Source organism: Peromyscus leucopus, chromosome 20 (genome assembly GCF_004664715.2).
Source record: "Peromyscus leucopus breed LL Stock chromosome 20, UCI_PerLeu_2.1, whole genome shotgun sequence".
NCBI classification, from domain to species: domain Eukaryota; kingdom Metazoa; phylum Chordata; class Mammalia; order Rodentia; family Cricetidae; genus Peromyscus; species Peromyscus leucopus.
Window position 1 is genome coordinate 35034433 of NC_051080.1, and position 280281 is coordinate 35314713.

Genomic DNA, 280281 nt, shown 5'->3' on the forward strand with positions numbered 1-280281 from the left:
AAGCTACATCACAGTGGTGTTAGCCACAGCCAGCCTGCCGTGAGGGACGCCCCAGAGGAATTTCCTTTGTCACCTTGTGCCTAGTGACCACGCCCAGCCTGTTCGCCCACCCAACTCCCAGTAACCACTCTCCTTGCTCCTCCCCACAGGCTGCCCCCCACTGGGTGTCTGGACCACACGTGTCCTCATCCATCCACAGGCTCAGGTTGGTGCTGTATCCTGGCACTCATGGTTAGAGCAGCCATGGGTGTGAGGATGCAAATATCCCTTCAACACACTGATTACTTCCTTTGCTATGTGCTCACTAGTGGGTGGTCTCCTCATATGGCAGTTCCAGTTTTAAATTTTTGGGAGGCCTCGGTACTGTCTTCCATGATGGCCATAGTTCCCAACAGGGCTTAAGGGGTCCGCTTCTTCCCTTCATCTTTTTCTTTTTTTTCCTCCCTGGGTTTCTCTGGCTATCTGGTCAAAAAGCCTAGTTCAGCCTGCAGTGTGTGAGAGACTCAAAGTTCTCAGCTGGGAATTGGGGGAGGGGTTAGCTTTCAAAGGCCGAGAGGAAAGGGTGCAGCTGAACCCCGTGATGCTCACCTTCTCTCTTTGTTACCATCAAAGCCGCCGCCTGCCAAGGCGCTCCTCTCCTGTACCAGTTCTACCGTTTGCAAGAGTTACTCCCCAGCAGGATTTCGAGGGTGTGTGTGATCAGAGAGAATATCTTATGCCAGAGGACATCTGTGCGCTTAGCCTGATGTCTCTTCCCCAGCAGCCAGGCTCCTCTGCCCGGGGATGTTCCGTACCCCTCCCCTCGCCCCATCCATGCCATCCATGCTTCCTTCCCTCTTTGATGTGCTCAGAAGCCCCACAGCTCAGCTCCGCTTCTGTCTGCTGCCGGCTCTGCTCTCCTGTCCTCTCCTCCTAGGAATGCACACGATGAAGTTGCTGAGCAAGCAGCATGGGGATGCTCCGCTCTCTCTGGAAGTGTGTTTTCATTTGGAAGAAGATTTCTGCAGCTCTGTGAGCAGAAGCAGCAGCAGCCTTGACTTTTCTACTGGACCACGGATTTACTGGTACCTATCACCACCCCCACCCCCGAGCTTTAGCTATTTACATTTTCATCCTTTGTGATTCACATCCTTTATGCCTCTAATTTCTTGGACCAGAGGAGGAGGGGGTGTTTGGAAGTAGCCCCTATTTATTACTCTGCATGTACTGCCTAACTGGCCAGGCCAGGGCCTGGGCTATGCCTTTGGTTCAGTTCTGGGGGAGTGGGCAGTTCCACTCTGGAGCCTTGTGTGGAGGGCCAGATCTGGTATGTGGCATCTTCACGGGCTGGTCTTTAGAAGCCAGACCAGGTTACTGTGGCCTAGCACTGGGACACTGGGTCACAGGTGTGTGCTCAAAGAGCTGACTGAGACTGTGTGTCTAGATTCTAGAGGTGACAGAGGGGCTCCCTCCCTTCAGATGAAAGGGACAGATGTTGGAACTCGATGCAAGGTGACACTAGGCCCAGAGCAGGCAGGGCCCTGAGCATCCCTCTAAAGGGTGGCAGCAGTGGCAACATGAGACAATTGCCGGGCGCTGGGTCCAGAACCTGTGACAGCCTCATCCTCCCTCTCGTCCCTCAAGTCCATGGCTGACTTTTCTGTATCCAGTTGCTGCTGAGGTCAGTACACAGGGAAGTCGCTTACCATGGAAGTGAGATGGCTCATCTCTCCAATCTCAACCCTGTCTCTCATTTCCCACTGTTTGTGGAAGAGAATCCTAACTCCTCAGGGCACCAGCTTGCTCACTCCAGAGGGCAGCTGAGGGAGGTCCCACTAGCCTGGGACACACTGTGTGTGGTCATTCTGTGTTCCTCACTCAGATCCTACAACCCTACTACTTCCTGCATCTGGAACCTTCTTCCGGACACCCATGGCTCCTGCTGCACACAAGTCACTTCATCAGAGAGGCATCTCCAGCCACATCAATGGAACATGGCCCCCACCATCCCCTCCTTTCTCTTTCTCTGCTTAAGGCTCTCCTGCTATCGAGTATGGGGTTCCCACTCACTTGGGCATCACTGACACGAAATCACAGGTGTTCCTGCACCCCCAGGAAGCTGCCTGGAAAATAGGGACATCCATAAAGAGTTACTGGATGTGAGCTGCAAGATGGCTCAGCAGTTAAGAACACTTACTGCTCTTTCAGAAACAAAAGACCTGGGTTCAACTCCCAGTACCCATGTCAAGTGGCTCACAACCAACCCCAATTTGAGGGGATCCAACACCTTCTTCTGGCCTCCTTGGGCACCAGGCACACACCTGGTACACAGACACACATGCAAAAAAAATTTTTTAAATCTTTAAAAAAAATAAGTTAAAAAATGTTTTGGATAAATGGATAAGCCTTTGCGATAAAGGGAGTCTCTCAATAGAAACTGTGACCCTGCATGAAAGATGGTAAGGGCCAGAGGGCAGGGAGGGCCGGGCTGAAAGAGTGTCTTCTGGACATGACTGGACCACTGCACTCATGCGCTCACGGTAGCTGTGCTTGCCCACACAAGAGCAAGCCAGTCAGCACTCCAGCACAGAGGGGGTGAGAGATCTGAGTCCCCTCCTCTGGTTGAGTTAATGACAGCTTCTTGTGTGTGTGTGTGTGGGAAGGGGGGGGGGTCAGTTTTCTTTAAGAGTGTGACCTCTCAGGTTAGCCACACTCCAGTGGATGGCCACACCCCCATGAGTGTGTGGGCAGCACAAACACTGCTCAGTGGATCATTTCAAAAAGAGAGAGAAAACGTGAAGTTGGGGTGGGGGGAGTGGGAGGTGGAGGTGTGGATCTGGGAGCAGCGGTGAGCGCCATGGAGAACGCTGAGTGTCATCAAAATTCATTGTATGAAAGAATGAGTACAAATACTGTATTTCAAAAAGGAGAAATAGCCGTGCTCTGGTAGCTAGTGGGACACGGTACTTTGGAGGGAAGAGAGAGGCCCCCTTAGGCGCTTTGACCTCCAGGCCTCAGGACAGGCAGGGGGGGCGGGGTGGCTGCCCCCGCCACAGCTCACAGAGCCGCATCTGATACACCGTGTCCACCACCGTGGAGTTTAATTTAGCCAATGTCTTGGCTGCAAGAGACAGCTGGTAAATTTAGTCGGGGGATTAAGGAACGTATAAGATGCATAACTCCTTAAAAGGACCTCGGTGTCCAGGGAGGACCAAAGCCGGAGCTCCCCGGAGTTGGCCGTGAAAGAGGAGAGCCAGTATCCGGCTTGGTTGAGTCGGCAGGGCCAAGGAGCAGGTTTGCTGAGTCTTCCGAGGGGCAGCATGGGGGTGGCGCGGGGCTGCAGGGCACAGCCAGTGGCTGAGCGAGCACCCGCCTCTAACCCGCTGCTGACAAGGAGCCTCCTCAGCCACCAGGCTGCCTAGAAACAAGAGATAAATAGGTGGACCAGCTGCTGTGGGACAATGAGGAAGTTCTGCAGGGGGAGGGGGAGATAAGGATGACAATCACGAGCAGTCAAGAGACTGGGAATAAAAGGCCTTCACCACGGTGCCATGGAGAAGTAACCAGCACACAGCTTTACACTGAGCTCCTTCCTAGAGGTGGAGATGGGAGAGCCGTCGGGAAAGGGTCCCGGGCCCCAGACAGGAAGGTTGGGCAGGGGAGAGGAGCAGGCAGGGCATGCTTCAGACTCTGCTCAGCCTCACTTCTTTCCAAAGAAGCACAAAACGGAAGTCAGGACGTGAACCTATCGGATTTTTCAAAAATTATAAGTGATGACCAAAAGTGACAGCAAGGAGGGGCGGTCAAGAAAGTTCACTTCAGGAGCAAAATCTGGTCACTTGTATCTAATTAAAATGCACACACACCCTTTGACCTAACGATGACTCATCTGTGCTTACCCTAAGGATTTTCTTCCTTTCTTTTTCTTATTTTGGGATGGGATCTTACTATGTGGCTCATGCTGGCCTTGAACTCACCTTACAGCTGAGAACGACCTTGAACTCATCATCCTCCCAAGTGCCGGGATGGCAAATGCATGCCTCCACACCCAACCCTGAGAATACTGTGGTAATAGAACAAATGAGCCGAACACTTCCAGTTTCCACCAGTGAAAGACTAGATCACGCCAACAGTGTCCCTTGTCAGTAGGAAAAACCCAGACATGGTTCGACTGTCCTGAAATCCCTGCGCTCAGAAGGCCGAGGCCAGCCTGGGATACCTTGGGAGACACAGATTCATCACAGACGGACATGGTTTTTAGTTTTTTTTGTTTTATGTGGTTTTGTTTGTTTGCTTGTTTTTTCGAGATAGCACTTTGCCAAGACTGGCCGGCCAGTGAGGCCCCCAGGGGACCTACCTGTCTCTGCCCCCTGCCCAATACAGTCACACCTGGCTTTCACATGGATGCTGGGGTCCTGAATCCAGGTCCTTGGGGCTGGGCAGCAAGCATTTTTCCCGCTCAGCTGTCTCCCATCTCACACTGCCCTCTTCCAGTTTTCCAACATGGAAACAAGATCACAGGACCTTAGCACTTCACAAATGCTGCAAAGCCCTGCTTCTCTAGAGGCCAGACTCCCCAGTGCCGCTTCGAAGACCTTCCCGAACCTGCTCGAAGTGACTGGTACCCTCTCCTCTCCTGTTTTATTTTCAGGGCTGTACAACATCTCCTAGGCCCTGACCTGCTGCTTGTCTGACCCACCACCAACCCAGGTGTGAGATAGGTGTGCCTATCTCAGCGTGTGGCACACACACCAGGCTCTGTAGAGCCTGGTCAGGTGTGCATCAGCGAGGCCGTGTACAGAAGCGAATGCTCTGAGCCACACTGGAGTCCACGCCTGCTAATGTCCGGACTCTTTCCATGAGTCACATTCAAAATCCTTACGCACAACTCTGTGGTCAGCAGGCGGTGTCCAGAGGCCTGCTGACGGGCCAGACGTTAACCCTTGCAGAGCTGGAGAGGGCCCTTGGGGTCTGGGAGGGGCCTGTGTCAGTATGTCCCCCAGAAGTAAGAGTGTTTTTAACCCACCAGTACAGCTTTGCCTTCCTCCCCAGGAAGTCCCTTCTTATCCCAGGCCTCGGCCTCCTCCCTCTCCAAGTTCCTATGCCGCACCCTGCCTGTGCAGGTCATCCATCTCTAGCCTATTGCTTTTGGGAGGCTTTTATTTTGAAACTTTTGCAGGGTTCAGAAAATGTGTGACCCGTTTTTTGTTTTTGTTTTTTTTTTCCCCAGAGTTTGTCCCCAGGGCTTGGAAAGCTTCCCTCCCCACATGGCACTGTGAACACCCATCTGGCCCCACGCTTTTGCCTAAAGATCTTTTGCTCCCGTGACCCTAACCCTCAGAATGGGGACACTGAGCTTGGAACCTAAACAAAGGTCAAGGCAAGGACTGGGTGCGGGGTGGCGGGGGGTGGGGGGGTGTTCAGGTCCGGAATCATGGAGAGACTGAGGCAGGAGGATTGTAACCCAGGGCCTGCTTGCATTAAAAAGACAGAGACCTTATCTTAAAAAAATCAAAAATCAAAAGGAACGCCCTGGCTGTAATTCTGTGGCAGAAAGCTCGTCCCACATGCGAAGGGTCCCGGTTGAATCTCTAGTATGGTAATCAATACACAAACAGGCAAAACCCCCAAGCCCCCAAACAACAGCAAGAAAGGGCAGAAGAAGGGCTTATTTATATACAGTGACTCCACCAGACACCTCCAAATCAGCTTGCAAAGTGGGCCTGCCTTCAAGACAGCAGTCTAGAGACCTTGAAAATACTTCAGTGTGCACCCGTGGTCACAGGCGCTCGGGGCGCAGAGGCAGGAGGATTGTTTGAACCCAGCAGCTCAAGGCTAGCTTGAGCCACATAGAAGACTCTTCCATGAAGACACCGACTCCAAGGCTGTTGACCCAGACGCCCCGGGCCATGTGGGACTTTGAACAGCGAACATTGTCTCTCTGGGATTGAGCCTCGTCTGCCTCGTCTGCCAGTCTTCAAGGGAAAAGGCTCTGTGTGTCAGTTTCTCCATATTTCTCCGGGGTGTCCATCTCTGAAAGTGTGGTACAGTCTGAAATGTGACGGGGGGTGGGTAAGCGGGTCTTCCACAGAGGCGCGGCTAGGGGAGGGTAGTATTGCATCACTCTGGCAGTCCTGGCAGGTCTCCATCTACTTGTGAACAGTCCACTCCATCTATTCTGCCCGCAGTAGTACTGAGTGAGTGAAGTCGAAGCCCCACCCCCACCCCCCCACCCCCCACCCCCGTGACCTGTTGCTTGCACCCAGCTCCTCCCCCAGATGAGACTCTAGGGACCAGGCCAGGAGTCCCCAGGAAGCAGAGGGCGCTCAGAAATGAGAAGAAAGGAACCCGAGTCCCTGAATGGTCCTTGTCACCTCTATGACTGTCCTAGTTACAGTTCTATTGCTATGAGGGGACACCACGACCGAGGAAACTTATAAGAAAGCGTTGAATTGGGGGTTCACGGTTCCAGGGGGTAGTAGACTCCACAATCACTGTGATGGATTGAATGAGAATGGCCCCCATTTGAATGCTTGCCCCCTCCCCGAGTTTGTGGAATTGTTTTGGGAAGGATTAGGGGGTGTGGCCTTGTTGGAGGGGGGGGTGTCACTGCAGGAGGTGGGGGAGGGGTTTGGACTCTAAAATTTCAAAATCCCACTCTGGACCCAGTCTTGGTCTCTGCTTCAAAATTAGGGATAAGATGTAGGCTTTCAGCTACTACCTCAGTGTCATGCCTGCCCGCCCGTCCACCTGACCGCCCACCCACCCACCCACCCGCCTGCTGTTTCCCACCATGTTGGTCACAGACACACCCTCTGAAACCATAGCGAGCCCCTCATTAAACGCTGTCTTTCGTAAGTTGCCTTGGTCATGGTGTCTCTTCACAGCTATAGAAACGTAACTAAGACGCCATCATGGCTGGGAGCATGCATGGCAGCAGGCAGGCTGGCCTGGTGCTGGAGCAACAGCCTAGAACACAGCCATTGAAACAACAGCCACGGGAGGCAGAGGAAGAGCCAGCTAACCCTCGGATGAAAAAGTCAAAGCAATGCTACATTCACGGAAAAACAAGTTTCTCAGAGGGGAAAACCACCTTAATACACACAGTGACACTTAAACCAATAATTTACGTGGTCATGCAAATGAACACCAGACCATTGTTACCGAAAGTCATGATGCTAAACGTCTTGGGAGGGGGGTGGAGAGGAAGGTGTTAGGTGTGGGAGAGCACTGGATTCTCACTTACAGAAAGAGGAGACTGACATACAATTTTTAAATAAACAAACAAATAAATAAATAGATAAATAATAGATGAAATGACAGTGTCAGCTTCTGTTCAGAAACAAACAATCACGCAGACAACCAAACAGTGAAACCCACTGAGGAGCGCAGGAAACACCTTCCCAGCAGGAGTTAGGGTCTCCCGACCTTGTTTCTTTCTTTCTTTTTTCTTTTTTTTTCTTTCTTGCTTAATTACCCTTCGTGCCCAGGAAGCCAGGAGCACATTGCATGCTCTCCCCCGCCCTCCCCCTCTGGCCCCCATGCTCCCTTCCCCCACCACACACACTAGTCCCCATGCTTCTCCCCACATACACGCACACTAGCCCCAGTGACACCAGAAAGCTCACACCTGGAGTGACGGCCAGAGAAATATGGAGTAAAAATTGGTCAAAACCAAAAGCAGACAGGAATCAAAGGCTAATTGTTATTGTCATCGATCATGTTATGATGTCTTGCTTATTCACAGGGTCAGGGTGCTTCTTGACCTTCACGAAAGCAAGATGAATAAACAGCTCTACCCTATGTGACCCTCACCTGTGGGAGTCCACCAGAAGGCTAGTGTCAGGTATAAAGATGGGGGCCTAGGGGTCCGGCCCACCACCTCCCACACTGCCCTGTTACTCACAGAGGGTTTCCTTCTTCCCATCACTAACTTGGAGTCATTTGCCCTGGGTGGCTGTAGCCAGGTTTTAGGATGGGAGGGGGCTGGGTTTCTTTGGGTGTGAGAAGGGAGGAGAGGGCTAATCAATATGCTTTTGGTTGTTGTAAATGGAACACCTGCATTTCTGCCGCAAATATTGATAAATCAATGGAAAGAAACCATAGGAGCAGCGGCAGAGCCGGTGGCCGGAGAGAACGCTGGGAGGGAGCAAACGGCCGGCTGGGACACCATGACAGTGATGATGGACAGAAGGGACCCATGAAGAGTCAGCAGAATCATCCTAGCCATTTGTCTTTTAAAGATAAATATTGCGTGTGTTTATTGACATACGTCTCTGTGTGTGCATGTACCACGGCATGCGGATGAAGGTCAGAGGACAAACTGAGGGAGTCAGTTCTCTCCTTCCTCCATGTGGGTCCTGCAAATCCAACTCAGGTCATCCAGCCTTGAAGCAAGTGTCTTTGCCCACTGAGGCATCTCACCAGCCCTTTCTGCAGCTACTTTCAGTAGTCATTGCCTATCTGCATCTGCATTATTATTATTATTATTATTATTATTATTATTATTATTATTATTATTATTGATACAGGGTCTCATATAGCCCTGCCTAACTTGGAACTCACTAGGTAGCTGAAGTGGACACCGAACTCCTGAATCCTCCTGCCTCCACTTCCCGAGTCCTGAGGTTACAGGCAAGCCCGGCAGAGTTTTTTGTACAACTCAGAAAGCAGATAAACGGGACATACCTCTAGCTTCTACCAACACTAAAGCTGAGGCTGTGGTCTGAACCCGGGAGACCCCCGCCCCGCCATGCTGCAGCTGCCTATATGATGCCCAGACCTCTGCGTTTTATAAACACATTGATTTATGACTTTCTTTCCTATGTCCATCAAAGCCCATGTGACCTTTTCCACTCAGAACATGTCATTCAGGGTAACTCGGATCTATGTTCCCTTGCCACAGCCGTTCATCTTTGACGGAGAATAAATTATTAGCTTATTTCCTTAGGGCAGAGTTGGTGTTTTTCCATGCACAGCAATGGAGACACTCCAGGGCTTGCTCTGGGAGGGGGAAGTGGTGGGGGGGTGCAGACTAGAACCTGGCTCGGTTAGAACAGGGTTGATTCTTCCTGCCCATGGAGAGGCTGGAGGGATGGGGGCATAAGGGGCGGTGGGATTTGGGGGCCATTGTGGATGGGAGGCCTGGGACAGGAAGACCCTGGGGGGCAGCCCTCCACATCACCCACAGATGGAGGAGGGCAGTGTGATCTGGGACAGGGCTGCAGGGCCCTAAAGGAGGCCAGGTGCACTCCTAACAGACTGTGTGGGAGGGGCAGGGAGAAGCCAAGGTGATGCCCGGTGCGCAGGGAATTCCCGCAGGGGAGAAGCTATTTAGAGATAGAATGCTGGACATCGGGGACAGGAGAGGGGCCAGGGAGGGTGACACATGGGTCTGGCTCAGGGAGAGACTGCCGACATGGGAGATGACACACACCCAGAGAGAGGAAGTGATAAGAAAGCAGTCAAGGAAGAAGGGTGGTAGAGCGCCCTGGGAAGGAGCCCGGGCCATGGGGCAGGGAGGCGGAAGGGGCTCAGGCAGGGTTAAGACCGTGACCCCAGCAGAGAGCTCAGCTGGAACGGGGGCCTTGGGGACACTGGTGAAAGTAGTTTACCCTTGGGCAAGGGACTGAGAGACCAGTAAAGAAAAGTCTGGCCCTCGTGATGGGAAGGTGAGCCGTAAGCTGGGGACACAGTTCCAGGAGGCTGGGGGAGTGGGCTGGGCAGGGAGAGGCATGGTGGCCCAGCAGTCACTGCCACAGCGTGGGCCTGACAAGGGACAGCTTTGCCCTGAAGACCCGGGATGGAACCCATCAAGAGGATAGACGTGGCCTCAGTCCCCGCAGGAGGCGCTCTTGGGGCTGGAAGCTCAGTGCCCAGTTGTCTGGCCATCTATATGCCTCCTCTCTATCTCCCTTCTCTTTGCTTTTCTTTCCCCCACACACATATGTGGACCCTGTTTGGACACTAAAGATTTAAAGATCAGTGTGACGCATGACTTGCCCCAAATGTGCTGTCCTGCATCTCAGTCCACGGGAGGGAAGAGCACCTCTGGACTGCAGTGTTAGGGGATGGAGCCATTGAAATGGCGGCAGGAAACAGCCTTGATCACATCCAGGCAAGAGGTGTCTCTGGGGCAGCACTCTGTCTCCTCCCTGCCGAGGACAAATCTTCTCAGTCCTCCCCAGAGCTCCTCCCCCAGAAGCCCTGGCTCGTCCCTCTTGACTCTGGGTTCCATAAATACAGAGCCAAGGCTGCACCCGGGCTGCTGGAGGGCTGTCAGAGATTCACTGTTTACAATTGTTTTCATGCTATGACAACAGAATCCAGCAATCGTGACAGAGCAGCACCCCGCAAAGTCTGGAGTGTTTACTGTCTGGCCTTTCCTGAAAATGGCTGCCAGCCCTCTGCTGTCACTGAACAGAGCGCTGTGACAATTCTCTCTTCCTCACTGACAATCTGAATGGAACGGGGTCATAAACTGGAGTTCGCTGTCACTCGGCCATTTTCCAATAGGTGGCCGGGGAGAAGGGAGATGGAAGAAGGTGTGCTGTGTTCCGTTAACAAACGTGAACCCCTGGCCTTCCTTTCCAGGGCACTGGCCAGCCTATGGTACCCTGTTCCCATGCAGCTTTGAGACAGGTTGGTGACATGCTTTAGATGTGGTTTGTCACCTAAGGATTTCTGTGTTGGAACACGAGAGGTGGTGGCGGAATTTTTTCAAGGTGACCCAGTACAGGGCCTCTGAAATGATTCACTCACAGCCTCTTCACATCTAATACGTTTATACGGGACCCCAGGTATATAGGTGCATAAACAGGTTCACAAAACAAATATATGCTGACAATAACATTTTATTTTCAAACAATTCCTTGGTCTACATAAAAGTTTACAATTTATTAAATATTAAAACAAATTAGCAGAAACTTTCTACTAGGGATTTTTTTTTTTTGCCTGTGTGATTTTCACATTTAGTCATATGACCCCCACGTGGGGAGCGGGTGAAATCGCGTGGGGTCACGACCCACAGTTTAAGAAGCTGGGCTCAAGCTCCTTACTTCTCTGAGGGCCACACCCTAGGAAGGGATTAAAGTGGTTCCCATGGGACCCACCCCAAGATGGCTTTCGGTTCTTCTTCCCGGATCCTGACTCCTGAGTCCAGCTCCAGCTTCCTGTCTCTCCAGGTGAGCACACCTCGTCACACACACCCTGTGGTGTCATCCACTGGGATGTGAGGCCACCATTCGGATTTCCAGCTCCCCAAACCATAAACTAAATCAGCTCCTTTTCTTCATCAGCTCTCCAGCCTCGGGTGTTCCATTACAGTAGGGGAACAGCAAACTAGCTCAGCCTGGAAATAGTACTTGTAGCTGGGTGGCCGGCCACGGGTCCACTTGCTGCTCCCAGCCTTTTTGAGCAAAGGAGATGGGAGAGAGCGGGTTGGAGGGGGCAGCATTCTCTGCCACATTGGAGAAGAGCTCAAGCGCAGTTTGGAACAAGTTCAGATTATGCTATCAGCGACGGATACGACATCCCTGCTCCCTCCACTTCCCTCCTCAAATATTTATGGAGCCCTCAGTTATTTGAGGGTCCAGCCAAGTGTCCTTTATAGACAAGGAAAGCAGAGAAGAGGAGGCAGGTTTAGAGCTGAGAGGAAACGGCTTTGCCACCAGCCTGGGACTCTGAGATGCTTGCTCTCCGCCTCTGCAGAGCAGGGACCCGATGACTGAGCCAGTGAGACCTCGTGTCTGGGAGTCATCTCCTGAGAAGACAACCTAGAGCCAGGTTCAAATTAGGGATCCGTGGGCTCTTGGGAGGTCAGTGCCAGACGGTGAGAGCATCCAGGGTCTGGCATTTTCAGCCCTTGTCTTTCCCAGACTCTTTCTCTCTGAAACGGCAAGGCTACCTGCCACTCCCCTGTGCAAGGGATTGCACTGGAAACAGGACCAGAGAAGCTAGATGCTAAGCCTGGGTTTCCTAGCTTCTCCCTCCTTGTGCACGTATGAAAGAATGCATGTGGCATGCATGTATATTTTTATAGCTCCATTGCATGGATGTAGATGCCTGTGTATGAATGCATGTGTGTATGCATGAGTAAGCACATGTGGATGTATGTATGTATTTGGCCCGGTGTGTTGTACACAGGGTGGATTTGTGTACCTCAACAGTGTTCTGAGATGCTTGGCGGCAATGTGCTGGATTTGTTTCTACCTACTGTAACCTGCTTTAGAATAAATGCCAAGTGAGCGAGTGAGTGAGTGAGCGAGCGGATGGATGGATGGATGGATGGATGGATGGGTAGGGGACATTATGGCACAGTAACAGCGTGAGTTTGGGAGTCGGCCACAGTGGAGCTCCACACATTACTCTGCCACTCACCAAGTCACTCTTGCCTCCTAATCTCAGAGCGGCTGAGTTTTCTCATTTCCAGAACAGGTGTGAGAACATTACCCACCCTATGCACACCAGAGTGAGGATGGAGTAAGAAAGCCATTCCACTCCAAGCTGGCCCACGGCTCTGTCCTAAGGGCTGCCGCACAGCTCCTCCCCTCCGTTCATGGACTGTGTGCCAACACAAACCCTTCTCAACACACCCTGGCTGCTTTCCTACTTATGGTGGGTGGAGAAGGACGGCAGTATCCTTGGTCCCGGAGCTCAGACTTAACTAATGAGTCTATCTGGACCCAATGGGCAGATGCTTATGTCCTCCTCTAGGTGGTGCTGCGGAGAGGAAGCCTGACGACTGAGCCATAGCGCCCCCTGGTGTTCACTCCCATCAAAATTTAATAAGCGGAGCGCTGTTCTCCCAGGCGAGAGTGGATGGTGGATATGGAGTGGGAAATTAAATCTCAATGTGATAAATTGGATCATAGAGAGAAGCGAGACAAATGGGAGAAAGACGTGCTGGGGAGAGAAAGGAAGGGTCATGTCACACTAAGGAAATTATCATGGGTGATGTTAACATCTGTAATTCCCTCACCACCTATTAGGCATTTGATGTTGGACTGAGCATTTATTCACGCGGGCAACACAAGCGTCACAAGGCGTGTTTAGAGCCATGCACACATGAGGTGCTCATTACTAGATGACTAGATGGCCGCTGTATTTCCTTTTAATTTTTTTATTGCATTTTTTTTATTGTGTGGGTGTGTATGTACCAACCACGTGCACGTGGAGGTCAGAGTGTCGACCACATTCAGGAGTCAGTTCTCTCCTTCCATCGTGTGGGTCCTGGGGATCAAAGTCTGGTGGGCAGGCTTGACAGCAAACGCCTTCACCCACCATCGGCCCAGATGGCTAACATACTTCTATGAGACAAATATGAGCTCAATTTAGAAAACTGGATCCACAAACGCGTGGCCAAGAAGGCGGCAGAGCTGGGGCCTGAGATGCTGGTGAGCTCACGCCGCCGGCTCTGCTTCCGGAGAGGGTGGGGCCCTACCTTCGGGGAGTTTGCCTTCTTGATGGCCTCCCCACAGCCTCTGGGTGCTCAGCTCGGCCTGGGATCTGCCAGGGATGGCTATTTATGGCTCAGGGAGGCGTCCAGTGAAGCTCCCCTCATAAATTATGAAGGGAGACACATGTGGGTCAGGATGGGGGGACTCAGTGCATGAGGGAAACCCAGGAATCTCACTCTCTCTAATCAGGGATTTTCCTTCTGTTCCCAAGAGAGCAGCTGATGTAGACAACAGAGCTGCCAGCCTCACAAGGGGTTCCCAGGTCCCCTCAGGTCCTGCCATTGGGGCTCCTAGCCCTGACTGCTGGCAGGTCCCTGCCTCATCCCCCTAAATGGGACTGACTGCTGTTTCTTGTTCCCTGGGATGGCACAAGCAGGCCTTGAATGGTGTTGGGCATTTTGTGACCTGCACATTCCCTCTCTATTCAGACTCTGGGGACCCCAGCTCTTTTCTGAGCAGAGCATGCTTGGTCTCCTTCTGGGGGGTATCAGAAAATTTGGGTCATGTGGAGATGTTCCTTTCTGAATGGGTCTTGGCAACTACTTTTGAGTTTGTGGTGTGTTTTTTAAGGCTTCGGTTTCTTGGTCATTGTTAGTCTTTCGTTTAATTCTGCACACCCCTGTCTTCCTCCGGCAGTTCATTCCGCCTCCTGACTTGCTCACCCCAAGTCTCTAATCTGGTCAATAAATTGTTAGTTTAGGGGATTCTGGAAGGCATCTGGCAGGAAGTAAAGGGTTGAGAACTTTCTTCCATGAATGAAGCACAAGAGTCTTCATGTGGCCTTTGAGCTCTGAATTAGATGGATTTTTTTGTTGTTGTTGTTGTTTGGGACAAGGGTTTGCTATGTAGCACAGGCTAGCCCCCACCCCAAGATTCCATGTCACTTTTGCTTGTTTATTTACCATTAGGCTGTTGGTGGGGGGCATCCGAAGTCAGGCTGGAGTCGGTTTGCACCAGGGGTTTCTTTGTACGTGTGCAGAGCAGGGGAGGCTTACTTAAGAGATGGATGAGGAGCCCGGAGGAGTCTCCTGTCCCTGGGACAGGTGGCAGCTTGAAACGAAGAGCAGGCCCCGGGAGGAGAGCAGGAAGTGTGGCAGCTCAGGACTGCAGCCCACTGCTGACAGGGTGTCTGGCTTCCAATTACACTGCCTCAGAGCTGCGCACAAAATTAGCAGCAACGTTCTCTGTAAAAGGAGCCAGAGAAATAGCTGCATTCAGCAGAACCCCAGGCAGGGGCAGAAGACAGAGGGAGAAACGGAGGGGCCGGCCCAGCAAGGGGTCCAAGCCCCTCCTAGGACACCCCTGGCCCCTGCTGCCCAGGTGGCTCCTAGGCTGAGTCAGGAACACAGGACGGTCCCTTGGGGACCAGAGGGGAAGGAGGGCTAAATGTGGAAAGGTGAGGACTTGGGGAACCCCGGGCAGGTGGCCTAGAGAGCTCCCCACATGTGTGTGCATGTGCATGCACACAGACACACAGACACAGACACAGATACAGACACACACACACAGAGACACAGACAGACAGACAGACAGACACACACACACACACACACACACACACACACACACACACGAATAAAAACTCCCTTGGCTGGTTGTGGTAGCATAAGACCATAAATCCTCCTGTGAGAGGCTGAGGCAGAAGAAAGTCAAATTTGAGGAGAGCTTGGACTACACAGTAAGACCTTGTCTCAAAACCAAATGACGACCAAAAAAGAAAACATCCTGTCTCATGTGGTGACTCACACCTGTAATCCTGATATTACCCCAGGCTGGGGTAGGAAGATTGCTTCAAATTAGAGGCCAGCCTGGGCTACATAATACATAATGAGCTCCAATTTCATCTGGCTTATAGAGTGAGACCCCAACACACACACACACACACACACACACACAGAGAGAGAGAGAGAGAGAGAGAGAGAGAGAGAGAGAGAGAGAGAGAGAGAGAGAATAAATAAGAAATGGTTTAGAGAGTGTGTGTTGGCTTATGGAAGGACACACTGCCATTGTGTGTGTGTGTCTGTCTGTCTGTCTGTTGACAAGACCCTATTAGAGAAGAGTATTATCTTCTATTTGTGATGTCACCACTCCCCGATTTAGAGGGTCTTTTAGGGACCGGAAGAAACTCTCATACGTGCCCCCACGCAGCTGCACACAGGGCTCCACACGAACTGGCCTTGGACTTGACATGTCACTAAGGAGGTCATGAACTTCTGACCCTCCTGCCTCCACCTCCGGAGTGCAGGGATTCCAGGCGTGCTCACACTCGTTTTACTGGGTGCTGGGGTTGAACCCAGGGCTTCACACAGGCTGGTCAAGGGCTCTACCTCCCAGCCCCCAACAGACTTTAAAGTCGGGCCACACATGCTGTGACGTGGTCATTCACTAGTGCTGTGACACTCTCTTGTGGAAAGCGATGTCGTCACTTCCTGTTTCCTGACCACCTGCTGGCCAACATTCTCCTCCCCCTGGGCCAAGCTTGTACCTCTGTGCTCACAGACACCCTCCTCTACCACGCCCCTCCCGGTTCCCCTGACTCTTTCCTCCTAAAGCCAGGATGCCTGAGCCCTGAGGCCTGAGCCAGAGCCTGGGCGGGCGGCGTCTGTCTAGCTCCTCAGGTGTGAATTCTTCTGAAGCCCAAGGCGCCTGGTTTGCAGTTTTGTGCTGTGCTGACTCCAAACTGCTTCCACAGCACAATTCGGGGCCAGCTTTTCTCTGGATTTCACACCGGTGGGGGCTTCATGCTGGAGGCTCCCTCCGACCCTGGCTGGAAGAGTTCCTCGGCTCCGGCTCCCACAGGCACCCAGGCCAACAGCTGAGAAACCCTTTTCAGGGTTTGCTGTGACATCCAGCTCCTCATGGGAGCTCAGGTCCGCTCCCTGGCAGCAGCCAGCGAGACCTGTGGCCTGCCCTGGTCTCCTCCACCCAGTCACTGGAGTCTCATCTGATAGCACACGTGTTCGCGGTTCCCAAGGCCCGGTGATCAAGTCTCAGTCATGGGTATAATTCTTCCACCATCCTAGAACCTGAAGATCACCTTTCCTTGTCTTGAACAGGGATCTTAGAAGTATGCGTTAAAGACCTAAACCCAGGAGCTGCGCGGCACTTTCACGTGCTTGGAGGAGGACTGGCCTTCCACCTGCCGCCCCGCTCTGTCTACGCAGCACAAATGCCTTGATGAACTACTGCTGGAATGTCCCTTTCTCTCCTGTCCCCTCCTGTGACTTTCTCCAGCCTTGTTCCTGTCTCCCCAGGAGCCCATGCCCCGCAGGGCCATGTGGAGGGTAGTTCTCAATGGGTAGGTTCTATCAGGATGCTGGATCAGTCAGGACCAGAAGAAGGTCCCTTGGGATGGCAGGATGGAGGGGGACATTTCAAAGGAAGGGTCTGGGCTGTCAGCCGTTCTGTATTCTAGGAACCAGATCCTGGGGAGTCTGAGTCTGGTTCCAACCCCGTCCTATTTAAGGTGAGAAATGTGGGTGGCTCCAGACTCCCCAGTGGGGGGCCTATCTCCACAGCCCCACCTCCAAGTTGGGGAGCTACCATACTGGTTCAGGCAGGAGGGGTACAGGATTCAGGCTCGCTTATTTAGTGATGGCCAGGGACACCATGGCAAGCTGCCATCTCAGCATCTCCCTCTGGTGTAAGGAGGGAACGGACGTCCTGTGGGCTGCTGGGTCCATCCTCATCAGAGGCTTCCTTCTGGAGAGCTCCCTGCAGATTCCAAGGTCCCTGTGCATTCGAAGGAGCTGACAAAGAGCTTCCTTTTTTTCTGCTCACATAGTCTGGGTGTCTGCAGGATGGTGCTGGCCTGGAAGAAGCAGCCGGACACACAAACACACAGGGATAGGGAACTCCTGCTGGGCGGGGCTTGCTGCAGGAAAAGCCCTGAGCGTGAAAGGGAGGCGTGGTCAGGACGCCTTTCCAGCCGAGGCCTACAGGGGGCAGAAGGGAGCATTGGAAATGGGGAGGCAGTCGACAGGGCCTTGGCGATTCTGAGGACAGCAGGGGAGGAGTTGGGAGGTGAAGGCAGTTTGTAAGGAGAGCTTCAGTGTGCTTGGCAGCTCTGGGAGAGCTCAAAGCCCAGAGCACCGGGATGAGGGCAAGATGGGCCATAAATCCACCTTCACACCCAAGTATAATAGAGGAAGGGGAACCGAGAGTTTCTGGGCAGAAGTAGTATCTCCGCCAGTCCTTAGGGATGGCCGACCTTGGAAGCTTGGGCGCGGGGGCTCAGGAAATGAGAATGAGCAGTGAGTTCCCAGGGCCGCAGGTCTCCCTAACGGACTAGACAGAGCTGAAAGTGCTTCTCCGGTGGGTGGGGCTCGGCAGCAGAAACAGACCCTGAGGAAATCCCCAAAGCCAGTGGCCTCACACAAGCCCAGGACCCAAGGGTAGCACTTCCTCAACTGCTGTGCAGCCAGGAAGTGCGTGAGAAGAAGTGTGGGCAGGCAGCTCAGAGTCCCAAGAAGGCACTTCAGGGAGCTGGGGAGGGAGGGACCTCCTCAAAGGCTGCTCCTGGAGACCTCCCAGAGACCGACAGGAGGAAGTGAGAGGTGAACTCAGCCTGGGCCTGGCTGGGTAAGGCCCTCCCTCACCCACCTGCTCTCCTGACTACCCACAACCATGGCCCTGGCCCAGCAACTGCGTTCAGAGAGGTGAGCGTGTGCCCAACATGCCCTCCCAGGCTCTCTCAGCTGATCCCAGCCGGCCTGGGTGGGGGTGGGAGGTGGTAAGAGGCTGTCCCTCCTGTCGCCTGGTATCAGGGCATCAACGGGAGATGCAGGTTCCTGCAACAGTTTCTGGGACCTTGACTTTGTAGGTCAGCAGGGAGAAGAATTCTGAGGCTGGGCGTGGGGAGTGGCTTGGATGTGGCCGGTGGCCACAGGATGAGTGGGCGTCAGAGGCTGAGCGCACAGGTGTCCTGGGTCCCGGGCTTGGGTTCCAGTTCCACATTGCCGTCAGAGGTGGCTTTCCATCTGCTGCTCAGACAGAGTCAGTCTGTGTGTTTCCTGTCTTTGTTCAGGGCTAGGTTCAGAGAGCCCTGGCTCTACTAACAGACGCCACTTCTTTTTCCTGAATGGCCCCTTGATGTCTAGCACAATGTTGGGGGAGTGGGGGGTCTCTACTATTTTTCCTCTGCTCTGCCTGCCCCAGGGTGGTGTTTGTTTGTTTGTTTGTTTGTTTGTTTGTTTTGGCCTTTTGGATCACAGCTGTGTCTCTGCAAGGCAGAACAGTGCTGGTACACACTAGATGCTCAATAAATCCGCTAGAGCTCAAGACAGACCTGGATCTATCTCAGACAAGGCTGGCATTGTACAGATAGGAACAACGGGCTTGGTGGCCCCAAGCCTGGCCACCTCCTTCAGTCAGTCCTTGCTCATGTGTCCTCTGGAGCCAGGTCTGTGGTGGCATCTGCATGTGAGGGACAGAGCTTGGGGTCTGTCCCCCGGATCACACAGAAAGCGACATTAGCGAGGAAAGCCTCCGTGTGAACCGCTTGAGAGCTACCCAGAGCCGGGTCTGGCTGATGAGGTCCAGGTGGGAGCAGAGGGCCCAGGAGATCTGGCAAAAAGTGATGGGGCTTCCGCAGGTCAAAGGTCAGAGGGGGGCTTGTCTGTGTGGCGACAGGAGTTGGTGCTGGGGCAGGGGTCAGAACGGCTCTCCATAGCTACAGAGGGGATCCTGGGGTTCTAGATAAGGTTGCAGGACATGATTCCAACCCCCTCTGACCTCCCCCCCCCCAATTCTCCTAGGAGACTGACAGACCTGCAAACTTGAATCTTCTAGAAGCTGCAGCTGTTTGAGGCTTGGGTCCCTTCCCGTTTCTTGGGGTGCAGGGTTCAGCTGACGTCCATGATGACCAGCAGGGCTGTGTGCTTCCTCCACCCACTCTGCTCTTTTCACAGCTGCCGTCCACCCTCAGAGGGGCCGCTCCCCTCCCCTGCTCCTCATGGGGTCAAGGGTCCAGGACCTGGGGCCATCAGATCCAGCATCTCTGGTGCCCTCCTTAGGGCTACCCCAGCCGAGATAAGGACAAGGAGACAGTACATACAACAGCCCTTCCTAGATACCTGTGGATACCTATGTCCTATACCTATACCTTAGGTATCTAGATACCTATGTCCGAAGCTATAACGGGCCCACTTCGAGGGCAGCTGGGGAGTTTAGGTAGCCACATGTCCAGCCTCTGCTGTGCTTGAGGCGCCATGAACCTGACACTTTCAGGACTCTTCCAGATCAGGTGCCCAAGCTGACCACCACTAGTACCTCCTGTGCGCACGGAGCCTGGTGTGAACCCGGCAGAACCTGAGTGGGGGTGGGCCTAAGGGGACAGCTGTCCTGGAGGTTTCGTGGTGTCCCAGGCCCCTGCCTTGTTCCCCCACCACAGCCCCCGTGACAACCCAGCAAGCCACCAGGCTGCTCTACCAGCGTGCTGGCTAGTCACAGGTAGAGGCAACTGCTGAGAACTTGCTGCTGTTCCGGGCACTTAGGGATGCACTGTGAGAGCATCCCTGTCCTTGTGGGATTGTAGGGATCCTGCTGGTCACAGAGGGGATCTCCTGATCACGTGGCATAAGTACTTGATTGTCCGCGTTGTCAGAGGGGTGGGAGGAGCCAGGGGATGGGGAGCAGTCCCCACAAGGTCTCTTCTGGAAGGGAGCTGAGTAGAATTCTGGTCCAGCTCACCGTGCGGGCCTCAGGCCCTATCTATGTCTTCTGACACCAGTGCTGCCTAGCACACTTCTGGCTTCTGCTACCCCGGAGAAAAGTTGAGTTCTTCCTCGAGAGGCATGAAGATCCCGTGTGTAGGACCTGCACGTGTCTGGCCTCCTCTGTCCTTCTTCTACCTCGTGTCCTGTGCCCTGGCCATGTGGGCCTCGCTGAGGTTCCTTGGATCTGTCCCTCTCACATGGCCCCCGGGGCCTTTGCACTCTCCACTGCCTGTCTGCCTGCCTGAGACGCCCTCCCGGCCGCCATTGCCAGCTCCTCCGTGCTGCCCCTGGCTCTAGAGAGCTTTTCTTCCCTCTGGCAGTCCTAACCTCTGTCCTCGGCCACACTGCTGAGTCCTTGAGGGATGTGGTAAGGGTCGCCTCTCCTGCGGAGAGGTCTTGGCAGTGATGGAGCAGGCGGATTACTTCTTGAGTATTGGGTTTCCCCACTCCTCGGGGATATGGGGTACAAGAGATGCTAAGTAGTACCTGTTCTATGGTCCAGGCAGCAGAATGTGGGAACAGGCCAAGTGCTGGGCTTCATCCAAGATCTCTCAGAGGCTTTGTATCAAATCCCAGCTTCCTCACCTGGGCAAGCTCCTTAAGCTCTCTGTGACTCAGTTTCCTGGTCCTGTGACTCAGGTACCTGGATCCCGGTGTGTGCTCAGCATCGGCAGCTATCAGTGTTACCCAACCTTCCAGAACGGCCGGTGGCCATTTCTCCCCTTCCAGTTCCTTCCTGCTTCACCCCAGGCTTGGTACCCAGGAAATTACGACTGAATGTAGTATTGCACTAAACCTCTGGGGGCAATCGATGAGGCCACTCTTCCCAAGGGCTCATGGGCCATGTTGAAAAGTCAGTGGGAAGGTCACCCGTGACCGCAGAGATGCCCTAGTCTGGGAGACATCCCCCGCTGGCCTGCTGACTCCCTGAGTCACTGACTGGTGACTCTTGTATCCTAATGCACCATCCTGGGACACACTAGGTCCCAGGGGACAAGGTGAACATGGACTGGGATGACAGTGTGCAGGCTCCTGGGCCCCCACCTGCTGTGAGACATTGCATGGGACACATTGTCCCTTTGTCTCTCAGGCACTGGCAGAAGAACCAACCTGGCTGCTTCTCCTACTCCCCATCCTCAGCCTCCCTCTTCCCCTGTCCGTTTTCCTCTTCCCTCCCCATCCCCTCCTCCTTCTCTTTCTCTTCCTCCTCCCCTCCTCATCGTCTCCTCTTCCTCATTCTCACCCTCCCCACCCTCTCTCTCCTCCACCTCATCCTCCTTGACATCCTATTACCCTCCTCCTGCATCTCTGCCTCCCCCTCTTCCTCGGGGGCCTCACTCTGCAGCCCAGGCTGATTCCCCCTTTCCTCTGCCTCTGGATTTCTGAGATCCCAGATTCGTGCCACCAGGGTCTGGCTACACCTGTTTCCTACTTCCTGGTCTGGGTCCAAGTGGCTAGACGGGTGACCTCGGCTGTGCTTGGTGGCCTGTTTTCTCTTTCTCTGATTGCCCTTCTCAGCCCTCTTCCATTCACAGGAAGCCCTTCCCTGAAGGCTCTTAAGTCTTAACCGCAGCGTTAGCCATAGGCAGGTGGCTCTTACCTTAGCCACGCCAGGTCAGCCCTGCCATGCCAGTCCCCATACCTACACACCAGCTTCCTGCCGGGTGTCTGCCCAGAGGCCTCTCATGCTAGCCCTGCTGAATGGAGTCCCCAGGCCCTGCCTTTCCCTGTGCAGGCTAGAAGCACGTCTTTCACTCCAGCTATACTGCCACACCTTGGTCACATGTCTATCCCTTGGGAAATGCATTAGGCTGCAGGGAAAAGAGGACTGGTCATGGCTTAAACAGTGACCAGTTTTTTGTGGGTTTTTTGCAGTATAAGTTCAGAGGGAGACCGCAACTGGTTCTGTAGCTCAGGGAGCCCCACACCAGCACCACAGTCTTGCATTCTGCATCAGGTTTTTCCCTCACGGGTGCACTGTGGTTGCTACAGATCCAGATGTCCCTCCACTCCGCCACCCCATCTCATTGACCAGAGCTCGTCACATGGTTGCTTTGGGCCTCAAGGGCCGGTGGGAACAAGAATAGGACAGCTGTTTAGTTCAGGCCGATCATGACATACTGCCTCTCCAAGCTAGGCATATTCAAAGCTGAGCATGGGACACACAAAATGTTAATAGCACTTTCTGGGGTCCTATCTATTGTGTGTCCTGTCCCATATGACCCCTCACTCTTAAGGCCTCCTATGGATCTGTCTCCTTCCGTCTCTGACCCTCCATTTCTATCCACATGGCTGGCTGCTTGTGGTGACCTCCTCAAACCAGGCTTTTCTGGCAAAAAGGTACCACCTAGGTACCACCGAGCTTCCTGCTCCCAAGACCCTCAGACTAACTTATCCACCTCAAGACCCATCAGGCTCTTCCTCAGGGCTCAGAACCTTAGCATAAGCTGTTCCTACTGCCTGGAAGAGCCTCTCTAGTTCCAGTGAATTCCAGTTGACCCACCTAGAGCTGGCTCAGATGCTGCTTTTCTGAGACTTCTTCCTGCTTGGGTATAGTCAGCTGTTCTCTTGACTGGGGGCTGGGCGGCGGGGAGGGGGGGGGCTCTCTATCAGTCAGCTTCATGTTACTGTAACAAAACACCAAAATCAATATATGGAGTAAAAAGGCTTATTTGGGTTCGTGGTTCTATAGATCCCAGTCAAAAGTGGGGCAGCCCTTTTGCCTTGGGTCTCTGGCGATGGCCGCAAGTGGAAGCAAGTGTCCAAGGCAGAGTGAGCCGCTTGCATTGGGAACCAGAGCCAAGCAGAGGGGCTGGAGATGAACATGGTCCCTCAAGTCCCTCGGTCCCCCCCTCAAGGCAAGCCCTGGGAACCCAAGGACCTTCCTAGAGGTCCACAGCACTTCCCAACGGTGATACCCTGGGGACTCAACCTTTAACTGTGGGGTACACTCATGCAAACCCTTGCAGGCTCCCCAGCACACTCGTCACCTGTGATGCAGAGCCTTGCACAGGGCTGCACAGAGGGGTGCAGGCTCCCGGTGGGCAGCGAGGCTGCCCATGGTTGGCTGGAGGAGGAGCCAGCTGGTGACACCCGACTCCAGCTTGTGCCCCTTATGCTCAGGGCTTGACCCGACGACATCTCTGGGTTCCCAGCATCAGTGAGGTGCCGGGCATGGACAGGGTGAAGAATGAGGGGTGCAGGGCTCCACCAGCTTTGCCCAGAACAGGCAAAGGTGGTAACTGGCCCCCTCTCTCCCCTCTGGCCTCCTCTAGCGACTTTGAGCAGCTTCCCGATGACGTGGCCATCTCAGCCAACATCGCTGACATCGAGGAGAAGAGGGGCTTCACCAGCCACTTTGTAAGTGTCAGCCACTCCTGCTCCTTGGCCCTCTCACCTCTGACCCCCCACCCTCCGTCTCCTGTCTCAGGAGGGCCGCTCTTCTCTTTGGAACACCTGGCCGCGCTCTGAGACACCTTGACTATGGTTTCTCTAGGCGGGCTGACGATGGCCAACATGTGCTGGATAGAACACAGGGGTGCTTCGGAACACACCCAAGCACGTGGACCACCCCATTGAAGGCTCACCCCCCCCCCCCCAGTACAGTGCAGGGCTTGAGAAAGCCTGCTCCCTCTCTGTGACCTCTGACCTCACCCTGCGCCTGCTAGCTTCTGCCCTGACCTCCTGGGTTCTAGGCCTGCCTCTTAGGTCCTCTCTGCTTCACTGCCCTGTGCCCACCTCTGGGCTCCCTTGTCCTCCCTTGTAGCCCACTCCCTCTACCTTCCGCCTCCCCCACCTCCCCAGCCCTTCCGCCTCCCCGTCCCTCTCCAGTCCCTCAGCCCTCTCTACTTCCCAGACACCTCCATCTCCCAACTCTTTCATCTCATAACCACCCCCCAGCCTCCCAGACGCCCCCACCTTGCCAACTTCCCAACCCTCTACAACATCCCAGCTGTCCCCTCCTCCACCTCTCTCCTCCTCCTCCTCCTCAGGTTTTTGTCATTGAGGTGAAGACGAAAGGAGGGTCCAAGTACCTCATCTACCGGCGCTATCGGCAGTTCCACGCCCTTCAGAGCAAGCTGGAGGAGCGGTTCGGGCCAGAGAGCAAGAGCAGCCCCTTCACCTGCAGCCTGCCCACGTTGCCAGGTAGCCTGCCCTCTGCCCTGATGCCCGGAGCTGGCCCTGGCCCTTGCCCCACCTTCCAGCTCTGCAGAATAGTGTTTCAACCCCTTTCCCAAACCCTTCGCTTGGCCACTGGCCCTCCTGGAGCCACAGGCTGGCAGGGTCCCCCAACAACTCCCAGCTGCCACCTCTGTGTGTGTGTTCCCCCGCACAGCCAGCCCTCTGTCTTCGGGTCTCTTCGCCACTACAGCTTCTGCCCCATACTCTTTGGCCTCTGGGGACCAGTACAGCCACCTTGCCATAGCCACCCACCCCCTGGGAGCCTGGGTTGGGAGCACCCAGCACCCGAGTTCTGGTCTTTCCTGTCTCCCTCAGCCACCTATGAGGACAGCTCTCTGGCTGTACGGCTTCAGCCTCAACAGATCCAATGGCTCCTCCTCGGTCCCTTGAGGAAGCAGGGTACCACATAGTTCTGAGTACAAATAGCCTCCAGCTCCACCTTCATCCTCCCAGGCCTCCTTCTCACATGGCCCACCCCGTTCCAAATCTCCAGTGCCACCCCCCTTCTGAGCTTGCCCAAGCAACTCCTTGGAGACACCACTGTCTCTACCATATCACATCTTCCCGAAACCCCAGAGGCCTGCCTCTCTTCCCTTCTTCCAACCCACCTCCCATGTGCGCACTGTCCCCTGCTCTGCAAAGAACCATATTCTCTCCGACAAGGACACCGGGCTGAGAGGCAAGCCCCCCCCCCATCCCTTTTCCCTCCTCCCCCACTTCTGAGCGATGAGGAGGGGGCTCTGCCGTTCCAAGCTAACCCCTCTCCTAAGATTTCATCCTCACTCTCCTACTCCCGACATACTTTCGGTGAGCTCTGCTCTGTTTCCTCGACACACTGCCCCTGCCTCTGCAGAGCATCTGCATAGGCTCCTCCCCCCGCCCCGCCCCCAGCTGATGAGCTATCACAAGCGTCCCTGTGGGGAGCCTCTCTCCTGAACCTCCTGTCCCCCAAAGGTCCTGCTTTCCTTCTGTGACTTGTAGGCTCAGGGGCTCACCTTTGCACCTCCCTCTGCTCTGGCTTTAGCTCCTCCCACCAACACTTACCTCAAGACAGAGTGCTGTGGTTCTGGTCTGAGGTCCTGAAGCTGAGGGTCCCCTTTGTGCTTCCTCTGCTCGGCCTCCCCTCCATCCAGCTCCCCTCCTGCCGTCCTGATTCCTGTTCACCCTTCCTGCTGCAGACCCTGCTCTCCAGACCACCCTAGGGACAGGGCCCTCTCCCCGCCATCCTTGTCCCGTCTTGTCTCCTCACACTGGACATCCACTCTGGCAAGTCGACTGGTGCCTGTGACTTTGTCACTTTTTTGTTCATGGCTCCTGTCTAGCCCCACCCTTTATATCCTGTCCTCCTGGCACCACAGACACCAGCCTGTGCATCCTGTGCCACAGGGGTTGGACAGGATTGCCTTCTGGTGCGGCCCTCTGGGTGGCAGCTCCCCCAAGTGCCTGCCTAAGGGTTCCTGGAGGACATTTGTCACTAGTTGGACATCACCTGCTCCCTCTTTCCCAGAACACTCCTCCTTGGGTTTAGGGCATGATTCATTCATCCTCTGAAGTGTCAGTGTGTGTGAATGGGGCTTGGGGTCCACGGTTTCCAACTACGGCAGCCTATGAAAAGGGACCCTAGGGACCCCCCACCTCCAAGATGCAGCATGGTTGTTCTGGGGAGCCCTACCTAGTGGGATTCTTGAAAGCTCATGTGGTGACCTGGTTGTTAACCAAGCCTGAGGATGGAAGACCACTGTGATCAGGGCAGGCAGAGATCCTGTGCTCAGAACTAAGGCTTGTGAGTGTGCGCACATGCATACCTGTGCCTCTGCTAAAGAATGTTTTATGTGTGTACATACATTTGTGTGCAAAAAGCATGTTGCATCTGTGTGCATATGTGTGTGTTCATGCGTATGAGTATGCACATAGACCTTATGTGTGTATTTGCATATGTGTATGTGTATACATGTACATGTGGGTATACTGTATATGTGTATGTGCATGCATGTATGTATGCACATGTTCCTGAATGCAGTATATCTGTGTATGTGTGTGTGTGTGCACACATGTGAGTGTGTATATAAGTTCATGTGGGTACATTTGAGTGCAAGTCTGCCCATGAATGTATATTGTGTGAGCATGTATGTGAGTGTGAATGCATGTGTCTGTGTGAGTGAGGGTATGTATGCATGGGTTTGTGTATGTTTGAGCTTTGCATGGGTGTATACAGTGTGTAGAGTATGCTGAGGTGTGTGTGTGTGTGTGTGTGTGTGTGCCAGCATAACTGTGAGAGGGTGTATGTATGTACACACCTTTGTGTGTAGGAGCAGGCACGACATAGCGAGCTCCCTCTATCTTCTAGTGATGGTGTGATTAGAAGATGCAGTTAGAAAGTGTCTTGGTGACACCCTGGTTTCATGACAGACACCAGGAAGAGCTTTGAGCTGGGGAGAGGGGTGCTGGGCAGTTATCTGCTGGTGGAGCAGTTGAAGGGCAGGCACCATGTGGTCCAGGCTCTGGACAGCTTTTCTCTCCTCAGCCAAAGTCTACATGGGTGTGAAACAGGAGATTGCCGAGACCCGGATCCCCGCCCTCAACGCCTACATGAAGGTACCTGCTGCCATGTCCCCTTGGTGTTGAGCGGGCAGGGAACCCTGGGGGCTAGGTAGTTCCTTGGGGTATGAATTTGAGAACTGGGCTTTCTTTGAGGCCCCCATGGCCCCATCTTCAATCCTGAGAAGCCTGGCTGGAAAGAGAAGCAGGATAAGTTCTCAGGGATCCAGGAGCTGGGTCACAAGGAGTCACGCTTGACAAATCCTTGAGTGTGCCAAGCTCTGGGACACAGTGCTTGCCCCTAACCCCACCTCCGCCGGGCACCTGCTGCCCAGTGGGAACAGTGGCAGGTAAACCACAACACCACACAGAGGTGTCTCATGCCAGCCCAATGGGAACATGACAGCAGATCACATCCCCTCCCACAGGCTGGAGAAGGGCCTCTTGGAGCTCATTTGTCTTTTCACCGGAGCACAGCTGGATTTGGGTTGCACTCACTGTCGTCCTCGGATGGGTGCTCTGTGTGTTCTCACTGGGCACACTGTCAGCTTTCTATGCCATGGGGACATGGAAGAAACGGTGTTAGAGGCAGAGGCCAGGGTGGCCAGGAAAGGAACCCTCCCATCATAACTATGTAGGGTAGGGCAACTGCTCCTTAAAGGTAGTGAGCACCCCGTCAGTAGAAGCATCCCAAACCACGGCTTGAAGGAAAGCCTTCCTTGGTGTCCAGAGGTGCCTTTCACAGCTGGAGAGCTCTCTATTTGGAGACTTTTGTTGGGATGGGTGCCTTCTTTTCTCAAGAAGCCTTGGCTTTCTCCTTTATGAATGGACACAAAGGAGACAAAAGAGCCCTCTGCTCTCATTGAGTGAAGCTGGGATCTGCTGAGAAAATGAGGGAAGGTGTTTTTAGAGCTGTGAACCTGCTTATAGATTGTGGTCCTGGGAGATTTTCCACAGGACTCTGGGTGCCTCTGGAAAGGTAACTACCCCAAGCTGGCCTCAGCTCTGCAGGGGACAAGGGCCCTGTGGGACTAGATAGGTAACCATGCCAGGCTTCCCTGATCCATGTCCTCATAGCTTAGTCACAGTGTGTACACAGGGTGGAGAGAGAAGTATACATGGGGTAGAGAATATCAACCTGTAAACTCCACTCACTGCCACCACCACCACCACCCCCCACCTCGTCCCTATCACTTTCAAACCTGAACCTCCCCTGGCCCCCAGACCAGGAACTGTCCTTCTTTACGACTCAGTAAGTAGAGAGCTTGCTTAGCATTCAAGAAGTCCTAGGTTTGATCCCTTGTACCAAATAAAGTAGGCACAGTGGCCCACATCTGTAATCCCAGCATTTAGGAGGGATGATCAGAAGTTCCACATCACTCTCCATTAGCAAGTTTAAGGCCAGCCTGGGCTAGCTCTGTTACTTACTAAGCTGTGTAGCTTTGGGCAGACCATTTCCCTCTCTGATCCTAGCTTTCAGGTTATTATAGGATAAGTTCCTGGCATAACCAAGTCCCCTTAACCGCCGTCTCTGTAGACCTTTAGATGATTCCAAAGGACCCATCAAGCCAGCACTGCTCCCCAGCTCATCCTGGGCCAGAAGCAAGCTCGGGAATTGTCTCCTTGGGCTCCTGAGGGCTAGTAACCCATTTTTGTTACCAGCGGAGAATGCTTTAGCAGAGATGAGGGGGCTGGCGTGGTGACCAGACGGTCTAGATCTTTCTGCTGACTGCCCACCCTGTCCTGCCCCTCTCCGCACAGAACCTTCTGAGCCTGCCGGTCTGTGTGCTGATGGACCCCGACCTCAGGATCTTCTTTTACCAGTCTGCCTATGATGCGGAGCAGGTGCCCCAGGCGCTCCGCAGGCTCCGACCGCGCACGCGCAAAATGTAGGTGGCTATCCCTGCGCCTGCTCTGAGCCAGCAAACTGAGTCCCACCTCTAGCCCCCAGGGGTCGCTGCTGCTCCTCGTTCGGAAGGGTCCAGGACTCCCTTCTCATCCTGTTGCTCACAGAAAAATTAACCAGGCCCCACAACAGTGGAAAGGCGCTGATTTCTAAGCGAGTCATTTCTTTAAGGAACTAAGGAAAACACAGGCAGGGCTCCTGAGCCCTGAACTCTCCCAAATTCCCTTTCTTCCCAGCCACCTCCCTGTGCACCTAGAAAGGCATGGTCTGAATTCCAGCCAAGCAGGCACCCCTCGCAGCCTTAGTTTCCTGGGCTGAAATGAAATAGTAACACAGTGAGAGAGTTTGGCTCCCAGAGCCACGCTTAGGACAGGTGGGGAGTTAAAGGCTCTGAGCCATGATCTCCTCTCCAGTCCTCCAAGCTCTGCCTCCGGGTCTTCTGTGGGAGAACAACCTCGCCTGGGGCAGTGGTGGGAATACGGGATGAGGGGCTGGCTGCTGGAGCAACTGTGGCTGGTGGTGACTGTGGCTGGTGGCGGTGCATGATCTTTCTTTCCCGGCCTCTCCAACCCCGGAGCTGGGCCCTGGGGGATCCACAAGGCTGACAACAGCCTCCTTTCTTTCCGTAGCAAGGGTGTGTCTCCACAAGGCGCCAGCGTGGACCGTATGGAAGCTCCAAGAGCAGAGGTATCCAGAGGCTAGACCTTACCCACGGCAGCTGTGGAGCCCACCTGCCGCACTGTGCATTTGCAGAGGGGCCACAGCCTCAGCTTTGGATGCTGAGCACCCCTGCCCAGCTGAGGGCAGGGAAGTGCCCAGCACACAGAAGCTGGGGAGTAGGTGGCCATTCATCAGCTCATCCAGAGAGCTTGCTGGGATTCTTGGGCCAGCCTTGCCTTGTGGACTGAAGCCTCGGACAAGGCCTTGTCCTCTAGACACACACAGCACCAGAAACACACACATGACATTTCAAAACCAGTGTGGATAGTGCCCTAGTAGAGAGCTGCTGGGTACAGGAGGGCTGTAGCCTACAGTGAGGCCAGGGAGGTGGGGGAGCAGGGCAAACCTGGCTCAGAGTTTGAATCCTCCCCTTGCATGTACACACTACCAACTCTGAAAGGACCACCTGTCCTGCAGTTGGGGAGACCAGGGCTCTAATCCGAGGTCCACCATGAACGGAGGGGCTATATCAGCACCCTGCCAACCCTCAGTCTTCATACCTGTATGAAGAGATGCCAAAGTAGTGTCAGCCTTCAAGGGCTCAACAAGTGCTTTCTCCCTCAGCACGGTGTCCTTCTCCTCAGGCCCTGTTCGACTTCACTGGGAACAGCAAACTGGAGCTAAGTTTCAAAGCTGGAGATGTGATCTTCCTTCTCAGTAGGATCAACAAAGACTGGCTGGAGGTGAGATGGGAGTGAGGTCAGAGTCTGTAAGACTAACTGAAGCTAGAGGTGAGACCAAGGAGATGCCAGAGAGTAAATAGTGAAGTGGGAGTGGAGACTAGATGGAGACGAGATTGGAGGAAGGGTGGAGGTCCCAGTGGAGGTGAAGTTGGAGAGAGGATGGATGTAAAGTTCAATATGAGGCTGGAGGTGAGGATGTGGGAGAGGATGGGGTGAGGATGGGGGTGAGGATGGGGTGAGGATGGAGGTGAGAATGAGGTGAGGATGGAGGTGAGGATGGAGGTGAGGATGGGATGAAGATGGAAGTGAGGGTGGAGGTGAGGATGGGGTGAGGATGGAGATGAGGATGGGGTGAGGATAGGGTGAGGATGAGGGTGAGGATGGGGTGAGGATGGAGGTGAGGATGGAGGTGAGAATGAGGTGAGGATGGAGGTGAGGATGGAGGTGAGGATGGGATGAAGATGGAAGTGAGGGTGGAGGTGAGGATGGGGTGAGGATGGAGATGAGGATGGGGTGAGGATAGGGTGAGGATGAGGGTGAGGATGGGGTGAGGATGGAGGTGAGGATGGAGGTGAGAATGAGGTGAGGATGGAGGTGAGGATGGAGGTGAGGATGGAGGTGAGGATGGGATGAAGATGGAAGTGAGGGTGGAGGTGAGGATGGGGTGAGGATGGAGATGAGGATGGGGTGAGGATAGGGTGAGGATGAGGGTGAGGATGGGGTGAGGATGGGGGTGAGGATGGAGGTGAGGATGGGGTGAGGATGGGATAAGGATGGGGTGAGGATGGGGTGAGGATGGTGGTGAGGATGGAGGTGAGGATGGAGGTGAGGATGGGGTGAGGATGGAGGTGAGGATGGGGTGAGGATGGGATGAGGATGGAGGTGAGGATGGGGTGAGGATGGGGGTAAGGATGGGGTGAGGATGGAGGTGAGGATGAGGATGAGGTGAGGGATGAGGCAAAGGTAGAGGTGAGGGTGGAGGAAGGTTGGAGTGAGGTGGTCTGGGTTTGTTGCATAGGCAGGCACCATGGAAAACATCCAGAGGGTAGAAGTCCTCTGTTGTCCTCCTTGAGGTCCCAGCAGGTTTGGGTGACCTGTGAGTCACAGGCATGGGAGAGCCAGGATGTCTAGGAACTGACACTCTTGGCTTTGGGCGACTGATGATTCCTGGGGCGGGGGGTGGGGGGGTGGGGGTGGGGGTGGTGATTCTGCACAGTGCAGGGTGCTCAGCAGCATCCTGTTCTCCACGCTAGGTGCTGGCTGGGTACCCGGTCACAACAATCACAGAGGTCTCTCCACGTTTGCTTTGGGGGTCAGACATCCCCCGCCTTGAGAGATGTGGGAGCTCGTATGTGATAATGTTACTTCCCTGGCCAGCAGCAAGAATGGCTGTAGCTAAGAGTGGGTGTCCACACCTGAGGCAGCTCAGTGTGCGAGGTCCTGGGTCCCACCCTCCTTACGGCAAAACAACAGTAGAACAGAGCACTTGACCAGCTCGTCTGGACTGTTCGCTGTTTTTAGCCGCCCTCTTGTACCTCAGGAGGTTGCTCAACCCCATGGTTTCCTTTCCTGTAAATGATGAAAGCAGTGTTTCTTCATCAGTTCCTGGCAGGGATAAGGGAGAGGCGGATGTCGGCCAGGCCTTGTCCCCAGAGAGTCTGTGTGCCTTGTTCCCGGTGCATGTGAGGGCACCGGGAAGATTTGAACGAGACCCTGCAGCTGGAACCCCTGGCTGTTACTTTGCTCACACTGGCAGGGAGTGGTGTGTGCCAAGTCCCTGACTTGGGCCTGGCCTTCTCTATCAGATAACATTGTCACTATTGGACACTCTCTGCTCCTCAGTGTCTGAAGGAAGCTCTGGGACAGGCTGAGGCAGGATCCCTGGTGTCCCGGGGCTGGAGAGAAGTGAGTGTAGCAGGTGTAGGGACTGGGCTGTTTGGTCTTCTGCCTCCTTGTGCACTGGGTCTCAGAAGCCAGGCAGCAGCCTTGTCTACCCGAGTATCTGCTGTGGTGATCCTGTCGTAAGAGGAACTGTAGATCCGGTCCCGTTTTCTAGAAAGTCTTACTGGCTGGGTTGCTATCATCATCATACCTCAGGCTTCGGGAATAGGAACCTCAGATTGTGGGATGGCACAGAGAGGAGCTGAGCTCGATCCCCAGGACCCACATTAAAAAGCCAGATACGGTGCTGTCCTCATCGTCCAGCTCTGGGGAGGCAGAGGCAGGTGGATCCCTGGAGCTTGCCGGCCAGTCAGACCAGCCATGAAACGGCCATGCTCTGGTTAGCTTTCTGCTGCTGTGGTAAACACCATGACCAACAGCAACTTGGGGAGGACATTCCAGGTCACACTCCACTCCTGAGGGAAGTCAGGACAGGAACCTGGAGGCAGGAGCGGATGCAGAGGCCATGAAGGGGCGACACTTACTGGCTTATTACCCATGGCTTGATCAGCTTGTTTTCTTACACAACACAGGACCGCCAGCCCAGGGGTGGCCCCACACATGTGGGCTGGACCCGCCCACATCAATCATTAATCAAGAAAACGCTCCACAGACTTTCCCACAGGCCAATCTGATGGAGGCATTTTCTCAGCTGAGGTTCCCTCTTCCCAGATGACCCTATCTGTGTAAAGTTGACAAAAAAAACTAACCAGGACAGATGAGTCCCAGGCCTGTGAGAGACGCTGTTTCTCTCTCTCTCTCTCTCTCTCTCTCTCTCTCTCTCTCTCTCTCTCTCTCTAATATATATATATATATATTACCTAATATATAATATATATATATATATTAGAGCCTGAGGGATGACATCTGAAGTTGTCCTCTGACCTATATATAATATGTACACATGTACATATGCACACACATGAATATGCACGTAATGCACATGCACATGTACACCATACATATGCACATACACACATGCACACACTCATATAAATATACATACACATGCATGCACACACATGAACACACTCACAGAAATCACATACACATTAACATGTGCACACACATGCATATGCATGTGCACACACACTCATATAAATACACACATGTACATATATACACATACATGCACACACCTACATGCACACAGAAAAGAATGCATCATCTGTCTCATGGTCACAAAGGTTAAGTGATCACATGGGCAATGCAGAGACAGGGAAGGGGTCCTGGTCCCATGCTTAGGGGAGAGAGCCAAGCTTCTGTGGACCCCAGGGGATGAGAAGGAGCAGGAAGCACTTTCAGGCTCTCTTGTATCCCCAACCCTCCCCCCTGCCCTGATTTCCTCCTTTACACGTATGTTCATCGGCCACAGTGTGTTCACATGTCCCCACCATTCTGTGCTGCCAGGAGTATTGCATGAAGGAACAGCGTTTTTATGTAACTCCAGAGTCCAGGGCTTGGGCACAATGGTGCTCAAAAACCTTTGCTGAAGGAAGGGATGAGGAAAGGAGGGACGGAGAAGAGGAAGATGGGAGGGAGGTGGGGGAGAAGAAAGAAGGAGAGGCATACAGCTTCCAGATAAATTCCAAGGTTTTCTAAAACTGAAGTGTTGGTCTTCTGGGTTGGGCAGCTTGGTGAGTCTCCTCACTTTTTCTTCTCTGTGTTAGTTGGCTTTAGTCACTATAATAAAACACCCAAGGCAGCTAGCTTATGAAGAGGAAAGGTTTGCTGTGGCTCACTATCCGAGGATCTCCAGTTCCTTAACAAGTGACTCTGTGCTGAGGCCTCTCATCATGACCAAAGCATGCAAGATCATAAAACTCTCACATTATGGTCAGGAAGAAAAATAAATAAATAAAAATTAAATAGAAAACAGAGAGCGGGAAGGACCAGGTCTCCAGTACCCCATTAAGGAACCCATCTCCCTAGTGACAGAAGGCACTTCCACTAGGACTTGTTTCTGCAAGTTCACACACACACCCCCTCAAGCAGATCCATCCTGGGGACCAAGTCTCTGACACGTGGACTTTGGGGAACAATCTAGGGGACCTTGTTATTATAGAGTGTGGGCCTCTGAGATGTGGCCCTGGGCCTCTCTTCCAGATGAGGCAGCTCCTTTTCCCTTACAGGGCACAGCCCAGGGAGCCACCGGCATCTTCCCAGGCTCCTTCGTGAAGATCCTCAAGGACTTCCCCGAGGAAGACGACACCACCAACTGGCTGCGCTGCTACTACTACGAGGACACAATCAAAACCATCAAGTGGGTGGCCTGCGGGGAGAACAGGGCAGCTCGCCTTCCTGGTCACCCCTATCACACCACTCTCTCCCAGCCAGCACTCTGGTCTCTACACGCCCCACCCACCCACCCACCCACGTGCCGTGCCTCCCATTGCCTTCCAGATACACCACAGTGCTTTAACAAGCTATAGCAAGAGTCTGTTCCTGGCCCCCAAACATGTCTCTCCCCCCGATGTTTCCTTTCTTCTACTGTCCCCCCACACCCTGATGTCTCCTCTCTTCTGCTGTCTCCCTTAGGGACATTGCAGTGGAGGAGGACCTCAACAGCACCCCCCTGTTCAAAGACCTGCTAGCGCTCATGAGGTGAGACGTTGGGTGGGAGAGAAGGAAGGGAACCTGGAGAGGAGAATGGGGTGGAGGGGGAGGCTACCACCTATGACAGCTCCAGCCCCTGCAGCTCCTGCAGCTCCTACAGCCTGCAGCCCCGGCAGCCCCGGCAGCCCCCGCAACCCCCGCAGCTCCCGCAGCCCCCACAGCCTGCAGCCCCCGCAGCCCCCGCAGCCCCCGCAGCCCCGGCAGCCCCCGCAGCCCCCGCAGTCCCCGGCAGCCCCCGCAGCCCCCACAGCCCCGCAGCCCCGGCAGCCCCCACAGTCCCTGCAGCCCCCACAGTCTGCAGCCCCCGCAGCCCCCGCAGCCCCCGCACCCCCTTTAAAGAAGAGCCCTGCAGGCTGCAGAGGGCCAAGGGCTCAGCTGAGGTCACGGTGTGTGACTGTGGATCTGCTGTTAGAAGACGTGTCTCCAGCTGAAAGCCTTGAAGCTGGGCACAGCCCCCAGCTGGGGAGATCACCACCACCCTGTGGTCCAGGCCATTGCTGAACTGCTATTTCACAGAACCATAAAGCGCTGTCCCATCTTGTCATGGGAATGCAGTGTGTGTGGCCTTATTTCATACCTCATGTTATCTGCTGTGTGCTCAGATCCCTTCAGTACATGCACACACATGTATAAACACACCACACACACACACACACACGCACACACACACACACACACACACACAAAATCACACGCACAAAAAGCCACACACAAGACAATATACACCCACAACATATAATAAACAAACGAGCTCAAATACAGTATGCACAGACACGCATAAACACACAAACACACAATATACACAGCACACAGCGCAAACACAGACACAAAACAGTCACACACAAATACACATAAATACCCGTAACACAAACATACACACATACAAACACCCAAAACAAGCAGACACAGACACACACACACACACACACACACACACACACACACACACACACACACACGCACGCACTCACGATGTCCCCCCGGCCACGCCCACTCCCTCTTTGCTGCTCCTGTCAATAATATTGTCCTTCGCTCACATACTGTCTCCTTATTTTCTGGGGATAATTTCCAGGAAGTGCAATCATGGGATAGAGGTTCTGCAAGACGATTAGACTAGGCCTGTTGGCCAAATGGTACATGGAAAGTCAGTCCAGACCTTGTTCCCACCAGCCATGTGGAAGCGTGGCCATCCTCCTGCATCTGTCAGCTGGTTCCCACAGGCCTCCCTGGGCTGCCCCACCTTCTTTTCTTAGGAAACTCAAGCCTCCCGCCCACTCATATGCAAGATGCTTCAGGCTGCACCTCTAACGGATTACAAAGCTGCCTCTGCCTTTGATGCCTCAGTTTCCCCATCTGAAGAATGGGAGTAGGGTTGCTTGGATGATGAGGGCCGGTACCACACTCTGTGGACCCGAGGCCCTGGGTTCTCCCTGGGAGCCTCAGACTAACCCTGGTGTGTTCCCTCAGGCGTGAGTTCCAGAGAGAGGACATTGCACTCAATTACCAGGATGCTGAGGGGGATCTGATCCGGCTGCTGTCGGATGAGGATGTGGGGCTCATGGTGAGGCAGGCCCAAGGCCTCCCCTCCCAGAAGCGCCTCTTCACCTGGAAGCTACATGTCACCCAGAAGGACAACTACAGTGTCTACAACACGGTGCCCTGAGTCATTGTGGTCCCTGTGGCAAGGAATGTGTGCTTAGCAAAAGGCCCACACCCTTTAAGGACATGAGGACCTTCAGGGAGGCTGGGATGAGATGCAAGCCTCCTGGGCAGAGGCTGGTGTGCCCACCCGACCAGGATTCTACTAAGTTTTGACACCTCTGAATTCAATAAACCATTTTGTCTCTAAGGACCAGACTTGGGAAGTAGAGTTTTATGGAGAGAGCCAGGGAGTAAAATGCTGTTGACTAGGGCCTGTTGCCCTTCCAGATGATGCTATGGGGAGCACAGTGAGTCCTCTGCCTGGTGGAACACACATTTAACAGGACATTAGAATCAGCCACTCAAAGTCTCTAAAGAGCACATGGCATGGAGAGATGAGTCCCTGCCTATCAACAGAGTGTGAGAACTATTGGGTCTGTGGTATTACAGCCATAGCTACTGGCCCTGGCCCCATCAGGTGCTGTGGGTGGGTGTGGCCAAGAAGATGGCGTTCCTTCTCCCTGTGGCTCCTGGTCCCACCCACAGGGAACCAACTGCCAGGCTCCCCTGCCCTTCCCAGCCCTGGGCTGGCCTGTGGAGATGCAATGGCAGGCAGTTGTGGTGAAGAGTCTGAGTCCCAGGGCTGCCTTGACGAAGTACCACAAAATGGGGACTGAGAAGACAGAAAGGACTGCCTTGTAGCTCTGGATGGCAGAAGTCCGAAATGAGGGCGCCTGTAGAATGCTCTTCCTATGAAACCCAGGGAAAACATTCCCTTCCCTCCCCACCACCTGCAGCAATCCTCAGCCTGTAGAAGCCCCAATCAGTGTTCACATGCGCTCCCTCTTGTGTGCCCTCTCTCTCTATGTGCACCCGTCCCTGTGTCCAGTTACCCCCTTTTTATTGGGATTCCTGTCAGACAGAATTAGGGCCCATTATCATGGCCCCATTTTAACTTGACCCCCTCTCTAAAGACCCCACTTACCAAAACTGTCATGTTCCACACTATAAGTGGGGACTTCAACCTGACATTTTCAACTTGAACAGATCAATTCAACCTGTAGCATTCATTTCATCCATGCTGTTCCCACTAAAAGGGCAGGGGGTTCTGCAGGCACAGAAGGCCAGGGATGTGGGAGACAGCTTCACTGATGAGCAGGGTTTCCATGACAACAGGGGAAACCTGAGAAGATGAAGAGACGGTATCCCCCGCTGGGTAGAAGAGACTCCAGGACAGGCAGACTGACTTCACCAACATCACACAACTCTGGTGCATAGGCTCTGACCGTGGAGAAAGACATGGTTTAAGGATGCTGTATCACATTGACTGACTTTTCTTGGAAAGTCAGCTGGAGAAGTCACCAATAATGAAGGACACTGGGATGGAGAGATAGACCAATGGGAAGAGCACTTGTCGCATGAGTGGTTTCAAATGTCCAGAATGCACATAAAGCTGGATGAGTTATGGCACTCTTCTGTAGCCTCAGCATGTCTAAGGCAAAATGTAGGTAGAGGCCAGAGCTACCCAGAAACTCATGGGCCAGCGGCCTGGCATGCACTGAGGTGACCATGGAAGAGCCTGTCTCAAACAATGTAGAAGGAGAGGATACCCAAGGTTGTCCTACGACCTCCATACATATACCCTGGCATGCACACCCACAAAGGATTTCCAAGTATAGACGTCATAGTGAGCATCAATGCAGGAGAGGTTGTCAGCTCAAAAAAAAAAAAAAAAAAAAAATGTAAGGCCAGAAGCATAGTGGCGAGCCCAGGGAGGTATAGCCAAGACCAGCTTCCTAGACTCGGGGCCATTTTTGACAGCGGAGGAAGGTTGCCTGTGCGAGCAACATCTACTTGGGAGAGGTTAGGGGAAAAAGTATTTCTGACTTGAAATAATTCTCTAAAGCACACATGGCTCCCTCAGCAGAACTCACTAGCCTGACTGACTAGTGGGGCTCCTGTGTCATGCTGTCTGACTGATGACTGAGCCACAAGCTATTCTGACTTGGAGGAGATGGGTAGGAAGGCAGGCTTACCAGTGAAATGGCACTGGTTTCCTGGGCTGCAAGCCTGCATGGTGCACACTGGAGGCTGTCTGCTCTCAGGGGAGGCTAAAGAAATGGACTCCTAACCAAACACAGACGGTTAGATCTTCACCCACATGCCTGGCCCACACCGAAGGGTGAAGATCTAACTGGACCAAGACTTAAACACAACTGCTCACCAAAAAGCAGTTCATGCAAAATAAATCCTAGGAAAGGGGCTAAAAAGGCCAAAGAGGAAAAAATCTTGGTGGGGACATTTACCTGCACATAGTAGGTAAAATGGACTTGAAAGAATGAGTTCATCCCAAACATTAAAAATGATCTCATGACCAAACAAACAATAACAACATGAAGCTTTAAGGGGAAAGAGGAAAATCAGTATATACAACTGCTATAATTTATTATTTTAAATGTTCAGCTCTTGGCAAAAATCATGAGAAATTTGAAGAAAAAAGCATAGTCCATTCCCAGAGGGATGAGAGGAGGCAAGTCACAAAACTGCCTTTGAGGGTGGGCCAGATGTTGAACTTAGCAAGCAAGGACCTCAAAGCAGATGGCGTAAGTAGGTTCAACCCATGCTCTACAAATTAAAATTGATGGTATAGAAACAATGAGGACTCTGAGAGAGACTTGCACTACTGAATGAGCCTGAGAACAAGAATTGTATTGTACTGCTAGAGCTAAAAAGTGAAATAGTTGAACTGAGAAATCCACCATCTTGGTGCTAGATTTGAATGGGCTAAGAAGCACACGAAGAGACAGACCCAAAGAGGCTGGGCTGTTGTGGTCACGCCTTCACAGCAGCTGTGGCTGCCTGCGCAAGATCAAGCCAGCCAAGATCCCAGCATAGATGAGGATGACTTGGAGGACCTACCCCTTACGGAGGAACTATTAGCAATGGATAGTTGCTGTGAGGGGAAAGTCATTCTCTTTTGAGGATGTGGCTACTGGTAGGTTTCCCTTGTTCTGGCGGAAGACCACCACGCCCATGCACACATGGGTAGTGCTAACTGAACTTAGTGGGTTACCAAACGTCTTTCTAAGAAGCAAATCTTACTTGGTGCAATCCTCAGCTCTAAACAGAACAATTGCATTTAGCGGCCACGGAGTCCTCTGCTATTGTCTCCTGTTTTGACGGTTCCTTTGGGACTTTACGTCTATCCAAAGTAAAATGCCCAAATTGGAGGTGAGAGAGTGTTGGCTGATGATGAAGATACGGATAAGAGAACCAACAGACTTACTGTCTGCTGTCAACTGTGTCCCACTCAATCATCAGTGGGAGAAAATTACTCTGCAGGATGAGCAGATGAGGACCCCCAACTAATCACACTTTGTTCTTGCTGACTACACCTGATATCCAAGTACTCCCGTTTACAATCATGAGACACTCAGAGGCAACTGAGAAAAGCTAATGTCTACCATCTTTGAAGAGAGTTCAAACAATTTATCATCTGTTATTCAACTGAAACTCTCTCTCTCTCTCTCTCTCTCTCTGTGTGTGTGTGTGTGTGTCTGTGTGTGTGTGTGCATGCGCACACATACGTGTGGAAGTTGGACAAACTTGAGTATCATTCTTCAGGCACCTTACCCTTTTGGTTTGAGGAAGGCTCTCTCATTGGCCTTGGACTTCATCAAGGCTGACTGCCAGCCAGCTTCCGGGGATCCATCTGTCTCCCACTGCCAACTCACCATAGAGACTGCAAGCATCGTCTGCCATGCTTGGCTTCTGTGAGAGTTTGGGGCATAACACTTGGGTGATTGTGCTGTATTGGTAAGTCTTTATCAACTGAGCCATCTCTCCAGATCCAGAGAAACGTGTTCTGACTCAGTAAGGGTCCCTTCAAGCCAGCAGTACAGACTCAGAGGTGGCATTGTGGACTGGGAAGAACAAAGGGTGTTACCATGCCCGGGAACTGCCTTACAGCCCCTTCTGGACTTCCCGTGAAAAGTATGGCTCTATTTTTACTTCTCCCTAGGGTATGTGTGCTGTGTGGCCTCTGTACAGGGAATTTTGGAAAAGGAGTGAACACTTTTTTTTTTACAAACTATAAACACGCTACAGTCACAAAGCTTAAAATTCCACAATTCCCTGAAGGTCATTCACACAATGGCAGGGTTTTCGGGAGGGGGTGGTGCTGACGGATCAGAATTGACTGCTTGACCCAGATTCTACGTGTAAAGATGTTTGTAGACAAATGTGCCCCCTGGGGTATGGAGAATGTCTTGTGACTAACGAGAAGATGACTTCAAATTTCATCCTTGCAGAAAACAGTGATTAGCCAAAGAGCGTGTGTGAGCGAGAGCGCAGCCGATGTGGAAAGCCAGGTGGATTGTGACTCATCTGTTGGTTGTTCTCTGCGTGATGGGGAAATGGCTGGTGGGGACAGATAAAAGTGGAGGGCGAGACGATAACAACACAGAGGTTATAATGCCGTGATATGTGTGTTTGTTAGTTACTGACCGTGAACCATTTGTAATGAGTGATAATAACCAGTGCATCATGGGAAATGCTTTCATTGAAAATGGGCCTCTAACAGTTGTGGTGGCACATGCTGGTAGGATTTGCTGAAGAAAGCAGAGGCAGGAGGATCATGAGTTTGAGGCCAGCCTTGGCTACAGAGCTAGTTCCAGGACAGCCACGGCTACACAAAGAAATTCTGTCTTGAAGTCACCCCCACACACACAAAAAAAAGAAGAAAAAAGAGAAAATGGACCTCTTTTAATTTGTTTTCCTGTGGTGTCTAGTAAGAGGCATTGTTATCCCATTATAAGGTAACACCACTTAAACTATATATGTATACATTTTAGGAAGGTTCTGTGTAGCAGGTTTCCATTTTTTCCAAGTATCTTTAGTATTAGTTATCTCTCTCCAGACTCCCTCCTCTGCTCTGCCCTCCCATCCGAATTAGCCCTCCCTGCACCACCATCCCCCTTTACCCTTTTGAACTACTTCATTTTATCTTCCTCTTAGAAGCCATCCCCAGTGATTTCCCTGACCTCCATGGGTATTCCAAATGGAGCACATACAGCTGAAGGCTCAAGGCTAATATCTTCAAATGAGAGCTGTTCTATGTCATTTATCTTGCTGGGTTACCTCACTCAGAATGATCATTTCCAATTTCATGTTTCTTAACATCTGGGTAATAGCCTATTGTGTCAATGTCCCACATTTTTATTACCTGTTCATCAGTTGACAGGCATAGCCAGGAACGGGTTAACTCCTTTGGAGTGGTCAGCTGAGGTCCCATAGACCACCCCCCAACGTTACAGACTATTGTCAGTGTTGTTAGTGCTCCAGAACTTGACAGCAAGACCCTGTTGCAGAAGACACCGCCTACTTGCGTCATAGAACATGGAGAAATCAGCTTTTGTCTGAAAGTTTCCACGTTATTGGCTATCGTGCGTAATGCTGGAGAGTGCTGTGTACACAATGATGGAGAAATCATCAGTCTTGCACACGTGTGAGCCCGGTGAGCTAAAACAATGTCTGGCCTGGGAAGACACACCCACTTTTGCAATAGTGGCATGAATGTTATGGGAATATGCAACCATTTTCTGATGGTCTTTCAGGCCACTCCAATGTTGAGACCCATATCTGGCACTATTACTGGGGCTCAGATCCTGTGACTAGGCAGGTCATAGGCCCCAGGGGAGAACCTACTACTATTACTCTTCTAAATAGACTCCTTATACCCATCCTTACACCCACAGATTAGTGCATGGGCCACCCTCACTAGAGAAGCGTCTTTTTGCAGTAGATAGCGATTAATATGGAGATCCACAATGAAAAAAAAAATGCAGACAATCAGAGGCAACTGAATACTCAGCTCTAATTTGAATCTATATACCCAAGGCTCAGGCATCGTTGCAGAAGAGGGGACAGTGGTGGAGGACTACACGAAAACCGTTTTCCAGGCACAGCAGGGAAATTGTATCCATGAATCCATAGCAGCTGAGACAGCATGCACAATGCCTCGCTGAGGTCAGGCCAGACAAAATCCCAGCGTGGAGAGTGGGGTGGGCATGAAATCTGGTCCCTAGCTAAGGAGCTGTTGGCAGTTGGTGGCTCCCAGGAGAAGGAGAATCAGTTTTCTTTATGGAGGTGGCCCCTGGTGGGTAGACTACCCTTCAGTGACAGCCGCACACCCGAGAGCATATTGGCAACAGAAATTCTACTTGATTTTTTAAAAAGAGGACACAGAGCTGGGTTGGTAGGAAAGGGCGGATAGATCCGGGAGCAGAGAAAAGAGGGTGATGTGACCAAATGCACTGTGAGATACCCTCAAAGAACTAATAAAAATGGAGAAAAACAAAAGAGAAAGAAACAGACCTCTTAGACAGGAACTTAATTGTTTCTTCTCCTTTTCCCCTCCTTTTGTGTGTGAGTGTGTGCATGTATGTGCCATATGTGCTCATGTATGTACAGGTGCATGTGCCTATATACATGTTTTTGGATGCCAAGCAGGACTTTGAGTGTCCTGCTTTACTACTTTTACTTAATTTCTTTTGAGACTATCTGTCTATCTGTCTGTCTGTCTATCTATCTATCTATCTCTATCTAAGCTGTGCTGGTGGTCAAGCATAGGAAGTCCTAAGCAATACTTCTATTTCCATCCTGCAAGGCTCTTCGGTTAGAGATGCCCTTTGAAGCTCAGATCATGAGTGAGTCCCAGATGTCAGGCAGTGAGATACAAGATTTGGAGCTATGCTGATGGATGGACTTTGGTTTTGCTTAAGTGTGATTGTTTTTGTGCCCTGATTATTCCCTTTTGGACTAACTAGGGTTTTTTATTTTTGTATTTTCCAAGAACCCACAGTTAAGAGACTTTGAATTTTTTAAAGAGACTAGAACTTTTGAAGTGTTTGATTTTTGTAAGATTGTGGGACCTTTAAGGTTATACTGTGTTTTATACTGTGATATTAGCTTGAGATCTTGGGTATAAATAATAAAAGGAAGGTTATGGTTTAATAGTGATGCATTAGTGGGTCAAGTTGACAAGTTGTCAACTGTGCTGGTTGTTTTTTGACAACTTGACAGAAACCAAGAAGAGGGCGCCTCAAAATGCCTCCATCAGATTGACCTGTGGGCAAGTGTTTGGGGGCATTGTCTTGATTAATAATTGATGCTGGAGGACTCAGTCTATTGTGGGTGGTACTATTCCTCGTCAGATGGTCCCGAGTTATATACAAAAGCAAGGTGAGCAAGCCAGTGATCAGTGCTCCTTTGTGATCTCTGCTTCAGTCCTCCCTTTAGGTTTCTGTTGTGAGCCCCTGCCCTGATTTTCCCAGGGACAGACTGTGACGTGGAAGTGGAGGCCAAATAAATCTTTCCTCCCCCAAGGTGATTTGGTCAATAGAAAGCAAATAAGGACAGGGCAATAGAAAGCGGACTAAGACACATTCCTATAGGGTGTGTGTGTGTGTGTGTGTGTGTGTGTGTTTATAATCTTATAGGTGTGTGCAAAAATGTACACAGAACACCAAAGAGCTCGAGATCTCAAGGTTCTAGTGAGGATGGTACCACTTAGAGAACACAACTTGACTCACAAATGAAGGGAAATGGAGACAGCGGTGCACAGAGGTTAAGTTACTAAGGGGCCAGAACTGAGTACAGAGACACCTTGACAAGGTGCACCCACAGTGTTTGCACATCAGTGTGGGAAGGAAAAGTGGAGCCCAGGAATGCTGTCTGAGAACTGCTGGGTTCCAAGGAGAACTAATCTAATGGTATTGGAGCCGCCACACCCTTTGAAAAGATGTGCAAAATACTATCGCCCTAATCTTGAGCTACGAAAAAGTTTGTGTACATAAAACAAAAACTATAAATAGAATCAACTCTGTTAAACTTAAGAATTCTATTCTTACAGTAATCATTAGTCTGTGTTTCAGTCAGCTTGCTAAAGGAAGGTTTTGGTTTTTGTATGTTTGTTTTTTTGAGGCAGAGTTTCTCTGTGTAGCCCTGGCTGTCCTGGAACTCACTCTGTAGACCAGGCTGGCCTCAAACTCACAGAGATCTGCCTTCCTCTGCCTCCCAAGTGCTGGGATTAAAAGTATATGCCACCACTGAGTCTAGGTGCAAGAGGAGGCCAGGAGAGGGTGCCAGATCCTCTGGAGATGAAATTACAAGCATTTGTGAGTTGTCCAAAGTGATTGCTAAGAGCCAGACTCTTCCTCCATAAGAACAGTACACACTCTCCAGCCCAAGTTGATGTTTCACCCACTTTTCACATAAAAGAGAGAGCAGGTGATATGTGCCCCTTGTTTGTAGTTTATTGCCCCTGGCATGATGCCCTCTGATTCCATCTATGGCACTTTGTGGTATGGGGCCTTGAGGAACACTTCTCAGCCCTCTGATGCGAAGGGATTTGGTGGGAGTAAGTGCCAGCATTTGCCCCTTTCCAACATTTGGATGATGCCGGTAATCCTGAGTGGGCGTGGCTTCTTGCTCTGTAGTGGCCAAGGCTGCAGCAGACAGTTTGTAAATATGACCTCTGCATGCTTTCTCTATTTGCTAGACATGAGGGGTTTTCCAGAAGGGCAGGATTGGGTGGCACTGTGCTGAGTGAGCCTTGCCTTGGAGTAGAATGGTCCATAAGTCCAAGCCTGGCACTGTTGGCATGAGGGACTTGAATCTCATTTCCCAGCCTGAAAACTTAGGGACTTTCCACTTACACAATTCAGGTTACTATCCCATTTCCCTGCAGACAAGAAACACCTCCCAGGGGCTAGGGTTTGGAGGGTTGCCTTAAAGCACAATTGGAATGAGACAAGAAGAGGAGCCGATTAGCTGGACATGGAGAGGACATTCAAAGAGTGCCATGAGAGAGGAAGGCAGAGAACCACCTACGCAGAGGTTGCTATGGAGAGAAGGGAAGCAAGGGAGGCCAAGAGGGGGAATCTAGGTCTACCTCCACTTCTGCCTCGCTGGATCACTTGCAGGGGAGACTCAGCTTCCTCATCTGTAAAATGGGCTAGAAGTCATAGCATTTTCCTTACTTTCCTGGGAACATTTCCCAGAACATGAAACCCACTCAGAAACACCCCCCCACCCCCATTTAATGACAGCACCTGAACTCTGACAAGAAATTTGAACAATTTGAGAAGACGACATGGCCCAGAGGGGACAAAGACATGATGGTCACTGCTACCACCCTTCTCCTGTCCTATGGGTCTCGTGACTATGTAGTCAAGCAGGAAAAGTGTCTCAGCCACATGAAGCCAACCAGGAGGGCCGTGATGTGTTTCTGGCTGCTGGGTGAACTTCGACAATCGGTTCACAAGAACCCCACCCTCAGGTGTCCTGCAGGGCAAGAATAGGGACTCCAGGGTCCTGTAACTACAGTGGGACATTTGATAGGTTTGTCTGGGTCAGCAAAGGCTCCTACAGTTTGCGTGCTGGGCTGGGAGAAAAGAGGTGGGGACTGTCACTGAGCCTCTGAGGTCAATACCAGTGTGACCGTGTGTGTACATGTGTGTGCACAAGCAAGTGTGTGCACAAGCAAGTATGTGCACATGTGTTGGGAGAGGGGGTTGGGGCCGAAAATGCAAACCCAGCAAGAACAATGGGGCAATGAGGGCACTGTCCCCCAAGCATGATTGGCACCTGGAAATCAGAACTGTGGTTACCAGAGGAAGGCCCTCCTGAGACTGGGACCACTTGTGAGATGGTACATCATGGGGATATAGACACTATTAACACCAAGTCACCCGTGTTCCTGTGAGTAACCCCAGGGAACTCTGTGGCTAGAAGGCTCCTATGGAATGGTTCTTTGGTCTGTTGTGGTGCCCTACCTGGGGTGACCAAACATTTGCTCACATCTTCTCAGGAAAGTCACACATCATATGGGTGGGGACAAAACTGTGCAGAAAGGATAATGTGTTTCTGAAGTCTGAATCGGAAAGAGACCCGGAGATGGCCCCGTGAGGACGCCACCCATCCTCTTGGTTACGTGCCTTCTCCACACTTGTCGGTTGCTTGCTTAGAATGCTCATATTGATTCATTCATTTTGAGGCAGGGTCCCATGTAGCCCAGGCTGGCCTTGTACTTACTGAGGATGACCTTGCACTCATGAGCCTCCTGCCTACATCTTCTGGTTGCCAAGACTACAGGCCTGCACAGCCATGCCTGGTTTTATGTGATGCTGAGAACCAAACTCAGGGCTCTGTGCATGCTGGGCAAGTGCTCTATCAACTGAGCTACATCTCCATCCCTGTAAAACGCACGCACGCACGCACGCACACACACACACACACACACACACACACATGCTCGCGCATGCATGCACGCACGCACGCACGCACGCACGCACGCACGCACATAGAGGCTGGAGAGACAGCTCAGCGATTAAGAGCACATACTTCTGGTGCAGATGACCTGAGTTGAGTTCCCAGCTCTGGATTGATCTGCAAATCTTTGCCCTCATGCGGCAGCTTCCCATGGTGGTGCAGCTATCTTGACACTTTCTGATTACAGGGTGTGGCTTTCATTATGTGACCCACGTGTGTGTGTGTGTGTGTGTGTGTGTGTGTGTGTGTGTGTGTGTGTGTGAAGTACTTGCAGCCTGTAAGCCCCCTGGGGCTTCTCTTGTGTGGCCACAGGAACCCGAGCCCTTCCCAAGCCGCCATCTGCTCATTTCCTCGTTTCCCTCCTGTGTCGCTTTGTCCCTGGCCTTGGGCTGCTCTCAAACTCCAGACCTCTGCTCCTGCCCCATGCTTTGTAGGTGTTGAACCCAGGATTCCCCCAGCCTCAGTGATGATGATCAGCTGCCTGCCTGCTACCTCTGCAAAGGGGAAGCGGGAAGGGACCCAGAGATAGGCCACCTCACCTCAGCCATGTGACACTTCCCTGTGGCAGCAGCTGAAAACATCTTAGAGCTTTTCAAACCCTGGCAGGATGCCAATCTGATGGCTCCACTGAGTGATGCTGTTTTCCCCAACCCAAGACCCCAGAAGCAGAAAGGCAGCTCTCAGAGCTGGGACTGAGTTTATGCAATTGCCTCTCTTTGCCTTTGCCTCGCTCTGCCTCCCCTCTGTGAAATCCTCCCCGTCATTCTCCGTCTCCTCCTCCCCTATCCCATATGTTTAGCTAACAGCTTTATAGTTAATTGATGATTTTTTAAGATTTTTTTTATTTTTCATTATGGGGAGGAGTATGTACACATGAATGCAATTGCCCACAGAGGCCAGAGAGGGTGTCAGACCCCCTGGAGTTGGAGTAACAGGCAACTGTGGGCCCCCTGACACGGTCATCTTGAAGAGCCATCTTTCTAGCCCCTTAATGGGCAATTCTTGTTCGTGTGTGTGTGTGTGTGTGTGTGTGTGTGTGTGTGTGTGTATGTGTGTGTGTGTAGGGGTGTTTGATGTGTGCACATATATGTATATATGTATGTATGAGAGTATGGTATGCCAGCACACCTTTAGTACCAGTACTCAGGAGACAGAGGCAGGCAGAGCTCTGTGAGTTCCTGGCCAGCCTGATCTCCATAGTGAGTTTCAGGACAGCCAGGGCTACATAGTGAGACCCTGTCTCCAAAAAGAGAGAGAGAGAGAGAGAGAGAGAGAGAGAGAGAGAGATGTGCATATGGGTTTGCCGTGTGTGTGTGTGTGTGTGTGTGTGTGTGTGTGTGTGTGTGTACCTATGAGTGAGCATGGGGAGGCCAGAGGAGGACACTGATGTTCAGATATTTCCCTCTCAACCTTAGTCTCTTGAGACAAGGTCTGTCAGTTGTTGCACAATATTTGTTTACACTGTGAAGATGAAGATGTGTCTTTGCCAAGGCACCTTTGATTAGTTTAATAAAAAGCTTAATGGCCTATAGCTAGGTAAAAGGTACAGGCGGGACTTCTAGGCAGAGAGAGAGACACAGAGAGAGACAGAGAGAGACAGAGACAGAGACAGAGACTGGGAGGAGGAATCTAGGTGTGGGGTTTCTCCAGCAGACTTGGAGCAAGTTGGATGTGCTGTACTAAGAAGCGGTAACAGAGCCACATGCCAGAACATAGCTTACAAAAATGGGCTAATTAAGTTATAAGAGCTAGTTTGGGAAAAGTCTAAGCTATGGCCAAGCTTTCATAATTAATATTAAGTCTCCGTGTCATTATTGGGGAGCTGGTGATCCAGAGAAAGTCCGATGAGAAAGCTTCTGAAGTCAATGAACCTGGAGGAGCTGGGCTGGGGTTATGGGGGTTCCTGCAGCCATGCCCAGCTTTTCCATGGGTGCTGAGTTCTAAACCCATGCTTGCATCATCTCTACAATCCACGTCTCATCTCTCTATAAGGATACTAGCTCTGTGGGCTGAGAGTCCAGTCAATGGCCTCACTTACCTCCATTCTCTTGTAAAGACCCAACTTCAAGGCAAGGCCACATCAGAGCACTGGGGACTTCAGGAATCTAAGCTATGACAGGGACAGAGTGGGCAGTCAGTGAGGGGACTGAGGGGGCTAGTGCTCAAGGATGAGGGCATTTCCGAAGCGGGTACAGGGACAGGTGGGAAGGGATTAGGGGTTGGATGTGTACGTAGACTCTTATGTGAAATCCAGGATCTGAGGCATGCTAAGGGTGGCCCTGAAGTCTCTTGGGGGGAAAGTGACCCATTCCAGCTGTACCAGGGTCACAAAGGCAGTTGATCTCTCTTGTGCTCTTGGTGGTTTGGTATCAGCTGAGGACTGAAGATATAAACAGTTACTTATTTCATTGCTCTGACCAAGTACACGACAAGAAGCCACTTGAGAGAGATGATGTATTTCGGTCCATAGCTTGAGAGTACAGTCCATCGATCGTGGTAGGAAGACATCATGGAGGGAATGTGAGGAATCTGGTCACATTGTCCCTAATCAGAAAGCAGACAGAGATAAATGTTTGTTCTCATTTTCCCCCTCTCATTCAGTCTAGGCCCCAAGCTTATAGGATGGTACTGCTCACATGTATGGTGGGTCTTCTTACCTCAGTTTACCTCTCTGAAAATACTCTCATAGACACACCTCATCAAGTTGATGATGGAGATCGAACATCACAGACAAGCTCTGAAGGGCCCATCTCTAGGGTGGCACTGGCAATAAAAGCAGATGGCCTTCTTTAAAGTTGGAGGAGCAGCTGGCATCACCAGCATGCCTGGCTTCTCTGGACAGGATCAGGGCAGGTCACACAGTCTACCCCAGAACCTTGGTGCCTGCCACAACCAGTCAGGTTTGTTATCCCCACCAGGCAGTCTGGCAAGCTCAGCAGGAAAAACAAAACCGATAATATAGAAGGTACTTGAGTTGTGCTACCTTATCTGAGGAGACATGAACCCTGAAGACCACGGCAGAGGGATCCCTTGAAAAGAGAGGGTGATCCAGAAGACCATGGCGCTTCCAGAGGACAGACTGCATTGAAGACTGCCCTTCCTTGGAGCTGGAACCAGGTCCCTGGGGAGCCCTAGATGGCAGCTACCTCAGTGAGCTTTGAACCCAAGGCTGTGACCCCACACAACCTGGATTCAGTCTGAGCTCTTCATTTTCTTCCTCCCAGATATTAACTATCCCTCCATCCATGCAGTGTGCATGGTCATGTGTCCACGGCTCTCCCACCCCCACACACTAATCATTCCAGGACTCATGCTCACCACTTCCTGTGTCGTGCTTGGGTGACAATCAATGTGAAGGAATCAAATTACGCAACAGAGAAAGCTAAGTAGAGCTCTGGCCAAAGTCACTTCTAGACCTGGGGGAAGCAGGTCTCTGTGGAGGAGAGGTGTATGAAACTAGGGACAGAGTTTGGGCACCGTTCATGTCCTGAACAGTCAGTCCCCTGCCAATGGTGGCTGACCTGGGGATTCCCAGGAGGGTACCAGGGCCCGAGAGCCTCCAGCTCTTTCCTCTGTTACATGCTCATCCTACTAGGGACCTGTCTCGGGCTGCTCATGCAGTGGAGACCCAGCCCAGCCTACCCTCTCTGGTCAGCTCAGCATGCCCACCTCTTCCGGCTTTCATTAGCACCTCCACCCTGTGTGCAGCTGTCCAAGGCACCTTCATGAATCTGTATGTCCGGGACGCTCCTCAGAATCCCTCCTAGAGCCCATGCATCCTTGTTTGGGAAACACCCTTCCATCCTACAGAACGGCATTCTCAGTGAGGATCTGCCAGCCTCCTGCCCCTGGGTCTGTCCCCACATCTCAGTTACCTGCCCCCACGGCCCTCAGCTGGCAACGCAGACCCAACCCTTAGCTTTGACTTAAGTCAGGAGGGTTCCCCATGGCCATGGTTGTTTTCAGGGTCTTCTCTCGGCCACTACTCACATGACTGAGACTAGCTTGGCTTCTTCCAGAGACAAGCCCACTTATTCTGACAGTTCAGTTCCTACAGCCTTTCCCACAGTGAGGTCCCTGACACAAAAACTCAAGGTGAGGAGACGTGCCCTGCTCTGATCTACCTCAGATCATTCCACGTTGTGCTGTTGGCTTCCAGAGGAAGCACCGGTCCTCAGAATGAGCCCGCTGTCCCTGTGGTCATAACCAGCCCGTGCTAGGGCACTTCATCTCCTGCCACAGTTGATTCCTGGGAGCCTCTCGGCTCCGATTCTCCTGCCTGAGGCCTGGCTAGGAAGAGAAAGAGTTCTCCTTGCTCCTAGACAGTGCAGGGATTTTCCCGCCAGAGAGCAGCTGTTGGGTCTGTTTCTGCTCAGACTGGATGCTGACAGCCTCCTGTCTTCTGAGCATCCTTGAAGAACATCGGGGACAGAAGCGCAGGCCTTCTCTGCAGTTTCCAACTCTGGCTCCAGATGTTTCAGCATCAGGAAGATGTGTGTTGGGCACTTGGTGGGCTGGGAAGAACTGTTAGCTCAGGCGGAGACCCATGAGGTAGGCTAGGGAAGAGGAGGGCAGCAAGGAGAGGTGCCGAAGGCCAGGAAGGTGGGGCAGCTGTTGTTGCTAGGGTAACCAGTTCTGACACAGACCCTAAAGAGAATATCTTCATCATGCAGAGGCCAGTCCTGGCTGAGGCAGGTGTGCTGGAAGCCTTTGTCCCATACAAGCCTCTCCAGATCTCCACCTTGAGGAAGGTAACTGCCACTCATCCGCCTGGCACTGCCCTTGCCAGATCGTCAATATGACCTGGATGGTGTGACCACCACATCCTATGATTCCGACACTTAAGTTTTTCCAGAATCTATTTGATTTTCCCCATTGTTGACACCAGAGTCCCAGCTGGTCAGCACCGTTTTCCAGCTGGTGACATGCCCTCCCTCCTCCCCTCTCTCTGTTCTCAGCAGCTGAAACCATCTTTTCAAAAGCTAATCAAATCCCAGGACCGCCTGTTCGAGACTCACCGGCCCTCAGTACCCATAGGACCAAGTCCCCGTTCCTGACTGCAGCCCCAAAGTCCCCTGGGTTGTGGACTTCCACCACATCCCCATCCCCTTGAAGTTCCTGTTCTTCTTCCCTCTGTCTCTGGCTCTGTTCTGGCTCCTCCTGATCCCTCAGGATGCGTTTAGCAAATTGCTATGTTTTTGTTTTTGTTTTTGACAGGGTCTCACTGTGTAGATCTGAATGGCTTGGAACTTACTATGTAGACCAGGCTGGCCTCAAACTCAGAGAAGCGTGAGGACCCAAGTTTGATCCCTGGAACCAACTAAGAAAAAAAAAGTAGTGTGTAGTGATGAATGCTTGTCAACCCAGGCCTGGAGAGCTAGAGATAGGCAGGTCCCTGAGGATCACTGGCCACCAGCCTAGCCTCATGGGTGAACCCTCTCAGTGATAGACCCTGCCTCACAAAACAAAGCAAATGGCTCCTGAGTAATAATAAAAGTTAGGTGGGTTCAGAACGTCTGGAGATCTAAGGCTCATGGAGGGGTCAGACCTGAGTTTCGGTGGCAGGCAAGGGGTGTTGATCAAAGAACCCATGATATGGAGGGGGGAGATGCAGCCAGGAGTTAAATAGAGGAATTTAGGTTAAGAAAGCCTAGCCCCCCAAATCCAGACTCTGGAGTGCTACAAAGTGTTACAAGTGTGTTACATGATGCTACAAGTGTGGAATTCCATGCCTTCCTTGGTGGGTCAGGCCGCAGGCCAAATGCAGAAAGAGCCTATTGCATGTAAGATTCACACAGTACATTAAGGAATTTCCTATATCGACTCTGGGCCTGCCCTCTAGATAGCTCATTGTATATACTTGAATATTTCTAACTCTTCTGGTCCCAGGTATTTCCAGCAGGAAACACTCTGCCTAGAGTAGTTAAGTAGCCCAGGTGTGACCACAGAGGGAAAAAGCCACATGGGAAAAAGCCAAATGAAGTCATACACCAAACACACTGGAAGCATGGCTTGTGTTCTCCCACGCTCAAGAGTGAGACCTGGGAAGCCCGGTGAGCAGCCTTGTGAGGAAGGGTTGCGAGGCTGAAGCGTGTAACAGGGAGCTCACGTGGACATCATGAAGGCCTGGGAGGGTGGCAGGAGGGACAGGTGGAGATGAGTGACGTCTTCAAAGGAGCTAAGGCAGAACACTTCCAGATCTGATCACAGAGGCCAAGGGCCTGCCTGCTGATTGCTTTGTGGGAGCATCATCTGCAGCCCGAGGCTGCCGGACTCAGGAGATAAAGAATTGAGGTTTAGTAGTTGCAGTTGCTCAAGAGAGAAAAGGGAAGTCTATTCAGATACCATCAAATTAAAGAAAAATGCAAAAGGGACGATTAATTCCCAGATAAGATCATCCCAGGGAGCCAAGGTTTGCCACAGAGGACTTTTGGAAGAGCCTGTGACTTCTGAGATCCATGGAGGGAGGCCACCCATGTCCAATTAGAATTGTGAGTGTGTGTGTGTGTGTGTGTGTGTGTGTGTGTGTGTCCCATTCCCACTCGATCTGTCCCACGCTGACCTCTCTGTACATCCTAGCACGTCAGGCAGGCATGTATCTGGTGTCTCCTGCTTCTTGACACTGGGAATCAGAAATAACAATACATCTCCCGCTCCTGGTGGGTTGTTAGGCTAACAAGGGGGACAGAGTGTGAGCATCTGCAGCCGAGGCCGTCAGATGGTTAAATAGGCTTTGTAGAGGAGGGAAGGGCAAGGATTCTATCTCGTGAACTTTTCCATGGACATGAGAGCAAGTTGGACTTCCCTCGGCATGGCCATGACGCTTCCTAGTTCCAGGAGCACAGCCCACAGGGGGAAAGGGACAGAATCCCGGGACCCCGTGTTTGCTGCTGGGACCCCTTTGGAAGGCCATGAAAGGAACATGGCCTCGACTCAGCCACTACCTGTGGGCTTGGGGTACCACCTGCTGAACGGGAGAGGGGAGCGGGGCTGGGTCAGTCCCCCTGGCAACTCACTAACCTCCTTAACTCTCCAGAAGAGTGAATGGACCCAGGAATGCTGAGTCCTCGGGGGGGACATTTCCACCCGACGGGATTGCCATCATCTCTGAGGCCCACCTAGCTCCGAGGACACTTACTCTGTGTCTTATGCTTGGATTTCCCAGGAATGCACTCCCTGGCTTCCACAGGCTCCTGCTGTGGGGTAAGGTCTTCCTGGTACGTAGAACAGACAGGTTTGTGTGCAGCCAGTTCTGAATTGTAAATTCCATACCATTTCCCTGTCCCATGACAGGCACACAGCAGGGGTTCGATACTTGCTAGGTAGATGATAAAACATGCACCTATCAGCATCTTAGGTCCCCCTTCACAACTCAGTGCCCAACCCTGCCTCTGGATGCCTCTTCCTGCTCTCCTCCACCCCCAGGTGGAAGTCTCTTTTTCTTATACGTCACAAGATGCAGTTCAAATGCCTACACTAACGCTGGGTTGGCCAACTTCTCCATGAAGGGCCAGTCTGTCGGCTGAGTGGAAATCTGCTGGGACAGGTATAGACCTGGGAGAGAAGGTAAAGTTAAGGAGTTTAGAGGAAAGTTTTATCTCAGTGTACACTTAAAACTTCCAGGCCTGTGGTCCTGGTGGTGGCTGCTGGGGTGGAAAGGAGTCCCAAGACCAGGGAAAGGAGAGAGCCTACCCTCAGGAGTGGGCGGTTGGCGGGAAAGCTTAGGCTATTAACTGACAGGAGCACTTATCAGTTGGACCTGGGGCGGGTGGATCCAAGTCGCAACTCCCTGAAGCACCCATGAATTTTTTAAAGTTAACAAAAAGCGATGAACGTTTTAGACAGATTAGCATTACCCCTGTTTGTAACCTGCACTGAAATCCCAGTTGTAGCCAACGCAGTTAACAATGTCTGCAAACAACTGGGGTAGACTCGCGCCTTTGAGCCGCAGCACCTGGGAACCCAGAAGGATGGTTCTGGTTAAAAGCGTGGACACTGTTTCCTCTGTCCAGAGGACTGGGTGTGTATAAATTGGACAGAGATGTTTTCAGCACAGTGAGAAGCATTTTAAGTCTGTATCTAGAAAATAACTAAATGAAATGTAAAAGGAAAATTAAAATTTTGAGCTGGTGCTTTCTCAAGGCTAGAATTTAATAGTAATAGTTAATCAGAACTCCACTGATTAATATGTTAAAACTCTGAACTTTTGAAGTCTTAACATCATGTATTATCTTTAAGTCCTATTCTTTGCATATCGTAAATGACTTCCTCAGGCCTTTAGAACTTGCATTTACATGCCTAATTACTTACTTAGACTCTTGCAACTTACATGAACTTTAAACCTCCCCCCTCCCCACCATTCAGTCATTTACCATGAGACCTAGGTGGCTGATCACTGAAAGCAATCATTGAAAAGCAAGTCAGTTTAAATAAAAAGTAAAATTACAGCTATTAATAGCAGCATGGTAGCTTGAGTTTGTTTTTTTTACTTTGAAAGCTGTTTTGTGCATTTATTATTTTTTTCAGTGTGAAGCCTGTTAGCAAGGTAAACCTGTCTGCCTTTCTCAGCCAGAGCTCTAGTAACTCCAGAAAAAGCAAGGCCTGATTTTACATATGAAATGGACTGACCAGCCAGCTGCTGTCTTTCTGAGGAAGGTCAGCTCACAGCTACTAAACTGATGACAGGCTTCAGCTGGCCATTAACACCATCAGGGACCTGAGATGATAGATTTGACTAGGAAGCAAATCCCAAGTGGCCTCTGTAGCAATTCAAGTGACAGAAATTTACCTGCTACCTGAACAGCCAGCCTGGGTCCTCCATGGTGGTCTAGATGGCTTACTTGGGGGCAGAGGTTGTCAATCTTTGGCTTTCACACAGGGCAGCATCAGCCTTAGGCTACCAGACTCAGAAGGCCTAAGAGATTTTTTCTGTGCAGGAAGAATTTGGAAAAACTGACATACCTTGTCCAGGTAGAGTAGATCAGTCCACCCAAGAGTGGGTACAGCTTGGGTGGGTCCCTGACTGCAGGTGAGGCATGGGCATTCTCTGCCCAGTGGTCTGTATTACTGCAATTGAAGTAAACTCCAGGTGTGGATCATTGCTGTCCATCTTCTTTGGAGACAGCCTCAGCTGCTGTTACCTAAAGCTGGTGTTTTTGTCGGCCGGGGGAAGTCTTTTTCATTAAACACTTGAAGTGCTATATTCAGCAAATCTCTCCGAGGGATTTGAGAGCCATTGTTTAATCTACTAAGTATTCCTGGGTTTAAACAAACTTTGCTTATTTTTAATTACTTGCTTCAGGCTTAACCTTGACAGCATATACAGAAGACTAAAACCTTTTCCTGTAAATGAATTATGTTTGCACTTAGCATAACTACAAGTATAGTTCTGAGCACATTAAGGAATTAGATCATTTATAAGTGAATGACCATTAACTTCATGTCTTAATTATCTTTAACAGTTTACAACCAGCTAGTAGCTTTTCTAAGATTAGGATTTTATTTTTATCTCTGTGGAGGAGCCTTAAAAATTTGAAGATAATTTATCATCAAAATAAAACTTTAAACCATAATTACAGTCTACAGAGAGACTAGGAACCTTACATTTCTGACCCTTTCCTAGTGTACCTTAACAGAATATGACAGTTTCTTGTATGACTCAGTTTATCCAAAGAGCTAAAGCTTAACAAAGTTAGCAAAGACAAAGAGGCTAGACCTACATCTTCAAGTCGGTTTCTGCTAGACTAACTAGACCTTAGGAATTTATCAACCTCATTTATCAAACATATCTTGTTCATCAAACATTTTGTTTCTTTTTTATATAATTTTTATTTTTATTTCATGTGCATTGGTGCTGTGCCTGCATGTATGTCTGTGTGAGTGTGTCAAACCCCCTGGAACTGGAGTTACAGACAGTTGTGAGCTGCCATGTGGGTGCTGGGAATTGAACCTGGGTCCTCTGGAAGAGCAGCCAGTGCTCTTAACCTCTGAGCCATCTCCCCAGTCCCCAAACGTTTTGTTTCTTATCTAAGATTTTCTAGAAGCCTGGCGTTGAACACAGTGAGTAAAGACGTAAGTGGCTAGACATGCATCTTTAAGTCTTTTGTTGTTGTTGTTGTTAGCCTGAATAGACCTTTCCAACTTCGAGAATGTATAAACCTGAAGTTTATAACAAAAATAACATTTATTGTTAGTAAGTTCTATTTTCCATAAACAAGAATTGAAACAAGTTACATATACAGTATGCTGTAACAGATATATTTTTTAAACAAGAGTTGAATCCAAGTTACATACAAGCATGTTGTAGCAAATTAAGATGACCTCCTGTATAGGTTTTTTTTTTTAACTATCAACCTATTGTTACAAGTTTCAAACTAGCTTTTTGTTACAGATTTTATGAAGTTCTTTATACCAATGAATTTACAAATTGGGAGAGAAAGAGGGTTTACAAAATAATCTTACAAATCTTGAGATTAAGTTTCTACTTTAGCAAAAGTGAGAGGGGAGTATTTAGAGAGTTAAATAAGACCAAGAAAAGGAGTGTGAGATGAGCAGCAGTAATCCCTGGTGGGAAGAGTTTGCTTTGTGGTTGTTTTAAAGTTCTTTGCATCTTTTCCTGGGAGGTTTTGTTTTGTTTTCCTTCTCCCTGTTATGAAATCAGGTGGCCCACCTGACCCAGGACAGAGATTTTATAAGAAACTTTTAAACAACCATGCTTGGGTCTGGAGAGGGAGGGCCATAACCCAACTCCAGAGACATCTTTTTTTTTATACAGTAGAACAGAATAAAACAATTTTTAAAATATTATCCATACCCAAAAGCCATTTGAGTTTCTGCGATTCTGAATCCAGATAGAAGGACTAGAGGAAACAGAGAGCTGGGAAGGCTCAGGGATGAGAGACTTCTGAGAGTGAAGCAGCGAAAGTTGAGATTTGGGATCGTTTGTTTGTGCAGTGGCAGAAGTGGTTACAACCTGGGAGAATTTGGAACTGGAGTGCTCCATGGTTGGCCATGGAGCTGTACTGAGGCCAAGCCGTTTGCAGTAAGACGGTGAGGCTTAATGGAACCTCTGAGTCTGAGGAGGAAAGGAGGTCGGAGGGGCAGGTGAGGAGAGCCTGAAGGGGAAGACGTTAGAGACAGAAGTGAGCGGAGAGACAGAGCAAGCAGCAAAGAGAAGCAGAACGAAGCGGATGTGGGAGAGGCTTAGGAAAAAGGGTCACAAAGAAACTCCACCAGAGAGAGGATTCCAATAGAGGGAGAGGAGGAAGTAAGTACCTTCGCAGAGAGATGTCCTGAATCACAGTGGAGAAGCATGCAGAGCGATTCCATGTGATGGGGGCCCAGGAGGGAAGAGCAGGTTTCGGGAGCCAGAGAGACTGAGAGGACACTTACCAAGTGGGTGAGGAGAGCCTGAATGGGAAGGGCCTGTGGTTAGAGACACAAGTGAGCTGAGAGAGAGAGAGAGCAAGCAGCAAAGAAGGAGAGGGGAGAGGTGATGTGAGAGGCTTGGGAAAAGGGCCTCAAACAGAAACTCCACCAGACGGAGGATTCCAATGTCTCAGACGCCCAGGAGGACACAGAGAAGCTGCCCGGGTACCTGCGGGACTTAAACAGCAGATTCCAGTGAGCCAAGGAGAGGTACAGAGACAGAGCAGGGGAGGTGAGGAGAGCCAAGTGGCTAGTGTTGGTTAGAGACAGAGTAAGCTCCAGGCGTGATCTGAGAACGTGTTGGGAGGGACAGCAAGGATGGGAGAGAGAAGAGCAAGTGTCCTGGTGACAAGAATTTCAATCCAGGATGTCCTCAAGCAGACTGAGAGACTTGTCAGAGAGAAACATCCCAAATCACAAAGGAGAGGCATTCCTTTCAATTGGTGGGTGCCCAGAATGGAGAGAGAAGCTTTCCGACACACCACCAGTGTGACTTCCGTAGCAGTAGTGAGCTCCAGGAGTTGACAGAGACAGAGCAAGTGACTTCCCGGTGACACTCACCTGAGGACAGAGCAGGTGGAAAAAAAGAAATGTCTGAAGAGACAGACTCTAAATTTTGAAGTCGAATATGGTGGGTGACAGGAGTCAGCAGAAACAAATGATCCATACCTTATGAGAGTCAAATCAGCAGCTTGGTTCACTTAGAAGTCCAGCACCTTGGAGAGGGGTCCATTTGTGCCCCTCTGGGTGTTGAGCACCAGATGTATGACGACATGACCACACCATGGTATGGTTACGGAGAAGGCTCTTATTGTAGATATGAAAGACAGAACAGCCAGAGGATCTGAAAGCGTCCTGAGCAGAGAGAGAAAGAACGAGATTGAACATGGCCAGCAGACTGGACATGGCCGGGGCTGTCTCTGGGGAGGGGAAGGGCAGAATAGCAGGGGGTAGAGGATAGGAAAGACATAATGAGAGAAGCAGGATGAGAGCATGGAGGGAGAGAAAGAGCAAGCGAGCGAGTGGGAGAGCGTGCTGAGGATAGCAGGGTTATGAGGAGAATGAGTAGCTGTAGGGAGAGGAGCCCATGAGCTGGAGGGAGTTCAGGGTAGGGAGGAGGTGAGCAGGGCTAAGATGCCAGCATGACTAGAAATGTATAACAGGTACCTGTGATACTGGAAGAGCCTGACACCACAGGTAGCCATGTGTCCCTTCTGCCAAGAGGTAGGGGGACTGACTCCTTTTGGTAGAGGGGAACCAGCTTCACAAGTTCCTGAGGAAGGCTGGCTTTTATGCAGCCACCAGGAATCCTCCTATAGTTCAGGTTGAGCTCATTTCTGGATATTTGGACTGCCTTGTGTAGTTTCAGAGTTTCCTTTGGACCTAACAACCACCATCATCTTCATCATCATCATCGCTACATGAAATCAGACTTACAGAGTGGGGTGGTTTGAAAGAAAATGGCCCCCGTAGGGAGTGGCACTGTTGGGAGGTGTGGCTTTGTTGGAGTGGGTACGGCCTTGTGGGAGGAAGTGTGTCACCGTGCAAGCGGGCTTTGAGGGTTCCTATGCTCAAGCCACGCCCAGTGATACAGTGCACTTCCTGTTGCCAGTGGATAAAGATATATAACTCTCAGTTCCTTCTCCAGCACCATGTCTGCCTGCATGCTGCCATGTCCCACCATGATGATAACGAACTAAACCTCTGAAACTGTAAGCCAGCCCCAATGAAATGTCTCCCTTTGTAAGAGTTGCAGCGGTCCTGGTATCTCTTCGTAGCAATAGAACCCCTCACTAAGATGTAAAGGAAGAGCATTATGATCTAGAATACAATTGGATGAATCGGGAAGAAATTATACTAAGTGAGATAAGCTAGGCACGAAAGGGGAGACACAGTGTGACGCCATTTAGATCAGGTCCCTAGTTAGTTAAGTTTACAGAGGCAGAAAGTAGAACGGTGGTTTCTGGGAACCAGGAGAGAAGGACTGGCATGCTGCTGTGGTGGTTCAGTTGGGAGAGATGGGAAAGTCTTGGAGGTGGGCAGTGGTGACTGCTGCTGGGTCACCTAAATGTGCATAAGGCACTGACTGTGTACGTGAAAGCCCATGAGCGTTAATTTTTGTGTATTTTATCTCCGTCCTTCCAAAAGCAGGCGCAGTGGGTGTACAGTGAGAGAAAGAGCAATGGCCACCATTAGAGACAGTGACTATACCAGGACCTACGAAGCCACCTCAGACTCAAATGTTCTGTTTTTTGACCTGATGGTGGATATCTGGGGGTGTAGATTAATAAATATTTGCTACACACTTGATATGAGTGGGTAAATTTATAAAGTTCTTAAATGTAAATACAGTAGAGAACTTTTTTAGTAATCTGGAGAAAAACTTACGTCCTGGGCATAGAGGAGCCAAGTTCAGTGACATTCAAAGCAAGGTCTCGGGAACAAGATGGATCTGTCTTTGCCCACCCTCTTGTCAGACCACTCTGTGAGTGACATCGGTCAGGGCCTTGATGTGGGACAGCACAACCATGTCTGAGGTAGATCAGAGACACTTGACCCTCTCAAAGGCACACGGTTGGGACTAAGCAATGTCAAGTCGTCTTAGGAACGCTAATTGACTGTGCCTTCCGTGTACACACACTTTTGTCAGGAGCGAGAGGGTGAGTGCTTAACTGAAAACTGACGTACACCTCTCCTTGTGGCTCTTAGGTCCAAAGCAGCAGCCCCCAAATGGCCTCGCTGGTGACATTGTCCTGAAGAGGAGGACTTTGGCCAGGTAATCAGAAGGAATGTTACTGGGTAAACAAGCCTAAAGGCAAGTTTCTGTTTACTGGAAAAGTAGATATCATAAGGCGATTTCTGTTTTCGAGAAACTTCCCTTACTTAGCCCCAAAGGTCAACAACCTTGGACAAAGACATCTAGCTCCCGGTCAATGCACTTAGCCCATCTCAGCTGACACATAACATCTGCTTGCTCCCCACACCATGGTGCGCCTCTATCTCTCTGCCTCCTGAGAGATAGATAGCCTTGGCAATTCAATCCCAGATAAACCCCTCTCTCCCCCCATGAAGCAGCCTAGTCCGGCGGTTCTCGCCCTCGCTTACAGAGCTCTGCCGCTTTGATCAGGTAAGTCAAGCAGCCCCTTCCTCAGCTGTCCCCTGCGGGCAGTCCTGCTGTGTGACGACGGCTCATCTTATTGTCACCTTGACTGGATTTAGAATCACCTTGGAAACACAACTTCCGGTATGTCCATGAAGGCGCTTCTAGATGCAGTTGGCTGAGGTGGGAAGACCCATGGGAAATGGGCATGGCGCTCTGCCGTGGGCTGGGGTCTCAGACTACATCCAAAGGAGAAAGCTAGCTGAGCCCCAGGGGTTGGGGCTCTCTGCTTCCTGACTACAGACGGCCTCACACTCCTGGTGCCAAGGCTACCCCTCTTGACGGAAGTCCAGGGAAACCTTTTCTCCCTTACGCTGCTTCTGTCAGGGATTTGAACACAACACAGAGGAGTAACTAATCCTAGCTAGTTTAAAGACTCCACGACCACTTGAAGGAAACGTTTTCATGACAACAGCAAGCCCGGCTGCTGTGGAAGCCATGACTGCTGCCTCCGGAGGCTTTGTGGCAGTCATCATCGCTCCAGGAAACTCACGTCAACTGTTGGAGACCGGTGGTGGGTGTTGGCTTCTGAGTTCAGGCCTTCTGGTTTTCAAATCTCAAAACAACCTGAAAAAAAACCCAAAGTCTCTGGTGTCAGGGAGGGATCCAGGCACAGAGCAATGGGCTAGGAACCCAAGAGTGTGGAAGAGCGTGACAGTCTAAGGCGCCCAGTCCTTGACTTCCGTGTCCCTCAGAAACCTCAGGGCATTGGCTGGGCCTCCATCTGGGGTGGGAGTCAGTCTCCCTGCATGAGGCCTACCAGGCACACTTTGGAAAGTGCTTAGGCCTGGAAACGGCACAGGTTTTAACACAAACCAGCTCCTCACCACAGTGAGTCTCCTGGTGGGCAGTGGGGTTAGGCTTTTCCTGGGGGCAGTAAATGAAGGTTTCAAGTTCCCTGGTGACAGAAATCCTTGCCAGACTGGAAAGCTCTGAGTCCTGCAGGCCTCTTCCAGCCCTAAATCCACAAAGGAGCCAAGCAGATGCTGAGCAAGCACTGGCTACCTCACTTGGACCTCCGTGCTGAGAACTCTCCTCCACCTGGGCACCTGGTAGCCAGAGCTGGATTGGAACCCCTTCCTGAATTCCCAGCCCCCGCCAAGCAGAAGAGGGGAGCTCATGGTGGGAGGCCCAGAGGGACATTCTTCAAGCCCATCCTCTCCAGCTCAAGTTATTGCCTCCTGACCGGACCACAACAAAAAGAGGCATCACACTGGGTAGAAGTACCCTAGACAACTCAGGGTCGGAGGCTTCTCTATGGTCACTCCAGCCTGGGATTTCCCTGCCAGGGTGGAGTACTGCAAGCTAAGCCTGGACAGCATGCCTTTCCTGGCATGGGAAAACACACACACACACACACACACACACACACACACACACACACACACACACACACACACAAAATAAAAAAAAAAAAAAAAGCTAGGTTTGACTTCCTGGCTGCCGTGGGTTTAATGTCCTCTCTCTGACATGCCCCCCTCGCTGTGATGTACTGAAAACTCAGAGCATCAGAAGAGAGCCTTTGGCCTTCCACTGGGGAGTTCTTTTCCCCGGGGTGTTCCTGACAGCAGATCCCCATCTCTCCCAGCAAACTGCTCAGCATACAGCGACAGAGACTCTGCTGTGGTAAGTAAAAAGTGCCCAACCTGGTGGCAAAGGCAGGGAGGTCTCACATACAGGGCCTCCCATGAGTGCCCCCTAGAGGAATTTAAGGTGAGCGAGTTTGGCAATAAGATGTTTCTAGAATGGAGAGCGGTGGCCCTCTGTCAACTCTACCCCCTGCGCTGGCAGGAAAGGTAACATAGAATGTCCCCAAAAGCAAGCTGCTGTTCATGGACAGAGAAGGATGTCGTCTCTATGGAGAAGGATGCTGTCTTACCTGTCTTTCCATGGTGTTCAGAGACACCTTCCACAGCATTTGGATGGAACCCTTAACTGTCAGCTGACAAGCTGGTACCATTTTTAAGGGGCTGCTCCACGTCTAACTTGACTTTTGAATGCTCATGGGCCAAGTCCACGGAGCCAGTCTGAGGGACAGCCCAGTCTGCCTCCAGCTACCACAAAACAGTTTGGGCACCATTATCCTCTGCCACCCGCCATACCCCCACACCCACCTGAAAGTGAGGGGCAGAGCAGGTTTGGAAATGCCCTGGGATGGAGACTTCCCGGATGCCTCTCTCCTAGAGGGCAAGCTGTGTGGGTTGTAGGTTTTGTTTTCACGGTGGCTGTTTGGGTGTTCTGTTTTGTTTCCATTTGCAATGGGCATACATGTGTTGACGTAACTGGCAGAGATGAAGACTTCATGGGCGATTTTACCAAGGTGGAGTACAGGGAATTCTGCAAAAGTCCCCAGAGGATGCCAGTGCCCAAGTCATGCCAAGGGACAGTGAAAGGGTAACGCTCCAAACTCAGAGCTCGCGTCTTAGGGGATTCAGACCTGCCACTCAACCGTGGACCGGACCACTGTCTAAGGGTCCTGCAGAGCGTGTGCTGGCCAGCCCGGGGAACCCGTTAGTGAGCCATTTCTGTCACAGACCTAGGACTGCCAGGAGCATCAAAGCCACTGGGAGCCTCGGTGGAGCCATGCATCTGCCCTTCCTGTGCGAGCATGGGCTGGGTATGGTACCTGTGGCCCCGTGTGTGTTTAGACCCGTGGCCACTGGATGAGCTTGGTCCCAGCAGCGAGCGCTGTGCTGCAGCAAACTTGCTTTTTCACAAGAGAGGGAGCATCAAGACATTCCTTTGTCCTCTGTGGCGAGCTTTGTTCCAGTCCTTAAGATCTGAAAAGCTGGTGTCCTTGATGTTGAGGTATGAAGCCGATGAACAGCTGCAAACGTTTGTCTGCCTGATTCTGCAAAAACATGAACAGTTGTATAGGTGTATATGTTAGCCCAATTTTATTCATGCTGTGACAAGTGCCATGACCAAAGTAACTTGGGGGAGGAAAGGGCTTACTTCAGGTCACAGTCGATCATGGGGTATGTCAGGGCAGGAACTCAAACAGAAGTGAGAAGCATGAACAATGGAAAACCGCTGCGTGCTGGCGGGCTGGATCCGAGGCTTGTGCTTATCCAACGTTCTTATACAGTTCAAGACCATCTGCCCAGGGCATGATGCCACCCACAGTGGGCGGGGCCCTGAGATATCAAAGAACAATCAAGACAGTTGTTGTGGATGCTCCCGCCTTTCAGAGGCAAAGGCAAAGAGATCTCTGTGAGTTGGAGGCCAGCCAGGCTGCACAGTGAGATCCTGTCGCTAGTACAGACGCAGTCAGGACAACTCCACCCTAGATACGCCCACAGGTGAATCTGAGCTGGACAGGTCCTCATTTGAGTGAGACCCCATTCTCAGGGGACACTAGACTGGTCAAGTTGCCAGTCAAAGCTGACTAGCACATGTGTGAAAGTATGGAAACATATTAAACACATTTCCCTTATATAAACTATGGTGGGTGATTTTATATATATATATATATATATATGTATATATATATATATATATATAAACTTTAAGTGAGGTACTGTTTCTAAGGCTCTGACCTGCAAACCATAGGATACACTTCATAAATATGCCAGTGACTTTCATTTAATAAGGTGACCTGCACGCATAGTGGAAGCTTCGTCACTGCAGACCTTTGTCATTTGTAGGGGAGACCTCTAAGAGGCCTCTTGGGGCCACTAGCCACCTGCATTCATTTGCACTTTGAGTCAAGATTTGAAATTCATTCCATGTGAAGCAAAGGAAGGGTATCTGAAAGAGGCGGCTGGAGATGGGTGGCACCCCCTGTGGTACACGCACAGCAAGGACTCTACAGGGACCTAGTCTGACACCGTTCCCCAAACGAGGAGGTTGCCAACAGAGACATGTTGTCACTGATGATGAGCAAAGAATCAAGGGATTTCCTGTCAACTTTACATGTCTGGAGTGTCCTGTGTGGGTGGGGACAGTGGACGTGACAATTTCACTTATGTATTGCACATGGAGTTATGGGATGTCTGGATGATGTGTTAATTTTCTCAAACATGAGGTATTTGGGGAAACAGTTATGCAATGTGTGAAGAGATACTCACTTCTTTGAATTTCAAGGCCATATCACATGGTGAATCCAGTGATCAGACAGAGGCCACCTGCCTTGTGTGGCTGTCCCATGTTTACAGTGAAAGCCTCTCATGGGTTGACACGAATCCTCCCCAGTGCCATTTGGCACCAGTTACTATGGCATAGCTATTTCATGGGTGAAAAGAATTACAAGCACTTAATTTAACACCACTGCAAACCAAGGGTGTTCCATCTACCTGCTGCCCACCCTGTGGACTGTGTCGGTCATTCCCAGGCAGACTGTGGTTTTTCTTGACTTTCATTTTCTGATGAATAAAAGAAAATACCAAGTAAAACAGAACTTGCTGTGTCTGAAAATAGGCATCTGCCCCCTCATAGACTAAAAGCATAAGATTTGAACACACTGATCTCCAAGAAAAGAACGATAAGGTCAGAGGTCGGCAGGTGGTTTTGAGCCTGCTCCTGACCCACTCTGCTCATCCTGAGCTGACGACTGTCCCCTGCCCAGGGGTCCCTCTCCTGGCTGTCCAGCCTCCTGCTTCTGTATTTCTGTGCTTCTGGACTGGGAAATGAGAAATGACCAGTGTGTCACCGATGGTGCCCTTCCCTAAAAACAAAGGCCGACACCTCATCCACTGTATTTTTCCACTCATTGCTTTGTGTTCTCACATACTGTTTCACAATGTCACTCACACACATTTTATCACTCACTTCTATGACTTCTCTTTTGGTGCCCTTTTAAATTTGCCCCAAATGAGCGGCTCGCTCACCTCATCGCAACCCCACCAGCCTCAGAGTTATTCATTCTTTTGTCCATTCATTTATTCACTTCACACCCAGTCAGGAGGTGCAAGCCATGGCTGGCCCTGGGGGAGGGGAATGGAGGTAGACCCTGACTTGCCCTAGGACCAAGTTGGGGGCAGGTCACAGTGGACTCTAAGGCAGGAACGAGAAAGGACAGCAGACCCCCAGGGATCCAGAATGCTTCTGTTGCTTACCAAGGCTTGTGAACTTAGGTTTTTCCCACGGAACCCTTCTGGTTTGTAGGTGCTTCTAGAAAAATACCACAAGGGGTCCCAAGGCTTGACAAGGCCACCTGTAGCTGATTTACATAAGGCCACATGCTGAGAAGTGGTGCCCTTGAGGTCCACCCTAGTTCTGCCTGACTCGGGGCTCACGCTCAGGGGGAGGGTGACTATTGCCCCCTGTTCCTCCAGAGGGGTCGGGGAAGGTGGCATGGAGGAGACCATTCCTGGACTGAGACGTGAAGTGTATGTGAGAGCTGACGAGGAGGCGGTCGGGTACAGTGTCCTTGGCAGAAATAAATGCCGTGCGTATTATCAGAGACGCATGTCCGCAATTCTGAGAAGCCGGCGAAGCTGCTTATGAAAGGGCATTGGTGCTTCCTCATTCTGCTCTCTGTTTCCTCCCGACGTGGCAAAAATAAATAGGAAGCGCCCAGGGCTCGCTGCTGCTTGGAGGCTCCCGAAGGAGGCTGCCTGAAGCCGATGCAGAGGTGAGGCTTCCTGCTGCAGAGCAGAGATGAGCTCAAAGGAGGGGTTGTGGGGTCTCCAGACAGAGAGGGACAGGAGGAGAAGGAGCTGGGGTGGTATCTTGCTCCGGGGACCTGAGGAGGTAAGACTTGGCCCCCCTGGGAAGACTAGGTCCCCAACCCTGAGGCAGTTTGTAGGGGAGGGGGCACCCAGGACTGTACCAGGCAGGGACACAGCCAGAGCTCTGGGAGGGTTAGGGCTGCTCTGGGGCTCTGTGAGGGTCAGTTTGGTCACTGGAGGTCTGGTGGCAGGGAGGACTCCCCTGAAAGCTCTACCTGGGGGTAAACACCCTGTCCCATCTTACTCTGCCACCCACAAGTTAGTTCTGTCCTTGTCCTGGGCTTTCAGCCACCCTTCTGTGGGATAGGGAGAGTGGGAGACATAACCCTCTGTTCTCAATTAGAAATGAAGGGAGGAGAAACAGAGAGAGAGAAAAAAACAGAGAGACAGACAGAGAGACAGAGAGAGGTGCTGGATAACCTGGTTATCTCTGGGCCCTTCCCAAGTGAGCTTGACAAGTTACATCCAGTCCCATGGGAGGTTCTATATCTCCTCCTCTATCTCCAACATTTCTTTATCCCAGGACCTATAGATAAGTTCTCTCTCTCTCTCTCTCTCTCTCTCTCTCTCTCTCTCTCTCTTTCTCATCACACTGTGCTCTGAACCACTATAGGTCATTTAGACTCAGGACCAGATGTGTGTGTTCTGTACCTAAGGTGCTGGCTGGGAGATGTCTCATCGCACTGCAGGGGACCTGTCCCTGCTGGGCGATTATACACTCAGCCCCTCTGCTGACTGGACTCAGAGCCAGCCTGACCACTGTCACATCTCACAGCTCACAAACTGGCTCATACGTCCCTTAGGCTGTGTCCCACAGGTCGTACATTAACCATTGTTTGAGAGAAATCTCATGACCTGTGAATCCAAGAATTTGCTTGAGGCTCAGGTCCCTGCTCTGCTGAAACCCAGCACACAGTGCCTTTGAGCCTAATTTGGCAATGAAAAGGGACCTTCACCTACTTCTCTGTGGTGCCGCGCCTCTCCTCTCCCTACCTCTTTTTAAAGGGCTTTCAAAGAAGACTCCTTCTCTGTCTGCATGGGCTGCAATGCCGTTTCAGACCCTACCATGTGGTCGGCTCTAACAAGTCTTCTGCTGGACCCTGACATCCGGTACTGGAACCCGAGGGGTGTCGGTGATGCTGCCCCGTGAGCGCCTCCATTGCTGCCGCTCTCTCCTCACCTGACCCCAGACCTCCGTCCTTCCCTGGTGAGTCCCTGGGGTCTCCTAGGACATTCTGTCTGTCTGTCTGTGCCAGGAATCTTAGTGCTAAGTCACGGGGCCCACGGGGCCTGGGTATGTTCCTTCACCCAGGCTTGCTGAGTATAGAGACACCTGTTCTCAGGCTCCATCTACTGCTGGTGGCCTGGCCACACTTAAGGAAAATGTCTCCCTTGTGGCCTTTCCTCTAAATCAGTGTTTCTCAACCTGTGGGTCGTGACCTCTTTGGGGGTCGTAAGGTACTTTCACAGGGGTTGCCTAAGATCGTTGGAAAACACAGATAATTATGTTATAATTCATAACAATAGCAAAATTACAATTATGAAGTAGCAATGGAAATAATTTTATGGTCGGGGTGACCACAGCATGAGAAACTGTATTAAAGGGTCGCAGCGTTAGGAAGGTTGAGAACCACTGCTCTAGACCCTCTTGACCAGATTTTGTGGTGGTATCACTCAGTCTCATCTGCCTAAGGACTCACCTCTCAGCTGCTTTCTGCAAAACTTCTACACACTTCAGCAGCCCTGGGAGAGATATTAAACCTGAAATCCTGATTTCTTTAGCAACACTGACCACAGCACAAGTAGCCTGAAAACAGCTTCTTTGATTTTCCTAGGTTCCTTCACACTGTAAAAAGTAAGTGGCCCGAGACCCTTGAGCATTCGTCCTCCTCCATAACTGACCCTCTGTCTCCCTAGGACCACATTCCAAATCATAAAAGGATCCCATCCGCTCTTAGGGACACAACTCTCTTTCTTTTTTCTGTAGGGCTTTGTCCACTGTGTCTCTGTTCACAGCAACTGCTGTTATTGAAACTCTCACAGCAAATATGACCTGGTGAATTGTTTCATTCCCAGGCCTGGAGATTTTCCACTATGGCAGAGGGTGAGTGCCGGGGTATAGGAAGGTGTGTGTGTGTGTGTGTGTGTGTGTGTGTGTGTGTGTGTGTGTGTTCACACAGGGGACTGACTTGTAGCTTCACCAGACAGGTTCCTGGGCCTGACTGTAGGGGTTTCCCTCCTTAGAGGCCCTGCCAGAACATTTTTGCATATTCAGATTCTAACTTTATTAATTCATATCTTGCTTCTTTGTAGTTTCATGGTGAGTAAACTTTGCACTCACCCCTGGCAACTCTCCCCCATCCATTCATCATTTTTAGTTTTATTGTGCCAAGTTGCTCATGTCCCAGCACTGTAGGAGAGGGCATGGTTCATCAGTGTTTAATGTCAAAGACACAGACACCTGATTGACTAAGGGTTAGGATAATCTAGAGTCATGGATGCTGCCGACATGTTACTGCACTTGTGTCTATAAAAGGATGTTCAGAAGTGGCTGCTTTTAAATTATCCAGTAACATCTGGATAAGGAAGCTCAAATCCTCTGCTGAATTTGAAAAGTTCTGGCTTCAGCACACTCCACCTAATCTGACTTTTTTTTTTTTTTTTTTTTTGAGGATCTCAGAAACATGGGCTTATTAACCATGGATTTGGGTTAGTGAATGGTTTAAACTAAACAAACACTGCTTACAGAAGTGCTGTGTGAACACACCGCAAACAAACAAACAAAGGAAAACCCCACAGTGGCCTTTGGCATGCCAGTTAAGTCATTTCTAAGGAATGCATAGTGGAAAATGTCTGCAGCATTTAGACACAGAAGCGATGTAAAGGACCAAACCCCATTCAGATGAAGAAACCAATTCCAAAAGGTGTTGGCATTTGTCCAAAGTCACCAGTACCATCCCATTGGTATAAACCAATACAAAATAATCAACAGGAAATACCAGTAGTTCTAATGTGACTTTCAACGTCAATGTACAAGTCTTGGCTCCCATTAGAATATAGATATTTTTTCCACACTAGTATTCCAAAAACCAAGTTTCCATATATAATATATTTATATTATGTAATTTGTATATATAAATTAAAATACAAGGAGGTGTTGAGCTGTTGCTCCCCGACGGGGTGCCAAGTTCACCTCTTTCCGTAAGGACTGATGGGATGCAGAGGACTCTTCCGGGTCGCCTCTTGGCCAGCTCCACACTGGCTTCCACAGTCTTTGGTTAGTGAGACCCGTCAGCTCTCACTGCTGTGCTGTGCCACTGTTCAGGAACCTCTGGCAGAGGCTCTGGGCTCTTCACCAGCATCTGGTCTCCTTTCATTCACTGTCCTCCACTGGAGTAAAGCTTCCCCCTCAGGGCCAGGTTTCCTTTCCTTTTGAGATGCAAGGGATGATTCGCCTCACTCCAGACAGGCCGCCTTTCTCAGGTTCCCCAGCATCAGTCAGTCTGTCCTACTCCAGAAACCCCTTTCCCACTTTGCTACACACACAAGGGACCTTTCCCACCACACTTTCTCAGGCTCTCTGCCCTGGCTTTGTCCTATTTTATTCCTTGTTTCCCCTGAAGACTGGAATAGTTCATGTCCTCTTGGTCGCTGGTCTTGCAGGTCTCTGACTTGAGTCATATCTCAGAGGTGTGTTTAAAATGTTAGCAGTGGAGTGGGGGGAAGAGGGAGAACAGGAGGATCTGTTGTTGGTATGTAAAATGAATAGAAAATTTCTTAATAATAAAAAGAAAACAAACAAACAAACAAATAAATAAATAAATAAATAAATAAATAAATAAATAAATAAATAAAGTATTACCAGGTATTGTCATCCCACTGAAAAAGCTTAGAAAGGCAATGCCCCCCTCCCCTCCGAGTCTCAGTGCACAGGATGGAGTTCCCCTTTGTCCTGACCTTCATGGTCTTTATCCACATGTTTGAGGGCCAACTCAGTCCATGTATCGTGTTTACTTACCTGTGATGAAAATACAGTTCCCTGGGTTACTGTTCTGTTTTTCCTTTGTCAGGGTTAGAATGTCTAGTGTCATATAAAATGTTTTCATCAACTGTCACTGTTTAGTTTGCTCTGTGTGTGTGATCATGGATGCACGGGTGCACATGTGCATTCATGTGGAGGCCAGACGACACCCTTGGGTGTCCGTCCTTAGGTACAGTCCACCTTCTTTTGCAGACAGAGTCTCTCGCTGACCTGGGACTCAAGTAGACTAGGCCGGCCGGTCAGCGAGTCCCTGGGATCTGCCTGTGTCTCTGTGCCTCCCCAGTGCTGGGACCAAAAGTGCCACCGCACTCCGTTTATCTTCATTGGCTTCTGGGCCTTGAACTCAGGTCCACATGCTTGCAAAGAAGACCCTTTACCCCCCAGCCTCCGCTCCTGCCTTGTCTTCTGGTTTGGGTTTTGTTTTGCTTTGTGGTTTCTGGTTTCAACGTTTTACTCAACCCCCAAGATTAAAGATGTGTTTTTAATGCTCTTCATGTTTTACTTTTGAGTTTCAGATCTTTAATCTTCTCTGGATTTGGAATGGAGGGTATGGTGTAAAGAAACAGTTTAACTTAAAAGCATGGTTCCCTCATTGACCACAAGTCACCAGTCACAAGTGTTCAGAACCTCTCCCTCTCGGTGGCTGGAGACAGAATTCCATTTCTGAGATCTGACACACTTGGTTATATTCCTTATCATTTTTATTTTTTGCCTTCCCTGCAGTTACTTCTTTTTCTTTGCAAATGCATCGTGCCTCTGCCTTCTGATTCAGAATCAGCTCATCCAGGGCATTAAAAATCCTTCTATATCCTTTATTTATGTTGCACTGAGCATCACAATTGTTCTCAGCATAACTGGTCACTGGAGACAGAGGTGGGACTTTCTCCCACGCCTGCCTTGGCCAGGAGGGGAGCCCTAAAAGTTCCCTTTGGCTCTGGCACTGTCCTGGGTTTCAGGCAGACACACTCAGGACATCAGAACAGTTTGCAAGTTAACCATTTCCGTTGTCCTGTCAAGTAAACTGGTGCTATTGTCTCTTGCTGGTGATACACTGAGTAGACTTCTCAGCGGCCCTCCTTCCCTGATCAAACGTTCCTTATGTGACCACCATGTACGCTCCTTCAACAAATCAGTATCCAAAAGACTTGTGGAATTGTTTTTGTCTGGGGTAAATTTCTGTCTGCTACCCACCCCCCAAATATTCTATTTCTTCATAAACTCAGGAATTAGGGTGAAGTAAGTTCTGTTTTCCCCCTTTTTCTCCTCAGCCTTCCTCTCTCTACGCTTACCCTTCATCCTCAGTGACTTTTAACCATTACTTGTTCTGTTTTGTTTAGGACAGATTCTCACAGTGTTGCCCAGGCTAGCCCCAACTCCTAGTCTTAAATAATCTCGCCTCAGCCTCCCTAGCAGCTGGGACTGAATGCACACCAAGGCCCTGACTCAATCCTTACATGTGAACAACCCCTCCTAATTATAAACATAATTCTACGCCAGCACTTGGGCTTAATTAACATATTGTGTCCTCCTAAAGGCAGTTTTCATTTCTCCTCCACCTCAGCCTCAAAGCTGCCCCCCCCTTAGTCATCTGCGCTTTGGCCCCGCCCTCCCCACAGCTGTGTGTTCTCACTGTTGTTCCACACACTGGCTTTTCTTCCCCGCTGAACTAGTGTCTCTCTTCCGATATGGCATGCTGGCTTGCTTGGAATCTGTCTTTCCTGAAGACAAACAGCTAAAATAACTTTTTCAGGAAATATCTGAAGATTCTTCCAGCCTCCGTGTAATCAAACACTTTGATTGATCCTGAACAGCAAGTAAAACTTGGTCTTTTTAACTTGTTTTTATTGTTGTTTATGTGGTACAGGGCACGCATGGACCTCAGCATGTGTGGAGGGCAGAGGATAATTTTCTGGGCTCAGTTCTCTCCACTATGGAACCTGGGACTTGAACTCACATTGTCGGGCTTTTGTAAATACTTTTACCTGCTACATCTCCCTGTCTCCTCAGTGTGTGGTTAGAAACCAGGGTCCCTTCTGAGAAACTGTGTGCCAATGTGATCTTTGTCCTGCTGGAAGCAGCCTGCTGTTTGTTCCTTCTGGAGGCTTCTCTAGGGTTGCCCTTCTATTCTTGAAAGACTGAATGGTCACATTAGTGCATAAGTGAATGTCATGTTACCATGGGGGACCTTGGAGGTTTGAACTTGGTCTCTGTCCCTTATCCAGCAGCCCCCTCTTTGAGTCAAGTTTCTCCCTCTTGTTTCTGGGTTAGCAGACAGACCTCTCCTTTAAATCCAGAGGGCATTTCCTGGTACATTTTGCTTGCATATAGAAACTCTCACAAATGGTGCATAACTCCACAGGTGTTTAATTTTCCCCTCACATAAAAAGACACCAGAAACAGATCTTGGGCTGTGGTAGTCACTCTAGAGTGACAAGAGGAAGCCTGATTCTCTTCCTATTGCACGTTCCTTGGGTGTGGCTTCCATCCTTACCTCATGATCCAAAACGGCTGCTGGAGTTCCAACCATCACTTCTGAGATATAGGTTAGAAAATGAAAGAAAAGAAGAAGGGAAAATAAATCAGACCTCTTCCCTTGCAAGTCCGTGTCTTTTAAGTGACCTTTGGGAAAGATACATCTAGGGCTCCACTCACATCTCCCTGGACAGCATTTAGTTTTGAGACCATGCCTAGTGTCGGGAGAGAGTGAGGACATTGTCTTTTATTCTGTGCAAACTGAGACAAGAAGGCAAGGCACAGCTGGGCAGCTGGCACATGGGCACATGTGTCCCTGATCCTCTGCCTCTGCTTGGTTTCTTTCTCAGAGCTTCCATGGTGCTGCAGACTGTGTCCCCTGCCTGTCCATATCCTCTCCTTCGCACATCCTTCCCAGTCAGGTGCTTGTCTGTGGGGTCCCTTCTGTGACTGACCCATCACTGCATGATTTTCCAAACTCCTGGGTCTCTGTCTTCAGACATCTTGTTTTGACAACAGCAGTCTGTTTAAATGGCTCTTGGCTCTACAGTAACCAAGGATGCAGGCTCAGAACTTCAACTTTTCCTGTCCTTGGGCTCTGTCTGGTAATAAAAGTATGTCAGAGCAGTCTGTGTTGGAGCAGACACAGGACACGTCCACCACCACTAATCAGGAAATACGACCTCCCAGGGAAGCACAGTTAGAGAAGGAGAGTCCTAAGCTACACCTTGGCTCAGTTCCAGCCTGTCTCTCACAGCTGTGACATCATGGGCCTGTCACTCAACATCCCTGTACTGTTTCCTGTCTGTAAGGACTGTAACAGTTGCCTCATCCCGATGTGTTAATTTTTGCAAAGCTCTCTGCCCACTCCCAGGCTGATGGTGGGCATTGAACCTTAGTTGGGTGCTAATGTAAATTCTCTGTACATATTTAAATACTATCATGAATTCTCTGTGCGTATTTAAATACTAATGTGAATTCTCAGTGCCTATTTAAATACTCTTCTCCTATTCATCGATGACACAGCTCTGTTGTCGTTGCAGTCGATGATGGAAACTTGTTCTCCTTGAGTACCCATGTCCCCTAAAGTCTTATGTTGAAACCACACCCCCAATGAGAGGGTGGAGATTGGGCCTTAGGGAGGGTGATGGGGTCTCAGGATCAGAGCCCTTTAAGGGGATCAGTGCCCTTATATTAGACATTCCAAGAAGCTCCCTAGATGCTTACACATGGTGGTAGCAGTGAGAAGCCCATGTGGAAGAGGCCTCATCAGGTCTCAAAGCTGCGTGTGCCTTGCCCTTGGCCTCGCCACTTTCCAGAACTTCAAGAAATAAATGTCTGTGGTTTTTATGAAATGTTCCATCAGTGGTGTTCTGTGACAGAAATCCTCCCAGATTAAGACTTTGGGGTATCTTTGGAGGGTTTTTTTCCCCATGTTGTCCTTTGCTCAGTGACTCTGCTGACTTTATAAGAGGCAGGGGGTTGGGCTTCAAAACACTTCCATCACTCTTTGTCTCAGAATCCTTTGATTCCTTTAAGCTTAGACAGCTCAAGGGTGCAGGCCTCAACAGTTTGATGTGACTGCATCCTTTGTCTGTAACTTCTTCATTAGCCTCACGTTTGGGGAGTGGTGTGGGATAGAGGTTTGGGATTTGTGTGTGTGCCGCTACTATGTATTAGTCATGTTATCATTTTCAAAGGGAATATTCCATCATTTTACATTGTTTACTGATTCTTCTTCCATTTATGTAGAGCCTTCTGGGGTAAAATAGCACTTTTTCCAGTCAAGGTGTGCACTGACTAGATAGGTAGATAATTGCTAGGTAAGAGATAGGTGAGATAGATAAGATAAGGCAAGATAATTGACAGACAGACAGATAGGTAGATCTATACATAGGTAGATAGATCTATAGATATGAAGATAGATCTATAGATATATTAATAGATAGATCTATAGGAGGATAGATAGATAGATAGATACATAGATACATAGATAGATAGATGATAAATGAATGTGTAGACAGACAGATACATGATACATACACATGGATTCAAAGAAAAATGGACAGGTGTGTACATACATAGATGGAAGGATGGGTAGATAGATGGGTAATTTATAGATGCAAAGGTAGACAGATGCATTGATAGACAGGTGATAGATGGACAGACAGGTGTGAGTGCTCTGTGTGCCTTGACTGAAGTTTCCAATGGCCTTGTAGGAGAAGGGGCCACACAGCAACTGCTCTGCTCCTCTGGTACTTCCCAGATGAACCAAAGAAAATGAGGAAATCCCCAGGCTTCAGAGAAAGGGGAACTGGGAAGGAGAGGGGCCTGAGGGAGGACAGATGGTAAACGGAGCAGAGGCGGGGGAGCACCAGGCTCTGCATGTGCTAGAGAAGGGGCAGGTGTGTGTGTGTGTGTGTGTGTGTGTGTGTGTGTGTGTGTGTGTGTCTGTGTGTGTGTCTGTGTGTGTCTGTGTCTGTGTGTGTCTGTGTGTCTGTGTGTGTCTGTGTGTGTGTGTCTGTGTGTGTGTGTCTGTGTGTGTGTCTGTGTGTGTCTGTGTGTGTGTGTCTGTGTATGTCTGTGTGTCTGTGTGTGTGTGTGTGTGTGTGTGTGTCTGTGTGTGTGTGTCTGTGTGTGTGTCTGTGTGTGTCTGTGTGTGTGTGTCTGTGTATGTCTGTGTGTCTGTGTGTGTGTCTGTGTGTGTGTGTCTGTGTGTGTGTGTCTGTGTGTGTCTGTGTGTGTGTGTCTGTGTATGTCTGTGTGTCTGTGTGTGTGTGTGTCTGTGTGTGTGTGTGTGTGTGTGTGTGTGTGTGTGTGTGTGTGTGTGCAGAGACAGAGACAAGGCAGCCATCAGACCTGGCTCCCTCAAAGGTGTGGGTCTCAGCTCCTCCGTGGGGCCTGGTTCAAGAGAAACAGCCTCATTTCCATCTCAGGGCGCTGCCCCATGATCTAAGGGGCATGCTGCCTCTGAAGCCAACAGCCCCACCTCTCCCATGGTCACGCTTTAGGCCAACGAGGCTTAAGGGAAGGGAACAGTCCCGGTCACCACACATCAGGACCTATTCTTTGGGTTCTGGCCATTGGCATCATCCCTGTCCTGGGCAGCTCTCAGCCTACACACCCTTCTGCAGTCTGTGAGTTAAGAATCATAAGACCTGTAACACGAGTGTGGTCCAACCCCCAGCCAGGCAGCGACACAGCACCCCAGAACAATGAGGACACCACCCTGCCCATAGCTACAGTCCACTGTGCAGCCACCTCAAGTCCCAGAATGGACCAGCAGATGGCACTGACCTGGGGGCTGCTCTACATGGCCCTGGGGGCTCTCTGCTGGGGACATGGTGTGACAGAGGCACAAGGTAAGTCTGGAGGCTCCTTCCCTTTCCACCCCGCTTCTTAGCAGAGTCTGGGAGGAGCCACGCCCACCATATCCCCTGAAGATCCCAGATCCCAGGAGCTCCAGCCACTGTACCCATCTGTCTTCCTTTGTCTCCTTTTCCTCCTTTTCCTCCCTCAGGACTCCCCTGGGTCCTTCTCTTCCCTGTTCTCCAGCTTCCTGCTCAACATTGCCTGGCCCTGGAGCATCCGGCCCAATGGTGTTCCTCTGTACACATAGGGCTCAGTCCAACCTCCAAAGTCCTGACCTCCAATGAGCCAGCCTCTTCTCTGCCCCTCCCCCAGACACTCTGCTCCTCTGAGGGTTCCGGGATCCCTTAACCCTTGTTTTTGGCAACTCTGACCTAAAACCCTCTCCCCACAATATCTATAGCCCTCTCCTCTCCTCAGAGGCCCTGTGGGATATTTAGAGGCTCCTGAGGCTGGAAGACTGTCCTCAGTGCCACTTAGAAGTCCTCCATGGCAGTGTGGGAGCCACATCCCCTTTCCCAAGCCCAGGTTCAGAGAACAAATCAGCAGATCCGGACCCTGGACAGGGAGAGGCTGCTACATCACAAGGTCGCTGTGTGTGTGTCCTTCCAAGTACACCTCAGAGAACAGGGCAGGCCAGAGCAATGCTCCAGTGTGGGCCTGTGCAGCCAGGCCGTGCAGTCACAGCTGAGAATCCACTGGACACTCACGTTCTCTGCAAAAGAGGAGAGTCCCCAACACAGCCCCACCAGGCTCAGGGCCCCCCATCTATCTGGTCACCAGGGTGGGCCTCAGCAGGAAGCTGGAGATGCTGGTGCTTAAAAGCGTTGTGGGAACCCAGGCTTCACAGTGCATGGCTTTAATTGCAGCGCTCAGGAGACACAGGCGGGGGATCTCTGTGAGTTCCAGGACAGCCTGGTCTACATGGCAAGTTTCAGTACAGCCAGGGAGACACAGTAAGACCCTGTCTCAAAAAAACAAAAACAAAAATGAACAAACAAAACCAGGGGGTAGGGGGCACCTGGCGGGAGGTGGTGACTGTCCTGCTTCTCTCCTCAGAGACCGTCCCTCTGCAGACACTGCAATGCTACAATGACTACACCACCCGCATCATCTGCAGCTGGGCCGACATGGAGGACGCCCAGGGCCTCATGAACGTGACCCTCTATCGCAAGCTAGAAAAGTGAGTACCACTGAGTCCATTGGGATTACAACACAAGGACCATGCTCCCCCAACCCCCTCCACCCCGGCATCACCAATGATGTGCAGCCTCCATCCCTGGTCACCTTGCCTCTGTGCTGCACTGCCCCCCAGCGCCTGCAGTGGCCGCAGCAGTTCTCCTGCCCTGAGCATCCTGTCCCTACTCCCCTGCTCCTTACACAGCCTCCTCTCAGGAGCCCACACTTCCTAACCTCTTCCCAGGATTTCATTCCTGGACGCACTCCCCCAGGATTTGGCTATCTCCAAGGAAACCAAACTGCACCTGTCACTCAGAAATACCCCAAGTCAAATGGCCCAGCCTGGGCCCTCATCTACCAACCCACCCAGGATGACCTCCTTGTAGTTCACCTTCATGTGACTCAAAGCCGCCACACTCACCAAGGTCCTTTGGTGTCTCTGACAACTCCTTCTGGTCTTTGCTTCCCTTTTCTCCTCTGTCCACTGCAGAGTGTGAGATCTGTAAATAAGGCCCTGGCTTCCTATCTATATGCAGTCTTTGGAGAGCCCACCATGGGCCATGAGCAGAGACGCTCAGATGAGGATATCCGTTTCTAGTCCAACACCATAAGCCAAATTCTGCCCTTGACTCCGACTCCATGCCTCACTTTGTTAACTGGGAAGAATGGTAGCTTGACTCATGACCGGGAGGGCTGGTTGAAAATGGCTTCTACCTCCTTTCCTGCCTCTCAGTGAACACTACTATGTTTGTCCCCCAGTGAGATGCAGTCTGAGCAATGCAGACACCATCACCATCCAAACTACTTACAGTCACAAGGATGGCACCATCTCCTCAATCCATCACCCCAAGTCTTTCCTCAGCCCCTTACTCAGTGAAATCCTTTGAATCCTGCTCCAAAACAAGTCCACCCTTTCCTTCACTTATGTCCTGACATGCTTGTTATTAACACACACACAATGAAAGCCTCGTTCCTTGTGACAGGACTCAGGACTGTTTTGCTTGTGGCAGGAAAGCCAACACTCAGGGACAAGTGGTTAGGGCCAGGGAAAAACTGATGGCCAAGTGTACAAACCGAACAAGATTCCAGGGACAGAGTTGGCAGAGACCACTGTGCGTTGGTGTCAAAGTGTAGGACTTCTGGAGGGACTTGGGGAGAGGGTCCCTTTGGTCTCAGGTGGGCTTTGAGGCAGTTACCAAGTGGTCATGAGTTTCAGTGTGATCGGGGTTTCAGACACACATGCTCCGATTACATGAAGGTCATTGGGTCATGGATGTCCTGGGCACTGCACATCTAAAGAGATATTATTAATCTGTCATGTTGTTTGGTTTTTTGTTGGTTTTGTTTTGATTTTGTAATTAGGCTCTGAGGCAGCAGGGAGGACCTTTCTCTGAAGGTCTGACCCCCTAACAGCAGTGCAGAAGCATGCTTATTGATTGTTACACAAACGTTGTTTATGGTTAAAACAAGCCCTCATACCAAAGCCCCAGTCTAATCTATGTTTCATGAAAGAAAACATCACTCCCCTGCAGTTTTAGTCCTAATGTGCACTTTTTGCAGTATTTAATAATGCAAGACATCCAGGTATGCCAGGACAGTCTTGTGACTGAAGTCACTCGAAGGCTGTAAAGCTCCTTCAGAAAAACAGCTATCTACACAACAGACAACCATCACTGATCTCTACTTCTTCAAGGTCTACAGACCTCTAGAAAACAAATCCTTCATTTGAATGTTTACACTAGATACAAAGACTGTGCTAGATTTCTTGCTACTAATCCACACATTTTCTCCTGAGATTTATGAGCTTGTCTCTTTATTTTCCCAGAGATTGTTAACCTTGCAGTTGAAGATACAGAAAGGGGAAGACAGCAGAACTTCAGCTAGAGAATGATCTTGACCTGTTTTTATGGCCTTAGTTGGAGGTCCTGTCTAGAGCTAAGCTCATGGTAGACCAAGGATAACAAACTGCTCTGCCCTGTGGCAGCCCAAAATAGCCATTTTCAAAGTCAACTAAAAGCCTTTGAAGCCAGGGGCTTTTCGGGCTCCCCCTGAGTTGCACTCAGGTTTCAGTGAGCATTGCCTGAGCCAGGTCATTAACCTAGACTGCACGCACACTCCTCTCTGTGAATTCTGGTTACAGGCCTGGTGGCAGCCCCAGGGACTCTGCACTTGGTGATGTCAGCCCGATGCAGAACCTGCCTGCTTTTCCCCAAGTCACTGGGGATTCTGTCCATATGACACATGCAGTGAGTTCATGTGTTGACAGCCAAATCTAGGCTCCTCACCCTGGCCTTTTTTTTTTTTAATCATATACAACATTTCTCATAAAACATATGTTACTTGGTGGTTAAATGTGTGCCTGTTCCCATCAGGGTGCTCACTGCATGGGCAGGTATGTGTGCATGTGTGTCTCTGTGTATGTCTGTGTGTGTGTATCTGTGTTGTGTATGTGTGTGTGTGTCTGTACAGCTGTGTGTATGTGTGTAATGTCTCTGTCTCTGTGCATGTATGTGCGTCTGTGCATGTGTATATGTCTGTGTGTATCTGTGTTGTGTATGTATGTCTCTCTGTGTATATGCTTGTATGTGTGTGTGTTGTTCACTGCCCGACATTGACCCTGGATAAAATCAGGCATGTAGTAGGAGCTAATGAATGTTCACTGACAGGAACTATCCAGTGTCCTGTGACCTCAGTGAAGACCTACTGTGGTCAGAGTGCCCGTCCCCCCACCGGTGTGTGCCCCGAAGATGTGTCCTCCCCTACACACAGTTCAGCATCACTGATGAAGACTACTACTCATTCCAGCCGAATCGGGACGTGGGCATCCAGCTCGTGCTTCCACTGGCCCAGCATGGTGAGGAGCGTGGGTCCTGCCTGGGCAGTGGGTACAGAGTGTGTAGCTACCAGAGGTGGGCGAGAGTGAGTGTCTCCGGGATTTAAGGGCCATGCCCTGGGGCTAGAACAGATGTGAGATGAGGGCTCTGCCTGAGGGTCCCCCTGTCCCACCTGCTTCTGCCAACTCCCAAGTCCCCAAGCTGTCCTCTAGGAGGAGCCCTGCCTGTGACTCTGTAGGACTCTGCAGGTCAGGGAATGCTGGTCTTACTTGTCCTGCCTCATGACTGTAACACCTCCCCTATGACTGACAAGACCCACAGAAATCCCAAAGGAGGACCGTGGATCAGGGATGGCCATGATAGGTCACGTTGACATGCCCTTCCACGCTTCTGACCCAGAGCCCGGTTCTCACACTCTCTGTCCCCAAGGGTGAGCAGAGGTCCCCAGCACCCATGGCTACAGCATGGTCTTAGGGGACCATGATCATCCAGGAGGTTTGTTTGGGGACAGCAGCAGACTGGTCCCCAGCATTTCAGACTAAAGGAGAAAGTGAGGTTTGCATTGAACTCCAAACATCTGTCAGGCTCTTAGCGGGTCCTGTTTGCCCTTCAACCCTGCTGGCTTGAGTGGTGTGGTCAAGTGAGTGGTGTCGGGTCTGAGAGAGCCCCTCCTCCTGGGGGATCAAGCTTCAGGCAAAGGGTTGGAGACATACAGGAGCCAGCGGCCACATGCAGGGCCTGCAAGGCAAAGGGCTCTGGCCATCAGGAAGGGCTTCCCAGGAGGAGCAGAGGAACTTTGCGGCTGAGTCCTTGGTGTGGGAGGAGCACAGAGTCCAAAGCAATTCTAGGCCTGGAAACCACATGCGCAAAGGCTGATTACCGGGGCGTGGCTGGAGAGAGTGTGACATGCTGGAAAACCCGGCCACATTCATTGTATCCAAGAAGCCTCAGGGTGAAAAGTCTGGACAATGGCAGGGAGAGCAAGAGATACAGGCGGCTGCATCTCAAGCCTTGATACAGGGAAGGGGGCAGGAATGAGGTAAACTTACCCTGGTGGGACAGGCAGGGAGAGGAGTTACAATGATCCGTGGTGAGACAAGAAGAGGGACAAGGGGTTCTGTCTGGGGCCAGGAGTCCAGATGTCACCAGGGGAGAGGACACACTGAGCAATGACAACAGTAGGCACCAAGGGCACTGGAGAGGGTGGGTGGCAGGAGAGGGAGCAGGGGAGGCCACAGCACCCTCTGCTGGCAGGAAGGCCCCAGTGCCCAGCCCAGCAGCAGGAGGCCCCATTTCCTTGAGATTCAGGCCCTGGAAGGCAGGATTGCTGTCAAGTCTGGTCTCCAGGTTCAGCTCCAGGCCTGAAGTCAGAGGAAGGGTCCTGAAGCTCTTTGTCCTGATCATCAGCTGGTGGGGGCAGCACTGAACCTGGGCCCAAGGGGCACCCAAATGCCAGGCTGTCCTCAGGTCTCCCAGCATGCAACTCTCACAGACCCTCTGCTTCCTCCCCTACAGTGCAGCCCCCGCCTCCCAAGGACCTCCACATCAGCCCCTCAGGGGACCACTTCCTGCTGAAGTGGAGTGTGACCCTTGGGGATGCCCAGGTCCCCTGGCTGGCACAAGAGGACATCCAGTTTGAGGTGACTTACAAGAGGCTTCAGGACTCCTGGGAGGTAGGACCCTCAGCCATCTGTGCCCAGCCTGGTGGGGTGGCCTAGCAGGCTGCCCTTCAGCTCCCGTGTCTCCACAGGATGCCCCCAGCCTCCACACCAGCAACATGTGGGTCTCTCTGGAGCCGAAGCTGCTCCTACCCAGCAACATCTATGTGGCCCGGGTGCGCACTCGGCTGTCCCCAGGCTCAAGCTTGTCTGGAAGGCCCAGCACATGGAGCCCTGAGGTGCAGTGGGACTCCCAGCCAGGTAATGGGGCCTGTAGGAAGTGCTCCTCTTCAGAGCCCACACAGTGGAGACTTAGTCTGGACAAGGGGCTCCAGGAATGCCCTACCTGGTCATCAGCGCCTCCCACCAGCCCCGTGTCCCCAGTGTCCCTATCTGGGCCACTCTGTCTCACAGACTGTGAGATCTATGGCCACACATGTGTTCTGTTCGTGCCAGTGACAGTCAGGACAGCAGCAGCAGCATAGGTCCTGTGTGTTATCAAGGGTTGGGCTGGGTGTAGGGTCACCTACGTCCCTGTGTTCACCCCACACTCAATATTTAGAACTGGCCCCCTCTCCCAAGATGGGGCACAGGTACCAATGTCTTCTCAAGCTGGGGTCACACAGAGGGCAGGCTCAAAGCAGAGCAGGGCTGATGTCCACAGCCATCCTGCCCGTGAGTCCCCTAGTGTCCCACCCTAGGGCTTGTTTGAGGGTCAGTGACTGAGGGCAATGGATCCCCACAGGGGACAAGGCCCAGCCTCAGAACGTGCTGTGCTTCTTCGATGGCATCCAGTCCCTCAGCTGCTCCTGGGAGGTGTGGACCCAGATGACTGGCTCTGTGTCCTTCGGGCTCTTCTACAGCTCCAGCCCGGCGGCTCCGTGAGTGTCCCCTCTCCACTCTGCCCTGCTTCTCCTCACCCTCAGGGCTGGACCCCCCTGAGGTCTTAGCCCGATCTGGCCCTCCCCTGACCCTGCTCTCAGCTCCACTGTACTTCCCCAGGGAGGAGGAGTGCTGGCCGCTGGTGAAGGAGTTTCAGGACAGCCTCCGCACCCGGTACCACTGCCGCCTCACCGTGCCCAGCCCCAGTCCACACAGCCAGTACACCGTCTCTGTTAAGCCGCGGAAACAAGGGAAGTTCATCAAGAGCTTTAGACACAGTGAGTTTGCCCTGCTCTGCATCGGTCCCGGGACTACAGGAGTCCATTGTGTCACCCCAGTAAACACGGGGATCTCTTGGGCATCTTTGTGTCTTGTCACTTTCAAAGTTTTGCAGACCTGTGACTCCCAGTGATAAGATGACTATTCTGGGATTAGGAAAGTGTCTCAGTAGGTAAGAGTGACTGATGGACAAGCTTGAGAACCTGAGTTCAATCCCAGCACCCACATAAAAATGTGAGTGTGCTCATGTCGACATGGCAAGAGTCAGGAGGATTGTTGGGGATTTCTGACTACCAACCCGGATCCAGGTTCAGGGAGAGGTCCTGTCTTAAGGTAAAGGTCACAGAGAAAGGCCAGGAGACATCTTTCTATGGTTTCTGCATAAGTATGTATAGGTAACCACATCCACATGTAGCCATGTGAGAGACAGAGAGAGAGACAGAGACAGAGACAGAGACAGACACAGAGAGACAGAGACAGAGAGAGAGACAGAGTCAGAGAATGACAGACAGAAAGAGTCAGAGAGAGAGGAAGAGGAAGCAGAGAACCACAGCTCACTCGTAACTCACACTCTGCTGCAGATCACACTTGTCACCCCTCAAGAGTCACCCCTGAAACCTGTTTCCTCCCTCCCCTCCACTTCCTCTCAGTGGCACACTTGTCCCTCTCAGTGCACACTTGTCCCTCTCAGTGCACACTTGTCCCTCTCAGTGCACACTTGTCCCTCTCAGTGCACACTTGTCCCGCCCATGGACCCCCCTCCTTAACCTTCCTTTCTCCCTGAGCTTTCCAGACTCCTCCTCCAACTCTTGTTTCACTTCTCAAATTCTGCTCTAGGTTTTACTTTTGTGCCAGGGAAGGAGTGTGTACCAGCAGATGGCTTCCTTGCAGATCCTGTCACACCTTCCTGGCCCCTGGCAAGGCCCTGAAGCAAGGGAGGCTTCCATCCAACCTGTAATGTGGGCCACCGTCCACAGCCAATCTCTTTGAAGGCTGAGTTCACATCCAGCATTTTCTCTCTGTGTCCTCCCTCCCGAAAAAGGGACTCCTCTGATTCAAGAGAGTCCTTCCGTATGTTATGGTCCTCCACATCATTTTTGTACAAGCCCTCTGAGGTCATCAAGCTAGGAATCTTTTGTTTTGATGGGGAGAGAGAAGCTGGGAGTGACTGAGTGACGTCATTTGTTGCCTGCCTCTCTCAGAATGAACATCAGGGCTACACTAGAAAGCCTGAGTACAGGGTCATGCCTCAGCCTGAGGTCTGCTGGCCAATTGGCTGGGCTGGCAACAAAGGTCTCCAACTTTATGTTTGGCACAGTGTTGTGGGGAGATGGTCATCTGAGAATATCCCAAGGCCTAGTTCAGCTGGTGTGTGGGTTGGATGTGGGGAGCTTTTGGACTAGCAAGGACTTCCTAGCCCATCCTGGCTTCAGGCGACTCCCAGGGTCCCTGGAGCACCAGAGAGGAGTGGCTGACACAGTCCAGTGAAGACATAAGCTCTCTACTGCTCAGGTGTTATCTGTATATGCTCTGGGACTCAGTTTCCCCATGAAAAATGGGGAAGTTAGAGCACCTCACAGGGGAAAGGGGAGAGCAGAGTAAGGACGTTCCCACAAAGTGTGCTTGTTACCCAGGCCTGGAACAGTCCATACGCCTAGGGGAGGAGTTACTGCCCCCCCCCCCCCGTATCCTACACTAGAAGAGGCACTAAGCTATGGACCACCTCACCACCGAGGCTCACCTCAGCTTCTGGCCCAGGGACCAGCTAGGGACACTGTGATTCAGTAATGCAGGGCTTTAGTCTTAGTCAAGTTTTTTATTGTTGTGAGAAGACATCATAATGAAGGTAATTTACAAAAGAGAGAGTTTAGTTTGAGATTATGGTTTCAGAGGGTCAGAGTTCATGATGCAGAGCATAGGGAGCAGGCACAGGGCCAGGAAGCAACTGGACCACATCTATTGTTGCATTTGTTTTTTGTTTGGTTTTTCAAGACAGGGTTTCTCTGTGTAGCCTTAGCAGACATGGACCTTGCTTTGTAGACTAGGATGCCTCAAACTCCCAGAGATCTCCCTGTCGCTGCCTTTCAAGTGCTTGAACTAAAGGTGTGCACCCCCAGGCCCACATCTTGAATCACAAGCCAGAGGCAGAGTACAACTCAAAGCCCACCCCCAGTGACACACCTCCTCAAACAAGGCCACACCTGCTAATCCTTCTCAAACAGTTCCACCAACTGGGGACCAAGTATTCAAACATATGAGCCTATGCACAGGAGGGGGACATTCTCATTCCAAGCCACCACAGAGTTCAAAGGCGTCAACATGACTCGGGACTAGGGAGAGAGCTCCAGAAAGGAGAGCACCTGGAACAAGTTGGGATAATGGGAGAAATTCTACTGGAGGAAGGACACCATGACATTCCCTGAAATTATCCCCGCTCCAGTCCAGATGCACCCTCCCACCCTCAACGTGACCAAGGACGAAGACAGCTACAACCTTCGCTGGGAAACTAAGAAAATGTCCTACCCTCACATCGAGCACAAATTCCAAATCCAGTACACAGATAACCCAGACAACTGGGAGGTGAGGTCCAGCACCCAGGGGAAAGGTAGGGACCAAAGGGAGTCCTATTTCCAGGAGCCTGGCTCCTGTGCCTTAGGACCCTCTTGGCCAACAGCTGACAGTCCCTTTTCTTGATGGAGGACTCAGGCTCAGAGAAGGGAGATGACATGGTCCTCTGACCAATGCTGCCCTTGAGCTGACAGAAAAGAGACAAAGTGGGTAGCAGAGGAACCTGTGTGGTATATTCCTTTAGACTGTGTGAATATGTGCCATTGTGACTGGGTTAATAAAGAAGCTGACTGACTAATAGCTAGACAGGTAGAGACTAGGTGGGACTCGGTACATACCTGGAATGAGGTTCAATGGTCACCCAGATCTGGTTGTATTTCAAACCAGAACTAGATCTGAGACAATGGTGTAGCTGCTTAGGGCACGTCTGGCCCAGCACTCACCCCATAATCAGGGGCCTGGCACCTAGATGCAGAGTGAGACTCGACAGGGCCCAATGCAGGACTATGTGACCAGGATCCTAACGTCAGAGAGGAAATGGGGTACTGAGGCCTGAGAGTGGGGCAGCAGAGTCAGGAGAAGGTTAACCCTGACACCACCGTCCCGGATGTCATGGCCTGGGACCCAAGGAAACCAGGATGACACTCCTGCATCAGACAGAATTTAGTCCAAGGCAGCACACCAGACAAACTGGGAGGTAGAGAGGGTCTGGGCTTGAGCCTGGGTGCAGCTGTTGGCGCTGGAAGAGGTGGTACCTGGGGCCACCACAGTGGTGGGTCACAGGAGGCTCTGTCCTGGGGTCCTGGACTGAGCTAGAACTTCAACACATCTGCCTCTACAGGAGAGCAAGACAGAGATCCTAGATCGTGCCCATAGCATGGCCCTGCCACAGCTGAAGCCCTCCACCAAATACCGAGCCAGGGTGAGGGTCAAGCCCCTCCCCGACTACTATGGGATCTGGAGTGACTGGAGCGAAGTGCAAACCTGGACCACTGACTGGGGTATGTCTCTTGGCCACGACCACACTCCTGGGACAGCTCCACTGCACAGGGCAAGGGGCGCTCTAGACCATTCCAGCCTGGCCCCCCTCTCCCTGTGTCTGGTCCTGGGTAACAGCACTTGTTATATAGTACACTCCAAGGGGGGGTATGGGAGAGGAGAGGATCTGTCTCACTGTCCTTCCTCCTTTCATTCAGGGCTTAGGCCTCTATTTACAGAGCACTTGGTTTTATTAGACTTTGTGGCAGCCATGACTGGTCAATCTGAGTTCCTAGTTACCATGGTTGCAAAGCTACACTAGCTACCTACACACACATTAGTGCCCAGGGATGGCAGGTGTGTGGGATCCATGGGTCCTGACCATTTATTTCCCTTCCCTTGACACATGCATTCAACACTCACTTTTCCCATGGTGATCACCAGGACACACACTATGCTAGGGAAGATCCAGGGAAGATGAAAGAGGACGTGGGAGGTGGGAGGTGGGATAAAGCATCCACATAGTTGGCCTTGTGGCAGGGGGAGACTCAGGGTGACAGTCAGTCAAGCAGAAGGAGGGCTGGAGCCATGGTCCCAGATGACAGAGAGGGGACGTAGAGGGCCGAGGTCAAGAAGGTCAGTGTGCTGTCAGAAGGGACCCTCTGTGGCCCATTTTCCATCTCCTCTGACCCTCCCTGCCCCTGGAGGTCATGCTCCATGCTGCCTCCTTCAGGAAGTCTCCCCAGGTGCCAGGATCAGTCATTTCCTCTGGGGACTTGCTGATGCTGCTTAGGGCAGAACTTCCCCACACTGAGCACTGGGTTCAGACCCAGGGGTTCTTCCCAGGGTACTGGGCCTTCCTCACAGAGCACCTGGGGGACCAGAGTCTCCTCCCTTCGCCTGCATCCTCACAAATAACCCTCCTTCCTTTCTCCTGGAACAAGTGATGCCCACGTGGGGGACAGTCCTCAGCCTGATCTTCCTCATCCTCTTCCTGCTCCTGGCCCTCCGCGTTGGCTGTGTCTATGGGTGCAGGTGAGTGCAGTCTGTGACTGAGGCAGGTGGACACGGGACTCCAGGGTCCAGCGATGACACAGCCCAACAGAGTAGCATTGCCACTCATCCCCTGGCTTCAGTTTTCCCTGTATACATGGGCACAGGAGCAGCTGGCCTGGAGGTCCCTGAACCTCTCATTCACACATCTTCCTGCTGTCTTCCAGGATGTACAGGAAGTGGAAGGAGAAAATCCCCAACCCCAGCAAGAGCCTCCTGTTCCAGGTAAGAAGGCAGACCCTGCTGCTGACTCCCTGTCCATGGCTGTCACAGTGGAGAAGGGTGGGAGACCCGGGTGGCTGGACCAGCAGGAGGTGGGTCTCTGGAGCTCCTCGGGTACCCTAAAGAGCATGAGTTCCACAAATTGCCCTATCACAGCCTGGAGCCACAGACACAACTGAGGCATTCCCTTACAGAAGATGGCTGGGGGTGGGGTGGGCTGCTCTTTGTGGTAGGTAGGGGGCTGAGGGCCTCCAGGAAAGGACTTGAGCCTTGCTGGATATCAGGATATCTCTGAGCTGCTGGGAAAGCCAGCTGCAACAAGGGTGTCTTCAGAGGGTCAGGTCCTGAGACAGGGGTGTCAAGGATGGAAGGACATGGTTGTCAGCTTCTCGTGAGACAATGTTCATGGGTGGACACCAGTGCCATGGGAGAAGAAGCTGTGGTGAACAGTGTGGTCTGCGCCCTTCAGGAACTTGAGATCTCTGGGAAGTCATAATCCCTTGCATGCCTCTTGCTTTTTTGGTGACAGAGACCTGAACTGGGTTCCTCCATGGAGACATTCTTCCCATGTCTGGAGCTCATCAAAGACACAATCCACACATGCCATCCTTCCCTGTCCCCTCCCTCCTGAGGTGACACATTCACAAGCATAAATGCCCTTTACCTTCTAGGATGGAGGCAAAGGACTCTGGTCTACCAGCAGCATGGCGGCCTTTCCCACTAAGAACCTTAGTCCCCAGGGGCCACGGAGTAACCTTGTCACTGAGCTACAGAGGTGAGTGGTTGGGTTCTGACCCTTGGGGACCCTATGGGAGGAAACACCTCCATTGGGCACATCCGAGTAGCCTGTGTGCCTCTGAAGAGTCTGTATTAGATGACACCCACTGTAGCAAGGACCACTCCAGATAGAGTTGAGGAAGATCTTCCTGATTCCCAGGTTAGATTAGACAGACTCAGGTCCAGAGGCAGCATCCTGAAGTGGGAAACCTCTCCCTGCCAGGCTGTCTGTGTAAGCCACCGCACTGCACTGGCCTCATGGTGGCAGAGTGTGCATTCCTACAGGAGTTCAGCCTGTGTGGGCAGAGCTAAACCTCTGTCAGGGTGAGTCAGCGGCCCTGTGGGTAGCAGGATGTAAGGCATGGATGGTACCCAGGCAAGGGTGAGCCCAGCCCTGAGGTTGTGAGCTACAAGGAGCAGAAGATAAGGGCAAAACCTGGGATGGTGATGTCAACTGAGCCCTGGCACATGATCCTTTGGGACACTGAACAGATGCCTATGTTGTTTTCAGGGCCCCATCTCTACCATGCCTTGGTGCTCACTGTGAAGTCCAGAGGGGTTCAGGCCTTCTGGAGAGCCCCCACCTGCTCTGGGTATTCATTAAGTATCTAGGTTCCACATCTCTCATCTCTATCTCTATTGTCCCCACAGGATGTCACATGCACATTTGGGGGTCAATGAAGTGTCGCCACTCACCATAGAGAACCCCAACATTGTCCAATTTCCACCATCTGGGCCTGATTCAACTCCATCTACCTCATCAGAACCCATGGATCAGCTTTCCAATGACCAGCAAGACCCAACAACCCCTTCTGGCAGACCTGGGAACCAGACACCGAGCTTTGACTTCGATGGCCCCTACTTGGGGTCTCTCCAAACCAACCCCCAGCCTGATCTCCCAGGCCCGTTGGTCACCCCCCAGATTGGTGGGAGCCTGAGGCCAGCACTGCCAGGCTCCCTGGAATACCTGTGCCTGCCTCCTGGGGGACAAGTACAGCTGGTCCCACTGTCCCAGGCCATGGGGCAGGGCCAGGCTGTGACTGTGGAGTGTGAGCCTAGCCTGGGGTCCACAGAGAGCTCTTTCATGGAACTAATGGACAGCCCTTCACTTGAGCCGAGGTTGGAGGAACAGGAACCAAAGGACAACCCAGTGACTCTGCCCATAAGCTCTGGGGGCCCCGAGGACCCTGTGGTGGCCTCTGGCTATGTCAGTCCTGCAGATCTGGTGCTCACCCTGCCCACAGGGCTCCTCTCTACCTCTCTGACCCCCTCTCTAGGGTCCCCCTCAGCTCAGGGCCCCAGTCTCTGTCTCAAGCTGCCTGGGGTCCCTCCTCTGAGCCCCGCTCTTCCACCTCCAGAGTTCGATGACTATGTGGAGCTCCCTCCAAGCATGAGCCAGGCCCCCCAGTCCCCTCTGGACAGTTCTGTCCCTCCTGTGCCAAGCATTCCCACAGGGAGCCCAGCAGAGCCCAGGGAGGAGGTGGCCCCAGCCTCCCCTCACCCTGAAGGCCTTCTTGTTCTTCAGCAGGTGGGGGACTACTGCTTCCTCCCCGGCTTGGGCCCAGGCTCCCCCTCACCACATAACAAACCACCTTCTCCAGGCCTGTGTCCTGAGACTGTGGACCTAGACCAGGACCTGTCTGTCAAAAAGCTTCCCTGCCAGCCCATGCCCCAGGTGCCAGCCATCCAGTATTTCAAGTCCCTGAAGCATCAGGACTACCTGTCACTGCCCCCTTGGGACAGCAGCCAGCCTGGGAAAGTATGCTGAGTCCACCCCGCCCAACCGCACCAGCAGCCCTGTACCTCAGCCTGTGGACCTCAGCCTGACATCTCCACAGAACCCCAGGGGCTTCCTTGATGACATGCACAGTCTTCCCTGACCTTAGCCCTGACCTTCAGCAATACCCTCTACCCCGTCTCTGGTTTCCTGGGTGTTGTAGGATCTTTTTTCTTTTACCTCTGACTTCTTGGAGTAGGGATGGGACCAGAGAGGCCTCTGAGGGAGAGATCTGCATGGTCTGTTTAGGGTTTAAGAACTGCTGTGGTCTTCTTGTCTCCCTCAAGCACCAATAACATGGCACAGTTCTGGTTCAGAGCATAAGTTGGAAGACTCAAGGGTATACTTTGAGGGTCAGACTTGGAAAAGCGGCAGGCTCAAGTCGTTCCAAATGGGCGTGGTCTTCTATGGCTATCTAAAGCTCCTGGGAGCCCCTGGGGTCCTTTCAGAGGGGACTGGGGACCCTCATCATGTAGAGAAGTGGCTGATGGGCAATGCTGGCTAGTGACCACAGCTGTGGCCAGGCTGGAGTGATGGAAAACAACGGGGAAGCCTGGCCTCGTGAACTCATGGTGTCAACTGCAGAAAAACCAGGGTGTGGATCCCTGCAAGGACAGGAACGTGGTGATCACACAGGACAGCACTTCCAAAGACTCAGTCTGGACATCCGGGCTGCTCTCCCTCCAGAATGCCTGGATACCTGTGGCTCCCACTGACCTCAGATGTGGGTTGCTGCAGGACTGTGGGACTTGGAAATGACTGCCTTCTTGACACTCTGGGCACCATGGCATTACCTCAGTCCATTCTCACTTGCATTATTTTCATTTCAGGTTTGCACATGACTTTTGTATATGTCTTGAGTATAGGCTTTTTTGTTGTTGCTGGGCAGGAGGGATTGGGGATGAATCCCATGAACGATTTTGTCCCTCAGAGTGTCATCCCCTCAGATGAGACTGTACTGCTCTTTCCATGTGGCCTTTATTGGGCACACATGGCTCCACTCAATGTGTTCTCTCTTAGTTTTGTGCAGGAGGCACAATGGCGCCCTCAACACTTACAGGCTGCATTGCTGTGTGACCCATTGCAGAGCTGAATCTCTCTTTGGGGTCATATTTGCAGCGGCCTTTGCAGTAAACATACATGTGCCTTCTTTCATATTCTTTCTGCATCTTTAGCCTTGTTCTGGAGGTTTTAACTTTCTAGAACCCAGGCTTACACTGCAGAGATCTCTCCTTTCGTGATCTGAGGACCTCGGTCCAGGGCACATTGTGTCATTTCTTCACCCATCAGCTCTCCATCCCTGAATCTGAAAGGCCCCTTTGTGACCCATCAAGTCCTCGGATGGACCTGCTCTGTCCCAGCATGTTATGTGGTAGCCTCACTCTGTAAATGGTAGCCACGCCTCTTTTTGTTTGATTTTGCCCTGTGTCAGGCAGAGCAAGTGTTCCTTGGTCTCTGTTCATTGCAGCAAAGAAACCCACTAACGTCTTGAGTGTGTTTCAGCGGCGATGCTCACAATAGCCTCTCAATATGTTCTATAATGGACCCCTCTAGGGAAACAAGCAAGAAAGACCTCCATGTATCAAGACATTGACTCTAAATTGCCTGGCATTAAGAGGGAAAGAGCATTGTAATAAAATATTTGTAACATATCACACAAAGTTGTGTGTGTGTTGGAAGGTTAGGGGAGAGGATATTTTGAAGCCCTAAGTGCATTGTCAAGCAGACAGATTCCATAGGTTGGGACATTTGGTCTTTGAGACTCTGCAGTTAGTGTCTGTCCCCACTGATGCTGATGATACTGGTCTGGGGACAGGGTTTCCATTCTGAGAAGGCAAGACTGTGGGGACAGTAAAAGGTGCAACATCTGGAGGAGGAATGCACTAGCAGAAAGCAGATCCGGCCAGCTGTGAGCCAGCTGTGTGACATTGCCGTGGTGGGCATGGGCCGCACTGCATTTGTCCAAGTCCACAGAATGTGAAATGCCAAGTGTGCACCCCAAAGTCCACCTCTGTGGTTGGGAGGCAGTGGTGTATCCAAACATACTTGTCCGATGTGCCACTGTTGCCATGCCTGAGGATTGGAGTCTCCCAGAGCACTGTTGCTAACCCTCGTGGTAGCATCAGAAGAGGTCTTTGACAGATGTGATGAGGTCACGAAGTCCAACCCTGTCAATGGGGATTGGTGCCCTCACAAGGGAAACTCAAAGAGGCACCCACCCCCTCCACCCTTTCTGCCATGAGAGGAAACAATAAGAAGGGCCTGCCTGTGAGGGAGTCACTCTAGCCAGGAACGGAGTCTCTCCTTTCTTTTCTTTGTTCCTGGAGGTAGGATCTTGCTATGTAGTCCAGGCATGCCTGAAACTCATTAATGTAGCTCTGATTGATCTTGAAATCACTATGTAGCCCAGGCTGGCCTCAAATTCTTGGCAATTCTGCCTCAGCCTCCCCGTACTGAGACGACAGCCACTTGCTGCCACATCTGGCTTCAGTGGCCTCTTATTCTGGGTTTCCCAGTCTCCAGAATCACAAGAAACAATTCTACTACTTGTAATCCCCTCAATTTTTATTTTTAGTTTTTGGTTACAGCAGCTCAAAGGGACCGAGATAACGATGGTGCAAGCTGCTGGTGTTGGGGAGGCTATGGGGGACCATGGGTACTCTATGGATCTAAATTTTGCAATGAACACAAAATCACCCCAAAAAATAAAGTCTACTTTAAAAGTATTATAAGAATATTATATCTCATGCCTTTCCCAATTCTGGATATTAAGATTTTTTTCCCCTAATATTTACCAACCTGGCAAATAAAATAATGTGTCCAACTTTAATTCTCATATTACTGATTACTAGTGAGGATACTTTTGATCAGTTTTGTTTATTTTCCTCTGGGTCCTTATTGATTAACTGTGACTCTTTATTTATGATGGCCATTAAGCCGGTCTCTACCATCTTCAGCCCATTTCCTAGCCCTCAACCATCTAACCAGTACCCTGTGAACTCACCATCATCTCACCCACCTGTTTCACACCCCCATTTCCCACACCCATGTCCCCATATTCTTAGAGGATCGGGCCTCCCAGAACCTCTGCTTTCTGGCCCTTGGCTGTGCACGCAGTCTCAGCCTGGTCTCACACCTGCACAAACCACCTGAACCAGCTCCTGCCCTGACTTCCCCACCTCGGTATAAAAGGAGGCTTGGCAGAGGTGGGGACTCCAGGAGTCCCTGGAGGGGGTCTGTTAAGAATCAGCTGCCCATCTATTGTGCTCAGCTTTTTCCATCAGCATCCCTGCCCATCTTACCCCTTCTTGTAAGCAGGGAGCAAGTGTGAGACACTCAGTTAAACAGAGTTCCAGATGACCAGCACCTATTAGCTCCCTTCCCTCACATTCTCCTTCTTCCTCTTCTTCCCTCCTGGTTGATCACAGAAGCTCGCCTGCTTCTCACCCTGTGGGCCACAGTGAGGATCCGTCCTCAGCACCCTGTCCCCATGTCACATCATTCTTGCGGAAACTGTCCCCACACTGACTGCAGTGTCTCAAAGACCAAATGTCTGGGCCTATGAAATCTGTCCAATCATTCATTCATTCGTTCGTTCGTTCGTTCGTTCGTTCATTTGTTTGTTTGTTTAGGTTTTTTTCTCTTAACCGCTGAACCATCTCTCCAGCTAAATTATTTAGTTTTTTTCAAAAAAGGGTTTCTCTGTGTAGTTTGGGAGCCTGTCCTGCATTTCCCTCTGTAGAACAGGCTGGCCTTGAACTCAGAGATCCCCCTGCGTCTGTCTCCCAAGTGCTGGGATTAAAGTCATGCACCGTCACAACCTGGCTTGGAATCTGTCTTCTTGACAATGCACTTAGGGGTTCAAAATGTCATCTCCCCTAAATATCCAACACACACACACACACACACACACACACACACACACACACACACACGACTTTGTGTGATGTGCTACAAATATTTTACTACAATGTTCTCTCCCTCTTAATGCAAGACAATTTGGAGTCAATATCTAAATACATAGGGGTCTTTCTTGCTTGTTTCCCTAGGGGGGTCCATTATAGAACATATTGATAGGCTATTGTGAGCATCGCACTGAAACACATTCAAGATGTTAGTGGTTTTCTTTGCTGCAATGAACAGAGACCAAGGTACACTTGCTCTGCCTGTGAGAAAGTAAAGAGGCATGGCTGCCATCTAGGGAGTGGGGCTACCACATAACATGCTGGGACAGAGCAGGTCCATCCGAGGACTTGATGGGTCACAAAGGGGCCTTTCAGATTCAGGGATGGAGAGCTGATGGGTGAAGAAATGACACAATGTGCCCTGGCTCTGGGTCCTCAGATCACAAAAGGAGAGATCTCTGCAGTGTAAGCCTGGGTTCTAGAAAAGTTAAAACCTCCAGGGCAAGGCTCGAGATGCAGAAAGAAAATGAAAGAAGGCACATGTACATTTGCTGCAAAGGCTGCCGCAAATATGACCCCAAAGAGAGGTTCAGCTCTGCAGTGGGTCACACAGCAATGCAGCCTGTAAGTGTTGAGGGCGCCATTGTGCCTCCTGCACAAAACTAAGAGAGAACACATTGAGTGGAGCCATGAGTGCCCCATAAAAGGCCACATGGAAGGAGCTGTACAGTCTCATCTGAGGAGATGACACTCTGAGGGACAAAATCGTTCATGGGATTCATCCCCAATCCCTCCTGCCCAGGAACAACAAAAAGCCGATACTCAAGACATATACAAAAGCCATGTGCAAACCTGACCTTGAAAATAATGCAAGTGAGAATGGACTGAGGTAATGCCATGGTGCCCAGAGTGTCAAGAAGGCAGTCATTTCCAAGTCCCACAGTCCTGCAGCAACCCACATCTGAGGTCAGTGGGAGCCACAGGTATCCAGGCTTTCTGGAGAGAGAGCAGCCCGGATGTCCAGACTGAGTCTTTGGAAGTGCTGTCCTGTGTGATCACCACGTTCTCATCCTTGCAGGGATCCACACCCTGGTTTTTCTGCAGTTGACACCATGAGTTCACAAGGCCAGCCTTCCCCGTTGTTTTCCATCACTCCAGCCTGGCCACAGCTGTGGTCACTAGCCAGCATTGCCCATCAGCCACTTCTCTACATGATGAGGGTCCCCAGTCCCCTCTGAAAGGACCCCCAGGGCTCCCGGGAGCTTTAGATAGCCATAGAAGACCATGCCCATTTGGAAAGACTTGAGCCTGCCTCTTTTCCAAGTCTGACCCTCAGAGTATCCCCTTGCATCTTCCAACTCATGCTCTGAACCAGAACTGTGCCATGTTATTGGTGCTTGAGGGAGACAAGAAGACCACAGCAGTTCTTAACCCTAAACAGACCATGCAGATCTCTCCCTCAGAGGCCTCTCTGGTCCCATCCCTGCTCCAAGAAGTCAGAGGTAAAAGAAGAAAGATCCTACAACACCCAGGAAACCAGAGACGGGGTGGAGGGTATTGCTGAAGGTCAGGGCTAAGGTCAGGGAAGACTGTGCATGTCATCAAGGAAGCCTCTGGGGTTCTGTGGAGATGTCAGACTGAGGTCCACAGGCTGAGGTGCAGGGCTGCTGGTGCGGTTGGGCAGGGTGGACTCAGCATACATTCCCAGGCTGGCTGCTGTCCCAAGGGGGCAGTGACAGGTAGTCCTGATGCTTCAGGGACTTGAAAAACTGGATGGCTGGCACCTGGGGCATGGGCTGGCAGGGAAGCTTTTTGACAGACAGGTCCTGGTCTAGGTCCACAGTCTCATGACACAGGCCTGGAGAAGGTGGTTTGTTATGTAATGATGGGGAGCCTGGGCCCAAGCCAGGGAGGAAGCAGTAGTCCCCCACCTGCTGAAGAACAAGGAGGCCTTCAGGGTGAGGGGAGGCTGGGGCCACCTCCTCCCTGGGCTCTGCTGGGCTCACTGAGGGAATGCTTGGCACAGGAGGGACAGAACTGTCCAGAGGGGACTTGGGGGCCTGGCTCATGCTTGGAGGGAGCTCCACATAGTCATCAAACTCTGGGGGTGGAAGAGCAGGGCTTAGAGGAGGGACCCCAGGCAGTTTGAGACAGAGACTGGAGCCCTGAGCTGAGGGGGACCCTAGAGAGGGGGTCAGAGAGGTAGAGAGGAGCCCTGTGGGCAGGGTGAGCACCAGATCTGCAGGACCGACATAGCCAGAGGTCACCACAGGGTCCTCGGGGCCCCCAGAGCTTATGGGCAGAGTCACTGGGTTGTCCTTTGGTTCCTGTTCCTCCAACCTCAGCTCAAGTGAAGGGCTGTCCATTAGTTCCATGGAAGGGCTCTCTGTGGACCCCATGCTAGGCTCACACTCCACAGTCACAGCCTGGCCCTGCCCCATGGCCTGGGACAGTGGGACCAGCTGTACTTGTCCCCCAGGAGGCAGGCACAGGTATTCCAGGGAGCCTGGCAGTGCTGGCCTCAGGCTCCCACCAATCTGGGGGGTGACTAACGGGCCTGGGAGATCAGGCTGGGAGTGGGTTTGGGGAGGTCCCAGGTTGGGGCCATGGAAGTCAAAGCTGGGTGTCTGGTTCCCAGGTCTGCCAGAAGGGGTTGGTGGGTGTCGCTGGTCATTGGAAAGCTGATCCATGGGTTCTGATGAGGTGACTGGAGTTGAATCAGGCCCAGATGGTGGGTCTGGGACAATGTTGGGGTTCTCTATGGTGAGTGGCGACACTTCATTGACCCCCAAATGTGTATATGACATCCTGTAGGGACAATAGAGATAGAGATGAGAGATGTGGAACCTAGATAGTTAATGAATACCCAGAGCAGGTGGGGGCTCTCCAGAAGGCCTGAACCCCTCTGGACTTCACAGGGAGCACCAAGGCATGGTAGAGATGGGGCCCTGAAAACAACATAGGCATCTGTTCAGTGTCCCAAAGGACCATGTGCCAGGGCTCAGTTGACATCACCATCCCAGGTTTTGCCCTCATCTTCTGCCCCTTGTAGCTTACAACCTCAGGGCTGGGCTCACCCTTGCCTGGGTACCATCCATGCCTTACATCCTGCTACCCACAGGGCCGCTGACTCACCCTGACAGAGGTTTAGCTCTGCCCACACAGGCTGAACTCCTGCAGGTATGCACACTCTGCCACCATGAGGCCAGTGCAGTGTGTGGCGTACACAGACAGCCTGTCAGGGAGAGGTTTCCCACTTCAGGATGCTGTCTCTGGACCCGTGTCTGTCTAATCTGACCTGGGAATCAGGAAGACCTTCCTCAACTCTATCTGGAGTGCTCCTTGCTACAGTGGGTGTCTTCTAATACAGACTCTTCAGAGGCACACAGGCTACCCTGATGTGCCCAATGGAGGTGTTTCCACCCTCAGGCTCCCCAAGGGTCAGAACCCAACCACTCACCTCTGTAGCTCAGGGACAAGGTTGCTCCGTGGCCCCTGGAGACTAAGGTTCTTAGTGGCAAAGGCCGCCATGCTGCTGGTAGACCAGAGTCCTTTACCTCTGTCCTAGAAGTGGGAGGGCATTTATGCCTGTGAATGTGTCACCTCAGGAAGGAGAGGACAGAGAAGGATAGCATGTGTGTATTGTGTCTTTGATAGTGGTTGACACTGGAAGAATGTCCCCATGGTGGGGCCCAGCTAAGACCTCTGCCTCCCAAAAGGCAAGAGGTACTCAAGGAGTTATGACTTCCATCAGATCTCAAGCTCCAGAAGCAAACATCTCACACTCTTCACCACAGCTTCTTCTCCCATGGCATTGGTATCCACTCATGAACATTGTCTCACTAGAAGCTGACAATCATGTCCTTCCATCCTTGACACCCCTGTCTCAGGACCTGACCCTCTGAAGGCACCCTTGATGCAGCTGGCTCTCCCAGCAGCTCAGAGATATCTTGTGCAAGGCTCAAGTCCTTTCCTGGAGGCCCTCAGCCCCCTCCCTACCACAAAGAGCAGGCCCACCCATCCCCAGCCATCTTCTGTAAGGGAATGCCTCAGTTGTGTCTGTGGCTCCAGGCTGTGCTAGGGCAATTTGTGCAACTCATGCTCTTTAGGGTACCCAAGGAGCTCCAGAGACCCACCTCCTGCTAGTCCAGCCAACCGGGTCTCCCACCCTTCTCCACTGTGACAGCCATGGACAGGGAGTCAGCAGCAGGGTTTGCCTTCTTACCTGGAACAGGAGGCTCTTGCTGGGGTTGGGGATTTTCTCCTTCCACTTCCTGTACATCCTGGAAGACAGCAGGAAGATGTGTGAATGAGAGGTTCAGGGACCTCCAGGCCAGCTGCTCCTGTGCCCATGTATACAGGGAAAACTGAAGCCAGGGGATGAGTGGCAATGCTACTCTGTTGGGCTGTGTCATCGCTGGACCCTGGAGTCCCATGTCCACCTGCTTCAGTCGCAGACTGCACTCACCTGCACCCATAGACACAGCCAACGCGAAGGGCCAGGAGCAGGAAGAGGATGAGGAAGATCAGACTGAGGACTGTCCCCCACGTGGGCATCACTTGTTCCAGGAGAAAGGAAGGAGGGTTATTTGTGAGGATGTAGGCTAAGGGAGCAGACTCTGGTCCCCCGGGTGCTCTGTGAGGAAGGCCCAGTACCCTGGGAAGATCCCCTGGGTCTGAACTCAGTGCTCAGTGTGGGGAAGTTCTGCCCTAAGCAGCATCAGCAAGTACCCAGAGGAAATGACTGATCCTGGCACCTGGGGAGACTTCCTGAAGGAGGCAGCATGGAGCATGACCTCCAGGGGCGGGAGGGTCAGAGGAGATGGAAAATGGGCCACAGAGGGTCCCTTCTGACAGCACACTGACCTTCTTGACCTCGGCCCTCTACGTCCCCTCTCTGTCATCTGGGACCATGGCTCCAGCCCTCCTTCTGCTTGACTGACTGTCACCCTGAGTCTCCCCCTGCCACAAGGCCAACTATGTGGATGCTTTATCCCACCTCCCACCTCCCACATCCTCTTTCATCTTCCCTGGATCTTCCCTAGCATAGTGTGTGTCCTGGTGATCACCATGGGGAAAGTAAGTGTTGAATGCATGTGTCAAGGGAAGGGAAATAAATGGTCAGGACCAATGGGTCCCACACACCTGCCATCCCTGGGCACTAATGTGTGTGTAGGTAGCTAGTGTAGCTTTGCAGCCATGGTAACTAGGAACTCAGATTGACCAGTCATGGCTGCCACAAAGTCTAATGAAGCCAAGTGCCCTGTAAATAGAGGCCTAAGCCCTGAATGAAAGAAGGAAGGACAGTGAGACAGATCCTCTCCTCTCCCACGCCCCCACTTGGAGTGGACTATATAACAAGTGCTGTTACCCAGGACCAGACACAGGGAGAGGGAGGCCAGGCTGGAATGGTCTAGAGCGCCCCTTGCCCTGTGCAGTGGGGCTGTCCCAGGAGTGTGGTGGTGGCCAAGAGACATACCCCAGTCAGTGGTCCAGGTCTGCTCTTCACTCCAGTCACTCCAGATCCCATAGTAGTCAGGGAGGGGCTTGACCCTCACCCTGGCCCGGTATTTGGTGGAGGGCTTCAGCTGTGGCAGGGCCATGCTATAGGCATAATCTAGGTTCTGTGTCTTGCTCTCCTGCAGAGGCAGATGTGTTGAAGTTCTAGCTCCGTCCAGGACCCCAGGACAGAGCCTCCTGTGACCCACCACTGTGGTGGCCCCAGGTGCCACCTCTTCCAACGCCAACAGCTGCACCCAGGCTCAAGCCCAGACTCTCTCTACCTCCCAGTTTGTCTGGTGTGCTGCCTTGGACTAAATTCTGTCTGGTGCAGGAGCGTCATCCTGGTTTCCTGGGTCTCAGGCCATGAGATGCGGGACGGTGGTGTCAGGGTTAACCTTCTCCTGACTCTGCTGCCCCACTCTCAGGCCTCAATACCCCATTTCCTCTCTGACGTTAGGATCCTGGTCACATAGTCCTGCATTGGGAACCTGTCGAGTCTCACTCTGCATCTAGGTGCCAGGCCCCTGCATATGGGGTGAGCGCTGGGCAGGACCTGCCCTGAGCAGCTACACCATTGTCTCAGATCTAGGTCTGGAAGGAAATACACCTAGGCCTGTTGGATCATTGAAACCTTATTCCAGGTGTGTACCAAGTCCCGCCTAGCCTCTACCTGTCCAGCTATTAGTCAGTCAGCTTCTTTATTAACCCAATCACAATGGAATTAAATGCAGAGAGTATTAAAGAATTTTCCACACAGGTACCTCTTCTACCCCACATTGTCTCTTTCCCCAAATCTTAAGGGCAGTACTGGTCATCAAGGAAAGAAACTGTCACCTGTTGACCTTGTGAGTCCTAAGGCACAGAGGCCAGGCTCCTGGAAATAGGTCTCCCTTTGGTCTCCTCTCTTTCCTTTCTCCCAGTCCCTACCTTTCCCCTGGGTGTGGTACCTCAACTCACCTCCCAGTTGTCCGGGTTATCTGTGTACTGGACCTGGAATTCGTACTTGATGTGAGAGAAGGGCATTTTCTTAGTTTCCCAACGCAGGTTGTAGCTGCCTCCATCCTTGGTTACGTTGAGGTCTGGAGGGTGCATCTGGACTGGAGGGGGGATAATTTCAGGGAATGTTATGGTATTCTTCTTCCAGCAGAATGGCCCCCATAGGTTCATAGGTTTGAATACTTTGTCCCAGTAGGTGAACCTCTTTAGGAAGGATTAGGATGTGTGGTCTTGTTGGATTTGTACTCTGCCTCTGGTTTGTGGTTCAAGATATGGGTGTGATGGTGCATACCTTTAGTTCTAGCACTTGGGAGGCAGAGGCAGGCAGATGTCTGTGAGGTGGAGTCCAGCCTGGTCTACAGAGTGAATTCTAGGATAGCTAGGGCTCTACAGAGAAAACCTGTCCTGAAAAACCAACCCAACAGCCAACCAAATAAAAACAACAAAGATGTGAGCTCTTAGCTGCTGCTCCAGCTTCCTGCTCTGTACCTACTCCCCATGTTCTGCATCATGTACTCTGACCCTCTGAAACCATAATCTCAAAGTAAACTCTCCCTTCTGTAAATTACTTTCATTATGATGTCTTCTCACAACAATAAAAAACATGACTAAGACTAACACCCAGCATTACTAAATCACAGTGTCCCTAGCTTATCCCTGGGCCAGCAGCTGAGGTGAGCCTCGGTGGTGAGGTGGTCCATAGCTTAGTGCCTCTGCTAGTGTAGGATACAGGGGTTGGGCGGGAAGCAGTAACTCCTCCCCTAGGCGTATGGACTATTCCAGGCCTGGGTAACAAGCACACTTTGTGGTAACGTCCTTGCTCTGCTCACCCCTTTCCCCTGTGAGGTGCTCTAACTTTCCCATTTTTCATGGGGAAACTGAGCCCCAGAGCATATACAGATAACACCTGAGCAGTAGAGAGCTTATGTCTTCACTGGACTGTGTCAGCCACTCCTCTCTGGTGCTCCAGGGACCCTGGGAGTCGCCTGAAGCCAGGATGGGCTAGGAAGTCCTTGCTAGTCTAAAAGCTCCCCACATCCAACCCACACACCAGCTGAACTAGGCCTTGGGATATTCTCAGATGACCATCTCCCCACAACACTGCCAAACTTAAAGTTGGAGACCTTTGCTGCCAGCCCTGCCCACTTGGCCAGCAGACCTCAGGCTGAGGCATGACCATGTACTCAGGCTTTCTCATGTACCATGTACATTCTGAGAGAGGCGGGCAACAAATGACGTCACTCAGTCACTCCCAGCTTCTCTCTCCCCATCAAAACAAAAGATTCCTAGCTTGATGACCTCAGAGGGCTTGTACAAAAATGATGTGGAGGACCATAACATAGGGAAGGACTCTCTTGAATCAGAGGAGTCCCTTTTCCGGGAGGGAGGACACAGAGAGAAAAGGCTGGATGTGAACTCAGCCTTCAAAGAGATTGGCTGTGGACGGTGGCCCACATTACAGGTTGGATGGAAGCCTCCCTTGCTTCAGGGCCTTGCCAGGTGCCAGGAAGGTGTGACAGGATCTGCAAGGAAGCCATCTGCTGGTACACACTCCTTCCCTGGCACAAAATAAAACCTAGAGCAGAGTTTGAGAAGTGAAACCTGAGTTGGAGGAGGAGTCTGGAAAGCTCAGGGAGAAAGGATGGTTAAGGAGGGGAGTCCAAGGGCGGGACAAGTGTGCCACTGAGAGGGACAAGTGTGCACTGAGAGGGACGAGTGTGCACTGAGAGGAAGTGGAAGGGAAGGAGGGAGCAGGTTTCAGGGGTGACTCTTGAGGGGTGACAAGTGTGATCTGCAGCAGAGTGTGAGTTACCAGTGGGCTGTGGTTCTCTGCTTCCTCTTTCTCTCTCTCCGACTCTTTCTGTCTGTCTGTCATTCTCTGACTCTGTCTCTGTCTCTGTCTCTGTCTCTCTCTCTCTCTCTCTCTCTCACATGGCTACATGTGGATGTGGGTACCTATACATACTTATGCAGAATCCATAGAAAGATGTCTCCTGGCCTTTCTCTGTGACCTTTCCCTTAAGACAGGACCTCTCCCTGAAACTGGATCCGGGTTGGTAGTCAGAAATCCCCAACAATGCTCCTGTCTCTTGCCATGTCAACATGAGCACACTCACATTTTTATGTGGGTGCTGGGATTGAACTCAGGTTCTCAAGCTTGTCCATCAGTCACTCTTACCTACTGAGACACTTTCCTAATCCCAGAATAGTCACCTTATCACTGGGAGTCACAGGTCTGCAAAACTTTGAAAGTGACAAGACACAAAGATGCCCAAGAGATCCCCGTGTTTACTGGGGTGACACAATGGACTCCTGTAGTCCCGGGACCGATGCAGAGCAGGGCAAACTCACTGTGTCTAAAGCTCTTGATGAACTTCCCTTGTTTCCGCGGCTTAACAGAGACCGTGTACTGGCTGTGTGGACTGGGGCTGGGCACGGTTAGGCGGCAGTGGTACCGGGTGCGGAGTCTGTCCTGAAACTCCGTCACCAGCGGCCAGCACTCCTCCTCCCTGGGGAAGTACAGTGGAGCTGAGAGCAGGGGCAGGGGAGGGCCAGACCGGGCTAAGACCTCAGGTGGGTACAGCCCTGAGGGTGAGGAGAAGCAGGGCAGAGTGGCGAGGGGACACTCACGGAGCCGCCGGGCTGGAGCTGTAGAAGAGCCCGAAGGACACAGAGCCAGTCATCTGGGTCCACACCTCCCAGGAGCAGCTGAGGGACTGGATGCCATCGAAGAAGCACAGCACGTTCTGAGGCTGGGCCTTGTCCCCTGTGGGGATCCATCGCCCTCAGTCCCTGACCCTCAAACAAGCCCTAGGGTGGGACACTAGGGGACTCACGGGCAGGATGGTCTTTGGAGCAGCAGATCCTGGCTGTGGACATCAGCCCTGCTCTGCTTTGAGCCTGCCCTCTGTGTGCCCCCAGCTTGAGAAGACAATGGTACCTGTGGCCCATCTTGGGAGAGGGGGCCAGTTCTAAATATTGAGTGTTGGGATGAACACAGGGACGTAGGTGACCCTACACCCAGCCCTGCCCTTGATAACCCACAGGGCCTATGCTGCTGCTGCTGTCCTGACTGTCACTGGCATGAACAGAACACATGTGTGGCCATAGATCTCACAGTCTGAGAGACAGAGTGGCCCAGAGAGGGACACTGGGGACACAGGGCTGGTGGGAGGTGCTGATGACCAGGTAGGGCATTCCTGGAGCCCCTTGTCCAGACTAAGTCTCCACTGTGTGGGCTCTGAAGAGGAGCACTTCCTACAAGCCCCATTACCTGGCTGGGAGTCCCACTGCACCTCAGGGCTCCATGTGCTGGGCCTTCCAGACAAGCTTGAGCCTGGGGACAGCCGAGTGCGCACCCGGGCCACATAGATGTTGCTGGGTAGGAGCAGCTTCGGCTCCAGAGAGACCCACATGTCGCTGGTGTGCAGGCTGGGGGCATCCTGTGGAGACACGGGAGCTGAAGGGGCAGCCTGCTAGGCCACCCCACCAGGCTGGGCACAGATGGCTGAGGGTCCTACCTCCCAGGAGTCCTGAAGCCTCTTGTAAGTCACCTCAAACTGGATGTCCTCTTGTGCCAGCCAGGGGACCTGGGCATCCCCAAGGGTCACACTCCACTTCAGCAGGAAGTGGTCCCCCGAGGGGCTGATGTGCAGGTCCTTGGGAGGCGGGGGCTGCACTGCAGGGGAGGAAGCAGAGGGTCTGTGAGAGTTGCATGCTGGGAGACCTGAGGACAGCCTGGCCTTTGGGTGCCCCTTGGGCCCAGGTTCAGTGCTGCCCCCACCAGCTGATGATCAGGACAAAGAGCCTCAGGACCCTTCCTCTGAGCTTCAGGCCTGGAACTGAACCTGGGGACCAGACTTGACAGCAATCCTGCCTTCCTGGGCCTGAATCTCAAGGAAATGGGGCCTCCTGCTGGGCTGGGCACTGGGGCCTTCCTTCCAGCAGAGGGCGCTGTGAGCCTCCCCGTTCCCTCTCCTGCCACCCACCCTCTCCAAGGCCCTTGGTGCCTACTGTTGTCCTTGCTCAGTGTGTCCTCTCCCCTGGGGACACCTGGACTCCTGTCCCCAGACAGAACCCCTTGTCCCTCTTCTTGTCTCACCACAGATCATTGAAACTCCTCTCCCTGCCTGTCCCACCAGGGTCAGTTTACCTCATTCCTGCCCCCTTCCCTGTATCAAGGCATGAGATGCAGCTGCCTGTATCTCTTGCTCTCCCTGCCATTGTCCAGACTTTTCACCCTGAGGCTTCTTGGATACAATGAATGTGGCCGGGTTTTCCAGCATGTCACTCTCTCTCCAGCCCTGCCCTGGTAATCAGCCTTCGTGCATGTGGTTTCCAGGCCTAGAAATGCTTTGGACTCTGTGCTCCTCCCACACCAAGGACTCAGCCACAGAGCTCCTCTGCTCCCCCTGGGAAGCCCTTCCTGATGGCCAGAACCCTTTGCCTTCCAGGCCCTGCGTGTGGCCGCTGGCTCCTGTGTGTCTCCAACCCTTCAGCCTGAAGCCTGACCCCCCAGGAGGAGGGGCTCTCTCAGACCCCACACCACTCACTTGACCACACCACTCAAGCCAGCACGGTTGAAGGGCAAACAGGATCTGCTAAGAGCCTGACAGATGTTTGGAATTCAATGCAAACCTCACTTTCTCCTTTAGTCTGAAATGCTGGGGACGAGTCTGCTGCAGTCCTCAAAGAAACCTCCCGGATGATCATTGGTCCCCTAAGACCATGCTGTAGCCATGGGTGCTGGGGACCTCTGCTCACCCTTGGGGACAGAGAGTGTGAGAAGCCCGGCTCTGGGTCAGAAGCATGGAAGGGCATGGCAACGTGACCTATCATGGCCATCCCTGATCCAAGGTCGTCCTTTGGGATTTCTGTGGGTCTTGTCAATCATAGGGAAGGTGTTACAGTCATGAGGCAGGACAAGTAAGACCAGCATTCGCTGACCTGCAAAGTCCTACAGAGTCACAGGCAGGGCTCCTCCTAGAGGACAGCTTGGGGACTTGGTAGTTGGCAGAAGCAGGTGGGACAGGGGACCCTCAGGCAGAGGCCTCATCTCACATCTGTTCTAACCCCAGGGCATGGTCCCTAAATCCCGGAGACACTCACTCTAGCCCACCTCTGGTAGCTACACACTCTTGTACCCACTGCCCAGGCAGGACCCACACTCCTCACCATGCTGGGCCAGTGGAAGCACGAGCTGGATGCCCACGTCCCGATTCGGCTGGAATGAGTAGTAGTCTTCATCAGTGATGCTGAACTGTGTGTAGGGGAGGACACATCTTCGGGGCACACAACGGTGGGGGGACGGGCACTCTGACCACAGTAGGTCTTCACTGAGGTCACAGGACACTGGATAGTTCCTGTCAGTGAACATTCATTAGCTCCTACTACATGCCTGATTTTATCCAAGGTCAATGTCTGGCAGTGAACAACACACACACATACAAACACACACACACAGACATACAAACATGCACAGAAACACACACATGTACAAACAGAAATAGATACACAAATACACACAGAGACATACACACACAGACACACACACATAGACAGACATACGCACATGCACAGACACATACATGCACACACAAACAAATACAGAGACACAGAGAGACATACACACACACACACATACACACACACACACACACGCACAAAGAGACACCCATACACACACACACAAACACACTCACACACACAGACATACCCATAGACACACATACACTTATACCAGCCCACTCAGTGAGCATCCCTGATGGGAACAGCTACACATTAAACCACCAAGTAACATGTGTTATTAGAAAATGTTGAATATGATAAAAAGGCCAGGGTGAGGAACCTAGATTTGGCTATGAGAACAGTTGGACTCACTGCATGTGTCATATGGACAGAATCCCCAGTGACTTGGGGAAAAGCATGCAGGTTCTGCATCCGGCTGACTGCAGCAAGTGCAGAGTCCCTGGGGCTGCCACCAGGCCTGTAACCAGAATTCACAGAGAGGAGTGTGCGTGCAGTCTCGGTTAATGACCTGGCTCAGGCAATGCTCACTGAACCTGAGTGCAACTCAGGGGGAGCCTGAAAAGCCCCTGGCTTCAAAGGCTTTTAGTTGACTTTGAAAATGGCTATTTTGGGCTGCCACAGGGCAGAGCAGTTTGTTATCCTTGGTCTACCATGAGCTTAGCTCTAGACAGGACCTCCAACCAAGGCCATAAAAACAGGTCAAGATCATTCTCTAGCTGAAGTTCTGCTCTCTTCCCCTTTCTGTATCTTCAACTGCAAGGTTAACAATCCCTGAGAAAATAAAGAGACAAGCTCATAAATCTCAGGAGAAAATGTGTGGATTAGTAGCAAGAAATCTAGCAGAGTCACTGTATCTAGAGTAAACATTCAAATGAAGGATTTGTTTTCTAGAAGTCCATAGACCTTGAAGAAGTAGAGAACAGTGATGGTTGTCTGTTGTGTAGAGATCTGTTTTTCTGAAGGAGCTTTACAGCCTTCGCATGACTTCAGTCACAAGACTGTCCTGGCACACCTGGATGTCTTGCATTATTAAATACTGCAAAAAGTGCACATTAGGACTAAAACTGCAGGGGAGTGATGTTTTCTTTCATGAAACATAGATTAGATCGGGGCTTTGTTATCAGGGCTTGTTTTAACCATAAACAACGTTTGTGTAACAATCAATAAGCATGCTTCTGCGCTGCTGTGAGGGGTTCAGACCTTCAGAGAAAGGTCCTCCCTGCTGCCTCAGAGCCTAATTACAAAATCAAAAACAAACCAACAAAAAACCCAACAACATGACAGATTAATAATATCTCTCTAGATGTGCAGTGCCCAGGACATCCATGACCCAATGACCTTCATATAATTGCAGCACGTGTGTCTGAAACCCCGATCACACTGAAACTCATGACCACTTGGTAACTGCCTCGAAGCGCACCTGAGACCAAAGGGACCCTCTCCCCAAGTCCCTCCAGAAGTCCTACACTTTGACACCCACACACAGTGGTCTCTGCCAACTCTGTCCCTGGAATCTTGTTCGGTTTGTACACTTGGTCATCAGTCTTTCCCTGGCCCTAACCACTTGTCCCTGAGTGTTGGCTTTCCTGCCGCAAGCAAAACAGTCCTGAGCCCTGTCACAAGGAACGAGGCTTTCATTGTGTGTGTTAATAACAAGCATGTCGGGACATAAGTGAAGGAAAGGGGGGACTTGTTTTGGTGCAGGATTCAAAGGATTTCACTGAGTAAGGGGCCAAGAAAAGACTTGGGGTGATGGATTGGGGAGATGGTGTCATCCTGGTGACTGTAAGTAGTTTGGATGGTGATGGTGTCTGTGTTGCTCAGACTGCATCTCACTGGGGGACAAACATAGTAGTGTTCACTGAGAGGCAGGAAAGGAGGTAGAAGCCATTTTCAACCAGCCCTCCCGGTCATGAGTCAAGCTACCATTCTTCCCAATTAACAAAGTGAGACGTGGAGTCGGAGTCAAGGGCAGAATTTGGCTTATGGTGTTGGACTAGAAATGGTGGATCCTCATCTGAGCGTCTCTGCTCATGGCCCATGGTGGGCTCTCTAAAGACTGCATATGGATAAGAAGCCAGGGCCTTATTTACAGATCTCACACTCTGCAGTGGACAGAGGAGAAAAGGGAAGCAAAGACCAGAAGGAGCTGTCAGAGACACCAAAGGACCTTAGTGAGTGTGGCGGCTTTGAGTCACGTGAAGGTGAACTACAAGGAGGTCATCCTGGGCGGGTTGGTAGATGAGGGCCCAGGCTGGGCCATTTGACTTGGGGTATTTCTGAGTGACAGGTGCAGTTTGGTTGCCTTGGAGATAGCCAAATCCTGGGGGAGTCCGGCCAGGAAAGAAATCCTGGGAAGACGTGAGGAAGTGTGAGCTCCTGAGAGGAGGCTGTGTAAGGAGCAGAGGAGTAGGGACAGGATGCTCAGGGCAGGAGACTGCTGCGGCCACTGCAGGGGCTGGGGGGCAGTGCAGCACAGAGGCAAGGTGACCAGGGATGGTGGCTGCACATGATTGGTGATGCCGGGGTGGAGGGGGTTGGTGGCAGCATGGTCCTTGTGTTGTAATCCCAATGGACTCAGTGGTACTCACTTTTCTAGCTTGCGATAGAGGGTCATGTTCATGAGGCCCTGGTCGTCCTCCATGTCGGCCCAGCTGCAGATGATGCGGCTGGTGTAGTCATTGTAGCATTGCAGAGTCTGCAGAGGGACAGTCTCTGAGGAGATAAGAAGGACAGTCACCACCTCCCTCCAGTGCCCCCTGCCCCCTGGTTTTGTTTGTTCATTTTTGTTTTTGTTTTTTTGAGACATGGTCTTACTGTGTCACCCTGGCTGTACTGAAACTTGCCATGTAGACCAGGCTGTCCTGGAACTCACAGAGATCCCCCCCGCCTGTGTCTCCTGAGCGCTGCAGTTAAAGCCATGCACCGTGAAGCCTGGGTTCCCACAACTCTTTTAAGCACCAGCATCTCCAGCTTCCTGCTGCGGCCCACCCTGGTGACCAGACAGATGGAGGGCCCTGAGCCTGGTGGGGCTGTGTTGGGGACTCTGCTCTCTTGCAGAGATCGTGAGTGTGCAGTGGATTCTCAGCTGTGACTGCACGTCCTGGCTGCACAGGCCCACACTGGAGCATTGCTCTGGCCTGCCCTGTTCTCTGAGGTGTACTTGGAAGGATACACACAGTGACCTTGAAATGTAGCAGCCTCTCCCTGTCCAGGGTCCGGATCTGCTGATTTGTTCTCTGAACCTGGGCTTGGGAAAGGGGATGTGGCTCCCACATTGTCATGGAGGACTTCTAAGTGGCACTGAGGACAGTCTTCCAGCCTCAGGAGCCTCTAAATATTCCATAAGGCCTCTGAGGAGAGGAGAGAGCTAGAGATATTGTAGCGGGAGGGTTTTAGGTCAGAGTCGCCAAAAACAAGGGTTAGGAGATCCTGAAACCCTCAGAGGAGCAGAGTGTCTGGGTGAGGGGCAGAGAAGATGCTGGCTCACTGGAGCTTGGACTGAGCCCTATGTGTACAGAGGGACACCATTGGGCCGGATGCTCCAGGTCAAGGATGAGCAGGAAGCTGGAGAACAGTGAAGAGAAGGACCCAGGGGAGTCATGAGGGAGGAAAAGGATAAAAATGAGGGAAAGGAGGAAAAGGAAGACAGAGATGGGTACAGTGGCTGGAGCTCCTGGGGTCTGGAACTTCGGGGGGATATGGTGGGCGTGGCTCCTCCCAGTCTCAGCTAAAAAGAAGGATGGAAAGGGAAGGGGCCTCCAGACTTACCTTGTGCCTCTGTCACACCATGTCCCCAGCAGAGAGCCACCAGGGCCATGTAGAGCAGCCCCCAGGTCAGTGCCATCTGCTGGTCCATTCTGGGACTTGAGGTGGCTGCACAGTGGACTGTAGCTATGGGCAGGGTGGTGTCCTCATTGTTCTGGGGTGCTGTGTCGCTGCCTGGCTGGGGGTTGGACCACACTCGTGTTACAGGTCTTATGATTCTTAACTCACAGACTGCAGAAGGGTGTGTAGGCTGAGAGCTGCCCAGGACAGGGATGATGCCAATGGCCAGAACCCAAACAATAGGTCCTGATGTGTGGTGCCCGGGACTTTTCCCTTCCCTTAAGCCTCGTTGGCCTAAAGCATGACCATGAGAGAGGTGGGGCTGTTGGCTTCAGAGGCAGCATGCCCCTCAGACCATGGGGCAGCGCCCTGAGATGGAAATGAGGCTGTTTCTCTTGAACCAGGCCCCACGGAGGAGCTGAGACCCACACCTTTGAGGGAGCCAGGTCTGATGGCTGCCTTGTCTCTGTCTCTGCACAAACACACACACACTCACACACACACACACACATATACACACACACACACAGACACACACACACACGCGCGCACACACAGACATAGACACACACACAGACATAGACACACACACACACAGACATAGACACACATGCAGACATAGACACACACACACAGACACACAGACACACACACACACACACACACACACGCACACACACACACAGACACACACACACAACACACACACACAGACATAGACACACACACACAGACATAGACACACACACACACAGACACACAGACACACACACACACACACACACACACACACGCACACACACACACAGACACACACACACAACACACACACACAGACACACACACAGACACACACACACACACACACACACGCGCGCACACACACACACACACACACACACACGCACACACACACACACCTGCCCCTTCTCTAGCACATGCAGAGCCTGGTGCTCCCCCCGCCTCTGCTCCGTTTACCATCTGTCCTCCCTCAGGCCCCTCTCCTTCCCAGTTCCCCTTTCTCTGAAGCCTGGGGATTTCCTCATTTTCTTTGGTTCATCTGGGAAGTACCAGAGGAGCAGAGCAGTTGCCGTGTGGCCCCTTCTCCTACAAGGTCACTGGAAACTTCAGTCAAGGCACACAGAGCACTCACACCTGTCTGTCCATCTATCACCTGTCTATCAATGCATCTGTCTACCTTTGCATCTATAAATTACCCATCTATCTACCCATCCTTCCATCTATGTATGTACACACCTGTCCATTTTTCTTTCCATCCATGAATATGTAATAATGTATCTGTGTCTGTCTACACATTTATGTATCATCTATCTGTCTATTTATAGATCTATCATCTATCTATCCATATATCGTCTATTTATCTCTATCATCTGCTGTGGGATGTCTTTCTGTGTGCTGTGAAGATGTGTTGCTCCCATTGGCTAATAAATAAAGCTGTTTTGGCCTATGGCAAGGCAACTTAGAGGCAGGTGGGAAATCCAAGTAGAGATACAGAGAGAAGAAAGGGGAGTAGGGAGAGATGCCTAGCCACTGCCCAAGGAGCAGCAAGGTACCAGCAGACCGGTAACAACACGTGGCCACATGGCAAAACATAGATTAACAGAAATGGGTTAATTTAAGATGAAAGGGCTAGCTAGTAAGAAGCCTGCCATAGGCCATATAGTTTGCAAATAATATTACACCTCTGAGTGATTATTTTATAAGTGGCTGCAGGATCGGGGAGGGGGGGTGGGGGTCAGGTGGGACTGCAGGTCCACGTATGACTGGAGAAACGTACCACTACATTTGGTGCCCAATGTGGGGCTCTCGAATTCCTATAAAGCCTAAAAGAGTTTAAAAAGGGCTTCTAAACACACAATAACAGAGCTCAAAACAGCTTCCAACTTGTGTCTCTCATGTGGGCCATGGTACAGAGTCGCTGCAGCATTTGGGCTGGAGCACAGCACAGTGGATTCCCACATTGGTACACAGAGCTATCTCCAAGCTGCGTAGCATGCTACATGGCGGATTTAGCTTTTACTCATACAGACAAAAAGGGTTTATGGACCAGCTGCACACTACCAGGTGGCAGCATGAACCCCAGAGTTGGCGGGGTAAATGTGACTCTCCTGGGTACCTCCATCATGTTGGGAAGCTGAAGTGGGCGGAGTCAGCAGCCAGGCTGCAGCTTAGATCTTAGCCACACTTCTGTTTGCAATGATCAGAAAAAGGTTAAAGATACACAGAAGACAGATTCAGAAGGAATAAACCTCTAAATAGTTTACATTAAATGTAAAAATGTACTTGGGCTTGAAAGAGAGAGGAAAAGGAGACTAGACAGTTATATAAAGAAATAGTTTTTAAAAATAGTCTTTAAAGAGACAATAAAAGTAATATAACAAGCTACATAAAGATGAAAATCACATAGAGAGACTAGATTATATTGTCTTTGGGATTTTTAACTGCAGAAAGACATTTGATTGTAAAGACTACTGAGTTAAATAAATAAATATATATTGGTTTTTTTCTAGACAAGGTTTCTCTGTGTAGCTTTGCTCCTTTCCTGGAACTCATTCTGTAGCCCAGGCTGGCCTTGAACTCACAGAGATCCACCTGCCTCTGCCCACCAAGTGCTGGGATTAAAGGCATGCGCCACCACCGCCCAGCCTAATATATATATATATATATATATATATATATATATATATATATATATATATATAATATATAAATAATATATAAAATATATAATATATATATATATTTTAAAGGTAGCTTGATTTCAAAACTTGTGTCTAAGGATTCATTGATTTGGAAAAGATGCTCTGCATTTGTTTCCACAGAAGATGAGAACCTGTGAATTTCTTCCAGGCTAATACAGTTTGACCAGCCAAGACCTCCTGAAAGGTCTCTAATGACAAAACAGCCAGATGATCCAACATCCAAAATCAGCTTCAAAGCCACTGGCTGAGACAATCCATCCTCACAGACTACTGCAGCCAAGATTTAACTGCAATTCCTAATTTTCTCAGGATCCCTATAAGATTACCATCATCCCCAATCATCAGGAAGTAGTAAAAAAAAAAAAGCTATGCCTAAATTCCCCAAATATTGTTTATAAATGCTTATTTTTATTTAAAGGAGGTTGATTATAAATGCAATCTCTTTATAAAGAAGGAAAGGGGCTATTATAAATATGATAGGATGAAAGGGTAGATTATTAAATCTACTTTTAAAGAGCAACAACTTGTTTAAAATGTTTTATATTGCTATAGATTTTAGTTAATTACAAATTTAATTTTCTTATACTGTATATATATATATTTCTACTCTTGTTTAAAGTATATTTATGCAGCTCATTTAAAATTATAATATATAATTAAGAAATACAGATTAACTGGGTTTCTTTGGTACATGCCTTTAATCCCAGCACTTGGGAGGCAGAGCTAGGCAGATCTCTGTGAGTTCAAGGCCAGCCTGGTCTACAGAGCGAGATCCAGGACAGGTACCAAAACTACACAGAGAAACCCTGTCTTGAAAAAAAATGAAAAAAGAAAGAAAGAAAGATTAATTGTCATCTAGGATAAAACTTATTATTGTCATGCTAGTTAAGTTTTTTAGGTTTTAGTTTTTTCAATTAGGTAGGTAGTCTTCAAACACTTCAAAAACTTACAGAATATGGCATTTAAAATGTTTTAAAAACTTAGACTTTCTGGACAGTGAGACACATCTGCTCCTGGCAGCACCAATTTATTTCAAAGAGGAAGATGGGCATCGAAGACACTTATTTTCTTTCTTGGCACAAAATTGCCTGCTGGGCAAAGAACCGCTCTGTCTGGACTGCTTGACAGTATGTTATATAGACTGGGCATGCAGGACCCATGAAAAAATGACCACTAAATTTTGCCAAAACAAGGCAGGATGATCCTTCAGGTTGCTGCTTTGCAAAAGAGACTGCCAGATATTCTGCAGGACACAGGGAGAAGTAACTAAAAAACTATAGACCTACAGGCTGAAGATGGATGCCCCAATGTTACAGAGGAACTTTGGAAGGCTGTCCAGGTAGCCAGCTGTCTCTGTCATTCTAGAATTTCAGAAGTTGCATACAATGCACTTCCTATTTACTTAGGTAATATTATATCCTTCTAGGGTCTTTGATGTAGTTGAAGACTAAATAGTTATAATTTTCCTTGGTCATGATAAAAGATAAGTAAGATATGAAACCTTAGACTCACAAATATAGGATGGTAAAATATTTTCTTTAATTTTACCAAATACAAATTGACTACATATTGTAACAATAATTCCTGCTTGATAACTGGTCTATTATATGTAATTTTGCTATGTTAAAATTAAAACCTTCCATTTTGATTAGATAGAAAAGGGGGAATGATATGGGATGTCTTTCTGTAGGCTGTGAAGATGTGTTGCTCCCATTGGCTAATAAATAAAGCTGTTTTGGCCCATGACTAGGCAGATTAGAGGCAGGCAGGAAATTCAAGCTGAGATAAAGAGAGAAGGGAGAATAGAAAGAAGCACCTAGCCCCCGCCTAAGGAGGAGCAAGATACAAGCAGACAAGTAATGCCATGGATATGTAGCAAAACACAATCATCTATCTATCTATCTATCTATCTATCTATCTATCTATCTATCTATCCATCCATCCATCCATCCACCAATCTATGTATTCATATCTCTACCTCTCCATTTCTATCAATTTATCTATCTGTCTTATCTATCTACCTATCAATCAATTATCTTGCCTTATCTATCTCACCTATCTCTTACCTAGCAATCATCTACCTATCTAGTCAGTGCACACCTTGACTAGAACAAGTGTAATTTTACCCCAGAAGGCTCTACATAAATGAAAGAGGAATCAGTAAACAATGTAAAATGATGGAATATTCCCTTTGAAAATGATAACATGACTGACACATAATAGCGGCACACACACAAATCCCAAACCTCTATCCCACACCACTCCCCAAACGAGAGGCTAATTAAGAAATTACAGACTAAGGATGCAGTCACATCAAACCATTGAAGCCTGCACCCTTGAGCTGTCTAAGCTTAATGGAATCAAAGGATTCTGAGACAAAGAGTGATGGAGGTACTTGGAAGCCCAACCCCCTGCCTTTTATAAAGTCAGCAGAGTCACCTAGCAAAGGACAACATGGAAAAAAAACCCAAAACCAAAACAAAACCCTACAAAGATACCCCAATGTCTTAATCTGGGAGGATTTCTGTCACAGAACATCACTGACTGAACAGTTCATAAAAACCACAGACATTTATTTCTTGAAGTTCTGGAAAGTGGCGAGGCCAAGGGCAAGGCACACGCAGGTTTGAGGTCTGATGAGGCCTCTTCCTCATGGGCTTCTCACTGCTACCGCCATAGTGGAAACATCAAGGGAGTTTTCTGGGATGTGTAATATAAGGGCACTGATCCCCTCAAAGGGCTCTTATCCGGAGACCCCTTTACTCACCAAAAGCCCCATCTCTGGCATTCTCTCATTTGGGATGCAGTTTCAAAATAAGAGTTTTGGGGGACATGGGTCCTCAGTCCCTAACACTTTAAACCATTAAGAACAAGTTTTCATCGTTGACTGAAACGACAATACAGCTGTGTCGTGGAAAAATAGGAGAAGAGTATTTAAATACACACAGAGAATTTACATTAGCACCCGACTAAGGTTCAATGCCCACCATCAGCCAGGGAGTGGGCAGAGAGCTTTGCAAAAATTAACACATCGGGATGAAGGCAGCTGTTACAGTCCTTGAAGACAGGAAACAGTACAGGGATGTTGAGTGACAGGCCCATGATGTCACAGCTGTGAGAGACAGGCTGGAACTGAGCCCAGGCTTAGCTTAGGTCTCTCCTTCTCTAACTGTGCTTCCCTGGGAGGTCGTATTTCCTGATTGGTGGTGGTGGACGTGTCCTGTGTCTGCTCCAACACAGACTGCTCTGACATACTTTTATTACCAGACAGAGCCCAAGGACAGGAAAAGTTGAAGTTCTGAGCCTGCATCCTTGGTTACTGCAGAGCCGAGAGCCATTTAAACAGACTGCTGTTGTCAAAACAAGATGTCTGAAGACAGAGACCCAGGGGTTTGGAAAATCATGCAGTGATGGGTCAGTCACAGAAGGGAGCCCACAGACAAGCACCTGACTGGGGAGGATGTGCGAAGGTGAGGACATGGACAGCAGGGGACACGGTCTGCAGCACCATGGAAGCTCTGAGAAAGAAACCAAGCAGAGGCAGAGGATCAGGGACACATGTGCCCATGTGCCAGCTGCCCAGCTGTGCCTTGCCTTCTTGTCTCAATTTGCACAGAATAAAAGACAATGTCCTCACTCTCTCCCGACACTAGGCATGGTCTCAAAACTAAATGCTGTCCAGGGAGATGTGAGTGGAGCCCTAGATGTATCTTTCCCAAAGGTCACTTAAAAGACACGGACTTGCGAGGGAAAAGGTCTGATTTATTTTCCCTTCTTCTTTTCTTTCATTCTCTAACCTGTATCTCAGAAGTGATGGGTGGAACTCCAGCAGCTGTTTTGGATCATGAGGTAAGGATGGAAGTCACACCCAAGGAACGTGCAATAGGAAGAGAATCAGGCTTCCTCTTGTCACTCTAGAGTGACTACCACAGCCCAAGATCTGCTCCTGGTGTCTCTTTATGTGAGGGGAAAATTAAACACCTGTGGAGTTATGCACCATTTGTGAGAGTTTCTATATGCAAGCAAAATGTACCAGGAAATGCCCTCTGGATATAAAGGAGATGACTGTCTGCTAACCCAGAAACAAGAGGGAGAAACTTGACTCAAAGAGGGGGCTGCTGGATAAGGGACAGAGACCGAGTTCAAACCTTGAAGTTCCCCCATGGTAACATGACATTCACTTATGCACTAATGTGAACATTCAGTCTTTTAAGAATAGAAGGGCAACCCTAGAGAAGCTTCCAGAAGGAAACGAACAGCAAGCTGCTTCCAGCAGGACAAAGGTCACATTAGCACACAGTTTCTCAGGAGGGACCCTGGTTTCTAACCACACACTGAGGAGACAGGGAGATGTAGCAGGTAAAAGTATTTGCAAAAGCCCGACAATGTGAGTTCAAGTCCTAGGTTCCATAGTGGAGAGAACTGAGCCCAGAAAATTATCCTCTGCCCTCCACACTTGCTGAGGTCCATGTGTGCCCTGTGCCACATAAACAACAATAAAAACAAGTTAAAAAGACCAAGTTCTACTTGCTGTTTAGGGTCAATCAAAGTGTTTGGTTACACGGAGGCTGGAAGAATCTTCAGATATTTCCTGAAAAAGTTATTTTAGCTGTTTGTCTTCAGGAAAGACAGATTCCAAGCAAGCCAGCATGCCATATCGGAACAGAGACACTAGTTCAGCTGGGAAGAAAAGCCAGTGTGTGAAACAACAGTGAGAACACACAGCAGTGGGGAGGGCGGGGTCAAAGCTCAGATGACTAAGGGGAGGCAAAGCTCAGATGACTAAGGCGGGGGGGGGGGGGGGGGGGGTGGCGGCTTTGAGGCTGAGGTGGAGGAGAAATGAAAACTACCTTTAGGAGGACACAACATGTTAATTAAGCCCAAGTGCTGGCGTAGAGTTATATTTATAATTAGGAGGGGTTGTTCACATGTAAGGATTGAGTCAGGGCCATGGTGTGCATTCAGTACCAGCTACTAGGGAGGCTGAGGCAGAATTATTTCAGATTTGGAGTTGGGGCTAGCCTGGGCAACACTGTGAGAATCTGTCTTAAACAAAACGGAACAAGTAAGGGTTAAAAGTCACTGAGGATGAAGGGTAAGCGTAGAGAGAGGAAGGCTGAGGAGAAAAGGGGGGAAACAGAAGTGTTACTTTGTCCTAATTCCTGAGTTTATGAAGAAGTAGAATGTTTGGGGGGTGGGTAGCAGACAGAAATTTACCCCAGACAAAAACAATTCCACAAGTCTTTTGGATACTGATTTGTTGAAGGAGAGTACATGGTGGTCACAAAAGGAACGTTTGATCAGGGAAGGAGGGTCACTGAGAAGTCTACTCAGTGTATCCCCAGCAAGAGACAATAGCACCAGTTTACTTGACAGGACAACGGAAATGGTTAACCTGCAAACTGTTCTGATGTCCTGAGTGTGTCTGCCTGAAACTCAGGGCAGTGCCAGAGCCAGAGGGGACTTGTAGGGCTCCCCTCCTGGCCAAGGCAGGCGTGGGAGAAAGTCCCACCTCTGTCTCCAGTGACCAGTTATGCTGAGGACAATCCTGACGCTCAGGCAACAGAAATGAAGGATATAGAAGGATTTTTAATGCCCTGGATGAGCTGATTCTGAATCAGAAGAAACAGAAGAAAGAGGCATGATACATTTGCAAAGAAAAAGGAGTAACAGCAGAGAAGGCAAAAAATAAAAATGATAAGGAATATAACCAAGTGTGTCAGATCTCAGAAATGGAATGCTGTCTCCAGCCACAGAGAGGGAGAGGTTCTGAACACTTGTGACTGGTGACTTGTGGTTAATGAGGGAACCATGCTTTTAAGTTAAACTGTTTCTTTACATCATACCCTCCATTCCAAATCCAGAGAAGATTAAAGATCTGAAACTCAAAAGTAAAACATGAAGAGCATTAAAAACACATCTTTAATCTTGGGGGTTGAGTAAAATATTGAAACCAGAAACCACAAAGCAAAACAAAACCCAAACCAGAAGACAAGGCTGGAGCGGTAGCTTGGGGGTAAAGGGTCTTCTTTGCAAGCATGTGGACCTGAGTTCAAGGCCCAGAAGCCAATGAAGATAAAGCTCAGTGCGGTGGCATGCACTTTTGGTCCCAGCACTGGGGAGACACAGAGACACAGGCAGATCCCAGGGACTCGCTGACCGGCCGGCCTCGGCTACTCCTGAGTTCCAGGCATTCGAGAGACTCTGTCTCCAAAAGAAGGTGGATTGTACCTAAGGATGGATAACCAAGGGTGTCGTGTGGCCTCCACATGAATGCACATGTGCACCCGTGCATCCATGATCACATACACAGAGCAAACTAAACAGTGACAGTTGATGGAAACATTTTATGTGACACTAGTCATCCTAACCCTGACAAAGGAAAAACAGAACAGAAACCCAGGGAACTGTATTTTCATCACAGGTAAGTAAACACGATACATGGACTGAGTTGGCCCTCAAACATGTGGATAAAGACATGAAGGTCAGGACAAAGGGGAACTCCATCCTGTGCACTGAGACTCGGAGGGAAGGAGGGCGTCGCCTTCTGAAGCTTTTTTAGTGGGATGACAATACCTGCTAATACTTGATTTTATTTATTTATTTATTTGTTTTTGTTTTTCGAGACAGGGTTTCTCTATGTAGCTTTGCGCCTTTCCTGGAGCTCACTTGGTAGCCCAGGCTGGCCTCAAACTCACAGAGATCCGCCTGGCTCTGCCTCCCAAGTGCTGGGATTAAAGGTGTGCACCACCAACGCCCGGCTTATTTTCTTTTTTATTATTAAGAAATTTTTTATTCATTTTACATAACAAAAACAGATCCTCCTCTTCTCCCTCTTCCTGCCCCCCTCCCCCCACCACCTGCTGCTAGTATTTTAAACACACCTCTGGGATATGACTCAAGTCAGAGATGCTGCAAGACACCATCAGGATAGAAACTGTTCTAGTCCACAGAGGAAATAAATCGGCCCCGGGAAAACACAGACAAAGGCGGCACAAAGCAGAGCCTGAGAAAGTGTGGTGGGAAAGGTTCCTTGTGTGTGTAGCAAAGTGGGAAAGGGGTTTCTGGAGTAGGACAGACTGACTGATGCTGGGGAACCTGAGAAAGACAGCCTGTCTGGAGTGAGGCGAATCATCCCTTGCATCTCAAAAGGAAAGGAAACCTGGCCCTGAGGGGGAAGCTTTACTCCAGTGGAGGACAGTGAACGAAAGGAGACAAGATGCTGGTGAAGAGCCCAGAGCCTCTGCCAGAGGTTCCTGAACAGTGGGTGCGGCACAGCAGTGAGAGCTGACGGGTCTCACCAACCAAAGACTGTGGAAGCGAGTGTGGAGCTGGCCAAGAGGCGAGCCGAAGAGTCCTCTACATCCCATCATTCCTTATGGAAAGAGGTGAACTTGGCACCCTGTCGGGGAGCAACAGCCCAACACCTGCTTGTATTTTAATTTATATATACAAATTACATAATATAAATATGTTATACATGGAAACTTGGTTTTTAGAATACTAGTGTGGAAAAAAAAACTATATTCTAACGGGAGCCAAGACTGGTACATTGCCGTTGAGAGTCACATTAGGAGAAGTGCTGGATTTCCTGTTGATTATTTTGTATTGGTTTATACCAATGGGATGGTATTGGTAACTTTGGACAAACGCCAACACCTTTTGCAGTTGGTTTCTTCATCTGAAAGGGGTTTGGTCCTCTACATTGCTTCTGTGTCTAAATGCTGCAGACATTTTCCACTATCCATCCTTAGAAATGACTTAACTGGCATGCCAAACGGCCACTGTGGGGTTTTCCTTTGTTTGTTTGTTTGTTTGTGGTGTGTTCACACAGCACTTCTGTAAGCAGTGTTTGTTTAGTTTAAACCATTCACTAACCCAAAGCGACGGTTAATAAGCCCATGTCTCTGAGATCCTCAAAAAAATAAGTCAGATTAGGAGGAATGTGCTGAAGCCAGAACTTTTCAAATTCAGCAGAGGATTTGAGCTTCCTTATCCAGATGTTATTGGATAATTTAAAAGCAGCCACTTCTGAACATCTACTTATAGACACACAAGTGCAGTAACATGTCGCCAGCATCCATGACTCTAGATTATCCTAACCCTTAGTCAATCAGGTGTCTGTGTCTTTGACATTAAATACTGATGAACCATGTCCTCTCCTACAGTGCTGGGACATGAGCAGCTTGGCACAATAAAACTAAAAATGATGAATGGATGGGGGAGAGTTGCCAGGGGTGAGTGTAAAGTTTACTCACCATGAAACTACAAAGAAGCAAGATATGAATTAATAAAGTTAGAATCTGAATATGCAAAAATGTTCTGGCAGGGCCTCTAAGGAGGGAAACCCCTACAGTCAGGCCCAGGAACCTGTCTGGTGAAGCTACAAGTCAGTCCCCTGTGTGAACACACACACACACACACACACACACACACACACACCTTCCTATACCCCGGCACTCACCCTCTGCCATGGTGGAAAATCTCAAGGCATGGGAATGAAACAATTCACCAGGTCAAATTTGCTGTGAGAGTTTCAATAAAAGCAGTTGCTGTGAACAGAGACGCAGTGGGAAAAGCCCTACAGAACAGGAAAGAGAGTTGTGTCCCTAAGAGCGGATGGGATCCTTTTATGATTTGGAATGTGGTCCTAGGGTGACAGAGCGTCAGTTATGGAGGAGGAAGAATGCTCAAGGGTCTCGGGCCACTTACTTTTTACAGTGTGAAGGAACCTAGGAAAATCAAAGAAGCTGTTTTCAGGCTACTTGTGCTGTGGTCAGTGTTGCTAAAGAAATCAGGATTTCAGGTTTAATAAATTTTAATATATTTCTCCCGGGACTGCTGAAGTGTGTAGAAGTTTTGCAGAAAGCAGCTGAGAGGTGAGTCCTTAGGCAGATGAGACTGAGTGATACCATCACAAAATCCGGTCAAGAGGGTCTAGAGCAGTGGTTCTCAACCTTCCTAACGCTGCGACCCTTTAATACAGTTTCTCATGTTGTGGTGACCCCGGCCATAAAATTATTTCCATTGCTACTTCATAACTGTAATTTGCTACTGTTATGAATCATAATGTAATTATCTGTGCTTTTTAATGATCTTAGGCTACCCCTGTGAAAGGGCTGGGGTCGCGACCCACAGGTTGAGAAACACTGATTTAGAGGAAAGGCCGCAAGGGTAAGACCTTCCTGAAGAGCAGCCAGGCCACCAGCAGTAGCTGGAGCCTGAGAACAGGTGTCTCTATACTCAGCAAGCCTAGGTGAAGGAGCACACCCAGGCCCCGTGGGCCCTGTGACTTAGCACTAAGATTCCTGGCACAGACAGACAGACAGAATGTCCTAGGAGACCCCAGGGACTCACCAGGGAAGGACGGAGGTCTGGGGTCAGATGAGGAGAGAGCGGCGGCAATGGAGGCGCTCACGGAGCAGCATCACCGACACCCCTCGGGTTCCAGTACCGGATGTCAGGGTCCAGCAGAAGACTTGTTAGAGCCGACCACATGGTAGGGTCTGAAAAGACATTGCAGGCCATGCAGACAGAGAAGGCGTCTTCTTTGAAAGCCCTTTAGAAAGAGGTAGGGAGAGGAGAGGCGCTGCACCACAGAGAAGTAGGTGAAGGTCCCTTTCCATTGCCAAATTAGGCTCAAAGGCACTGTGTGCCGGGTTTGAGCAGGGCCTGAGCCTCAAGCAAATTCTTGGATTCACAGTGGGTCATGAGATTTCTCTCAAACAATGGTTAATGTACGACCTGTGGGACACGGCCTAAGGGACGCATGAGCCAGTCAGTTTGTGAGCTGTGAGATGTGACAGTGGTCAGGCTGGCTCTGACTCCAGTCAGCAGAGGGGCTGAGTGTATAATCGTCCAGCAGGGACAGGTCCCCTGCAGTGTGATGAGACATCTCCCAGCCAGCACCTTAGGTACAGAACACACACATCTGGTCCTGAGTCTAAATGACCTATAGTGGTTCAGAGCACAGTGTGATGAGAGAGAGAGAGAGAGGGAGAGAGGGAGAGAGAGAGAGAGACCGAGAGAGAGACCGAGAGAGAGACCGAGAGAGAAGAGTGAGAGAAGGAGAGGATGAGGACAAAGAGTAGAGAGAGAGAGAAAAGGACAGAGAAGGAGAGAGAGAGAAAAAGAAAGAGAGAATTTATCTACAGGACCTAGTATAAAGAAGTGCTGGAGAGAGAGAGGGTGATTCAGAACTTCTCACGGTACTGGGTGTAACTTGACAAGCTCACTTGGGACGGGCCCAGGACAACCAGGTTATCCAGCACTCTGTCTCTGTCCCTCTGTCTCTGCCTCTGTCTCTCTCGCTGTGTCTCTCTGTCACTCTGTGTCTCTCTGTCTCTGTCTCTCTGTCTCTGTTTGTCTGTCTGTCTGTCTGTCTGTCTGTCTGTCTGTCTGTCTCTCTCTCTCTGTTTCTCCTCCCTCCATTTCTAATTGAGAACAGAGGGGTTATGTCTCCCACTCTCCCGATCCCACAGAAGGGTGGCTGAAAGCCCAGGACAAGGACAGAACTAACTTGTGGGTGGCAAAGTAAGATGGAACAGGGTGTTTACCCCCAGGTAGAGCTTTCAGGGGAGTCCTCCCTGCCACCAGACCTCCAGTGACGAAACTGACCCTCACAGAGCCCCAGAGCAGCCCTAACCCTAACCCTCCCAGAGCTCTGGCTGTGTCCCCGGCTGGCACAGTCCTGGGTGCCCCCTCCCCTACAAACTGCCTCAGGGTTGGCGACCTAGTCTTCCCAGGGGGGCCAAGTCTTACCTCCTCAGGTCCCCAGAGCAAGATACCACCCCAGCTCCTTCTCCTCCTGTCCCTCTCTGTCTGGAGACCCCACAACCCCTCCTTTGAGCCCGTGTCTGCTCTGCAGCAGGAAGCCTCACCTCTGCATCGGCTTCAGGCAGCCTCCTTCGGGAGCCTCCAAGCAGCAGCGAGCCCTGGGCGCTTCCTATTTATTTGTGCCACGTCGGGAGGAAACAGAGAGCAGAATGAGGAAGCACCAATGCCCTTTCATAAGCAGCTTCGCCGGCTTCTCAGAATTGCGGACATGCGTCTCTGATAATACGCACGGCATTTATTTCTGCCAAGGACACTGTACCCGACCGCCTCCTCGCCAGCTCTCATATACACTTCACGTCTCAGTCCAGGAATGGTCTCCTCCATGCCACCTTCCCCGACCCCTCTGGAGGAACAGGGGGCAATAGTCACCCTCCCCCTGAGCGTGAGCCCCAAGTCAGGCAGAACTAGGGTGGACCCCAAGGGCTCCACTTCTCAGCATGTGGCCTTATGTAAATTAGCTACAGGTGGCCTTGTCAAGCCTTGGGACCCCTTGTGGTATTTTTCTAGAAGCACCTACAAACCAGAAGGATTTTGAGGGAAAACCTATGTTCACAACCCTCGGTAAGCAACAGAAGCATTCTGAATTTCTGGGGGTCTGCTCTCCTTTCTCGTTCCTGCCTTAGAGTCCACTGTGACCTGCCCCCAACTTGGTCCTAGGGCAAATCAGGGTCTACCTCCATTCCCCTCCCCCAGGGCCAGCCATGGCTCACACCTCCTGACTGGGTGTGAAGTGAATAAATGAATGGACAAAAGAATGAATAACTCTGAGGCTGGTGGGGTTGCGATGAGGTGAGCGAGCCGCTCATTCGGGGCAAATTTAAAGGGGCACCAAAAGAGAAGTCATAGAAGTGAGTGATAAAATGCGTGTGAGTGACATTGTGAAACAGTATGTGAAAACACAAAGCAATGAGTGGAAAAATACAGTGGATGAGGTGTCGGCCTTTGTTTTTAGAGAAGGGCACCATCGGTGACACACTGGTCATTTCTCATTTCCCAGTCCAGAAGTACAGAAGAAATACAGAAGCAGGAGGCCGGACAGCCAGGAGAGGGACCCCTGGGCAGGGGACAGTTGTCAGCTCAGGATGAGCAGAGTGGGTCAGGAGCAAGCTCAAAACTACCTGCCGACCTCTGACCTTATCGTTCTTTTCTTGGAGATCAGTGTGTTCAAATCTTATGCTTTTCGTCTATGAGGGGGCAGATGCCTGATTTTCAGACACAGCAAGTTCTGTTTTACTTGGTATTTTCTTTTATTCATCAGAAAATGAAAGTCAAGAAAAACCACAGTCTGCCTGGGAATGACGGACACAGTCCACGGGGTGGGCAGCAGGTAGATGGAACACCCTTGGTTTGCAGTGGTGTTAAATTAAGTACTTGTAATTCTTTTCACCCATGAAATAGCTATGCCATAGTAACTGGTGCCAAATGGCACTGGGGAGGAATCGTGTCAACCCATGAGAGGCTTTCACTGTAAACATGGGACAGCCACACAAGGCAGGTGGCCTCTGTCTGACCACTGAATCCACCATCCAATGTGGCCTTGAAATTCAAAGAAGTGAGTATCTCTTCACACATTGCATAACTGTTTCCCCAAATACCTCATGTTTGAGAAAATTAACACATCATCCAGACGCCCCAACACTCCATGCACAAAGCATAAGTGAATTGATCACATCCACCATCTCCACCACACAGGACACTCCAGACATGTAAAGTTGACAGGAAATCCCTTGATTCTTTGCTCATAGTCAGTGACAACATGTCTCTGTTGGCAACCTCCTCGTTTGGGGAACGGTGTCAGACTAGGTCCCTGTAGAGTCCTTGCTGTGCGTGTACCACAGGGGGTGTCACCCATCTCCGGCCGCCTCTTTCAGATACCCATCCCTTGCCTAACATGGAATGAATTTCAAATCTTGCCTTGGAGAGTAGGAAGTGGGGCTGAGTCAGGGCTGGGGCTCAGCTGACCTCAGGTTCCTGTACATAGGAGTCAAGGGCCTCCTTCACAGGAGCCCCCAGGGCAGTGGCCGAGCAATGACCAGTGGGAGCAGGCCATGGAGAAGTACACAGCAGCCTCTGTGTTTCCCATGGGCTATTGCTCTTGAACTGAGAGAGAGAGAGAGAGAGAGAGAGAGAGAGAGAGAGAGAGAGAGAGAGAGAGAGAGAGAAAGAAAGGTTTTCAGGAGAAGCCAAGGGAAGATAACCCACATCTATGGGGTCTGAAATTGCACCCCAGGGTGGCTCTGAACAGAGCTTTGTCTTCAGGAGTCTCATTGTCTACTCCTGACAGACCCAGCCTTCACCTGCCAGCTAAGCATGGAGAGGCGGTGGACCACTGAGACTGCCCTGTGGAGTAGCGGGTGATGGGAGAATTCCCACTGAGCTACGCCTAGTCTGGCTCCAGAGTGTGAGCACCTAGCCTTCAGTCATCTTTTGTTTCTCTTGTTGCCCTCTATGAGAACCTTGTCTGAGAGTTTCCTAAGGGTACAAAGCCTATGCAAACATGGTTGGGAAAGTCAGGCACACTGTGACTGATATTCCATCATTGAGAATTTGCATTTGACAATGTCCCTTTGGAGGCTTTGTGGGGGGATTGGAAATCAACTTGCTAAAAGCATAAACTTGAAGAACAATAAACATGCTCTTGGCTAAGGAAGGGTGTCTCAGTCCAGGAGAGGCTGGGGTCAGAGATGTGTGACACCCTTCCTGGCTTGTACCAGAGTTTTAAACCAAAGCTATTAAAAATACATTGGTAGCTGGGCAGTGGTGGTGCACGCCTTTAATCCCAATACTCGGGAGGCAGAGCCAGGCAGATCTCTGTAGCTGGAAGGGCTAGGACATCCTTTAAGTGCACTGTGTCCTCTTCCCATGGACCCACATGAACCCACACCGGTTCAACAACATTTGGGAGTTGAGCTTGCCCGGGAACACATGCTGTGCTGTTAGAGGTCATGCCAGAGTCTCACCTGCCTGAGTGCGGATAAAGGCAGGTCTGCGTCCCGCTGTCTCAGACAGATAAGTAGGACCTAAGTTCCGGAACACTGAATCCCGCTCTCTTCATCACACTCGCACTATGCACCACACACGTGGACATACACATTGTCACCTAAGCGGCTACACAGAGGCACTTGTGCTTGTACAGACAGCAACATGCATAAACACTCACATAGGCATCTGGACACATCTGGACATTTACACACACGGCATTGCTAGCCTACACACAAGTACAAGTGTGCAAGGAGGGACAGCCCTGTGGGTGTGTCCCTTACACGGTCACACAGGGCCTCCTGCTCAGAAGAGTCCACACCAGGCTTGATTAATTTAGTTCATGATGACTGTGTGTATGAGGACAGGTGTGCATGTATCATGGCTCACACACCATGGCACACCTGTGCAGACCAGGGTACAACTTTTGGGAGTCAATGCTCTCCCATCCTGGGTCTTGAAACTCAGATCGTTAGACCTGCATGGTGAGAGTGTTTTACACACCCAGCCCTCCCACCAGCCCCACACTTCTTCTTTTTTAGACTAGTCAAAGGCAGTAGTTAGAAGCGGGGAGGGAAAGTTTAGAAGATGGAGATCTATCTTTAACTGACTGTGAGCAATCAGTTGAGAGAACTCCCCACCTTCAGACCTGCCCACACTAGGTTTAATGCTCAGGGCTTTGCATTCTCAGCAATGTTTGAACAAGAGGTCCGAGTTTACATCCGGCACCGAGCTCTGCACAGATGCTCCCACAGTCGACTCCACTCCCTCTGCTTTGCTCTTCCCTGTCTTGACCACCAGCTCCAGCCCTCAAACTCACAGGCTCCAGAGAACTGCATGCAGCTGGTGGGGCCAACTCTGCAGAGCTGAAGTAATGCAGGGTGCCGACCTCTAGGTGGCAGCACCACTCTGCTCAAACCTGGGTGGGCTGCAGTGGGGAGGAAACTGGCCTCTCAGCTGTGGGGATGGGGTGACCTGGGATCCACTCTTCTCCTGAAAGCTTGAGATTCCCCAACGCAACTGTCCCTGAAAGGATTATAAGGATTATCTGATCCATTCTGCTATCAATGTGTTTATTTGTTTGTTTGTTTGTTTGTTTGTTTGTTTTTTGTTTCTCTGTGTAGTTTTGGTGCTTGTCCTGGATCTCACTCTGTAGACCAGGCTGGCCTCGAACTCACAGAGATCTGCCTGCCTCTGCCTCCCGAGTATTGGGATTAAAGGCATGCGCTGGCTACCAATGCATTTTTAATAGCTTTGGTTTAAAACTCTGATACAAGCCAGAAATGGTGGCACACACCTCTGACCCCAGCATTTGGGTGGCAGGCAGGCCAGTCCCTGTGAGTCCGAGGTCAGCCTGGTCTGCATAGTGAGTTCCAGGTCAGCCAGGGCTGTACAATGAGACTCTGTTTTGAAAATACAAACAAGCAAAAATCTGATTACAAACAACACATTTTATTGTAGAAACCAGAACACACACACACATACACACACACACACACAGAGAGAGAGAGAGAGAGAGAGAGAGAGAGAGAGAGAGAGAGAGAGAGGAATCCACTTGATATTTAAACTATATTTCGTATGTGTCATATGTGTGAAAATGTGGTTTGTACATGTGAGTGCTGGTGCCTCTGGAGGCCAAAGCAGGCCAGACCCCTGGAGCTGCAGTTACAGGCCACTTGGTGTGGCTGCTGGGAACTAAATGTGGGTCCCCTTCACAAGCAGGAAGCCCTCTTGAGCCCCACCACATCTCTCCAGGCCCACATGTGGTTTTGAAAATGCCTTTAGCTTTTTCTTTCCTATCTTTCTTTGCACCATGCTTTTGGTTTATTGGTGGCATCTCCCCTACTCCAGAGTTCAAGTGAGAAACCAGGAGAAGGACCCAAGTCCTTGAAGTCACCTGTAACCCCCCCCCCAACACACACACACACACTCCTCAAGCACTGGGGGGATGCAGCCTGTCCAGATCTCCAAGGGAAGCAGCTGGAAGACAGACCTCATCTCTGTACAGGCACATCTGTCCACATCTGTCCACATCGCCACCATTCCCTCTGAGGCCTCCTCCAGGTAGCAGAGGTTTTCCCACACCCCTTTCCTTAGAGGTCTGGCTCATTCCCCTTTGGGGTTGCTCCTGAGCCAGACTTAACAGGCAGGAGAGAGACAGAGCCATTGTGCTCAGAAGGCACCTTCAGCTGGTGTGTGGGCACAGGTGGGATCCCCCCATCCCTCTCTGGGGAGATTGAAAATATCCTTGCCCTCTATTGGTCCAATGGTGTCAACATGGCTGGACTCGGGAATAGCTGGGAAATTTCCTTTTGGGTGTGTCTGAGGAGACTGTCTAGTCAGTGGATCAGGTAGGGGATCATCCACCTTTGTGGGCAGTCACAATCCAATTGGTTAGAGTCCCAGATAAAAGAAGGCGGCGGAGGACAGATCTTTTCCTCTCCTGGAACAGGACACTTCTCCTGCTGCCCTGTGACACCCGAACTTTCCAAGAGACCCTTCAGCCCTGATTTATATCTATAGATCCCCTGTTCCAGCCTGTGGGTCCAGATTGAGCATTACATGAGGCTTTTGAATTTGTATTATGATATGATGTCCCAGCATCTCCAGCTTGATGAGAGCTCCTTGGGGCTTTCCAGGGCCCATAACCACATAAACTAACCCTCTGAATCCCCTTTCCTCTCCCTCCTTTCTATTGACTTGTCTCTCTGGAGCAGAGGGCCTCAACCTGTGAGTTGTCGCAAGCCCTTTGGGCATTGAACCACCCTTTCACAAGGATCACCTAAGTCCATCGGAAAACACAGATATTTACATTACAATTCACAACAGTAGCAAAATTACAGTTTTGAATTAGCAATGAAACTAATTTTATGCTTTCGGGTCACCACAACATAAGGAACTGTATTCAATGGTTGCAGCATTAGGAAGGTTGAGAACCACTGATCTAGAGAGCCCTGGCTAAGGAGGATGGCAGTCCTCCCACACCAGTGATGTTCCCCCGGCTTTAATTTTTCCTGCATAGGTCTATGGCTCTGAAAGTGATATTGGCATCTTGGAGTCTGGGTTTCTTCTGTACATCTGAAGACCAGAGTGATTTCACTGCAAGTAGAGATGGGACTCAAAGGAACTCACGGCCCACACTGGCACATCCATCGTGGGTGCTGGGAGCTGAACTCAGTTCCTCTTCGAGAACAGTATGTGCTCTATAGTCCAGTGCTGTCTGTCCAGTCCAGGTCTCCTGATGTAGCCCAGGCTGCCTTCGAATTCTCGGTCCTGCTGCTTCGGCCTCCCTGGAATCACAGGCATGAGACACAACATCAGGTGCGGGGTGTTTTAGTAGATGTACGAGTGTGTAGTGATCAAGGCCCAGTAATAAGTGTACATACATGGATCATCTCTTTGTTTCAACCATGTGAATGATCATTTTTTCCAGCTCTGCTGATACATCCGGTACATGACTGTGAGTTGCAGTCACCTCCTGTGCTCTGGAGTGCTGGGACTTTCTCTTCTATTTAACTTGTCAGTCACCCTCTCCGTGGGCCCGGTCCCTTCCTCCGCTAACATCCATTCTGGTCTCTCCTATGAGATAACGTATTTAACGTCCACATGTGAAGGAGAGTGTGTGGGATGAACCTTCGCGTGGGCTTTTAATTTACTTTCTAGAGTCCCAGGTTCAGAGTGGCGTCTGATTCTGATGTTTCACAGCCTCTGAGTGCCCCGTTTCCTCATGAAGCATGGTTGAGTCATTGATGCCTGTTCATGTCAATCCTGAGCCATCGTCAGTTGTTATGAATTATGTAATAAAACCTGAGGGAGATCTCACAAGCATTGAAACAACTGAATTACCCAGCGTCCTAATGTGCAGAACAAAGACACTTATTAGCTTGAATGGCTCATCTTTTCCCTGAGTGACAGGAGTTGGTGATGAGGTAGCACAGAAAACAAGCTCACCCTGAGACCTTTGGGACCTTGGTTCTGGCTGAGCTCCAAGCTGCACGCCTGTTTGGGAGCCCCAGCGAGCCTGCCTCCAGCTCAGAATGACCTGTTGTCATCTGCCATGCTCAAGTTTTCTTCCTCCAGGAGGGCCTTGATGTATTGTTCCCAGTTTAGGGAACCGAGAGTGTGTTGCGCACACGGGCAAGTTTTCCTAGCCTCTTGCCCCTTCCCTGAGTGTTATTAAATGATACAGGAATTATTTGGTTCTTCAAGGCACTTGGGCTGCTAAACATTTGAACTCGAACTGAGCTTAGCACCAGGGAAGAGCCCGCTGGTAAACCATGGAGGCCCGAGGCGTTGTAAGTGGTTCAGTGCTAACGACCCATTCTAGGTAGTCCCCAGATGAGAATGTGTTTGACTGTTACTATTAAAAGGGGGGCTTACTGAGTCACACTGGCTCAGCATGTGCAAGGCCCTGGGTTTGTTCTCAAGCACCACATAATTAAATAAAGGAATAAATAAACAAGCAAATGCAGAGCTGCTGGTGTCTGAAAACATTCTTTTCTATACTCCAGACGCCATTCACCCCTCAGGAGCACGTATCCAAAGGCAAGTGGTGCTCTGGGGAGTACTGTCTCCACCCCGAAGCAAGCCTCTCTGGCGCAGAACATTAGATTAAAAAAATCGAAAAGATTTTTGCTCACCTTTTACCTTTTAAACCTCGAGGTTTATTTGTTTTTATGTGTATGGGTGCTTTGCTTGCCTGTGTGGTATGCCCTCTCAATTGTCCTGTTTTCCTTCTTCTCTCTCTGAATGGCAGTTCCATTTTCAGTCGCTCAGACCAGAAACTCTAGGCTCATTCTTGCCTTACGTTTCTCTTAAACACTCTTTCCTGTCCCCTAGCTCACTGCACCATCATCCGGCCTGAGCTGCTCCTGGGACCAGCGGTGTGGCGCCCTGTTTCTGTGGACTGCTTTGGACCAACAGAGGCCGCCACGCCCCCTTGCATCTTGGTCTGGCCTCCTTGTTGGTCCCACCCTCTCTTGCTCTGTCTTCAGATCCTTCCCCTCCAGCACCTCCTAGGGCTCTGGTGCCATGCCTTCGAATTCTGCCTTCTTCACCCAGAACCTACGGACGCAGCCCTCAGACCCATGGCCTTTGGACGGTCCCTCCCCAGCTGGGACTTCAGCAGCACCATCCTCTCATTTGATGTTGGTGCGGCTCTCCGGCATCCTCCCATCCCAGGGTCTTTGCTGTCCCCTCTGCCAAGATGTCCCTCGGCCCCACGATGAGTGCTGGATGTCTGGTTTCATGGACGTTAGGCAAGTGCTCTCTCCAGTCTCCAGCCCTCTTTTACTTTTCATTTGGACACAGGTAAGCTGCCCAGGAAAGCTGGAACTTACTTTGTAGCCCAGGCTAGCCTAGAACATTTGATCCTCCTGCTCCAACTTTCAAGTAGCGTAAGTCTTTCTGTCCTTCCCAGTTCCCCCATCCCCACTCTCATCCCGGGTGGAGAGAAGTGTTGGGACAAGAGGAACGGGTTTTGTTTTTCTCTAAGGCCTTTATAGCAAACTAGAAATAAAGAAAATAACCACGGGGTGGGTCAGGAGATGGCTGAGTTCGTAGAGGACCCGAGTTCCATCCCCAGCATCCAAGATTGGGAAGCTTGGTAGTGGTAGTGCTGCCCGCCAGGTGACTGGAAAGACAGAGGCTGGAAGACCTGGGCTTGCTGGCCAAACAGTCCAGCCAAGTCACTAAGCTCTGGGCTCTGGGAGAGATGGCTCAGAAAGCAAGGTGGAGAGCTCTCAAGGAAGATAGCAGATGTGGACCTCTGGCCTCCGCATGAGTGCTGAATGCATGCACCTGCCCACGAGCACGTGCACACACACAAGGAAATAGCACAGAACCAGAGTTCTCCATGTCACTATTGCTCTGTCCTTGCGATACGCTGAACACCTTGAGGACAAGAGATATGTCACCGTGGCCTTATGCTCTGATGTTACCCAGGGTTTCTGGCTCTCTGGAGATGGGGTAGGTGGCGTAGGGCCTAGTCCCTGTCTCAGGCCAATAAACCTGCATAGAATGCCACAAAAATAAGACAAGCCAGAGCCTGGGTGGAGGGAGGTCTTTAAATGTGCTCTTAATGGGATGACACTGCATCCAGGTGACCTTAGAGCCAAAACACAGGGTGGCTGCCTTTTGTCTTTCAAAAACCATGGTAGATGACCAGGCAGCTTCCACTCAAGCCTACCAATCAGAGGGTAGTGTTTCTTGGTGCCCACCAGGGGGCGATGCTCATTCAGGCGACCCTAGAATTTGTGACCAAAAGATCTTAAGAGGGATGAGACCTGGAGTGATCCAGGCGGCAAAGAGAACACTTGTGACCAGCTTGGACTAACGGGACTATTCCACTGGAGAGTGGACCGTGGGGATTTCTGAAATCACCCTCCCTCTAGTCCAGATACCCCCTCCGAAATCACCGTCACCAAGGACACAGACAGCTACAGCTAACACTAGGGAACAAAGGAAATGCTGGACAGACACATGGTCTGGGTCCAGTTCAGGAGGGACCTAGACACCTAGGAGGTGAGGACCCCAACCCAAGAGAAGCTGGAGGCAGAGAAGAAAGGAGAGGGTCGGACAGGATGCCCCTGGGGATATCTGTTGGGAGAGGTCCCGGCTTTGCTTATGAGCTTTGGGTACTCCCATAGTCCTGAGACCCCCTTCCCAGTATTCCTGAGGTTATATCACCAGTACAGACCTGATGTTCACGTTGCTCACAGGGGCTGCTTCCTGACCCCCACTTCAGGGTTCCCCTCAGTTCAGAACCCCAGCCTCCGTCCCATGCTGTCTGGAACCTCAGCTCGGGGGCCACCAGAGTCTGATGACAATATCAAGCTGCCTGTATGTACGCGCCAGCCCTTCAGGTTCACTCTGGACAGTCCTGTCCCTCCCGTATCCAGCCACTCTGTTGTGAGCCTAGGAGCACCTTGGGAGGAGGGGGTCCCAGGATCCTCAGACACCAAGGAAGGTCTTGTCCTGGAGCAGGTGGCAGACTACTGTCTCCCAGCACTGGAGGCTGACCTCTTCCTCCTCAGGCCAAGACCTAGTCTCCAGGATGGAGGCATAGCTCAGACTGATCCATCCCGAAACTTTGCCTCAGCTGTAGCAGCCCGGTGCCCCGCTCTTCTTAAAGCGGTGAAGCCGCTGTAGGGTCTGCCCAGCTTCGTGATGCTACAACAGGCTGCCCGCCTGCCTTGGTTGAGACTCTGGCTCAATACAAATTCAAAAGCCTTGTGTAATGCTCTGTCTAGACTCACAGAATGAGACTGGGGGTCTGTTGATACACATCTGCATTCAGGGCGGAAGGGTCTCTAGGAAAGTTCTGGTGTCACAGGGCAGCAGGAGAAGTGTCCCTGTTCCAGGAGAGGAAAAGATATCTGTCCTCTGCCTTCTTGTTCTGTCTGGGACTCTAACCAATTGGATTGTGACCGCCCATAAAGGTGGATCATCCCCTTCCCAATCCACTGACTAGACAGTCTCCTCAGACACACCCAAAAGGAAATTTCCCAGCTATTCCTGAGTCCAGCCATGTTTGTAGTAGGATAGAACCATAGGGTTGAGAAAATTGGTTCAAATCAGTTTGCCAAGTCATGCACGTAACCTATTTCCTTATGAGCCAACCTGAAGTCGGCCTGAGGACCTAGCACCAGGTGCTGTCAGAGTTCCTGATCATGCTGAGTCTGCCTGAGGACCTAGCAACAGGAACTGTCAAGAGTTCCTGATTGTGCCCAGCCAATGAGGGACAACCACACAGTGCTACCAGATTGGCATACAGACTGCATGCTGGGAAGAGGGTATATAAGGCCTTCCCTGTTATTGAATAAATGAGTCTGTTGTTTGCCTTCAACTGACTCCTGGTGGACAGAGCCTTCTCACTCTGTCCCCTGAAGGAGCCATTAGAGTATCCAGTAACACATGTTGACACCATTGGACCAATAGAGGGCAAGAATATTTTCAATCTCCCCAGAGAGGGATGGGGGGGATCCCATCTGTGCCCACACACCAACTGCAGGTGCCTTCTGAGCACAATGGCTCTGTCTCCCTCCTGCCTGTGGCTCAAGAGCAACCCCAAAGGGGAATGAGCCAGACCTCTAAGGAAAGGGGTGTGGGAAAACCTCTGCTACCTGGAGGAGGCCTCAGAGGGAATGGTGGCGATGTGGACAGATGTGGACAGATGTGCCTGTACAGAGATGAGGTCTGTCTTCCAGCTGCTTCCCTGTGGAGATCTGGACAGACTGCATTCCCCCAGTGCTTGGGGAGTGTGTGTTGGGGGGGGGGGTTACAGGTGACTTCAAGGACTTGGGTCCTTCTCCTGGTTTCTCCCTTGAGCTCTGGAGTAGGGGAGATGCCACCAATAAACCAAAAGCATGGTGCAAAGAAAGATAGGAAAGAAAAAGCTAAAGGCATTTTCAAAACCACATGTGGGCCTGGAGAGATGTGGTGGGGCTCAAGAGGGCTTCCTGCTTGTGAAGGGGACCCACATTTAGTTCCCAGCAGCCACACCAAGTGGCCTGTAACTGCAGCTCCAGGGGTCTGGCCTGCTTTGGTCTCCAGAGGCATCAGCACTCACATGTACAAACCACATTTTCACACACATGGCACATACGAAATATAGTTTAAATATCAAGTGGATGATTTTTCCATTTCTCTCTCTCTCTCTCTCTCTCTCTCTCTCTCTCTCTCTCTCTCTCTCTCGTGTGTGTGTGTGTGTGTGTGTGTGTGTGTGTGTGTGTGTGTGTGTGTTCTGTTTTCTACAATAAAATGTGTTGTTTATAATCAGATTTCCGTTTGTTTGTATTTTCAAAACAGAGTTTCACTGTACAGCCCTGGCAGGCCTGGAACTCACTGTGTAGACCAGGCTGACCTCGGACTCACAGGGACTGGTCTGCCTGCCACCCAAGTGCTGGGATCAGAGGTGTGTGCCACCATTCCTTTCCTGTATCAGTGTTTTAAACCAAAGCTATTAAAAATGCATTGGCAGCCGGGCAGTGGTGGCACAATTTAATCCCAGTACTCAAGAGGCAGAGGCAGGCGTATCTCTGGGAGTTCGAGGCCGGCCTGGTCTACAGAGTAAGATCCAGGACAGGCACCAAAACTACACAGAGAAACCCTGTCTCAAAAAACAAACAAACAAACAAACAAACAAACACATTGGTAGCAGAATGGATCAGATAATCCTTATAATCCTTTCAGGGACAGTTGCGTTGGGGAATCTCAAGCTTTCAGGAGAAGAGTGGATCCCAGGTCACCCCATCCCATAGCCGAGAGGCCAGTTTCCTCCCCACTGCAGCCCACCCAGGTTTGAGCAGAGTGGTGCTGCCACCTAGAGGTCGGCACCCTGCATTACTTCAGCTCTGCACAGTTGGCCCCAGCAGCTGCATGCAGTTCTCTGGAGCCTGTGAGTGTGAGGGCTGGAGCTGGTGGTCAAGACAGGGAAGAGCAAAGCAGAGAGAGTGGAGTCGACTGTGGGAGCATCTGTGCAGAGCTCGGTGCCGGATGCAAACTCGGACCTCTTGTTCAAACATTGCTGAGAATGCAAAGCCCTGAACATTAAACCTAGTGTGGGCAGGTCTGCAGGTGGGGAGTTCTCTCAACTGATTGCTCACAGTCAGTTAAAGATAGATCTCCATCTTCTAAACTTTCCCTCCCTGCTTCTCACTACTGCCGCTGACTAGTCTAAAAAAGAAGACGTGTGGGGCTGGTGGGAGGGCTGGGTGTGTAAAACACTCTCACCATGCAGGTCTAACGATCTGAGTTTCAAGACCCAGGATGGGAGAGCATTCACTCCCAAAAGTTGTACCCTGGCCTGCACAGGGGTGTCATGGTGTAGATGTAACCAACCGTCTTATTAAATAAGAAACACAGAACCAATGCAAAGAAGAAAGCCAAGAGGTCAGAGCTAAGAGCTAGAACCTTACCCTTCCTCCTGGGATGGTCCTACCTCTCCGAACCAGAGCTACTTCCTGTGTCTTTTTATAGTGTTTCTGTTCTGCCTTCTCATTGATTGTAAACCCAACCACATGACTGCCTCGTCATGGCCTGTCTGTATAGATCTCCAGGTTTTCTATGATTGGTATAGAGATTAAAGGCATGTGTCTCCAATACTGGCTGTATTCCTGAACACACAGAAACTTACCTAGCTCTGCCTACCAAGTGCTGGGATTACAAGCGTACGCCACCACTGTCCTGCTTTCCTATGGCTTGCTAATAGCTCTGACCCCGGGGCAACTTTATTTATTAACATACAAATAACATTTGAATACAAATAAAATATCACCATACCATGGTGTGTGAGCCATGATACATGCACACCTGTCCTCATACACACAGTCATGAACTAAATTAATCAAGCCTGGTGTGGACTCTTCTGAGCAGGAGGCCCTGTGTGACCATGTAAGGGACACACCCACAGGGCTGTCCCTCCTTGCACACTTGTACTTGTGTGTAGGCTAGCAATGCCGTGTGTGTAAATGTCCAGATGTGTCCAGATGCCTATGTGAGTGTTTATGCATGTTGCTGTCTGTACAAGCACAAGCGCCTCTGTGTGCTTAGGTGACAATGTGTATGTCCACGTGTGTGGTGCATAGTGTGTGTGATAAATAGAGCAGGATTCAGTATTCTGGAACTTAGGTCCTACTTATCTGACTGGGACAGCGGGACGCAGACCTGACTTTATCCACACTCAGGCAGGTGAGGATGGCCTCTAGCAGCGTAGGGTGTGTCCCTGGGCAAGCTCAACTCCCATTAGCCAGCCTGAGACAGACCCGGGCTGCTGGGGGATCAGCCTCTTGTTCTGGCCAACCCTAGGCACAGGCCCCTGATGTCTTTCCCATTAACTGACAAGTTTTCCTCTCTTAGTCCCACCCAGCAGGGTGAGCTGCCACTCAGCAGGACCCAGCAGGTTGTGCATCAGCTCCCACTCAGCAGGACCAGTCTCAAGGACCTCAAAGCCATTCCTCTGAAATAGAACCAACAAGAACAAAGCACAGCTTCAATGACAGCCAGCAACCACAGATGGCCCGATCACATCTGCCACTGGAGTCCCTGCTCTCTCCCTCTACACCCCCATTCATCCATCAAAGGTCCAGACAATCAGAAGAGGACTCACTTCCTCCCTTTTGTCAGTGACAGTGAATCAAATCAGGGAAGCCGCTGGTTTTGTTTTGCCTCAACGGATCAAGCTGGTCGTTAAAATGGACTCATCACGCTGAAGTCCCGTGGCACCGAGCATGATCTTGAGAACCTGACTGGATCTAGAATCACCATGGAAACAAAACTCTGGCCATGTCTGTGGGAGGTTATCTAGAGTAGGTTAATCCACGTGTGAAGACCCACCCTACATATGGGCGGTGCCATCCTATAGGCCGGGGACCTGAGCTAAATAAAAAGGAGACAGCGCCCTGAGCATCAACCCTCTTCTCTCCCCTCTCCCTGACTGTGCACGCACTGTGGACGGCCTTCTGCTCCTGCCGCCCTGTCTTTGTGGTCATGACCGACTGTGGTCCCTCTCTCGTGTTGTCTTTGTCAAGCATTTTGTCGCAGCATCCAGACAAGTCACTAACACATCAAGCTACAGTTTCTCTGAGCCTCTAAGAAATCAAGACTAGAGAAGAGCCACACTTCCAAGCAGGCCAGGTGACCTGGATGGGTAATGGGGTTCCCCTCGCCTTAATCCCCCCAAGCACGCCAAAGGCTCCTGCAGCCGTCTGAGGGAGCCAGGGCTCTCAAGCTTTCCTATCTCCCTGTCTACACTTGCAAGGGAGGTCACTTCCTTTAGCCCTTTTCTGTCTGTGAAACAACCCTCTGTTGGCTCTCTGGAACTATCCTACCTTATAAAATGAAGTGCTGCCTGGCTCTAGAATTAAAATTTTAAAAGCCAATTAGCATATTTAAATCCTGTCATGTTGCCCCCCTGACAGTAATTACTAGGTAAAATCTGCTCTTTCCGAAGAACTCACGGGCAGCTGTTCCTCTTTGGTGCCCTCTCAGAGACCTTCCATATTCCAGGGCACAGAGCCCCACCGCCACTCAGCCTTCCAGACTGTCCCCGTGGGGACGCTGAGCAGGGCTCCCAGCATCCGAGAGGTGGCGCCGGAGAGCAGCTCCCATCCAGCCCTCCTAGTGGGTGGCGTGGAGGTGTGCAGGTCCTGACTGGTTCCCGAGCCCCCCTCTGGGAAACTGAGGGAGCCGCAGGGTGGCCCGTCTGCTGGGCAATACATCCTATCAGCTACCTCCCTCTGCCTCTCCCCTCCTCCTGGAAAATGGCTCCTACATAAACCCTTCATAGGAACCCTAGTCCCAGAGTCAGCTTGGAAATGACCCATCGTGGAGACTGTCCTCTGATGCTGGTCTCACCTGGCTCTGTCCCCGGAAGCTAATCTGGAGAGAGGGCTGTTTGTTTTCTTGCTTGTTTGATTCGCCTTTCGGGTATGAACAGAGCGGGCTGTGAATGCTGGTTCAGCAGGCATATGCTCAGGGGGATTTCGAGTCCTTGAATAACGCCCACCATTGCATGTGCTGTGTGTGGAGAGGGGCGGGTGATCTGCAGCAACCCAGGAGATGAAGAGACCTCTTCATACTTAGAGACTTTAGAGGGGATGGGTTTCTGAGTGTAGAGGGGAGGAGTCTCTGAGTCTAGCAGATTGGCGATGGTATTAAAGCCATAATTTCAGAATGTATCCCCGTCATCTCACCCTACTTGAGAGCTGCTGGAGGCTAGTAGTCTAGGAGCACAGGGAAGTCACCAGTTAGAATAAAAGGCTGTGCAGATTCCCCCGACTCCCCAGGGCAGCCTCTGTGGTCCACCACCTCCAGGCTCAGCCGGCTGGTGAAGGACAGGTCAGTCAGGAGTAAGCAGTGTGTCTCCTGAAGATAAGGCTCTGTTCAGAGCCACCCTGGGGTGCGATTTCAGACCCCATAGATGCCCATTATCTCTTGCCTCCACTTCTCTGCTTCTCCTGAAAGCCTTTCTTTCTCTCTCTCTCTCTCTCTCTCTCTCTCTCTCTCCCTCTCACCCCTGCTCTCTCTCTGCCCCCCCTCTCTCTGAGTTCAAGAGCAATAGCTGTGGGAAATACAGAGGCTGCCGTGTACTTCTCCATGGCCTGCTCCCATTGGTCGTTGCCCGGCCACTGCCCTGGGGTCTCCTGTGAAGGAGGCCCTTGACAATCCTATGCATAGGAACCTGAGGTCAGCTGAGCCCCAGCCCTGACTCAGTCCCACTCCTGACTCTCCAGTAATTGTCAGGAAAAGCTGAGAGGTCACCAAGAAGTCACAGAGGAAGATCAGAGCTGGATTCCACCCCAGGTCTCTGTCAGCTTCTATCCTACCTCACTCTGTTCCTCTGGACCTCAGGAATCCTTGTCTCTCTATACATGTGCCTCGATTTCCCCACTTGTTTATAGAGAATTTCTTAAGACTCCCACCCTTTACTCTTTTGTCCCTTGATGACATTCCACCCTACTCCATGAGGCCCTGTACTCCTGGCCACCTATCAATTGTCACTCTGGGTGATTTTCCTGGTGGCCTGGCCTGGCTCTGACCTGAATCTCACCAAATACATCTGCAGTGTCTCCTCTGTCAGCAGCTTGGAAGGATCTCTGGCACTTCCTTATTGGGAAGAACTTAAGGACTCACTACAAACAAGAAAATCTCCATGTGAACTTCCTCCTCCGCATTCTGGACAAACATTCTAGAAGCCTCCTCTGTGCCTAACCTGAGTTCCTGAGAAAACCACAGTTTGCATTTCAGTGGAGAGAGGTAGACTGTTGGGCAAGGTGTGGGCTTCAAGTTAGGCCACCTGGCTTGAATCCCAGCTCCAGTGTGTGTTGTGTGTTTAGGGATAAAATTACACCCATTTAATTTTAAAATCTTGGATACCTTTGTATTTACTTTCTCTTTTTTTGTTTGTTTGTTTGTTTGTTTTGGCTTTTTTTTTTAAATGACAGGGCCTTATGAGTCCAGGCTCTCTTGAACTTTTGATGCCCCTACCCCCAAGTGTCAGGATGATAGACACCTCCACACCCAGCTTTAAGATGTTTAGCATCAGTTATATAATCACAGTTCGCTCCATCAAGTAGAACAAGATTTCTGAGGTTGGGTTCGTAGACCTAAAACAGCTTAGCAGGGAGGTAGAGACAAAACCAAAAACACAGGCCCAGAGAGATGGCTCAGAGGTTAAGAGCACTGGCTTCTCTTCCAGAAGTCCTGAGTTCAATTCCCAGCAACCACATGGTGGCTCACAACCATCTGTAATGAGATCTGGTGCCCTCTTCTGGCCTGCAGGCATACATGCAGGCAGAACGCCGTACACATAATAAATAATAAATCTTTTAAAAAAGAAAAGAAAAGCAGAGCAGTCCTCCCAAGGTCTTCATTATAAGGGGAGATGGGGAAGCAGAATAGCAAAGAAATGCCTGATTCGTATCAGCATATTCCAGATTGCCTTTGCAGCAGTCCAAGGCAGAAGGGAGTTAATGGCTGTGTCTATTGAGAAATTTGACTTTCACCTCTCATGTCTCCCACAGAAAATCAGACAAATGGCTGTCAGCTTGGTAGCTGAAACTTTAGCGTAGATGACTCTGCTTGGACCAGTGCAAGAGTCTGGTTCCCAACAGTGGCTTCCTGTGATGTCTATCCAGCAGTGGTCACAAGACAACGTATACGGAAGGAGGAACCGTACCATTACCAGTGTTGGACCCCAAAATCTGGGGGTCTCAAGTGGGCGCCCCAAGAACCCAGACTCTAGTCCAGTTGATGCAATAGCATGAGGATTTTATTTAAGCTTCTATATAGAAGGACAAACTCTGCTCCTAAGAGCAAGAGCTGCATCTTACTGCAGTCCCATAAGGGCTTTTAAAGGAAAACCCCACAAAAGCCATAAGATTACAATTTCCATACAATTTTGTTTCACAAGATCATGGTCTGGGTACAGAGTGATCACAGAGGGGGTACAGTTACATCAACAGGTACATTCTTCCTGAAACCTCAAGGTGGAGTATCAGGGCGGGAGTGGAGTTTACACACAGGTCACAGTGGTCCTTCCTGGAACACCTGCAACTATCCCAGTCACAGTTGAGCACATCTCTTAACAGAAATCTCTTTACATTGTTATGTGGTTGCAGGGGAGATTGAACAATGGCTAAGTCAGGTTGCCCTTGGAACTAGATTTTTAGTCTCTCATTTCCTGGTGCTTGAAGTTTCTCCTTTCCTGAGGCTTGGGGATGTAAGCCTGAAGGGCTAGGGTCTTTCAACCTGAAAGATGGAAGGCCAAAAGGATGTACCAACACGGACTGAGGTGGCCAGAGATAGAAGCCAGGATACAAGTCAGCTGTGTCCTCTATCAGGACATTCTCAAGGACTTCTCTTGGTGGTACACAGACGTGACACAAATTATGACAATGACTCTGAATAACTTTTCACAATGTGAATCAATGCCACTGGCCATCCAGTCCCTGTACATAACATTTATCAATCACTGTGAATTCCAACACACAGAGGCCTCACACAGAGAGCCAAGAGTGCTTTCAGAAGCAGCACTAGTGAGATCAAGGCCTCCTTTAGGATTAAAAAATAAGAGACACACATTTTATTCAGTTTGCCAACACTGTATACGGCTTTGAGCTCTCTAGAAAATGTTTCATTAGACCTAGCTCTTCTTCCGGTCTTAGATGGGGCCTTTAACTGAGGCAGAGTCAGAGGGTATTGCCACAGTTGTTCATTTAGGCCAACATGGAAATCGCTCACTTGCTTTAACGTCAGCTCGTGGACACTGCTATCGGGCACCTTCCTCCGTCAGAAGGCTCTCTGCCAGCCGCCTCTCTCACCAGCTTGGCTCTGCAAGTCCTGAGCTAAATGCAGCATGAAGGTGGATGCTCTCCGTGCTCCCTCCCTACTCTAACAAGCACCCCCATGAGCCATGCTTGGCTTTGGAGGGTGACATGGTGTATTATTCCGTCTTGTGGGACACATTCTGTGGATTGTCATTTGGTGTCATTGCACACAGTGACCTGACTCCGTGATGATGTGTGAAGAGAAAGTACATTCCTTCCCACTGCCCTGGATTGACCCATTTGTTCTCTGTCCAGCTGAAGGACATTTAGGTTGTGGTCTTGTGAATCAGCTCTGCAGTGAGTACTTGGGGTGGATCCCTCTGCGTGTGAGGGGCTCTCTAGACTATGCAGACATGGAATTTTGAGGCTAGGAGATAAAATTTCAATTCTGCTAAATGTGCCCTCATTCTTGGCTCATCTGTGAAGGTCAATCTTGTCAGCTTGATGGAGTTGGAAATGACCACAGAAACAAACCTCTGGGCATGTCTGTGAGACAGTGTCTGGGTTGGGTTAACTGGGGTAGGAGACCCACCCTCATGCATGAGCAGCACATCCCAAGGCCCGAGGTCCCAGACTGAAGGGGAGAACTTGAGTTAAGCACCCACATTCACAATTCTTGCTTCCTGTGGCCGAAGTGTGACCAGCTGCCTCACCCTGCTGCTGTCTCCCCGTTACGAACTATAACCCTGAAACTGTGAGCCACATAAACCCTTCCTTAAGTTTTCTCAGGCCTTTTTTCTCAGCAGTGAGACACCATGTTTTCCTCTACACTTGCTTTCCAATTTCTCTCATTTGCTGAGCTGATTGCCTTAATCTGCATCTCTGATGACTCCGAAAGGCCTTCAGTTTTCTTTCCTGTGTCGGTTCTTCAGTCATGAGGACCCTGTATGTTTCAGCCAGATCATGAGCTCCTGGAGGGTGGGGCTGGGCTGGCCTGGGCTGGTATGGTGCTCTGGGGCTCAGTCCCTTCAGGTGTAGGCTGTCTGCTGTCTCTCTCTCTTCTCCATAGAGCTCTGCTCCAAGCTTCACGAGCCACATCCGTCTTCCCAAATATTTCTTGCTAGGGATTCATACACAGCATGACGTCCTGAATGCTCTGCCCCTTCTGGTCCACCTGCGCGCACCCAAACTTGTTCTGAGGCTCAGCCTCTACTGTGAAGTCTCTCATCTGACCAGAGGCCTCACCCCGTTTTTTCTGCGACTGTCACCACATTCTCCTCCATGGCCCCACAGGGGTCTCACTGTATGCACTTACAGATTCATCTCTTTGCCCACCAGACAGCTAGCATGGCTTACCCACCTGTAAGATGAAATTGCCACCCCAACCCATCATTGGTCAGGATGGATGTTCAGTCCATGTTGGCCAGGTGAGCAGATGAACTTCAGAAGCAGCTTCCCATCAATTCTCTGCAGACCATGATGCCTTATAAAGACTACATTGCATATTGCTGTCCTTGGTGGCACCTTTGGTGATGCTGCAGTATGATTATCTGATGGAGATGACGTACCTTTGGAGATGAGGATATATTTTGGTTGGTAGAGTGCTTGCCTCGAATGCACAAATTGCTTGCCCACAGTGCCAGCACCAGAAGGTACAAGCAAGAAGATCATAAGTCAAGGTACTCCTGGCTACATGGTTAGTCTAAAGCCAGCCTGGGACATGAGACCCTATCTAAAAGACAGAGGAGGCAGGAAAAAAAAGGAAAAAAGAGGAGACAGTAGAAGAAAAAGGAGGAGAATGAGGAAGAAGAAGGAGAAGAAGGAGGAGGAGGAGGAAGAAGAAGGAAGAAGAGGAAGAAAAAGAAAAAAGGAAGAAGAAAAGGAGGAGGGAAGGAGGAGGAGGAGAAAAGGAGAGGAGGAGGAGGAGGAGGAGGAGGAGGAGGAAAGTTGTTATTGGTGGTGGTGGTTGCTGGGTTTTGGTCCCAGGCATTATCAGTACAGCCTTGTGTAATTTCCTTCCTCCTCTCTTTCTTGAAGAAATAACAGCTGAGGACAGGCATCACAGAAGCGAGGCTGTGTGTGGAAAGCCCTGGGCATATAGTAGCTACTCCTTAAAGATGGCGTCCAGCTTTCCAGCCCCAAAGGCAAACCTTGCATAAACTAGGTACCCCAGAGAGAGATCGAGCTGAACTTGGAGAGGCCTCGCATACACTTAGCTCAGTAAATGTGAGGTGATGCTGGGTGTGCTTCCCTGAATTGCAACCGTTCTAGGTGGCCTCACAACACTTCCCTGGTTTGGAGGAGCTGAGGCTGGGGAGAGGAGGCCCACAGTATGCCCCCTTCTGCCAGTGACCTTAATGCTTCCTTTTGCTTTAGTTTTTCCAGAGTCCGCTGACTGCCATGATAGACTGACATTTTAGCCATCTTCAAGGTGCCCCTTGAAGTACAGGGTTTCTCCGTGTAGCTTTGTGCCTTTCCTGGATCTCGCTCTGTAGACCAGGCTGTCCTGGAACTCACAAATATCCGCCTGCCTCTGCCTCCCGAGTGCTGGAATTAAAGGCGTGTGCCACCTTCTTGAACCAAGGCCACGGGGACATTAACCACCCAGTGTAACACTTGCTAAAACCATTGTACACTAACTCTGTCCCCCTTGGATCTTCCATAGACACCAGTCACCATGCCAGGGAGAAGTCCAAGTGAACATGGAGGGTTCCTGTGGAGAGATGACAGAACTGCCTGTGGTACCCACCTCAAGTGTGTTTTCCATCCATCCCTCTTGTATCTAGACCAGTGCTTCTCAACCTTCCTAATGCTCAGACCCTTTAACACGGTTCCTCGTAGTGTGCTGACCCCAACCATAAAATTTCTGTTGCTACTTCATAAGTAACTTTGCTACTGTTATGAATTTTAATATAAATATCCATATTTTCAAACGGTCTTAGGCAATGCCCGTGGAAGGGTCCTTTGACTCCCCCTTCCCCCGCCAAGGGGTCACAATCCACGGGCTGAGAACCACTGACTAGACCATCTGTACTATCCTTTTCAGCTTTGGCCATGGCCCCGGCTGCAGTATTCTTCCCACTGTGGCGCCCATCCTACTTGTGGAATTCATGGTGGCACTGGTACTCATCCAAGCTGTGGTGCTTATCTCAGCTGTGGTAATAACCATCTTTATTGATATATTCATATTTAATAATTACAATGATCACCTCAGCTGTGGTGCCCATCCCAGCTTCAGGACTCATCCCTGTAGCTAGAGTTTTTCTGGTCCTGCCTGGCCCACGGTCAGGACAAATCTCTCTCACCCTCCAGTCCCGCAGCTGCTCAGACCCAACCAAGTAAACACACAGAGACTTGTATTGGTTACAAACTGTATGGCTGTGACAGGCTTCTTTTCATCTAGTCTTCTATCTTAAATTAACCCATTTCTATTCATCTATAAGCTGCCACATGGCTCGTGGCTTATGGGTACCTTACATCTTGCTTGTCATGGCAGCAGCCAGTAGTGTCTCTCTGACTCAGCCTTCCACTTCCCAGAATTCTCCTCTCTCCTTGTCCCGCCTATATTTCCTGCCTGGGTACTGGCCAATCAGTGTTTTATTTATTAACCAATCAGAGAAACACATTCAACATACAGAACATCCCACAGCACATGCCAGCAGTGGTACCCATCCCAGCTGCAGGACTCATCTCATCTTACCTTCCCAACTATACTGTCATGCCAACTATGGTACTATCTCATTGCTACTTCATAAGTAACTTTGCTACTGTTATGAATTTTAATATAAATATCCATATTTTCCATGGGATGTGGTACCCATTCCATCTGTGGTATCCTTTCCATCTGTGGTACCCTTCCCAATTGTGGTACCATCTCAGATGTGGTACTCATCAAGCTGTGGCAATCAACCCAGCAGTAGTACCCATCCCTACTGTGTTCCAGAACTGGGTGGCTTCTTCAAGGTCCAGGAAGACAGACTGTGCTGAGTTGCCCACAGTTCCTCTGGTTTCAAATGTCTGCCAAGGGGGTCTGCAATGGCTTCCTGACTCTTCATTCAGTATGTTGGGAATAGCAAATGCTCTGCTGCATGTCCAGCTCAGAAGGTGTTTACCGGGCAACATCTCACACCTGTACTTTGTCATCCATGTCACTGGCCCAAACTGAGCCACGTGCCCATGTCTGAACCAATCACCTTGTGCATATGGGAGATTCATAAGATCTACTCCTGGGTTAGTCAAGGTGGATGACATGGCCAATTCCTCTGAAGTCTGTGGGTTCATGTGAGAGGAATAGACATCTAGAAACAGGTGAAATCAGCTAGGGGCCACATGAAGGGTACGACCTGACAGTGTCCAGTAGAGGACCTGTGACCCAGGCCACACTGGCTCGACTCCCCCAAGTCTTCCTGAGGTCGTAGAGGAAGGCATGGAAAGGGGGTCCAGGAATCCTAGCTTCTCAGAGCATCTGTCTTCCCCAATTGTTCCTCCAGCCCCACACATGGGTTCCCATCCCGGCACATAGAGAAGCGGCACACCGGAGCGGGACTCGGACCCGGGCCTTTCTTTATTGACAGCACTCTCCTTGAGCTTCCTTCCAAAGTCCTTCCAACTACTTGCTCCTGGATTTGCTCCTTTCCCCATATTTCTCTTCCAGCGCTTTCTGCAAGTTCATATTCATAGCATTTTTCCGGTGCCACCGTCCTGCAAGGAGCCGAGGAGAAACCATCGTTGGGGACAGCAGCTTCTAAGGAGGTCCAGTCCCCAGTGTCTGTGACCCATGCCTCTTCAAGTCCACCCCCAGGACCCCACCTCTTGCTCTGCACCTTGCAGCCATCTACCCTGCCCATGGAGGAGAGGGCCACCCCCTCAGTCCAGCTTCCACTTACCCAGCTCATCCGTCTTCCTGCCATGCCAGTGTTCTACATCCCTCACTGATTTCTCAATCACCTCTGGCGTGTAGGAAGCCTTCATGAGGCTCTTTGTCTCCTGGGGTGGGCCTGTAGACACCATGGAGAAATCCCCAAGTCACTGAAGGTATGGCGCCCTATGCTGTATCTCAGGGTCAGTTTCCTCTGTGGGTGGTAGGGATGGAAGAGACAGGGAGTGGGAGGGCCTAGCATGGCTTGTGTTTAACCTCTCTGAGCTTCGGATTATTTACCTACATGAGGGGATAGGGTCTTCTTTCAACTTGGGGAAGATTAAGCCCATTTTAAAACTCAACTTCCCACAAAGTCTCAGGACATGGACAAAATGTGGACACGTTCTTTGTCAGACTAGCATGAATGGCCTTGAGCCCGGTTCCCAGAGAATCCTCGTTCCCACCTGAACACACCAGAACAGTTCACACCTTCATTGGTGGAGCTGGTCCCTCAGCTCCTCCGAGAATCACCCTTCTGTTGAGCTCATAGCTCTCTGGGATGCCTCTAGTTCAAAACTCCAAACTTTTCCAAATTCCTCCCACAAACTAGTTTCAGAATCCCACGCTCAGGCCTAGTCACAGCAAGGAGCTCACATCTCTGGAACTGGTCACCGGGCCAACTAGTTTCTGTGTCACTGTGACAAAATGCCTGAGCCAAACAACTGAAGGGAGCAAAGAGGGGTTTTTAGGCCCATGGTTCCAGAGGTTTCAGTTCAACGTGTCCAGAAAGGTGTGGGAGGAGACAGGTAGCCAGGAAACATGGAAGGTACCACCCACATCCAGAGTAGACCTTCACCCCATGCCCACACACCCCTCCACCCTACCTCCACACTCCTCTACTCCTCCACCCGTCTCCCACATCCCTCCCCCCTCCCCCCACACCCCGACACACACTAAGTTGATAACTCTGGAAACTGCCTCCCAGACACACCCCAGAGGCCTGTTCACTAATCTTCTTGACCTCAGTCCAATCGATGTGACAGAAAAGAACAGCACCTTCCACACTAGGTCAGAGTTCTACCCCGAGTCACATCCCCACCTTGCTGTGTGTGTGAAGATTTCCCAGGAGCTAAGGATAGTTCTAGATGCTTCCCGGGAACTTGCTCATTGAATCAGCCCTGCTGGAGCATAGACTGAGGCAGAGTGTGCAAAATCCCACAACTGCAAAGTTAAAGGGCTCAGCCAGGGGAGCGCAACCTTTTGACTTTACATTGTCCTGAGATGGCTGAGGATACCTCACGCCTTCCCACGAGGACTTGTCTGTGATGCACCTGAAAATGTCAAAAATAACTAGAAAATGAAGAGGAACTGTGAAAAAAGACACTCCCACCAGGAAAAAGAAGAAGGAGAAGGAGGAGAAGGAGAAAGCTCCTGCAAAAAAAAAAAATCTTAAGCTTAAGAAAAACACAAATCAAAAACACAATGCATAGATCAACCCAAATACACCAGCAACAGAAATAAAAACTGACTTCACTCACTGGTTACAGAGAACAGATTGTCAGAGTAAATAATTTCCAAACCTATATTATTTAAAGCACACATTAAAAAAAAAGACACCCCCCCCCAAGGAAAGGATAAATAGGAAAGGCTAGAAAAAGATCTATCAGACCAATGTCAGCTGAGCACACGCTGGCCCAGCTGCACTTATATCGGACAAAATCGCCTGTAAGTCAACAGCAGCAGGAAAAATAAAAATACTGGGGGCTGGTATGAAACAGTGAAGGACCTAGGAACCCAGGACCTTAGTGTTGGTGTAGTGGTGTAGGGGGTGAGCAGGTGTGTGTTCCCAGACACCTAGCAATATCTCAGTGACCATAGTGGAATGCCAGATGGATACAGAGGAGAACCAGAGTATTGTGGAATATTAGTTGAAGGTGTGTTGTATTTGTCTATGCTGTAGAATATTTGTTTAACGATGCAAAGATGTGTTGTGTTCTTTTATGTTGCATTTGTTTAATTCTGTGAAGCTGTGTTACTGTGCCTGCCTAAAACACCTGATTGGTCTAATAAAGAGCTGAACAGCCAATAGCTCGGCAGGAGAGAGAAATAGGCAGGGCTGCCAGGCAGGGAGAATAAATAGAAGAGGGAGGCTCTAGAAAAGGAGAGGAGGATGCCGGGGGGCCAGCCATACAGTCAGCCACAGAGTAAGAAGGAAAGAAAGGTATGTATAATAAAGAAAAGTAAAAGCCCAGAGGCAAAAGATAGATGGGAGAATTTAAGAAAAGTTGGCTAGAAACAAGCCAAGCTAAGACCAGGCATTCATAAGTAAGAATAAGTCTCTGTGTAATTTATTTGGGAGCTGGTGACAAGTCCCCAAAGAGTAAAGAAAAGTCAACTACACCAGAGCCTCTTGCATGTGGGAACCTGAGGGCAGACACCTGCAGGTCCCTGGGGGAAGATGGAAACTCTTGGAGAGATAAATACTCCACGCAAAGGAATTAGAAAGGAATCCTTCTCACTGCCGAGAGAAGTGGACTTGAAGTGGATTAAGGGCTTAAAGCAAGCCTGGGAAAGCAGAGAGGATTACGTCCATGACTCAGCACAGCCTGAGCTCTGCTTTGCTCCTCCCGGAAGGCTCCAACTCCACAGCCAGGCAGCTATTCCTCAGGCTGCTCCGCGGAGTCAACTGCCTTGAAATAAACCTTAATCCTATTCTCACACCCAAGTCCATTCCTTAGCGCGCTCTGTCTGATCCACTGCTCCTCCACCTTTACACAAATGCCCAGACTCCTGTGCCTGGGGCTGTGTGACCTGAGTCCTCCTGAGCGGCTACCACACGGCACACAGTGCCATCCAGATGTGCGGTGTACCAGCCCAACAACTGGACCTGAAATGTCTTCCAAAGGCCAATGTCCAATGCCTAATGCCCAGTTTGCACTATAGGGAAGTGGCAGGAACCAAGGTAGGGTCACTGGGGGACTTCAGGTCACTGGGTGGTGAGGGAGAACCTCGATGGGATAATGGGACCTGCCTTCTCTATCTTTCTTTTCACTGCTCAGTCTTGAGGTGAAGGGCTTTGATCCATCACACACTCCCTGCCATGATGGTGTGCCTCGCCACACCCCAAAAGGACAAGAAGCCACTGATCATAGCCTAGGTGACCTCCAAATGCACGGGCCACAAAAAAAAAGTTTCCTCTGTTTTTGGTTTTGATTTGTTTTTCCTTGTTTGAAAAAAAGTGTTTTATTCTTGTCACCAAGACTAACCTAGAACTCACCAGGTAGTCTAGGCTGTCCTCAAACTCACAGTAATCCCCCTGCCTCTGCCTACTGAGTGCTGGGATTATGGGCATGCACCACACCTCGTTAACCTTTTAACAAGTTGATTATCTTGGGCATTCCTGTTACAATAACGGAAGGCTAATAAACGTATCAGGCCACCATCGTGGGTCCCCCTCCAGGACGTTTACAGTCCTTCCTCACTGCTGTCCCTGTGTGTGCCCTATCCGGTCCCACAGCTCCTTCTCCACACGGCACTGGAGCAATCCTTCCTTCAAGTCAAGCAAGCCCGTTCCTCTGTCTCCCATGCCCGCTTAGTCTCTTACACCACCTTGGAAAAGACTTTCTAAGGTAGGTCCATGACTCGGACTGCTTCCTGTCTGGCTTCTCTCTCCTGCCCTGACGCAGCTATACATCGCCACTCCTGACCACCGATGGTCACATGCTTAGAGTACTGCAGGTCAAAGCCCTCATTCTGGTGCCGATCTCCCGGAACAGACGACTGCCACCTAGTTTGAAGATACCATTTATATGCCAGTCACTTCAGGAAAATCCAACAATGGCCCCTTGTGAGCCTAGCTCCGAGAGCTGGCAGAAGCCGGTTCCTGCTCACCCTTGGCACACTTCCTCTGCCTAGGCTGGGTGAGGGGGATGTAGATTCTTAAGAACAGTATTCGTGTATACTCGTGTACACATTTTATAACGTTGTAGGTAAGAAGTCTATGGTGACCAATGTCAAAGAGAAGACGCAGGATCCCAGGCTCCGAAAGAGAGGGCAATTTGATCTGATCTAGCCTCTCTCCTCCAGCACCACCTCTTCCTCAAGCTCAAAGAAAAACCCAGAGAGGCTTCCAAAGTGTGTCTGGTTCCTTAGGCAACAGGGACCCACGCCAGGAAAAAAGAGGCCTGCCAGACCCTGGGAGCATTGGAGACAGCTGGAAGGAGGACCCACTAAAGTGAGCCTAGCTGAAAGGGTGTAGAGAGGAGCCCCTGCCTGCTCACTGTACCCCGTCTCAGCAATCAAGAAAAGCCCTGGGGATCCTGTTACCCCTAGGGACTGTCACTGTGAGCCCCATTTCTTTCCACATGACAGGTCTTCAGCACTTGGCTGCAAACCCCACTGTGACGTGAGGCTCATGGCACCCCAGAGCGAAACAGGATCGGACAGGCCAAATTATCCTTCTAGAAATGGCACCCCTCCAACGCACCTGTCCTTTTGTCTAGGTGATGCCGCCACCAGGTTCCAGAAAAAATAAATGAATGGCCTGTCACCCTGACTCCCATCCTGGAATCCTGTCCAAGGCAATAAGGGCCACACACTGTCTTTATCAACCTGGTTGCACAAGGAGGAACCTGTGACTCAGGGAGGTGAGGGCTCCTTGTTCATAGTCAGCCCTAGCTGGGGAGTGGCCAAGCCGACCTTTGAACCCAAGAAAGCTGATACTGTCGCTATCACCAAAGGTGTCAGGTCAGGGGTACCCAGGCCTCCCCCCTGATAGGCTAGGGAAGCAGAGGTGTCCAGTGTGGGGGCCTGGCTGCCAAGAGGGGCTACATCACCTGCGCAGAGAGGACACACCTGCCAGGAACTAGCTGGTCCTGGCATTCTCCTAGGACATGACAGCATGAAGGATGCCTTGGGTGTGCTTGTGAAGTGAGTGTCTGTGGGGTTATGCATTTGGGCCGTAAGGTCCAGGTAGGGTGGACACCCCAAAGGCCTTCTGTCTCCGGTGTTCTCTGGACCACACATGCTCACAGCCCCCCCACCACCACCCTTGCCTTTTAATCTGACCTTGAAACAAATTGGACCGCATGTGGTAGCCCAGGTCATAGTAGTCTGCGAAGATGGAGGAGACCTGTACAGGGCTCTGGGTCCTGCTGGGCCATGAGCTTGACCTCTTCTGGCCCTCAAAGATTTCACCAATGGCCCTTCGAGCCTGACAGAGGAGGCAAGTACAAGAGACAAGTGATGGGCAGGTAAGGGTATGTCCTCTCCCTCCTGCCCCGCCTCCTTCCCCACTGCAGACTGAATCCCCAGGGCAAGCTGTGCACCTCCCCGTTCATTTCCTCCTCCCAGCAAGCTAAGCCTTAAGTGATAGCAATGATTCTGCACGTATTGAGCTCTTACTATATATACCATCAGGAAGAGGGTCTTCATAGGGTGAGCCTGTATCCACCATTTTAGAAAAGAGGAAACAGGACTTTGAGAAGTCAGACTCCCCCCAGTTCACACAGCTGGGGAACCCCAGGTCCCCAACTTGCGGCTTACTACCAAGGCATCCCACAAGCCAAACTTCCCACTTTACACTGCCGCCAACTTCTTCCTCACACCAGAGGGACAAGTCTGGGCCTGTGAGTCAGGAAACCCGACTATGAGCCCCAATTCTGACAAAGGAGCTGGTGGCTTTGGCAGGTCTTGGAGCCTGTTTCTCTGTTTGTAAAACAGCGGGGAACGGCAAACCAGAGAGCCTGAAAGTAGCTTTCGGCTCAGACACTCCCCACGTTGGTGGCACCAGGGACCCGTGCTGGACACTGCGATGCAGAGGCCAAACAGAGGTGGTGTCTTCCCACAGCCAAGAGCTGCAGGAGTGACCACACCCATCTCCAATGGAACAAGTCCCTCCAAGTAGGGAGGGACACTTGAGACTGTGACCCACCCCTGAGAGTGTCTAGTGGGTGGGGTTGTTGTACCTTGAATGTGAAGGCAAGCCCGGAAGGCCCTGACCCTCATTCATTTTTTTGTGTTGATCTACGGGCCTTGTAGAGGCCACACAACACACACAACACTTCTCCTGGTCCCAGTTACCTTCTGTTTAAAAGGAAGCAATAACCACTGCCCTCCTGACCACAGACTGCAGTTGCTACAAGGATTGAAACGGTGGCCTTAACACATGTCTCAGAATGCCAGAGTAGGAAGGGAGCTTATCCTTTGACTTAAAATGGCAGGTGAATCTAGTCTCAATTGTCAGTTGATAGGTAATGGCTGACGAGTAATATAGCAGGTAGGAAAGAGTGCCAGGATTGATTTATCATGTCTGCCATGAATAGGGCTAGACTTATGGCATGCATGTCATGGATTTATCAGCCTGAACGAGTTGGGTGCTTCATTTTGCAGATCTAGAGACCGAAGGACAGAAACAGAAAGCAATTTAACAAGAATCACCTGGCCTTTGGAAATAGAGCCACTGTGGTAGTAGATCCAAATTCGGGTCTCTGATACCCAGTAAGTGCAATCTATCCACAGATGCTGGCCCCCTTAGGAGATGTGTCCAGATCAAAAAATGTCTAAGGCAAGCAACAGACTTGTAGTTGAAAAGTCAGTAGCAGCCAGGGCCCTAGAACCCGCTCTAGGTCCTCATCCCACACGGCTGGGTGGATGTGGCTGACTTGCTTAGCCCCTCTTGCCTGGGACTTGATGTGAAACGGCGGTAATGCCTCTTTCCTCAGAGTCATCGCATCGCACACAAAGGGTTGCGAGAGCACACGGAGCCTAACGCGCAGCAGGTCTCAACAGTATGGGGACCATTTCCAGGAGTGGGTGCTGAACCCCCATTAGGTCTCCCAGACAACCCTCTCCCACCCTTAGCCTCCCGCATCTCTGCCTTGTCACCTGTTCCTCGGAGATCAGGCGGTCCACCACCGTGCTCCCAAACTTGTGGCGGATGTTTTCAGGGATGACACTGTCCTTCTGGCTCAGAGGGACTGTCCTCTGCTCGGAGCTCTCCCTGGCTTCTCTCAAGCTGGATCTAGATGCCCCCTTCTTCAGGTCCTCAGGCTGTGAGCCCACGGCCAGCGAGGTCCTGCTGGCAGGAGTCGGGGGCGGAGGGGGCATCTCCAAGTGGCCCTGGCTCAGGGGGCTGCCTCGAGGGCTCTGAGGGAGCCCAGGACGGTGCTTGAGTTTGGAGCTGTCCAAGTTGCCATGGGCCGCTCTTGAGGAGTCCATGTCCTGCGGGCCCTCCTTGTTGTTTGGGTGGGTCCTTGTCAAAGTGGTCGTACCTGAGCAGGGGGAAAGAGGGGCGGAGAGAGACAGGAAGGCACAAGACAGGTGTGAGAAGCAGAAGCAGGAAAGGGGGACCAGTGGGAAGGTAAGTAGATAAAAAGCCGGAGAGCCAGAGACAGACAAGGGCATGGAGCGAAGAAATCACAGGATGCCAAGGCAAGGTGAGAAGAGAGAAGAGGGAGGCAGAGGGAAGTCAGTGAGATGACCTCCACAGAGCAGGGTTGTCTCCATAAGGCTATGACCACAGGGGCTGCGACTCAGGCCTGCCCAGCCTTGATTAGACCTAACAGCATGGCCTTAAGCGTGAGATCTGGCCTTGGTGTCTCCTGGCTCGCTTTGGTAAGTTCCCTTCCTAACTTTGAACCCCAACAAACCCTTGGGACTCCAATAGGCAAGGGGGTGGCAGAGGTGACTCTTGGCCAGATTTCAGGTCTGCAAAGTGCCAGAATGGGCTCCGGAGCCTTGGTCCTTGCTCCCCATCCTCCACCTCTTCTGCCATCCATCCCAGCCGCCTCCAGGATCTCAGGGACACGAATGGCTCCCTCTCTCGTTCCCACTTGGGTTACTCCAAAACTCCTTCTATCAGCAGGACTGCTAACCTCATCCTGTGCCCCCCTCTCCTCTTCTCCCTGGCTCAGAAAAAGGACTGTCGCCTCCCTCCCTGCACACCCTGAGACACTCCATCTCTCAGCCTCAGCCAGGCTACGTGTTGGGGCAGTCCTTTCTTTTTTTTTTTAATTTTTTTAACCTTTATTTTATGCATATGGGTGTTCTGCCTGCATGTACATGTATCTTTATGCACCTCATGCATACAGTGCCCACAGAGGCCAGAAGAGAGTGTTGGATTCCCAAGTACTGGAGTCCGACAGTTGTGAGCTGCCGTGTGGGTACAGGGAATAGAACCTGGGTCTTCTGGATGAGCAGCTATGGCTCTTAACTGTTGAGTCATCTCTCCACCACCCACCATCCTTTCTTCAAAGTCAAATCAGACCCTTCCTTCAAGTACACACACACACACACACACACACACACACACACACACACACACCCCTCCAGTCACTGGCCCCATGCTGGTTGGGCCAGTTCTCTGCTCAACACCTGACGATGCACACAGTCCAGCCTCACAGCCCTGGGTGTTGCCTTTCTACCTCACTATGAGTTCCGCAACACCTCCTCTCTCCTCCTAGATAAGGGGAGAGGGTTTCGCAGGTGAAGTCCATGTAGGGGGCCAGGCTCAGGCCTTCTATAATAACCCAAGGTGCCCAGGACATTTGAGTCCTTTAGTAAGGGAGAAGACAAGCGGCTGGCTGTAGAGCCTGACCACGAGAAAGACCAACCCCTCATCCAAGCAAAGACACCTTTCTCCTCTCGTTCTGACTACAGGCTGTGTGACAGCTGATGGCCAACCAGGAGTGCGTTATCTAAGTGACGTAGTGGAGTGTCTTTCGTACACCCCCTGTGCAGGAGTCCTCGTGCCCATCACAGCCTGCCCGATCCTCAGCCCCAGGAGCCAGCTGGAAATGTTTGGTTAGCTTCCCCCTAAGTATTCCAGAAGAGTCTTCCAGCCTACAACAGACAGTTTGTTTTGCTTTCGTGTAAAAATGAAATCCCGCTTCATGCTGCATTCAAACTTGCTGTTTAAAAAACATCCCTGCCCCTCAGAGAACCAGTCCACACGGTAGAGAGGGAGGGAACGGTCCTCTCGACTTCACAGACCCTGGCTGCTACCCTGCTGTTCGGCGGTCACCAGTCAGGTTTGTAGGACAGGCTGGTACGAACGTCAGGCTTCGCTGTTGTGAATTTCTTGCCCCTTTGAGAGCCCCCCCCCCCCGCCAGGGAGAAGGCACAGAGAAAACTAGGCTCTCTCCCCATTTCTCCCCACTTCCTCTTGCCTATCTGACTCCACTCTTTGTCCCCACCCCTTTATCACCCACAAAAGGCAAAGGGAGAAACTGTCTCCTGGAGCCAGACGGCCTCCCCTCCCCGCTTCTGGGTTCTGCCCAAAGCAGCCGGCAGCCAGGCAGTGGGGCCTTCGAGGACAACTCAGGCTGCAAGAGCAGGAGTCCGAAGTGGAATCCACAGCACCTGCCTGGTCAGCTGAAGCTTCGCCTGCCCCCAGGAAGACAAAGCCAGTGCAGGGCTGAACTCCACCCACACCCCTTTCCGATCCAAGGTTCAGGGATCCGAGCCCCCAGCCTGCCCTCCTGGTTGCTTCCTCTGCTGAGCCATTATGAAGTAACAATAACAGCCTAGTCTTCTGCCTCCCTTCAGGGTTAGTAGCACTTCAGGCCTGGGTGTGTCCTGTGTTCTTGGACTTAGCAGAGGTCCATTTGTTCACGGTGTGCTTTCCTACTCTGACCAGGCTCTAGGGTGACAAGAGGGAAAAGAGCCAGCCAGTTCCTGAGCTCCAAGAGCAGAGTTCTTGGATGGGTGGGTGGGTGGATGGATGGATGGATGGATGGATGGATGGATGGATGGATGGATGGATGGATAACATGGGATGGATGGATGGATGGATGGATAGGATGGGATGGATGGATGAATGGATGGGATGAGATGGATGGGATAGATGGATGAATGAACAGGATGGTTAGATGAATGGGATAGTGTGGTAGTTTGAATGTAATTGACCCCATAAACTCACAGGGAGTGGCATCGTTAGGAGTAGCAGTTTTGTTGAAGTTGGTGTGGCCTTGTTGGAGGAAGTGTGTCACTGTGGGGATGGGCTTTGAGGTCTCCTATGCTCAAGCTATGCCCAGTGTCACAGTTCACTTCCTGTTGCCTAAGGATCAAGATGTAGAACTCTCAGCTCCTTCTCCAGCACCATGTCTGCCTGCATGCTGCCATGTCCCACCATGATGATAATTGTCTGAACCTTTGAAACTATAAGCAGGCCACCCCAATTAAATGTTTTTCTTTATTAGAATTGTCGTGGGGCTGGAGAGATGGCTCAGTGGTTAAGAGCACTGGCTGCTCTTTCTAGAGGTCTTGAGTTCAGTTCCCAGCAATCACATGGTGCCTCACAACCATCTATAGAGGGATCTGATGCCCTCTTCTGGCATAAAGGTGTACAAGCAGATATAGCACTCATAATCATAAAAAATAAAAATCTTTAGGGATTGGAGAGACAGCACAGTGGTTAAGAGCACTGGCTGTTCTTCCAGAGGACCTAGGTTCAATTCCCAGCACCAACATGCAGCTCACAACTGTCTGTAACTCCAGTTCCGGGGGATCTGACATTCTCACACCAATGCACATAAAATTTTTTTTAAAATTGCCACGATCGGCCGGGCGGTAGTGGCACACGCCTTTAATCCCAGCACTTGGGAGGCAGAGGCAGGCGGATCTCTGTGAGTTCGAGGCCAGCCTGGGCTACCAAGTGAGTTCCAGGAAAGGCACAAAGCTACATAGAGAAAACCTGTCTCAAAAAACCAAAAAAAAAAAAAAAAAAAAAAAAAATGCCGTGATCATGGTATATCTTTATAGCAATAAGAAACCCTAAGACAGATGGGTAGATGGATGGATGGATGGATGATGGATGGATGGATGGATGGACAGATGGATTAGTGGATGTCTGCGTCTGGCCTTCCTAAAATCTCATTGCACCACTGATCATTCATCAGTTAGATAGAATAAGTAAGCAAGCCCTGCTTTGTTTACTACCATGAGCACAGAAGGACTGTGAACAAAATTTTCTAACTCTGGCCTTTTTATCAAAATGCCCCTCACACTCACTAAGAATACAGATTCCTGAGTCAGAATGCCCCAGGAAAGGCCCAGAACCCAAGGATTTAAAATAGCTACTGGAGTGACTGGGGTCACTGTGAAGCTGGAGGCAGATGATGCTCCCGATGTACTTTCTCCCACGTACTTGCTATCCCTGGCTGGAGCCCAGCTAGGTTTCCTGGTGGCTTTGCTCAGCAGGTCTGCATAAAGAGGATGATTGGACCACGGGCCTGAGTATCAGGTGTTTGGAAGGGTCTGCACTTGGCTGTATTGAGCAAGGTGTAGGTCTTTTCTCCTCCCCTTGGCATTGTTATAAAAAGCCCTTTGGAATAAAGTTCAGGGCTGGTAGATTCGGACCCAGACCCTCCCGAGGCTATCTTGTGTTTTCTGTCTTTCCTCTCATCATCTAGGTATCTCTTTCTAGTTTATTTCTCACTTCTCCCTACTCAAGAGTACCCTGGGTCATAAAAGTGGCGGCTGGTCCGCCACACTTGGGGGAGCCTTCCCAGAGCTGATCTGGCTCTGTAACAGCTGCAGATCCTGTCCCCTTCGAAGAGAGCATCTTTGTCCCCAGTACCCAGAGCATAGATGCACACCCTCTCTGCCACCAACCCCAGCCCATACATCCATCCCTGCCCATATTCTCATAGCTCTGCACTTTGGGTGCCTAGAAGTGACTGCCAAACTCTCCAACAACCCCGTCTTAACCCAGAGAAGCTGGAGACCTGGACCACACACCGTCAGGCTTCCAGGCCTGGCAGCTGGAGGCTTGGAAGCTCTTCCAGTTTCTTCTGTGCTTAGAGTATCCCGGGTCAGTTAGGCCATTCCATCTGGAGGCGTCAGCAAGACCAAGGGAAATGAGGGAGTCCCTCACCTCCACCCCCCCCCCAAAGCCTGGCTCTGCAGGTAGTGTTCCTATCCTACCTGGTCGGTGGCCCAGCTCCATGGATTCTGGCTCTGAGACCCGCAGTTTCTGAGCTTGGCCCTGTAGACAAAGCAACACACACTGAGTGGTTTCAGGTGACAGTTTCCATAAAGGATAACAGCTGAGAACGGACCGGGGAGACCCCAGAGATCCAGCTATACGGCAGCCCGCCACTGCTGTTTCAGCATCCAGCACACCCCAGGTCCCTTAACCTCCTGCCAATCACCAATGCGTCTGGTTAGCCAGGGCCACCTCCTGGGCTTCCGTGGCCCTTCTCGCAGAGCCACGTAACTGGGATTCTCTTACTCTTTTCTAATCTCCCATCTCTTCCTCCTCTCTTCCACCAGCTCCAGGAGGCCCTGGCTGTGGGACCACTGCCTCAACTCCCATTGTCATCTGTCATCACAAGAGGCACCTGCTTCTACATAAGCACTGCCATACAGTCCTTCAGAGATGCTTGGATGAAGGGTCTGGGCTCCGGAGCTGCCTCTGTTTCTGCCACGTGGCCTCTGCATCAGACAGCTTAAAACACGGCATTTTGAGGTGAGGGGAGCAGAAACCCAGGGGACCCATGAGTGTCTGGTAGAGCCTCACCCCAAGCTCATTTTACCCACGGGTTGTTCACCGAAGGAGAGGGACGTTCACTAGGAGATCCTGGAAAGGGACCCAGGACCCAAGAGTATCAGCTCTTCGTCTTTTGCACCTCTGTTCTTTTCTCCTAAGGAACCGTTTCCTTGATTTCTATTCCCTTCCTTTGAGCACATAGTGAGCTTTCCCCAAGTTTCTACGAAGGGAGTAATGTCGGGACAGAGACGTCTGGCCTGGCGGCATCTTCCAGGCAAGGGAGGAGCAGAACAGAAGCAGCGAGGGAGAGCCGAAGAGTGGCCTAATTTAATTTCTGTTGCTGTGATGAAACACCCTGACAAAGGCAATTAGGGGAAGAACGTTTCTTTGAGTCCACAAGTCCGTGCTACAGTCCTTCCTCGCAGGAAAGAATCACGGCGGCAGGGGCTGAAAACAGCCACTCACATCCCGCCCAGGTCCAGAGCAGAGAGAAATGAATGCCCGTGTGCTTACTGCTCAGCTGGCTCACTTTCTCCACTGTTATGTGGTCCGGACCCCAAGCCCAGGGAATGGTACCGCCCACAGTGGGCAGGGCCCTCCCACAGCAATGAACATCATCAAGACAATCTCCCACAGACACGCCCAAAGGCCAGCCTGAGCTAAAGAGCCTCTCTGTGAGATTCTCTTCCCAGGTGATTCTAGATGTGTCAAGTTGACAAAATGAGCCATCAAAGGTCTCTGAAGGCTAAGGCCGAGAGAGAGGAGAGAGAGAGAGAGAGAGAGAGAGAGAGAGAGAGAGAGAGAGAGAGACTGTCTCTGTCTCTCTGTCTCTCTGTCTGTGTGTGTGTGTGTGTGTGTGTGTGTGTGTGTGTGTGTGTGTGTGTAACTGGTCTAAGATCACCCAGCAAACTAATTGGCTGATAACCTCAAATCAGGTAGGAACCAGACCAATTTTATCCCCTTGCCAAGTTATTAGTCAAAACTCCTTACTAATTTTGACTAAATTACATGGGGTCAAGGCTCGATTGGAGAACACTTGCCTAGAATACATGAGGCCCTGGGTCAATCCTCAGCACCACAAAATAAAAATTATCATTTGTAATTGTGCATTTTCTGATATGATGAACCCTATCCCTAGGACTCACAGGCCGGTCAGTCCTCGAGTATGAACTGGACCCAGCGACTTGTTTCTTAATCAAAATGATATGATGAAAGTGGAGTTTGTTTCTAATCCCGACACTTCCAGGGTTAGGTTCATGACAGTTGCCTTACTGGTACTCTCCCTGGCTCTCTCCAGCTGGCTTGCTCTGGCCTGCCATTCGTAAAGCCGACCCACGCAGAAGCCATGCGGAGAGACTGAGGCAGCCTCTGGCCAGCAGTTCCTGAGGACCACAGACCCCAGATCCCAGTGTCCTCAAAAGAACCAAGTGAGCCCTGTCCCTGAAAGAACTTGGACCCTCTTCCAGCTGACCCTGAAAAGGCGGTCCACGTGACACTTTACATCCACAGGACCCTGACCCACTGTGCAGCAGGCTGTGGCCATCAGTGGCCCCATGCTGCCCACTCTGTGTCTCCTCCTCTCACTTTCCATGTCTATGCTCTGGCCAGAAAACTTGCTGACTGGAATAATACCCTGCCCTCAGACAAAAGATGTCATCCGTGAGGAACATCCCCCTGCTTCTGGTGCGTGGCCGGGGCTCCTAGGCAAAGCGTTCTGAATGCAGACAGTAACTGGACCACATACCCACAACGTCCTCTTCCCTGAAGCCCTGGAAGATGCTTCTTAAGACATTTCACGTCTGGCTTCTTCCAGGTCACTCAATAAGCCCACATTCTTTCTCCTCAACACACCTCTTCGACACGAGTTTTCCTACATGAGACCTTCATAATTGGAGTCTTCATAGCCATAGAAACTGTGGAACCATAACTTGGGACCTCTGAAAACACTTTGGGAAAAAAAAAAAAAACTGGGACTTTTGAAAAATTGAAGCCACTGTGCTTTCTTGGTGTGTTGTACGGCAATCTCTCACCAACATGCATTTTGATTCTAAGATCCAGGTGTTGCCAGGACAAACAAATGAGAATATTATGGAGACGTTCTAGACCAAGCGGTGAGTACACCCAGGAAGAGGTTGGGCTGAGTAGTATTAAAATCCTCCATTGCCCCCAGGCGATGGTGGTGCACACCTTTAATCCCAGCACTTGGGAGGCAGAGCCAGACAGATCTCTGTGAATTCAAGGCCAGTCTAGGCTACAGAGTGAGTTCCAGGAAAGGCGCAAAGCTACAAAGAGAAACCCTGTCTCGAAAAAAAAAAAATCATCCATTGCCTTAAGTCCCAGATGAGCAGGAACCAAGAAATGGATGCTGCTATCAAGGGCACACTGGGCAGGGAGGGACCATCAGGAGGATTTAGGGGAAGAGGTCCCTTGATAGACAGCGGCAGAAACTTGGTCACGGTTGCCTGCAGTGACATGGAGGAAGATGGCGAAGCCACAAGCCGAGGGGTGTGATAGACAAGCCAGCCATGCCTGGACTCGGTACAGCTTCATCCTTTCTGCTGTTTGTAGGGAAACACATGAAACCATGAAACACAAAGGAGCCAGGCTTTGACAATTCTCATACTTGGGCCAGCAAGATGGCTTAGCAGGTAAAGGAGCTTGCCAACAAACGTGATGAGCCGAGTTCAATCCCTGAACCCCACATGATGGAAGAAGTGAACGGATTCCCACAAGTTGTCCTCTGGCTTCCACATGTGCACCTTAGTGCACACATACATGATGTGTGTGTATGTGTGTGTGTGTGTGTGTGCATGTGCGCACGTACAATAAATAAAAGAAAATGATATTTCTTATAAAGAAAAATATACTTATTCTTTACACATGCCAAAAATGTTCAACTAAGAAACGGTTCTGGGGACTAGGGAGATGGTATAGTTGATAACATGCTTGCTATAAGCATGAGGGGCCTGAGTTCATACCCAGTGCTCATGTAAAATGCCAGGTGTGGTGGCACATGACTGTAATCCCAGAGTTGGGGAGGTGGAGATAGGAAGTCTTGGGGCTCCCTGGCCAGTTAGCCTAGTCTCCTTGGTGAGCTACCAGCCAGCAGGGGGGAAATGGGCGGCACCTGAGGTAAGGCTCCTGGAGGCTGACCTCTGGCTTCCACACATAGATGCATAGATACACACACACACACACACACACACACACACACACACACACACACACACACACAAGAAAAGGCTCAAAGAGCTTTCAGGAGAAGGCCAACAGTGGAATGTATAACCTGTTAACACCGTGGGAAGATAAGGAGATAAGAACATTTTTTAGCTGTACAAAGGACTCTTGAAGGCAGTGTTTCTCAACCTGTGGGTCATGACCCCCCTTGAGGGCCAGACCCTTTCACAAGGGTCGCCTAAGACTGTCCTGCATATCAGCTATTTACACTATGATTCATAACAGTAGCAAAATCACAGTCATGAAGTAGCAACAAAAATAATTTTATGTTTGAAGGTCACCATAGCATGGGGAACTGTATTAAAGGGTCACCGCATTAGGAAGGCTGAGAACCACTGGACGTGGGTGAAGGGCACACCTCACAGATGCTCTTCCCGTAGCTTCCTCGGATAAGCAAGAGAGAGCCTCTGTCCAGAGTGACTCACGGGCTGCACAGTGTGTTACCAAACCGTCAGCAAAGCCCTGCCAGCCAGGAGCGGGAGGGATGCAGACTGTCTGGAATGAGCAGACATGACGGAGCAAAGGTTTGAGGTAACACTTAGCCTAGAAGTGAGTTCACAGTGCAGGACTGTGAGCCGGGGAAGCCATTCCCTGCTTTGAAACCAGTTCAAGGACCATCCGATGTTTGTCTCTGGGACCCAACGTCACTGGGGACCCATGACATTGTGCGTCTCCTCTGTCCTTGTCATTTCCGAACAGGAGCACCTGCAGAATCCCTTGTGCCTGGTACTTCCTGGAAGCTGGTGACTTCTGGAAGATTACTGGTGGTGGACTCTGTGAAGAGCCGCACCGGAGCCCCACCCACGCCTGGACCCGATTCGCCCCTTCTCCAGTTCTCTGTCATCACCCCTCATCAGGTGAGCTGACAGAGATCTCAAGGCGTGTGTGTGTGTGTGTGTGTGTGTGTGTGTGTGTGTGTGTGTGTGTGTGTGTGATCCATGTGGGAGGGACACGTGTTGCTGTGGACAGGCCCAAAGGCTCATCTCGGCTTCGAGGTGTCGTTCACTCCCCTTGAAGCAGGCAGGACCTAGTGGTCTGTTCAAATCAGCAGACTGCGGTGGGAACTGAGGAATGTCACCTCCATGTGGTGAAGGACAGGCTTCTGTCTTTGTTCACATGCTCTCTCAAGCTCTTCTTGCCTCCCTGGCTCTGACAGAGGCCAGTGACCACATAGAAAGGCATCGTGTAGAGAAGTTAGCCTCTGCCCAACAGTTTATGAGGAGCTCATTCTTCTATGTAAGAGGCCTTGGGAAAGGATCTTTGAGACCAAAGTCTCAGTCCATAACTGCAGCCGGGGAGAGACACTGAGACAGGACCCACCACTATATTGTGCCTATATTCCCAACCCACTGTGAGACCAGAAACACCAGCATTCTAAGATGCTAAATTAAATGCTGGGTGGTTTGTTACACCCCAGCAAGAGCTGACTGCTACAACCCATATCTCTGGTGGTTTGAATAGGAATGGCCCCCGTAGATTCATATATTTGAACGCTTCCCCATTAGGGAGTGGCTCTGATTGACAGGAATTAGGAGGCGTGGCCTTGTTGGAATAGGTATGGCCTTGCTGGAGGAAGTGTGTCACTGAGGTGGACTTTGGGGTTTTAGAAACCCAAGGCAGACCTAATATCTCTCCCTCTCTCTCTCTGTCTGTCTGTCTCTCTGTCTGTCTCTCTCTCTGTCTCTCTCTCTCTGTGTCTCTCTGTCTGTCTCTGTCTCTCTGTCTCTGTCTCTGTCTCTGTCTCTCTCTCTCTCTCTGCCTGCTGCTCTCAGCTCCAGATGTAGGACTCTTAGCTCCTCTCCAGCACCATGTCTGCCTGCACGCTGCCATGCTTCCTGTCATGATGGCAATGAACTAAACCTCTAAACTGTAAGCCAGGCCCCAGTTAAATGTTCTCCGTTGTAAGAGTTGCCATGATCATGGTGTCTCTTCACAGCAATAAAACACTAAGACAGAAGTTGGTACTAGGGACCAGGTACTGCCATATCATGCCTGGTCTTGCTGCTTTGTTGACAGAATGTGGACTTTGGGACTTTGGATTAGAAAAGCAGTGGAATGCTTTAAGTAGGGCTTAATGAGCCATACTAGGAGGAGCATGGAAGACAGTGTCGCTGAGGAAGAACAACATAGATTATGACAGCTCAAGAGGTTTCAGAGAAAAAGAATATTAGCACACGGCCTAGAGATTGTTCTTGTGATATTTTGGCAAAGAATGTGGCTGCTTATTGCCCTTGTCTGAAAAGTCTGCCTGAGGCTAAATTGAAGAGTTTTGGATTATTGGTCTTGGCAGAGATTTCAAAACAGTCTAGTTTTGACTGTGTTTCATGGTTATTAGTGGCCAGTCTTAGGTAGAGCTACAATGAAAAGGAGCAGGCTGAGCAAGGGAAAATACAAAATGTACAGATTGAGGAAAAAAGGGGCACCAGGAAGTGGAATGATGCTAAATCCTGTGCTCAAGGAGACAAACTAAAGAAAAGCCTGATGCTAAATGGAATAAAGGGAGTGGGGACCTCCGGGCAAGACCCCATCCAGCTAAGCTTCCAACTTGTGAAAATAAGTTTAGGAGTGAGCATGGTGGCACACACCTTTAATCCCAGCACTTGGGGAGCAGAAGCAGGTGGATCTCTGAGTTTTGAGGCCAGCCTGGTCTACAGAGTAAGTTCCAGGACAGCCAAGCCTGGACAAGTGAAGGAAATCATTGAAAACAGAAAGGGGACATGAATGTAATTAACAAGCAGGCCATGATCCAGTCCCAGCAAGCAGCAGAACTTGGCAGCTTTGGCCACGTGATTCTGGCTTTAGAGTCAAGGATAGAAGAAAGGGGTTATGGGATCTCCCTCCATGGCTAAGGAAAGTCACTGAAGCCAGATGTGTGTCGGGGTGTCCCTGCATGGAGGCACAGAGAGGCCATTGCATGAAGTGGGGAAGGTGGAGCCAGAAATGCCATGGAGACTCGAAGATGATGGAGACGCCAAAGTCATGGGATAACTGCTGAGGAGAGCTGCTAACAGGGAGTGGAACCAGCCCAGGAGAAAGAAGCATGTTGCAGTCCACAAAGCTGAACGGAGTTGGAGATATGAACAACACTTTGACATCAGACATAGACATACAGAGTTTGGAGTTTGCCCAGCTGGTTTTTGTTCTTGCTTTGGTCCAGTATTTCCTCCCTGTGCTTCCTTCCTTCCCTTCTGGAAGGACAATTTATATCCTGTGCCATTGTGTGTTCAAAGTATGTGATCTGTTTTTGGTTTTTTTTTTTATTTTTACAGGAGTTACAGTTAAGAGATTGCCATGAGTCTCCAAAGAGACTTTGAACTTTGGACTTTTAAACTGTGTTGAGACTGTGATAGACTATGGGGACTTTTGAAGTTGGACTGATGCTTTTTTTTTTTTTTTTTTTTTTCTCATTATGCTCTGGCTACAAGCCTTTGGGGGCCAGGGAGTGGAATGTGCTGGTTTGGATAGGAATGGCCCCCAAAGACTCGTGCATTTGAATGCTTGGTCATCAGGGAGTGGCACTACTTGACAGGGCTTAGGAGGTGTGGCCTTGTTGGAGGAAGTGTGTCACTGGGGTGGGCTTTGGGATTTCAGAAGCCCAAACCAGACCCAATCTCTCTCTCTCTCTCTCTCTCTCTCTCTCTTTCTCTTTCTCTCTCTCTCTCTCTCTCTCTCTCTCTCTCTCTCTCTCTCTCTCTCTCCCCCTGCCTGTGGATCTGGATGTAGAACTCTCAGCTACTCTCCAGCACACGTCTGTCTGAATGCCACCATGCTTTCCCATCATGATGACAACGGACTAAAGCCCACTGCTTTCCTTTCCAAGAGTTGCCACAGTCATGGTGTCTTTTCACAACACCAGAACATTGCCATAGCCAGCATATTAGTGTGTCTTCAGAAGGACCCACAGAGTCTCTGTGAGCTTACCCTCTGTCATGAAGGAGAAGATGGGGGTCAGAGAGGAAGCAGGATGGAGGTGAGACTAAATAGGAAAGTGGGTGTCTAGCATGCGATAGGCCCCGTGATCCATCTTGAAGTCAACGAAGTTCAAGTCCGTGCTTTCAGATGAGCTTCCTGGTCATGGCTGGTCTCCCATCGCCATTCACAACCTGGCATGCCCCCATGGCTACCCCTTAGCCTAGAGGTGCAGCCAGTCAGAGCAGCCTTCGCTGGCTGACACAGAACGTGGGTTCACAACCAGTCACTGACCTGGAGAGGGAGGTCCGAGGAGGCACTGGCTCAGGAGGCTGGGAAGATGCGTGCAGCTGCAGCCAGGGCACCCGGCACTCGCAAGCAGCTCTGCCTGGGGAAAAGGAAAACGAAAACTCCAGGAGGCGATGGAGGCCCCAACCACCTCACGGGTACCTCCGCCTCACCTCCCCAGGTGAACCACTCTGGAGGGTCAGATAGAGTAACACTGATACCCTAGAGGACCAGCAGGTTACTAAGGAGCAGACTTCCAAGCTGATCATTGGAGTTGCCATGGTGACACTGTACACTGGCCTTTGTTACCTCAGAGGCTGGTAGGCTCATCCTACCATGGTGAGGGATCAAGACTGAGAGGGCAGGAGAGGTTTCATGTGTTACTTCCCGCCCCATCCTCTCAGAAATGCCCATTGAGCAGCCACCAAGGCCAGGTTCACAGGGCTCAGGCCAAGCACAGAGGATGCTCTCATAAAAACAAGGGAATGGTAGACGATATGACGAAGTCTGTCTAGGGACACGCTCACACGCACGCACGCACAGACACACACACACACACACACGGACACACACGGACACACACGGACACGGACACACACACACACACGAACACACACACACTCACATGCACGCACGCACGCACGCACAAAGGGCCATTTGAGCTGGATCTTGAAGTATGCATAGGAGCTCACTGGTTTAGAAGAGAGAGGGCGTGAGAGGTACGAAGGTGTTTGAGAAAACAAATGTGGTTCAAAGTAAGGAACTCTTAGTACCCGAGCTGGATGTCAGGAATCAGGGAACAAAATTAAAGCATGGGCGTGACCATGAGGGTCCTCTCTGCCTTGAACTACAGGGCTAGCTGCAGATGAGCTCAACAAAGTCGTGATTTCTACATAGTGATGAGGATGCAGAACCATGGGTGTGGACACTAGCTCAGCTTCCCAGCAGGCACAAGGTGGAGGTGGGCATATTCTGTGATCTCCCCAGGAGACAGAGACACGTAGCTGGATCTGGGATCCTAGGGGCCTACTACTTATTAGGTGATTTTTTTTTTTTTTTGTTCCCGTTATGAGGCCCAGGCTGACCTCAGATTCATCACAGTCTTGCCCTCGGCCCCCACCGAGGTAATGGGTGTATGCCACCTCGGGTGGGCAGCTTGCCCCACCCTCTTCAGGGATCCTACTGTGGGACAGAGCTGGCCCACCCACAAACCTCTCAGTTTATTATGCATTTGCTAGCCCACAGTTACAGGAGTAGGGCTCTGAGAATGGCCACCCAGCATCTCAGAGGGCTACAGGGGAGGGGGGAGGACCAGGGCCAGTGGGGCTCATCCTGAGACTCTCTTGGGGACAGATATGCAGGCACACATGGCTGATGGTGGGACACTGCTTTGTGCTCTACTGGATAGAGAGGCTTAGGGTCCTGTCGGATTCTCAGCCCCTCACTGTGTGAGTCCCTGCAAAGCATTTCATCAAAGCCAGTGAAGAAAATAAACAGTAGACATCAGTCTTGTACTGTGTGGTTCTGGGAGCAGCTTCCCGTCCACTTTGCCCTGCTTTGTTGGCTATAAACAAGCCACACACACACACACACACACACACACACACACACACACACACACAGACACACACACACAGACACACACACACACATGAAAGAGGTTCCCACAAGACAGGAAGGTAGACACCACAGAAGGCCTCTGTGAGTCAGATCCCCTTGAAGGCTTCTCTCACTATAGGTCCTGGTCAAACTTTGGCCAGATGATGTCACCCTGTGGTGGTATTGTGTTCCCCAAAATATTGTGTACCTTAATAAACTTATCTGGGGTCAGAGAACAGAAAAGCCACTAGTTAGGCAGTGATAGCACACGCCTTTAATCCTAGCATTCCAGAGGCAGAAATCCATCTGGGATCTCTGTAAGTTCAAGGCCACATTGGAAACAGCCAGGCATGGTAACTCACGCCTTTAATCCCAGGAAGCAAGCCTTTAATCCTAGGGAGTGATGGTAGAAAGCACAAAGGTATATAAGGCGTGAGGACCAGAAACTAGACACATTTTGGCTGGTTAAGCATTCGGCTAGTTAAGCTTCCAGGCTTTTGAGCAGTAAGTAATTCAGCTGAAACCCATTCCAGATGAGGACTCAGAGGCCTCCAGTCTAAGGAGACAAGACCAGCTGAGGATCCGGCGAGGTGAGATAGCTGTGGCTTGTTCTGTCTCTTTGATCTTCCAGCGTTCACCCCAATAACTGGCCTCGGGTTTAATTTTATTAATAAGAACTTTTAAGATTCATGCTACATCACCCCTCTGATCAGAACCTTCCAGAAGTAAAAACTCAAGTCTTCCCCTTGACCTGCACAGCCCACCCTGACATGCTCTCTCCCCTCTGCTGTGGACCCTTCCACTTGCCCATGCACCCCACCCATGGCCCCAGCTGAGCACAGCGGCCTCAGGCCCTTTGTATTAGCTCTTCCTTCAATGTCTCCTCCTTTCCCCAGAGGTCTTCAGGGCCTGCTGCAGGAGTCCTGCTCACTTCCAAGACTCTTGACAGCTGCTTTGAGATTGTGCTGACAGAGCAGTTGGGACGGGAGGAGCAGGAGAGGGCCACTTGTCGTTTGTCCCCAAAGTTGTTTAGGTCCATCCAGGTTCCGAGAGGGGGGAACTGGCATGGGAAGGGGAGAGGTGATAGAGATGAGATCTAGCCTGCAGCCTCAGAGCCCCTCCCCAGGAGCTCTTGGGCCCTTCTTGCTCCAGCACTGGGTTGGGCTTCCTCCCCAACAAACATGGTCCTGGCTCTTCAGGGCCCCTCTTTCCCTCTGCAGAAGGAGCCAGATCTCCAGTCGATGGGTCCTGAATTCCGCTCAGAACCTCAAAGCTAGTTTTTGTAAAACTCAAATGCATCAGCAGTGGTCCTTCTGCGTCTTCGGGAAGCCCTCACTTGTGGTGGCTTCCTGCTACTACTTGCCAGGCTTGCAGAACCCTTCAATGGAGCTGTCCCTGCCCCAACCACCCCCCCACCATCCCCAGAGGGTCTACTCAGACTGAGCAAGTGATGGTGCTTCTTTGGGGCCTTTGGAAGGCTAGCTTCTCTCTCCCTCCCTACGCTTGGGGAGTGGAGCCCACAGAGAGGGCTCGGTACTAGGCTAGTCGTGGCTTCCTCTCTCTCCGTCATCCTCATTCTCCTTCATAATCCTCTCAGGTAGGTCCCAGCATCCTCTATGGCAGAGCATCCCCAACTAGTGATGTATGAAAGTCTCCTCGTAACTGAAACATTCCCTCCAGGAGTGGTGTGTGTGTGTGTGTGTGTGTGTGTGTGTGTGTGTGTGTGTGTGTGTGTGTGTGTGAAGGGTGGTCTCCGGAGGTAAATACAAGACACATGTTTGGAATAACAAAAACTTGAATGATTCCTAAGCCCCTCTCCAGCAGTATAACAAAGTGCTGGGTCGGGGACTCACACCAGCAGAGCTGCAGACTTCCTTAGACTGTAGCGCTGTCCGCACGCTGTGCGGACATCTCCAGGGCCACAGCTCCTGTGAGTTGTCATCCATGTTGGGGGTCAGCTTTGGTGATGCAGCTGCTGCTGAGTTATCCCCTAAGCAACCCCTCACCCACGCTCCTGTGAATAACCCCAATAAAAAACCCCTTGGTTCACCCAAGTTGGACACCGGTGCAGTGGTTACTTTGGCGCGCCATGGGTTCCCTTTCTGGGGTGCGTAGATGTGTGTGTGTCGTGTCTTCTTAGGGAAAGTCTGCCACACAACACAAGAGAGGGCACCCAGCTGCCTTGGCCAAGACCGAGTCCAGGCCACAGTGTCCTCGGCACGGCCATCTCGGCTGAAGGTCAGCGAAGGTAGAGGGTGGAACCCAGGGCAAGGGGGCAGACACAATTCTGAGAAAAGGCACTTTATTCCGGTGTGGTGGGAGGAAGGCACTCAGAGCGATTCTAAAAATCTTGTCAATTTCCATTGCCTAACAAGTGTGAACCCACAGCAGGCCACACTGGCCTCACTGAAGGGAACCGGCTGAGCGTGGCGTGCAGAGGAGGAAGCCTGGCGCACTCAGGCCTTCCCACCCTTCCCCTGGGACACGCGGGTCTCCGGGGGTGCCCTACGGAACCACTCCGACCAGGAACCATCATAAACAGCCACATCGGGCTTGCCACAAAGGTAGGCAGCCAGGGCAATATGGCAGGCAGTGACCCCCTTGCGGCACGTGGCGATGAGGGGCTGTGAGAGATCCACCTTTTTGTCCTGGAATATGGCACGCAGCTCCTCGGGGCTCTTCTCAAAGCCGTCTTTGGTCAGGAAGTTCATGAAGGGCATGTTGACTGAGCCACGGATGTGGCCCGAGTCCAGTCCTGAGTAGCAATAGAGGACATGGGTTAGGGGAGGTGAGGGAGTGGAAACTAGAGGACCTGGGGGCACCACCAATAAAAATAATGTCTTTGCTCTCTTGGGAACTCAGTTTCTTGCCTGCTCTATGTATTTTCAACACGCAAGCTGTAAGACCCAGACCTGCAGCCCCTGCCCCACGACCTATTTCAATGGAAGGATATCCCAAGTCACCTCTGCTTGAGTAGACACCTGCACACATCCTAATGTTTCCCTGCCTGCCTTCTGCGGATTGCTGCTGCTCTCTACACCTCAGGTTTTCTCACCTGTGGAATGGGCTCGGTAGTGCACATCTGTCTCCTGGGATTACTGGGTGGAGCAGGTGGGAGGAATTCACACAGAAGCCACACACTGTGTTGACTGCTGAGAATGTGGTGGTGAGAAACTATCCAGGCCCTCCTGGACAGCAGTTTGCAAGAGTGTATGGAAGCTGGCTGGCTTTGTGAGCCATTAAAGAGACTTGCCTGTAGACCTATTTTACAGGTGGAAACACTAAGGTGTGCTGACATGAAATAGCTCAGGACAGGCAGACCCAGTCTTGATGTCACTGTGAGGGACATAGTTGTGAAAAGAGAAGGGACCAGGTATCAGACACGTGTTCAGGTCCTGGCTCTGCCACTTTCTACATTGGTGACACTAAGTAAGTCCTGTCAGCTCTCTGCACCTCAGTTTCCCTATGGGGAGTGAGTGCTCCTGGGTGAGAATAAAAGACATAAAGATAACTATTGGGTCAGGCCGGCGGCGCATGCCTTTCATCCCAGCGCTTGGGAGGCAGAGGCAGGTGCATCTCTGTGCATTTAAGGTCAACTTGATCTACAAATTGACTTCCAGGACAGTCAGGGCTGTCACACAGAGAAACCCTGTTTCGAAAAACAAACAAACAAAAAAGACAAATATTGAACCCTATTGATGTCTCCCCCGACGCTGTGGCTCCCAACGCTGTGCTCCATCTAGGTAAGGGGGTCATGCCATCCCCTCCATCACGCACCCCTGAAGCTTAAGCAAGAGCAGAGCAGAGGTGGGGCAGGCCAGGGTCCATTCTAGAACACACCCAGTTCTAGAGCACACCCAGCATGTGTGGTGGATATGCATGCTAACACACACCTGCAACCCCTGCGTGCTAGAGGCTAAGGCAGGAGGGTCGACCAATCGTTGGAAGCCAGCCTGGTCTATATAGTGAGTTACAGGTCCGTCTGGGCTATAGAGTGAGACCTTGTTTGAAGACCATCAAACCAATAAAAGGGGAGGGCCCTTGCAAACAACGAAGACGGGCCGTGGCTGGCTGATAGCACCTTATCAGTGCCTGCATGCTCAGCCATTTCTCTCTTCCTTGTGCACCCTGCACCCCTCCACGGACAACACGGAGAGTGAGGGCCATGCCAGAACGGCTCCATCTCCTCAGCTTCCCCAAATCCCCACCACCTTTAAACTTGGACCATGGGGCAGGACAGAGACAGCATGGTGGGCGTAGTGGGGGAGGGGAAGAGAAGGCTTTGATTGCTATGAGCAAGTCACATCCCAGCAGCATCAGACAGACAGGAAGGCTCGCCCTCGGGGCCTCAGTCTCCCCTCCTGTAGGTAAAAGGCTCCAGTGAACCCCGGAGCACAGTAGGTGCACGGCTGGTCAGTGCAGTCATGGGGGAGCCCTCTCATCCAAAAGAAGATTCTGGAATCACTAGCACAAGCAGTCCTTGCTTGCAAAGGGCATCGACATCGAGAGACGTCTTCCTGCTGTGACCTGAAACCAGCAATGTGTAACGCTGCCAGTGGGGAGCAGCTGACCTACGGACATCAGCTGTCAGGTTACAGGGGTTTCCCACAGGTGTTGGGGAGCAAGGCCATTTGCACTCAGGCCTCTGAGTGCTGTTTTCTTCCTGTCCGTGATACACCAGTTCGACTGTTTTCTTGAGTCTATAAAGGGGGCCTTGTCTGAGGAAGGATGAAGCCAGGGATGCTGGGAAGCCTTGGCTCCCGCCTGAGGAGGCAGCAATGGCCACCACCTCTGCCAAGAAGGCCCAGGGCTCATCTGGGTGTTTGTTTGTTTGTTTGCTTTGCTTTGGGGGGCAGCTGAAGGACTACACCCATGTGGACGTGTGCATGGAGATGAGAGGATCACCTAGGCTAATGCTCCCCATTGGCGCATCTGCCTGGAATTTGCTGTTTGGGGGAGGCTAGATGAAGTGAACTCCAGACACCTGCCTGTCTCTGCCTCCCCAGTGCCAGGACAAGCATGAGTCACCTGGGTGGGCTCAGAGGATCGAACCCAGGTCCTCACACTCCCAAGGCAATCTCTCCAGCCTCTGCTTGGGGACTTTAAAGGAACAGAAGCCACAGCCTGTGTGCAGAGGGAGAGCCCAGGGAACCCTGGGTGGGGCCAGAGGGCTCTGGAACACTGCCACATGGAGGAAGGGGCTTGCAGCCAGAAGCAGGGCCCCTGCCACACTCCCACCCTGCGTTCCGTGCCACACTTCCGGCATCCCCTCCCCACAAGGGGCCTGCCACTGTTCAGGCAGCTTCGGGCAATCAGCACCCCAAAAGTGGGTTCTCTAGAGAACTGTATCTCCCTCATTCCTCACAACCCCGAAGAGTCTTTCCTCCGAGCTCTAATGGGAATCCCAGGCTCAGAGAGAGGCAGTAACTTCCCAGAGGCACACAGCAGAGGCATGTGATGTCAAGTCAGATTCTAAAGCCTTTGTTTTTCAGTCACTCTAAGCTCCCCTGGAAAAGAAGGCTGAGGCAGGGGAATTACTGAGATAACTTCTTGTGTTCCTCAACTGCCTAGAAGTCTAGGAATCTCTGTTCCAGCTTTGGTTTAGGAGATTCGAGTCAGCAGGGGTGTTAGGATCCCTTGAGCCACGGATAGGCATGGCTGTTGGAGGCCAGGAAAACCTGTTTGGACCTTTCTTGTCGTCCCCCACCCACCCATCCTCGTGGTTGCTCTGGCTCACCCCACCCTCCACAGCAGCCATAGGTAAAGCTCTCTTTGGTGCCTGTAGCCCTGAGTGGAGCAGGGCCAGGCCCTCAGCAAGGCTACTGAGGATTCCAGAGGTGACTGCATCCAGGGGACTGTAAATCAAAGTACTCAGCATGGACCAACACCCTCCCCCTTCTCATCTCCAGGGAGATGGGGAGGAAAAAAACAAAACAAAACAGGTTCACAGCTACACAGGCTGAGCAACTGAGAAATGAGTGATACCAGGCCCAAACTTAGCATTCCCATTTTATAGATGAGGAAAACTGAGGCCTGGAGAAGGAAGGGAAACAGTCTGCTACTGGCAAGGCCTCCAGAGACCCCTGAATTCTAAAGTCCCTCTCTTCTCTATGATTCTTCCTACTTACTCTGAGGAACATAGGTTACTTCAGTCCTCAAAAGACTGGTTTTCTCTCCGTGGTCACACATAGCCGCACCTGAATATTCTTTTATTCTGCCCACTTCACTCAGGACCCTGGAAGGCACTTGAAGGCCCAAGGGGAAGGTGATTGCTCCCAGAGGACAGGAAGTAGTCATGGGGTCTCTGAAGACCTGTTTTCTGTTTCACTCCCTTCAGGAACATGAGAGTCAAGGCTTCCCCACCCCCACACCCCCACCCCGGGGTTTTATACCTGGACTTCTGAACCTACAGGAACCTCGCTAAACCCATCCCAGGCAGCAAACCATGACCTTGGCAGTGTGCACTCATGTCCAGCAAATCCTCTAAGGGAATGGGGCAAGTGGCCCATCCCCTACCTGTCTAGATGGTCCTGGACTTTGTTCAATGCCTTCCCCTCCAAAGAGTCTCTCTGCTGACTTGCTGCGTAGAAAAAAAGCCTTGAGCCTGTGGCGGGGCTGGGAACCTCTGCTTGTTTGTGATTGGGAAATGCAGGGCCAAGCATGTGATACCCTCCATATAGGAGTGGCTGAGCTGGAAGAAGATCCCGGGCTCCCTGGCACTCCAGAGCAATCAGAAGAGATAGGAAGTGACCTAGGGAGGCACTTTAGAGCTCAGGCAGGCGGTCTCCACTCTCCAAGCCTCAGTTTTCATCGTCTATAAAATGGTGGGAACGCTATGTTTGGGTCCTGTGTCGCTCATTTCTCAGTTTGCTTTCCAGGCTGCTGGGAAAGCTCCCCAGCCAACTTTCCTCTCCCTTCCCCCAGCACAAGTTCCAAGAAGAAAAAGCACTTTGAGCCAAGATCAGGAGGGGCTGCAGGCATTCCATGTCCAGGGTCTCTGGAAAGTACCTAAGGAGCGTGAATCTTTCTCTCCTGACCTTCCCAGAGCATAGCAGGCAGAGACATCAAAGGCCTGGAGAGAGAGGGACAACTAGATGTGTGGCCTTGACCTGCTCCTGCCTGTGTGCCTCATCTCCCCTCTGTCCAATGGGGTGACGGCTCAGGAGTAAGACTGTTAAAACAGTGTTGCCGACATTGGCTGGCAGAGAGGAAAAGACATTTTGCAACAAGTTAGGCAAAATGTTACCCAGAGTTAAGTCAGACCCGGCAGGTCTAAGAGCACAGGATGCAGGCCACCAGTCCTGTGCTCAGGTCAAGTAAGACCTGGCATCACCTCTGATTAGAAGCCTCTAGAAGACAGCGTTTCCCCTCCCGAGGCTTTTTCTGACTCCTGAGCTGTGCAGACTCCTTCAGGCTTCACACACACACACACACACACACACACACACACACACACACACACACACAGAGGGGGGGGGAGGAGGAGACCTAAGGGCCATCTCTCTGGGAGTGCCTGGCACAGGAGGCTCCCCTGAACCCCAGAGTGTGGTGGTGACATGGAATGGGTTTATATCTGGGTTTAGAGCCCTGGTTTAAAATAAAATAGTACTGGGTTCAAATCCTGGCTCTGCCACTTAACTGACCAAGTAACAATATCCTGGCATCTCACCTTCCCATCTAAGTTAGGGATATTTCCTTGTATCAATATCCCTAGTACAAGCTAGCAGCTGCTGTAACAGCTTCACAGATGGGCTGCAGCTGCTTGTTGAGGTATGAATGGGAGCTGCCATTCAAAACAATAGTCAGGGGCCCAGAAGAGCTCAGGGAAAGCCCCTGTTGGTGTTTGAAAGGATTTCTGGGATCTAGAGGGTATGAGTGTACTTGTAGACCTCTGTACAGCTCTGCAGATGATTGCTTGTGGGTAGGACACCCTTTGATACATCCTAGTGCGTGTGGGAGAACTGGTTCTTGGAAGTGGACATGGATGGATGGCCCCCAGTCACCTCTACTGAGGCAGACAGCTTCTTAGCACTCAGCTATGGGCACACTGGGCCCTCACGTCTAGGAGCTGCAAAAGCCTCCAAGGCTGACTTCCATTTTACAGATAGAAAGACAAGTCTACATGGAGGGGCTGAGGGTCCCTGCTATTCTGATTCCCCATCCTCTTATTGACAATCCTCCCCCAAAGGCCACAAGGACACCTACCTACTATATCGGGCTCCGGTTCTGTGCCCAGGTACCGTCCTTGGGCCCGAGAGTCCACCAGCTGGAACCTTTTAGACTGGAGGTTCTCCAGGACCTGCTCATAGGTCTTGAGCAGGGAACGGTCCAGCGTGGCCTTGAAAACGGCTGGCTCTGGCCGTGAGGGCTCAGATGTCACTGGGTGGCCCTCCTTCAGCCAGTTCCGGAAGCCACCATTGAGCACTGATACCGTGCGGTGGCCAAACACACGGAACATCCACCATACTCTGGGTGCATAGAAGCTGCCCAGGTCGTCTCCATCGTACACCACCACGTGTGTGTCGTTGCTGATTCCCAGCTTGCCCACGTAGTCCCCAAAGTGGGCCTCACTGGGCAGCATCATCTCATAAGGCGAAGCGGTGTCCCGGCACTCCTCTATATCAAAAAAGGACGCACCAGGCACGTGGCGTTCCTGGTACTCTTTGCGAGCCTGGCGGGTCCCCGGAGAGTACCATGACGCGTCCAGCACCCGGAGGTTGGGCCCCAGGCTGCCAGACCGAATGGACTCCGCCAGCCACTTGGTGGAGACCAGCGCCCGGTAGAGCACTTGGTGAACCATAGTTAGTGTCAGCTCTGCGTGTCACCTGGCGCGGGTGGGAACCAGGAAAGACACAGGCCAGAGAGGACTGAGTGCGGTGGGCGGAGCCCAGGGGGCGGAGTTGTCCCCACTACACTTTCCCAGCGTGCAATGGTAACTACACACAGAGATAGACTTGGGGGACTGTGGGATAGGTTTGCACATTCCCTAGGGAAAGCCTGCTCCGCCCCTCCTACTGCCCGGGCGCCCTCCCAGTCTGGTCCCAAGAAGAGCAGGTGGGCGTAGCCAAGAGCTTCTGAGCGCTCCTATGGCCTCGCTGCTGGGAGGGGCTGGCTCAGGACCCTGTCTGCAAGGATGGGGAGAACACACAGGTCCTAAGTAGGGAAAATAGCCCTTGGGCTTCGAGTCCCATCTCCGGGGCGCATTAACCACTCGCTAGCCGTTCTGTTTCCGTCCCCTACAGCCTGGGTTCTCTGGCTTCTAGAATGCCCAAGTCCGGTGAAGGGGTCCCAAGCGCCCTGCCCTGCTTTCTCCACCAGGATCCTCCCCTGGGCCGCAAGTGGCCCAGCTGGCAGCCCCATCCTGGGCGGCCCGCTGCATTCACTCGCCCTGGCAGCTTCGCAGGCACTCGCCCTTGCGCTCCGGAGAAGCTGAAGGGTTCAAACCCAGAGCCGGGAGTGTCCCCAAGTGGCCCGCACCATTGTACCGCCTCCCACGGGGGGACTTCTCTTGCAGACAGTTGGGACTTCGAGCGGCCTCTGCGCCTTCGCACGGGAACTCTGTTTGCCCCTTCTGGTGTGACAGTTTTCAAACCGACAGGGACTATTGGAGGCTAGGGGTGACATTGGGACAGTGCACAACCCGGCTGCAGGGAGAATGCTTCCCCCGCAGCCCGGGGAATGGAAGGTGCAGCCAGAAGCAGCTCGGAGTGGCCGAGGCAGTGGGCCGTGCCCAAGTCTCCTCCCTTTGGCTGGCCGCAGGTTGGTGGCGGAAGGAGGGGACCGCTGAGGGCGCGGGGAGGGGGGTGACATGGCGGAGCTGGGAACCGGGGAGCTCGGAACCCTGGTATCTGCTGCCCAACGCGTCCTATTTGCTTTTCTGTGTGTGGGGGGGTGCTTTTCGGGGTTGCATAGCGTGGTACCACGCGGGAGTGGAGGAGGGGACACAAATCTATGAGAGAAGAGTTTCCAGGGCGCTCCTAATTTGCCTTAAGGGGAACTGTCTGCGGCTGCTTGTGACCGCCTGTGGGTCGGGGTGGGGTAAGAGTTAGGTGGGTAGCAGTGGCGGGCTCGGGTTTGGGATGACCTGGTGTCTCCTGAGAAAGTAGGAAGGCCCGCGAGAACCAACAAAGCCATTCAGAGGTGCTGTGGTGAGAAGACCCTGTGTGTCCGGCCAGGCGAGAAAGTAGCAGAACACGCTGGAATGAAATGAAACCAACTCTTACCAGGCCCGCCTGCGGTGGCACGGCCTTACCGACCCTGCGGGGTAGGGCTGAAACTTCTCCCAACAGGAGAAACGGGTAGAGCCGGGAGGTGCCAGGGCGCTGTGGTGGAGCAGCTACTAATTTCAGACCCGAAGCCCACAGTGGTGAGAGCTGCCTTGGTTTACCTGCCTGTCCTTGAAACTTTGTGCTTTTTTATTAATGGCCTTGGACTTCAATTTTTACCACTTCATTGTAAATTTATGTAAATGCCGGTTGGCAAAATATCTGGAAATAGATCGGGGCTCTTGCAAAATGGCTGGACAACACCTCCACGGGCTATTCTATTCCCCTGGAATGATTTTCTCTCGACTCTCCTTTCCCTTTATTGAACACTGATCCTGCCCTGAAATACTGTCACCGTGTGTTGCAAATATTCAAACACTGCTTAGCATTTTCCCAGCATCCCCTGAGCCTTGAGCTTGACGGTAGGGAAGAGAAAGTGCCAAGAGGGTTCCAGGTGGGGAGATGCTCTAGAGTCTGAGCCCCCCCTCTTGGGTGCGGTGTATGAACTCACACCAGCCCTAGGATGGCCTGGGGCAGCCCTGTGTGTCCTGAAAGTCCTCCAGAGAACCGCTCTCCCCTGGAATCCTGGCCCACAAAGGAACCTAGTCTCTTTCGGGTTTCTGCCCCTCAGGGACACCCGTTAGCCTAGCCTCTCTGACCCTCTTCCTGCTGCCCAGGGTCCTTTGTGAGAACTGTCAGTTAATCAGGGAGGTGGGGTCAGGGGACCTCAGACCTCCAAAGTCTAACGCCCCGGAAGTCTTAAGAATCTGCCGCTGTAGATTCAAGAGCCACTTATGAGAGTAAAGGAAGAAGTAACAGCTTTTCATTTCACTGCCCTAAATATCACCCAAAGAGGCTGTATATAGGGTATATGATGGTGGTCCTTCATATCCATTTTTAAATCTCACTAAGAGGTGGGACAGATTTTGGAGTCTGGTACATGCTTGCAATTCCCCTACTCTGGAAGCTGAGGCAGCAGGGCATAGTTTCAAGTTCCAGGATAGTTCAGGATACAGAGTGAGACCCTGGAGGGGGCAGACACTGTGCTGGGAGGACAGCTCGCTCGAGTGTTTGCCTTGCAAGCCCAAGTCCCCAGAGCCTACATCAACAACACAAGGCATATTGCACGTCTGTAACCCCAGCACCGGGGAAGGCCAGACAGGTGGATTCCCGAGGTTCAGCCAAAGTGAGTCCCAGGCCATAGAAAGACTCCATCTCAAAAATGAAATAACATAAAATGGCTAGTGCCTGAGGACCCATCTGACCGCTGAGAGTGTCCTCTGCCCTACACACACACACACACACACACACACACACACACGTTGGAAGCTCCAATATAAGACACATGACCCAGGAACCCTCGCCCACCCACATGAACAGCCTGTGCCATGGGTTTTGTGCCGTTTACTTTAGAGGGCTCTCCAACTCCCAAACCAGAGTTGAGGAGGCCAAATTCCTAAGAGTAATGGGAGAAATGGAGCTGCTGTGTCTCCACCAGCCTTGGCTTGCTTGCCCTCTACACACACACACACACACACACCACACACACACACACACACACCCTCCTGCACCCCACTAACACATCTAGTCGCGTCGCAAACGCTGGGATCAGCCCTTAGCCGGAGTCCAAGTCTACCTCCTTATTCCTACCCATGCCGTAAGTCAAAATGTGCTCTGCTTCCTTCAAGAAGTCCACCGTCTTCTCCCTGCCTTCAAGGCTGAGGTAGAGGCCCTGGTGCTCACACTTGACTCCAGAATTCCTCACTTGCGTTATTGCTTGAGCTGCTCTGGGGCCTACCAAAGTGAAGTGTCCCCAGCACAGGGCCTGGGCCAGTGACCAAACCTACCCCCAGTGAGTATGCTCGAAGCTTTCATTTGTTTTGGTTTTTTTTTTTTTTTTTTTTACTTTTTTCTGTTTTTTGTTGTTGTTTTGTTTTGTTGAGATGGACTTGCTGAGTAGCCCAGGCTGGTCTGGAACTTTTTTTTTTTTTGGTTTTTCGAGACAGGGTTTCTCTGTGTAGCTTTGCGCCTTTCCTGGAACTCGCTGTGGAGACCAGGCTGGCCTTGAACTCACAGAGATCCGCCTGCCTCTGCCTCCCGAGTGCTGGGATTAAAGGCGTGCGCCACCACCGCCCGGCTGGTCTGGAACTTTTTATGTAAACTAAGCTGGCCTTGAACTCAGGTCCTCCTACCTCAGTCTCCTGAGTATTGGTATTCTAGGAGGTACAAGCTGCCACACGAGGTGACTCAAAGCACATCTAGAAGCCTCGGTGGCTTTCGGAACAAGGCGACAGCACCAAAATTCTTAAGGCTGTTCCTTCAGCAGGTTGGGGAGAGGCTGCTGTGGCAAGTGTTGTAATACAGGAGGAGTAAATGGCACTGGGCTAAGGGTGAATTCTGGTTATTGTTCCTATTGGACTCCTACAACCGCTCAATGAATGAGTGAATCTGATTGGCTGTGAAGCTTGGCTGCGTCTTAGAGAAAGCCTGAAACTTTGGCCTTGTTTGCTTTACTTAAGGGCCAGTTTGGCCTGCCCCTGGCCCGACCCTACCCACCCGCATGCTGGGGAAGGAATAGCGAGTGAGGGGCGCGCACCACCCTCCCCTGGCGCCCACGGTCATAAAGTCAATTGGAGCTGTGTATGATTCAAGGCCTGGCAGAGGGAGTCCCTGAGTGATAAAGCCTGATCCTGGCTTCACCCCGGGCCTTTCAGCATTCCTGGACTCTGCTCTGCCGGTGCTCAAGCTCCACCTCCGCCGATCAGCACACATGCCCCAGCCAAAGCCCCTGACAGCAGGCCAGTCTCTCGAGTCTGGTATCTCCCCTGTCTTGCAGGCCCGCAATCCGAGCATCCCGGAGGCCATGGCCGCCCCGCAGCTTTTCCGAGCGTTTGTGTCTGCGCAGTGGGTGGCGGAGGCTCTGAAGTCCCCGCGCGCCTCGCAGGCACTGAAGTTACTGGATGCCTCCTGGTATCTGCCCAAGCTGGGCCGCAATGCGCGACAGGAGTTCGAGGAGCGCCACATTCCAGGCGCCACCTTCTTTGACATCGATCATTGCAGCGACCACACATCGCCTTATGATCACATGCTGCCCAGCGCCGCGGACTTTGCAGATTACGCAGGAAGCCTGGGCGTGGGCGCCACCACGCACGTCGTGGTCTATGATGGCAGCGACCAGGGCCTCTACTCGGCTCCGCGGGTCTGGTGGATGTTCCGCGCCTTCGGCCACCGCTCCGTGTCGCTGCTGGACGGCGGCCTCCGCTACTGGCTGAGCCAGAAGCTGCCAATCAGCTCCGGCAAGAGCCACCCGGAGCCCGCAGAGTTCCGCGCGCAGCTAGATCCCTCCTTCATCAAGACCCACAAGGACCTCCTGGAGAACCTGGAGGCCCGGCGCTTCCAGGTGGTAGATGCCCGCGCAGCTGGCCGGTTCCGGGGCACCGAGCCAGAACCCCGAGATGGTAACACGCTGGGGAAACCCGCCGAGCAGGGCGTGGGGACAGGCTGGTGTGCGCCCCTACACGGCCTAGCCTTGTGCTGGCCTTTCAAAGCACACAGAGCAGGGGAGAAGGGTTGGTTGCTGGGCGCCTCATCCTGAGCCTCTTGCTTCCTTCTTACAGTGGAGGCCACAACAGTACCTCATGGTTTCGGAACTCTGAGCACAGGTTGCCTAAGTACCTTGAGAATCCAGGGCGCCCCTGTAGGCGTGTGACAGCCCAAACAGCTCTGCAATACCGTGCTCGTGTGAGGCCACCGCATGATAGCAGGAGGCAGCCCCAGCTGGTTTAGGAAGGACCCAAGCTTGGTCTTGATGAGGTCTGGCCTGCAGCTCCCGAGTTAATGGGGTGCAGGATGTCTCCAACTGCCACCAGAATTGCTAAGAGATTCCGAGAGGGGAATAGGGTGTATCGCCCAAACTGAGTCAAACTGAGTGGTCGGTGCTCTGGGTGAGAGGGCCAAGCCAGATGCCTGTGGCCTAGGCTTCTCCAGGAAAAGCCCTGTGTGATGTGGGAAGAGACTCCACAAAGCAGACCGGGCTATAGCCATGCTGGGGTGAGCCTTTCAAAGCTCCGAGGAGATAGGTACAGCCAGCTTTCTGTACCTGTAGACACCACATCCCTGTGTGTAAACAACCTCAGAAAACAATTTGTCTTCTGTCTGTACAGAGAGTGTGCTGTTCCTGTCCCTGTCATTATTTCTGAATGATACAGTGTAACTACGTATGTTTGACGCAATGAAAAAATGGATATTGAAAGTAATCCAGGGATGGGTGCAGCAGCTCATGGCTGTTATCCCAGCATTTGGAGGCTGAGGCAGGTGAATCATGAGTTTGAGACCAGCCTGGGCTACATAGTGATTTCCAGGTCATCTTGGACTACAAGAGTGAGATCCTGTCTCAAAACTTAAAAGGAAGAGAAAGGGGTGGGAGAGAATCTAGAGATGTTCTAAATGTTAGGTGTGTGTAGGTTGCATGACAGGATGTCATTTCATATGACTGGGTGTCCTGGGGGTCCAGGCCCCAATTCTCCTGAAGCTGTGGAGCAATGCATGTACTGCCATTGCTCAGGGGAGGGAAATAGCCCTGGGGCTGCCTTGCCCGAGGCCTCAGGAAGGAGCTGCTCTGGATTCAGACTCCTTGCATACTTAACCACAGCGAGCAACCAGTGATTTCCCCACCATTTCTCTCCAGCTGGCGAGGGTGCAGGAGCTGGCCATAGCCCTGGCAGCGCCTCTACGCCCTCTCTAAAGCACTTCTAAAGTGCTCAGGCTCACAGCCTGACAGTTCAGTACCTAGCGCTGAGTCCATGACCCAGAGGTGTCTGGGGACTTCAGAGCCTCCTGCCGCCTGGAATCCGACGGAACAGTACTGTTGCGTCTCCAACCCTAGGAAAACTGCAGACATACCCCACCAGCTTTGAACCTACTCAGACAGCAATTTCCCATGCTCTAGCCTAGTGAGGGTGCCCCCAAACTCAGTCCCAGGGGAAAAGCCACACAAGGCAGCTGCTGGTCCAGGCTTGGGTTCAGAGCCCTGTCTCTGCCCGTACTGTCTGGGGAGCAGCCGGCAGGTCACCTAGCCCCTCTGGATGGTGGCCCTTGAAGGCGTATGAGAAGAGCAGTAAAATGGGAGGGACCATAATGGGTGAGATCATTGTGTGAAAGAGCAAACACACCTAAATTGCCCAGCTCTGTGCACGCACGCGGATAAACTGTACTCACAAGGTGGGGAGTGGCTTCATCACCGTTTGCCTCTGTGCTCAGGCTCCTTCGGGAGGTTTTAGGGTGTCCTGCCATCACACTTACTCATCTGTGAATGGGAGGGATTGCTGAGAACCTAGCAGGCTAGTTAACATGGTCCAGGCTGCCAGGCGGGAAGGCTTGTTAGCTTGTATTGAAAGCATCACATTTTCTACTCCCCAGCCCCAGATCTGGCCAAGCACACCTGTCATTTGCCTCTTCAGTCCAGCAGGGCAGGGTGCATGTTTTGCTGGGTAAAGCTGGAGGTATGAGGAAGCCCTGACTTGATCTATCCATAGCATCCTGGCTCAATAGCTTGCTCCTCTTGGAGCTTTGGGAAGGGCTCCATAGGATGACTTTTAGGAGGCCTACTTTGCTGGGAATGACCGACCTACCGAACCCTCTCTAAGCTCGGGAGTGCCGTTTCCCACCATCCTCTGAGGATAGAGACTGATGTGGACCAGCAGCTCACACCAAGTACAGGGAAACCAAGGCAGAAGTTTCTAACAGCCTCATTTCAGAATCCAGATGGCCCGGCTGTGAGATTTCATTCTAATGGGCGTCTCAGCCCTTCTGTGAAAATGAGGCATTAGTAACTTCTGGCTGAAAGACAGAGACAAAATGCGCATTGGAGCTCTTGGGACTTGGGAGCCAGGAGTAAAGTGACCCTCCTAATTAATCCACACTTGTCTGGCTTTGCTGAGGTCCTCATCCATCAGACTGTCTTTTTTTTTTTTTTTTTTTTTTTTTAACAGTCTCAGGTAGCCCAGGTTGGCTTCAAACATGCATGCTGTATAGCCCAGAATGATTTTAAAGTTCTGATCCTCCTGACTTCACTCCCCAAGTGCTGGAATTACAGTCAGGTGTCACCGGAATTGGTTTTTGAGGTGTGAGGGTGAAACCCAAGGCTTCACACATGCTAGGCAAGCACTCTGTCAGCTGATCCGCATCCCCAGCCTCAAGACTGAATTCTTCTAAGGATAAAATCTGGTTTCCCCTACGGCCAGACCAGAGCCCAAAGTCTTCTTCCGGGCACACTGAGGCATTCCTCCTTATTGTCTGAGCCTCAGTGGCCATGATGTACTGTGCCTAGTTCAGGGTTTCTGGGTCCTTCCTGCCTTCTGTGCTCTCAGTCCCACGGTCAGGCTCCCTGACTGGTTGACTTCCGCTCATCCTGGGAGAAGGCTCCACCCCCCACCCCCCCACCCACCCCCCACCCCCCGGACACTGAGCCCTGCTCCATGGTGGCTCAGGCTCTGGGGTGGGTACCACTCTCTCCACCCACTGCTAGCTAGGACTTGCTATTTCTTGTGCCTTACTCTCCTGGGGTAGGGGTGACAGTCATTTCTTTCCCGTAGACTTTGGGTGGTACTGAAGGAGAAGGTGCCGCTGAGCTGGGTCCAGGCACTGTCCTGCACAAAGCAAGCATTCAGCCATGTCAGCTGTGCTGATGACTACTGCTATTTTTATGCTATAGCCCTGGGGCACCTTTGTCACGCTAGCAATTATCTGGTTATTGCCTGTCTGCCCTGTATACCAACTCTAACCTCCAGATGCCCCAAGTTGTAACTGGACAGAGGTCATGTGTATTGCTCTGCTGCCTCCAAGGTTCATGGTCAGGAAGCCCAGGGTCTTCTGTGGCTCTGGCGGAGTCTAGTTCCAGGATTCAAACTCTAACCGGCAATTAGCTGAGTGTATCAACTTTGGATGTTACTTAGCCTCAGCTTGGCCATCTGTGTGGTGAGGGGACCTAGCACTGGTGGTTGGAGGATAAGACATTGGAAACACATTTGGCATTCTGCTGTGGTGGGAGGCTTGATACCACAAATACCAGCAACACTAGACATCACTCATACCGCCCTTCCATGTGTTCCTCTGTGCAGGCATCGAACCTGGCCATATCCCTGGCTCAGTAAACATCCCGTTCACTGAATTCCTGACCAAGGAGGGCCTAGAGAAGAGCCCAGAGGAGATCCGACGCCTGTTCCAGGAGAAGAATGTGGACCTGTCCAAGCCCTTGGTAGCCACATGTGGCTCCGGTGTCACAGCCTGCCACGTGGTCCTGGGGGCCTTCCTATGTGGCAAACCCGATGTGCCTGTCTATGATGGCTCCTGGGTAGAGTGGTACATGCGTGCCCAGCCTGAGCATGTCATCTCCGAGGGCCGAGGGAAGACCCAGTAAGGCCAGGCGGGACACAGTACAGCTCGGGGGACATCTGACCATCATGGTGCCAGCCTGGTGGCTCTGACTCTGCTTTGCCAAGAGTCCTTCCTCAGACAACTCAGGTAGTGTTTGGGGGTGACATTCGAGAGGCCAGGAGTTCCAATGACTCATGGGCACCCAGTGGAGTTAGCAAAGCAGGTGGCAGTAATGGGGTACCCTACCCAGGGGTGGGAGGGAGGCCAGACAACAGAACAGCCTGCATGGTGCTAAGCTGGGTCCCCCTGCCCCAGCTTGTTTCACTGTTGGGAAATAAAACACCAAGCACAAAACCTTTGTGGCTGTGAGACTGTCTCAGTTTCATGAGGAGCCGGGGATCCCTGAACACCCAGCAGAAATGGTTTTGGTTCCTCCCAGGCTGGAGGAACTATTGTTGCCTTCAAATGATGCTGGGGCCCCAGAGACCCTGATCCCAGACACAGTGACATACTGTCATCTGCCTGTCATCCTGGAGTTCCCCTCTGGCTTCTGGGCTCTTCATTTCTATTTCACTTGTGTGTGTATGCATGTGAGTTTGTGTGTGTGGATGTGCGTGTGCGTTGAGATCAGAGGACAGTCTCTGCTGTTGTTGCTCAAGCACCGTTCTCCCCGGTTTTTTTGAGACAGGGTCTCTCACTGGTCAAGAACTCACCAAGTGGGCTAGACTGGCTGGCCAGCACTCCCCAGGGACTCACCTCTGTCCCTGCAGTGCTGGCATGGTGCACGCACACCACCACGGCATGCACACCACCATGGCCCGCACACCACCACGGCCCGCACACACTACCACGCCTGACTTGTCTTCCACGGGTTCTGAGGACTGAACGCAAGTCCTGTAAGCCTGGTTGAGCTGTCTCCCTAGCCCCGCCTCTGGGTATCAGGTAAAGCTGGCTGTGACTCATCTGGGATCCCACAGGGAGCCTTCTACAGGCAGGTGACCGACTACAGGTCCTTTCCGGAGAAAGATGGGTCTGTAGCTCAGGAGGCCGTTCCAACCTTGCCAGAGTATTCTGAGGAGGGGCTGAGTCAGGAGGAGAATCGGGCCCCAAACCATAGCAGCTTCCACTCAAAGCCGTTCTCTGAACTCATGCTATGAAATAAGGTTTTTTAATGAAATAAAAACGTTTTAGTGGAGCCGGAGAGATGACTCAGAGGCTAAACGTTTGCCACAAAACCTCATGATACCGGGGTTTAATCCGTGGGACTCACGAGGTGGAAGTAAACAGCTTTGGAAAGTGATCCTCTGACCTCCACGCGGGTGCTGTGGCATGTGCACACACACATGCACACACACACACACACACACACACACACACACACACACACAGTCCTCTGACCTCCACACGGGTGCTGTGGCATGTACACACACACACACATACACACACACACACACACACACACACACACACACACACGCTATCGCAAACTAATAAGTATGTAATGAACTCGTGCTATGGGTGGGCTCCGGGCTTTGAGCCTTTCTGCTCCAGGGAACCAGCCTTACCATCGTCCCAGAATAGGTCCATCTGCTACTGTCTGCATTTATCCTCAGGCAAAGCTGAACTCAGTTGTCTAGAAAGCTCCCTTGGTCTGTCAGAACCTGGGTCACCCTTCCCTGATTTTTCTGCCCCCTTCTGGCAGTACAGGGAATTGAACCCAGGGCTTTCCCACTGCACTGCTAAGCTAAGCCACAGACAGACTCCCTATCTTGCCCCCCAATGCTTTCCCAGAGGCACAGGCTAGCACCATGTCGGTTGTTACTAGGACTGTGGAAGTGGCACTGTCTGTTTTATCTTCTGGGAATAAACCGGAGCAAGACAGAATTTAACTGTGTGCTTCCGGTAGAGCTGGAACCCAGGCCTTGAATCCTAACTCTGAGTTCCCTCTCCTTCAACTGTCCTAAGTCCACAGGACAGGGGGAAGACAGCATCAGGCTTCTGGCTACCTCCAGCAAGAGCTCTGGAGGACACCCGGCCTCCCCAGCCCCTGTACCCTGTTCTGTAAAGTAGGAAGCCAGTTTGCGTCAGAAGAAGGAAGTCAAGCAGGAACCCAGGCCAGAGATACAGCAGTCTTGCACCACTGCCTCGGGCTGGACAGCTCTGCTGTGAAGGACATCCTGTGCCCGTGGGATGCTCAGCAGCATTTTGGCCTCTGCCCACTGGATGCTAATTGATGCCCGACACTCGGAGGAGAAAACATGACCTCACAAACAAAAGGACATCTGACAGCAGCAGTCAGGAGCAGCGTAGGCAGAGACACCCCCAGCCTCTCAACTGATGTGAAGCCCCCTACCTTTATATCCAAGTCCCGCCTCCACCCCCAGCTCCCTGCCTGAGGGCCTCCAGCAAGCCTTGCTTTCTCAGTTCTAGAGACAGGAGCCCTATGCCTGCGCTCCTGACCCAGCTCCTCCACAGGAGCTGCTTGACTGACTGCGGGCAGACAGGCTGTCTTGGCTTTGGTTTCTTCGTCTTTTAAGTGGGTCTCATTGTGTCTTAGCATCAGGAGGGATAAGCCGACATAATCCACAGAAATGATTCAGCCTGGGGCTGGACACAGTAAACATCAAATACTAGTGGGGTTTTTTTTTTTATTTACTTATTTTGTATTTTTCCATTTTTTATATTCTGTGTGTGTGTGTGTGTGTGTGTGTGTGTGTGTGTGGTGTGGTGTTTGTATCCCCTCCCAAATGCTCTTAAGATCAACAAAGGGCAACTTTGGGACTCAGTTCTCTTCTTCTATCACATGGGTCCCTGGGATCGAACTCAGGTCACTCGACTTGCCCGCTAGCACTTTTATCCAGTGAAACATCTTGCAAGCCCCTATACTGTTACTTTTAGTAGTTAGGCAGGTTAAGTTTTCTCTGGCATTGGTAGAGAGAAAATAAGGAGTATAAGAATTATGTCCTTGCGTCAAGATCTTTCAAACCAAGAGAACAAATCGAAGCTTCTATCATTTTCCAAAGATTAAAGAGCACTGTGAAATGATCTGCTTTATAACAGGCTACATTTATGAAATGGGGGGGGGCAGCTCAGACCGGTGGAGTGATTTGCCTAAGTGTGCAAAGCCTAACTGGAGATTTAATACCCAGAGCAGAAGTCTCTTTAGGGCATCTTGTCGGCAGTGTTTTTCCAGATTTGGAGATCAAGAGAACAGAAACATGTGTGTTACATGCACAGAAGATGATAGAGAGCTTCCACGGTTCCAGGGAAGGTTTGAGTGACAGATTTCAGCCAGAGAGCCAAACTCCAGCAAGGAAGCAATGACTGACCCCGCTGAGGCCTTTCTGTCCTGGGAAAGTCCATGGTGATTGGAACAGACTCTGAGGAAACCTGAACTCAGCCAGGGCTTCCGGCAATGACCCAGGGCCACCTCAGAGTTCTACCCTGCCTCCCGCTAGGCTGTACACCAGAATAATTGACTGCACTCTGCAGAACCCACCTCAGCTTGCATGCACCCCATCCCTCCCCCCAACTCTGCAGGGGTCCAGGAAGGAACTTGCAACACCAGCAATGACCAGAGTTTTGTCTACTTGACAAATATTTGCTGAGCCCTTGCACTGAAGCTTTTCCCAGCCTTGACTAACCGGCTGCATTAGAATGTTCCAGTTCTCTGGACAGCTGCGGCTAAAGGGTCATGGTCCAAAGCACCCATCAACCAGAGGGTTGTACTGTGGATCAGAGCAGTGCCCAGGGCCTGGCCCTGTGGAGTTGGCCTTGCCCAGGAGCTCTCTTCCTGGGCCTCGGCCTTTCTGCTGAAAAAAAAAAAAAAAAAAAAAAATGGAAGCAAGAGCCCTTCCAGGCACAAGGGAAGCCTTGGCATCATCTGGAAGCCCCCGAGCCAGTGAGCACAGGGGAGGGTGGGGTCACCCGGAGAAAGAAAGGATTGAGCTCTCAAGGTACCTGGAAGCCTCATCATTTTAAGCATAAAGATCTTCAGCCGGCAGAGGTGGCACACACCTTTAATCCCAGCACTTGGGAGGCAGAGGCAGAGGCAGGCGGATTTCTGAATTCGAGGCCAGCCTGGTTTACAAAGCGAGTTCCAGAACAGCCAGGGCTATACAGAGAAACCCTATCTCAAAAAGAGAGAAAGAAAGGGGGAGAGAGGAGGGGGAGGGAGCGAGGGAGCGGGTTCCACCTCTTCCTCCCCTCTCTTCCTGCGGGGAGAGGCCTATCCACACTCCTTCTATTCACTGGCCTTCATAAACTCGGGGTGTGCAGAGGCCACAGTGAGCTAAGCCATTGCCTTGAGTGAAGGAGTGGCCCCAGCAGCAGACATGGAGAAGAGAGAAGGCCGAGAAACCAGCTGGAGTCAGCAGAACCAATCAGCGCCCCTCGGTCCCTGGTGTTATTCATTAAACGGCGCTGTCTACCATGCGAGAGTAAGCCACAAGGCACAAGGAAGCCTGCCCTAAGAGGTGCACTGCCCTCTGGGAAGGGGGACCACACAGACACAGACCAAGCACCGAAGAAGAGCCTCTGAGTCCGGACTCAGAGGACAGAGAGGGTGCAGGGCAGCTTCGCACAGGGTGACAGCACCAAGCATGAATTCCCTGGTCTGTGTCCCTCACTCCAGGAGAGTATTTGGTGAGGGAGCTCACGGCACATTCTCCAGAGTCTCAGCCTCCTCCCCGCTAAGTACATGAGTGACTTGATTTCTCTCTACAATTAAAATAGCTGGTCTCTAAAATACTAATTACTAGTCAAGCATGGTGATCCATGCCTGGAATTTCTGATGACTGACGCAAGAGGACAGTGAGTTTCAGGCCAGCCTAGGACAAACTGTTGTTTTTTAAAAAATGATAAGCGGCGCTGGTTACCATGCGGAAAGGTCATGAGGCATGAGCCACGACAAAACCCAGGTTCAGAGCTTTATGGAGGGGGTGGGAAGACAAAAGAACCAGGCCTGGGGAAGAAGCACAGGCAGAGAGAGAGGAAGACAGAGATAGTGGGCGCAGGAGAGAACAGAGCAGAGAGGAGAGAGGGGAGGAGTCTGTGTCCGGCTTTTTAAGGGTTCCCGTGAAAACGCACAGGTGGGCTTACAGAGCTACGCCACGCATGCACAGATTGTGTGACCACGCCTCGCACACGTAATCACCAGTGCGCACTGATGAAGTAAGACGCAAGACCCCTTGCTTAGCTGCCGAACTGCGCATGTGTGGCCATGCAGCTGGAGTGGCGACAGAATCCTAACACAAACAACTAAAAGTCTGAAAAAGAGAAGGAAAGCTATTCTTTCATCTTCTTTTCAAGTGACAACTGTATTCTTGAAATACCACAGAGAATTGAGAAGAGGAGTTACTGAACAATAACTCGGTACTGAGTGGAATTAACACATGCAAACTGATATTCTACAGACACTCAAACAATAGAGAACACAAGGGAGAGAAAACCTTAATTTCAATAACAATAATTTTATTAACTGGTTTTAGGGCATGGTGGGTGGGGTGGGCGGGGTGGGTGGGGTGGGTCACGGCAGACTTGGTGCCAAACTGTAGTCCCAGCACTTAGGAGGCTGAGGCCTGAAGACTGGGAGTTTGAAGCCAGCCTGGGATACATAGCAAGACCTTGTTTTACTTACGCTTTTAAGATTAAAAAAATGTAATTTATGTGTGTGTGTGTGTGTGTGTGTGTGTATGCCACATATATGCAGATGCCCTCAGAGGCCAGAAGAGGATGTTGGATCCCGTGGGGCTGTGGTGGGAAAGTGAACTGGGGGTCTTCTGGTAGAGCAGAGAGTGCTCTCGAGTGCTGAGCTGTCTCTCTAGACCAAGACAGACAGACAGACAGAAAGACAGGGAGGGAGGGAGGAGGGAGGGAGGAGGGAGGGAGGGAGGGAGGGAGGAAGGAAGAAGCTAGTGTGATGGCTCATCAGGTAAAAGAATTTGCTACATAAGCCTAATAACTTGAGACAGACAGACAGACAGACAGACACATACACACACATCATCATCATCATCATCATCATCATCATCCTAACAGAAAACTTTTTAAAGAAAAGAGAGATAAGAACGAAGCCCATCAAAGCTTTATTTTATTTATTTTTGGCTGAACTTTTTTTTAAAGATTTATTTATTTATTGAGTATACAGTGTTCTGTGTGTATGCCTGCACGTCAGAAGAGGGCACCAGATTTCATTATAGATGGGTGCTGGGAATTGAACTCAGGACCTCTGGAAGAGCAGCCAGTGCTCTTAACCTCTGAGCCATCTCTCCACCCGCCCCCCATCAAAACTTTAAGTGAAGTCTAAGACAAAGTGTTAAGTGGAAAAAGCAAAGCAGAAAAGAGCATGCACACTGCTGGCCGTGGAGCCTACTGAATAAGAAAACGGAAGAACACAAAGAGACATGAACCTATTCTTTCCTATAAAACGTCACGCCAGAGTATAACTCAGAGAGGAATGAGGTCGGCCACCAGGGGGGATGTGCAGAACCAACAGGATAGATGGAGTACTGGGGGTGGCGCTTTATGTTTTCCTGCTTGTAGCTTTTTGACACAAAACCAAACCAAAAATCATCCCAATCAATCAATCAACAGCGAGGAAGGGAACAGAACACGGCACCATCACCAGGGAGCTAAACGCAGCTGTAATTCAGACAGACAACCACTCCAACCAAAGGAGAAGGAGCCCTCCGCTCGCTCAGCCATCAGCCATCCTGGCAATACTTGAATGTGGCATTTGGCTGTAAGGACTGTGTGTCTTCAGACAAAAGACGAAATGAGCAAACTCAGAAACATGGGAACCAACATCTTCTTTGCCAGAAAGAGGAAAACAAGGCAGGAGAGGGAGAATAAAAATCACCAGAGTTAGGAGTGTCTGAGCAGAAGGAGAGAGAGAAATGCATGTGCTTACCTGTGTGCATGTGTGCGTGTGTGCGTGTGCGTGCGTGTGTGTGTGTGTGTGTGTGTGTGTGTGTGTGTGTGTATGTGCAACCAAATGAGACTAGATACACGTGTCTCCTTCTTAACTCTTGCACTATTCCCAAGAGCCCTAACGAGTGAGTTCCTCACCAGTACCTGCCAGTGGAGATTTCTCCCAGGGTCCAGGGTAGACACTACTAGCAGTGAAGAAATTAATCTGAGGAATATCAAAAGAATCTAAGCACACCAAGCTCTTTAGTCCATTCACTTTGTTCTTCTAAGTCAATTCATCTACACAGCTTCTTTTCTGTTCTCATACTTAGCTCCTCTCTGTCCCTTCTTCTGCTCTTCTCCCATCGTTCTTAGTTCTTTCCATCTTCCTTCTCCATTCTGTCTCTGAAGTTTTCTGTTTATACACACATACAATCAACAATTCTCTGGCTGGTGGGGCAGAGGAAGTTTACTCGGTTGCTAGGCAACCTGTATCACAATGTGTAGTATTTGGTTAGTAAAAGCTCTGAGTTAATTGCAAAAGGAGGAATCTTTAGAACTAGGAAAAGCACTTGGGCTGAGATAAAAGAGGGAGGATTGAAGCTTAATTTGCACAAGAAACGAAGCCTGGCACCTATCATCTGCCTGGTCTTGTCAGTTGTCCCCTTGGGACTGTGGGAATAATTACATTTTCTCAGTAACTAGCAGATAGCCAAAAAAACACCATCCCAGAATTGTAAGCAGTCAATCTCTTAAATTAGGGTCTGTGTTAATAAACCAGGGTGGCCGGGCGGTGATGGCGCATGCCTTTAATCCCAGCACTCGGGAGGCAAAGCCAGGCAGATCTCTGTGAGTTCGAGGCCAGCCTGGTCTCCAAAGCAAGTTCCAGGAAAAGATGCAAAGCTACACAGAGAAACCCTGTCTTGAAAAACCAACCAAACAAACAAACCAGGGTGAAGGTAAGGAGGTAAGGATTAAATGTTAGTGGTGGTTATTTTCTCTTATCTGTAGGTGGGATGAGCTAATGCTTGTCTGCAGTCTGTCCTTGGATGTAGAAGTATCTCAGATGAAATACTTTTGTCAGAGAATAGCCCTGGCCAGATGTTTGCTAATGAAGAATAAACACAGCTGAGGAATGTTATCCAAAATATCCCAGAGTTTATGGGAACACGTGCCCTGTAAATGATCAACCAGATGGTTAAAAGTTCTTGGGGAAAGAATCAAGTGAGAAAGCTACAACAGCACACAAGAAATTCCCTGCAGGAAACAGCTAATATGGTCAAAAGTCATTATCACCAAGATTCCTTGAGTTTTGGCTCCCCTCTGAAAAGTTCTTGACTCTTCCAAGTAATAGCTTTTGCCACTGTGAGCTGAATTCCTACTTCATATTTCTGCGGCTCACAGCAGAGCCCATGGGAGCAATGACCTCAGGGATATGAACCTACCAAGGGCCCAGGACTGCACTTTAACTCATAATCCACAAAAAGGACCTGGTTGCTACTGGAGCAAGGAGAGACCACGTGAGCATTCACGAGTTCACTATTTTTGTGGTGGTTGTGAGTTTATTTGATATGTTGAGGATGGAACTCCGGACACTGAATGCACTTAACAAATGTCTCTTCCACTGAAACACACTTCAAACCGATGTGGTGGAGATAGGTTCAAAGGATGGGAGGTGGGAGATCTTATTAAGGATGCCGAGTTCTAGATTTACAAAGTGAGAGAGTTCTGGGATAGACAGTGCTAATAGTGTTAAAGATGAGGGTGATGATGGTGGGAAAAGTAGGGATGGTGGGGTGGTGGGGATGGTGGGGGTGATGGGGAGAGTGGGGGTGATGGGGTGGTGAGGGTGGTGGGGGTGGTGGGGAGAGTGGGGGTGATGGGGTAGTGGGGGTGATGGGGTGATGGGATGGTGGGGGTGGTGGGGGTGATGGGATGGTGGGGGTGGTGGGGGTGATGGGATGGTGGGGGTGGTGGGGTGATGGGATGGTGGGGGTGGGGGGTGGGGGGGAGAGTGGGAGTGATGGGGTGGTGGGGGTGGTGGGAGAGTGGGGGTGATGGGATGGTGGGGAGAGTGGGGGTGATGGGATGGTGGGGGTGGGGGGTTGGGGGGGAGAGTGGGGGTGATGGGGTGGTGGGGAGAGTGGGGGTGATGGGATGGTGGGGGTGGGGGGTTGGGGGGGAGAGTGGGGTGATGGGGTGGTGGGGAGAGTGGGGGTGATGGGGTGGTGGGGGTGGTGGGGAGAGTGGGGGTGATGGGATGGTGGGGGTGGTAGGGAGGGGTGGTGGAGATGGTGGAGGTGTGTGTGTAGTGGAACTGATATGTGGGTGTTGGGGTAGTTGGTATGGTTTTGACGGTGTGATGGTGATGTTGGTGGGGATGTTGGGGATGGTAAGGATGGTGGAGATGGTGGTCATGGGGATGGCTGCAGGGATAGCAATGGTGCTAATGGTGGGATGATGTTTGTGGTGGGGATGGAGTCAGAGGTATGACGTCACACCACTGAACGTTGGCCTTAAAATCTCCTTAGTCATCTAGTATCACGTTTTGTGTATTTTACTATAACTTTTCAAAGATTAAATATTAGTTTACTTAATAATTTCCTTGTTTTGTTTTGGTTTTGGTTTTTCAAAACAGGATTTCTCTGTGTAACAGTCCTGGGTGTCCTGGAACTACTCAATTTGTAGACCAGGCTGACCTTGAACTCACAGATACCTACCTGCCTCTGCCTTCTAAGTGCTGGGATTAAATTTTTTTTTTTTTTTTTTTTTTTTTTTCCGAGACGGGGTTTCTCTGTGTAGCTTTGCGCCTTTCCTGGAGCTCACTTGGTAGCCCAGGCTGGCCTCGAACTCACAGAGATCCACCTGGCTCTGCCTCCCGAGTGCTGGGATTAAAGGCGTGTGCCACCAACGCCCGGCGCTGGGATTAAAATTGTATGTCACCACAGCACAGCTTTCTTCCCTTTCTTTTTGTGTGTTCATTAGAGAGGGTCTCACTCACTGGCCTAAAACTCTCAATACAGCTGAGGATGACTTCGAGCTTCTGGTCCTCCTGCCTCTGCCTCCCAAATGCTAGGGTTACAGTCATGCACCACACCTGGTTTATGCTGTGCTTGAGATAGAACCCAGGTCACCAGCGGTGGTGGCGCATGCCTTTAATCCCAGCACTCAGGAGGCAGAAGCAGGCGGATCTTTGTGAGTTCAAGGCCAGCCTAGTATACAGAGCGAGATCCAGGAAAGGTGCAAAGCTACACAGAGAAACCCTGTCTCGAAAAACCAAAAAGAGAGAGAGAGAGAGAGAGAGAGAGAGAGAGAGAGAGAGAGAGAGAGAGAGAGAAAGATAGGGCTTCACGTAAGTTAGGTGAGCCCCTACCAAGGAGATATATTTCCAGACCAAAAATGCATTTAAAAAAAAAAAAAAAGATATCCTCAAACTACTGAAAATGTGCACCTATGAAACATGTACATGAAGGTTTACAGCAGTGTGTTGCTAATAGTAAAAAAGTTAAAACAACTCAAATAGCTATCAAATACTGGAGAGAAATAAAATGTGGCTTATTCATACAATAGAATATTATTAAGACATAAAAATGAATGAGAAACTGACAGATTAAATGACTTTGGTGAACCTTCATAATTTCATTTGTAGATCTTTCCATTTCTAATTTATAAATACATTTGGGGTTATAAATTATAAATGTACTGCCTCCTGTCAACATTGTATACTTCTATCTGATGATTTCTGTGTCAAACATTATATGGAAATGTTTCCAAGTATTTTCTGTATTAACTGTGAATGAATAGAACAAAATAAATTGCCTGTGATGGAAAAAAAAAAAAAGATACAGAAGCCATGAAGAGGTTTCATTAATCAGATCTTAGCTAGTTGGAGTATAAAAATAACAGCACTAGTGACATATTTTAATCCATAGAATAAAGACTCTAATAGTCTGTATTGATATTAATTAAGGAAGCAGAGGGAGGCTGTCCGATAGACAGACACCAGTGAATACAGAAGCAGTGATGGGATTACAAAGTCAGAGCTTGGCCGTCACCACAAATGATTATTTCGTGCAAGAATAATCAGTGACTCGTGAAATTCATGATGAGACAAATTAGCTGGAGGATAAGGGAATCAACATGTCCTCCCCTGTCTCCTCAACGGATGATTCATTCGTGACTACACCGCTCTCTCCCTCTCCGAGATGTGGTGCCCGGAAGAACCCAGCACCGCTCTGCGCGACTCCAGCCAACAACACACTCGGCAAACCTCGCTGTGACAGAGGACCAGGCAGAGCCACAGGGTCGGGTGTGCTATGCAGACCACCTCCACCCTTCAAAAACGAAGGCAGAGAAACAGATGCAGACAGAGAGCAGAGAGGCTGGGTGAGGTGGTGAAGACCTGAAATTCCAGCATCCAGAAGGCCGAGGCAAGAGGACCTTGAGTTCCAGGACAGCCTGGGCTACAGAGTAAAGAGAGGGCAGGAGGAAGGGCGGGGAGCTGGCCAGCCAAGTACAAGGTGGCTTGATGCCAATCTTTTTTTCCTTTGCATGTATTTTCTTTAGTTAAGGAAGGATGTTAGATGGAAGTCTATAGACAGGTTCCAGGAGTGTATTAGGCTTAGCACCACTCCCACTCTGGATCTTATCCTGATCCTATACTGTGGTTACAAGGGAATGCCCTGCTGAGTTTAGGAGGAAGAAGCCATTGACTGCAGTTTATTCAAAAAAGCAGTTTAGGAAGCAAGAAAAGGCAGAGAGAGGGAGGGAAGGAATAAGGGAGGGAGGGGGAGGAAGAGGGAGGGAGGGAAGGGAGATGATAGACAAAGGTAATGAATTGACATGGGGGGGTGGTTAGGGGATGTAATTTTTTAAAGATTTATTATGTACAGTGTTCTGCCTGCATGTGTCCCTGCCGGCCAGAAGAGGGCACCAGATCTCATTACAGGTGGTTGTGAGCCACCATGTGGTTGCTGAGAATAGAACTAAGGACCTCTGGAAGAGCATTTGGTGCTCTTAACCGCTGAGCCATCTCACCAGCCCCAGGAGGTGTAATTTTTGTGATGTTTCTTTAAGCCTGAAGAGGGAATGTTTTTTGGTTTGGTTTTGTTTTTATACAGCTTTTCTGATTCCATCTCCACTGGGGCTGCTCACTGGACCACATTCTAAAAACAAGGCACAAAGACCATCTTAAGCTCTTATCCTGTCGGAAGTGGTTAAGGATTCATCTTGAAAGTCCAGTGCAGAGACGAAGTCCCAGAACAGCTGGAGGACAGACAGGCTCCCACTGTGACCTGGGTGCACTTGAGAACCCTCCCTCTCTGAGTGAAGGGGCTTCCTGCAGACCTCTGCTGAGCCGGGTGTCCTGGACACAGCAGGGTCAAAAATGAGGGGTTGGGTGGGGTTTGGAAAAGCCAGCAAGCCAAATAGGTCAGAAGACATGCTGGACAGGGTGCAGGTTGTCCACAGGTTTTCCTGGGGCTAGCTAAGGAGATGAGGGAAAGATGGGTTCTCTAGGGGGGATTTGTACCAGGGCTAGGCACTGGGGGGCGAGGCATTAAATCCCGGGACTCTTTAGCGTTGTTCCAAGGACCAATCAGAGGAGGCACTGCCCTGGAAGGGAGGTCTCCAAAGAACGCCCACCATAACCACCAAACAAAACAAAAAATGAGTCAGCTCAAGCCACATGTTCTGGCCACAAGAAAGCCCCACCAGAAGAAGGGCCCCAGGACAGGGAAGCCTTCTCACTTCCTTTCTTCCGCTTGTATCCTTAGCTGACAGCAGAGACTGCCTCTGTAGAGGGTGTCAAAGGTGAGTCGGGGGGCCGGAAAAGAGCCCGAACTTCCCTCTGGGTCCTTCCAAAACGGCTGCCCCTTCCAGTTGGTTACCGTGTGCCTGGCTGGGGTGGCCAGTACCGGGGTCCGGGGGGATACACAGTGTGACGTTGAGAAGAGACTGATAACGAGTTGCAGGTTGCATAGCCTCGTTCTAGGAGCCAGGCTTCTGAAAACCCAACCACCTGGAGCCTAAGGGAACTGAGACAGGTGGACCGAGGGGTCTGACGAGCGCCCCCTGCTGGCTAGAGGGAGCAGCTCCCAGGCTCAGGCTCAGGCGGCCCGGCTGGCACCCAGCTACAGTATGTCTCTGGGAATGTGAGCAGGTACTCCTTCCTCCTGGAACTCGCCATGTACACCAGGCTGGCCCTGAACTCACCCCCTGCCTCTGCCTCCCGAGTGCTGGGATTAAAGGCGTGCGCCACTATGCCTGGCCTCAGACTGCCCTTTCACAACGTAAGTGAGCAAAAAGGCAGCCCATGGAGTGGAAGACAGTTATGCGCCCTTCCTGTGAGCTCAAGGGAAGGGTGGAGAGCGCCTCTAATTAATTAATTATTAAATTTGGAGACATCTGGCTAGCTTTGAGACAGGGTCTCAGCAGCCCATCTGCCCTCCCCTCCCAGGGAGTAGGATTACAGGTATGCTCCCAGCCTGGGCTTTCTCTGAAACCAAATCCCCACCCCTGAGACAGGCTTGGTGAGCATCTGCTAAAATTCTAGAACATTCTAGGTAAAAACATGGTGATTGTTAGGAACACTCAGGCCTGTGGGTCTGTTCTCTGCCCCACATACACCCAGGATATTGCTCCTGCCAAGGCTCAGCACACAGTAGGTGTTCAGTCACGGGAGCCAACATTTACCCCCTGTTAGGACACTGGGAAGTGCAATGACTTCATGGCTTAATTACTGCACATAGTGTCAAGTGGGGTTTGATGAGGTCACAGACCTAGCTTACCACCTGTCATGAGCAGAGGACCATGACCCTAGACTTCCGAAGCCTGTTGCTCAGTACGAATAGTTCCTGTGGCCAGAAGTGTGCACTCTGACCCACTGCACCCCAGCCTGTCCTCGGGTGACCTCACCAGGTGCTGACTTCCAGGCAGCACCCACAGAAGGATGTGCAGCAGATCCCGCCTCCCCCAGGCAGGGGTGGAATTGATGTGAGGAACCAAACAAGGACTTGAAGCTCGTCGCGATGTTCTGACATTCTGAACTTGGAGGTGAGGAGAACGGAGTGAATGACATCTTCGTCAGAGAACTGCCAGCAGCGATGACACAAGCCACTCAGATGCTAGGCGCTGCTAAGCGGAGAAGATTCAAAACAGGGCAACCCACGCACGATGTGCTCAGATGAGACCCCAGTGGGTATTCTGAGTCCCCACCATAGGGTGACTCGAGGATCACTTTAGGCCATGAGGCTTAGCATTGGAGCATTTAGGGGTGGCCTCTCTTCCTGCCTTCCCCTCCGGCCTCAGCAGGGAGTGGGTGGGAGGCTGGTTCATCTGTGGCTAGTGAGGCAGCCTTTGGCTCAAGCACCAGTCTTGACGGACTAACTGGCTGGCTTCACAAGAGCTGGTACTCTCTGGCCTCTGCGTAGGTGGCATGGTGAGCACTCTAGGCCTTGCATGCTGGCTGACTGCTTTCTCACAGGCCACTGCACAAAGCAAGCACTGTAGCTCTCATTTCACAGGTAGGGAATATGGTTGAGAGAGGGTCTGTGACCTTTCCCAGGCCGTCCAGCTGCTGAGTCACAAAGCTGGCCCGCTGGCTGGCGTCCTTGCCTGGGAGTCCGCACCCCTGCACCTCCACTCTTGCCTGTTACGCTTTCCAGCTAAATCGTGGAAAAGCATCAGCTGGGCCCGCAGCAGGGCGTGGAACCAGCTAGCAGTTAAGGCTTGACTCTTGAGACTCAGCTGCCATCTTGGAAAGTATCTAAAGAATGTTTGGTGTCTCCCAGTTACCTTCCGAGGGAGGTTGAGGTAAGCATGCAAAAAACCCCAAGCCAATAAACCACAAATGACAACGCACACTTACAGTTAGGCTGCCTCGAGTCTAGGTTTCATCTAGCCCTCTCAAACCCACCTTCCCTGAGCCAAGCAAGCCCTCTGGGGAGAGAGGGGCCACCTCTGACATCTTCATCTCCAGGTTTCCATCTTGGCACATAGTAGGTGCTCAGCAAACCCAGTGACATATGAGAGTCATTTGGAGAGAGGGCCTAAGGCCCTTTCCACAGTCAAGTGAAGATCCTCCTGGTACACTTTGCTTTCCCACCCAAAAAGGGCCAGACTGAAGCCCAGACACAGGAAGAAATGCAGCGGCAGCTATTGCCTGTTCGGGGGCCTTGGATCTTGTCACCTGGCTCTGGCTGTGACCCTCATTGGTGAGAGTGTGTCACTTCAGATGGGCTGTGGTTTGGATAGGAGGTGCCCCCACCCAGTTCATAGGTGAAGACTTAGTCCTCAGCTGATGGCACTATTGGGGGTGATTAGCATAGGAAGCCATTAGCGTTATCAATGGATTAACCCACTGATGATGAGTTCCAAGCTGAATGGGCTCTTCAGAGGTTAGGACCTACTTGGAGGAAGTGGGTCACTGTGGGGCATGCCTTGGAATAGTAGATCTTATGCCTGGTTTCTATAGTGTTCTCTCTCTCTCTCTCTCTCTCTCTCTCTCTCTCTCTCTCTCTCTCTCTCTCTCCTCCCTCCTTCTTCTTTACTGCCATGAGGTGAGCAGACCCTACATTCAGTCCCCAGTACTGCACCCCCCATGATCCTAAAAAGTCGGTAACAGTAACTCTTTCTTCTTTTAAGTTATTTTACTTGGGTTATTTTGTCACAGTAATGAAACATTGACACAGGGGGAGACATTTAGGTTTCTATTTGAGGGGGTTCTGTGTCCAAAGAGATAGGGACTCTGAAAGAGGGAAAATTGGAGGCCAGCCTTCTTCTTTATTGGGCCTCAAGGTACTGGCCCAGCCTCCACCTGACACCTCTAGAATTGGAAGCAAAATAGGACAATGTCCAGACCTGTGCTGGGCTCAGGTTGGCCTGCTTGGACCAGCTGTGTGGACTCTGTTCTCTTCACCTGCGGTATGGCCTTTAGACTGCCACTGCAGGGTTGCCATGGGATCCATGGGGGCAGGCGAGTGGGATGGCTTCTGGGTCATTGAGACAAAGCTTTAAGGCTGGCTCTGCTCTCCACAGTCTCTTCCAACACTGACTGGGAAGACCCCATAGCCTCTGAGCCTCATTTTCCCTACTGTAAGATAGGCATGGAGAAGTAGGACCCGTGTCTTAGATGTCCCAGAATGATGGCAGCCCATGTGTGGGGTACCACCTGAACCAGGAGAAGCCCTCAGTGAACGCTACCTGCTGCTCTGGTGGCTGTGGTCATCACCATTGTCGTAACAGAACAGCCGGATCATGGTCTTGAGAACACAATGGATGATGAACTTGTCCTTGCTGAATGCTTTTGGTGTCTGTGGTCAGGCACTTAGAACAGGACCCTGGCTGGAGGAGGAAGAGCTGATTCCCATCCTAACAAGGGATTTGCTCCGCTCACCTCCCCAGGGATGGGTGAGTTTCAGCTGTCAACTTGACGCAGTCTAGAAGCACCTGCTAAGAGAGTTAATGAAGAATTGCCTAAATCGGGTTAGCCTATGGGAATGTCTGTAGGAGACTGCCTTGATCATAGTGTGAATTCTAATTGGTTTTAATAAAAAATAAAAATAAAAATAAAAAAACAGAGCCAGATATTGGGGTAAATCCTGAAAGATCAGTAAAGGAGCCAGACACTAGAGAGACTTCTTACCTCTACCAAATCCTCAGACAAAAGGGGCAGAGCTCCTGTCTCCACCCTGCCTTATCACTTCCTCTCTCCACCCAGCCACTTCCTGTTTCCTCCTCCCAAGTGCTGGGATTAAAGGTGTGTGCCACCACTGCCTGGCCTCTAGTGGCTAGCTAGCTCCAGTACTCTGATCTCCAGGCAAGCTGGCTTTGTTAGAGCACAAAGTATCGCCACACTTGATTATAATAAGTGATGTGGGAAGACCCAGCCCTCTCTGGGTGGCACTCCCCCAGTTTGGGTTCCAGACTGTGTAAGAGTATTGAAAGTGAGCTGAGCATACGCGCATCTGTTCTTTCTCTGCCCTTGACTGTGGATGTGACTAGCCATGTCAAGTCCTGCCTCCTTGGCTTGCCTACAACAAAGGGCTGTGACCTGGAATTGTGAGCCCAATAAACCATTTTCCCCCTGAGATGGTTTTTGGCAGGATGTTGTATCACGGCAACAGAAAGTGAAACTAGACCATTCCCTGAGTCAGGTCCAGGGTTTGGTACTTCTGGTACCTGCTGTGATGTCCTGAAAGGGACAACCGTCCTCAGGAGCTCTCTGAGCAGCGAGGGGAGGAGACCAGCAGGGATCACATCCCTAAAACAGCTTCCCCGCCCCATTTCCCCCTGCCCATCCATTTTCCCATCCCAATAATCCTCTGGAACACCAATGCCAAGGTGACCATCCCCCAAAACCACCCCAAGGTCATTCCTCCTTTGCTGAGAGCCTGGTGTCTCCCCGGTTGCACACCCCACACTCCTCAGGGACAGGGCGAGGCCACTGGGGAAGGGGTGTCCCACAACTTCCCTCCCCCCATCTTGCAAAGAGACCTGTTCAGGCTACCAGCTGCCTCACCTCCAAGCTTCAGCTCTATATCATATTTATGGAAGTAGGTGGCATCAGGGAAGCCGGTACCTGAACTTGATCTTCTGGATAGTCACTCCTTAAGCAGACTCTGTTTCCTTCAGACCAGCCCAAGATTGGCGTCCAGAGTGCTCTGGCTCTTGTCCCTCCAGACTTAGCTCTGTTCTTGATCCCACCTGATCCCCCTCTCTCCATCCCTGCGAACCAGTGACCTTTGTGATCAGCCCCACAAACCCTACAAACCAGGGCTGCCTTCATATCCCCTCCACCCCCCTCAACCCTGCTGTCCAGGTTGACTCCAGCTGGGAAAGGGGTTGATTGATGTATCTGCCCTTGGGGTGTGGGTAGCTGAGAGGTGCAGGAAGCTGGGTGGAGAAGGTCTGGGCTTTAATGTGGGAGCCCTGGCCTGATCCTTGACAGCCCTGGGAAAGGCAGAGGACACAGATTCCAGTAGGCAATGCACCACTGTCTCTTTACTTCTGTGGCCCCATCTGTGCCACGGTTTTGTACCAATCTGGCAGGGCTGCTGGAAGCTTAGATGATATATATATATATATATATATATATATATATATATATATATATATATATATATGTTCACATAGCTTTCTGGCACACAGAAATAATGTTCAGCCAGCCCTAAATCCAACTGCATGTCCTCAAAGAATTTAGGAGGAGGTAGAGGTGACTCACTGTCATCCCTGTGGTCCTCACCACACATGGGACAAAAAGAAAATACTGCTGGTGTGCTTTAGCATACCAGAGAGCCTGGGTTCCACCCCCAGCAACACACATATGCACATGCGCGCGCATATGCACCTGCATCTATTAAAAAGTAGGTATAGGTAAATATAGGAATCTCTGGAGGCAGAAAGTTCTTCTCAGGTCAGGCATTCCTCAGCTGGGGCCCCCGCACAAAGAACAAATGGGGGCATTAGCAGATTGGGGATCACTGCTTTCCCACAGCCCTGACCTTCTGTAAACCAAGCAGTCTGGCCTGGCCAAAGCGAGGGACCAGGTGTCTGGCCGCCAGTAAAGGTAATGTGGGGCGGGACCTGCGGTCCGAGATGCACCAGGACAGGCGCCGCGCATCCCAGCCCTGGCTCCAGACTACAGCTCCCGGCATACCCCGCGCCTGGTACCCGCCCGCAGCCCGCGGAGGGGAGGATGCAGACACCGAGGCTGGCGATGAGGATGGAGGCCGGGGAGGCAGCGCCACCGGTGGGGGCGGGCGGCCGAGCCGGGGGCGGCTGGGGCAAGTGGGTGCGGCTGAACGTAGGGGGCACGGTGTTCCTGACCACCCGCCAGACGCTATGCCGGGAGCAGAAGTCCTTCCTCAGCCGCCTGTGCCAAGGCGAAGAGCTGCAGTCGGACCGGGTGAGCCCTCTGACGGCGGCGTCCGGGTTCCGAGCTCTGGGGCTGTCGGGCCTGCGCGTCCCTCGGCCTCCAGCCTGGGCGGTGTAGCTATTGTAGGATCCAGAGGCGGGAAGCCCGGGCAGGAGGAGGGGGAGGAAACGGAGCAGAGAGGGATCTCAGTGCCCATTGCCGTGACAACGGGACCCCACGGGCCGCGGCCATTTGGAGCCTTGGAGCGCTGCCCTGGATCCGGGACGCTCCCTTGCTGTTGGGCGGTACTGAGGGACCGACAAGCCCGGCCTGCCGTGCTGCCCTGGCTGACTCCAGCGTTAGGAGTTGATGCGGCTGCTTCTCCCCGCCCTTGGGGTGTGGGCAGCGGAGGGGTGCAGGGAACTGGGTGGAGGAGGCTTGGGTGTCTTGGAGCTGGGCTTAATGTGGAGAAGAGCCCTGGCCTAGCGGATGCCACCTGTGGGCTCATCCTGCCCTCCCGCCAACTCCCAGACTGACCTGGGAGGAGTGGGGAGTGGGATGGACCTCTCTGCTCTGACTTTGGCCTCTTCGTGTGCAAGGCCTCTGGAGTTGGCTTGTCAAAGTTCCCTGGCCCCCATTCTGTGGCCCTCTCACACTGTGTCCTTGGGTGAGTCCCCTGCTTCTTGGTGGGGTCGTACGGATGCCAGTCCTGCCTCCCTGCAGGCTGCAAGTGTCCAATCAGAGAGCAGCTCCTTTGGAAACTTGCAGACATCCGGTGGATAGTGGGGTTGGCTCAGGGGGACGGCCTCCAGGAGGGAAACTTTCCCAAGGGGGAGATTTCACTGAGTCCTGTGCTGAGCTAGGGGCCCCTCAGAAGTCCGGGCACACTTGATGCTCACACTTAATCCTCTGACTGTGGGGGAGAGAAGCGATGCTTCAGGAGGCCAGATGACTGGCTCAAGGTCACACAGTCTGGAAAAGGCAGAGGCAGGGCTGGAACCCAGTGCCTGGTGGTTCATCTCACCCCCCTTCCTCTCTCCCTGCAGTCCTTTCCCAGCCTGTGGTGAGTTGAGCTTATGTGTGGGGCTGGGCTTGGGGAAGCCTGCACACCTCTCACTTCCTGTGGTCATTTCTACAGGATGAGACCGGGGCCTACCTCATTGACCGGGACCCCACCTACTTCGGGCCCATATTGAACTTCCTCAGGCATGGCAAACTGGTGCTGGACAAGGATATGGCTGAGGAGGGTGAGTTGGTTCATTGGGTTGGTCTGGGGCTCTCTGGAGCCAACCAGAGCCTTCGGGGGAGGCTAAAACCATTCTTCCATCCAGGGTGGCATCTACTTTCCCCCATTATTTTCTGCCTGTCCTGGAGTGGGGTCCCATTCTCCAGGTCTCTGCCAAGCTGACAGACCCAAGCTGTCACTGAGTGCTGATGTGGAAACAGGAAGAGGATCAAGGGAGCCAGGAAAGCCCTGAGGCTTCTGCCGCCTTTGGGAATGACCTTTCTCTCCCAAGCCTTCAGGAAGACCTGGTGTGGCCTGTGATGCTCCAGGCTGGCTGGGAGAAGAGCTGGGGCCGCCTTTGCCTTATTCTGTGTCTCCCAAGCAGGGGCTTGCCATCAGCCAGTGGACGGAGTTCCCAAAGCTGGCTGCTTCTGCAGCCCAGTGGCTTGTCAGGGGAGCTGGGGTGCTGTTCCTGGTAGGGCTTCTGCCCTTCCCAGGCCTGTGGAGGCTCACATCCGGGCCCAGCTGACATGGAAACAGTGTGGAGAATAGGCCAGGGACAGGGGCTACAGTCATCTTCAAACCAACTCTCCTCTGTTCACTTGAGTGTAGCTCTGGGTCGGGCCAGGCCAGCTTGGACATGTCAGTCTTCTCTGGGTCTCCACTAGTGCCTACAAAATGGGCATCGTGACCCACATTCGGAAGAGTGTATGTTGGGACTGCAGATGAGTTCTGTGAATCCGTGGGTGTTTCACACAGTCCTTACTCTAGGCAGTGATCATCTCTGGCTGACCCCAATGGGGTACAGTGATCTGAAGATCCCCCAAAGGACAGGGAGATGATCACACTCAGAGCTCACTGTAGGTAGCTCACTCTACCCAGCCTACAGCTAGCTGCCTAGCAGTCCAAGGGGAACAGATCACGTGGGTGGGGGCCTGGGCTCAGGAGTGGGTCCCTCTGGGAGGCTCACACTCCAGCTGCATCACAGCCAACACCTGTTTACAGGTTCCAGCTCTTCAAAGCTCTGGTGTTCTCACATCTTCAGGCAGGGCGGGGAAATATCTGGAGAGATGGATTTCAGGAGGAAGCTTACTTACTGTGTGGCCGTGGAAATGGTAGCTAACCTCTCTGGGTCTATGAAGGGTAGTGACAGTCACCACCACACTGAGCAGTGGGAAGCACGAAGCTGCCTAGCCTGGGGTACACGGCTCAGGGTTGGGTGACTGGCACTTTTTCTCTCAGCCTCCTAGGAGGGCCTGGGAGATTCCTGTCACTCAGGCCATGGGTCCTTGCTGACTCTCCCTTCCGGCACGTATTAGTTGAGCACCAATAGAGGTCACAGTGACCCCTGACCCAGTTCCAGCTGCTGTAAGGAAGTACCAGAGGCCAGGGACTACAACAACAGCCACTGATCCCTTCTACTCTGCAGGCTGGGATTCAGGGTCAGTGTGTTAGCCTGGAGGCTTCTGGCCTGACCCTTCTCCTGGCTGCCAACCTCTCACCTGTGTGCTGCCCGCAGGCAGGGGGATTCATTGGCTGTCAGGCTCTTCTTTCAGAGCTCTCACTTCCTTGGGTTTCCATCTCACGACTCTTCCCCATCTGCTGGCCAGAGTCCCTCTATCACGTGGCGGTTAGGTTTCAAAGGTTCCAAAGGTTCCATGGTTTTTTTTTTTTTGTTTTGTTTTGTTTTGTTTTGTTTTTTTGGTTTTTCAAGACAGGGTTTCTCTGTGTAGCTTTGCGCCTTTCCTGGATCTCGCTTTGTAGACCAGGCTGGCCTCGAACTCACAGAGATCCACCTGGCTCTGCCTCCCGAGTGCTGGGATTAAAGGCGTGCGCCACCACTGCCCGGCAACCAAAGGTTCCGTTTTGAGAGGATGTAACAGTCTGTGGTGGTCCCTGTCCCCAGAGAGGCCAGCAACCCCCTGCCCTGCAGGGGCTTCCTGCAGTCCAGACTCCTCGGAGTTCTTTGCACTTTACGGATTGGAGGAAGGATGGCTGACTTGACCTCTCAGATCCGTCTATAACACACAGACGGTGATATCTGCTTCCCTTGTGCCCTGGGACCATCGATGGACCCCTAAGAGCTTTACCAACAGTTATGAGTGGTAGCTGGGGGTGCCCAAAAGCTTATTGACTTCTAGTGAGGGGTCCAGGGCTCTGAAGATGGAGCTTGCCTTGGCTCTGCGGCTTACAGGCCATGTGACCTTGGACAAGCCGTTTCTCTCTCAGCCTCAGTATCCCTGGGTTGTTCAGTGGACAGAATGAAAGTACTCACTTCTAGTTAAGAATGTGATGTTCCCAGCGCAGGCCTGGTTCTTAGCGTGTGTTTGATGAATGAGGGCACACAGTGGGTGGCCTAAGCCCTCTCTGTAGTATTCTAGGGCACAGTCCCAGGAGCCTTCTCTCTTGATGCCCAAAACAGCCCCAGGTTCACCAGGTAGTCCTGAGTCACATGCTCATCATGGCACAGGAAGACAGGGCTGGCTGAAGAGTGCCATCTCAGCCTCTCATGGGGGGACCAAGGGGAAAACAAAAATGTTACCTTTTGTTTGGATTGGACCAGGTCTCATATAGCCTAGGCTGGCTCAAACTTGTTATGTGGCCAAGGATGTCCTTGAACTTCTGATCCTCCTGTCTCTGCCTCCCAAGTGCCAGGATTACAAGTGTTTATCACCACTCATGGTTTCTGTAGTGCTGGGGATCAAACCCAGGGCTTTGGCCATACTAGTCTGTCACTCTACCAACTGAGCGGATCCCTAGACCTGAAATGCTCCCTCTTTCTTGGCCCCTGAACTCATAGACCCAGTCTAGGAATGTGACCAGAGCAGGAAGTGGGGTCTGGGGGAGAGTGGGGCATGTAGACAGTAGAGGTGACCAGGCTGCTCTGTGTCCCAGGGGTCCTGGAGGAAGCTGAGTTCTACAACATTGGCCCCCTGATCCGAATCATCAAAGACAGGATGGAGGAGAAAGACTACACAGTGACCCAGGTTTGGAGAGAGGAAGCAGGACCAGTGGAGGGAAGGGGTGGGGGAAGGGGAGGGGAGAGGGGGGAGGCCTCCTAGGCTGCTCAGCACAGTCCCAGCCTGGGTATATACTGCTAGGGTTCTGCCCCGGACTGAGCTCCGGCTGTGTGTGTGACCAAGGATTATCGTGCCCTTCTTTGTTTTCCTCTGTGGAAAGCAGAGATGCTCAAAGTTGCCTAGCTACCCTTGCTCAGCGAGGATGCCAACAGCAGTACAATCACCCACCCGCCCCCACCCAGCGCCATGCAGGATGAGTAAATGTCTACTTCATGGAGTCGGGCAGTCCCCTAGTAGGTACACATGAGCTGTTGGGGCTGGCATTTCAGAGCTCGAACCCCAGGCTTCTAAGGGACAGAGTGAGACATCACCTCCCAGCCACAGGAGCTAAAGAGGTGAGGCCCTGACTCACCTGGGGACCCTGGGCAAGTAACTGAACCTCTCTGAGAGCCTCAGTATAAAAATTCCGTAATGCATGAGGGTCTCGGAAGGAAGCATCCGGCACGTAGTAGGTATGCAGAGCATGGCTCCGTCCTCCCTGGTGTCACTTTCTTGCCCCCCATCTAGGGTTATACGATGGGGGAAGAAGCAGCTGGGTGTCTGGTGCCCTTAGAGGTGTTCTCCATGTGACCGTTCTACCCACAGGTGCCACCCAAGCATGTGTACCGTGTGCTGCAGTGCCAGGAGGAAGAGCTCACACAGATGGTCTCCACCATGTCTGATGGCTGGCGCTTCGAGCAGGTGGGCTGGGTACAAGGGACACCCTAACTTGTCCTTGCTGCAGTCTCAGCCTCCAGTCCCTCCCCCGAGCCCAAACTCACAGCCTTCTCGAATGGAACTAAGCAAGACTAGAAAAGGGCCTGCCGGGCACAGGTGGACTGAGAAGTGGGCGGGGAACACCTGCCCCTGGGCATCCTAGTCACTGGGGGTCTGCACAGCAGCCGGTCCCTGGTCCTCAGGGACCACTCAGGTATAGGAGACCAGAAGCACAGAGCTGAGTGGAATCCTTGTCCCACCCTGGGCCTGACCTCCAGGGTCTCATGACAGACATGCCCGGTGATAAGCATCCCCCTTTCCTGGGAGCCCCAGGTGATGGCTTCCCAAGGTACAAGTGTGACCAGCTGTGCCTCCGGGCCATATGCGGTTCACCACGGGAGACTCCTGTGATCAGCCGCAGGGCTACGCTCTGCCTCTTGGGTTTCTAGAGGCGTAGAGCCCCCCTCCCCCAAAAAAAATGAACCCAAGGTCCCATCTGCCCTGAGAACAAGAGAAGAGCTGAGTTAGTTCCCTGTGCACCTAGCCCCCCAGCCTGTTCCCACAGGAAGCTGGAGGAGAAGGCTGGGGTTCCAGGACAGTCCTTGTGAGGAAGACCAAGCAGCGAGTTAGGACGGGAGGGCACCCTCTCTTCCAGCCCTGCCCTCAGTCACTCTCCTACTGGAACAAGCCAGCTCCTCTCCCAGCTTCTGCATTCTGGGATGTGAGGTCATGGCACATTCCTTCACAAGGCCTTTGTGAAACTGAGAAGAGCCATCAGGAAAGGTTCTAGTTTGGGGTAGGACCCCACACATCAGCACTAGTGTCATACCCACTATTAAGGAGAGCCACATCTACACTGGAGGTAGAGGCAGGAAGTCGGGGTCCCCCTCAACTGCACAGTGAGTTTGAGGCCCTGTCTCAGAGCACCTAGAAATGGTGTGAGCAAATCTGTAGGACCCCGGGGAGGATGTGGAGGGCTCCCGGGCTTGGTCCCTGGCCTCCACATATGCGGGTCCTCCAGTAGCCTACTGTCTCTCTTGCCCTCTACTGGCAGAGAGGGTGATGAGTCCTACCCTTCCCCCAGCTGGTGAACATCGGCTCCTCTTACAACTATGGCAGCGAGGACCAGGCCGAGTTCCTGTGTGTGGTGTCTAAGGAACTCCACAGCTCCCCACACGGCCTAAGCTCAGAGTCTAGCCGTAAGACCAAGGTGAGTCCCTGCCCAGTGTGAAGACAGCACCTCTCTCCCCCCATTCTGTTGCTCCGTCCTCTCTCCTGCTGCACCCACATAACGCTCATGGTCATGGTCACAGCCAACGCCATCCATCCCATGCCACCACAGTCCAGTCAGCTCACACCTTTGGCCCAGGCTGGGGAGCAGTTAGGCAGGACCATGGCAAGGGCACAGACAGGGTGGGCTTGATGCCCCTTTATTCATGAGGCCACATGGACAGGTGTTGAAGCATGAGGCAGAGCACGCTGAACTGGTGGCCCAGGTGTGGCATTGCCACCCTGTCTGACCTTGGGCCAAGTCTCTCTTCTAACATCTTTGCTGTCTTCTCTCGGAAAGGAGAGGTGAGCGCTCTGGAGATTCCAGGCTGGAACTCCTGGGTTCTCATCTGCTGGTTTATTTCCCCGGGACTAGGGACTGCCTAACGCCAGCCTAGGTCAGGATGGGGAAATCCCATAGTCCTACCCTTCCCCGGGGCCTTTTGGAGAGCCTCCCAGAATGATGTCAGGAGCCCCATGGGCTCTGGCATAGGCAGCAGGCTCCCAAGGGCTCAGTTGGCAGCCACCCTGTGGGGAAGAACTGAGTAAGGTCCAGTACCCTTGGGCCTGCCGTGGAGCCCACACAATAGGCCCGATGCAGCTTGGGAAGGTGGAAGCTGTGCCCATGCGCAGGAGTCTTGGGAACTCTGGCTTCCTGTGTGTCCCCACTCAGCCCTGCTGTGATCCCCTTGCCACTGCCCGGCCATGTCAGTGGCTGGCTGCTCCCTGCAAGAGTTCAGGGTGCCCTGCTGCTCTGCCTCCCTGGGTCACCAACCTGGCCCAGGCCGCCAGACACTGTTGCTGGCATCTAGATCTGGCTGGTGACTGCCCTGGGACAACCCTGGCTTCCTGCTCTGGATCCATCTTGCCAAAGTAAGGCCTTCCCAGGAGCCCACTGGCTCCTCTCCCAGCCCTCCCCGCACATAGCCGGGCTCTGTAACAGCAGCCTGGCTGGTCTCGGAGCATCATCCCTCTTGGGCTAGAGAAGACGCACCAGGTGCTTTGGCTGCAGCCCTGCCTCTCTCAGAGGCCCCATCCCTCCCGCCTGCCCCTCTGTCCCGAGGTCGGGGGTCCCTGCGGACAGCAGCCCGCAGCCCCGCCCCCTCGTCAGTGTCTCCACTCTCTCTTCCCTGGTCGGCGGCGGGTGCGCAGAGCACGGACGAGCAGCTGGAGGAGCGGCGGCGGCAGGAGGTGGAGGAGGTGGAGGTGGCCCAGGTGCAGGTGGAGGCGGATGCCCAGGAGAAAGGTGCAGCCCGCCCCCAAGAGGACGATTGCTAATGCCAGCCCGGGCCTCCCGCCCTCTCCCTGCTGGAGCAGCTGCCGCCGGGAACTGTGGGGGCGGGCCACCAGGGTTAGCTCAGCGCCTGGCGCCTCGCCCATAACCATCCCTCTCTCGCTTTCTCTTGCAGCCCTGTCATCTCAGGATCCCGCTAACCTTTTCTCCCTCCCACCACCGCCTCCTCCTCCTCCGCTTCCTGCTGGAGGTCCTGCCTCATCTTCATCTACCTCCTCTTCCTCCTGGATCTCATCTGCACCCTGCCTCTTCCCTCTCTGCCCCTGCCCAGGTTTCCTCTCCGCCTGCTCCCGTCTCCACCCTGGGGCTGCCCTAGTCCCGGTCTCCCGTGCCCTCTCCCCGGGCCCCCTGGCCCTGCATCCCCAAGCATCCTCCTGCCTGCCGCCTCCTGCGCCCCTTCCGGCCCCTTCTGCCTCCTGGCCTGGGGAGGAGGGGCGTGGCCGCATCTGCTCTATGTCCTCCAACCCAGCAGGACACCTCTGAGGCTGGCCTTGGCCACGGGCCCCACTCTTCCCGCTTGCCTCCTCACGTTTCCTCCTTGCAGGTCCCTGTCCGCACCCTCCCAGACCCAAGCCTGAGCTTGCTGTGAGAGCTCCTCGGCCCCGCGCCCGCCCCCAGAGCTGCCGCCCCTGGTTTGTAGACTGGCAGAGCTGGAGGGAGGGGCGGAAGCAAGGAGGGTGCTCATAATCTTGTCTTTGGACTTGAGCCGAGCTTTTGGCTGATGCTCACCACCCACCTAACTCTCTCAACTTATCTGGGCCTTGGGGCGAGGCCCCCCGAGAACTGACAAAGCCCAGAGGTGGGGAGACTCTTGTACCTGCCTGCCTGTAGTCAGTCGGCACTGGAGCCAGGCGTGGGGGAGGGGAGGACTAAGCCTCGCGCCTCTGCCCCACCACGCATGTCTAGAAGCTCGTGCAGCACTGCATGTGGGTACTGTGTCCCCCCTAGTTCTGTGGAGTGGGTGGCCAGGCCACATGCGATTGTCCCTTGGCTGATGAGTGGGCAAGAGCCTGCCAAGGACTGGAGCGTGGCAGGAAAAGACCTGATCTCTGACTGGGTGACAGTCGCCCCCAGGCAGCCCGATCTCCCTGGGTGACCTTGGGCAGGTCACTGCCTCTCTCTGGGCCACAGTTGGATTCTAAGATGGGGCGAGCAGCTGCTTCCGGTGGCCCCTTTTTTGCCCGGGAAAGCAGTGATCGGGCCCCTCCTATCCCGCCCCCTCCCCCACCGGGCTGCGGCCACCACCAGCCCAAGACTGGCAGTTTCTCCCCTCCTCGGTCCTGACTCCACCTCCTTTGGGCCTCAGCCCCACCCCTCCTCCAGAGCCAGCCTGGGACTCACTTGCCTTTCTCTCTCCCTCTCTCCCTCTCTCCCTCCCTCCCCCACTCTCCCCAACTCTCCTGTCCCGGCATCCCCCCCTGTCCTCACCCTCCACCCTGGTTTTCTGACCCCCTCTCCTCTTCCTCTGTCCCTCCCCCCTCTCTTATTTTCTAGCTATTACAAGCCAGAGGCACCCGGATGTGAGCCCCCAGATCACCTCCAGGGACTTGGGGTTCCGATCTGAAATCCTTTATTTTTGTACCACGGGGTGGGCCCCCGGCCCGAGGAGGAAGACTTGCCCTGTCCCTTATCACTGCTGCCTGCCTCTGCCGGGCTGGGACTCAACCCTGCCTCCAGGCCCAGGCCTGGGGCCCTCGGGGACCTTGGAAGGCCTGAGGTGGGTCCTGGGCTCTCCAGGCAGAGTCACCGGCCCATGGCCAAAGTGTGGCACTGCCCACTCCCGTCTCCCAGGTCCTTTCGTCCCCTCGCCTGGGTCCCTTTGCTGCATGGCGGATACACTCCCTCCGGTCCCTGTCATAGCACCTCCTTGAGCCTCTGTCTCCATGGCAACCCCTCTTCCCACCTACCTCACAGGGGTGTTGTGAGGACCAGGGAGGAAGGGGGTTCCTGGAAGCCCCAAGTGTCTGGGTCTGCAGCCCGTTACCTTCTAGGGGGAGGGACTCTAGCCTGGCCCCCAAGTGGGACATGATGGCTTGAGAGACGGGTAGGGGACCATGCGAGGACTTAGCCAAGCAGGAAGGGAGGTACAGACTTGGCATCACCTTGGCTGCCCCTCCCCTGTGCCACTATGTGTTCGGCGGCAGAGTGCCCCCCCCCCGGCGAGTCGCGAGGCTGCCCCGGGGGACTTGTGATGATGGGGAAGGGGTCGGGTGTGATAGGGGCTGAGCTGCCCCTCCTGTGTCTCCACCACCTGGGATGGGCACACCTCTGTCCGTGGTGTCCCACCCGCCATGAAATAAACCTGAATGAACAGGCCCGCCTGGCTGCCTCCCTCTTTCTCTGGGCCACTTTTGGGGACAGGGCTTAAACTCGGGTGAGGCGGACCCACTTTTCCTGAAGCCCCCTGCCACTGTCCCTGTCCTGGGTGTGTGACTAAGTCCTGTACCCAGGAGTCAGAGTTGAGGCTACCTTCTCCGCCAGCAGCCCTGCTGTAGCCTAAGCCCCGGGCTACCCCTCCACTTCCTGCTGGGACCCCTGGCCACTCCCCCTCTTGCCCCCCCCCACATTCTTCCCATCTTTGTGAAGCTGGGTTGCCAGCTTCAGAGTGTCCCTATACCTGAGTGTCTGTGATGCACTAAGGTCAGGAGCCAGGGCACCCTCATGCCCGCTCCCAGCGTGGAAAACATCACCACAGCCCTGAGGACGTGCCCTCGCTAAAGGTGAGCTCGCTTTTCCAGCCAGCTTTTCAGGAGCCAGCTGGAGGCTTGTTAGAAGATGTGGTCTCCTTCCCCACCTGTTTTAAGGTTAATAGAGACTAGGGACCCCCTACTTTAGCAGAACCCCCTAGGGCTAGGAATTCGGTGGGGGGGGGACATCTGCCATGTGACCCTTTCGTGCCTTATCCACAGGTGCCTCGCTAACTGCCTGGCCCCATCCCATCCCTACCCAGTGTCTCCTAAGGCTTCATGGTCAGCCTTGGCCCCTTCACTGCTACTAGTCAGTTCCGGAGCTCTGTGCACGCAACACTTATCACTGCTGCCTCCAGGCGGCGCCCCTGGGTCCTGACTCTTCCAGCTCATCCCCATCCCCCACCGCTTGTTCCGACCATCTCTGTCTTCCCCTCCCTGGACTTCATCTCCCTTCACCTGCCTCCAGCTCCCCCAACATGATGTGGGTGCTGGTCGTAAAGCGCGAAGCGACTCTGCTTTCCAGCCTGCCGTGGCTCCCATAGCCCCCGGGGGACAAATCCTCTGCTCATTCTTGGGTCTCACCTCCCTGCTTCCCCTTGAAGTGCTTCTCTCTTTTTTTTTTTACCCCCCCCCCTTGCTGTACCCAGCTTGCTGGTTCCTTGCGTTCCCCGATACCTGTGGCAATGTGCCCTTTGCCCTTTCCTTTCCTCCAGAAAGCCCTCACCTGCCTCTGAGACCCAGCTCCCGTGGCTCTCCACAGTGGCCTCTGCGGCCGATCTGTTGTTCAGTGACAGGTGACGAGGTGTGGGGCCACTCAGACCGCGGCATCAGGGCTTGGTCAAGTACTTTATTTTCAGAACAGACAGCGGGGCCTCCAGGGAATGGCAGGGAGGGCCCTGGAGCAGGCAGAGCTGCCCTGTGGTTTGGCTTGCAGTGTGGCCCACTTGGCAGTCTCCGAGGCTCTGAGGGTTCCCCTGGGTAGAGGCACCTTCTTCCCACCCATCCAAGGTACCCGGGGCCGGGCGGGGGCGGGGGTGCAGAGAGGGGGCTCCGAGGCTGGAATCTGCTCTCTGAGCCGGTTCCCTCCAAGTGGCTTCTGCATGGGGAAGGAATCTCACTTCCCTACCGAGACTGGGAGCCACATAATTGCCGCCAGACCCCCACCCCCCAAAACGATGGTAGAGGGAGGAGAGAGAGGAAAGAACTGGGGTGAGAAGGGCTAGGTAAAGCCGACCTGGGGCTGGCTCCTGAACCTCAGGAGACAGTCTGGGCCCGACCACCAGCTGACATCCCTTCTCGGTGGGTGCTGTTGCTGGAGTAGGCCTGTGGGGAACAGGCCTCAGCAGGGTCACTCTCCCCAGAATACTTGTGCCCCGGCTGGGTGGGTGCCCTGAACTTGGGCCGGAGCCGTTCCAGCTCTGTAGAGCAGCCGCTCAGGTCAGCACCTGCTGGATCCAGTGGATCACACGCGTAACGCGAGTGTAGACGCCGAAGAAGTTGGGTCGGCCGCAGCCCAGGCCCCAGCTAACCAACCCTGCCAGGAACCAGCGGCCGCTGGGCTCCCTGCACACCAGGGGGCCTCCAGAGTCACCCTAAAAGAGGAGTGGGGAGACATGACGGCCTCAGGGTGAGGGCCTCCCTTCAGTGCTCCCCTAGATGACCCCCCCCCAGGACCAAGGCCTCAGGATGGCAAGGAGCGGAGCCAAAGACCTCCCACCCCAACCAAGGTCTGCTATGTGCGTCTGCAGCCACCAGCAGCCCCTCCGCCTCTGAAGGCCTCAGGGCTCCTCGTCTTGTAAAGTGGGGGCAGGTCATCTTCCCTTACACAGCCCACACCCCACAGGTAGTAGTTACCTGGCAGGCGTCCTTCTTGCCCTTGCGGTAGCCAGCACAGAGCATGCGCGGGGTCACCTGGTAGCGGTAGGCCTCATTGCACAGGTCTTGAGGGACCAGCTGCACGTCCACCTTCTGCAGGGTGCTGCTGCTGGGACCTGCAGGGAGGGCGGCAGCAAAGGGAAGGGGCTAGGAGTCTGCTCCCCCTGGGGTCGTCCTCACCTCCCAGGAGTCTTTTCCCGCTCCGCCCTGTTACTGCTGATTCCTGGCCATGGCTCGTGATAACAGAGGCCTCATCATCTCTACCCCTGGAAAAGCCTGTTAGTGCATATCCCCTACCCGCTTCCTCTGAAGGGCTTCTAGGTTCAGGCGGACCCCCTCCGCTCTATGGTAGCCCCAGGGGGGTGCTATCAAATACACGTGATGCCCCTCACTGTACTCCTAATTCCTTAGTGGCCCTCGCTGTCCAGCCCAGATCTTGTCCGGAGAACTATGGGATGGATAGTAATCCACCAATCTGGGGCTGGACCAGACATTGGGGTTTTGAAGCCCCTTTGGTTCTAAGATGTAGGCGGGGAGGACTCCTCACCCATGAGTCCTGGGGTGGCCTTCAGAGCCCACCAGTTCTAAGGCCCTCCCCTTGGCACGCCTGCCCTGACTCCCCTCTGGCTGGTAGCTGCTGCTGTTCTCAGGCCTTTCTACCTGACACCTGTGCCTTCCCCACAAACCCCTGTTCCCAGGAATAACTCATAGTCACTCAGTGGAGACCTGTCCTCTGGTGCCTTCCTGGCCAGGCCGGGCAGGTGCTTTCCCAGGCCGTTTCCTGTTCCTGTCTGGTAGCCCATACCGTAAGAGCGTGCTCATCTTCATCCCGCTTATCTGCCTCTATGCTTGACACATAGTAGGTGCTCACATGTGTGTTGCCGAGCGAGCGGCCAAGCGAGGAACCCTTGCTTTGTCTCTGACATCTCCACCAAGTCACCTTCCTGAGCCTCAGTGTTCCCATCTTTAAGCTATCCCTGCAGAGGTCGGGGTGTGGCTGGGTGGTGGAGCAGTTGTCTTGGCACATGTGAGGCCCTTGTTCAGTTCCCAGCACCACACCACACGGGCCCCTACTTCCAGGTGGTAAATCCCCATGTGCCAAGGTGGCAGTCAAGTCTGCAGCTATAAGCCAGCCAAGCCGAAGTTTGCAGAACCGAGGGGCCGCCTCTAGAGATGGCAGCTCCTGTCAGTTAAGGCCAGGAGGGGAGAATACCCTTTCTAGCAGCAGAAGCAGATAACTCTGGGCCCTAGAGAGAGGGCAGTCCTAGATCCGAGTCCCTACCAAGATCTCTTGGCTGGGTGGCTTTCAGTAACTAAGGGACTCGGCCTCAGCTTTCTCATCAACAAAATGGGGCCACAGTGCCCTGCCCTAAGGCTGAGTGGCTTATATGACATTTTCCCCTCAATCTAGTCTGCAGTAATGAAGAGCCTTGCACCCTTCCCCCACCCTTCCCCCAAGGTTCATACAGCCAAGCTGGGACATTCCTGCCTATCCCCTCTGCCCCCTGCATAAGTTCTTCAGTGCCTTCCAACGCATAGGAGGGCAGGAGCAGGAGCCACGGGCCCTCTTACAGATTTTATCTTATGAAGTTCAGTTCCATTGATCCCGAAGTTGGAGGGCCCTCCCCCAAGCCTGCACCTGGTACCCCAGATCCCGCTGCCTGCCCCTGCTTACCACCCTCTCGCAGGGCTCCCCAGCCTGTGATCCAGCACTGCTGGCCCGACTCGAAAAAATGAGAGCGCGCAGGCAGGCAGACGGGGCGCACGGTGGCCGAGTATACCACAGGGTGGTCCAGCTGCAGCAGGGCTACGTCATAGTCGTGGCTGTCCTCCTCGTGATACGGGTGCAGGAACAGGCGGTTCACCTTGAAGGACACCTCGCCTGGCCAGCGAGAGTTCTGCCGCATCTTGCCCAGGAACACGGTCCACAGCCTCGGGGAGGCCATGCTGGGTTGGGTGGGAGGCAGGGGAAGGCATCATAGCCCAGCTGCTTCGTCTCCTATCCAGGGACCCTGTCTCCCTCTACACGGTCTCTCGTTTCTTCTCTCAAACCCCTGGCTGGTGTACAGTGCTGACTGAGCTCCACCCCCAGCCTCATCCCTCCTTCTCTAGGCCTCAGCCCTGCCATCTGTGAAATGGGAGCATTCTCTGCTCCTGTGTTCTTAGGAGACTATGAGACGCATAAGAGGAGCCCGGTGCCAGGCCTGGGGCAGCATTTCTCTGTTTGTAACCCACTTTGCAGACTCTGGGATGGGGGGGGGTGTTGGGGTAACACGACTTGGTGAAGAAATTGGCAGAGAGGTAAGAAGAGCAGGTGGGCAGGGCAGAGTGTGCCTGGGGAAGACAAACAGGTCCCCAGAAGCCAACAGAAGACACAGGACAGTTGGCTTCTGCGGGGGGGGGGGGGGGTGAGGGGTTTGGGGCTCAGATCTGGTTGGGACTGGAAGGGGTTTGGCTCACCAGGGAAAGAGGTTTGGGGGCCAGCGAGATGTTCGCTGCGAGCTTCCCTGGTCCCACCCACCACCCCCTGTCACAGTTCAAATTACAGTAGGGTTATGGCTGTGAGCAGCTTGGGCAGTTGTGTCCTCCACCATCTCCCTAATGTCCGACCCAGCCCCTGGCATGGAGGAGGAGCGGAGTTGTTGGGTTAATGGAAAGAGTGAATGCTAGTGGAGCTCAGAAAGGCTGAACAAAGAGCCTAGCAACACACAGCATGTTGGGGGGGGGTGCCCGAAGACCAGATCCCACGTGTCATGGCAGCCAGTCTGGGGCTCGTCTCCACCCTCTCCTCTGTCTGAGTACAGTTTGCACACACTGCATCTCCCGTGGCCTCCCCCATGCCCCCCTCCAGGCCCTCTGTGGTCCCCTCACCTGTCTTCCTGGAAGCAGTGGGCGGCTGTTATGACCCAGCGGTCAGCGATGAGAGCCCCCCCACAGATGTGTCGACCCCGAATCTGGAGGCTGGCCTGCCATGGCCACTCACCCTCGGAGGACACGGACCCGCCCACAATGCGGCTGGAGGGGCCCTGGAGGCCACAGTCTGGGGGTGGGAGAGGGCCAGGGGCGGACAGAGAAGGAGGAGGAGGGGAGGAAGAAAGGCTAGTGAGAAAATGGAGACAGAAGACAAAGGAAAGTGATGGAGAGACATGGGGGGGGACGGAGAGACAGGCCCAGGAAAAGGTGATAGAGACAGAGAGGCACAGAACAGGACACGGTGGCCCTCCCCTCCTGTGCCCCCCATGGGGATCCCTGCCCCCACCCCACCCCCAGGCCTGGTCTTCACACACAGCTGCGCCTGGCAGGCTCACCGCAATGGTGCTCGTCCGAACCATCGCTACAGTCCAAGTGCCCGTCACACTCTGGGTTGGGCTTCTTCACACAGCTCCGGTCCTCACACTGGAAGGTGAATGTCCCACAGGGCACTCCTGGGATGGAGGGGACCAGGCAGGCCACCAAAGGTGGGTCTCTGAGCCCCAAGGGAGTCTTCCAAAGTGAGACCCGGAAAAAATGGCACCAGGAGAGGCCAGGAGACTCGGGGGGGGGGGGCGGTGTCTCCATCACACCGGAAGCTCCCCCCAATCTCCTCTAGAATCTCCTCCCACCCACATTCAGCCTGGCCCCCTTGATGCTGTATTCCCTCCCCTCTCAGACTAGAGCTGATTGACCTCGTCGTCCCATGAAGCCCCTGAAGGCCAAAACCATGCTTCTATCAGACTAGAGACCCAAGAGCATGGCCATTTTTCCCCAACGGTGAAGACTGCCACCTGCTCTTTGTTGTAACGGACACCCCAGTGCCACCTCTGCGCCTGTCCTTGTCCTTGCTTCCTTCCCTCCAGCCTGGTTAAATTCCAGCTCTCTGCAAGACCCAGCTAAAAGCATATATCTAAGAAGCTTCCCAGGCCCCCAGCCTTCCTACAATATACTGCACATGGTGTCCCAAAGGCTTTGGGTCGCCTGTCATATGTCCTCTTACTGAGAGCTAACCCCTTGAAGGGCACATCGTTGTCATCTTATTTCTAACCCCCCCCTCCACTGCCCATCACTTGACAGCCTGCCGGTCAGGGTCGGCTGGTTTGTCAGTTGGATGGATGACTAGCTGGCTAGCAGCCTGGCTGACCGTTTGGAGGGAACAATGGACTTCTAGCCAGGTAGTTGTGTATACAGAGAGATGGTTGCCAGGTCAGTGGATCGACGGATGAACATGCGCTTATGTGAAACAGTGGACGGAAAGGGCAGTTCAGAAGCAGAGATGGAAGGGAGGCTGACGAGTGCGTGGGTGGATGGATGGCTATTAGACAGCTGGATAATAGACACTGGATGGGTGGGTAGATGGCTGGCTGGATGTCGGATGACTGGGTGAATGGATGGATGGGTGAATGGATGAATGGATGGATAGACCTCTGAGTGGACCGCTGAACGTGCAGACGTAGGCACAGTGGGTTGCCGGTATTTGAACAAGAAGACAGAGACACCTTTGTAGTAGAAGGTGTGGCTGGGACCCCCTTTGATCTCCTTGGAGGGTCCCCCTACCTTCTTGGCACTGCTCTTCATCACTGCCATTGAGACAGTCGGGCTTCTGGTCGCAGACTCGAGGCAGGGAGATGCATGTGCTGTCCTCTTGGCATTGGAACATGGCTCTGCAGACTGTGGGTACAGAGGACAGTGGCTGTGGGTCCAGAGGGCCAGGCTGGGGCTTTACGGTGGCGGCAGCAGAGGCTTCCTGTGTCACGTGTCCACCGTCACAAATCCTCATAGCAATCCTGGCAAGACCCATCTCAGTGGTGGGAACCGACAGGAAGGATGCGTCCGAGGTCCCCAGACATTCAGGGTCTCTCCTCACAGATTGAGAACTGACAAGGCAAGTGTGGAGCATCACTGCCCAGATGCCTTAGTGCTCCGATGCCTAGATGATGGGTCTAGGGGCCAGAAGCTGGCATTTGCCCAGAACTATTCCCGAAAGCCCTAGTCTGGGAATTACAAGTTCCTGCCTCGGGCAGGAGGAATGAGGACCCCATTCAAGGAGAGAGATACAGGATTCCTACCCTGGATCCTGTTCCCTGACAGTCCCAGCCCACCAACCATCCCTGCCTGGTTCTGTCATCCCCCTCTTGGTTATTTTTTTTTTCTGCTAGGGCAGGTAACTAGTGTATTTGCCTGTGATGAAGGGAGAAATCTGAGCTGAGGGTCACAGCTTGTCCCAGACACTACCTTGGGAGTTGGCTCTGGGGAGGCTGGTTTCCCACCCTGCCTCCATCTTGCCATCCTGACATAGTACAAGAACCCTGGCGTCTTGGGTGCTCGTCAGGGGGACTACTCATGGGGTAAACTTAGATCGGTGCAGGAAGTGAGGAGAGAGGAGGCATGGTGACAGACTGCTCACCGCAGTTTCTCTCATCCAGGCCATTGGGGCAGTCCTTGATCCCGTCGCAGGCAGGGACACACAGTCCATTCACCGAGCAGAGGAACTCTCCAGGGCAGGCTGGGAACCCATAGGAAGCCATGGAAGCAGAAGGGCACCATTAGGGCACATGACATGAAATACATGAATCTATGTCCTTACACACACGTGATCAGTTATCCATACAGCTGCTCCAGTGCCTGTGTCCATGGCCCATGCAAAACCACACCCAGGCAACACACACACACAAAGGGATACATGGAACTGCCTGCCCCGGTGCGTGCACACACAAACACACAGCGCCCTCACTGTGGTCTAGCCTCATAAATGTGCACATTTGGGGACAGCAAAGGAGCATGCCGGCCCCCTCAGTTGCCCCCCTCGCACCCCCTCCTCCACCGCCTCCATTGTACTCACGGTCTGACTGGTTGTACAAGCTGTAGTACACTTGCACACCAGGGCCCGTAAGGGAGATCTGGGAGGTGAAGTTGATGGTGACACCAGCCGAGGCCACCATGGGGATCCTCTCCGCATATGGCTGCAGGGTGCGGAAGCCACACAGCCTAGGAGCGACCAGGGATGGCTCAGACACATGGACTGGTTTCCCAGCCAAGAGAAGGAACAGCCTAGGTCCCTATGCACAGACAGGATAAGGACCAGGCAGCCAGAAGCTGTGGGTTCCACCCACACCCCCCTCTGTCTTGATCTTCCTCTGGGTGGGTGGCTGCTCAGCCCTAGAGTCATCTAGAAAGGAACTTGTTTATGTCACTCCCCTGCCCAAAAACCTGCAGTGGCTCCCCATTGCCTGTGGGATAAAATCCAGTCCAGATTCTAGCCCCAGTCCCCCATAGGTCTGAAACTCCAGCAAGTCGGTGGCCTCCTCCGAGTCTTACTTTCCTTCCTTGTTCCATAAGGAAACCAAGCATTCCTGCCAACCTCAGATCTACCAAAGGCTCCCATGTGTCCGCTGAGGCAGAGGACCCCGGCCGGCCCACTGTCCGTACCCCACCACCAAACACAGGGGTGTGGCCTTCTTGTTTACAGACAGCTGGCCAGCCGACAGACCAGGCAGGCAGGCCCACTCAGCCCATGGGTAGAGATGGCTGAGGAGCAGTACAAGGTGGACCGAGAATCCAGGCCCGTCCAACCCAGCTCACTGCGGGAGGAGCTCCGGAGACCGGGCCGCCCAAACCTCTGACCGTCACCACCAGGCTCCTGGCCAGACTCTGGCTTCCGGTGTGTCCGTGACCTCAGACCCACTAGTAGTTTTCAGTGCAGTCCAGAGACCCCTGGGGACCTAAAAGTCACCTCTATAGCATCGTTCTAATGGATCCTTCCTCTCACACCACCACAGCAGAGTTTTCAAGAGAGGTGATTGGCACCCCATAACTGACGGCAGATGGGGGGGTGAGGGTGCCAGTCCCAGACTATTAAATCAGTTATTAAATCTTCAAAAAAAATTGGAGGTCCTACGTTCGTGTCACTAAATGTTGGGGTGCTCCATCATTTCAAAGGAGCATTTTGAGAGCACCAGAACGCAGCTGCTTTTCATAGAAAAGATCACCACCAGGGGGTGCTCCGAGCAAGCCTAGCCCTTTGTGCACCCGCCCCCCCCCTTTCTTCAAGCTAAGGAAACATCGGTTCTTGTGGACAAAAAGATAGAATCCTAGATTGTGATCCTCAGAGGACAGCCCCCCTCACAAAATTCAGGCTCCTCCTGCCTTGTAAGCTGTACCTGCTCCTGAGCTGGGAGGCACACACCTGTCAGCCCAGCATTCACCAGGCCCAGGTGAGAAAATGGCAAGTTCAAGACCAGCCTGGGCTACACGGTCAGACCTGTGGACACCAGAAATTCCAGGCAGTGCCAAATACTACCTGTACTATGCTCTGCCAATTACAGGCGTCGAAATTAAGTCTCTCTTTGTCAATCAGGCTCCAAAAGAGAGCAGTAGCGAATGAAACAGATTCGCTTCTGGAATTTTCCATTGAAGTATTTTCCGATCACGGGTTACCGTGAGTAACTGAGGGGGAGCTGGTGAAGAACACATTTCTGAACTTCTCAGGTTTAACTCCTGACACAGGCATTTAACCTGCATAAATAAGCAAGGATGCTGGCCTGCATCACAGAGAAGTAAAGAGGTCTCCAGAGGGGAGGGCCAGAGCACAGTATCCCTTAACAGAGATGAGTACCACCAGGGGGCGTCCTGGAGCACGCCCAGCCCCTTCCAAGCAAAGGGAAACCCCATTGTGTCTTGACTGAGGGGGGTTTTATATATATATAAACTTGTGTTACACTCATGATAACATAGTTATTATGGACTGCCGTCCTTAGGAAGGGCTCCAGGAAGTGAGCAGGGGAGCTAGGAGCATTCCTGAACAAATTTAAGATTCAGTCAGGTGGGGGCACGGACCCCATGCATGGCCCTCTGAGTTTCTGGCCCTTCATTCCTCGTGTGCTGAATCAGAAGGTGCTGGGGCCTGTGTGGCCTGCCTTACAGTCTCATCCCTCTGAGTTCGGTGAGAACCATTGCCTCAGGATGCTCCGCGAGTACCCTGTCAACCTGACCCATCAGCAGCTCCCCACAGAGGAGCTGGAGAGAGGCTGGGTGGATGGGCAGAAACATGGCCAAGAGGAAAGCGGGGAGGAGGGGCCAGGCCTCACCTCGCACACGCCCTCTACTAAGGCCAAGCTGAAGGAAGGAGGGCGGAGGGACAAGCATTGAGGAAGGGACAGTGGCCTGCTCCGGGGTGGCCAGGGCGTTCGACTAGCACTGCGCAGCTGAGGTCAGCTTGACTTTGCCCCCTGAGAAGCTGTGTGACCGGGGGAAGCAAACTTCAGGCCTCAGTCAGTGTGTGTGTGGTGGCGGCGGCGGGACTGTAGTCAGGTGACAGCCATCCCCGGCCCGCCCCCACCTCCTTGCAGACATTTCTGAGAGGACCTGGAAACATGGTTTTGGAGAGGAGTGGCGCCTGACACAAGGTGACAGATAGCACGTGGCCCTGGCCTCGGGGCCACGGGAATGCAGAAGGGACACCTAGACACCTAGAGCCAGGCCAAGCCACAGGGGGCGGCCCTGGGCCTCTGGAGCGGGTTCTGCCTTATCTCTTGGCTGGAAGCTAGCTAGCGGAAAGGGTCAGGCAGGTCACAGGAGAGTGACATCACAGGGGAGGAAGTGAGGGCAGGTTCCTGGAAAGGGGGAAGTCGTCACTGCGGTAGCACCCAGGGAGGAGGTTCTGCGAAACCCAGCAGCCAGCAGCCCGGATCTTACGAGGACCAGATTCCCCGCCACCTGCAGGCCGCTGGAGGATCCTGCCAGGGCATAAGGGCATCCGGAAGAACTGGGAGAAAGCAGTGGATGGGGTGGGGGCCAAGGGTGCCCAGCCAGTGGGAGGGCCCCCTGTCACTAGCCTGGCACCTGGGCCACCTCTCAGCTGTACTCCTCAATGGCTGGGCCAAAGGACCTGGTCTCCCCCTCCTCCGCCTCTCAGGCCTCTGCCACCCACACAGTAGACTTTCCAAGACACACTGTTCAGAGGATTTCCTAGCATTGACATGTCTTTATCAGCCCACAGGAACCAGAGACTGGGCCCCAGGCTCTGCTATCTCGGTCCCATCATGCCTTGCCTTCCACCAGGCATGGCGTGAGACAAGGAGCTCGTTCTCCACTGGGAGGACCCTCCATCCCAAGTGAGGGGCTGAGGTGAGGTGGGACTTTCCTGGCTGCTCTCAGAGGAACCAGTGAGAGCCATAGAGATGGCATTCCCTCCCACCAGCAGACGGGTGTCCTGGCTGGCAATGGCTCCCCAGAGAGACAGCTGCCTGAGCTCAGGGATGATGTCACAAGCCACGGGGGGGGGGGGGAGGGGGGGGAGGGTTGGCAAATGACTCATCCTCTGGGCCTCAGGCCCTTTCGGGCTCTGGGCAAGTCCCTGAAATTTACAGTTGGAAACCCGGTTTGGAGGGAGGACATTTGGGGGCACGGGATCGGGTCAAGGGCTGCACTTGGCGAATGAATGCATTAATCTCATCAGAAATCAGCAGGTAAAGGAATAAGAAGTACTGGTGGGTGGTCTCAAGAGTGGCGCTGTCGTGCAGGCCAGTTCGACCCTGCCTCATCACGTGACCCTCTGCCGTGTGTGCCGATGACTCAGCAGAAAGCCAAACAGATTCTGACGCCATGTTCTTGGACTTCAGCCTTCCTAAGCATGAGCCAAGCAAACCAAGAACAGAGTTCTTTATAAACGACCCTGCCTTGGGCATTTTGTTATAGCCACAGAAAACAGGTGGAGACATAACCTGAGTATAATTTCCATGCTAGATTGTGGGATGCACATAATCGCTTTCCCTGCCTGCCTGGCGCAGAGTAAGGGCCAGTTAGCAAGTGTGGTGCTTTCTCCACCCGCCATCTTATTTAGGCTTCAGCAGGAGGGGGTCTGCTTCATGCTCTTTCTTTTGTTTGTTTCTGTGCGGTGGTAGAAAGGCACTCCCGTTTGCCACACACGTCTGTGGAGGCCAAAGCATGGCTTTTGGGAGTCAGCGCTTTCCTTCCACCATGTTGGTTCTGGGGATCGAACCTGGGTCCTCAGGCTTGGCAGCAAGCGCCTTTACCCACTGAGCCATCTTGCTGGCCCGTGCCCTTTGCTTTTTATGGTCGTTATTGGGGATTACTAGGGTGGAGCCTGGGACTGCTGTACGCTAGGTGAGCATTCCATCCTCAGAGCCCATCCAAACCTCAGACCACTCTCTCCAGTTCCTGAGACTGGGAAAGGCAAGCCTCGGCCAAGAAGGAAGCCAGGGAGCCAGGTTCTGAGCCCCAATCTTCCTGCCTATAGCTGGTGACCATTGGGAGGGACTTTCAGTGACCCATCTGGGTTCCCCCCGTGAAGCTGGTGCTTATGTTGAGCACTGAGCTCTGGGTCTCACAGCACTTGGCACAGGGCCAGCCTAGATAATGGGATGGCCATGGGCACAGGATGCAAGAGGGTGCCAAGCCCTAGGTGGTCCCCTCTCCTTCTGGCCTCTCAGAGATAGAGATACCGCTCAGGGAGGGAGGGGTCATGACTGAAAACACAGTGTCTTCATTCGTGGAACTCCAGTGCCAGGGTTACCTGGGCTCTGATGAGGAAGTGAGAGACCAGCTGCTCTCAGTGTGGGCAGGTGACTGAGGAGAAGGGCAGTCATGACAGCACCCTCCTCCATGTGATGGGAGACACCTCTGTTCCCTAGATGTCACAGGCTTATGTCACAGTGAGCCTGTCACCCCAACAGCCCGGGCCCACATTGTAGTGTGGACATTTTATCGTCCTTCTTGTCGCTGTCCTGATAAATTGGAAAAAGGAAGCATCGCTACTCCCTGCCACCCTCTATCTAGAAGGTGACCAACCAACAGGCAAATGGGGTCTAGCAGTGTCCTCAGTTGCTGGCCCTGGGGGGACTGTCCATCCTCATCCTCCTGGCCGACTCCCATGCCTCACATCACAGCTCCCTCTGTCCCCTGAAAACTCCCAAGAGAATGTTCTTAGCTTGACGCTTCCTTGCAAGGAGGCCAAGGATAGGAGCGGGAACAGGGTGGACGCCGCAGGGAACACAAGTACATGGGGCCAGCCAGAGGACCACTGTCCCTGCGGAAGCCAACAGCACCAATGACAATGGCGTCCTTCGGGGAGCGGAAGAAAGGCTAGCGGTGCCTCCGTGTGCTCTCAAGTGCCCTGCGCCCTTTCCCCCCTGGTGGGTGGCTCCATGTTAGGGTGCCAGATACATGGTTACAGAAGCCAAGGCAGTTCCACCATTTACTCTACCTGGGATCTCAGGATAAGACTCGCGTCAGGGGCCTGCGGGGCATCTGGAGAAGCTGGGCTAGAGTGGGCGTGGTCAGGACAGTGGGCGTGGTCAGGACAGTGGGCGTGGTCAGTTTCAGCCTCAGCTCGCTCTCCTCTGCTATCTCCCAGGCCAGGCAGGGGTGGGGTGGGGGGCTTGAGGTCCCTGGGAGGGAGAGGGAGGGGGGAAGGCTACCTCCTGTTCTGGATCATCCACTGGCCTTGAGTACACAATAGGTTGTACTTCTGCCTCCTCAGCGCATAGGCATCAAACCAGAGCGCCAAGCCGTAGTCCAGGGAGGGCACCTGGGGAAGGAAGGCAGCTAGTTACGGGTCTCATAGGGTGTGGCCAAGCTGGGGCACCTACCCCCTCAGATAAACAAGCGACAGCCACCACCCTCCCATCAGGCTTTGTACTTAGCCTGTGAGCCCTCGGACAGGACAGGATGTAACCACCTCCCATCCCAGGTGCCGGAGCCCCATGGATTGCTCTGGGCAGAGGGCAGGCCGCAGGTGGGGTGGAACTCACCGTGAGATGCCAGGAGCAGTGGGTGCTGGGTGAGTAGTAGCTGGGGTAGTAGGGTGTGCTGAGGAAGCCCTGTAGATCCAGCCGGCCCTCCAATGTCAGGTTCACCTGGCAGTCTGGATCCAGGAACAACTGTCAGGCTGGGTCCCTTGGCCCTCCCACAGCGCCTCATTGCACTCCACTACCTCTAACAGCAAAACTCGGGGCCAAACATGACTATGTAAATGTGCCTCAGTTCCTCATCTGCAGAATGGGGAGAAGAGTGCTCACCCAGTGGTGAGCAGATGCCGTGGACATAGAGCATGCCATCTGCTGGCCAGGTAGACCTTGCTGTGTGACCTGAACACTGACTGCAATAAACAGTATGCCAGATGTGTTCACAGCAGGCCTCACAGTACAGCTGTGAAGGGAAGGCTGCTCCCTCTGCAAAGAGGTTTGGAAGGACGAGGGTGGGACTCCATGCTAGAGCATTTGCTTAACATGCATCAAAGCCCTGGGGTCCATCCCAGCACCACACACACAGACACACACACACAGACACACACACACACATACACACACACACTCACACACACACTCACTCACACACAGACACACACACACACACCACATGCACACACACACACTCACTCACATACACACACACTCACACTCACATACACACACACTCACATACACACTCACACACACTCACATACACACTCACACACACTCACGTACACACTCACACACACTCACATACACACTCACACACTCACGTACACACTCACACACACTCACATACACACTCACACACACTCACATACACACTCACACACACTCACATACACACTCACACACACTCACGTACACATACACACTCACACACACTCACGTACACACACATACACATAACACACACACACACACACACACACACACACACACTGATGACATTTAGACAAGAGGAGGGAGGCTTGGCCCAGTCATGCAGCCAGAGGCTCAGGGCTCAGAGGGTGGAAGCAGGAGTGACCTTAGGTTCTCTGGTCACCTTCCTCTGGGGCTAAAAACCCCAAACCCTTGGTTTTCCTGGAGACTATAGTGCCTGAGAACCCAAGAGAACACCAATTGTCACACCCTGCAGGGCCAGCTGGAGGTAGGGGTCACTGTGGGAGAGCCCAGGCTTGATCCGGGAGAGTGAGAAGAAACAGTCGGACATGACAGGGAAGTGCAGTATCAACAGTGAGGACTCTAAAGAGCGCCCCCCCCCCCCCGAGTCCTAGCTTAGGCAGGGTCCTCAGGTTTAGTTCTGCTAACCCAGAGGGCAGCCGGGGGGCAGGGTGGGGTGGGGTGGGAAGAGAGAGGCAGGAGAGGGTGGGTGGGGGTATGGAAGAGCCAAGGGAGACCTCCTGGGAGAGCCCTGTCAGGACAGCTTTGTTGGGGGCTGCCAGGGCCAAGTCCCTACATTCTCAAACTTGCTAAAAAGGGGTTGGCCTTGGAGGAGGGTGAAGGAGAGAGGGGGGGAGTGAGACAGGAAAGGGAGGAGGGGGACCGATGAACCGCGAAGGCTTCCACACCCATCCCGTCGCCAACAGGGAAGGCATAGGGCACGCCACCGGAGACCAGGGCTCGTGTCCGCGTCCCCTCCATCCTTGGGAACCCTCACCCTGGAAGGCCACAGACTTCACTGAGAGCATGAAGGGGTCATAGTAGCTGTGCAGGCCCTTCTTCCACACCACTGCCATGACGGAGCCCGACGCCAGCACCTCCATCACGGGTTCCTGGCGGCTGCACCCATAGACCCTGGGAGAGCAGAGAAAAGTGCAAGATGGCATGACCCAAGCGACGCAGAGGTGATGCCACCGGGTCCCCTCCCCCCTGCACAAAGTATGTCCTCAGCAGACAGTGACACAACTCGGCACTGCCTGTCCCACTTCCTAAAGAGCCTCGCAGGTCCTTCTGCCCACCCTGGAAGAGAGGGTCACAGTGGCCGCATTTCTTGGATATTCTCTATCTGGTATAGAGGGTGAGATGTGGAGTCTCACAATCTCGCCAAATGGTGAGCAAGAGTATATACCCATTTACAGATGAGAAAAACTGAGGTTCAAAAGGGCAACCCCCTCCCCCGTCTTAAGGTACACAAGCGAGGATGCAGCTGAGTGGTGGTTGGAATACCAGGCTGCTGCCAGATTCTAGAATGTTCTGATAAGCCACGTGGCTTCCCAGAGTGGACCTTAGGGATCACAACTGGTTAGTTACATCTAGATAGGGAAACTGAGGCTCTGAGACGGGAATGGGGGCTGCCGCTTGTCATACGACCCTCTAGCCTCCTCCTCCCCTGCCCTCCACAGCAGCCATATGGACCTTTGGCCCTGCCTGGGCCTCCCTCAGCCCTCCAGGGACTCACGAAGTGATGAGTCTCTTCTCCAGTGGCCCAGCTGCGTCATACATCGCCACCCGGTCTCTGCAATCAACCTGGGTCCACTCGAGCTTCACTTTGAGCATGAGCTCCTCGGGCCCCTGCAGGTGCCACAGGCAGCTAGAGGCCAGCTGGTCGGGCCCCCTCAACCGGAGGACCTGGCCTGGCTTCACGTAGCTGTAGCGGTAACAGCCTGAGGTGGAGAGGGGTAGAGCCCCTTAGCCAGGAGGAGAGACCGGGAATGGCCACAGAGTCTTATCCAGCCATGGTGGAGGACTGGGAGGAGGGGGGCTGGGCCGGGCTTGGGCACCCACCTTTCTTTCCCCTGTAGCTTCCCTGTCCAGCCCCTGACTCATGCACTCACTCATTCATTCAACAAACTCACTGAGCCCTGTGTGCCAGGATGAATGCCAATACAAACAGCGTAGGCGATGAAGGCCTCGGACCCAGCCCGGGGTGCATGGATGGCAAGGAGAGTCACAACAGGAGCAGAGAGACCTGAAGGGAGCTTTGCAAGATCTGGCCACAGAGCAGGCGTTGCAAGAGAACCATGTAGGGACAGAGAGGCAGGCCAGGATCAGGACCAGCACTGCTCTAGGTCCTGTGGCTGTAGGTAGCCAGGGAAGGTTAAGCAGGGCTAGGCCATACAGCCTGGCATGGCCTCCCCCTGGAGTGACAGTGAGCAGGCTGTAGACTGAGGACAGTGGCCCACACTCCCAGGGCTGCCACAGGCTGAGGACAGCAGCACACGCCGGGTTACCCAGCACGGAGCCAGAAATGCCATAAGCAGCGAGTAAAAACAATGACTGTTCTTGTGGCCGTGAGGAGGGAAAGGCAGAAGGAGAAAGCTCTGTGGCTTGTCACCCCGCAGCTGTCCTCCTTGGAGGCTCAGCCCCAGCCAGCCTCACAGCCACCCTGACTTCACACCTCCTCTTACATCTCACCCCACAGACCCCACACCCCAGGATATCCTCCCCGTTACGGTCAACCTCATTGAATAGGTTCTGTCTCCTTATTAAGTATAATAAATTAAATGCACTTAGAAAATCTAATTTACTTAAAGCTCATTTAATCCGCGAGCTCGGATGCCACGCCAGAGCTAGCAAAGCTGTGTCTCCGGAGTCCCTAGTGAGCCTGGCCCGAAGCTTCATGAAGCAAGGAGGCCAGGTGCTCTGCCAGCAGGCTCAGGGAATCTAGGACTGAACCTGGGGGGGGGGGGCAGGCAGTCGGGTGTCCCTGAGTGTCACCTTGGCACCAACAAGCCTCAGCTGTGTGACTCTTGAGTTCTGGCAAACAGGAATAACCATAATCCCTGGCCTGCCAAGGTCCAGGAACGGTCTGAGTCTACAACCTGTCCCTCAGCTCCCTCTCCTGCCCTGGCCACCCAGACTCCAGTGAGATGCAGATCTCCTGGGTCCAGGGGCTACTCAGGCATTTGCCTAGGAAAGGAAGAGACCTCTCTGCTTTCTGGTTTTTTGTAGATGTATGCTCATGGTTTGAGAAGCCATGTCTCCTCTGGCCAAGGTGTTCTTCCCCCTCTAGACCCAAGGAACTTCCAGCTCCCCAGGGCTCACACCTGATAACCTGGCCTGCCCTGAAGCCAGGCCTATAGAAAGGCTTTGGATACTGGGTCAAGAGCTGTTCCCTCCTCCCTTCCTGGATTCCCTCACCTGGCTCCTTCCTCTGCCTTGCAGCCCAGTCCACCTCCATCCCCTGCACAGAACCGAGTTCTCATAGCCTGTCTGTTCTGGCGCTGGCACGCAGTCTGTGATATCCTGTGTGTGTCTGTCTCCCTGTGGGGATCAGAGCTCCTCACCAAGTGTGTATCGGTGGGGATCAGTCGCCCACATGGTCACAGTGCAAGCAAGGGCCTGGCATGGGGGACTCAGTCTACTTGAAAGGTTCCAGCAGGCTGGATATGGTTCTGACCCCATGACTGGCCCCAGCACTGAAAAGGAGAGGGTTCAAGTTCTCATCCACCTTTTGGCTTCTGTGCCCTGGAAGGCAGGGGTTCTGCTGGGCCCCCACACAAGTGGAAAGCACAGCTCCACCACCAGAAATGAAAGGGTTTACATCAGAGCAGACATGGCATCCACCATGGCCTGAATGTGGATGATTGCCCCCAGGAGGCTGGTTATGGCCAGCAGTTGCTGCTGAGGCCCAGCACTGTGTACCCTGGGGCACCCAGGGTGACCACGCTGACATTGACACCTTGCTGACCATGACCATAAAGCTGATAAGAGGAGGGTGGTGACTTATTTGGGGTGTTATTTCCGTTTTGACCGGGTCTCACTATTGTAGCTCAGGCTAATCTCAAAGTCCTATGATCCTGCCTCAACCTCCTGAGTTCTGGGGTCGACACATGTGCCACCACACCCAGCTGTGTGGCGTTACAAAAGCCATCTCCTGTGACAAAAAAATGAAACCACCCAAGGTGGAAATAAAGCAGAAAGAGGGCTATGCCAAGAGCCACACACAGAGTTCTCAATGTGGAGCCCCCGGGTCCTGAGGGCTCAAGGTCAGACTCTTTTTTCATAGTCACACTAAGACCCTTGTTGCTTTTGTCTCCTGGAGAGCACAGCAGAGTGTCCCTTAGCCCTGTGACCTGTGATGTCACAGTAGACTAAGTACAGACACCCACAGGAGCGGCCATTACTGACACCAATGAACGCATGTCACAATACCATTCTTCAAAGCAAACTGGTTTGAAGCAAACTGGTAAAACTTTCATTTCTTATAAAAATATTTTGTTGATCTGAATGGGCTTGTTATTTTAAAAATAAAGTCCAGTGTGGTGGCCCACACCTGAAATCCCAGCACCCAGAAGACTAGGACAGGAGGATTGATAATTTGGAGCCTGCCTGGCCTACCTAGAGAATCCTTTTCTTAAAAATAAAATTTAAGCCTGGGCAATGGCGAACACCTTTAATCCCAGTATTCAGGAGGCAAAGCAGGTTGGATCTCTGTGAGTTCAAGGATAGCCTGGTCTACAGAGCAAGTTCCAGGATATCCAGAACTTTGTAGAGAGAACTTGTCTCCAAAAACAAACAAACCAACAAAAATGTATAATAAATAAACAAAAATAAAATCTAAAAAAGTTGTACTGTTCAATGGATGGATAGATGACTTCTTGATGTTTCAATTGGTAAATGTGCCTACACTCATGGAAATGGGCTCTTTAAGATCCTTAGCAACTCCTGAGGGATCAAGGAGGCCTGAGGGGCATTGCCCTAGGCCGGACAGGAAAAGTCTAGATAGAAATGCCAAAGGCTTTTCAAGTTAAGAGGCAAAATTGGGGCTGCTCTGAGGGAGTTTCTAGAACAAGAAAGAAAACACATTTGCATAGACATTTTCCCATCGTTTAAAAGTGTGAAATCACTGTTAGCTCACAGACCCTCCAGTGTGTGGGGGGGAGGGGCGGCAACTGCAGCTCACTCACCTGTCCCCCAGCCACATCTAGCCAGCAGGAGGGAGGGCTGGCCCAGATTCATTGTGACTTCTGGGCACAGACTCTCAAGGGCTGCGTGTTAATGAAGAGGCTGCTAAGCCACGAGTAATCTTGGCTCGCTGGAAAAGTCACTCCAAGGTCAGATCACACCGCCTGGCAAGACAGCAGCTGGTCTCTATCTAACTCTGCAGTGTCTTTTCGGATTGGCTTGCCACAGATGACAGATAGATGGATGGATAGATGATGCATAGATAGAAGATAGATATGCACATAGATAATAGATACACACAGAGAGGATAAATACACAGATAAAGGTAGATGATAAATGGGATGATAGCTAGATGATAGGTGCATAGGCAGATGATAGATAGATAGATAGATAGATAGATAGATAGATAGATAGACAGATAGATAGATAGATACATATATACATACATACATACATACATACATACATACATACATACATACATAGACAGATGATGGAAAGAGGATCTGTGTTCTTACCCTCCACAACATCCCTCATCAAGGTAGGTATAGTTGACCCTGCTCAGCATAACTCTCCATGAGAATCATGGCGTTAACTTTTGAAATTGTACTTCTACCAATGAAGTAAGTGTCTGGCCAGCAGGGCAGGAGGAAAAGGGGTCAGAACAGGAGTAACTGGGATTTTAAGCCATCTTCCTCCCTGAGAGGAATCAAGGCGCTCACCCCTACCTCAGCTCTAGGTGGAAACTGGTTCTCCACGTTCCTGATGCTGCAACCCTTTAGTACGAGTTCCTCATTGTCGTGGGGACCCCCAACCATGAAATTTTCTTTGTTGCTACTTCATAACTATAATTTTACTGCCGTTATGGATCGCAATGTAAATATCTGACCCAGAGGGCTTGCGACCCACAGGTTGAGAACCAGTGCTCTAGCTAGTCTAGGGGAATCTCGAGGGCTTGTGTTCAGAGCCATAAGGCACACTATCTTAGACAGCATACTGCACAGCTCCAGAACTCGCCACAGTCCCCAGACTACGGCGTGTACAGTACTCCTAGCCTTCCTTGCTCAACAGGGTGTTCCCGCTAGCACCCGGCTTCTCAGGGTTCAGCAGGAAGTCAGTGGGGCCTCTGGGAGAAAAGCTATCTAACAGTGTGGTAGTGGGCAGAGAGGGGAGGGCAGGTTAGCCCAGCTGAGGCAGGAAGGGTAAAGAGAGAGTTCTTGAAGAGGCCAGAACCATCCCTTCCCACAGACCTGTTTAAACCAAGCGTGGATTGGTAAGACCGTTGCTACTTTCAGTAGGAAAAAGGGTGGGCGGGCAGGTTGCGTTGAGTGGCAGGCCGCTGGGGTAGGTTTCCACATAACTGATCTACAGCTCCCCTCACACTCACATCCAAGACTCAGGCATGCAAGCACACCCCTACCTGGACCCCACTGCCACCCCTCCGCCTTACTCAGAGCCCTCACCCAGGCCCCCCTGTGGCGACATCCCCCAGTGTCCCTAGATCAGGGCTCCCTGCCCCCACAGTGGAAGCCTCGGCACCCCAGCAATGGACCAGACAAGGAGGCTCGGATTCAAAAGGAAAGAGACCAAAGCAAGGACCCAGCAGCGTACCCAGCGTGGAATTCAGTACGACTATGTCGTTCACGCTGGCTTCTGTCAAAAGGAAATGAACAAACAAATAAACAAGGGGGGGCAAAGCCAAATAAACAGCACACCGAAAATCAAAACAGGCAAGAGGAGCCGAGCCAGGAGCATCCGAGGCCAGCCCCCCATGCCACCTGCCCCCACCCTCTGTCCTGGCTCCAGGCTCACAGGGGGTCACCTGAGCATCCCACCCATCCCTGGGGCGGGGGGATAGCCTCCCCCAGCCCTGCTGATCTAACCATACCAGGATTCCCCTCCCAGTACTGACCTAGCACCACCAGGCCTCCGGGGTCCATCTCATATTCGGTCCTGTAGGAAGCCAGGGCCGAGCTGTTGGACAGAAGCTCACCCACCAGGAGCTCGTGCACCACCTCGGGGCTCAGCGTCAGCCGCTGGTACTCAGGGATGTCAAGGACAAACCAGAAGAAGCACGTGAGGGATCCCTCCCTGTGCAGACAGAAGTAAAAGGGACCTGTAGCCCCGGACTAGGCTTTCTCCCCATCCTCACCCGTAGGAGGGGAGACCGAGTCACAGGAGGTCATAGACCACTTGGTAAGTGGCAGAACCAGATATGACCAGGCAAACCAAGTCCTGAACTGGGTCCTGGTTCACGTGCTTTCAAGCCTACCCCCAACCCGGACCCACCTACATCAGGCATCCCCCAGTCGTGGTGTGGTGTGAACCCTGTCACACCACACCTCCGTCTTTGGATGACAAGACCAAGTTCACACGCAGGAGGCTCAGTCCCTGCTCTGTGCCTCAGTTTCCCCATGATCTTTGTTTTCTTTATTTTGGAGTTCTGAGGGAAAGTATGATTAGGGCATTGTGTCAGAAGGACCCAGCCCTTCCTGCCCTTAGAGTGGAGGCTCTCACCCGGGCCCCGTTGAGCTGCGACGACTCACCCAAAGGAGTAGACGGAACTGGAGTTGTAGTAAGCACCCAGGCGGGTGCTGGCAATCAGCTCTTTGAGCTGTGAGAAGGGAGACAAGGCCCTGGTTACCCTTCCTGGTGGCATGGATGCTGGCTTCCCTTCCTGGTCTTTTACTCTTTCCAGCCTGGCGTCGGAGCCCTGGATGAGGGCTTGCCACGATCACACGCCCAAGGTGAAGCCAGACACAACCCTCACACCTCGTCCCCCACCCCACCCCACCCCACCCTACCAGCTCCCCTTGTCACAGTCTCATCCATGTCCTACAAAGCCCCACTCCACTTTGGGGCCCCCTCTTCTTCTCCCAGTGACCCCTGGTATAGCCAACCCACTCTGGGAGTTCAGCTGGCTGTTCATGAGCAAGGTACAGCTGAAGGGCAATGGCGGTGCTATTAACAGGGGACACCTGGGAGAGGGTATGGAGAGCCCTGCAGCTGTCTCCTCTCTCTCAAGGCTGAGGGGTGCTTCCGGCATTTCTACCTGTCTCGTGAATAACAGTCCTGTGCCTGGCTGAGCCTGGAAGGGGCTAGCTGCCCACTGTCCCTAGTGAAATAGCCATTGCACTGTATGAGAGGGGCAGAGCCCGGACAGTACGAGCTGCACAGTTCCAACTCCCCTGCTGCACTCCTGGCAAGCGGCAAAATCAAGATTTCTTTCTAGACAGCTGGATCCTGTGCGTGACCCTGCTGCCTCCAGCACCGCCGCTTCCCATGGTACCCAGGACAGCGTCTGTCCCAGTAAGCACTCTCTGCAAAATGATGGACAAACCCACCAGACTCCCCCACACCTGCCCTTGCCTTCTCACCCTCCCGCATTTCCCCCTCCTGCCTTCCTACCCCCCCCCCTACCATCTTCTGGGCCTTGGCGGTTTCACTGCGGAAAACACCGGACTCCCGTCGGGCCAGGTCCTGGGAGAAATGGCGATTGAGCACCCGGAAGCTGCCAGAGTACACCTGGCTAACGGTCACTTCTGCCTTGTACCCTGGTCGGAAAGAAATGGGTTACCAAAGGCGCATGTCCGGAGGTCTCTTGCCTCTCGACCTGTCACTCCAATCCTCAGCATGTCCCCAGGGTCTTGTGTCTCCAAGCGTTACTGCTCCGTATCCCCACCCACCAGGTTATATGGGGATCCCCAAAGCGCATGCTAAGCATCCGCTGTGTCGGGCAGTCTGGAAGCAGGAAGAGGGGTAAGTAGAGGAGGCAGCTATGTGGCCAAAATGGATGCCTGCAAGCACATGGACACGGGGAAGCGGGGGTTGTAGGGACTGGGGAGAGCTGTGTTCTGCACAGTTGGGGTTTGCGGGGATCCCTGGACATCCAGGTGAAGAGACAGCAACAGTGAGGGCGGACAGCCCGACGACAGACCTGAACCGGACAAGCGGATGTGGAAGCCGCCGGGGAAAAAGGACATTTGACACTAAAGATGCCAAAGAAAAGTGGGTGGAGACAAAAAGGAGACTCTTCCTTGGCAGAGGATGCTGGGGAAGTGAGAGCCGAGGTGGAAGTCAAGGCCGTGGTCACGGCAGGGAAGACTGTGTGCTCCTGGCCCAATGCAGCCAAGGACACCTGGATCCAAGATGCAGTGATGACCATGATAGAGGCTAAAAGAGCTGGGGGTGGAGCAGAGCCTGGCTCCATGCGGTATGTGAGGGTAGACGTTCACCGGAGGGTCTCCGTGCTACGTAACACCTTCTAGGGATGCTGTGGTGAAAAAAAGAGGCTCCAAGCAGACATGGAGGATGAAAGGGGTCCCACTGTGTGAGGAAGGTGGGTGGGATTAGCATCTGGCTTTAGACAGCTCTGAGGGAGGGTGGGAGGCAGAGCTCATGGGAGGGCTGGTGTCCGGCCTCTTGAGACCTCTTTTCTGAGAGCAAGAGGGCATGAGGCCAATTTGGAGCTGTAGGAAGACTGAGAGACAGAGACAGAGAAACAGAGATAGAGAGAGACAGAGACAGAGAGACAGACTCAGCTATTAGACCCCACAGAGCAGTAAGGAAGCCAGGCATGCCTCCCAGACAGATTCAGACTCCTTGTCTAGTTATCTGCCCCATTTTGGGGCTGGCCCATCATCCCTCCAAGATGGATGGGGTGTACCTCCTACCTGTCTCCTCACTCAGTGCTGGTCTGGGTAGGAGAAGTCATCCTAACAGCTCCCCCAGGGGCTTCCTCCACCCTGAACCCTTTTGGAGAGTGGTGTTTTCTGGTAGGTTCTAGAGCACTGGCCCTGTGCTCTGGGTCTTCAGCCCCAGGTAGAACCCCACTGGGGCACAGGAGGAAGGGATAGAAAGATGCTTTCTGGGTGAGTCTAGCTCTTCAGCCCTGAAGACTAACTACCCAGTCGCTTAATGAGACCATCCTCTAGCCTGCAACATTTGGGGTGCTGGTTTCCTGCTGACGGTGAAAGGCTGCTCTTTGCCTGTATTGCTCAGCTCTGAGAAGAATCCGTGAGTCATCATAAGACAGTCCCTGTTTGACATGGTTTCATGTCAACTTAACACAGGCTACAGTCATTTGGGAAGAGGGAACCTCAACTGAGAAAATGTTCTTGGCGTGGCAGTAGTGGCGCACGCCTTTAATGCCAGCACCTGTGAGGCAGAGACAGGCAGACCTCTGTGAGTTTGAAGCCAGTCTGGTCTACAGAGCAAGTTCCAGGACAGCCAGGGCTACACAGAGAAACTCTTTCAAAAGAAAGTAAGTAAGAAGAAAGAGAGAGAGAGAAAGAGAGAGAGAGAGAGAGAGAGAGAGAGAGAGAGAGAGAGAGAGAAAGAAAGAAAGAAAGAAAGAAAGAAAGAAAGAAAGAAAGAAAGAAAGAAAGAGAGAGAGAGAGAGAAAGAAAGAAAGAGAAGAGAAGAGAAATCACCAGATTGGCCTATGGACAAGCCTATAGGACATTTTCTTAATTGATGATTGATGTGGGAGGACTCAACTTACTATGGGAGGTGGTCCTGAGTGCTATAAAAAAGCAGGCTGATCAAGCCATGGAGTGAGAGCCAGTAAGCAATGTTCCTCCATGGCCCCTGCCTCAGTTCCTGCTTCCAGGTTCCTATCCTGACATTCCCGGTGATGGACAGTTACCTGGAAGTGTAAGGTGAAATAAACCCTTTCCTCCCCAAGTTGTTTTTGGTCATGGTGTTTTGTCACAGCAATAGAAACCCTAAGACATGGATCTTCAACATGGCATCTCTCTCTTAGCTGAGCTAGACTAGGTGGATCCATCTTCCTCGCATAGGTCCAAGTGAGTATAGTTACCCAGGTCCTGTTGATAGACCTGAAATTTTACTGGTGGACATGTCCGAAAATAATTCTATCCAAATGTTTAATAGAAAGCCTCTGATCATGTAAGTAAGCTGAACTGTCCCTTTTGGGGTTTCTCAACCCCCTTAGCCTCCAAGGTCATGACAGGTATGTTATAATTGTATTTGACACCATAGTGGAATCATAAGGACAGACCATCACCAGATGGCACAAAGCCCTGTGCCTGGCATTGGATGGATAGATGAATGGATGAATGGATGGATGGATAATGGATAAATGGGTGGATGGCAGATGGATAGATGGATGAACTTTTAGATTATGGATGAATGATTGAATGGTTAGATGGTTGAGTTGCTGATGAATAGATGGATGGGTAGGTGATGGATTGATGGATAATTGATTGAGTGGATGGTGGATAAATGGATGGTTGATTAATGGATGGCAGATAGATGTTGGATGGACAAAGTTGAGTAGATGGATGGATAAATGGATGAGTGGATGATAAATGGATGGATGGATGATGATAGATGGATTGTTGGATGAAATGGATGGTGGAGGGATAGATGGATAGATGATAGATCTGTGGATGGATAAATTAATGAATAGATGTTGGATGGATGGATAGGTGGATGAATGGGTGGATGATGCTTGGACAGATGAACAGACAGATATATAGGTCTTCTACATCACATGGGATCCATTTTCACAGGCATGGACTAATCTTATCATTCTACTTCCTTCCACAACCAAGAGGTGAGCTATCTCCCACCCCCATATAACATTCAGGAACTTCGAGCCATGAATGTGTGGATGGAAGGGTTTCTCTGGACCCAGAGTATGGCCAACTGCTCCTGAGACTCCATGGATTGCTTGAGGGCCATGATATCAGGGCCAAAGGGGCAAAGTCAGATATGAGGTAGAGGTTCCAAGCTTGGGTGCTGTCTAGTGGTCCCCTTGGTTCTCCATGCTCAGCCCTGGAGATACAGAGGTGATGAAGCAGTTGGTCCTCTCCCCATAGGAGCACCTGGGGCTCAAATGAGCAGAGGCACTAATTGGTACCAGGTCCCATGGGCACTTCTGGGCCTCCTGCAAGCAGAGTATGTTGGCTTTGAGCCCAAGGGATAACTCAGGAGGGCTGTAGGCAAAGGATGGCATGTGCACACACCCTGGCTTGTCCAGATCCAAGAAGTGGGTGCTCAAGAGTCCTCCCTCCCAAGCTGAAGGAAGCAGGGAGCAGACTACACCATGGGACTTAGCAAAGGTCCAGCAGTATGCCCACCTTGAGGGGCATGAGGAAGGGCGACTCAAGAGGTAGAACACAGTGGAGTAGAAAAGCAGTGAAGAACCTAGAACCCTGGTCCACCCTACTGTACCTCTGCCCCCACAGTCATGACAGTCCTCCCTACATCCACCCTGAACCCTCCCAGGGTGCCACTCAGTTGTGAGCCCTTATTATCCATTACCTAGGAAGTACCAGAGCATGACTCCTGCTGAGGCCAAAGCAGCCAAGGCCAGCAATATTGGCGAAAAGCGGACATAGTCCCGGCCTTTTCTCTTGGTGGTTTTGGGGTTCTTGAACATCCCCTCTGGATCAGCAGCTTCCTCTCCATCACCTCCATCGCCCTGCCCATCAGCTGCTTGAGGGATCTCAGCGGTGGGCATCCTGGTAGAACAGAGGAGCTGGAAACATTTTGGCATCTGCAAGGGAGCTTTTGCTGAGACCCAGTGGTGCCCAGAAGCAAGGCAGGACCCCTGCCCTTGGCATGGAAGGGCAGGGACCTGGCAAGTGATGACTGAGGTTGGCTGCTGAACGGCTCACAGGGAGCAGAGGTGGCCTCAGGGGGACATCCCAGAGGACAGGCTGCAGAGCTAGATGGTTTGACTCCCTGTGGGTCCTGCGGCAGTGCCCACAAACAGATGGGATCCGAGAACTCAGACTTCTGCCACTCTCCCAGTGGCTTCCTTTCCATGTGGGGCACGCTTTTCCTTCCTTGGGGTGTCCAATATAGTCAGTGTATGCAGCCCAGTCCCCAGACACTCTGAGCCATCCCTGTCCTGGACCCAGATCCTAGGCCTACAAGTTTCACTGGCCTTTGCTCTCCTTGCTTCCCAAAATCTCCCGGAACTGAGGAAGGCCATGAAAGTTCATGATCATTTCATCCCTTCCTTTGGGAGACATTTTACATAAAACTTTATTTAATCCACAGGTTGCCCAGGATGTTGGACAACTGTCCCCATGTGTTTTTCCCCAGTCCTCTCTGTGTGAGTACTCCGTGTAAGCCTCTCGAGACTTCGCACCCATTGGGCAGATGAAGAAAGTGAGACTTGGAGTGTCCTGGGCATGGCTTGGGTCCTGAAGGATTTGCCTACCCTTATTTTCTGGTGTGTTTGAATGCCCAGAATTTACACAAATGAAAACAAAATGAGGCTCAGAGAGGCTAAGCCCCCTGGTGAAGATCATACAGCAGCAGCTGAGTGTCTCCGATTTTGTCCCCCTGCTCTGGCTGTCTCCTATAATTACCAAGTCATAGTCAAATGACAATGGGAGGTCACCCTTCCTAGTTCCTTCTGTCGTCTACCTTAGATACGCTAAAGCAAACTTTGGACACAAAAGGACACCCTCCCCCCACCACACACACACCACAGCAAGGATTCCAGTTCACTGGGATATCACTTTCTCTCCTTGTGACACCTATAGATGTCACTGTGACCCCCAAAGTGCATCCCCAGAGCATGTGTTGGTGGGAGGATTCACCTGGACTCTTAGCACATCCTCCTAGCTGAGCTGCCTGCTTCCTGTCCCCTCTTCTGTCCCATCCTCCACATTGTCACCAGAAAGGTCTCCTGCCCTTGCCCTCATCCACCTGCTGTGAATCTTCCCATGGCTCCCAACTACTGTGCCGAGGGCATCCAAGCCTGCTCACTCTCTCGCGTCACACACATCACCCTTCATTCAAGCCCACGCGACCTTACCCTAGTGTGGCCACACTGGGATTGGATGGCGTGTGGGGACCCTTCCTATGCACTGTCCGGCAATGGGTTCAAGGGTTCAGGGTCCCTGGTTAGTTAATCCGCCGCTCATCTCCTTTCGCCCTGGGCCACCTTGGTTAAAATCAACACGCCTGGCTTTGGGCCTTGTTTCTGTCCATCTCCCCTTTTAAAATAAGAGCTGGGGCTGGGGAGACGGCTCACTGAGTAAAAAAATGCTTGCTGGGCAAGTGTGAGGACCCGAGTTCGGATCCCCAGAACCCACATAAAAACTGGATGCAATATTGGGCGTCTGTCCGCAGCTCTCCTGTGGCAAGATGGGACGTGGAGACAGGTGAACCCTCAGAAGCTTGAGAGCCAGATAACACAGACAAGACCCTGTCCCAAACAAGGTAGGAGGTGAGAATCTTTCCTTTAACTGTCACATGTATGTCATAGCATGCATGCACTTTACACACACACACACACACACACACACACACACACACACACACACACACACAAACTTAAAAAAAAAAAAAGCAGAACCATGAGGAATGCTTGGTAGGGTACATCCACAATCCTAGGCCTCAGGAATCTGAGTCTGAGGCAGGAGGATCACCTGTTCCAGACTACTCTGGGCTTGCTTGTCCTAAACAAGTCAGCCAGCCAGCAAAAACAGGCAGCCTTTGGCCTTGTTCACCTCTGGGGTGCCTCTGGGAGCCCAGCTCAGGGTTTTTCCCTCAAATGAATAGTGGGTGCTAGGGCAGGGCAAGGGGCAGTCACGTCTCCAGGCAGAGCGTCCCCTTCTCATCTCATCACCTATGGGTAGCGGGGCCTGGGTGGCTTAGTTCCAGAAAGGATGCCGGGTCTGCCTCAAACCCCTCGATAAGGTGACCGGTGGAGTCACCCCATTTTGTTAGAGCTCTCACTTAGAGCCAGAATCTCTGCTGAGCACAGGCATGGGGTTCACAGTGAGTGCAGAGCCCTTGGCTCCATCTCCTGTACCCACTATGAGGATGGCCACACCCCTACCTTTACTACTAGACAATGGCCCTCTCATTGTTCTGAGGCCCAGCCCATCATAAATATATGTGGCTCTACCTTCCCACTACACTAAGAACTCACAGCCTTGCTGTGTAACCCAGGCTAGCCTTGGACTTAAAGTTCCCCCGCCTCCTCTCCCGAGTGCTGACATTTCAGGAGTGTGGTCTCCATCCAGCTCTCCCCCATCCTTTCCTGGCATCTCCTTGGCTCACCCAAGCCCCTGTCTCCACTCTGTCATCACCCAGGCCACCTCATCTGCCTCTGCCAGACACAGTGTCACCATAACGGCCAGCCAGGACCACGTCCATCAGCGAATTCCCACACGACTGCCAAGATGACGTCATCGCCATGTGCCCAGCTGGCAAGCCACACATAGCTCCACACCTAGAGCACAGTCCCCAAAGGGCCCCACGTGTCTTCCTCTGCTCTTCCTCTTTTGACTAAAGACACACTCACTGTTATCTGGTCTGATAACGCCCACCTCAGGGCCTTTGCACTTGTCGCCTCCCCTGCCAGGAATGATTCTCCTTTGGTTTGCCTCATGGCCCGTATATCTCCTTCATGGCCCATGTATCTCCTTCATGGCCCATGTATCTCCTTCATGGCCCATGTATCTCCTTCATGGCCCATGTATCTCCTTCATGCCCCATGTATCTCCTTCATGCCCCATGTATCTCCTTCATGCCCTATATATCTCCTTCATGGCCCATATATTTCCTTCATGGCCCGTATATCTCCTTCATGGCCCATGTATCTCCTTCATTATTACAGATGGTTGTGAGCCACCATGTGGGTGCTGGGAATTGAACTCAGGACCTCTGGAAGAGCAGCCAGTGCTCTTAACCTCTGAGCCATCTCTCCAGCCCCCCGACATTTTCTTGATGGCGTTTCGGAAGCCCTGCTCCTGTGATATGCCTACGAGTCTTCTGTCTGCCCTACAGCTGCACCCACACAAGGCTTTCTCCATCACCGCGGTGTGTCCTGCTCCCATGCGGAGCCTGGTATGGAGCGGGCCTTCACTTGCTGCCCCCTGAATGAACGTAAGATTCCAGGTCCTTCCCACCTAACCTAAAGGGGGCCACGCTCCCAAGTGGTTGACCCGCCTCCCCACCCTCTTCATCACTTCCTCTCTTGCTTCCTGACATGGGTCTTCTCTTGATTATAAACTTGAACAACAAGGACAGTAGTAAACTTTGTGGACCAAGTGCCAGTCACCATCCTGGGGCGTGGTGCTGGTTGGGTTATAAGGCCCCTGTGAGTTCTCGTTCACTGACAAGCAAGTGTCCCCTTCCCTAATGGTCCTCTTCCCCGAGCTCCCTCCTGACCCACAAGCTCTGGAGTAACCTCTCTACACTCAGTGGAGACAGCAACCTCCTCCTAGAAGCTTTCTCAGAGTGCCCGTGGCGAGGTGGTGGCCCTGTCAGTGCAGTGGACCAAGTGGGTGTGCTCTCTGTCTGATCCATGACATGGAGCCCCTGAAAGGGGGCGATCTTTTTCCCTGGTGGAGCATCTAAAAGACCCAGCACCTGCTCTGCACCCATTCCCACCCTCCTGACAGCGGAGCGTCCTGGTCCACCCTCTGCAGACTGAGTTCACTGGGCCAGGGCCGCTAGGCAGCACCGTGTAGATCTGAATTCAACCACAGTGTGAGACGTCTGCTCCAGCCACGGGCTGGATGGTGACACACAGGCCCCATTCCATCTCCAGTAGCCTCGGCTGTTTGCTTTGTGGTCTCTGTTTAGTGGTGTAGAATCAGAAGTACCGGGAGATGACCTCCCTAGGACTGGGCAGAAGAGCCCAGCTTGGACTCTGACCCGGGGACATGGGAGGTACATGCTGGCGCCTGGAGGAGCCCCGCTGTGAATGGCTGAAGCTAGGGGCTTGTGTGTGGGCCACGGGGAGGGGACTGTTGGGAGCTCCTGCCACACATATAAACCTCCAAACACCCGCTCCCAGATGGGTATAGAGTAAGAGACACTAGGAATGCATACCCACCTGTTCATTACACAGACCCCTAGGCATACACCCTGACCTCCCATGTATTCACACACACACACACACACACACACACACACACACACACACACTCACACACCAGCTCCAGCCTATAAGTCAAGGGCCCTGTGTACAAATCACACATGGGTGCAGAGTGGAGTACTGGGTCTGTCTTGCTCTCTGGAAAGCCTAGGGCGTGAAGCTGTATGTAGAATGAGAAATAAAGCAACTAGTCCCATAAACTAGGCCTCTCCTGTCTCAGGACACCTGAATCCCAGGTCACCCAGTCCCTGGAAGCCCTCCGGCACCCCATACCTCACGCCCAGCTAGGTTCATTCCACCTACAATCCCCCAATTGCAGCTTGGTGCACCCCGTGCATGGCCTCTGCTCCCGGACACTCTGGCCGAAGAGGCCCTGTAGGCCCAGCTCAGAGCAATGCAGGCCCCTCAGTGCTCCAGGGAGCCAGGCCTGACTCTGAGAGGCAATGTTCCACCAGGCCATTCGTAGATCCTGATCCCCTGTCCCAGAGGCCCGCCGCCGCCGCCGCCGCCGCTTACCTTCAAGAGTGGAAGGTAGGTGCAGGGCCTGCACACAGGCCTGGAAGCCTCTGTTTATCCAGGCCAAGGTCTCTCCACCCCCAACTGACCAGCCTAGGCTGGATCAATGGCCTGGAGCCATGGCTGCGGTGTCTGGCCCTTGTCCCCTATGGCCTGTGGCCCCAAGCTCCATGGGCCTCCTGTCAGGTCCAGGGTGACAGTGTAACTGAGCACAGGTAAACAGGCAGGAGGCAGGAGGCAAGCAATGCCCGCCTACCCAGCCCCGCCCTGCCCCATGGGTACCCAGGGGGCAGGCAGGCAGAAGCAGGAGACCTGAGCTCTCCCCCGGGGCCTGTTGCTTGGTGACATTCCTGCCTTGTTACAGCCCCTGGTCCCCCAAGAGCGTGAGTGGGAACAGATTCTACTGGGGGATTGCAGAGGCCCACTCAGGTGAGAACAGGGGCTCACACATCCTACAATAGCCAGAAAGGCCTGGGTTCATGCCTTCTGGAGACAGGAGAGAAGTGGGGGCAGGAGGGTGGATGGGGGTTGACACCCTCTTACATTGATCTAGGAATTATCCATCTTCTAAAAAGCCCTGTTGCCCAGAGCAGTGTCCACTGGGCCATGTGTGCCCTTGGACGTGAAATAGTATGAGTGGAGATGGGCTCATAAGTAATATATACCCCAGATTTCCCAGATCCTAAATGAGCAAATAATAATAATAATAATAATAATAATAATAATAATAGTAATAGTAATAACAATAATAATATGTCAGTTGTCTCATTGATCATTTGGATAATGGTTGTAGATTGAAACGTGAGTTTGGCTGCTGTCTTGGGTTAGATGAAATGCACAAAAGTGAATCCCACCCACTTCTTTGCATTTTGATGCGACATCCAGGAACTCGAAGCTGCAAGGGAGGCTCGCATTAGTATTCTACACAACAGTGCGGCAGCAGAGGGGGTGGGTCTCACCCAAGCATTCCTCGGATCACATGATCTGAGCCAGGCTTTCCTGCAGAGAGTTGTGTGTGCATCTGAGGTCCAGGGTGCTGTGGACATGTGGTTCTCAGGTGTGTGTGTGTGTGTGTGTGTGTGTGTGTGTGTGTGTGTGTGTGTACCAGGCATGCAGGAAATATATGTGCAGTGTGGAATGGGTGTATGGGTAGATGATGTGTGTCTAGTTGGGAATGTATATGGGGGCATGTGGAAAATATATGCATGAAGACATGCCTGTAGGGTAGACTGGATATGTGTAAAGCATGGAGGGGGGTGTCTGTGTGTGAGTGTAAGTGGGTAAGTGCATGTTCATAGTGTGACGGATATAGCTTGTGAGGCATCAGGCATGTGTGGAGCTGTGAGGCACGTGGGGAATAAGATGTATGTGGGCTGTGAGGTGTACGGCAGGCAAGGCTGTGGGGTGGGAGGGTGCTGTGTGGGAAGCTGTGGAGCATAAAGTGAGTGTGAGGAGTGTGAACACACACCTACTCTGTGACGCCAACTGCAGGTTCAGTGGACATAGTCCCTTTTGTGATGGAGGAACCAGGGCACATCCCTGGCCCTGAGTTACGATCCCTATGTGATTAATTGCATCCATTAGCCCTTCCTGGGCCAACAGGAAAATGGCTGGCAATGAAAGCCTGGCGTTGCAGGGGTGGAGAGGTGTGTTAAGAGAGAGGGTAGCTCTCCTTACTGTCTCCTGATCCTCGGCTCTATCTGGGTCCTTGCCCCCACTTACGGGTCTGACCCTTGACCCTACGGGGGAAGACTCCGTTCTTGCCTAGGACAGCAAGAATGTCCTTCCCAGCCCAGCTCATTCTCCTTCCTCTCCAGGTTCCAGCTTCTGCCTTGCAAACCTTCCAGGGACAAGAACTTGGGATGGGGACAGGGTCCACATACCGCTAGGGCATAGCTGCCCTGAGCCCTATTTCTGTGCCGGATCCTGTCCTCTGGAATGCCAAGCGGCCTGGGCCCTGGCCCAGGCAGGGTGGCAGCTGGGAGACCTAAGAAAGATCTTACACAATTGGTGGCCTCAGCACTTGGTGACCACAGCCATTGATCGATCCACTCAGCCAAGGGGAGGGGCTGGCCCCAGAAGGGCAAGGGCCTCGGATCCCCAAGATCTCAGAGCCTGGATCTATGGCTGAGGTGTCTGGCCCTTGTCCTCTGCTTCTCTCTGCTTGTCCTCACAGCAGAGAAAACAGGATACACTTCCACATACATCCCATGAAGGTCTTACTGCTCCTGGGAATCTGTATGTCACGGCACTATTGGCCTTCAGACTCCTAGGCTCCTGGAATCGGAGAGGCCTGGCTGCTATGGCTCAAAAGTTAGGGGTATGCAGGAGGGCGGATATAGGCCCTGAAATGCCCAACATAATCAGGTGACAAACGTCAATCCCGAGGTTGGGAAGTCAGGCTGGTTAAAATCTGAGTTCTCAGCCGGGCGGTGGTGGCGCACGCCTTTAATCCCAGCACTCGGGAGGCAGAGCCAGGCGGATCTCTCTGAGTTCGGGGCCAGCCTGGTCTACCAAGTGAGTTCCAGGAAAGGCGCAAAACTACAGAAAGAAACCCTGTCTCGAAAAACCAAAAAAAAAAAAAAAAAAAAAAAAAAAATCTGAGTTCTCCCACCTGCCATTGTCAAGACATGTCACCTCCCCAGACTGCCATCTCAGGCTTGACAGAGCTGAGTTGTTGAGGGCAGAAAGATGTGAGGTGGCCCCTAATGCAATATGACTCGTGTCCTTATAAGAGGGCTTGGAGACAGATACACACACGCACGCACGCACACGCACACGCGCGCACACAAGTGAAGGCAGATGCTGTCTCTACAGGCAAGGACATCACGGGTCGATAACCACTGGATTCTGGGGATAGGCCTAGAATAGATTCCTCTCCAGCTCCAGAAGGCAGCAACCCACAGGCTTACAGCCTGAAACACTTGCAAGGCACGCTTTCCCAATGCCAAGAACCCATACTGTCTCAGCAGCCTCGCCAGCCTCACCCAGACTTAACCAACCAGGGCTGGGCATACACTATGCCCTGGACCAAACAGGTGTCCAGCCCCTTCCCAGTGCACACATGCATCAGGGCCCCTCTTCCCAGTCCCGTGTGCAGCAGGGTGCCTCCTCCTGTGGCCAATGTGGAGCAGGATGTCCCCTCCAGGGGCCCATATGCTGTTGGGTTCTCCCTCCACATACAATAGGGGTTCTCCTCCCAGGTCTGAATGTATCAGAATGCCCCCTCCCAGGGGCCACACAACGCACAGATGTAGCAGGTTGTAATTACTGTCCATAAAAGGGATGAAGAGTTGAGACAGCCTTTTTTTTTCCAAGTCAGGAGCCTTCCTGCGATGGGACGATGTAAGCTGGGACTGTCCCTCAAGGACATCGCAGGAAGTAGGAGAGTTGGTTTTGTTGAGACAGATGAGTGGGGCCCACATTTCCCTAGGGCACTGCGGAGGAGGGAGAACACTGAATTCCTGTTAAGACACTTTTGATGATAAGATTCTACAGTAAGCATCCTTTGTAATGCTTTTTTTCCCCCCTTTAAGTAAGCTAAGATTTGGGAGACAAGGTAATTTAATTCCCAAAGTGACAGGTGTTGGATGCTTCTATGACGCCCTGGCCATCTTGAGCAAAGGACTGCCAGTTCAGCAGCCAGCTGGACTGTCCTTACGCCAGCAACTTCAACACTCCTGCACACCTTGGGGAAGCTTCCTGGCAATCACAGCTGCTTGCTAACAAAGAACGCCAGCTCCCGAAGGCACTGTTTCAGCTATGACTGTTTGGAACAGTTTGTGCAGGACTTGGTGAACTCCAGATGACCCTGCAGCCATTTGCACCCAGACCAGAGGGGTGACACTTTGGTGCAGCAGCAGGTCTGTGTGATCAGGACAAAGAACGTCCTTTGTTTGCATAAAGGTTTGCCATGGGGCTGGAGAAACGGCTCAGCGCTTAAGAGCACTGGCTGCTCTTCCAAAGGACCTGAGTTCAATTCCCAGCACCCACATGGCAGCTCACAACTGTCTGTGACTCCAGTTACAGGGCATCTGACACCTTTACACCAATGCACACAAAATAAAGTTAAATAAATTATTAAAAAAAAAAAAAAGGTTTGCCATGATTGGTGTAAAAACCAGTCCCACACTTCCTTATTGTCTATGTCAGTGGTGAGGGGGGTGTTCAGCTCCCTTTCCCAGCCTGCCTGGGGACACCTTCTTGCATGGCCCCTGGTTTTGTAACATGAAGCCCCTTAAGAAGCTTTTTTTGGGGGGTAGTCTATTGTTGATCCTTATCATTAATAGAATCGGCTGGGAACACAAAGAGGACGGTGGGACAACAGCAGTTACAAAGGCAGCAGCTGGGTCACAGCAGCAGCAGGTGACAGCCACGGGAAGAGCAGCCGGCGGAGAGCCGAGGAGTTCCGGAGAATGGCTGGAGCAGAAATGACAGGGGACAAGATGACAGAGGCCATGCAGGATGTAAAGAGCTGAAGAGGAGAAACTACAAGTCCTGATCACTAGGCAAGTTCAAGGGAGCTGCCCAGTATACAGACCTTACTCACTGTAGGCCAATTGTTATGGCGGAGAAGCCTCACACTCCGGGCCTATACCGTCATTATGGCAATGAGGAGGGTCCCAGCACCCGAGGCCTGTAGGAGAGCCGTAACAGAAGGTAGTGCCTCGCTGGCTGCTTTCTGTTGCTATGTACTGCTGCCGTTCAGTGCTGCTGAAGGCTAAGGGTTACAACAGCTACCAAGTGCCAGCGTGGTTAAAGGCCAGGGCAATAAGCCTGGAACCTGCGCGTCGCGTTCCTAGACTCCTAGAACCATAGGTCCCTCGCACTCAAGACCAGCAACTGTAAGCCTCTAGGTTCGTCAGTCTAGTCTGTAACTCTTGAGCGTTCCAGGGCCCAGAACAGCCAGCATTGGAAGATCTTCTTACCTACCCATGATTCATTCCTCTCTGGGTAGAGCAAAGGAAGGACAGCCAGATGGTGGGTGACATCTTCACTGACATGCACCCACCTTCCCTAATACGGCTTCACTCACGGGTTCTGCAGAGGCACACTCTGCTGGCAGACATCTCCATCCTTCAGGCGGCCAGACACCCCCCATACTCTGAAGTGGACAGGGAGAAGACTCTCCAGTGAGCTGAGCCTTTCTAGAACCCTCTGTGGTGAAGGTAGGGGAGGGATCCAGGGCCCTGGCCAGACACCGTCTAGATATGTGTCTGGGAGGGTGGAGCTGAGACAAAGAATGACTTAGGGTAACAGCAACACGTTCCATCTCTGTTCTAAAGGCCAGAAGTCCCCAGTCGGGCCATTGCAGGCCCAGGGTGGGGGTGTATCCCTCCTTCCTCCTCCTGGCTCTGGTGGCTGCTGGCAGAGCTTGGCACACAGGCCTCAGGCAGAGAGTTCAGAATGTCCAAGGGATCAGGGTTCAAAGGTCAACATTGTCTTTTTTGTTGATCTTCAAAAGCTGCAGCCAAGGCCAGGTGGTGGCGCCCGCCCCTTTAATCCCAACACTCGAGAGGCAGAGGCAGGCAGGATCTCTGAGTTCGAGGCCAGGTCTGGTCTACCCAGTGAGATCTAGGATGGCCAGGGCTGCACAGAGACACCCCGTCTCCAAAAGAACCAAATAAGTAAATAAATAAACTCTGCCACCAGAGTCGTGCTAGAGACAGTTCAGCCCCAGGCTTGGCTCCTTCCTCTAGGTAGTCTGGCCAAGGTCATCAACACTCATATTCTCCAAGGAGGCTCCACCTTCTGTTGGCCGCATGCCCTCTTTTCCATTCCCGCAACTGTTTCTTCCGCAGAAGAGCACAGCAACCCGGAGCCCATGGGTGGTGGGAGGACCTCGGGACAGTGCCAGCTGCCTTCTAAGTGGCTGTTGCACATCACTGCCATCATTCTGAGCCCTGGTGGCAGTGTCCCCTCTCCCCAGTCTCCGTCAACATCCACGTCTGAGATCTCGGCTGCACAAGCATCATGATCGAGGTGAGAGAATGTTCTTGCCAGCCAGCCAGCCGGCTCTGCTCCTGGGGGCTCGCTCTGTCCCATGCTGGAGTCGGTGTCAGGATCCATCAGGCGGAGACACCCACCCCATGGCTGGAGTTGACCACCACCAAGAGTGTTTCGTGAGGTCCCATCTCCTCCAAATGTCATCATCTGAAGGCCAAATGCTCACGGCTCAGTAACCCCACTGACAAATAATGGGCGTGACAAGTGGACCTCACGTGGGCTCCCAAACACAGCCATTGTCTCTAATCCCCTTGGACACTGAAGGTGGAGAAGGGAAAAGTGGGGGAGGACTCCTTTAGAAAATGAGGGAGGATTCTGATGAAGGAGGGGCCTCCCCCTCCTCCCCAGGCTGTAGGCCAGCCCTCTGGGCCACCAGAAACATAGAAGATAGATAGAATCTCCTTTTTGCCTCCCTCACTCTCCATCATAGACGAGAAAACTGAGACTTTAAGAGGCCCAGTGGGACAGACCTGGCAGGGGCACAATGACCCTGAGTAAGGCTGGTAGCAGCTGAGAGGAGGAGGAGGAGGCCCCTAGCTTCAGGGCGTGCCATACCTCCAAGAGAGAACCCCATGGTCAAGATACTTGGGGGAGACGTACAAAGGAGTAAGAGCCTCAAAAGGCAAAAAGGGGGCCCCAGAGCCCACGGGGTCCCTAAGGGCTGCAAGGCAGACAAGAACACCGGCAGGAAGGAGGGAGTTGGGGGCTTCCACAGCCACCATCCCTGGGCCACCCGGTCACAGTTCTGTCCCCACCCACGGCCCCTTCACCACCAGTATTCTTCTAAGCATATCACATGCACTTAATTATTTTATTAATAATTGGTGTCGCCACCGTAAGGACACCAAGGCACAGAGCCGCTCTGGCATTCATCTAAGGTCACAGCTGGCAGGCAGCGGAGCCAGACCATCACACAGGCTACCCAGCCAGCGCCAGAAGGCTGGGACCACTGTCTCTCCCTGCCCCAGCCATTAAGGGCTGCAGGGGTGGACGGCAGTGGCCTTCCCGTCCTTGGTCATCCTGTGTCCGCCTTGAGCATCCCAACCCTTCAAAAAGGAGTGCCGAATGAACAAATGAATGTATGTGTTATTTCTCTCCATCAAGTGCTTCTTCGTCTCATTGAACTCGAGCTGAGCACCCTCGAAGGCCCCTCCAACATCTTCTCTCCTGGCTGAGCGGTCTGCTTCCCTGGTGAGGTCTTGAGTCAGGTATGGGGACAGTCTTGTGAGTGCTGACGGCTTGTCTGCACCCTCCACGGCCACTCCTTCCCCATGAGGCTGAGGTCTCTGCAGACACTCCGGCCCCAGGGCCAGCACCTATCGCATACCTATACCTGTGTGCTTGTGTGCATGCCCACATGGAGCCAGGTGCCCAGAGGGGCGGAGAAGCTGGCCTCTCCACCAGCTGCTCTCTCCCCTCGACACCCTGGTTTCCTGGAATCGAGGGTGCCTCCTGGCATCCTGCGCCCCAGGTCTCAAGCGGGTCCGCTTCCTGCTTTGCTTTCTTAAGGTCCCCCAGTGGGTGTGTCACATCCCTGGTGTCGGAAAATGTCAGCAGAGGGGCTGTCCCAGGGCTGACACGGGGGTCAGGCTCAGAGCTTCTAGTGAGCTTAGGTTTCATCAACACACCCCTCCCCGCTGCACTAAACCCCTGTGGCAGGGTGTGTGGCAGCATCCTCTCAGGTCTGAGATACTTGTTGGCACATGCTTTAAAGAGCGTTGACAACCTGGGCCGGTGGCAGCGTCACAGATCACCCAGGTTCACGTCCTTTCTCTGCAGTGTGTGTGTCAGCTGTGTGACCCGGAGTGAGCCGTCAAATCACTCTGAGTTCAAAACTCATCTGTAAAATGGGATGAAAAACAACAACAACAACAACAACAACACAGGGCACATATGTAAGGCTGGAGCACATTAATGACAGGATGCTTAGAGCAGAGAGTCTCCAGAATTGCCTCGACTCAGAGGAGGGACTCAGAGGGCCTCCCAGAAACAGGACTTCTCGAATGGGGTTCTGAGGGATCTTTAGGAGTTTGTGAGTGGATTGCTTGAGTGTAGAGCTGTTTCAACCTCAGAGGTCAGCACATGACAATGGAAATCAGTTATTTCTAGTTTCTGTTTGCAGCCACCCCCAACCCCAGCCTCCAACTCTGAAGGTGACACACACGGTCCCAGCCTCATGCCACCTTCCAAGTGGTACCTAGAGCTGTAGACTGAGCACCGAGGAAAGACCTAAAAGCAGTCTAGTTTAAATACCCGGTGTGCTGATAGGCATGGGGCATGGGGCCGAGGGGAGCTCCCCAGGGTCACCAAGTCAAGGACAGTGACATCGAAGAACCCAGTCTTATCCTGATGACCATAGCGTGTCTCTGGAGTCAAGCCAGGATGTGGTATGGCCACCTGTGGTCCTTAGTGAGATTATCTTGGGAGGGTCCCTGGTGGAAGGTTTTGTTCCCGACTTGCACCCTGCAGCTACATGCAGGACAGCTGTGAGTGTCGCCCATCACAGAACTGTTTTAAGCAAAAACAAAAAAAAAAAAAAAAAGTATGTGATTTTTTTTCTTTTTTACCTTAATTGTGTGGTTCTCACACAATTGTGTGGATTTTATAGATGACATCATGTTGCAAAGTCAGCATGGACATGCCTGGTAGATGGGTCATGGAGACAGGTGGGCCAGGGAGGAGGCTGAGCAGGGAGGAGGCAGCAGGTGCTGGTGCCTGGCCCGTGGGAGGCTGGAGCGTCGGATGGGAGGCAGTGCACGGAGGGAGAGTGGAGTCCAAGGTCACCTCACCTGACTGTCAGCCACATCCTCAACCCCGTGTCCTGGGCAGTGGAGCTGTGAGAAGCGCTTTTCTTCCTCCCACGGTGTGGTGGGTATTGCATCATTTTCTTTCTTCGAGGTTGGCTACCAGGAGTCTAAGACAGAGCGTCCCGGTTTTCCGCCTTTGGTAGGAGTGTCTCCTGGCAGGTTTGCACTCCGAAAAGTCTAGGGACTGAGGAGCCTGGAGTGCAGACTCTATGTCTCTACCCACTAGTGGCTAGACTTCTCAACTACCCCAGCCTCGATTTCCTCATCTGCAAAGTGGGAAGCAAACACCTGCCTCTCAAGGCCATGAGAGGTGATATATCTTTTTGGTGGGGGCAGAGGGAGTTGACTGGTTTGTGGTTATTTATTTAAATTTGTTTCTTTTGGAACAGGAGCTTGTCCTGTAGTCCAGACTGACCTGGAACTCACTATATGAACCAGGCTACTTTCAAACCTGAGATCCCCCGGTCTTAGACACCACCACCCCCCATCCTGGGGTACAGATTGAGCCACAGTGCCAGCCTCCAACCTGTTCTGGTGTTTTGGTTTTACTTTCGCTTTCTTGAGACTTCCTCTGTTGATCAACACAGTGCCATCACACCGAGTAAGGCAAGGCTGGATTTTGGCCTTCGACTTGAACAAAATATTTCTACCATAATTCACCTGAAAACTTGGGCTCTGGAAGTTGCTTAGAGCAGAGATGCAACCTGGGGAATGAAGAAGGAACAGGCCAGGCTAACAAGGACACAGGAGAGGCCTGAAGCTCCTCCCTCCCCTCTGCCCCCCCTCTTCCTTGCACCCCTAGGTGCTCCCAGGTGCTTCCTGCTCCCCACTCTGCACCTGAGGCTCTCCAGAGCCTGGGCTATGCCTACTCTCCAGCTGGTACCTTCCCCCTGAAATCTGACCCTGGGAATCCTGGCACCCCCTTCCCTGCACTACCCTGCCAGCTGCTCCCTCCTGGCCCCTCTCCCAAGATATCCACCGGACATGCGGTGGCACTGGCTCATGGTTCCATCTCCACCTGGCATACGGTGGCCCCTTTCTACACCTTGCGCCAGCTCAGGTCTCCCACCAGACATGGGGAACAGCTGGGCTTCTGGGCCCCTCTCAGCTTTCCAGACTGCCCCCATCTCAGCATCTGCTCTCCTTGCCCGGAGACTCAGCCTGGGAAAGTGAAGAGCTCATTTTGTAGAAGGAAACAGAGAGGCAGCCTAACCCAGACATGTCGCTAGGTGCCAGCTCTCAGCAGTTGGGACTGCCCCAGAAACAGTACTGCAGAATCTAAAAGCTGCATCCAGCCTCTGGTGGAAGGAAGACTGATTAAGTATTAAGATCTGCCCTGCACAGGGGCAATTGGTTAGCAGTGTCTGTCATGTATAGGTGCAGTTGATTAGCAGTGTCTGCCATGCATAAGTATAATCAACTAGCAATGTCTGCCACATGAGCAGCTTCATGAATGGTAGAGATGGCTGACTATTGTTTCTCAAGACACTGCAAAAATCCCAATAGTTGAAAAGTGATCATTAAGATAACTACATGGGGTGAGGGGAACGGGGGCAGATAGATAAATGAGTGATAGATCGATTCATGATCTATGATCCATTGGAACACTTGCCCAAGCCTGGATGTGGAGCTAGGAGAAGTTGGAGCATATCTGTGCACAGAAACCTGATTCCTATAAATGACAAAAATGTTCTCAACACCGATGCTGTGTTCAGAGGAAGTTTCCCTCGGTTTCCAGCAGTATCGTCCTTCTAGACGGAAATGTCAGGCTTCCAACAGCAACGGAATAAACATTATCCCTCTGCTCTCCTCCTTGCGATGCCGGGGAGGGAACCAGCCAGGCAGACCTCTGGCACCAGGCTCCACCCCCAGATCAGAGTCACACCTTACGTAGTTTTATTGTCCCTCCTTTTTATAATTGCCTTTTATTTATAGAAAGATTGAGTTTTCCAGCCACAGAAGCAATATGATGAAAAGTCTTTAAATATGTGTATTTAAACAAACAAACAAAAAAAAAAAGAAGGAGTTAAAAACTTCTCAGGGAATAATTACAAAGACAGCATGCACAGATCATTAAAAGAGAGAGAACCAAATCTTCCTCAGACCTCTTCAGACAGTGGAAATAAGTTCTATTTCTGTTTGGGAGCTAAGGCAAAAGAATTCCAAAGGTTTACATTTGCCCAGGATACACAGTCAAGAGTATGGATGCAAAGTTTGGGTCAAATCCATTATTGAGACAGAGGAGGATGGCCGCAGACAGCATCCTGTGGCAGGAGGGGATGTGTGGGATTTCATACAGAAGGAAGCAGGACTTCTGAACCCTGGTAGGCAGGAAAACTCTTGCATGGGACCCAAACACCCTCTGCATTGGCTCATCTTTTCTTGCTAAGCTTTGGGGCCTTGTCTCAAGCACCAGCTCCCAGGACATCTGATGGAGAGATAATCTGCTTGGTTAGATCAGGCCCAGCCTCTGTGACAGACCTTTTATGCTCAGGCTGCCAGTCAGCTTGAAGGCCTGTGGTCTGGCCAGGCAGCCAATGAGTATGAGCAGGAACCATGAGGCAGGCACTGTGGGCAGGCCATCCATTAGCTAGGCCTGGGTTTCTGCTTCCCTTAGGAGATAGGATCTGATTGATCAGCATGGTGCCACCAACCCTGGAGCAGTGACAGACACTGAGACCTGTGCTGGAGGAGCTGCCTTAGAGAGTAGCGCTCTCCTCTGAGGGTGAGATGGGACACCTAGGCATAGGTGTTCTCTTTGCCTGGGCTGCTGGGACTCGGCGCTAACCTTCCTGCAGGCTCCCTCGTGAATTGATGGGGTGGGCGTGGGAAGATACAGCAGCCGCTGTTGGTATTTGTGTTCACGCTGAGCCCATCCCTGGGAGGTCAAGAGACAGCTCCAAAGAAGGAAGATGGGGCAGGCCTTATCCCCATCAACTCCTTCTAGTGTGGACCAGGGAAGTGTGAGTGCGCTAGGGAAGCCGCACTGCCCTTGGAAGCAGGACTTACAGGTGGAGATGAGGGACATTTGTCACCTAGGGGAGGCACAACAAACAGTGCTCCAATGGGTGTCACTCAAGAGGGGGACTCCAGGGGACCCCGTGGGATCCTTGTGAGGTTTCCACAAAGGACACAATGCTGACACAATGCTTGTTGTGTATGCTTTTTTTGGGGGAGAGTGGCGGGGGGAATACATGAACGGATATCTACTTCTCTCGTATATGGCATCAAAGGCAGGAATCCACAAGTCCAGCTTGGTGAACCTTTGAGTCTTAGAGGCTTACTTACAGGAGCGTAGGGGACTCCAAAACAGCTGCATCACAGAAACTCCCACCCCAGAACAGGGGATGATGTCACTATAGCTACATAGATGGAGTCCTCACTTCAATCAATCCCCACCCCACCCCCGCCACCCCCGGCATATGCCAGCATCTTCCAAGAACACACGCACCGGGGCGGAATTACACATAGCTGGAGATGGCGGGCAACAGAGTGGCTGGAATCTCTGGTGACAGTCTGGTGACCCTTCCTATCCCCCTCCTTCTATAATAGAATGTCAACAGGCTGCAACCAGTCTTAGCAGGCTCTCTTAGTTTGGGTAGACGCAGCTGCTCTGATTGAGACAGCAGCAGCCACGTCACACCCCGAGGACAGCTGTCCCACAGCAGCGCTGGCAAGAGTTGGGACAGGGAAGGGTGCGGAGGGGTAGGGAGCCACGGCAAGCTCAAGGACAGAAGAGGAGCGTGGGCACAGCTGTGTCTGGGGAAGCAGGCTCCGGACGCTCTGTGAAGGTGAACAGGAGTAAGGCAGGTACAGGAAGCTAGTGACCTCACGACTAGAGAGGGAGGTGGAGCTGACCGCCCCTCCCCACCCCAGATCCTGCGTGGACCAGAGAGCAGCAAGTGGAGCTCCGAAGAGGATGACTAAGTGTTGGGGTGCAGATAGCCAGGAACAGTCCTCATCCAGTCCCCCTCAAACCCGACCTGACCTAGTCTACACCAGGTGGGCGGGATCCTGGGCCTGTAGTTCTTGAAGAGACAGATAGGCATCAGTGTTTGGAGGCAGCGCGGAGGCCCGGGCCGTGTCCTGACCTCGCTCATGAGGGCTGCCTTCGGGGACACTGGCTTGCTCCCCCGAGCTTCCAGCAGACAGCCCCTCTCCATCACCTCCCTGCACCAGCTCCGGAGGGCACTGCAAGCCCATCAGGTCAGGAGATGGGAGGGAGGGAAGTCCTTCCTGCAGAGAGAGGGCAGGCTTCTCTTCCGGGGCGACTACGCCCCCAAAGGCAGGGTTGGGGGAGCCCAGGCTGGGGGAGAAAAGCAGCAGGTCCTCTCTGGGTGGGAAGTCACAGTAGTCATCCTCTTCCCCAGCCAGAGGGAGCAGAGGAGGGAGGGAAGATCCCTCGGGCCGCCCCGGCCCATCCTCCTCCACGTCTTCTTCTTCTTCCACGCAGGGGTCATACGTGAAGTACACTTGGCAGGACTCGATCTCCAAGGCGTTGGGCAGGTGGAAGAAGAAGTAGCCTTGGTTGGTGAAGCAGCTGGTCTGGGAGTGGCCGCTGGGCGAGGGTGAGGGGGCTGTGTCCTGCTGTAGCAGGAGCAACTGCATGGCCTTGGTGTCTCCCTCCAGCACCTCTAGTGGAGAGATCTCAGGGGCAGGACCAGCTGGGCTGAAGGAGGATGAGGGGAAGGGCGAGGAGAGCCATTTCTGCCAGAGAAAGTGAGGAGAGTGAGTGGACCGCTCTACCTCCTGCCGCACCACTGAACTCAACTCCTCGTCCTCGTCCTCCTCCTCGTCCTCCTCTTCCACCTCCTCCTCCTCCTTCTCCTCCTCCTTTTTTTCCTCCTGGTCCTCCAGCAGCAGCCCCCACCCCCGACCTAAAAGCATCCTGTAGCTTTGATATCTTAATGGACTTTCTGGACTTATCAGCCTCGGCCACATGCTAGATGAACACAGCCACAGTACTGCTTCACAGGTGTCCAGGGGATGTTGACTAGGAGCGAGTGTGGCTGGCTGTCGAGCCCCTGCTGTGTACCTGGGACTAAACTGGGTGTGAGGACACAGAAGGGCCAGAATCCCCACCAGCTTGTATGGAGTTAACCAGCCGGTCATTGTCCCTGAGGGCCCATCCTGCTCAAGTCACAGGCAGCCAGTGCAGAAGGACACAAGTCCTGCCCACGGTGATAAAGAACTGGCGGGCCCCCAACTCACCTCTCCCTGTAAGATTCTATAATTTGCCTATGCTTACACAACCAGGCAGTGGCAGAGCCAGAGTCAAGGCCGTGTGACTTAGAAGCATGCCAGAGCAGGGACAGAGCTGGGCCCACGAAAGAGGCTGCTCACTTCAGCATCCTGGATCCTCTCACTAGGGCAAAGCCCTTGTTACCTGATCATACCTCTGCCCTGCAGCCTGTGTTTGGGGTGCCCATCAACCACCCCCCTCTGTCTTCTACCCCTGGCTCCTACCTGAAGGTCTCCTCCATGCTGGGAGCTCAGCTGGGAGAAGAACTCAGAGGGGTCTGGGACGTGGCATTTGAGAGCTGTCTTCAGCCTGGCCAGGGAAGAGGGGGAGGGGTGAAGGGGGAGGTCCGGGAGGGGTGGCGTGATGTCCTACCACCAGCTCCCCGGGCCTGAGACTAGAGCATGGGCCCATCCCACGTCCACTCATTTATTCAACCATGCTGACTGAACACTCACTAAGGGAGAACACTACACGGGGTACTGGGACCCACAAGTGGACAGCAGAGAAGGCCTCTGCTCCCCAGAAGTTGACACACTGACAAGACAGACCTAAACCAAATGTGTGACAGGGTTGCTCATTCCGTGGACCCAGAACTGAGCACTGGTCAAGAGATGGCTCTTGAGTGGGAGAGACTATGGTTCATGGCACCATTTCCAGTGGAGGCCCTCAGGGGTCAGGCTAGAGAGGGAGGCAGGAGCAAGGCCTCCTAGGGAGCACTCTCATGGATGGTGGCGCCCGCCCTGCGCTGCATAACAGCTGGCCTTAGGGAGACAGTGACCGGAAGTTGAATTCTATCTCAGGTTCTACTTGCTAAGCTGCTCAGAACCTGAACATATCCAACTGGAGAAAGGGGAGCCGCTTTCTGAGTGGCGCAGCATCTCCAACAGAGGCCCCTCAAGGGTCAGGATATATTACTGGTGTGGCGGGGAATCTCTAAGGAGGGTTAAACAAGAGTGTGACATGGTTGGAATGGGTAGGAGGGGACCAAGGGCAACAAGACAGACACTTAGAGGCTCCTGTGACCTTCAGGGGAGCCCCAGGGGACTCTTCCTGCTGCGATCTATCTCCCCTTCCCATACCAGCTTCCACCTTTGGGGATGGGGCCCAGGAACAAGTTAGCTGTTGGGGGAGGGGACAGAGGAAGGCCAGGTGTGAGGGAGCAGGGTTCAGGCCAGCCCAACCTGGGAAAGACGCACATGACAGAGAGGGGGTGGGAAAGGAATACTAGTCAGGAACATCCTTACCATGGCCCGAGGTACTGGCACTTGACTAAAACGTAGACACAGACCAAGAAGCCAAAAACACACCCAAGGCTCAGTAAAAGGTGTCTGAGCCATGGTAGGGCCAGGGTCTCCTTCCCGGAATCTGTTCAGGGTGCAAGAGAAGGTAGAAGGTGAGAGGTGGCCCCTCAGCAGGTTAGCTGAACCCCAGATCCACCCCACCCCCACCCCACTCCCACGTCACACCCTGCCAGGTATCAGTGTCTAGCCAGGCTTGCTTTTGCTGGGGACTTGATCCTCGATCCTACTCAGGCCCACCTGTCCTGAAAGGCAGACTGTGCTTCAAAAGCAATGGCCCTGTGGCATTCCCTGCAGCAGAGCCCATGGCTGTACCAACTGACCCCTACCTGTTACTGAGGCTGCCCCTGAGTATCATACCTAGAGCTTCTGGGTCCCTTGAACACTCAGCCAGTGACATGATGAGGGATGTGCCTTCAAGGGTCCCCCACCAGTGTGGCAGCCCCACAGTATCCAGGCTAAGAGGCGATGCCTACTTTATTTCTGTCAGAGCTACCTCACCTCACAGCACCTGGCCTACACGTAAAGCCGGGGGAAAGTAGCCCTTGGCCCTGAGAGTGGACCCAAGACTCCCTACCACACATGGGCCATGGCTGATCCCCTCAGTAGCCCTGCCTCTGGCAAAGTGAGTCTATGGGCGGTGCAGATCCACCCCTGTAGCTCCTAGAGCACCCTGACCCCTGCCCAGCTCCCTCCACGCTGCCCATTGTACCTGCTGGCCTTGTCCGAAAGGCCAGGGGCTGGCTCCAGGGGCTCCAGGTCCTGTGTTCACCTCGTATGGCCCTGACCCGCACCTGGAGCTCGTATGAGGTGTCGGGGGTAAGCGTCTCCAGGTTGATCCACTGCTGTCTCTGCTTAAGGCTTAGCAGGGGTGCATCCTGAGCAGAGATGGGTGCCGCTCAGCAAGGTCTCCGTTGTCCACCTCACCTCCCACAGCCAGGTCAAGAGGCTAAGCAAGCAGCCTCTCTCTGGCCCTCTCAAAAGCTCCCTGCTCCCCCAGCTGCTGGGGCCCTGAATCCCGGGGTCCCCAGGTAAGTATAGGAATGAGTGTGTGGATGATGAGTCTCAGCCCACCACCCCCTGAAGCCCTGAAGCCAGGGAGTGTCTGGATTTGGAATATGGAAAGGCAGCTGCTGAGCCTCATATATTGTCTCGCCATGGGGTCTACATAGATGCATACTCTGGCTACAAGAGCATGGGAGGAGCAGGCAGTGATAAGCAATCAGGGAGGACCACGGTGAAACAGCTGCACATCAGTGTGTAGAAATGGACAAGGGCGTGCATCAGAACAGGAAGGTGCAGCAGAGGCAGGGGATTGGCTATGTCCTCACCTTCCAGCTTTGGCCCAGGGAACGTGTCCGGGCCTCAAATTCCAAGTTTCTATTAATGTAGTGAGAGACCTGAGAGACCTCCCAGCTTATGTTGCAGCTCTGGGTTTCAATGTGTAGAACTTGGAGTGAGTGAGGGGCCACCAGGCGGACTGTAGACAGAGAGGAGGGAACAGGTATCACGGATCAATCAGTAAGATACCAAGAACATTCAGCCCTGTTTCCACCACACAGCATCCCCAGCACCAACTCCTCCTCAGCAACTGTCCTGACTCCTCCCCTGCACCTGCTCCTCCTCCTCCCCTGCACCTGCTCCTCCTCCTCCTCTGCTCCTGCTCCTCCTTCTCCCCTGCACCTGCTCCTCCTCCTCTGCTCCTCCTCCTCCTCTGCTCCTGCTCCTCCTCCTCCTCTGCACCTGCTCCTCCTCCTCCTCTGCACCTGCTCCTCCTCCTCTGCTCCTGCTCCTCCTCCTCCTCTGCTCCTGCTCCTCCTCTGCTCCTGCTCCTCCTCCTCTGCACCTGCTCCTCCTCCTCTGCACCTGCTCCTCCTCCTCTGCACCTGCTCCTCCTCCTCTGCTCCTGCTCCTCCTCCTCCTCTGCACCTGCTCCTCCTCCTCCTCTGCTCCTGCTCCTCCTCCTCTGCACCTGCTCCTGCTCCTCCTCTGCTCCTGCTCCTCCTCCTCTGCTCCTGCTCCTCCTCCTCTGCACCTGCTCCTGCTCCTCCTCTGCTCCTGCTCCTCCTCCTCTGCACCTGCTCCTCCTCCTCTGCTCCTGCTCCTCCTCCTCCTCTGCTCCTGCTCCTCCTCTGCTCCTGCTCCTCCTCCTCTGCACCTGCTCCTCCTCCTCTGCTCCTGCTCCTCCTCCTCCTCTGCTCCTGCTCCTCCTCCTCCTCTGCTCCTGCTCCTCCTCTGAACCTGCTCCTCCTCCTCTGCACCTGCTCCTCCTCCTCTGCACCTGCTCCTCCTCCTCCTCTGCTCCTGCTCCTCCTCTGCACCTGCTCCTCCTCCTCTGCACCTGCTCCTCCTCCTCTGCACCTGCTCCTCCTCCTCCTCTGCACCTGCTCCTCCTCCTCCTCTGCACCTGCTCCTCCTCCTCCTCTGCTCCTGCTCCTCCTCCTCCTCTGCTCCTCCTCCTCCTCTGCTCCTGCTCCTCCTTCTCCTCTGCTCCTCCTCCTCCTCCTCTGCACCTGCTCCTCCTCCTCTGCTCCTCTGCACCTGCTCCTCCTCCTCTGCTCCTCCTCCTCTGCACCTGCTCCTCCTCCTCCTCTGCTCCTCCTCCTCTGCACCTGCTCCTCCTCCTCCTCTGCTCCTCCTCCTCTGCACCTGCTCCTCCTCCTCCTCTGCTCCTCCTCCTCTGCACCTGCTCTCCTCCTCCCTCCTCTGCACCTGCTCCTCCTCCTCCTCTGCTCCTCCTCCTCTGCACCTGCTCCTCCTCCTCCTCTGCTCCTCCTCCTCTGCACCTGCTCCTCCTCCTCCTCTGCTCCTCCTCCTCTGCACCTGCTCCTCCTCCTCCTCTGCTCCTCCTCCTCTGCACCTGCTCTCCTCCTCCTCCTCTGCTCCTCCTCCTCTGCACCTGCTCCTCCTCCTCCTCTGCTCCTCGCTGCTCCTCCTCCTCTGCTCCTCCTCCTCTGCACTGCTCCTCCTCCTCCTCTGCTCCTCCTCCTCTGCACCTGCTCCTCCTCCTCCTCTGCTCCTCCTCCTCTGCTCCTGCTCCTCCTCCTCCTCTGCTCCTGCTCCTCCTCCTCCTCTGCTCCTGCTCCTCCTCCTCCTCTGCTCCTGCTCCTCCTCCTCCTCTGCACCTGCTCCTCCACTCCTCTGCTCCTGCTCCTCCTCCTCCTCTGCTCCTGCTCCTCCTCCTCCTCTGCACCTGCTCCTCCTCCTCCTCTGCACCTGCTCCTCCTCCTCTGCACCTGCTCCTCCTCCTCCTCTGCACCTGCTCCTCCTCCTCCTCTGCACCTGCTCCTCCTCCTCCTCTGCACCTGCTCCTCCTCCTCCTCTGCACCTGCTCCTCCTCCTCTGCACCTGCTCCTCCTCCTCCTCTGCTCCTCCTCCTCTGCACCTGCTCCTCCTCCTCCTCTGCACCTGCTCCTCCTCCTCTGCACCTGCTCCTCCTCCTCCTCTGCACCTGCTCCCCTCCTCCCTGCCCTCCTCCTGCACCTGCTCCTCCTCCTCTGCACCTGCTCCTCCTCCTCCTCTGCTCCTGCTCCTCCTCCTCTGCACCTACTCCTCCTCCTCTGCACCTGCTCCTCCTCCTCCTCTGCTCCTGCTCCTCCTCCTCTGCACCTGCTCCTCCTCCTCCTCCTCTGCACCTGCTCCTCCTCCTCCTCTGCACCTGCTCCTCCTCCTCCTCTGCTCCTGCTCCTCCTCCTCTGCACCTGCTCCTCCTCCTCCTCTGCTCCTGCTCCTCCTCCTCTGCACCTCCTCCTCCTCCTCCTCTGCTCCTGCTCCTCCTCCTCCCCTGCACCTGCTCCTCCTCCTCCTCTGCTCCTCCTCCTCCCCTGCACCTGCTCCTCCTCCTCCTCTGCTCCTCCTCCTCCCCTGCACCTGCTCCTCCTCCTCCTCTGCACCTACTCCTCCTCCTCTGCACCTGCTCCTCCTCCTCCTCTGCTCCTGCTCCTCCTCCTCTGCACCTGCTCCTCCTCCTCCTCTGCTCCTCCTCCTCCTCTGCACCTGCTCCTCCTCCTCCTCTGCTCCTCCTCCTCCCCTGCACCTGCTCCTCCTCCTCCCCTGCTCCTGCTCCTCCTCCTCCTCTGCACCTCCTCCTCTGCACCTGCTCCTCCTCCTCCCCTGCTCCTGCTCCTCCTCCTCCTCTGCACCTCCTCCTCTGCACCTGCTCCTCCTCCTCCTCTGCTCCTGCTCCTCCTCCTCCTCTGCACCTGCTCCTCTTCCTCTGCCCCTGCTCCTCTTCAGTCCTGCACCCCTACTCTTGTTACTCTGCCCACACCTCACAGAGTGAATCTATTTGGGATCTTCTTCCTTTTGTGCTCACCCCCTCCTGGGATGTCTGAGTCAGGGACTGAGATGTCTGCTGAGCCTTTGGTACCTGGGACACTCTCCAGGAGTGAAGAGTGACTAATCAGCTGTTGAGTGATTGGCAAGCAGCCGTGGCCTGCTTGAATACTGATCTGAGAGCTGTACAGGGATCAGCTCATATACTTTATTTTATCCAGGTCTCTTTATTATTGATGTATTTGTAATCATGTGAATACATTTATACAGTATAAAACATAATTTAATTAATTATAAGCATATAACTATAATTACATAGCATTCAATATAAATTTATATCTGTGTGTTCCACAAATATACTTATTAAATGTAAATATAAACCATAAACATGTCTATGATTCATTTCTCAATTACACTATATGTATTCAATATATTTGTCTGTTAATATTTGTGAGAGTGTATTGGTACAAGCTTGGCAAGTGTTCTAGCCACATGCCCAGCCTGCGTGGATTTTAAGTGTGATATGTACTTCATTTTCCCTGAACTAAACTGCTCTATGGCTGTAACCCTGAGATTCTGTCCACCCACAAAACACAAGTTTTTTCCTGTGCCTAGACGCTGAGAAGTTTATGCATCCTAGCTCACATTCCTTCCCATCATGAGGCCCTCAATTCTCCCCACTTTATAGAGAAGAAAATTAAGGCCTCAACATGTTCGATGACCTGCCAGCCAGACTGAGTCAAGGCTGGACTACGATTTGAATTCTGCCTGGATCTCCCTTCTACCCCTTCTCTTCTCTGAGGCAGCCTCCAAGGTCACCTAGTCATTCAACAAGCCTTCCCCCAGCACTGCCTATTCAGGCCTGGAGTTCAGTGCTCAGAGAGGAGCTGCAGGGCTGGCAGAGACTCTGCCCTCCGGGAGTTCCCAGCCCAGCAAGGGAGACAGACCCACAACTAGGTAAGAGCTGAAGGTAAGAGTGGGAATCTTCCAGGCAGGGGTGGGGTAGCTTTCCAGGTAGGTGCTGGCAGGTTTGAGAAGGACTCAGAGGCTGATGGCTACTGGGAGAGATGGGACCCCCAAACCCAGACTCCATACTCACGGTTCTCAAAGGGCTTAAATTTACAGGTCTTCACCCTGCGCCAACCCTTCCCTTCCCAGCACACCACGCTTATGTTGAGGGTATCTGCAGCCGTCAGTGATTGGGACTACAAGAGAGGAAAGGCGGAGGTGTAGCTACCCGAAGCCATTGAGAAGAAGGGGCCACTAAACTATCAAGGCAAGGACATGCTTTGCCTCTTCCAGTCGTCCAAGGCAGGGTGGGGGCAGCAAACCTTGTCTGCAGCCAGCCAGATTGTGAACACTTTTAGCTGCACAGACCACATGGCCTCTGTCCCAACTCAACTCTGCTCTTGTCTTAAAAGAACTACAGACAGCAAATGAACCGATATCAGGGCCACATCCCAATAAAACTTTATTTACAAACACAGACCGCCGCTGGGGTCCCTGATATAAACTGAAGTAGGCCACCAGGGTTGAGAGGAAGTTTCTCATCACAAGAGGTATGCAAAGAGCTAAGCCCCCAAAAAGGTCATCCACAGAGAAGGCAGAACTGGACCTACTGAATAGCCTTACCCCCGGCTATTCCGGAAGGAAATGGCTAGGCCGTCCCTGCTCATGCCTTGTTGATGAACACAGTGGTCCCTCCCTGTGCTACTCTAGAAGCCTGTGGTTAGGGATGCTCAGACCACTCAGCTCGATGGCAGGAAGTGGGTTCCCATGAGGCCATTACAGCCACAGCTTCCCAGAATGACCAGAGCACAGAGGATGAGTGACATGGTCCCCCAAATAGGCTGTGCCACAGGCTCCTGTGTGGACAGGCTCCTACGCTGCAGGAGGAGATTCAGAGGCAGGCCATGGCCGGACCTATGCTCTGGGACTGGGTGGTGGTTTGCAGTCCAAGCCCTGAGGCCTAACCCCTCCGACCTGCACAGACTTTGAACTTGGCCATCAGAGTTCCCTGACCAACCAACCAAGTATTGCTTCCTCCCTTCACTTCACTGAGGACACTGCTTTCATCTCTCACAGCTGCTACCAGTTCCGGTCTACCCACTTAATAATAGCACGACTTGGTTACTATTTCTGCGGTTGTCCTGAAGAAATTGCCAGTACCAGGCTGCTGGGGACTTCTGTCCCTTCTTCTTTGCATAAGTTACCTCGTTGAATTCTCTCATCACTCCCTAAGATAGACCCATACTATCCCCATTCCCATGCGTTAGTCCCGGAGACTGAAATACCGAGAGGATTGGGGACTTGCCTAAGGTCACACAGTTAGGAAATAAAGCATGGAAGGCGGTCCCTGCAAAGCCCCATGTTGGCACAGCTGGAGATTCACCAGCTGTGCTGTGTGCCACCCTCCCCTTCCCGTTCTTTGAGAACCTGTGAAACCTGCCAAGGCCTGGACAACACAGCCCGGGCTCCCCAGGGCAAACCCCTACCCCTGCCTTGGCCCTTTCCTCAGACAGTCTGAGGAAACTTTTAAGTTACATCCACATGGTCTGGACTCGGGCCCTACAAGAGGCAGGTGGGCGATATGGAAAAGCCACCAGGAGCCCACAGGCCTGGGGCCAATCCCAGCTCGGCTGCTTGTGCCTGGGTGACCTCCAGCAGACACTACATCTCTCAGTCTTAGATTCTTCCTTGGTAAGGAGGCAAAAATCATGGGGGGTCGATCTATGACTCTCGGTATCTGCTCTATGCCACAATGACCCTTTGAGGGAGCTTCCATTTCCTTTTCTATTTTATGGGAGGGGAAACTGAGGCACTGAGGCTGCACAGAGTCACTGAGCTGTCGTGAGGCAGTCCCGGGGCAGGGATGCCCAACTTTAGCATGCCACTCTCCCCTACAGCCTGGATGTTGAGACCTCAGCCAGAGTCTGGTATGATTGTCATGGTTACTGGGATGCAGAAGGGTGTCACGACTCCCAGCAGACAAGGAGGGACCAAGAGTCTGGGCAGGGGCAGCAAGGGTACAGGCCGATATCCCACCTTCTGTCCTTCACTCTCAGCCCAAGCATCTACATCACCTGCTCTACATCACCAGGTTGATGCTTGCAGAGGTCCAGAACCACCCCGAGGCCCCAGCCCACAGCTGGAAGGACTTGACTACACACATGTACACACACACACACACACACACACACACACACACACACACACACACACCAACGCCCATGCTACTCACATCTAGGTCCCCGAGGATCAGGTTGCAGGCCCAGGATGCCTGCATCACAGGAAATAGCTCACAGGTTTTATTCCAGTCCCTTGCAGAACAAAAAAGACACCTTAGAAAGCAAGGCAGGAATACAGAGCTACTCAGAGACCCTTCTCACTTCCCCAACCCCCATGCTAGGGACAGCAGCACGGTGTAGGAGGAGCCGGCTGCCTCCCATGCTCTCAGGGTCTTTTTCCTCTAGAATACCTTTTCAGGCCCTCACCACCCCAGCCCCCAGCCTGGCCTCCCAGCAGCCAAGGTGACCAAGGAACACAAATCAACTCAACCCTCACTCCCACTCCAAGAGCCCCCAAGCTCCATGCAGCTAAATTAAGCTTAAAGAAGCCTGTGGCTCCCAGATGTTTCCTGTCCCCACAGGACAGCATCCCAGGCAATGGTCCCTGACCCCACAGCTGCCTGAGGGCTCTCCCGAAATACCAGGTTGCTCCAAAAATGTAGGAAGCACCAAGTACCCACCCTGCTTGCCTCTGACAGCCTTGGCATCAGAGGTTCACAATGACTGTCCCCAAACTACCCAGCCCAGGACCTCTGAAACTCTCAGCTAGAGCCTGGATCCCACCCACTTTCAGGAGCCCCAATGACTGAGTGGCTGAGCCTGGTGCTAACTGTTGTGAATCTCAGGTTCAGGATTCAGATTAGCACTCCCGCAGACTTGAGGCTCTGCTCTGTGACCAGGCCACACTCACCGGCCGCTCGACTTGGCTTGGATGTGGCAGGAGGTGGCCTGAAGGGCCTCTTCCCGGCTCCACACGCAGGAGACATTGGCTCTGGAGTTGTAGAAGCACTCGAGATGGGGACAGTCTGCGGGCAAAGCAGGGTGTGAGTGGCTGGCTGCAGGACACACATGGCCTCTGGGCATGCTCATTACCCCCCTGCTCCTGGCACCCTGTCCTGCCAGGGGAGGAGGTAGGTGACTCAGATAGGCAGAAAAGGGATTCAGGTTCATTTCGTTGTCGTGTGTGTGTGTGTGTGTGTGTGTGTGTGTGTGTGTGTGTGTGTGTGTGTAAGCCAGAGAACAACCCCTTAGGCACTATCCACCTTGGAGTTTTGATAGGATCTTTCACTGAGACCTTGGCTTGACGATTCAGCTAGCCTGGCTGGTGAGCAAGGCCCAGAGATCCTCCTGCCTCTACCTCATCACTGGGATTGCAAGTGCCTGATTTTTTTCTTTAGTGTGTGTGTGTGTGTGTGTGTGTGTGTGTGTGTGTGTGTGTACACATACATGCAGGTGCATGTAGCACAGAGGCCATGGCATGTGTATAGAGGCCAGAGGACAACTTTTGGGAATTGACTGTTTCCTTCCACCATGGGATCTGGGGGACGGAACTCAGATTGTCAGGTGTGGGGGTGGGGCATGCATGCTGACCACTGAGCCGCCTTGCCAGCCCATTCCTGAATAATTTTTATGTGAGTATTGGGAATGTGGACCCAAGTTCTCATGCTTGCATGACGGGCACTTCATTCACTGAGCCGCCTGTCACCCCCCCCTCCCAACTCAGACCCATTTCAAAGGAAGGAAACTGAGCTTCAGAGATAGAAGGGACCCCAGCCTGTCCATGGCCAAACAGGGGCAATCGGCAGCCCCTACTTGTCCCTGGGAGAAGCCTGTGCAGGCCACAGGGAGGTGAGCGTCTGCCCTCTGGTCCCACCACCTCATCCCTCTTCCCATGATCCCTGCCGTGAATGACTCTCCTCTCTGCAGCAGGAGGCTGGGATGCGGCCTCCCACCAGGGAGAGCACAGACATCAAAATGCTGGGTCCTCACCCTTCGCCTCTGCAGACGCCCGAGGTGTAGCCGGGAACAGGAGGATGACGGAGAGGCCCAGGCACCAGGACAGAGCTGCGGCAGCCATCATATCCAAGCGGCGGAGCTGAAGACACGAGCCCTAATTAGAGGAGAGCAGAGAGCCCAGTGAGAACAAGTCAGGAGCCTCACCTTGCTCGGCTCTCCACCCAGCCGGAGCCAGTGCAGCCCAGGCCCAGGCCCTCTGTCCCACAGGAGCTCACTCCCTTCCTTCCTGACCCTAATCAGGTGTCACCTCCTTACCATACTTCACTCCATTGTGATCAGCACCGTCTGTTTGTTTTTGTACGGTGCTCAGCCAATGTGTCCCCTAGAGGCTATGTCCTAAGACCTCCAAGGATGCCTAAGACATGCGACCAAACCAGTCTTTACACATACTATGTTTTTCCTATAAATTAAAAACCCAGCCGGGCGGTGGTGGCGCACGCCTTTAATCCCAGCACTCGGGAGGCAGAGGCAGGCGGATCTCTGTGAGTTTGAGGCCAGCCTGGTCTCCAGAGCGAGTTCCAGGAAAGGTGCAAAGCTACACAGAGAAAGTATCTCTCCCACTTCAAGTATCTTCCAGCAGGTGCCCACTCTGCATAACCAGGTGAGGTGCCAGGGCCCTCCTCATAGCACCGTGAGCTCTGCACGGGTGATTGGACAATCGAATCCGCTAGCTGACTAGTGGGTGGGGAGCATCTACATCATGGATACTCTGGGCAAAGGACTTGCTCAAGCCCCGTGCAGGATAGAGAAGGATAGCTCGAGGCTTTAGCTCATGATTTAGAACGGCATTCAATTTAAAATGCCTGAGTTGCTTAGTTCTGGAATTTTCTGTTTAATATTTTCCAACCATGGTTGATGGAGATAACTAAAACTGTAAAAACTGAAGTAGAAAACAAGGGGAATACCATGTTTATCCATTTGTTTTCATGCTTATACACACACATTCACACACACACTCACACTCACACACATACAAACTCACACATACACACACACTCACACACATACACACACACACACACACACACACACACACACACACACACACTTGCATACCCGTGCACATGAGTTACAGATAGTCCATGAGGACAAGGCACATCTGGATTTCATTCATTCCTGAGTCTTTGATTACCAATACAGTACCTGTCCCACAGCGGACAGCTGCTGGCCAGCCATGGGCTTCCAGCGGTACCCAGGATGCTCTACCCTCGCCTTTCCTAGAGTGAACTGAAACAATGGGGGTGAAAGCTGAAGTGTGGGCTCAGAAGAGGAGGCTCCACAGGGTCACCAAGAGCCACCACTTCAGCCCTGGACAGCCTGCAAAGCAAGGCTGAGCCTTGCCCTAGGGTGGCTCTTGCAGTCCACACAAGCTGGTGGCTCTGGTCTGGTGCTCTATGAGCCTCTCCGGAGTCATCCCCCCTCCTCCCGCTGTCCCCAAGACTCCTGCTATCCTTTAAGGTCCGTTTCAAATTCCCCTCTCTCCTAGTTCTGTGGCGCTCACCCCCGTCCCCCCGTGAAGGAAGGATGTCCTGCCTTGGATTGCTGTCCACCCCTCCGGCATGACAGGTGCCCGACTGGCAAGGCAGAGTGCCTATTCCACACCGCTGAGCTCGTTACATGGGAGGTGTTCGATAAATGTCATGCACTGAAGGAATCCCGTGTGTTCAGGGGTCTGCAGGACGGTGATGCTGGACGGGCTGGTGACAGTCATTGCCGGGGATGTTCAGTGAGCTCTGCTCAGGCCGTGTACCAACGCCGTCAGGCTTCCAGCCACTCTCTTCTGCCCGACAGCTCAGCAGCTGTTCTGTGTCCTTGCTACACAGACCAGGGGACCAAGGCTCCCAGGGTCAAGTCTACAGAGCTGGGGTTCCACCTAGGACCTCCCTGTCCTGAAGAATCAGGTCCCTGCAGGTGCTTGGGTCAGGAGGGAGCTCTTACAGGTCCCTGAAGAATCTAAGTGAGGGGGCCCCCCACAGCTCCTCAGGGACCCGGCATGAGCTGAAGTGCTATAGGCTTTGACGAGGGAGTCACCCAGGTTAGGCCCAGCATCGGAGCAGCCTCAAGCTGCAAGAGACCTGGGACATAACCCCGGGGGAGAGGATAAGGGGGATGAAAGAGGCAAAACCATAGGAAAGTGGGGGCCAGACCACAAGCACCAGCCCAAAGCACAGCAGGCCTTGGATAAAGCTCTCAAGCCTGCTTCCCAGCCCCGACTGAAGGGGCACAGGAGCATCCACCCACCCATCATGGACAACGTTAGTCTCTGGGAGACTAAGGAAGCCACTCAAAACCACATACCGTGAGGCCAGCCTCAGGCGACGCAAGCGCAGCTCAAGACCTCAGAGTCCCAGGCACTGCCCCCTTGAGGCAACACCCACGCATGCCCTTCACAACTACCAGACGTTCCCACCCCTGACTCATATGTCTCCACTGAGGCCTCAGCAGGGCCTGTCATCCCACAGACCCAGGCTCTTCTAACTGGGTCACCTGATTTCCAGTACAGTGACGATGACGGAGCAGGGTCAGCGGTGGCTGGCCGTCACGCTTCCTGTCCTGGACTGACCCACACCTGTCACAGCGTAGTCTCACAGCACAAGGGCAGGTTCTGTGATGGCTCTTTCTACGTGGGCATAAACCATCCTGTTTCCCAGGACGGAAGGAGCGAGTCTCAGCCTGAGGCAGCCTGAGGCTCCACGGGTCTGTGGGGTCCAGGGTCAACTGAGGGAGGAGGCTGTCTATCTGACCTGCTGGCCTTTGACCTCAGATGTCCTTTCTCTGCCCACCTCCCCAAAGACACACACACACATTCACAAAGATATACACACACACCATACACATACACACACACACACATTTACAAACACACACACACACACGCACACGCACACGCACACGCACGCGCGCGCGCGCGCCACTCACCTTTTGCTACTCAACTGAGGGCATCTCCTGGAAGAGTGTGTGGAAGGAAGGGAACCTTCAAAGGGAGCTCGGCCCCCCCTCAGCCACCTACCTTGGCCCTGAATTACAGCTAACCGTGGGAAGCTCCTACCTCAGGCAGCCTCGGAGACGGAGCCCAGTGCCTGGACACACTCCTGCCCTCTCAGTCACTCCGTAAACGAAGAGACACATCTAAGCTAGAGCGCTACCTCTGCCCTCCAGCCTAGGGCCCTCAGATCCCTGTCAGTCCGCCTTGCCGGCTCACAGCCAGGTCCCAGAGAAGATCCCCTCCCCTCTCTCCCTCCTTCACCGCCTAAGAAGGACTCCTCAGGCGGAGACCCACTGCACAGGAAGCAGCCGTATCCCATACACACCATGTTGCCACTGAGTCCAGCTTCCCACCTCCTCCCTCTGGGCTAAGACATCACCACGCCGGGCCCAGAGAAGGCCTTCATGGCAAGGTGGCTCACAGCCCCCCATAGTATGGGCAGGGAAGAAGCCGCTGTGGCCTGACATTGGAAGGGGCTTATTCTTAAAGGAGAGACCATAACAGCCAAGCTACCCCATCCCCAGGGGATCCTAAGACGAGGCTGAGCGTCAAAGCCCACACAGAAACTCCAGGGGGAACTGAGTCAGAGATGAGTGTCTTCTCAGCCCCCTGTCCCTTGGGATGACCAGCAAGAGGTGGTGGGGTACCCTGAGCTCCCAAGGGGACAGCACAGGGACATCACCTGACTGCGACATGGAGTTGCGGCGGTATGCTCCCTGCAGGCCTGCCGGAGCCTGGGTCCTCGGCCATCTCCTGCTCAGCAGCTTAGGTAGCAGACAGAAGCTAGGCCAGCAGCAGACTGAAACCCAGGGCGAGCCCACTTCCTGTACAGAGGATGAGGGGCAAGGCCCAGTGGGAGGTGGAGAGATGGGGGGTGATGAGGTAGCCTGAAACTCCACACACACCTAGCGCTGATAAGATCTCCTCCTACGCCCAGGAGCAGCCACCGCATGCGGTGGCACACTCACACACCGTAGTCGTGGCAGAGGGACCCAGCTACGCGCAGGGCCTGAGGGGGTAGGCCCTTCTTAGCCCACAACACTCCCACGGCCTCTCACACATGCCACCCAAGCCTTGTTGTCTTCTAGTCACATGCGCACGCGCACGCGCACACACACACACACACACACTCTCGCCCTAACGCCCAAGCCGCCCACAAACACATCCCTCTAAGGTGTCCCCTTAGCCGATTCCCGTCCTGGCTCCCACTACATACCTATCCCATTGACACCACCCCCCTTTACCTCAGCCTTCTGAGATGCCCTTTACTCAGGCTAGCATTCAGGGGTGACTGGTTTTCGGGGCTTGACAAGCAATTTGGTGGGCCACTGATTGGACCTTCTAGAACCTTCTCTTCAAAATCATAGGTTCTAATTTTTCCTCTCTTGGTGAGATGGGGGGGAGGATTCAGTTCATGGCTTATTTATTATTTATTTATTTATTTTCGGGACAGGGTTTCTCTGTGTAGCTTTGGAGCCTGTCCCAGAACTCGCTCTGTAGACCAGGCTGGCCTCGAACTCACAGAGACCCACCTACCTCTGCCTTCTGAGTGCTGGGATTAAAGGCGTGCGCCACCACCGCCCCGCAGCTTTCATTTTTAATGATGAGAAGTCATGAATTTCTCCTTAGATGAATGACTATTTACATGTAGTATCATGGGACCATGGACTGGAGGAGTCCATTGTCCAGGGACACTGCCCCCCCCACACCCCGTTTCTTTCTCCCTTCATCCTGCTTTAATATCCTGCTTGGGGAAATCACACAAGTTGCTGCTGCTTGTCAAAAGAAGGGAAGCATTGCAGAATTCTGTTCTCTGAACAGGCATTGTCAAGTTCATCAGCGCAGCTGTGACTACGTCAAGATCAGAGCCCCTGACATTCATCCCCTCACAGAAGGGAAGGAGAGTGTCCTCAGACCCTCACCTGAGGGCCAGCCTCCTCCCCCACCGGATATATATATACATATACATATACGTATACATATATATATGACTCAGGGGTGCTACATGCTATAAAGTGTAAAGGGTCAATGGAAGAAGGGACTCCATCTAGCAGCATCTACAGGGATGTTATCATCCACGCTAGGTTGAGACCTCCCAGTGACACAGTTGCTTTCAGATCACCCATGCTCCATGAATAAGCCTAACAAACATTAGTTCACTAAGCTGGACTTGGGTGTAGCTGTTCCTCTGGTCTGTCACTGGCACCCTGTCAGGGTGTGGGGAGCAGATTTTTATTTGCATCTTTCCCAGGAAACATTCATGCGGCGTGAGTGGATAGGAAAATTTGGAAGGACAGCCCGGCCGATGGCTCCCTCCACAGACGCCAAAAAGTGACATCAAAGACCCTGAAAAGAGAATCGAGTACAAGACCCTCCTGTGGAGCCCAGCACTGATCCAGAGACAGAGATATGTGGGGTGGCAATTGCTGGGGAAAAGTCACCCTGGCGGTGTGATCTGGCCTCTCTGAGCTTCAGTTCCCACATCTGTGAAATGAGATGCTATCTTAGTTCCACCGAGATAACAAAAATCCCTGGGCAAAGTCAGCTTAATGGAGGAAAGATTGCTTTTGGCTCTCGGGTTCAGTCCCTGGTCGGCTGGCTCCCGGGGTTTTAGAAGCTGTCACCTTGCTGGAAGGGTGGAGGAAGCTGCTCCAACTTGTCAACCAGGAAGAAGGGCAGGAAGGGAAATGGGCTTCTGAGGACAGGACACATCCGCCCAAGGCATGTTCCCAGGGACCTGCTTCCTCCAGCCGCTTCCCACCTCCTAACAGCCCATCCAACTGTAAACTCATCCATGGGATAGCCCAAAGATTGCATCCTCAGGATCCCACACCTTTCTAATAGCAACATCAGGGTACCAGACTTTCCACACAAGAGCTTTCTGGGGGCATCTCATATCCAAACTATAATAGAGCTTTATCGGTTTCTGCCTGGGCGTGTGGTGAGGACCGGCACACGGGCATGCATCCAGGAACTACATGGAGGCGTGAAGTAAAAGCCAGTTCTCCCTGGTGGGGTGTGAATGCACCCCAAATGCTCATAAATTAGACATTCAACCCCCCCCCAAAAAAAAATCGTACAATTGATTGTCTGTGGAGACAGAAACTTCGGAGGCCTTTAGGGTGGGGTGGGGTCATGAAGGTGGTTCCACACGATGGCCAGAGTGACGCGCTGTGGAAGAGAGACAAGAGGCAGCGCGCCGCTCTGTCCAGCCATGTGATGCCTTTCATGTGCCCAGATGCAGCAGGAAGGCCTTACCCACGGCCACTGTCTGGAACACCCACAGCTGTGAGCCCGACAAGCTTCAGTTCTCTGTCACAATTATAGCCGCAGAAAATGGCTGAGGATTCTCTCTCACCCCACTTCCCTTCTCCCCAGAAGTTCTGTGCAGAAGAGAGTGAGAAACATAACCCCAGTGACAGGGGAAATGTCAGGCCGGGTTCCCTAAGCATAGACTACTTCTAGAAGCTTCTTAGGATCCCATGACGGCTGGCTGTCCTAGCAGAGACGGGAGAGGAAGGGTTCTTCCCCTTGCTCACAAACCTTGGATTTAGCTCCTCCTTCTAGATAAACAGAATCAGTTAAGGAAATTTAAAGACATATAAAGAAATAACTATCCCTGGGCAAAAATCAGAAACCACAGACCCAGTTTTAAATGACCCAATGTCACCATCGCTCTGTCTGTGGTAATGACACTGACTGGCCTAGCTGGCGCTGTCCAGGCCTGTGGGAGCCCATTTTCAGGTTCCTCGTGGCTTTACCCAGCAGGTCCGCATGGAGAGGATGATTAGACCACAAGCCGGAGTGCAGGTGTCTGAGATGGTCTGCACTTGGCTGTGCTGGGGGAGGAGGTCTTTTGCTCCACCCCTTGGCATTTCTATAAATACCCTGGGGCAGAGACAGTCAGGGCCCGTTGGAATAGGTTCCAGGCCCTCTTGAGGCTATCCAGTATTTTCTATCTGTTTATCTCCACAATCTAAATCCTTCTATCTAATATTTCCTGCTGCTCGCACTCAAGAAAACTCTGGGGAACTGTGGGGTTGGTGGGTAAACGCCTGGCACAGGCCTCTTCTCCTCCCTCTTTCCCTCACCCCTCTCTCCAGTCAGCAAACACTAAGCATCCAAAATGCCTCAAAGGCCCTGTCAATCCAGACCAGGGCCACAAACTTCACCCTGTACTCAGAGCCTCTGGTCTGTGAGACAGAGGAGAGACATGTACAGGGATGAGAGAAAAGGTGAGCTCACGCTCACCGGACCCTGTGGGGTCTCCTCCATGTGATAGACTCCATTTCCCAGACACCTTTGCGGGAAAGTGGAGTCTAGGACCCAGTATGGCCAGTGGGGTGGGCGAGGAATGGTTTTGTCTACAACCAGGCCCTAAAAACCCTACTTTTAATCCGTCTGTCTCTGTTTTTCCATCCACCCTTTCTCAACTTCCTGTCTCTCTCCCCAATCTTTCTTTTCTCAGTCTCTCTCCCTCTCCCTCTCCCTCTCTCTCTCTCTCTCCCTCTCTCCCTCTCTCCCTCTCCCTCTCCCTCCCAACCCCCCCTTCCTTGCTGGGACTTCTGGTCTGTAA

The 280281-nt window shown here is 52.2% G+C and overlaps 9 protein-coding genes across 31 annotated transcripts; 4 read left to right on the forward strand and 5 right to left on the reverse strand.

The window, feature by feature from the left end:
• Positions 1–17437: 17437 nt before the first annotated feature.
• Positions 17438–36588, forward strand: Ncf4 (neutrophil cytosolic factor 4). The gene is made up of 10 exons (XM_028871067.2): positions 17438–18094; positions 23428–23512; positions 24145–24298; positions 26859–26929; positions 28634–28761; positions 29408–29465; positions 30083–30181; positions 34255–34385; positions 34661–34726; positions 36206–36588. Exons 1-10 carry the CDS (start codon positions 18063–18065, stop codon positions 36399–36401), a joined length of 1020 nt encoding a protein of 339 aa, XP_028726900.1. The 5' UTR covers positions 17438–18062; the 3' UTR covers positions 36402–36588.
• A 30177-nt stretch (positions 36589–66765) lies between these two features.
• Positions 66766–92715, forward strand: Csf2rb (colony stimulating factor 2 receptor subunit beta). 9 transcript variants are annotated; one of them, XM_037197642.1, is made up of 16 exons: positions 66766–66873; positions 67976–68177; positions 68806–68825; positions 76672–76846; positions 77913–78036; positions 80699–80886; positions 82382–82539; positions 82617–82785; positions 83270–83405; positions 83527–83684; positions 86126–86265; positions 87095–87254; positions 88176–88266; positions 88452–88509; positions 89178–89281; positions 89935–92715. In XM_037197642.1, the coding sequence occupies exons 4-16, from the start codon at positions 76759–76761 to the stop codon at positions 91049–91051; spliced, it is 2691 nt and encodes an 896-aa protein (XP_037053537.1). In that variant the 5' UTR covers positions 66766–66873; positions 67976–68177; positions 68806–68825; positions 76672–76758; the 3' UTR covers positions 91052–92715. The 9 variants fall into 9 exon arrangements, with proteins under 9 accessions (XP_037053537.1, XP_037053535.1, XP_037053530.1 ...); XM_037197640.1 differs by lacking the exon at positions 68806–68825 and adding an exon at positions 68958–69074; XM_037197635.1 differs by lacking the exon at positions 68806–68825 and adding an exon at positions 68958–69074 and having other exon boundaries at positions 76676–76846.
• A 2450-nt stretch (positions 92716–95165) lies between these two features.
• LOC114694224 (cytokine receptor common subunit beta-like) lies at positions 95166–124511 on the reverse strand. Of its 3 annotated transcripts, none has more exons than XM_028871069.2 (15): positions 124424–124511; positions 122901–123049; positions 110764–110934; positions 109584–109707; positions 106639–106826; positions 104985–105142; positions 104738–104906; positions 104095–104230; positions 103816–103973; positions 101425–101564; positions 100445–100604; positions 99434–99524; positions 99191–99248; positions 98426–98529; positions 95166–97773 (listed from the first exon to the last, which is right to left on the reverse strand). In XM_028871069.2, the coding sequence occupies exons 3-15, from the start codon at positions 110849–110851 to the stop codon at positions 96657–96659; spliced, it is 2691 nt and encodes an 896-aa protein (XP_028726902.1). In that variant the 5' UTR covers positions 110852–110934; positions 122901–123049; positions 124424–124511; the 3' UTR covers positions 95166–96656. The 3 variants fall into 3 exon arrangements, with proteins under 3 accessions (XP_028726902.1, XP_037053538.1, XP_037053539.1); XM_037197643.1 differs by having other exon boundaries at positions 110764–110938; XM_037197644.1 differs by having other exon boundaries at positions 110764–110938; positions 122901–123102.
• Positions 124512–147664: 23153 nt separating this feature from the next.
• Positions 147665–168138, reverse strand: Tex33 (testis expressed 33). 4 transcript variants are annotated; one of them, XM_028871273.2, is made up of 6 exons: positions 167914–168138; positions 159909–159969; positions 154869–155254; positions 153051–153195; positions 148012–148122; positions 147665–147826 (listed from the first exon to the last, which is right to left on the reverse strand). In XM_028871273.2, exons 2-6 carry the CDS (start codon positions 159928–159930, stop codon positions 147735–147737), a joined length of 756 nt encoding a protein of 251 aa, XP_028727106.1. In that variant the 5' UTR covers positions 159931–159969; positions 167914–168138; the 3' UTR covers positions 147665–147734. The 4 variants fall into 4 exon arrangements, with proteins under 4 accessions (XP_028727106.1, XP_037053540.1, XP_037053541.1 ...); XM_037197645.1 differs by lacking the exon at positions 167914–168138 and adding an exon at positions 160136–160288; XM_037197646.1 differs by lacking the exon at positions 167914–168138 and adding an exon at positions 160216–160263.
• Positions 168139–171791: 3653 nt separating this feature from the next.
• Positions 171792–178440, reverse strand: Tst (thiosulfate sulfurtransferase). Its single transcript, XM_028871072.2, has 2 exons — positions 177712–178440; positions 171792–172261 (listed from the first exon to the last, which is right to left on the reverse strand). The coding sequence occupies exons 1-2, from the start codon at positions 178304–178306 to the stop codon at positions 171963–171965; spliced, it is 894 nt and encodes a 297-aa protein (XP_028726905.1). The 5' UTR covers positions 178307–178440; the 3' UTR covers positions 171792–171962.
• Positions 178441–179171: 731 nt separating this feature from the next.
• Positions 179172–187503, forward strand: Mpst (mercaptopyruvate sulfurtransferase). Of its 2 annotated transcripts, none has more exons than XM_028871071.2 (3): positions 179172–179265; positions 182608–183229; positions 186890–187503. In XM_028871071.2, exons 1-3 carry the CDS (start codon positions 179185–179187, stop codon positions 187186–187188), a joined length of 1002 nt encoding a protein of 333 aa, XP_028726904.1. In that variant the 5' UTR covers positions 179172–179184; the 3' UTR covers positions 187189–187503. The 2 variants fall into 2 exon arrangements, with proteins under 2 accessions (XP_028726904.1, XP_037053543.1); XM_037197648.1 differs by lacking the exon at positions 179172–179265 and adding an exon at positions 179334–179350.
• Positions 187504–205501: 17998 nt separating this feature from the next.
• Kctd17 (potassium channel tetramerization domain containing 17) lies at positions 205502–215789 on the forward strand. Of its 7 annotated transcripts, XM_028871074.2 has the most exons (9): positions 205502–205959; positions 207047–207155; positions 210029–210120; positions 210799–210894; positions 211994–212119; positions 213331–213424; positions 213588–213662; positions 214017–214104; positions 214967–215789. In XM_028871074.2, the coding sequence occupies exons 1-9, from the start codon at positions 205624–205626 to the stop codon at positions 215034–215036; spliced, it is 1086 nt and encodes a 361-aa protein (XP_028726907.1). In that variant the 5' UTR covers positions 205502–205623; the 3' UTR covers positions 215037–215789. The 7 variants fall into 7 exon arrangements, with proteins under 7 accessions (XP_028726907.1, XP_028726906.1, XP_037053544.1 ...); XM_037197649.1 differs by lacking the exon at positions 213588–213662 and having other exon boundaries at positions 205505–205959; XM_028871076.2 differs by lacking the exon at positions 213331–213424 and having other exon boundaries at positions 205507–205959.
• A 1200-nt stretch (positions 215790–216989) lies between these two features.
• Positions 216990–248214, reverse strand: Tmprss6 (transmembrane serine protease 6). 2 transcript variants are annotated; one of them, XM_028871081.2, is made up of 18 exons: positions 248008–248214; positions 242904–243103; positions 239034–239167; positions 238160–238227; positions 237526–237704; positions 237225–237266; positions 232165–232369; positions 231424–231560; positions 229782–229894; positions 229449–229558; positions 223853–223998; positions 223418–223516; positions 222568–222681; positions 221346–221462; positions 220909–221077; positions 219713–219984; positions 218017–218153; positions 216990–217754 (listed from the first exon to the last, which is right to left on the reverse strand). In XM_028871081.2, the coding sequence occupies exons 2-18, from the start codon at positions 243100–243102 to the stop codon at positions 217596–217598; spliced, it is 2400 nt and encodes a 799-aa protein (XP_028726914.1). In that variant the 5' UTR covers position 243103; positions 248008–248214; the 3' UTR covers positions 216990–217595. The 2 variants fall into 2 exon arrangements, with proteins under 2 accessions (XP_028726914.1, XP_028726912.1); XM_028871079.2 differs by having other exon boundaries at positions 242904–243138.
• A 10573-nt stretch (positions 248215–258787) lies between these two features.
• Il2rb (interleukin 2 receptor subunit beta) lies at positions 258788–276691 on the reverse strand. Of its 2 annotated transcripts, XM_037197650.1 has the most exons (11): positions 276388–276691; positions 273863–275359; positions 272693–272813; positions 271614–271728; positions 270877–270955; positions 268735–268840; positions 264692–264840; positions 264073–264238; positions 263307–263427; positions 262287–262371; positions 258788–261527 (listed from the first exon to the last, which is right to left on the reverse strand). In XM_037197650.1, the coding sequence occupies exons 2-11, from the start codon at positions 273893–273895 to the stop codon at positions 260814–260816; spliced, it is 1689 nt and encodes a 562-aa protein (XP_037053545.1). In that variant the 5' UTR covers positions 273896–275359; positions 276388–276691; the 3' UTR covers positions 258788–260813. The 2 variants fall into 2 exon arrangements, with proteins under 2 accessions (XP_037053545.1, XP_028727107.1); XM_028871274.2 differs by lacking the exon at positions 273863–275359.
• Positions 276692–280281: the final 3590 nt, after the last annotated feature.

Excerpts from the sequence above, each read along its gene's own strand:
- LOC114694224 (XM_028871069.2), bottom strand. The coding sequence starts at position 110,851 with ATGGACCAGCAGATGGCACTGACCTGGGGGCTGCTCTACATGGCCCTG. Across the intron at positions 109,708-110,763 it reads TGGTGTGACAGAGGCACAAG|AGACTGTCCCTCTGCAGACT; the intron begins GTAAGTCTGGAG and ends TTATCTCCTCAG. Across the intron at positions 98,530-99,190 it reads GCAAGAGCCTCCTGTTCCAG|GACAGAGGTAAAGGACTCTG; the intron begins GTAAGAAGGCAA and ends TCCCACTTCTAG.
- Tmprss6 (XM_028871079.2), bottom strand. The coding sequence starts at position 243,138 with ATGCCAAAATGTTTCCAGCTCCTCTGTTCTACCAGGATGCCCACCGCT. Across the intron at positions 229,895-231,423 it reads GAAGTCTGTGGCCTTCCAGG|ACTGCCAGGTGAACCTGACA; the intron begins GTGAGGGTTCCC and ends TCCTGGATCCAG. Across the intron at positions 223,999-229,448 it reads TGGATGATCCAGAACAGGAG|GCTGTGTGGCTTCCGCACCC; the intron begins GTAGCCTTCCCC and ends GGTCGCTCCTAG.
- Mpst (XM_028871071.2), top strand. The coding sequence starts at position 179,185 with ATGGAAGGTGCAGCCAGAAGCAGCTCGGAGTGGCCGAGGCAGTGGGCC. Across the intron at positions 179,266-182,607 it reads CTCCCTTTGGCTGGCCGCAG|GCCCGCAATCCGAGCATCCC; the intron begins GTTGGTGGCGGA and ends CCTGTCTTGCAG. Across the intron at positions 183,230-186,889 it reads CGAGCCAGAACCCCGAGATG|GCATCGAACCTGGCCATATC; the intron begins GTAACACGCTGG and ends TCCTCTGTGCAG.
- Csf2rb (XM_037197635.1), top strand. Across the intron at positions 82,540-82,616 it reads GGCTTCAGGACTCCTGGGAG|GATGCCCCCAGCCTCCACAC; the intron begins GTAGGACCCTCA and ends GTGTCTCCACAG. Across the intron at positions 86,266-87,094 it reads ATAACCCAGACAACTGGGAG|GAGAGCAAGACAGAGATCCT; the intron begins GTGAGGTCCAGC and ends CTGCCTCTACAG.
- Kctd17 (XM_028871073.2), top strand. The coding sequence starts at position 205,624 with ATGTGGGGCGGGACCTGCGGTCCGAGATGCACCAGGACAGGCGCCGCG. Across the intron at positions 210,121-210,798 it reads AAGACTACACAGTGACCCAG|GTGCCACCCAAGCATGTGTA; the intron begins GTTTGGAGAGAG and ends TTCTACCCACAG. Across the intron at positions 210,895-211,993 it reads ATGGCTGGCGCTTCGAGCAG|CTGGTGAACATCGGCTCCTC; the intron begins GTGGGCTGGGTA and ends CCCTTCCCCCAG.
- Tex33 (XM_028871273.2), bottom strand. The coding sequence starts at position 159,930 with ATGGAGCTGGGCCACCGACCAG. Across the intron at positions 153,196-154,868 it reads GCCTGATCTCCGAGGAACAG|GCTCGAAGGGCCATTGGTGA; the intron begins GTGACAAGGCAG and ends CTCCTCTGTCAG. Across the intron at positions 148,123-153,050 it reads GCGGTCCAATTTGTTTCAAG|GCCCACCCCAGGAGACAAAG; the intron begins GTCAGATTAAAA and ends TGGTGTCTACAG.
- Ncf4 (XM_028871067.2), top strand. The coding sequence starts at position 18,063 with ATGGCCCTGGCCCAGCAACTGCGTTCAGAGAG. Across the intron at positions 18,095-23,427 it reads CAGCAACTGCGTTCAGAGAG|CGACTTTGAGCAGCTTCCCG; the intron begins GTGAGCGTGTGC and ends GGCCTCCTCTAG. Across the intron at positions 28,762-29,407 it reads CGACCGCGCACGCGCAAAAT|CAAGGGTGTGTCTCCACAAG; the intron begins GTAGGTGGCTAT and ends TTCTTTCCGTAG.
- Tst (XM_028871072.2), bottom strand. The coding sequence starts at position 178,306 with ATGGTTCACCAAGTGCTCTACCGGGCGCTGGTCTCCACCAAGTGGCTG. Across the intron at positions 172,262-177,711 it reads ACCGGAGCCCGATATAGTAG|GACTGGACTCGGGCCACATC; the intron begins GTAGGTGTCCTT and ends ATTGCTACTCAG.
- Il2rb (XM_037197650.1), bottom strand. The coding sequence starts at position 273,895 with ATGGCTGGCCAGCAGCTGTCCGCTGTGGGACAG. Across the intron at positions 270,956-271,613 it reads CAAGCCAAGTCGAGCGGCCG|GGACTGGAATAAAACCTGTG; the intron begins GTGAGTGTGGCC and ends TTGTTCTGCAAG. Across the intron at positions 263,428-264,072 it reads CTTTCGGACAAGGCCAGCAG|ATTCCGGGAAGGAGACCCTG; the intron begins GTACAATGGGCA and ends CACCCTGAACAG.